The sequence below is a fragment of the Acomys russatus genome, chromosome 10 (assembly GCF_903995435.1).
Source record: "Acomys russatus chromosome 10, mAcoRus1.1, whole genome shotgun sequence".
Taxonomy (NCBI): Eukaryota; Metazoa; Chordata; class Mammalia; order Rodentia; family Muridae; genus Acomys; species Acomys russatus.
In genome coordinates this window covers 56,465,412-56,753,769 of record NC_067146.1, presented here as the reverse complement: position 1 = coordinate 56,753,769, position 288,358 = coordinate 56,465,412, and the positions used below count along the sequence as shown (strand labels likewise).

Sequence of the window (288,358 nt, the reverse complement as noted above, 5' to 3'; positions counted from 1 at the left end):
CTACTAACCTTCTTTCTTTCCTAACGGGTCAATGAGTTGGAAGGGAGGTAGAGGCAATAAGGAACCCATATAAAGTAGGTTTTAAAAAGATCTTGTCTTAAAATTCAAGGTGGGTAGCACTGGAGGAATAATATTATCTGAGGTTGTACTTTTGCCTCTGCCTGCACTTACACAATAATGTGCACCCTTTCCCTGAAGCAGGCACATATACACACAAATGAAAAATTTAGTTAGTTGGAATAGCTTTAAAGTAAAAATAAAAATAAGTCTGGGTGCACAGCTATAACATGAGCACTAAGGAGGCAAAGGCAGAAGTGCTTTTAAGAATTCAAGGCCATAGAAGGATCCAGAGGGTCCTAGAAACCTACAAGAAGAACACTATGATGGGCAGATCTGGGCCCAGGGGTTCTGCTCAAGCTATGGCACCAACCAAGGACAATACGTGCTGTAAGCATCAAAGCCCTACCCAGATCCAACCAATGGACAGGACATTCTCCACAGTTAAGTGGAAAGTGGGGATGGACTTTCACACGAACTCTGGTGCCCCATATCTGACCATGTTCCCTTGATGGGGAAGCCTAGTTGCACTCAGAGGAAGGATAGCCGGCTACCAAGAAGAGACTTGATACCCTAGGACCATATACAGGAGGAGGAGGTCCCCTTCAGTCACAGTCATAGTGGAGGGGAATAGGGTGAAAGCGGGAGGGAGGGAGGAAAGGAAAGATACAAGGGATGGGATAACAATTGAGATGTAATATGAATATTATCAATTAAAAAATAAGCTGAAAAAAGTTTCAGGTAAGGACAAGTAACATATCTCTAGAACCCAACTTCTTGGAATAAATGACGTGATTTCTCCCTCCCCCCTCCCCCCCAAAAAAGAATTCAAGGCCAGGTTGGGCTACATAGTGAATTTGTAGCCAACTTGGGCTATGTAATGACCTATCTCAAAAAAAGAAAAAACCCAACACCAAACCCATTCAAACAAGCAACATGCAGACAGACAGACAGACAGACAGACAGACAGACACACACACACACACACACACACACACCTTACTGTCCTTTAATAGTTATTATTGTTTTGAAAAAAGTCTACAGAGTTTTGTTTGCCTTGGAAACATACAAGGCAGTTTATACTTGTAATTCTAGTACTTGGGAGACTGAGGCAGGGGAACCACGAGTTCAAAACCAACCTGGGGTACATAGTGAGTTCTGGCCTGGAGTACAGAGTGAAACCCTGTCTTAAGAAAAACCCACTGTGAGAAAATCAAATATTTTTTATGTCATATGTGCTGATTTATAATCTAGCTTTAAATCTGTATGGTCTAGCTCTTATGTATCGTGTATTGAGACAAGTTTCTAACTCAGTAGGTACAGAGTTAAGTTGTCAGTATTTCCATTCTTCAGTATCCTGTTGTGAATATAAAGATGCGTTCTGACTTAACTCTGTCAGTTTAGCACCAGTTAAAGAAAATAACACTATTTGACCACGTCCCCTGGATGGGGAGGCCTGGTGGCACTCAGAAGAAGGACAGCAGGCTACCAAGAAGAGACTTGATACCCTATGAGCATATACCGGGAGAAGAGGTTCCCCTTAGTCACAGTCATAGGGTAAGGGAGTAAGGGGAAAATGGGAGGGAGGGAGGAATGGGAGGATACAAGGGATGGGATAACAATTGAGATGTAGTATGAATAAAGTAATAAAATATATTTTTTAAAAAAGAAAATAATACTATCAGTGAATTCATTTCTAGTTGCTGTAGTTACTCATATGAACAACCTTACAATAGACACTCTTCAGTGTTCACAATGGCCTTACCTCTGGGCTGGCTCTGGGAAGCTTGGTAAAAGATTCTGCAGATTAAAAATTGACATCTATGGTTAAATTTGTATCCAGCAACTTCTAGCAATCTATACTCCTACTGACAACATGTAAGAATGCCGGTTTTTAAAATTTTATAAATTACCAGTTACCATTTAGGTCATTGCCACTCTGCTATACCAGAACTTTACTTAGTTTTGATTTGTTTATTCTTTGATTTATTTGGTTCTTTATTGTTTATTGTTGTCCTAGAACTTGCATCCTCCTGCCTCAGTCTCTCCAAGTTCTGGGATTATAGGGACCTGGTAACATTCTTGCTGTAGTCTTTGTTCTTAATTTTGGACATCACTTCCTATGCATGGGAATTCTTGTATTTATTCTTTTGTAAACTGTCTATTTTTATCTTTTTAAAATTTAAAATTATTTATTTGCATTCTATGGCAATTAGAATGTTCAGTATTAAACTAAGAATGCTTTTAAGTATGAATATTTTGTTAAATTGTAATATCACTATAGCTCTGAGCTAATAATTAGTAACATTGTTGACAGTAAATAGTAAACTAGTTGACTGTGAGGGAAAAAACCCCAATATAGTTCAAATTATACAGCAAATAAAATATTAACTTGAACTACTGCTACTGTTGCATATTAAATTGATTATAAATTGGAAAATAATAATATGTCTCTTGGTTTCTTTTCTGGTTGCTGTGATAAAACATCCTAACAAAAGCTTTAGGAAAGAAAGATTTACTTTAGCTCACAACTCCAGGTCACATCCTTCCACAATTAAGGACAGAGAGCAATGAGTGCATCAGCTTGCCTTCTCCACCATTGCGCAGTTCAGTATCCCGACCTAGGAAATGCTGCTATCCACAGCGAGTGAGTTTTCACTTCGATTTCTTTAACATAATAAAAATAATCCCCCACAGGCCTGCCCACCGTGATATAGACAGTTCTACTCTGATACTCTTCCCACCATGATTCTACATTATTCCCAGATAGTAATTAAAAATAACCATCATCATATGAAATTATTCTTTTGAAAAAAATTTAAACAGACATAATTATATTGCACCTAGGTTAAAGGGCATAATTGTCTATTCTACCAGTTGTCATTTTTGGTCTTCCTTCCTTCCTCTCCCTTTTATTAAACATAGAGCTTTTCTCATTCAATATAATCTGAATACAGTTTCCCCTCTCTCTACTCCTTCCAGTTCATCTGGATCCACCCCCTTCCTGTCTCTCATTAGAAACAAAGCAGTGATAAGAGGTCAATCTCAGGTGTCCTTTTTCTGCTTCTCTCCATCTTTTTTTCCTCCCTTTGAGACACTCTCCCACTTAACTGGTGCTCATCATTTTGGCTAGACTGGCTGGTGAGCTCGGAGGACCCACCCATTTATGTCACTCACTACTGGGGTTACAGATATGTGCTGTTGCATTTGACCTTTATGTGGGTGTGAGGAATTTGAACTTAGGTCTTCATGTTTGCACAGCAGATACTTTACCCATTTTGATGATTTGAATAAAAGTGGCTCCTGTAGGCTCATAGGGAGAGGCCCTATTAGGATGTATGGACCTTGTTGGAGGAAGTGCATCACTAAGGGGTAGGCTTTGAGGTCTCCGAAGCTCAAGCTAGGCCTAGTGGCTCAGTGTCTATTCCTGCTGCCTGCTGATCTGGATGCAGAACTCTCAGCTCCATCTCCAGCACCATGTCTGTCTGCCTGTCACCATGCTTCCCACCCTGACAATAATGGACTAAACCTTAGAAACTGTAACCCAGCACTAATTAAATGTTTTCCTTTATAAGAGCTGCAGTGGTAATGGTGTCTCTTCACAGCAATAGAAACCCAAACTAAGACATCCAGGAGCCTCTCTCGAGCCTCTCATGTTTTATTGATCTTTTGTAATATCATTACCAGAATGTTCCCTTTATTATAGCATTATACTAAATCTTGAAATAAGGTGAAATAATTATTTTGTTATAAAATAGACCTTTTGTTTTAAAATTAACTTTATGGTTAAAAAATTGAGATTTTGTTTGGGATTACATTGTATCTATATATCAATTTGTGTTTAATTGCCATCTTAGAATCAACCTTCTCACCCATAGACACAGGGCAGTATTCTGTTTATTTTACTCTGTTATTTCTTCTTAGTCTTGCCTTAGAACTTTTAGAGCATTAGTATTACAATACTTAGTCTCTAAGTATATTAGAATTTTGGATGTTTTTATGAATAATATTTTATAGTTTCACCTGTTTGTTTTAGGTATAGATGCAATTGATTTTTAAATTTAAAATAATAATAACAGGTGCTGTTATTATCGTGGTGTATAATGTATATGCATGAGTGTGGGTACATGGGTGTGTGTATTCCACAGTACACATAGTCACTAGAGGGTGGCTTTCTGGAGTCAGTTCTGTCTTTCCAGTGTGGGTTCTGAGGATCAAACTCAGGTTGTCTGGCTTGTAGGGAAATCATTTTTTTTATTCAAATAAGCTCTCTCATTGGCCCAATTTTTGTATTCTGATCTTGAATTCTTTGCTGAACTTGCTGGTTTGACTAGTTCTCCTCATTGCTTAGTATACAGTAATAGCATTTTCAAATATAGATAACCACACTTTCATTCTGCTTGCTTTTACTGTCTTTCTCTAGTGGGATGCTGGTTAGGGGAAGTAGAAGTGATTTTCTTGTCAGATTGCCAGGCCTAAGGAGCCATCAGTGTTTTATTGTTAAATGTCATGCAAAAGGCTTTATCCTGACACCTCTATCAGCCTGAGGAAGATTCCCTTTATCTCTGGTTTGCTAAGAGTTTTGCCAAAAATATTATCAGTGTTGGGAAATCATGCACTTGATACCAATAACTATTATCTGTTTGTGTGTTGCAGATTACTTTTGCTAATGTTTAAACTTTTTTTGCATTCATATCCTCTAGGGTGATTGTCTATAGTTTTTTCTTGAGTTGACACATCTGCTTTGGTCTCTTTGCTTTCCTCAAGACTTGGTAAAGTTTACCAGTGAAGATATCTGGACTGAGGACTCTGCAGATGGGCTTTGTGAGAGGTCAAAGTCTATTTCTTGGCTTCGTTTTGCTTTTTCTATATCTTTCTTGTGTTTCTTAGTTTGATTATCTGTTCATTCACACAACTCATTTGTGCTTAAGTGGCAAGGGGTTTAGTAGCATTCCCCTATTATCCTGTTCGATCTGAAGTATCTATCGTGAAGTCTCCTCTTTTGTCATTTCATCTTCTCTGTTTCTACCTAACATGAATAAATTCCACAAACTGTTCTTTTCTAGTTTCAGTTTGATTTCATATTTTCTCTTTATTATTCACTTTCTTCTATTTGCTTTGAGTTCACTTTGATTCACATCTATTGGCAGCCCAAACACCTCATTTTGTGTCTATATAATAACAACACAAGAGGACATCTTTATTGTAAGACATTCCAGTAACATACAGGATAAAGTGATGTTCATCTAAACATGAGCCACTGTGTGGTGGCAAGGTGGTCAGACATATAATATTAAATGCAGATAGGTGCATGCTTTGCATGTGATTTAAGCTTTTATCTTTTCTACTGTTTCTCCTTTGTCTCAAAATTGCTCGGAATTTTCTCTTAGTGTTACACATGAGAGTGCCATGCACTGCAGATATGCTGAGACACATAGCTTTGGTTGATTGTTCTATTACTGTATGAATTTACCCACACACTGTTTTTCCTTAAATGTATATATTATGTAATGAGTAAATAATAAGCAGCCCCGAGAGAACTTCTGAGTGCATTGTTTGGTTCTGTCTTGTTTTTAACAGTGCCAGTGGTACTGAGCTGCACCTTGTAGAAGTATACATGTTTTCAGTTTCTGAGGGAGGCACCAACAACTAATACTAATACTCCCAGCTTTTTGAGATGGAAATAGATATAAGTGGCTATATAGTTTTTTGCATGTTGCTATATTTGTTGAGAAAATAATAATGCATGCTTTTCTATAGGGAGAAGGAGTTAGAGTGCCCTCTTCTCATCTCTGATATAATCATCCCCCTGCTGTGCTGGTGACTGTGGTGTCTGGGCATAACCAATCAGCACAGTGCCCTTCGCCTTCTTGCTATGATTGATGAGGACTTTATGTTCTGTCATCCAACAGAACCTTTCTCACCTTTAACACTGTGGTAACACAACTGCATTTGAACCAATAAGCAGTATTTTATTTTTGACACACAGATACTTTACATGTTCATATTAGTCAGTATTTATGGTTTCTGCTTTGATGTCAATCTTAGAGAGTCCTTTCCACTTATGGATTGCACCAATAACCACATAATTATTTCTATTATCTTTTTAGTCTTATCTCTTCCCCTTCAACTTTAATCAACTTCTAATTTATTTTAAGGTAAGATATGAGGTAAGGAGCAGGCATAATTTTTTCCAAATGCCAATATAGTTGTCCAAAGTATTGTTCCCTCTCAGTATTGTTCTCTCACCTCACTTCCTGCTTCAGCTTTCTTCTTTCTCTTTCTCCTCCCTTCCACTCACCCACTCCCCTCCCATATTTCTCTCTCTTCTGAGCTGCACTGGGAATATTAGGCAACCCCACTCCCCTTAGCAGTGTCCCTGGCCCTTAGGCACTACTTAGTACAAGGATTTACACTATGATGATTTTAGATGCCTCCTTTGTTGTAGAGGGAATTCCTATATGTCAGCATCTAGTTTTGGACCATATATTTAGCACTGGTACATAGAATTGTTTATCCTTCCATCTGGACTGTTGTCAGTACTCTTCATATATTTTGCTTTCTGGTTGCACTAGTCTGGTTGCACTTGCTTTTTTGTGTGTGTGCATATAAGACTTCAGGTGAACTGTAAAAACTTTTGACTTTGAAGTTTCTAAAATAATGTTAATATTTGGATGGAAATTATGTTATTAATTTAGTGAGAGCCAACATTTTATAACATTAAATATTTCCAGGAAAATATCTATTCTCTTTTTTAAGTTTTTCTTTATGACCCTGGGTGCATATATTGCATAATAGTTTCATTGTTTCAGGGAGTGGAAGAGTGAGTGTCATTAGAGTTTAAGAGTTTGTGCATACACCTGCAGACATTGCTAGTGTCTTGTCGTGTGATCACTACAGAGTGAACCCATTTTCCTTTATAAATTGATGTTTCAGTTTTTACCCTACATGAGATACTGGGGTGTTAAATAGTTCTTCCCTGGAATTGTGGAATTTAGGGGCGTGTACGCAGTACAGGGGATATTTAGTGCCACCTTGGGGGCATAGACTGTTGCTGAAGTAGTTAAACGCCATCAGGACTAAAGTCCTTCTGTGAATTTTCCATGGAGATAGAGGATAAGAACCATGGATGGCATTGGAAGAGAGAAGAGGAACATCCCAACCTCTGATTGGAAAGCCCAACTCCTCAGGATTGGGTGACTGCAGGGTGAAGAAAATGCTGAGCACAGAGGTTAGGACTGAGCAGGCCTCTCTTCACTTCTGTTTAGGTTTTTTTTTTTTTTTTTTTTTTTTTTTGTCTTTTTGAGAGGTGGGAAAGTTACATCTGCATTTTAAACACACACATAACTGGATAAGCCTTCCTGCCTGACCAAATAGTGAATGAAGAAGTACCTTCCCTGGATACTCAGTGTCTTCTACAGGTTAAGAAATATAGACAGCAACAGTCTCTGACCTGCATCAGGTGGGACTTTGGACTGGCATTATGCCTCTGCTACCTACATGTGGGATATCTCTAGATTGTGAACTGGGAGTACAGAAAATGTCTTTCTTACTTATTTCCATAGTTGGGCAGGGGTTAGTAATGAAAAATTGGAGCCTGCAATGGAGATCTGTAAGAAAACAAACTCTGGGTTATGTGCATTGACCAAGTATTTGGGACGAGTGTGAAGAAACAGAATTGTGATCTGTAGAGACAGTGACCTTGTACACTATGAGAAGGTGTCTGGTGAAGCTCTTATCCACAGTCACAGGGACTCAGTTACAGACTGTTGGGTGCCAGATCCTGGAGCTCTGCTTGGGATTAAGGCAGCCTCAGAAGGAAGAAAATCTTTCATGAGCCCTGATGTTCTTTTGTAGGTACCAGGGTGGAACAGCTCCAGGAAGGCCTGTCTGTGGGGTACATGGCCATGCAAGGAATGGGAGCAACTACGTGGAGTCTTCTCTGAAGTCACTCAAGGCCTCCTGGACTTGCATAAGTAAGTCATTTGCTCATCATCTTTGAGTTAAAATTACCATGTGGGTTTTAATCTTTTGTTAGTTTTATGGATTGCACAACTCCCAGGCTGTGACTTACTTGTCTCTGCAGTTCTTTTTATTGTGCTTTAACATTTTTCACTACAAGCAAGTCTCGCGTGTTCTTTGCTTCCTATTTATCCTACTTCAGGTTTGCAGAAGTTCATAAGTTCATGGCTGAATTATGCTGTTTGTTTTGTAAAATTTATTTATTTTTGAGGTGGGGTTTTACTATGCTGGTCTTAAATTCCTGAGCATAGCATGCATCTGACCCAGACTCCTGAAGAGCCTGGACTAGAGGGACAATTCCACAATGCATAGCTGAGTTTTAATCTACTTCTCACACAGTGATCTCCCTGTGTAAATGGCAGATATAGGAAGGCCTTTCCCATGCCTTAGGGCTCTTTCACGCTTTTCCTTGCCTCTTTCATTTCCTGGTTCCAGCTCACAGCCTTTCTTCTGCTGAGTCACAGACTGTAAAACCAATCTGTCAACGTCTTAATTTCAATCATTGTGTTTTTCAGTTTTAAAGTGTGCACTTGGCTCTTCCTAAGAATGATCTGGTGAGACTGCCCAGTTCTCACTTTCCCCCATCAATTTCTGGGCCATATTTATAATCCTTAAAATTCCTTATCTGATCATTTCAATAGGTACATCAAAGATGGGTCTTTTTCTTCTAGTTTGTCTGTTCTTGGTTTTTTGGTTTGATGGTCCTGTCTTCTCATAAGTAGGATATTCCCCTGCAAATGCAAGGCATCGTGTATGAATAAATGTCAGTCTTGTGTATCACTTCCTAGAAGGCTGTGCACTGCCTACGTAGGCTGGTGAGCTGTGATTTAGGCAAGGTTACACATATGACTCTTCTAAAAGCCTCTCTCCAAGCAGGTGCTAACCTCTAGTTCCAGATTTCTCAGCAACTTTCTGGGAAATCACTCCTGTGGCTTAGTAGCTTCTTGCCCTTGAACTTTATAGTGCACAGATGCTAAATCTAGAATAAAACAAAAACTGACATCCCATTAGAATTGTTCACCACCCTAAATATGGCTGGGATTGCTCTATCAGTGGATATATTTCAGTATTTTAATTAATTAGTTAATTAATTAACTAATTTATTTATTCTGTTTGTGTGGAGGTACATGTGTGTGTGTGCACATGTGCATGTAGAGGTCAGAAGATGGCTTTGGGTGTTGTCCTTCGAGAACCTTCCATTTATATGTATGTTGAGGCAGGGTCTCTTCTTGGCCTGGAACTCCACACAATAGGCAAAACTAGCTGGTCCCAGCGCGTTCAGGGACCCACTGTTTCTGGGATCAGAAGTGCAGGCCATTCATAGGGTCTGGGGCTGGAACTCAGGTCTTCATGCTTTCGAGGCAAGGGCTTTTCCGACTGAGTGATCTCTGCAGCTCCCACTTGAGTGTTTTAAAACAGTTTCAGTTGTTCTGGTTGGCCATGTCTGATCCATCATCCTGATGTTAACTAAGAAGCGCAGCTCTCTGCTAAGGCCTGTGTTCCAAGGCACAGATGTCACTGTTGTGCTGTCTAGTGGTAGCATCCTTGTCGAAATTGTAATGCCTTTAATGGTTTGCCTTTTTAGCCCAGGGTGAACTAATCGGACAGCTGTGTGGGGACATAAATCACAGCATATTCCTGGGGAACCTCAGATGAAATAAATCAAAGATCCGCCCCTCCATCAGCTCTTCAATCACTCTTTTTAGTCACATTGGGAATATGGTACATGCTGTATTTACACTGTGATGGTAAGGAGATGTTGAACATCAATGTGGGATATTAAAAATGACAAGTTATATGGGGAAGAGTGTGAAAAGGTGTTTATACTGACATGCAATATCTAGGCTGATCTACAACTCAATAATAGGTATCGTAAATCTAAGCATGGCCCCTGAGACCGTGTTCTGGATGAGTAATAGAGCAGGTCAGCATGCTCTCCCTGATGCCGGGCAGCATCATGGGCTCCAGTGGTCACTGTTCACTTTGAGTTGTGATGCCTTTCTGCACTGGGTGTGGCTACCACCATTGTGCATCCCATCTTTGCCACTGGGATTTTTGAGTTTGTTTTCCTGTGTCTGGTGCCCTTCACCCACTCAGTCTCTCCTTTCAAAGCACTGAAACATATGAATGATAATAAGCTAAAAATCATAATTTTATTTCTCCTCTTATCCTGGATACCTTGTTCACTTTCCTCCCCTCTCCACTTACTTTGGGAGCTTGCTCAGTTTGTTCTTTACTAATCAGTTGGAATAACTGTATTAAAAGTGTATTTATATACTTCTAATAATTTAGTTTTAAAAATTAAATCTTAGCTGGGAAGTGGGCTATACAGAAAAACTGTCTAAAAAAACAAAAACAAAAACAAAAAACCTCAAAAAACAAACATAATAAAGTAAAATAAGATTTAAAAAATTAATTGACTTAAAATACTTTATGTGTATGAATGTTTTGCCTGCAAGTGTGTGTGTATATGTGCCATATGCATGCCTGAAACTTGCTGAAGCCAGAAAAGGGACTTAGATCCCATAGAATTTTAGTTACAGACAGTTGTGAGCTGCCATATGGGTGCTACAGATTGAACCTTTGATCACTGAAAAAGCAACAGGTGCTCTTAACAGCTGAGCCATCTTTCCAGCCTTAACATTTTAACACTTAATTGAAAATGGGAATTGTGCGCACTGTCATTTGACCAGTGTTTGGATTGTGGAGAGAGTTAAGAAAGCTAACTCCTATATCCATCACTTCACCAACTCCTTTTTTCTGTGAGGAGAACATTGATATCTATTTTTTTTTGAAATTTGCTATCTATTTTTCATTTTTATTAGTTCTTTGAGAGACCTTATTCACTCTGTTCCCCAACTCAACCCAGATCTACTCCCTTCCATACCCACCCAACTTTATGTCTAGTTTTTTTTTTTTAAACACACATGGATTTTAATTTGTGCTGTCCATATATTCTTGGATATATATTCTATGGGAGTGTGGTCAATTTACTAGAGACTATATTCTTACACAAAATGGATTCTCCATCTCCTGGTAGCTATCAATTGCCAGGAGCTCTTCAGCTAGTGGCAATACTTCATGCTCTCCTCTCCTCTCCATACTGAGATTTGGTCTGGCTTGAACTTGCATAGGTCTTGTGCATGCTGTCATAATGCTGTGAGTGTGTGCAATTGCCCTGGTGTGTCTGGAGTGCATTTCCTTGTAGACTCTGGATCTTTCTACCCTTTCTTTCTCGGTGATCCCTGAGCCTCGGGAGGAGAGAGGATGATACAGACATTCCATTTAGGATTGAAAATTCTTCAGTATCTTATTTGCTGCACTTTGACAAGTTGTGGCTTTCTTCATTAATTTCTGTCTATCACAAAAAGAAGCTTCTCTGATGAGGGTTGAAGGGTGCATCAATCAGTGGGTATAATGATAACTCATTAGGAGTCTGTTTAACTCTATGTTGAGCAGAGTGATAGTATTTGATGCTCCTCTACGGCCAATTTCCTGACTAGCCACAGGTCTTGTTCCAGTAATAGAGCCAGGAATGGATATTATCTTACGAAATAGTCTTTAAATCAAAGCAGAACCATAAAGTGGCTGGTTACTCTCATGACGTTCATGTCACTATTGCACCTATGGGGATTTCTTGCTGGATCAGCTAGTATTATAGCTTGCAAGGTTCACAGCTAGATAAGATTAATAGTTACTTTTCTCCTCTGGTAGTGTGCTTAGTACCTTCCAGAACTATTAACGCTAGTCAGTAGGCATGACACTTCTAGATCAGTACTAGTTTGGTTTCTCCATGTTCTATGACTCAAGTATATTGTGTTTTCAACATAGGGTCTTAATCCCTATGCTTATTGTAATGTAATCAAGTACATTAGCAATAACCTGCAATGTTTGGGCGTCTGTAGGATTGCCCTGACCAACAACTCCCAAAGAGGTAACTAAATCTTGTACTAGGCTTTTTACTTGGTAGGTTGTGCTATCTAATTGAGGCATTGACACCCTGTAATAGGGTAACTCTATTTTAATTCTTTTTATATATGACTATATGCACATTTTAGGAAGCTTTGATAGTAACAAGTTTCCATGTGACTTTTACAAATGGTCTAGAGTTATTCATCCCTCCCTGTATTCCTTCCTCTACCCTGCCCTCCCATCCCCAGTTTAGCTCCTCCATTACCGATACTCTCCTTTAACTCATTATGCCACTGTATTTAATCTTCCCTTCCTTGAATTCTTCTCCACAGCCCATTACTAATTAATTGACCTCTATGCCATTCAAAAGGAAACATATCTTTAGATTCACACCTAATATCTACCAATAAGAGAAAACATGGGGCATCTGTCTTTCTGTGTGTAGGGTTCTTCACTCAGAATGATTATTTTCAGCTCCATCCATTTACCTGTGAATCTCATAACTTTGTTTTTCTTAATGACCCAATAATTCTTCATTGTATAGATGTATCACATTTTCATTGCTCATTCATCAGTTGATGGCCATCTCGGCTGTTTTCATTTCCTGGCTGTTGTTAAAGCAGCAGTGAACATGGATTAACAGGTATCTTTAGAGTAGGATGTGTGCCCAAGAGTAGTGTACTGGATCATAGATGGGTCTATTTCTAGGTTTTTGAGGAGCATCCACACTAGTTTCTACAGTGGCTGCACCATTTTGTACTCTCCTAGCAGTGGATAAGTGTTCCTCTTTCCATGCATCCTTGTCAGAACTTGTTTTCATTATTAACTGTGATCTTCATGTAGCACATAATTCATAGTACCCACTCCTCTAAGACTTTGCACCTCTGAGCATCATCTATTCTTTTCCCACTTTTCCTAGCTCTGGTAGTGTCATTGAAGAAGCATCAGCATCCATCCTGCAAGCTGGGATCTCTGACAAACTTCGTGTTATGTCATAGTGAAGGACCTGTACTTCCAGGGAGCACCACAGGTGTAGCAGAGGACTGGGTGGTCTGTTAGGCAGGTGGAGGCAGAACTCAAAGGGATGTGGCCTGTTTCCCAGACCAGGGCCTTTGCCATGCACAGTGTTCTCTTGGGGGATTAGACACAGGCCTGGGTGAAGGGTGGCCTCATAGATCCTGATACATATGGCCTGGGTCTTCACTATACCAGGCTTTCCCAGACTGGCCCTGCTCTCTTAAGAGTGAGAACTTTTGTACAAGTAATGCAATAGTTCCCTGAGTCGCAGACCAGATGCTGTTTGGTACTCTGGTTTCTATTTTAGGTGCTGCAGACAGAAGTTCAGGGTGTGGTGACCATGCCTCATGGAAGACAAGTTACTGTGACACTGAGGCCCAGTGAGCAGCTCTGCTGGAATTCTTCTGTTTCACCTTGTTTGAAGGTAGTTCTTTCATTTTTCACTTTGCCTGAATTGCTGAGCTGTTAACAGTTTTGTATGTAAGCTCAGATTAGTTTTCTAAGGAAAAGCTGAGTAGGGAGGAATGGTGTTCTCAGTAGAACACACTGGAAGATTCCCACAGACCTAAAAGGTGGCCCTGCGCATCCAGACATGAAACACACACAGGGTTTCCTGTAGTTTCTGATGGAAGTAGTACTCAAGTTTGTTGGGTCCCTGGAGCAGAGGCTGCTGGAAGGGAAGTGCACAGAAGCCAAAGTGTTCCCCCCCTTACTCCCTGACCCATTCAAGCTTTAATTGCACAGTGAGCTTGACCAAAGGCATGGGAACTTGTAACAAAGTGGCTCGACTCATTCTGCCTTTATTGTCCTCTGAGAAGTGAGACATCCTTCCGTCACATGTCTTTATAATGTTAAGAAGTGAGGAGTGATGACATAGTATCTCCTTTACTAGCTGAAAGCCAAGACCCCAGGAATTCAGTGATGCAGGTATCCGGAGTCCTCCTGGCAGTCCCCCACTAGGTGATGCTGTCTTGTCAGAAGCAAGCCCAATGAGTGCAGAGTAGAGTCCAGGCATGCCGCAGGAGGCGTGCTCTGGATGGAGTAGCCTGGCTTCCTGCTAATGAGGGGAATTCCGCCAGCCCAGGAGCATCTTTCACAACCTGCATTTTTGTTTGGTCTCATGTGAAGGCTTGTGCTGCTGTCAGAGTGTTTTCTAGTGTCCTGCCAGCTCTGACGAAGTTAGCCTGCTCTGAACACTTTGATAGTCGATGAGTCTTCTGATGGGAACATAGCAGAGGTGCTCGGAAAGTCCTTAGCCACAGCTGGAGTAAATAGCACACGTTCCCCCTTCACTCAACCCTGTTTGGAGCATCTGGATTTCAGCAAGTCTGGAAAGATTTGGGTAAAGCTCATAGGAGAAGCAGGAATCTCTTTTCCTACAAAAGACACCAGTAGAGTTTCCCTCCAGAAGACTATTCTAGAAAAGAGGTTGTATTGTCTTTACCCAACCATGTTATCAAGGTCATTTGATATAAAAAATTTTTGCTGCGGACCTGGGAGGAGAGGCTTCCCATGGTGGCTGTTTTCACAAATCACTGGGGGGAGGGGTTGAGCTTCTGGAAGATGGCTGCATGGTGGTCCCTTCAGCATCACTGTGTGCTGTGTTCCATCTGCCATTCCCTAGGATGCAACTTACTTTCAAGGATGGTGTCTTGTGGGTGGTTATCCCAGGAATGGGCGATGGAGCCAGAAAAGTAGCCTTCATGGCTGAATTTACACTAAAATATGAATTTTCCTGTGTATTTTATGGCATATCCATTATCAACTCATGTCCAATCATGACTATGCAAATGGACCACATTGAAGACTGTGAGTATCTGAACCAGAACAAAGAAGGCATCACACCTATGACCAGTCTCTTCAGTCTCTGTTTCAGATGATGAGACCTCCAGGCACTTGCCAGCTCTTTAAAATGTAGAAACTCTGGCTTATTTGGGATGAGGTAATTTGATGAACATTTTCCTTATTTCCCTTTATCATCATGCTGCAATTAATTGGGCAGAAACAGAATGCAAATGAAGATGCATCAGGTCAGGGACCACCTGTGTTGAGGGATGAGGAGCTTGACTGTGATTTAGGAGGCAAAATCATGAAGCTGAGGCATCTGGAGAGCAGCAATAGAGAGGACTCTCACACAGGCCCAGCAGACTTGGAGAAGTGGGGACAGGGAAGGTCATTCAGATGGCCTGGTTGTAGAGAGATCTAGCCACATAGATATTACCTGTGTCTCCCAAATGAATTGGGCCAACAGTCACAGTCACAAGAGTCTGGGTGATAGAGCTCATCTTGGGTCTGCTTGACATGGAGCAGTGCAGAGAGGGGAAGAGGATGTTTGATGTCACAGAGCTAACAGGGACACTATAGTGGCTTCAAGGCTAGAAGATAGCCCAGTGATTGTCTCACAAAAGATTATGTGCACAAGTATCAACAAATTGTTCACTCACTCTAAAGGAGTAGAGTCCTCAACTTCAGAAACCCAGGTCCTGAAACACTGTCTTAAAAACTCTCATGCTAGGTGTGGAGTTTACATATGCATCTACCAAAGGTGGGTCCTGTGGGGTCTGATTTATCCTTCCAGAATCTCCTAAAACCACTGTGGTAACAGAGGACTAAAGAAGGAAGGCTCTCAACGGGATGAAGAGTGAAGTACCACAGTATAGGTGAAGGCAGGTCAGACACGTCAGGGCTAAGCAATGAGAGCTGTGAATCAAGGAAACTGAAAAAGACACTAGAAGACATAGGACCTCTCATGTTTCTGGGCTGGCAAACCAATATTGTTAAAATGGCCACATCACAAAAACAAACAAACAAACAAACAAACAAACAAAAACAAAACAAAACAAAAAACTGTACTGATTCAAAATTCCGGTGACATTCGTTACACAAACAAACTAACAGACCCTAATATTAATATGAAAGTGCAAAAGGCCTCACACCGCTGAAGTGATTCTATTTAGAAATAGTAACGATAGATAAATTACAATACTTGATTTCAAATTATAACACAGAGCCGTAGAAACAAAGCTAGCATGATAGATGCACAAAACCAAACACATAGGTCAATGAAATAAAATAGAAGACCCAGAAATAAGCCCACACAAATATATTCATATTATTCTTGAGAAAGGAACTAAAACATACATTGGAAAGAAACACAGCCTTTAACAAGTGATGATGGGAAAACTAGGTATGCATGTGTAGAAGAACTAAAACTCTATTGTTCAACTTATACAAAAAATGTATTAAAGATCCCAACAAAAGACCTGAAGCTTTGAACCTACTTAGGCAAAATGTAAAAAAAAATGTTGTAAGATACAGTCATAGGCAAGGGGACTTCAAAAAACTGAAAAGAATCTTCACACAAAACAAAACAAAACAAAACAAAACAAAAACAACAACAACAACAAAAACAAAAACAAACAAAAAACCCTCCCAAAGCCAAAGCAACAGAATTAAGAGACAGCCTACAGACTAGAAGAAAATGTTTGTCAAGTACTATCCAACATAGGATTAATATCTATAATATATAAAGAACTAAAAAGTCGAAACAATTAATAATCAGTCCAATCAATAAATGGGAAAAAAGGCTGAAATTATGATGTTTGCAGGAAAATGGAAATTCCATGGCAAGTGAGAGAAGCAGACTCTGAAAGCCAAGCATAGTGTGGTTTCATATGTGGGGTGGAAGAGTCAAAGTGTATTGTATACATGTATAGAAATGTCATCATGAATGATTACTATGTAATTAATATATTCTAATTAAATGAAATTAAATGTCTAGCATACTTCAGAAGTACGGGCATATTTTTAGTTCTTTCATAAAAATAAACAACTGAGTAGAAGACTCTTGAAACTCATTCTAATTAGAAGAAAATTCAGTCCAATCCTTAAACAAGAAATCTCTGGACAGAATAGGAATGAATTTTCCCAAAGTGTCTGACATTGCTCATCACTTATCCTTTTGGTGGCTGCTCCTAGTCTTGACATAGCTCAGCTATGGTAAATGCTCTGGAGGACCATACACTTGGCAGGTGTGGTACAGCTCTAGATCGCATGCGGGTTTTGGTGTTGTGGTTAGATGTGTGAATCTGTCATTTCCTGTATTGAAGTTCTCATCCTCATGATGACTATATTTGGAGATGGGGGCATGTGATACGCACTAAAAAGAGGCTGGTGTGGGGCACCTGCCCAGTGCAGAAGAGACACCAGAACTTTCTCTGTGTCATAGGAGAGCCAACAAGGAGGAAAACCCAAGGAGAATCCTTGTTATCGTTCTAACTGTGGATCCTAAGAAAATGTCTAGTTTGCAAACTGACCAGCCTGGGATGCTTTGATGTGGCAGCCAAGCTGAGTGGGGCAGAAAGATAGAGAAGTTATCAGAGTGGGGGCAGCTTCAGGAGAGGTGAAAGAATTTAGATTTCTGGGCTTGTCAAGATGTCTCAATAGGTAAAAGTACTTGCTGCCACGTCTGATGTCCTGAACTCAATCCCAGAATTTACACAGACGAAGAAGAATCAACTTCTCTAAGTTGTCTCTGACTTCCACATATCTATCTTGTATATGTGTATTCTCTACTCCCCACATGCATATGAGATGCTGGTTTGTTGTTCTTGTCAACATGACACAACTTAGATTCACCTGGGTAGAGGCAATGTCAATTGAAAAATTACTTCAATCAGATTGGCTGTGGCCATGTCTGTGAGAGGCTGTATTGACCTGTGATTGATATGGGAGGATCCAGCACATAGTGGTGCCATTGTCTTTAGGCAAGTGAGCATGGATTGTATAAGACAGCTAGCTGAAGCTGTGCGGTGGTGGAGCACACCTTTAATCCCAGCACTCCAGAGGCAGGTGAATCTCTGAATTCAAGGCCAGCCTGATCTACAGGGTGAGTCCAGGACAGCCAGGGCAACACAGAGAAATCCTGTCTTGAAAAAACAAAACAAAAACAAAAATAGAAAGATAAAGAAAGCAAGCAAGCGAGCGAGCGAGCCAAGCATGACCTAGTGAATGTAGCATTTCTTCGGGGGTTTTGCTTCAGTTACTTTGTGTTCCTACCCTGATTTTTCCTTCACTGATGTTCTGGAAACATAACAAATATATAAACAAATAAATACATAAATATAATAAAAATTTAGAGATTGTTTACAGTTTCTAGGGAGGGCATGCTTCCAACTCTGTGTGAGGACATGCTTAAGGTCCTGTGGAGATGTGAACCTATAGTCTCAGAATTTACGCTGAACACAGTCTGTCTCTGAACACTGTCCCTCACCACAGCGTTCTGTTTGTGTAGGTCCGCGTAGTTACACCACCTTCCCACTGTATTTTCAGATGAAATTCGGTTACATTTCTCTTCTTTCATCAGTACTGTTACCACTTGTGAATGTCTCTCCTGGACCATCAGGTAGCCTAGACCTTAATCTTAAGAACCCAGAGAACTTGAGCCTTTATACACCTCTAAAGGATCCATGAGTTTTGTTGTTCTTTATTTGTTGAAGTCCTAACTTCTCAGAATGTAACTAACTACATTTGGAACTAGGACCTTCAAGGAGATAGCTTTAAAAAATGAGTTCACTAGACTTTCCCCTAATCCAGTGTATGTGATATACTCAGGACACACATGGCACACAAGGACGACCATGTGAGCACACAGGAGAAGGACAAGAGAAGCCTAAAGAGGAACCCATCGGCTATACCTTGGCCTTCTTCAACCAGGTTATGGTGAATACATTTCTGTTATTTAAGCTACCCAGCCTGTGGTAATATGTTATGCCACCATCAACAAAGGAACATCCTACCAAGATGGGCTACCTGACAGGAGAAGGAGAAGGCCAAATGGATCCTGGAAGCTCACCACACTTGGGGAAACTCAAGCTTATGTGATTAATCATTATTCACAAGATATCTACAGTATATCAACACATGGTACATGCTATGTATACAGGGACATAAATGCCCATGCATTTGTATGATGGAAACAGCTTTTTTTCCTTTTTTTTTTTTTTTTTATTAATTTACTCTTGTTGCATCTCAATGGTTATCCCATCCCTTGTATTCTCTCATTCTTCCCTCCCTCCCATTTTCCCTTACTCCCCTCCCCTATGACTGTGCCTGAGGGGGACTTCTTTCCCCTTTATATGCTCATAGGATATCAAGTCCCTTCTTGGTAGCCTGCTATCCTTCCTCTGAGTGCCACCGGGTCTCCCCCTCCAGGGGACATGGTCAAATATGAGGCACCAGAGTACGTGTGAAAGTCATACCCCACTCTCCACTCAACTGTGGAGAATGTCCTGTCCACTGGCTAGATCAGGGTAGGGGTTTAAAGTTTACAGCCTGTATTGTCCTTGGCTGGTGCCATAGTTTGAGTGGGACCCCTGGGCCCAAATCTGCCTATCATAATGTTCTTCTTGTAGGTTTCTAGGACCCTCTGGATCCTTCTACTTTGCCATTCTCCCATGTTTCTCTTATCTAGAGTCCCAATAGAATGTCCTCCCCTCTGTCCCAGTTTCCTGTTAAGTGAAGGCTTTCGTGGGACATGCCCCTTGGGCTAGTATGCAGATATAAGTGAGTATATACCCTTTGAATCTTTCTGCTTCTGGGTTAACTTACTCATTATGATCATTTCTAGCTCAATCCATTTGTCCACAAATTTCGGGAATTCCTTGTTTTTAATAGCTGAGAAGTATTCCATAGTGTATATGTACCACAGTTTCTTTATCCATTCTTCTACTGAGGGACACTTAGGCTGTTTCCATGTTCTGACTATTATGAAAAAGGCTGCTATGAACATGGTTGAGCAAATTTTCTTGTTGTGTGCTGGAGCATCTTCTGGGTATATTCCAAGGAGTGGAATAGCTGGGTCTTGAGGAAGCCCTATTCCCAGTTTTCTGAGATAGCACCAGATAGATTTCCAAAGTGACTGTACTATTTTGCATTCCCACCAGCAATGAAGGAGTGTTCCTCTCTCCCCACATCCTCGCCAGCATGTGGTGTCACTTGAATTATTGATCTTAGCCATTCTGATGGGTGTAAGATGGAATCTCAGAGTTGTTTTGATTTGCATTTCCCTGATGACTAAGGAGGTTGAGCATTTCTTTAAGTGTTTCTCAGCCATTTGGTATTCCTCTGTTGAGAATTCTCTGTTTAGTTCCAAGCCCATTGCTCAATTGGGTTATTTGGTTTGGTGGTGGTTACTTTCTTGAGTTCTTTATATATTTTGGATATTAGACCTTTGTCAGATGTGGGGTTGGTGAAGATCTTTTCCCAGTCTGTAGGCTGTCGCTTTGTTCTCTTGACAGTGTCTCCTGCCTTACAGAAGCTTCTCAGCCTCATGAGGTCCCATTTATTAATTGTTGATCTTAAGACCTGGGCTGTTGGTGTTCTGTTCAGGAAGTTGTCTCCTGTGCCAATGTGTTCCAGGTTCTTCGTTACTTTTTCTTCTAAGTGACTTAGTGTCTCTGGGTTTATGTTGAGACCTTTAATCCACTTGGATTTGAGTTTTGTGCAAGGTGACAAATATGGGTCCAGTTGCATTTTTTTTTACACATATACATCCAGTTAGACCAGCACCATTTGTTGAAAATGCTATTCCTTTTCCATTGAATGGATTTGGCTTCTTTGTCAAAAATCAAGTGAGCATATGTGTGTGGATTCATTTCTGGGTATTCGATTTGATTCCACTGATCAACCAACCTGTTGCTGTGCCAGTACCATGCTGTTTTAATTACTATTGCTGTATAGTACAGTTTGAGATCAGGTATGGAGATTCCTCTGGAGGATCCTTTATTGTTCAAGATTGTTTCAGCTATTCTGGGTTTTTTGTTTTTCCATATGAAGTTCAGACTTGAACTTTCAATGTCTTTAAAAAATTGTGTAGGTATTTTGATAGGGATTGCATTGAATCTGTAGATTGCTTTTGGTAAGATAGCCATTTTTACTATGTTAATTCTCCCAATTCATGAGCAAGGAAGATCATTCCATCTTCTCAGGTCATCTTCAATCTCTTTCTTCAGAGTTTTGAATTTATTTTCAAACAAGTCCTTCACTTGCTTAGTTAGAGTAGCTCCTAAATATTTTATATTGCTTGTGGCTAATGTGAAGGGTGTGGTTTTCCTAATTTCTTCCTCTGCAAGCTTGTCATTTGTGTATAGGAAGGCTACAGACTTTTTTGAGTTAATTTTGTATCCAGCCAATTTGCTGAAGGTGTTTATCAGCTGTAGGAGTTCTCTGGTGGAATTTTGAGGGTCACTTATGTACACTATCATATCATCTGCAAATAGGGATAATTTGACTTCCTCCTTTCCCATTTGGATACCCTTGATTTCCTTTTGTTGTCTTATTGCTCTGGCTAGAACTTCGAGTACTATATTAAAGAGATATGGAGAGAGTGGGCAGCCTTGCCTTGTTCCCAATTTTAGAGGAATTTCCTTGAGTATCTCCCCATTTACTTTGATTTTGGCTATTGGCTTGCTGTATATAGCCTTTATTATGTTGAGGAAAGTGCCTTGTATCCCCGATCTCTCTAAAACTTTAAACATGAATGGGTGTTGGATTTTATCAAATGCTTTCCGTGCACCTAAGATGATCATGTGGTTTTTTATTTTCAGTTTGTTTATATGGTGGATTACATTGATGGATTTCCATATATTAAACCATCCCTGCATGCCTGGAATGACGCCTACTTGTTCATGATGAATGGTATCTTTGATGTGTTCTTGTATTCGAGGAAACACAGGTTTAAAGTTTGTATTCTGAGAATCCAAGTCATTTCGCATAGCATATAACATGGACCTAGCCTCATTCCATGAAGAAGACATTTGACCATATCATTCATTATTTTTATTTAAATGACCATTTTAAAATGGTGTCTAGGTTTACATGTGTAGTTTTAAAGTAGCAGAACAGGGGAGAAATGGGAAGCTTTTTGGTCACTGCGACAATACTAAGCAAAGCGTATCCTAGTGGTTTTTTACTTGCTCTTCCTGAGAGGTCACTATAGTTCAAGTAGGGAAAAGCGAAAGACTCATACCATAAGAGCAGCACAGCTCTCTATCTACACATGTGCAGACACACCTGCCTTCATACTCACATTTACACCTTGCATCCATTGAGCACGACTTGTTTTTGAATATACAGTAGTGCCATATCAAAATGGCCCTGGGAAGATGACTGCAACACATAGCAGAATGTTAACTTAATTTTTGTATTAGTTCTTTTAGTGTTTTATTCCATGTCTTTTGCTCATTCACCACTACCCCAGATCTACTATCTCTTCTCTACTCACCTAACTCTGTAACTTTAAAAATAAACATCTCTTCAAGCTGTGCTGCCTCTGTATTCTTGGCTGTTTGGCTATCCACTGAGGTGTGCTTAATCTACCAAGTCAATACTCTTAAATAACACCCTGAATCTCCATTTACCAGAACCCATCAATTGGCAATACCTCCTCTACCAGGAATTAAGCATCATGCCCACCTTTTTTGTCCATACTGAGCTTTTGTCTGGCTTTTTTTGCATAGGTCTTGTACATGCTATCATAACCATTGTAAGTTCATAGGTGCAACCGCCTTACTGTGTTTGAAAACCACGTTTATTGCAGTCATTATCTACCTTCTGGCTTTTACACTCTTTGTATCCTCCCTTCTGTAGAGGAAGGAGTGTGATATAGACATCATATTTAGGGCTGAGCATTTAGCAGTCATTTCTTCTCTACACCTTGACAAGTTGTAGGTCTCTCTAAGAAGCTTCTGTGATGCAGGTTTAGAGGTGCACTACCTGTGGATATAAAGATGTGATTAGGAGTTGGTTTAATACTATGCCCATTTGCCTGTTCCTTGCTGCCGGAGACACTGCTCTGCTGGGGTTAAAGGATCCCAAGATGGCTGAGCGTAAACTTGCTCTAAAAACCATCGATTGGGTAGCTTTTGGGGAAATCATACCCCCAAATCAAAAGATAACTGCAAACTCCCTTAAGTACTGTAATGAGACCCTCCATTCCAGGTTGGCTAATCTGTCTGAGAAACCACGAGCGATTGACTGGGCTTACTGCAAAGCCAATGTGGCCAAGGCAGACTTGGTGAATGATTTTGAAAAGAAGTATAACGCCCCAAAGATTCCTGTGCCTGAGGATAAATACACGGCCCTGGTGAACCATGAGGAAAAGGAGGATGTGAAGAACTGTGCTGAGTTTGTGTCTGGATCCCTGGTCAGGGTCCAGGAATATGAGAAGCAGCTGGAGAAAATGAAGGACATAATTCCTTTTGACCAGATGACCACTGATGACCTGAGTGATGCCTTCCCAGAAACCAGCCTATCAGAACCTGTGCAGCAGGCCAGGAGGGAGCCCTGGCCTACATTGAAATAAAGCGTTTACGTAGTGTAAAAAATTAAATACTATCCCCATTTAATAGAGTAATTGTAGTAAGTTCTCCATTAGAGTCTATGGCCAATTGTCTAGCCATGGGTTCCTTCTGTAATAGCAGGTCCAGGCATGGGTTTCAACTTGTGGAGCAGGTCTTAAATATAACCATAAAGTAGTGGTTGATTATTCCTGTAGTGTTTGTGCCACTCTGTGCACCAGTGGGCATGTCTTGTTGGGCCACTTATTGTATCAATGTTCACAATTGGATAAGATTGATGTTACTTTTCTCCTCTGATCACACATAAAGCATCTTCACACTGTGAAAGCTAATCAGTAATTTGAATAGGTTTGGCTCCATAGGCTTATGTATTTAAATGCTTGGTCAATAGGGAGTGGCACCATTAGGAGGTGTGGTCTTGTTAGAGTGGGAGAAAGTGTGTCACTGTGGGGCCAGGCTCTGATGTCTCCTAAACTCAAGCTACACCCAGTGTGACAGTCTCCTTTGGCTGCCTTTGGATTAAGATATAGAACTCTCAGTTCCTTCTCCAGCACCATGTCTGCCTGTTTGCCACCATGCTTCTGCATGACAATAATAATGCCATGAACTCAGCACAATGCCTCATATCCTCCTTTTCCTCCTTGTTCACCAGGGCCATGTATAATCATGGACAATAATGAACAACAATGAACTATAAGCCAACCCCAATTAAATATTTTCCTTTATAAGAGTGGCCGTGGTCATGGTGTCTCTTCACAGTAATAAAACCCTAACTAAAACAATTGGGATGAAATATCCCCGTCAGTTCCAGCTTAGTTTCTCCACGTTCTATGGCTCAGGTGTGTGGTGTTTTCAGCAATAGGGTCTCTTAGCTACCCAAGTTCTGGAGAGAAATCAAGAGCATCAACAATAACCTGCAATAATTGGCCATATGTAGGATTTCACTGACCAAAACTACTAAAGAGGTAACACAACCTGGCACTGGGCTTCTTGTCTGTGAGGTCTTGTAGTGCATTGTTATGGGACAACATGTGTTATAGGGTAACTCCATTTAAACTTTTTATATATGGGTATGTGTATATTTAGAAAGCTTCTATAGTTGCAATTTTATATATAAATTTTTGAAAGATCTTTAAGTATGTTTATCCCTCCTTGTATTCCCTCCTCTACCCTGCTCTCCATCCCTTATCCTCATTTTCCATTCTATTATTACCCACTTACCATGCACAGCACAGTGTTCCCTTGATAGACCTTACTAATTCCATGACCTCTACAGGCATTCCAAATGAAATACACATATCTTTAGATTTAAAGTTAATATCCACAAATAAAACATGGGGCATTTGTCTTTCTGGGCCTGAGTTATCCCACTCAGAAAGGTTATTTATCTGTGAATTTCATAATTTTATTTTTCTCAGTGAGTGAGTAATATTTCATTGTCTATTCATCCGTTGATGGAGTTCTAGGCTGTGCCCATTTCCTGGCTGTTGTGAATAGAGCAGCAATGAATGTGAATGAATATCTCTATAGTAGACTATAGAGTCCTTTATTTGCATATCCAAGTGGTAAAGCTGGATCATGTGGTTGATGTATTTCTATTTTTTTTGAGGAGCATCCATATTGATTTCTATAGTGGCTACATGAGTTTGAACTCCTACCAGAAATGAATAAGTATTCCTCTTTCCCATTATCTACACTGGCATTTGTTGCCCCCCTTTTTAAAAAATAATCTTAGCTAATTCTGACTAGAGTTAGATGAAGTCTCAAGATTGGTTTGATTTGCATTTCCTGTGTGGCTAACAATGTTGATCATTAAAAAAATTCCCAGACTAGGTAGTGGTGTCGTACCCACCCATTTAATCCTGACATTCAGAAAACAAAGGCACATGGATCTCTGTGTTTGAGTCTAGCCTGTCTACAGAGCAAGTTTAGGACAGAGAAACCCTGTCTCAAAAACCAAAACTGAAACCAAAACCACAACAAAACCAAACACCACCACCACCACCACCACCACCACCACCACCACCAAAGTTCTCAGCCATTTGTATCTCCTCTTTTAGAACTCTGTGTAGTTCCGTGTCCCATTTTTTTTAAATTCGGTTATTTTTAGTTCTTTGTGTAGTATGGATACTAAATGACACCAGATGAATAGCTGGTAAAGATTTTTACCCCTGTTCTATAGGCTACCTCTTCACTCAAACAATGGTGTCCTTTTCTGTGCAGAAACTTTTTATTTCTATGAGGTTCCATTTTTCAATTGTTGATCTTAATGCCTACACTAATGGGGCTCTGTTGAGAAAGTCTTTTACTTTGCTAGTGAGTTCAAGCATAGTCTCTACTTTCTCCTTGATTGGGCTTCAAGTACTACGTTGAGGTCCCTGATCTATGTGGAGTTGAACTGTGCACAAGGTGAGAGATAAGGCTCTAGTTTTACTTTCTTCATGTAGTTAACCAGTTTGACTAGCGCTGTTTTTTTTTTTTTTTTTTTTTTTTTTTTTTTTTTTTTTTTTTTTAAGATGTCATTTTTCCAGTGTGTATGATTTGGACCCTTTGTCAAATCAGGTGGATTTTTAGTATGAGTGTAAGCTTGTATGTGGATCCTTAATTTTATTTCATTAATAAATGTCTGTTTTTATGCCAGTACCATGCTGTTTTTCTTACTGTAGCTCTGTAGTACAACTTGAAATATGGTATGGTGATACCTTCATCAGTTTTGTTATTGTTCAGGATCATTTTTGCTGTCCTGAGTTTTTGTGTTTTCGTATGAAATTTAATTAGTTTCTGTGAAGAATTACACTGGAATTTTGATGGGGATTGGATTGAATCTTTAGACAGATTTTGGAGTGTTAACTTTTAACTATCCACAGAATTAATTTCCTTTAGCATGTGTGTATGGAATTTTCTTGTCAGATCTTTGTACGGTCCAGTTAACAAAGTTGAATTGGTGCAAGCGAGGAGGAAGTAGGGAGCAAAAATCAAGGAACCAGGATCAATTTTTAAGTGCTCAAGACATACTCAGTCAGGAGAGAAAGCCTGGTAGCAGTGTCTAGTGAGACTGTGCTATGAGGACATGGTGTTTTCAAGGGGGAAAATTTGAAGTTAAAAAAAAAAAAGTTTAAATGTAGTTACATCATGTGGAATGATAATGCTCCCCCTAAGAGCCATAGACCATCTAACAAAAACCCCAATGTCAGACAAGGAAAAACTCCCTTCAACTTGCATATATGTAAGACAATGATTATAGAAGATTATGAATCTGAGAGGCTGGGGGGCATATGAGAGGAGTGGGGAGAAGGAAGGAAGGAAATAACAAAAACTACTCATGTATAAAATTCTCAAAAACAAACAAGAAGGCAAGACACAGGCTCAGGCAGAGGGCAAGGCTGATAGCAGTCATTCTTCTGGATGGTACTGTTTCCCTTGGCACACCTTCTAAGGTTTTTCTAAAATGTCATTCTCAAGGGCATACCTTTGTCTGGTTTCAAGTTGGTGCTTCCTCAAGGCATTGGCTGACACTGCACACTGCTTAGAAACTAATGAGGCAAGGAGATGTCTTCTAATAGGACTCAGATAGAATTGTTTTTAGTTCTTGTGGGATGAATTAAGAATATAAAAACTGCGATGAGTGTGTTTCCCTGTTTGCTCCAGCAAGCATAAGTAGTTACGGTAGATATTAGTAGGAATCAAGATGTGTGCCAAACAGTAGTGATGGATGACTTCATTCTTCTATTATGAAAATGTTCAAGAATAAAAAAGAGAAATAAGAGAGTGCATAGCAGTAAGTAGCTACCAGTCACTTTCATTAGTCATTAACATATTAGCATATTATTTTGCTGAAGGATCAGGAAGTAAAGGAGAGATGTTATGAACACCGAGACACGTCATCCCTCTAGCGCTTGAGGAGAAATCCATTCAGAATTAAGAAATGTCCCCATGTGAATACAATGCTGTTACCATACCATACAAAGCTGACAGTGATCTATGTGCCCTCAGTTTGATAGGTCATTTCACCTCAGTTTTGCTTATTCTTATATTGTGCTTGTTTTTGTTTGTTTGTTTGAGACAGGGTATCTCTGCATAGCCCTGGCTGTTGTGGAACTTTTTCTGTAAACCAGGCTGGTCTCAAACTCAGTGATGCTCCTGCCTCTGGAGTGCTGCGATTAAAGGCACGAGCCACTACCACCTCATCAATATTGTGCTTGTTTAGTGGTAGTGATAAAAGCATAAGAGCAGTACTTTCTTCCTCATAAGGCTTCTGTGGGAATCTGGAAAGCAGAACTTAATCCCTTGAAAGAATCAAAGCACTATACTTCCTTGATGGAATATCTGTTTGGATGTAAGGATTCTCAGAGATATAATCAAACCTCTCTCACACCATCATCCTTGAAGGGATGATGTGTACCAAGAGATACCTCTCATGTGAAACTCTCAAGATAGGCAGCTCATGTCATGTTACACAAGATGATTCCCATATTGGATGGACATAAAAACAGAAGCCAAAAAACAAACTCACAATTTCCTGGACAATTGCCACAGCATAGTCTATGGATGACACCCTAAATGAAATCCTTGGTTATGATGACAAAATATTATCTCATCATACTAAACCCTGTCAATCCTTGAAGGATTTACTTCTCCAGGTTTGATTCCTGCCAGAAAAAGATTCCACATAAGGCCTCTCAGCATAAACACAGCTCTGTCTTAACTCAAAGGTGATTAACTAATACTGAAGTCACTAGGGTAGCCTTTAATTCACTTTAAGTTGTATTTTTGTAAGAATAAGGGATTACAACACAGATACATACAGAGGCAATACCACATGAGAGCACAGTGAGATGATACCATGTGCTAACTGTATTGATTTAGGGGATTTATTGGACTGGCTTGCATGGTAGTGAGTGATAGTTTAACAACTTACTGGGGACTGCCTCTGACATGAACTTTGGTGCCCCGATTGGATCACTTCCCCTTGATGGGGAGGCCCTGGCACAGAAAGAAAGGGGAAGCATGCTATCTGGATGAGACCTGATAGGCTGAGGTCATATGGTAGAGAAAGAGGTCCCATCCTGTCAGAGGTCTAGGGGAGGGGGATAGGGTGGAAGAGGGAGGGAGGATGGGAATGGAAAGATAGAATCGAGAGGATAACAATCAGGATGTAATCTGAATAAATTAAAAATTAAAAAAACAATTTACTGTCTATACTCTTGAAAGGAAGAGAAACCAATGGTGCTTAGCCCATGAAACTGGATCCTCAGTATTCTTTTAAAAAATTAATTCACTTTACATCCCAGTCGTAGCTTCTTCCTTCTTCTTGTCCCAGTCCTACCCTCCCTTCCTTCCTCTTCCCCCACTCCCCCTCTCATACCTCTCAGAAAAGCGGAGGCCCCTCACCACCAACCTGCCTTACCACATCAAGTCACATCAGGGTAAGTACATCCTCTTCCTCCATGGCCTGGCGAGGCAGCCTTGCCAGGGGGGAGGGGTTAAAAAGCATGTAACAGAGTCCTTGTCAGAGACAGACCTCACTCCCCTTACTAGGGGACCCACATGAAGATCAAGCTGTCCATCGGGAATATGTGTGTAGGGGGGTGTAGGTGTGATTCATGCATGGTCCTTGCTTGATCCTTTAGTCTTTACAAACCCCAATCTGGGCCCAGATAAATTGGCTTTGTTGGTTTTCTTGTGCAGTTCCTGTCCCTTCCAGGTCCTTCTATCCTTCCCTTCACTCTTCCACAAGGCTCTCTGCACCCTGCCCATTATTTGGAAGTGAGACTCAGAATCTGTTTCAATTCATTAGTGGGTAGGGCTTCTCAGAAGACAGCTATGCTAGGTTCCCATCTTTAAGTATAGCCGAGTGCACTTAATAGTGTCAGGGGTTGGCTCTCTCCCTTGGGGTGGGTCTCAGGTTGGGCCAGGCATTGGTTGGATATTCTCTCAGTCTCTGCTCTGTCTTTATCCCTGCCCATGTTGTAGGCAGGGTAAATTTTGGGTCAAAGTTTTTGTGGGTGGGTTGGTATTCTTCTCCATCCACTAGGAGTCCTGACTGGTGAGAGGGTGGCCTCTTCAGTCTCTATGACTGTGGCTACTAGGGGTCTCAGCTAGAGTCATCCCCATGTCCTTCTAGGAGCCTACCCTGTTGTAGGTTTCCATCTTGTCTCAGAGATGCCCCTACTGTGGTTTCTCTTCTTTCTGTCCCATATCTGGTCCCCACCCTCATTTCCCTCAGCACTCCCTCTCCTATTCTGTTCCCTCTCTTCAACCACTTCCACTGTCTATTCTATTTCCCCTTAGGAGAATTTCAATCCAAGTTGGGTAGAGCCTCTCCTGTAGGCCCTGCTTATTACTTAGCTTCTTTGGGTCTGAGAATTGGAGTGGTTAATCTCCACTTAGAAGTGAGTACATACCATGCATATCTTTCTGGGTCTAGGTTACCTCACTCAGGATGATCTTCTTTAGTTCCATCTATTTGCCTACAAATTTCATGATTTCCTCCTTTTAATGTCTGAATAGTATTCTATTGTGTAATTGTACCACAGTTTCCTTATCCATTCTTTGGTTGAGGAACATCTGAGTTGTTTCCAGGAGTAGTATATCTGGGTCTTGAGGTAGATGTATTCCAAGTTTTCTGAGAATGTGCCAGATTGGTTTTCAAAGTGATTGTACAAAATTGCACTCCCACTGGCAAAAGGAGTGTTCCCCTTTCTCCACATCCTTGCCAACATGTGCTGTCACTTCAGTTTTTGCTCTTAGCCATTCTGACAGGTGTAAGGAATCTCAGAGTTGTTTTGATGTGGATTTCCCTGATGACTAATAAATGAGATTTATTGAGGATTTCTTCAAGTGATTCTCCGCCATTTGATATTCCTCTGTTGAGAATTCTCCATTTATCTCTGTACCCCATTTGTAACTGGGTTATTTTGTTTGTTGGTGTTTAATTTCTTGAGTTCTTTATATATTTTGGATATTAGCCCTTCATCAGATTTAGTATTGGTGAAGATCTTTTCCCAATCTGTAGGCAGCCATCTTGTTCTGTTGCCAGTGTCCTTTACCTCACAGAAACTTAAAAAAAAAAGATTTATTTATTTATATGTATACAGTGTTTTGCCTGCACATACACCAGAATTATAAATGGCTGTGAGCCACCATGTAGTTGCTGGGAATTGAACTCAGGACCTTTGGAAGAGCAGCTAGTGCTCTTAACCACTGAGCCATCTCTCCAGGCCCTTACAGAAACTTTTCAGTTTCAAGAGGTCTCCTTTATTAATTGTTGCTGGTAGAGACTGAGCTGTTGATGTTCTATTCAGGAAGTTGTCTCCTGTGCCAATGAGTTCAAGGCTCTTTCTCACTTTCTCTTCTAATAGATTAAGCATATCTGGTTTTATGTTGAGGTCTTTGGTCCACTTGGAGTTTACTTTTGTAAAGGGTGATAAATATGGATCTACTTGTAATTTTATACATGTAGACATCCAGTTAGACCAGCACCATTCATTGAAGATGCTATCTTTTTTTTCAATGTATGCCTTTAGCTTCTTTGTAAAAAAAAAAATAAAGTGTGTGTGGTTGTGTGGGTTTGTTTCTGGGTCTTCAATTCGATTCCATTGATCAACCAGTCTATTTCTATGCCAGTATCATGCAGTTTTTATTGCTGTTCCTCTGTAGTATAGCTTGAAGCCGGGAATGTAGACAACTACAAAAGCTCTATTGATGTATAGGATTATTTAGCTCTTCTGGCTGTTTTGTTTTTCCATATGAAGTTTATAATTTTTCTTTCAAGCTCTGTAAAGAATTGTGTTGGTATTTTGATGGGGATTGCATTGAATATGTTTATTATTTTTGTGAAAATGGCCATTTTTATTATGTTAACCCTACTGATCCATGAGTGTGGGACATCTTTCCATCTTTTGATATATTCCTCAATTTCTTTCTTCAGAGGTTTGAAGTCTTTGTCATATAGGTCTTTCACTTGCTTGGTTAGATTTACGCCGAGATACTTTATGGATTTTTTGTGGCTATTGTGAAGGGTATGGTTTCCCTGATTTCTTTCTCAGACCATTTGTTGTTTGTATACAGGAGGGCTACTGATTTCTTTTTGAATTAGTCTTGTATCCATCCACATTGCTAAAGGTGTTTATCAGCTGTAGGAGTTCTCTGCTGGAATTTTTGGGGTCACTTATGTATACTATCATGTCATCTGTATAGTGATACCTTGACTTCTTCCTTTCTGATTTGTATCCTCTTGATCTCCTTTAGTTGTCTTATTGCTCTAGCTAGAACTTCTAGCACAATATCAAAGAGATATGGAAAGAGTGGGCAGCCTTTCCCTGATTTTAGTGGGGTTGCTTTGAGTTTTTCTCCATTTAAATTGATGTTGGCTGTTGGTTTGCTGTACATAGCCTTTATTATGCTTAGGTATGGTATGTATTCCTCATCTCTCCAAGATTTTTTTGTCATGAAAGGATGCTGGATTTTTTCAAAGACTTTTTCTGCATCTAATGAGATGACCATGTGATTTTTTTCAGTTTATTTATATGGTGGATTGCATTGATTGATTTTCATATATTGAATGATCCTTGCATCTCTCAGATGAAGCATACTTGGTCATAGTATATAATGTTTTTGATGTGTTCTTGTGAGTATTTCATTGAGTATTCTTTGCATTACTGTTCATGAGTAAAATTGGTCTGAAATTATCTTTCTTTGTTGAATCTTTGTGTGGCTTAGATATTAGGGTGGCTATGGCCTCATAGAATGAGTTTGGCTATGTTCCTTCTGTTTCTATTTTGTGAAATAGTTTAAGGAGTATTGGTATTAGCTCTTCTTTGTAAATCTGGTGGAATTCTGTGCCAAACCCATCTGGTGCTGGGCTTTTTATTGGTTTGGAGAGTTTTGATGAGTGCTTCCACTTCCTTAGGGATTATAGGAGTGTTTGAACTGTTTGCCTGATCTTGATTTAACTTTGCCAGGTGAACTCTATGAAAAAAAAATCATCCATTTCCTTTAGATTTTCTGCTCTTTTGGAGTACAGGCTTTTGAAGTAATATCTAATGATTCTTTGGATTTCTTCAGTGTCTGCTATTATGTTCCCCTTTTCATTTTTGAATTTGTTAATTTGGGTGCCAACTCTCTGGCTTTTAGTTAGTTTGGCTACAAGTTTATCTTTTTGTTGTTCTGTTGTAGTTTTAATCCATGGTAGTCTTGATAAAGAAAAATGTGTTAATTCAATTTTCTTGTATTGGTTGAGGTTTGCTTTGTGACCAACTATATGGTTGATTTTGGAGAAGGTTCCTTGCAGTACTGAGAAGAAAGTATATTCTTTTGTGTTTGGGTGAAAGGTTCTGTAGATATCAGTTAGGTCCATTTCATTCATGACATCTATTAGTTTCATTATTTTTCTGTTTGGTCTCTGTCTTAATGAGAGAGGGATGTTGAAGTCTCCCACTTTTAATGTGTGGGTTTCTATGTGTGATTTAACCTTTAGTAATGTTTCTTTTACATATTAGGTGCCCTTGCTTTAGGGGCTTAAATGTTCAGAATTGAAATGTCATCTTGGCGAATTTTTCTTTTGATGAGCATGAAGTGTCCTTCCTCGTCTCTTTTTATTAACTTTGGTTGAAAGTCTATTTTATTAGCTACTAAAATGGCTACTCCAGCTTGCTTTTTGGGTCTGTTCATATGGAAAACCATAGTCCAGCCCTTTATGCTGAGATAATGGCTATCTTTGTTACTGAGGCATGTTTTTTATGTGCAGCAGAGTGATGGATCCTATTTTCTATCTATTTTGTAAGGCTCTGTCTTTTTATTGGGGGAACTGGGTCTGTTGATGTTGAGAGATACTAATTACTAATGATTGCTAATTCTTGTTATTTTGATGTAGAGTGTAAAGTGCTGTGTGTGTGTGTGTGTGTGTGTGTGTGTGTGTGTGTCTGTGCGCACACACACACCCATGCTCCTCCCCCCTTTTATAATGTATTTTTTTTCTGATGTGGGTTATTTATTTCCTGTGTCTTCCTGGATGTAGTTAGTCTCCTTTGGTTGGAGTTTTTCTTCTATTATCTTCTGTAGGGCTGGATTTGTGCATAGATGATGTTTAAATTTGTTTTCGTCATGGAATAGCTTCTTTTCTCCATCTATGGTGATGAAAAGTTTTGCTGGGTATAGATTTAACATTTTCTTTGACTGATGTATCAATTTCTTTATTTATATCTTCTGCACCTAAGTTGTTTCTGGAAATTTGTTTGTGATGCTTGTGTCTATAGTTCTTGTTCTCTTCCCGAGATTTTTCATCTCCAGTATTGTCTCCGTTTGTGTTTTCCTTTATTGCTTTTACTTCTATTTTCAGGTCTTTTATTCATTTCTTTCACTTGCTTAATTGTGTTTTCCTGTATTTCGCTAAGGGATTAATTAATTTTCTTCACCTGTTTGAATTTGCCTTTAGTTTGTTAAGAGATTTATTCAGGTCTGCTTTTAAAGCCTCTATCATCTTTATAAGGATGGACTTAAGGTCATTATCTTTTGATTCAGCTGTGTTAATGTGTCCATGGCTTGATGTACTAGGATAGCTTGATAGTTCTGGTGATGCCATATTGCTCTGACTCTTGTTGATTGTGTTCTTACACTGCCCTTTAGCCATCTGGTTGTCCCTGGTGTTGGCTAGATGTTTCTGATGCTGACAGGACTCCTCAGGGAAGCAGGCAGAGCCTTGGGTCTGATAATAGAGCTCAGGGTATAGCAGACTGTTCACTTCTGCTAGTTGGATGTTTCTGGGGACTTGCTGGCCTGGATTTTCCTCTGCTGGCTGTGTCCTAGGTGGTCAGAAAAAAGGTTGGGTGGACGCTAAACTGGCTGTTCCTGGGGATCCACAGGCCTGGATGATCCTGGGACTGTCAGGCTTCCTCCAGAGGGGAGGTTATGGAGCTTTGCGAGCTGTATTCTCTGACAGGCAGCGTCAATATTCTTGATACTGTGCTGAAAGGCTGGAAACTTCCAGGATAGGCACTGGTAATAAGCTAATATGGAAAGACTGAAGAAGAGGGAGTCTGATTTCAACAGACAATGGTGGCAGGAATAGACACATTTTATCTGGAGCCAAAGGAATCTGGCTTTTACCTTCCCAGCCCATTGGACTGTGCCACTCACACTCAAGGTATGCTTTCTTCTTAAGTCACTGTCCCACATGCCAGTCTTCTTTATAAATGCATCCCCTCTGCATTAGACATGCATTCATAGTCATATTCATCTCTTCCAGTCAACGGGGCAAGACCAGTCATCATACCAGCTAAGGAAAGAAGCTTGAAGAGGAATCCACCTGCTACCTCTTGATCTTTGCCTTCAGCTCCAGGATATGACGAGTAAGTTTCTGTTATTCAGTCCACACAGTCTGTGGTGCTTTGTTCCTCAGCCAAGGAACAGACTAACTTTCAGGGGACACCTGAGAGGAGGATGAGAAGCCATATGGATTATGGAGGCTCATCACGCCTTGGGGAGCCCAACCTTGCTGGTTTAATCATTATTTCACAAATGTCTATGGTATGTCAGCATTGGGTGCATGCAGCAGGCACCAAGTACTTGTCCCTGTACGTATATGAGGGGAACACAGCTTTGAACTCTGTATTCTGAGGATCCAAACCATCTCACCTAGGGTGAAATATTGACTCTTAATTAACTGTAAATTTTATCTTTGGCTCTGACAAACTTCAAAGTCTACTTTTATTGGCATCATCTCCGCAATAAATAGCTTCCAAAGGCAGGGTACAGTACCACATACACCTCTTATACCATGAGAGCTGCCATGACAATACACTAGTAGGAGCTCAGCAGTTTTACTTAGTAGTTCAGAAAGCTTTACCCCTCATTTCTGACTAGAGAGAAAAAAAGAAATTACAATGTAATAATCTTGGTTAATTTTGTGATAAAATAAAAGAGTAGCCCTTTTATAATAAAAATTTATTTTTGCTTGAGGCAAATAGCATTTCTTGTTCTGGCAAGTATTTTAGCACCTCTACTTTCTTGAAGAATTCTATCTTATTTAAAAGGGGGATATAAGACTTGATGGGACCCCTGATATAGTGTAAGAGAAAGAAGAGCCTGGCCCAGAAGAGGCAAGGTGTTACAGGACAACTCTAGGAGCTCAGCCACACCCATGCAATACTCTGCCATATTTCTGATGCTTCTTCCTAAAGTTCAAATCTCACATCATTCATCATTTGCTCTGTAACCTTTACTGAGTCCTAAGCATGACAGACAGCTCTTCATTTGTGGTGCTCTGATGCCTGATAGAATTTAAATTGGTAACTGCTGCTTTCCTACCTTTTTCCTTGTGACGTTGGGCAATCTTAAGGCTTCCAATTCTCCCCTCATAGATTTGTGATGCGATTAAATGAGAAGCCAAGCCCAAGTGCTCATCCCACCACCTGGGAGAGGGTGGCATTTACACAGGAGACAGTCATTCTGCTACCAACATGTGAATGATTCGCATAGATTTCCAAGCCCTTTCACCATGCCCATGTCTTTGCAGTGGCCTTGCACAATGTACCATGTCATTTCTTTTCTTTTCTTTTTCCTTTGATTTTCTGAGACAGGGTCTCTCTGTGTATCCTTCGCTGTCCTGGACTCATTTTGTAGACCAGGCTGGCCTTGAACTCACAGTGATCTGCCTGCCTCTGCCTCCAGAGTGCTAGGATTAAAAGTGTGTGCCACCACTGCCTGGCTCTATCATTTTTGAGTTGAAGTAATTATGCAGACATGGCAAGGAGGATGATAAAGGAAACGGGTATGAAAAGAAAAACCCGTGCCTTAGTTTTAAGCTGCCAATAACATGTGGATCCTGTTTCCTATTTCCTGTATGACAATAAAAAGGACATGATTTGATGACTGATCTAAAATTTGGGTTTATTAGGCCTGGTCTGGTTTTTAATGTTCAATTTTTGTGACAAAGTTTTGTGTAGCCCTGGCTGACCTCAAATTTGCCATGTTTGATGTGGGTCATATGTATACATGAATGTGGACCTAGGATGATCTTAAACTTGTAGCCATCATGCCTGTACCTCCTAAATGCTAGAACTGCATATTATAGATGTTCATGATCACCCCTAGTTTCTGTGGTACAGGGCCTTGAACCTAAGAAATGCTAAGAAAGCCCTCTGCCAACTGAACTACATCCCAAGGCATAGAAAGCCAGATTTTAAAAACATTTCTTTTGTGAGTTTCACATCATGCACCCTAGTCCAGTTCATCTCCCCGTCCTTCATATTTTCTCTTTGCCCTTGCACCCTCACCTCCACATTAAAGACAGACAAACAAAGCATAGAAAATATCTCATCGTGGAGATAGTAGTATGTCACAGTGTGCCACTCTGTGTGCACAGCATCACTTGTAAATGTTCATTGCGGTGAGTTATTGGTCTGGTTGAAGATCTCTGAAAGCCAGATTTATTTTTAATTCTGTACATGCTCTGTGGAAAAGTTCATGGTCAGTACCTTTGGAAAACATTGAACATGTTTTTTTTTTTTTTTTTTTTCTGTCTTGGAGAATCAGTGTCTTTAAAAGCCTTGGGTTAAAAAAATGGTAATGTGATCAAGATGAAAAATTCCAAAGTTGTTTGGATTTTGGAACACTCTTCCTAGTGTACAGCACTCTTTCACATCCTCTGACTCATGACTTGCAAACACACTCCAGGAAGTATTGGACTAGAAGGTCCTTCAAATCCTTTCCAAGGTCTATTTTTAGGTACAACAGTTCTCCTTATCTCTCTAGTAATTCCTTTTCTGTTTTTTTTCCCCCACACTGAACATCCTTTCCAGTCTTTGCTTCTTTTTTCTGGCCTCAGTCTAATCTGTGTCTGGAGAGGTGCGTTATTTGCGTGCCCGTCAGTCTTTTTGTTCAGACTGCAAATGCATGAATCAGGCAAATAAAGTCTTCTAAAGTCTCACTTTATATGAAGTATAATTATAATACTAGTCTAATAATCAATGAAATTATTACTTTTTTCAAGAAGGAGATGAAACTAGGGCCACAGAATTAGCAACAGTAAATATAGCTCTTGAACAATCTACTTGTAATGCTTGAAGCATGGTGGTTTGGAGTGACAATGTGTAATGATTACAGTAACATTTACTTTGTTCTTAGGGGTCAGAACTTCAAGAGGGGAAGCAGTAAAGCTGGTGTTTAAAAATGTCACTTAGTCAGAGCCATGACTATCTCTCCCCTCCCCTCTCCTCCTCCTTCCCTCCCTTTTCCTTCCTTCTTTCTTTTTTGTTTCTGAGACAGAGTCATATTTATCACAGGCTGGTCTTCTGTATAATCAAAGATGACCTTGCACTTTGTTTCTCCTTCATTTACCTCAGGAGTGCCCAGATGATCACTATGCTGTTTCAGAGATACATCATGTGAAAATGTATTTCATGCATGTATAAAATGTCTTTGATCTTATCCACTTCCTTCCCCTTCCAACTCCCCAGACCCCTTCCCTCATGTTCCTTCTAAACAGTATATCTTCTTCCTCCCCTCCTATAATCCACTGAGTCCAGTAAGTGCTGCCTGTGTGTACATAAGGGTAGATCATCCACTAAGGAGCATGGAAGACACAGCGTCTAATGCTGAGATTTTACTACTAAATGTAGCAACTTTCAAAATTTCATGAACTACCAGAATATTTTAGGGAGTAAAACCATTCCATTGTTTTATAAAACACAAAAAGACAAGCTAGAAAATTATAAGAAAGTTTCACCTTGAACTTGAGTAAACAGGATATGTATCATGAGGAATATTCCAGTCAATTTCTTCTACAGGGATCCTGCAGTTCACAAGGTCCTGGTGTTTCTCTTTCTTGGCTGTCAAACTCCATGACTATTGGCCCTATCATTACAAATGCCAATAAATAAAACTCATCTTCCTTGTGTTAAGATTTCTGCTGGTTTTCTGGGTCAGGATTCTGAAAACACATTTCATTTTGTCTGTGCAGTTGCCATGGAGGCTGGCCTGAGGGCACTGGGCATGTCTGGCTAGCAGGGATAGAGTCACCCTTGGCACTGTGAGGCTAAACTCAGCGTCAGCACCACTGGCTTGAAGGGAGATGAAGAGAACAACTCTTCCCCAGTGGTGCTGTTGGGCTTCAGACGGTGGGTTTTAGAGCTTCGACCTCAGGGATTCACTCATAGATTCAGTGAGTAGTGTAATGAACTCAAATATTAAAGAGCTAAGAACATAGCTGAGTAACTATGGAGTATTCATCCATAACTGGGACAAATATACTACACTCTCCAACTCCCACCAAGGCTCAGGGAACCCAGGAATAGGGGAGAAAGATTGTAAGAGCCAGAGTTTTGGGAGGACCTGAGCAAAACAGTGTCTTCTGGACATGACAGGACCACTGCACAAGTAGTTGTTACCTGCATAAGACCTGCACAAGATCAAGCCAGCATGGAGGAAAGAGGGACTCATAAGCTTCCACTCCTGGCTGAGGATCTGTGGATGGTTTTGGCTTCTGGAGAGTGAGAGTCAGCTATTTTCCTTGAGGGTGTGAACTCTCCTGGGCCTACCATGCTCTAGTGGGTGTGGTGGATGGTCCTTTACCCATGAGTACATTAGCAGCACAAATTGGACTTGGCATTTTATAAAAAAAAACAAGCTGAAACTAGTGACATAAAGTTGGGAGAGGATAGGAAGCTGGTAGGATAGATTTGGGAGGAGTTAGGGAGAGGAATGTGGGTAACCATGATCGAATACAATCACAGAACCCAATTACTTTCACATCCATCTCTCTTCCCATTATTTTTCAGGCTATATGAACTCTGTGCTTATGTGGTGAAGATTCAACCCTTCTTGTCTTAACGAGGTGCTGGTCTCTTGTGATGTGCATTATAAGGATCTTATTGAGTTGTTCTCCACTGTAGAATGTTTACACCCACTATACCTCACCTTGGTCAGATAGTTATTGGAATGTAGAACAAAGGCTTGAATGTAGTAGAAAAATGCTTTGATGATTAAAAGTAAAAAACATTATTTTTCATTGTTGAAATATTATATTTAATTTTTGTAATTTATAAGTTCTTTGGGAACTTAATACAGTGTATTTTTGTTATATTCATTCCTTTCATCGGCTATTCCCTAATTATGTTTCCTTTAAAAATTAAAAAAGAGCTGGACATGTTGGCACACGCTTTTAACGCCGCACTTGGGAGGCAGAGGCAGGTGGATTGTTGTGAGTTCGAGACCAGCCTGGTCTACAAAGTGAGTCTAGGACAGTCAAGGCTACATAGAGAAACCCTGTCTCGAAAAACAGACAAAAAATAAAATAAAAAAAAAGATTTAAGCTCATCAAGTTCAACTTGTGCTGTCCATATTCTTGGATATGCATGGTCAGTCTGCCAAGGTCCACATCCTTAAGCGAAACTAACTGACCCCCTCTCAGTCTCATAACACTTGTCAGTTGCCATTATCAACTCAGTTAGGGGAGAACTGCATGCCACTCTCCCTCTCCATGTCAGGATTTTGTCTGGGTAGAGCTTGCACAGATCTGCATGACATCACAACCACCAGAGGCCATATATGCAATTGCCCTGCTGTGTCCCAAAAACATTGTCATTGTACTCATCTACTGCTGCTGGCTCTTAACAATCTTTCTGCCCTTCTTCCTTGGTGCTCCTTGAGCCTTTGGGGTGAGGGGTGTGATATTGATGTCCCATCCAGGTCTGGGCATTCTACAGTCTCTTTCTCTCTCTACCTGGACTGTTGTGGGCCTCTGTATTAATTGCTATATACTGAAGAAAGAAGCTCCTCTGGTAAAGGTTGAGAGGTGAGCTAATCTATGGGTACAATGATAGGTCACCAGGAGTCAGTTTAACACTGCAGCCTTTAGCAGAATGATAGTAGGTTCTCTTGATAATGGTTCCAGGTATGGGCTTCATCTTATAGAGTAGGTCTTAATCCAAGTCAGAAAGCAGTTGATTACTTCCATGCCATTCATGCTATTGTTGCACCAGTGGAGATGTCTCGGCCGGACGGTCAGTGTAGCTCTCAGGGTTCACAGCTGGGTAAGATAAAAGATTGTTTTTCTCCTCCTCCTCAGAAATACTAAAGCTAGCCAGTAGGTATAAAACTTCTAGGTTATCACTAGCTTGATTTCTCCTGAATGTAGTGCCTTCACTATAGGATTTTACTGCCACGTTCTAAAAACAGATATCTCTCTAGCTGTTGTATCTACTTTGTGTGCTAGGCAGTGACAAGCAAGCAGCCTCTTCAGGGACTTCATTGCCTCAAAGACATTGAATATTTCTGATAGCTCACTGTGGTAGATCTGTGTCAATTGGACACATGTTGGGGTTATTTGGGGGAAAAGGAACCTCAATCAAAGAATTACATTCATTCAATTGACCTGTAGCACAGTCTGTAGGGAATTTTATGGCCCAGCCCAGTGTGGGTTGTGCTAACTCTGGGCACATGATCCTGAGGTACATAAGCAAAACAAGCTCAGCAAGCTTTGGTCAGGTTTTTGTTACAGCAACAGAAAGCAAATTAAGACACTTACCAACATTGCGAACTTATGACTTTGCATCCATGGCAGCTCCTAACATTGATGGCTCTTTTGGCAGGTGCTATTTTTTTTTTATTTTCCTGCAAGATTTGCCTGTAGAAGTGAGTTTTGAGCAATCTAGGAGCCTGAGTCATACCTGGATGGATCAGGAGGGAGCTCTTGCGAGGCTGTCTTATGCTCTTAAGTGAAGGGACTGACCAGCGTCGTATTGATTATGATGGTCTTTGCTAACACCACTCATGTAATGAAGGCGTCTACTGCTTTTTCCTTAGCACTGACATAATGGGCCTTCTCAAAGTTGTTCTGTGTTTAAATCAGTAGCTGTGTGGGCTACCATCTTTTTTACCTGCCATTTGCTTTTTCTGCAAGGAAACTGGAGGATCTCTTACTTAGCTTTGCAGAAATCTCAGTAATTAAAGGTATCTCTCATCTTCTGACCTTTTACAAGAGCTAGAGGGTGTCTTCTGGCTCCTGCTTTCTTTGTGGGTGACCTTTTCTTGTCTCTCATTTTCAGGGAGGATGCTCAAGCCTTCTGCCTTCTCCTATCATATTTGCATCCTTCTTTCTTGCTGTTCTTTCTCCTAATTTGCCCAAATTAATTAAGCCCTGAGTGTCTGCTGATCATGATTAATCCTGGACAGGACAAATAAATGAGTTCATTAATGAGAAGTGTTTGGCACTATGTGATTAAGTCTATATAGCTCTAGCTCCACTAAAACCTGGCAGAGAAAAAGGTGCCAGGACAGAGTATGGAAACCCAGATTCACTCATTAAGGAACTATAATTTGGACTCAGGGAGAAGGCTAGACTTATAATGTGGTGTTTAACAGTCTTGGGAAAAGGAAAAATCCAGAAGATCTCTGTCTAGGTTTTGCTGAGACTATACAGTGGGATTTCTGCACTCACACAGTTCAGCATCTGTGTGCAAATGAAACTAAGGTCAGGAAGTCTCAACAGGAGGGAAGGTGGCTGCCTGCTCACATTATAGTTTGCCCATAAGCAGTCATTCTGTTCTTCTCAGGCACCTCAGATTCTGTCTCCCCAGCAGGCCTCAGCATGCACCCATTGTGGCCCTTGTGTAGGGTGTTGTGCAGGGTGTTATTTGCATGCTGTTGTCACTGAGCTGTGTGATAAGTTTGCTCTGGTCTCTTTAGAGACAGCTATGTCAGGGAAGGAGGCTCACAAATCATCTGTTTCAGTGAACACTTTTTTTTTTTTGCATTTACTGTATTACTTTGTGATTATCAACATCAATTTCTCCAGAAAGAGCTTTCGCATCACATCACATCACACCACAACACATTACCTAGTGCAAAAGGGACATTGAGAAATGTTGGCCAAAAGGTACATTAGGGTATTTTACCAAGACCAAAGGGATTATCCAGGCATTAAATTGGATAATACATTTTAGAAGTATTTGAAATTTAAAAAAAATATGCAAATAGTTATTATTTATTGAATGCTTTTTAAGTGCCATATATTGCCCAGGAGCTCTACAGTATGTCCTGCATTTTCTGGTGAATAAGACTATTGGGCATGTAAGATGACTCTCAACTTTTTTAGTTAAAATATAGAGTTTGGAATATACTCACCATATAACACTACCCTTCTTTCAACGCATACCCTGTGCAGCAGATTCTGGCATGTGTCTATTTGCATCCTCTGGTGTCTACATTCTACTAGATAATCCAAGTTATCTTCCAGAGACCAGATACTAGCTCCCATAACCACCACCCATTTTGATGAGCGAAAGCTTGAAGGTCAGGTTACCAAGAACACACCTTGACTGATTTAGTCTGCGCTTGGTCTTTCTGGCTCCATTTGTAGTGGGAAAGCTCTTCTCTTGATTGCTCTGCAGATGATAAGCTGATAATGTAGAAGATGGCTTTCATAATTAGATGTAACCTGTTAAGGCTCAATAGCTGTTTATTCTGTGGTGACTGCATTTTTCTATAACTTTATCTCTGTCTGTTTATCCATCCATCATCCTTTCATCCATCCATCTATCCATCTATCATACAAGTACTTCCAATAATGTCTTTCCAGATCCTTACTGTTTTATCCTACTAGGTCCTTACAGCAATGTCTTCCAAGGCCCTTACTATGATGTTCTCCCAGGTCCCCATAGTGATGTCCTCCTGCGTACTCATTGTGGAAACATCCTTGTTTGTTTATTTATTTATTCATTTTGATTTCTTGAGACAGGGTTTCTCTGTGTAGCCTTGGCTGCCCTGGACTCACTTTGTAGACCAGGCTGGCCTCAAGCTCATTGCAATCCAACTGCCTCTGTCTCTCGAGTGCTGGGATTAAAGGCATGTGCCACTTTTGCCCAGTGGAAATGTTCTTGTTGAAGCTCACTGCTTGATAAGTCTCTGTATAGCTCATTGCTCTTGGTCTGGATACCAGAATCTCAAGAAAGCTATTTAAATGGGGCCTGCACAGTATAAACCAACTTTCTGTGGCAGTGCCTATGGGTGTTGGTAGGATACTTCATCCAGATAGCAATCTTCCTAGTGAGTGGATTTTTCACTAAGGAGTGAGAATGACCTATGTCACATTGACGTAAATGACAGTCACTGTGCTGTTACTAAGTGCAATCATGTACTTCTGTACACATTGCCACCAGTCATATTTTTCTCGTTTCATAGAGGAGAATTGAGTCTAGGCAGACTGACTTCCTGAAGGAACAGGAGTGGAGTGGCCAAGGCTGACAGTATAGAGGCTTCCAGGGTTTGGGTTCAAGCAGTTGGACTGCCCACATGACAGAGTGTGTGGCAAGAGGACTAGAGGTTGATGTAAAGGCTTATTTCTACTCCTTGGTGTTTCTCCAATGAGAAAACTCATGCCTCATTGAGTTTTAGTTGGCCTTGTTGAACACAGTTTTGACCTTGCTAGTGTGTTCTAGAAAGGGATTCCTGTTCATGGAAAATCATAGGATCCCAAACAGATACTGACTTCCTATGTCCGGTCTTCCTTTATTTTTGATGTCTTTTGTTGAGGGAGAATAAACATTCCTAGTGTAAGGCTCTGTCTAGTTCAGAAGCCACTCGAAGGAATCAAATGCAGTTATCCATCTTCAAAGTTTTCCTGTATCAAACACAGACAAGTTTGTTTTCTCCTCAAAATTATGTACTAAATAACAACAACAATAAAAAAGCTCCAGGAACTATTTCTTTTTTTCCTTTTTATTAATTCATTCATATTACATCTCAATTGTTATCCCATCCCTTGTATCCTCCAATTCTTCCCTCCCTCCCACTTTCCCCCACTCCCTTCCTCTATGACTGTGACTTATGGGGACCTCCTCCCCCTGTATATACTCATAGGGTATCAAGTCTCTTCTTGGTAGCCTGCTTTCCTTCCTCTGAGTGCCACCAGGCCTCCCCATTCAGGGGACATGGTCAAATATGGGGCACTAGGGTTCGTGTGAAAGTCAGTCCCCACTCTCCACTCAACTGTAGAGAATGTCCTGTCCATTGGCTAGATCTGGGTCGGGGTTCGATGTTTACTGCATGTATAGTCCTTGGCTAGTGCCATAGTTTGAACAGAACCCCTGAGCCCAAATCTGCCTGTCCTAATGTTCTTCTTGTAGGTTTCTAGGACCCTCTGGATCCTTCTATTTCCCCATTCTGTCTTGCTTCTTTCACCTAGAGTCCCAATAGAAAGTCTTCTCCTCTGTCCCACTTTCCTGATAAGTGAAGACTTTCAAGGGACATGTCCCTTGGGCTAGTGTCCAGATATAAGTGAGTATATACCATTTGAGTCTTTCTGCTTCTGGGTTAATTCACTTATTATGATCATTTCTAGTTCAATCCACTTCTCCACAAATTTCAGAAATCCTTTTTTTTTTAAATAGCTGAGTAGTATTCCATAGTGTAAATATACCACAGTTTCATTATCCATTGTTCTACTGAGGGACACTTAGGCTGTTTCCAGGTTCTGGCTATTAGGAATAAGGCCACTATGAACATGGTTGAGCATATGTTCCTGTTATGTGCTGGAGCTTCTTCTGCATATATTCCAAGGAGTGGAATAGCTGGGTCTTGAGGAAGCCCTATTTCCAGTTTTCTGAGATAGTGCCAGATAGATTTCCAAAGTGGTTGTACTAGTTTGCATTCCCACCAGCAATGAAGGAGTGCTCCTCTTTCTCCACATCTTTGCCAGCATGTGGTGTCACTTGAGTTTTTTATTTTAGCCATTCTGATAGGTGTAATATGGAATCTCAGAGTTGTTTTGATTTGCATTCCCTGATGATTAAGGATGTTGAGCATTTCTTTAAGTGTTTCTCAGTCATTTGATATTCCTCTGTTGAGAATTCTGTTTAGTTCCAAGCCCCATTTCTCAATTGGGTATTTGGTTTGGTGGTGTTTACTTTCTTGAGTTCTTTATATATTTTGGATATTAGACCATTGTCAGATACAGGGTTGGTAAAGATCTTTTCCCAGGCTGTAGGCTGTCGCTTTGTTCTCTTGACAGTGTCTCCTGCCTTACAGAAGCTTCTCAGCCTCATGAGGTCCCATTTATTAATTGTTGACCTTAAGACCTGGGCTGTTGGTGTTCTGTTCAGGAAGCTGTCTGCTGTGCTAATGTGTTCCAGGCTCTTCCCCACTTTTTCTTCTAATAGATGTAGTGTTTCTGGCTTTATGTTGAGGTCTTTAATCCACTTGGATTTGAGTTTTGTGTATGGTGGCAAATATGGATCTACTTGCATTTTTCTACATGTAGATATCCAGTTGCACCAGCACCATTTGTTGAAGATGCTATCCTTTTTCCATTGAATAATTTTGGCTTCTTTGTCAAAAATCAAGTGACCATATGTGTGTGGATTCATATCTGGGTCTTCTATTAGATTCCATTGGTCAACCAGCCTGGAACTGCTTCTTGAGAAAGTAATTATAATAGAAATGAAAATGTGTTAATTTTGGAAAAGCAGCTAGAGCCCAGTTTTAAATAGAACTTACATGATGAAAGTGAAATGTAAGTAAAATGAAAGTAAAAAGTAAAATGATGGGGAAAGATAGTTCTGCATTCTCACATTTCTTTGCCAGTGTTCCACCATAGTAGTCTTTTTTGTTTGTTTTATTTTTGTTTTTTGAGATGTTTCTCTGTGTTACAGAGTCCTGGCTGGCCTGGACTCTCTCTGTGGACCAGACTGGCCTCAACCTCACAGATCTGCCTGCTTCTGTCTTCTGAGTACTGGAATTAAAGGTGTGCGCCACATGCCCAGCCTATGCTGGTGGTGTTCTAAGAACATGCAGTATTGTTCTTGGAGATTGTGCTGGGGTTTGTGAGGGCTACACATTAAAACACTAAAATGAGTATTATGGTAGAGACGTAAACCCTAAAGGCTTTAAGAGGTCAGAGCACTCTGTAATGAAGAGAGATATTGATTTGGAGATGGGGGATGGAATGGGTAGACTAATGAGCTAGGAATCAGATAAGTCTTACCCAAACAGCAAGTATCAAGGAGTCTTTAGGACAGCCAGAGCCCCCTCTCCTCCATCCAACTCAGAAACAGGCTATATCCTCCAGGACCCACAAGGCACCCAAATGAAATTCAAATCCTAAAATGAAATTCAAGGTGGAATGAATGGTTACGATGAAATGTGGCCTTCTTAGGAAGGCACACAGTGTGTTTGCAGTGCTTATGCATGGACACGTCAGGGCAATGGCAGAGCTGTTGCTGGGGGCAGGGGGAGCTCATACCACTGTGAAGAATAAGAGGCTTAAAGTAAAAACCATGTTGATTGCTTATGGTACGCACTGTGTTTTTTTTTTTTAAGTCTTGCTAGAAACAGTAAAACTTGGCTCCTGCCTTTAAGAAGTAGCTGTGACATTGCTGGGACAAGACACATACACAGCATGTAAGCACTTGTCAAGTGAGTTTGAACTGGCTGACCTTGTGGCTGGATACCGTGTTGGCAGAAACAGAGAAGTACTAAGGAGCCATTTGAGAGAAAGAGTCTCACACTGGCTTGCAACATCCTGCGTGTGTCTAACAGAGAGGGAGTTCAGGGAGAGGGTGGAGATAGGAAGTGTGATGAGGTTACCTCTGGCAGGCGGAGTCTGGTTTGACACCATCCTTAGGACATGGTTGGGAAACTGTAAGAAGATAACTTCTTTAAGAATCTGCAGCAAGACAACTGGCGTGTGTCTGCAGTCCTGTGCTGTGGGAGGAATGCATGGACCTGGGTACCTGCAGAGAGCTTGTTGAGACCAGATGGCAGGGAGGTAACATTGGGAATAAATCAGGCCATTGACCATCAGGCTTCATAACAGCTTAGAGAGGAGGGATGCTGAAGAAAAATAGCAACTGTTGGAACTAGGATGCTGGAGTAGTCAGAGCCAGGTGGGGAGGAATATGTGTGACTAGCATGAATTCTGCATTTCAAATACCCAGGAAAATCGTGTATCCTTTGTGGTGTGTGGAATCCAGCAACTCCTCTCAAGGGAAATAAGAGAGTAGTCACACACTTGGCCTACTGCACAGCATGCAAGGAGAAGTGGCATAGAAAGGACAGGCTCTTGTTGGAGCATGAAGAGAGACATGGCACTTTTAGTTCAGAAAGACCAGATGGGGTGGGAAGGAGGGAGAAGAGGACTGGAGAGGGAAACACAGACACTGGAGCTGAGTTGGCTCTGATGGGTTCCTGGGATCAGAATGTGGAGAAATGGCAGAATAAATCGTTAGATCAGAAGCAGCAAGTGATTGGCGGTTAAGCATATTCATAGATGTATATGCTTGCAAAGTGAATAGGAGAGTAATGGCTAAAATCATAAGCAAGCTGAAAGGATCAGTTCAGTTAGCATGTTTGCCAGGTAGCGTGCACACACACATGTGTACACACAGGCTTTCTTAAGAATAGTTTACATGAAATACAATCTGTTCACTGAGCTCAGAATGCTTCCATTGTCTCAAATTCCCCCATGTTTCTCTGCAGTCATCTGTAGCAATAGTTCATTTGTCTTTATTGCTGAGGGATATTTCATTGCATGGGTGGATGGTATTTGTTTATTCATCAGTTGATAGACACTTGGGTTCTTTCCAGTTTCTATTATGAAAAATGCTATATGAGCATTCGCATAAAAATTTTCATGTGGATATATTTCTTCATTTTTCTTGGGTAGGTGCCTGGAAGTGGGATTGATGAGTCTGTTGGTAAGTGTGTGTTTAACTTAATAAGAAATCTCCAAAATGGCTTCCTACATACAAGAGCGATGCATGCATTCTTTCCTTAAGTGAGCTTTTGGTCTATAAATTTTATCAATCTTTTAAAAAGCCATTTTTTTTTTTTTGCTCCATTGACTTTTATCTATTGCTTGCTCATGGTCCACTTCATTGACTTCTGTACTATCTTAATTATCTTTTTCTTTTTTACTTTGGGTTACATGTTTTGTTTTCTTATTCTGAAAGTGGAATTCTGCATTATTGAACACTGACTTTCCTCTTTCTTGTTCTTTTTTTCTTTTTAGATTTTTTTTCCAGATAACATATAGGATAAACCTTTAGATGTTTCTTATGCTTTTCTTTTATTTTTTTATTAATTTATTCTTGTTACATCTCAATGTTTATCCCATCCCTTGTATCCTCCCATTCTTCCCTCCCCCCCCATTTTCCCATCATTCCCCTCCCCTATGACTGTTCCTGAGGGGGATTATCTCCCCCTGCATATGCTCATAGGGTATCAAGTCTCTTCTTGGCAACGTGCTGTCCTTCCTCTGAGTGCCACCAGGTCTCCCCCTCCAGGAACATGGTCAAATGTGAGGCACCAGAGTACGTGAGAAAGTCATATCCCACTCTCCACTCAACTGTGGAGAATGTTCTGACCATTGGCTAGATCTGGGTAGGGGCTTAAAGTTTACCACCTGTATTGTCCTTGGCTAGTGTCTTAGTTTGAGCGGGACCCCGGGCCCAAATCTGCCTATCATAATGTTCTACTTGTAGGTTTCTAGGACCCTCTGGATCCTTCTACTTTGTTATTCTCCCATGCTTCTCTCATTTAGAGTCCCAATAGGATGTCCTCCCCTCTGTCCCAGTTTCCTGGTAAGTGAAGGCTTTCGTGGGACATGCCCCTTGGGCTAGTATGCAGACATAAGTGAGTATATACCATTTGAGTCTTTCTGCTTCTGGGTTAACTCACTCATTATGATCATTTCTAGCTCAATCCATTTATCCACAAATTTCAGGAATTCCTTGTTTTTAATAGCTGAGTAGTATTCCATAGTGTATATGTACCACAGTTTCTTTATCCATTCTTCTACTGATGGACACTTAGGCTGTTTCCATGTTCTGGCTATTATGAATAAGGCTGCTATGAACATGGTTGAGCAAATTTTCTTGTTGTGTGCTGGAGCATCTTCTGGGTATATTCCAAGGAGTGGAATAGCTGGGTCTTGAGGAAGCCCTATTCCCATTTTTCTGAGATAGCACCAGATAGATTTCCAAAGTGGCTGTACTATTTTGCATTCCCACCAGCAATGAAGGAGTGTTCCTCTCTCCCCACATCCTCGCCAGCATGTGGTGTCACTTGAATTATTGATCTTAGCCATTCTGATGGGTGTAAGATGGAATCTCAGAGTTGTTTTGATTTGCATTTCCCTGATGACTAAGGAGGTTGAGCATTTCTTTAAGTGTTTCTCAGCTATTTGATATTCCCCTGTTGAGAATTCTCTGTTTAGTTCCAAGCCCCATTTCTCATTTGGGTTGTTTGGTTTGATGGTGTTTAATTTCTTGAGTTCTTTATATATTTTGGATATTAGACCTTTGTCAGATGTAGGGTTGGTGAAGATTTTTTCCCAGTCTGTAGGCTGTCGCTTTGTTCTCTTGACAGTGTCTCCAGCCTTACAGAAGCTTCTCAGCCTCATGAGGTCCCATTTATTAATGGTTGACATTAAGGCCTGGGCTGTTGGTGTTCTGTTCAGGAAGTTGTCTCCTGTGCCAATGTGTTCCAGGCTCTTCCCCACTTTTTCCTCTAAGTGACTTAGTGTCTCTGGCTTTATGTTGAGGTCTTTTTATTAAATAAAGAGTTCGATTTGTTCTTCTCTTATATATTACATCCTTAACATCGTTTTCCCTCCCTCCTTCCATCCCGGTTCCTCCATCCTCACCCACTTCTCTTGCATTTCTCTTCAGAAAATAGAAGGCCTCCCATGGTTATCAACGAAACATGGCGTATCAAGTTGCAGTACGACTAGGCACCAACCTTCATATTAAGGTTGAAAGAGGCACTCCTGTAGGAGGACAGGGTCTAAAAGCAGTCAAAAGAGTCAGAGACAGCCCCCACTCCAACAGTCAGGAGTCCCACAAGAACCAAGCTACACAATCATAACGTATATGCAGAGGGCCTAAGTCAGACCCATGCAGGCTCTCTGATTGTGAGTTCAATCTCTGAGTCCCTATCAGCCTAGGTTAGTTGGTTCTGTGGGGTTTCTTTGGTATTCTTGACCCTTTTGGTTCCCATTATACTTTCTATCTGTCCTCCACAGAATTCCCACCTAATGTTCGGCTGTGGGTCTCTGCATTTATTTCCATCAGTTGCTGAATGAAGCCTCTCAGATGACAGTTAAGCTAGGCTCCTGTCCACAAGTATAGCAGGGTACCATTATGAGTTGTTTCATTGACTCCCTTTTTTGCTGGTCATGTTTGGTTCTATCCTAGGTGTCTGGGCTATTCAGCTCCTGGTTCCTGGCCCTCCAGGCAGTGTCGGGGTTAGACCCCCTCTTATGCAATGGGTCTCAAGCTGGACCAGTCATTTGTTGGCCACTCCTATAATTTCTGTGCCACCTTTACTTCAGAACATCTCATAGATAGGGCAAATTGTAGGTTGAAGGCTTTGTGGCTAGGTTGGTGTCCCAGTTCTTCCACTGGAAGTCTTGCTGGGTTGCAGGAGATGGCTGGTTCAGGCTTGTATTCCCCATTAATAGGAGCCTTATCTACGGTCACTCTTGTAGATCGCTGGGAGTTTCTATTGCACTAGGTTTCTAGCTCATCCTTGAGATGTCCCCCAATTCCAGTTGCCTCCCCCAATATTCTCTCATTTCATACTCCCTCAGCCTACTCCCTCCTGTTCCTGTCCCCATTGGCCCCCAGTCCATCTGTGACATTTATTCTATTTCCCTCTCCCAATGAGATTCATGCATCCCAACCCCCTTGAGCCCTTCTTGTTACTTAGCTTCTCTGAGTCTGTGGACTGTGGCATGATTATCCTTTACAGCTTACATCCACTTATAAGTGAATACATACCATATTTGTCTTTCTGTGTCTGGGTTACCTCACTCAGGATGATTTTTTTAAATAGTTGTATCCGTCTGCCTGCAAATTTCATGATGTCATTGTTTTGAACAGCTGAGTAATACTACATTGTATAAATGTACTACATTTTCTTTATTCATTCTTTGCTTGAGAGACATATAGGTTATTTCCAGTTTCTGGCTATTATGAATAAAGCTTCTGACTAGGGTTGCAGAAGCTTTATGGTACTGGCAAAGCAATAGGCCGGTGGATCAATGTAATCGAATTGAAGACCCAGAGATGAATCCACACACATTTGCTCACTTGATTTTTGACAAAGAAGCCAAATCTATTCAATGGAAAAATGATAGCATCTTCAACAAATGGTGCTGGTCTAACTGGATGTCTACATGTAGAAAAATGCAATTAGACCCTTATTTGTCACCATGCGCAAAACTCAAGTCCAGGTGGATTAAAGACCTCAACTTAAGACCAGAGACATTAATTCAGTTAGAGGAAAAAGTGGGAAGAGCCTGGGACACATAGGCACAGGAAACAACTTCCTGAACAGTACACCAACAGCCCAGGCCTTAATGTCAACGATCAATAAATGGGACCTCATGAGGCTGAGAAGCTTCTGTAAGGCAGCAGACACTGTCAAGAGAACAATGCGACAGCCTACAGAATGGGAAAAGATCTTCACCAACCCTTCATCTGACAAAGGTTTAATATCCAAAATATATAAAGAACTCAAGAAATTAAACACCACTAAACCAAACAACCCAATTGCAAAATGGGGCTTGGAATTTAACAGAGAATTATCAACAGAGGAATATCAAATGGCCGAGAAACACTTAAACAAATGCTCGTCCTCATTAGTCATCAGAGAATTGCAAATCAAACGACACTGAGATTCCATCTTACACCCATCAGAATGGCTAAGATCAAAAACTCAAATGACACCACATGCTGACGAGGATGTGGAGAGAGAGGAACACTCCTTCATTGCTGGTGGGAATGCAAAATAGTACAGCCACTTTGGAAAGCTATCTGGCGCTTTCTCAGAAAAATGGGAATAGGGCTTCCTCAAGACCCAGCTATTCCACTCCTTGGAATATACCCAGAAAATGCCCTACCACACAACAGGGACATATGCTCAACCTTGTTCATAGCTGCTTTATACATAATAACCAGAACATGGAAACAGCCTAAGTGTCCCTCAGTAGAAGAATGGACTAAGAAACTGTGGTACATTTACACTATGGAATACTACTCAGCTATTAAAAACAAGGAATTCCTGAAATTTGTGGACAAATGGATTGAGCTAGAAATTATCATAATGAGTGAGTTCACCCAGAAGCAGAAAGACTCAAATGGTATATACTCACTTATATCAAAACAGTAGTCCAAGGGATACGTACCATGAAAAACTTTACTTACCAGGAAACTGGGACAGAGGAGAGGACATCCTATTGAGACTTTAGGCGAGGGTAGCATGGAAGAATGGGGAAATAGTGGACCCACAGGGTCCTGGAAACCTACAAGAAGAACTTTATGACAGGCAGATCTGGGTCCTGGGGTCCTCCTCAAACTAAGGCACCAGCCAAGGAGAATATAGGCAGTAAGCTTCGAACCCCTACCTGGACCTAGCCAACGAACATGATATTCTCTACCGTTGAGTGGAGAGTGAGATCTGACTCTCACACGAACTCTGGTGCCCCTTTTCTGACCACGTCCCCTGGATGGGGAGGCCTGGCGGCACTCAGAGGAAGGATAGCAAGTTACCAAGAAGAGAGTCGATATTCTAAGAGCATATATAGGGGGAAGAGGTCTCCCTCAATCACAGACATAGGGGAGGGGAGAAGGGGGGAAGCAGGAGGGAGGGAAGAATGGGAGGAAACAGGGGAAGGGGTAACAATTGAGATGTAATATGAATAAAATAATAAAATGAAAAAAAATGAATAAAGCTTCTATGAACATAGTTGAGCAAGTGGGCTTGAGTTTTGTGCAGGGTGATAGATATGGATCTATTCACATTCTTCTATATGTGGGCATCCAGTTAGACCAGCACCATTTGTTGAAGAGCTTTATTTTTTTTCTATTGTGAATTTCTGGCTTCTTTTTTAAAAATATATTTTATTAGTTTATTCGTATTACTGTTCAATTGTTATCCCATCCCTTGTATCCTCCAATTCTTCCCTCTCTCCCATTTTCCCCCTACTCCCCTCCTCTATGACTGTGACTGAGGGGGACTCCCTCCCCCTGTATATACTCATAGGATATCAAGTCTTTTCTTGGTAGCCTGCTATCCTTCCTCTGAGTGCCACCAGGCTTCACCATCCAGGGGACATGGTCTGATATGGGGCACCAGAGTTCATGTGAAAGTCAGTCACCACTCTCCACTCAACTGTGGAAAATATCCTGTCCATTGGCTAGATCTGGGTAGGGGTTTGAATTTTACTTCAAATATTGTCCTTGGCTAGTGCCATAGTTTGAACAGGACCCCTGGGCCCAACTCTGCCTGTCCTAATGTTCTTCTTGTAGGTTTTCTAGGACCCTCTGGATCCTTCTATTTTCCCATTCTCCCTTGCTTCTCTCACCTAGAGTCCAATAGAAAGTCTTCTCCTCTGTCCCATTTTCCTGGTAAATAAAGACTTTCATGGGACATGCTCCTTGGGTTAGTGTCCACTTACAAGTGAGTATATACCATGTTAGTCTTTCTGTTCCTGGGTTAACTCACTCATTATGATCATTTCTGGTTCAATCCATTTGTCCACAAATTTCGGAAATTCCTTGTTTTTAATAGCTGAGTAGTATTCCACAGTGTAAATGTGCCAAAGTTTCTTTATGCATTCTTCTACTGAGGGACACTTAGGCTGTTTCCAGGTTCTGGCTATTAGGAATAAGGCCACTATGAACATGGTTGAGCATATGTTCCTGTTATGTGCTGGAGCTTCTTCTGCATATATTCCAAGGAGTGGAATAGCTGGGTCTTGAGGAAGCCCTATTTCCAGTTTTCTGAGATAGTGCCAGATAGATTTCCAAAGTAGTTGTACTAGTTTGCATTCCCACCAGCAATGAAGGAGTGTTCCTCTCTCTCTACATCCTCGCCAGCATGTGGTGTCACTTGAGTTTTTTATTTTAGCCATTCTGATAGGTGTAATATGGAATCTCAGAGTTGCTTTGATTTGCATTTCCCTGATGATTAAGGATGTTGAGCATTTCTTTAAGTGTTTCTCAGCCATTTGGTATTCCTCTGTTGAGAATTCTCTGTTTAGTTCCAAGCCCCATTGCTCAATTGGGTTATTTAGTTTGATGGTGTTTAATTTCTTGAGTTCTTTATATATTTTGGATATTAGACCTTTGTCAGATGTGGGGTTGGTGAAGATCTTTTCCCAGTCTGTAGGCTGTCGCTTTGTTCTCTTGACAGTGTCTCCTGCCTTACAGAAGCTTCTCAGCCTCATGAGGTCCCATTTATTAATTGTTGACCTTAAGACCTGGGCTGTTGGTGTTCTGTTCAGGAAGTTGTCTCCTGTGCCAATGTGTTCCAGGCTCTTCCCCACTTTTTCTTCTAAGTGACTTAGTGTCTCTGGTTTTATGTTGAGATCTTTAATCCAGTTGGATCTGAGTTTTGTCCATGGTGACAAATATGGATCTAATTGCATTTTTTCACACATATACATCCAGTTAGACCAGCACCATTTGTTGAAGATGCTATCCTTTTTCCATTGAATGGATTTGGCTTCTTTGTCAAAAATCAAGTGAGCATATGTGTGTGGATTCATTTCTGCGTATTCGATTTGGTTCCATTGATCAACCATCCTATTGCTATGCCAGTACCCTGCTGTTTTAGTTACTGTTGCTTTATAGTACAGCTTGACATCAGGTATGGAGATTCCTCCGGAGGATCTTTTATTGTACAAGATTGTTTTAGCTATTCTGGTTTTTTTTTGTTTTTCCATATGAAGTTCAGAATTGACCTTTCAATGTCTTTAAAAAATTGTGTAGGTATTTTGATAGGAATTGCATTGAATCTTTAAATTGCTTTTTGTATGATGGCCATTTTTACTATGTTAATTCTCCCGATCCATGAGCAAGGAAGGTCATTCCATCTTCTCAGGCCATCTTCAATCTCTTTTTTCAGAGTTTTGAAATTTTTTTCAAACAAGTCCTTCACTTGCTTAGTTAGAGTAACTCCTAAATATTTTATATTGTTTGTGGCTAATGTGAAGCGTGTAGTTTTTCTAATTTCTTCCTCTGCAGCTTGTCATTTGTATACAGGAAGGTTACTGACTTTTTTTGAGTTAATTTTGTATCCAGCCAATTTGTTGAAGGTGTTTATCAGCTGTAGTAATTCTCTGGTGGAATTTTGCGGGTCACGTATAGTTTCTGGCTTCTTTATAAAAAATTATGTGGCTTTATGTCTGAGTCTTCAGTTCAACTCCATTGATCCATCTGTCTGTTTATTTGCCAATACTATGTAATTTTTATTGCTATAGCTCTGTAGTATAGCTTCTGTTGTACAGGTGATAACTCTGGAAGATCTTTTGTTGTATTTAGCTATCCTGTTTTTTTCTCCATATGAAGTTGAGTATTGTTCTTTCAAGGTCGGTAAAGAATTGTGTTGGAAGATATGCATTTTGGTCTTCACATGGGTCCCCTAACAACTACGGGTGTCGGGGGCTGTCTCTGATTCTGTTGCCTACCTTTGGATACCTTTTCTATAGCTGGGCTGTCTTATTTGGCCTCAGTGGAGAGGAAGTACTTAGTCCTGCTGTGACTTGATGTGACAGGGTGTGTTGGCATCCTTATCTGAGAAGGGGACTGGGTGTTGGGGGAGGGAGATGTAAAGGTGGGTGGGACTGGGAGGAGAGAAGGGAGAGGGGTCTGTGATCAGGCTGTAAAGTGATTAAGTAAATTGATGAATGCAGAAAAAAGAAAATTTACATTAAAAAGTATTGTGCTGGAAATTTTATGGGGATTTTGTTGAATCTATAGATTGCTTTTGGTAGAATGGCCATTTTTACTATATTAACCTTACCAATTCATGAGCATGGAAGATCATATCCATCTTCTGATCTCTCAGTTTCCTTCCTTAAAGGCTTGAAAGTTTTTATTATATATGTCTTCCACTTGCTTGGTTAGAGTTACATCAAGATATTTTATATTATTTGTGGTTATTGTGAAGGATGTTATTTCCATGATTTCTTTCTCAGCCCATTTGTGCGTAGCGGGGCTACTGATTTTTTTTTTTTTACTTAATCATGCATCCAGCCACTTTGCTGGAAGTATTTCAGCTGTAGGAGTTCCCTGGTGGAAATTTCAGGGTCATTTATATGTTTGTTATTACATCACCTGCAAATAATGATACATTGACTTCTTCCTTTCCAATTTGTATTCTTTTGATCTCCTTCTGTTGTCTAATAAGATGACAGCTCTAGCTAAAATTCAAGTACTATAGTTAACAGATATTGAGAGAGTAGACAGTCTTATCTTGGGCCTGGTTTTAGTGAAGTTACTTTGAGTTTCTTTCCATTTAATTTGATGTTGGTTATCGGCTTTCTGTTTATTGCCTTTATTATATTAGGTATGTCCCTGTATCCCAACTTTTATCATGAAATGATGTTGGATTTTGTCAAAGGCTTTTCCAGCATTTAATGATGTGGATCATGTGGTTTTGTTTGTTAAGTTTGTTTACATGGTTGATTACATTGACAGATCCTCATATGTGTTGAACCATGTCTGGCATGAAGCTTAACTGATCCTGGTGAATGATCTTTTTGGTGTGTTCTTAGATTCAGTTTGTAAGTATTTTATTGTGTATCTTTGCATCTGTGTTCATGAGGGAAATTGGTCGTGGCCTCATAAAATGGATCTGATAGTGTTCCTTCTGTTTCTATTTCTATTTTGTGGAATAATGTGAGGAATATGGTCTTAACTCCTTTTTTAAAAATGACAGTCTGGTAGAATTCTGTGCTAAAACTGTCTATCCCTATTTTTTTGGTTGTTTTGTTTTGCTTTGAGGATTTTTAATGACTGTTACTATTTCCTCAGGTTTATAGGTATATTTAAATTGTTTATCTGATTTTGATTTAACTTTGGTAAGTGGTATTTTTGAAGAAAATTGTCCAATTTTTTAGGCTTTTCAGTTTTATGGAGTATAGGCTTTTGAAGTAAGACCTAATGATTCTTTGGATTGCATTGCCTTGTTGTCCCCCTTTTATTTGTGATTTTGTTCATTTGGATAGTCTATATCTCCCTTTTAGTTAATTTGGATAAAGGTTTGTCTGCCTTGTTGATTTTCTCAAAGAACCAACCAACTCTTCATTGATTCTTTGTATTAGCTCTTTGTTTCTATTTTATTAATTTCAGCCCTGGCTTTATTTCCTGCTTCTTTTAGTTCTAGAGCTTTCAGTTTTCTTTTGTTGCTAGTATGAGATCTTTCTATTTTCTTTATTTCCTCTTTAAGGACTTTTATCATTTTTATTATAGTGTTCTCTCTCTCTCTCTCTCTCTCTCTCTCTATATATATATATATATATATATATATATATATATATATATATATATATATATGATTTTTCAAGACAATGTTTTTCTGTGTATCCCTAGCTTTTTTTTTTTTTTTTTTTTTTTTTTTTAGATAAGGGTTCTCTGTATATCCCTGGCTGTCCTGGAACTCACTCTGTAGACTAGATTGGCCTCACACTCAGAGACTCAGAGGCCCACCTGCTTCTGCGTCCTAAGTGGTGGGATTAAAGATGTGCACCGCCACTGCTGGGTTCAGAAAGTTGCTTTTAAGGTTGTGCTTCAGTTGTGTTGGAATATTCAGAGGTTTCTGTAGTTGGATAGCTAGGCTTTGGTGGTGCTATTTTGCCCTGCCTATTGTTGATTGTATTTTTACACTGGCATCTGTGCATGTGGGTTTGGGGTAATTATAAGTTGAGGTGCTGGTTCCTGAGTTTATCTTTATTGGATAGATGTTTCTTCACTTGGTTTCTGCTTTCTCTCTGGTTTTCTGGTCTGAGTGGCTTCTGGTTCCAGTGACGCAAGAGTCCTCAGATCCAGTAGTTGTCCCCACCATGGTTTTAGGTACCAGTATTGCCTCTGGGGCTCTGGGGTTCTGAAGAGCTGGCATGGTCTCTGGGGCTTTGGCTACCTTGTGGCTTTTGGTAGAGCAGGGATATTTTTATGCCAGAGTTGTAGGTTGGGATATGGTCATGAGAGGAGGGAGTAGTGTCTGGGCAGCTGAGCAGGCTCTACGGAGAGTTTGTGGGCTGTGTGCAGGGTCTTATCTGGGGTTCCAGGTACAGGCATGGTCTTTAGTAGAGCAGAGTTGGATCTGCCAGAGCTGTCAGCAACTTTCCTCTTTCTTATATCTAATATAAGTTTTTAGTGGTGAATTTCCCTCCATATCTTCCCTTTGCTGCATCTTAGAAATTTCAGTATGTTACATTTTCATTTTCACTTTGTTTAAGGTATATTTTTCTTGAGACTGGTCCTTTGACCTGTTGCTCATTTATATTGCATAATGTTCAAGTATTTTCCTTTTTCAATTTAAAAACTGATTCTTCTGTGGTTAGAGAACATACTTTTAATGATTTGAGTCTTCTAAATATAGTGAACTTTAATTTGTGGCCTGCATGTGGCCTGTTGTAGTGAACACTCCACACGTGTTGATGAAGAATGTGGATTTTCTGTTGTTGTCTGCAGATCTCAAATGCTTTCTCCCTTTTCATTACTTGTGGTTCTTGGGATGGACCCTAATATTATCCCATGGTAGGCAGGCCATGGCCAGGGGGCTTCCCTCCCAGCAGCTCTGATAGCCCTGTTGAAGTCTTCTGCATCCTCACTAGTTTTCTGTTGACTCAGTCTGTGATTATGGAGTAAAGAACTGTGAAATATCTACCCGTGGTCCTTTGTCTATTTCCTCTTGTTGCATTTGGCTTGTGTTTTTTCTTGCTGTATCTGGTTACATACATGCGTGCCTAATTCGTTGTTTTTGCTAATAGTGCTATATCTCTATATTTGTCTGAGTATTCTTATACATTAGTCATTACGCAACACATCTCTTCCTGTTGAGTAATAATGTTTATTTGAACACCCTTTCACCATATCCTCTTTTTTGTATCTTTGAATTTATGACGCAGCATACATACTTATGGAGACAGCGTGCAGTAAGGTCTTTATTTTGCATCCAGTCTAGCAACCTCTGCCTTGTGAGTGGAGTAAATCCATGTTTAGTAAATTTACTGAGATGGTTGAGTTCAGGTCTGCCATCCTCCTCTGCTGTTCTCCCCTTCTTTTGTGTTAAATATTTAAGCAAAGCATTTTACCATTGTTTCTTACTCTGGTTGGAGATATGAATTCTTAGTTGTTCCTGCTGCAGTCACTTCATTTTCCTAAAATGGACTCTAACCATTTGTAACCAAACGCCTAATTACATGCTTTCTTTCATAAGCTGCCTTAGTCATGGTCTTCTGTCTCAGCAATAGCAAAATAACTAAGACACTGCTAATCTGGAAATTAAAGTAAATATTCCTCAATTGAACCCTCACATCATAGCCCAATGTTATGCGAGTCTTTTGATAGCTGGCCAGATCGTCTTGGGAAAAGTACAGAAATCGCCAGACTGAGAAGCAGCATGAGTTTAATCATAGTCATAATGCTGGTGGCAGAAGCATGGATTCCGCAGCCCTCGTCAAACATGCTGCATATCATTTCACCTATATCCCAAGTTAGAAATTGATTCATGTGCAACCGGAAATTCTTCTGCAGGAATATGGAAGAAAGAGACGTGTGTTCCTGTTCTTCCTCTGTTAAGTTACTACCTTATCTGAAGGATATTGTGTTAGCATTATGCTACAGTTGCCACGTACTTGGCTTAAGGTGAACACAAAGGTGAGAGGAGTTGAGTGACAGATGAGGGGTAACTGAGTCAGAACTGGTCTCCATTGCTAGGTATCTTGTACTTGGGATTCTGCCCCCGCCCCCAAGAGATGCTTCCATAGGGCTAGGATATTGTATTTTAGGGCTCACTTTAATCTTAAGTGCATCCAGTAAATGATGAGTACAAAGTACACCCTTACCTACAGTGTGGGTGTACTTTGTACACTTTGGTCCCATGGTTTATACCTTATCAATGGTGACTTCAGTGCACAGGGCAGAGAAGGGAGTAAGCAGGGTAAGTTGTTCATTTACTTATGGCACCCACTGTTGAAGCGTCTCAGCTGGCCACCTACAGCTGCCTCCTGCCCTCTGCTCTGTCCTCTGTGCATTCACAGTTAATCTTGTTACAGAGTTCTTTCAGTTTCACAAACCATAAATCCCCTCAAACTAGCTTCATTTAGAATAAGGATCTAGGGAACTCATCAATGCCAAAGACAGGAAATGAGAGACAGCTGAGACTCCTGTGAGCAGGAAGTGGGGTCAAATGGTCAGAAGTTTGCGCCATGGATGGCTGTGCTGTTATGTCTTTATCACAGCCTCTCCTTCGACAGACTGGTTTCTCTGCTTAGGGCTGAAGGTCTGTCTCTAGGCTCTGGTTCCAGATCCAGTGCCACCACAGTGCCTCGTTTCTTCTGGAGTCTTTGGCTCAAAAATTTAAGAGCTAATGTGGCTCAAGGCAAGTGCTGTGCACCTGGTACTCCTTTAGGTGTGCTGGAAGGCAGGGGTCACAGAATCTGTTGTTTCTTGCACCCATGTAGGGAAAAGCCACAGATTCAAGCAGGTGGGCTGGTGGCTATGATCATCCCTAATGCACACGAAGGGTTTATCTGATGGTGGCATTCCTTCCCGTTTACTATACTGTGGTGTGCCCATGCTGTCTCTGATGTTGTGTGCTACTTCCGGTCACTCTCTACACTCCATCCATGTAGCTCAGGCTCTTTTGACTATCTCAAGGCACCAGCATTTATTACATATAGTTCAGAAAGCTTCCTCACAGCTGTCTGCATGTGTCAGCCCTTTGTCTCCTTCAGATCTTCCCTTAAGGGTTATGTTCCTTCAGACATGCCTTGAGTACCATATCCTGTATACAGGGTACTGAGGACAGCATATCCATACCTCAGGAGTCTCCCCCAAAATGCATAGCTGAAGTCTGTCTTTCTGACTGTAAGAACAGGGTCACACCAAACCCTAATGAGGGACACTTGGTGTTGTCAAAAGTTCAAGGCCACTGAGGGCTTGCCTCAGAAGGACTGAGGCTCATGAACCAGAGAGACATGAACAAACCAGTATCACAAGAGCACACGAGAATAATGGTGCCGGCCTGCAGGGAAACTAGGGACTCTGAAACCTGGATTTGTGGGTGCTCTGGCTTCTTGGTAGCACAAATGTGCCACACTTATAAGGTATTAAACACGGCATGCTGAGAGAAGTTTCTCCGTGCCATCTTATGGTTTTACTATAAGTATTAAACTTTTTATGAAAAGAAAGGAAGAAAGGAAGGAAGGAAGCAGGTTTCCAGCATCTTCACATTCGTTCCTTCTGCTGACTCCTTGATTAGTTTTCCTCCATAGCATTCATCACAGCCTGGAAGGGAGACATCCATGAGACTTACTCACTAGGACACAAAGTCCACGAGGCAGGATCCTGCTTGTTTTGCTGGGTCCCCTGACTGGGATCTACCGCATTTGGTGAGCACAGGTGACTGGGAGTCAGTCCTTTTTGTAGCTGATGTGATGGTTAACCTTCATTGTCAAACTGACTGAATTTACAGTCACCATGCAACACACCTCTATGCCTGTGTGGGGGTGCTTCCAAAGACGTTTAACTTAGAAAAGAAAACCTGCTTGTGGTGTGGGTAGCAGCACTGTGGTCTCTGTCTTAGACTGAATAAAGCTAGCTGAGCACTGGCTTTTATACTCTGTGCTTCTTGCCTGTGTATACACCTCTGCCATGATGGAAACAAAGAACCCTTCCTTCTTAGCTGCTTTAGGTACGTATCTTGCCACAGCAATGAGCATCTAATATACTTGGCATCAAGACCGGTGGCTCACACTCCTGGCTAACAGTGGGTTCTAATATGTGGCCTCCTTGTGCCTGTGCCAGGGCAGAAGACTGTCAGTCAGTCAGTCAGTCAGTCAGTGCTGAGTATGGCTACCTGCACCTCCCTCCTCACATGCAGCCATTTCCATCTCCCTTGGCTTCCAGATCAAGCATAGCCTCCACATGTCCCTACACTCGGCAGAGAGATGATTTCCATTCCCTGCACTCCCTGGTGCCCGTTGTCAAATTCCTGTTGGTCACCAGGCCTTCATCTCTATGACCTCCTACACAGGACTATGCTCAGGGTGGCACAGTATTTTCTTGTTTTCAGAAACAATGTGGTGAGAGGCATCCTGTGCCTGCTAGCCTATGGATGAAGTCAGAAGCTGAGTATGAATGAGAAGAATAGGAGGGACTTTCCTGTCCAGTCACCTTCTCCCTTGTAAGCCTTTGTGTGGGTTTGGGGGACTTGGGTGCAAGACCAAGGTCATCTTGTCAAGTGGCTTGGATGTTCTGAATGTTAAAAGTTAAAAATAAGCAAACCACACAGTAAACACAGGTGGAGATAAAAGAGTCTAGAAGAACATTTTGAAGACAGGAAGTACACTGTAAAAGTATTGAGTTAGTGCTACCAAAGGCAGAGTCACTAGGTGAAAGAAATGTCTTAATGGATGGTTTCTTTGCAGAAGAATCCATGGGTTGTTAGCCCTCCTTTCAAAGGCAGAAGAAAGGGAGTTGGGCGGAAGCAGCAGAGCTTGCAGTGCCGCGCTGAGTTGCTGTTGCTGTCAGACTATCTGACGGGTGTTCACAGAGCATCACATCCTCATGCCGGGTCTACTGTGACAGTATGTGGTATCTTCCCTTGTCATATGGGTTCTTGCAGGCCTTAAGAGTCCTGCCAGGAATTCCTATGAGAGCAGAGGGGAGGACACTTTGTTGCTCAACTGTGTCAAATCTCGTATGGACCTCAGGGATCTGAGGTTCTGAGCTCTGACCTAGGCTTGCTTGAGAATCACTGGAGAACAAAACTGTTACTTGAACTTCTCATAAACCATGGACTACCAGTGTTGAAAGGGCACACAAAATATAATTATTAAGTCCTTTTCTGCAGATGGGCAGTTGAGGCTGAGAAAGTCAAGTGAACTTCACACCTTAGCTTCTCAATTCTTAGTACATACATTCCCGCTAGCCCCGAAAAGAATCCTTGAGAAGGGCATTTTGGGACTGTGTGATCATCATTGTTTAGGAAGTCTGGGGACTCACAGACCCTTCTGGAGAAGCAGCTGTGGTCAGAAGACCCAATTTTACATAAATTATATCTGAGTGAGAAGGGTTACACATTGGAGCAGATGGTGGTGAATGATATAGAGCTGATAGGGAGAGGGAAAACGGACTAGAGAAAGCAGAGATGGAAACTGAGCCTAATTGTTCCCCAAGAGATGGAAAAGAACAACTTCAAAGGATTTTCTGGGATGTTTGGGGAAGGAGCCCAAGAGCAATGTGAGGCCATGGTTGAATGTCTTCCCTTCTCTGCTTTCTCAGTGATTGGGAGATTTAAAAGTAAAGACACATTAGAGAACCCTTGCTTCTTCACACCCTGGAGAAGAGTTTCTCTAGATTCCTAACCCACCAGCATGTCACTGATAGTCTCAGGCATTAGCACTTTAACTTCCCTGTGGTATACGTCAACTTCAGCTTGATCCTGCTTACCGATTGCCAGGTTGAAGGCCATGCCTGGAAAATGAGGAGGTCTGAAAGATCTGACACAAGTGGCTTGACTTTAGAAGAAGATTAAGTTGTCAGGTCACTGTGGTGGAAGTCAGCCTTGTATCTTCTTGTTTGTGATTCACTTAAGAGTTTCTGAAGTCACAACCAACAGGGACACTGGGTGGCCACAGATGCGAAGGCAGATATTAAGCACCTGGACTTGGTTATCAGAAATGCTATGTGATGTGGCTGCCATAAGGAATGCGATGAAATGGCGGTGTGATGTGGCTCATGGCTGCCTCCCTCATGTCATTGTAATGAAAACTTATGGAGGACTGGCCAGCAGGGTGTTCCAGTGGCCCCACACAGAAATGAAACTAGCGTCAGTGGCAGTTTCTTCTCTATGGAACTTTCCTTAAAAAAACAAACAAACAAACAAAAAAACCCTGCTTCCTGCTGCAGAGCCCACTGTCCACGCTACTGAGGGGCAAGCAGGTGCTGGCAGAACCATGTCTATTGAGGCAGCCGGAGCCCAGGCAGGCAATAGTCCCTCAAAATTAACCCAATCTGTGTGCCACAGAAGACAGCTTCTCCGTGAATGTGAACCCCAGACACCTTTAGCCTGCTGAACTTTTCTATCAGAATCTGAAAAATGGCACGATGGTTGTGTGTGTAGCTACCTCATTTGAGTCACAGTGCTCTTTAAGAACGAGGAAGCTGCACCATGGAAATCTCAGTCCCCTGAAAGAGGCCACTTTAAATATTCTGTCACATTCCCTGTCTCTTTAAAAAAAAAAAAAAGACTCAGCAGTGGTTATTAGATTGTTAGGACTTGGTGGAGTAGATGTGTGTGCATCAGGGTATGTGTTGTCTGTGTGTATATTGTGTCTATCTGTGAATGAGTGTCTAGTCTGTATTTTGTGTTGTATCTGTGTGTAACCATGTGTACCTATGTGTATCTTTGTATGCACATCATATGTTTTTGTATACCAGTCTTTGAGTCTCTGTGTGTGTGACTTTGCCTGAAGGCATTTCTATGTGTACATCTAACTGCATGCTTGTATGTTGCTCTGTCTGCTGTTTATGCCTGTGTGTGTGTATCTGTGAATTTGTATATTGTCTGTTTATATTTCGGTATAGGTGTGTGTGTGTTTCATGTGCAACTGTGTGTTTCCTTGTATACCTCTCTGTGTGCATCTGGGTGTATATTTGTGTGTTTCTCTGTGTCTGGTTTGTGTGTGTGAGTGCACATGTGCATGTGTGTGTGTGTGTGTGTGTGTGTGTGTGTGTGTGTGTGTGCATGTGTGCACATGCACTGTGCTTGCACTTTTCCTCTTAGACATTTGTCAGTCAGGGATCCTCTGAGAAGGCTCACTCTCTGGTGAGTGTGTTGGCAGACAGGCACCAGGCAATCTGCACAAGTGTCCACCTGTTGCGGGGGTGTCTTTGTAAAGGGAGTTCAGCTTACCTCTTGGTTTTCCTTTGCTTAATTGCAGGTGATGATTCAAAAAAGCCTTCACCTGTTTTCGCCTGGCTTTCATCTTCGCAGACAAAGCAGGCTGGGCCGGGCCTTGATCCGGGCGTGCTCAGGACCGGTATTAAAGGGGCTGGATCAGCCTCAGGCTTTTAAGGGTTTTGGGTTAAACTGATGAGCATGTATAATAAATTGAAGCTTTGTTGTTTGGCAGATTTTTTTGTATTTGTTATTCTTTTATCAGCTCAGAGACTCAGTTGGGGGGAGGTCCTCCGTTTCCACATTCGGGTTTGCTTGGGATTTGTTATTGACTGGGATGGGCTCTGATGGTACAAACATTTTTGTTAGACTCCCATCTCTTACAACAGAGCCTAAATCCAAGTATCCAAGTAGTTTGATCTCTAGAGTTTAAAGTCACAGCAGAGTACACAGGGTATGGTGGACTAAGGATGTGTCTTTTAGTGGCCACTGGAACTCTGGTCTCTCCCTGGCATTTCCTCCTGGATTGGGGTGATTCAAGGTAGCTTTTTTGTACTGGCTAGGGGCTGGAGGGTATCCAATAGTTTCTGCCTAGAATATTCTGTTGTGGGTTTGGTTCCTTGGAAATTTTTCTACTCAGAATAAACCAAAGGAAACATTGAAGAGTGTGCACTGTCCCTGAACCATATGCCCTGGAGACAAACAACACCTTAGAAAAGGTGAAACTGACAATGCCTCTGAACTGTCACAGACATCAATCATCAATGGCTGGAGCTAACCACACCAGGCTGTGATGACACCACACTTCTGCTCTGTGGTAGTGGGGCAGCCAGCATATGAAGTAACATCTTGTGCTTGTGTGTGTGGGCAAGTGGGTATTGATTATTCCTTTCAGGTAGAAGAAAGGGGCCTTATTAATCCTCTCTCTCTTCCTCCAATAGGTATGCTGTTAGGGGTGTGAAGGAAGTCAGCGCACACAGGAAGATTGTGTTGGCTGTTCTCAGCCTTTACTCCTCCTTAGGTGGAGGGGATTGAACTCTGTCTGTACATGCTAAAAATGCTCCACTCTCTCTGTTTAATTCTTTGTAAATACAGTGGTGCTCTCCTCCCCTTGAAGGGCTCCCTCCCGCAGTTTCATTCACTGCTATGCCCAAGCTAATCACATCTCTTGGAAATAATACGAGAAAGTTATGCTGTTTTACTCCATCAGATTTAATAAGTCTGGATTCTTTCCAAGGACTAGGCATTAATCACACTTAAACCCAGGCCTTGATAGTTCATCCGCCCGGAGTATTCGTGTCAGAGACATAAAACAATCTGCTTTAATGCCCACCGTCCTCTTTAAATTGAGCACTTGCCTTGTGTTAATAAAACCTGCTTTGTACCTAGGGGCTGGGGTAAAGACTGGGGGTGGGGATTTTTTTATACCATCTAAAACATTTCATGGGTAAAATTTTTCTTTCTTACCTCAGTTTTAAAGCTTCATAGTGGTTTATGAAAAAATTATGCAATAGGATAAGCTTAGAATAAGAAGAAATTAGTCATACAGTGGAAGTGTCCTCTCAGAGCTTGGCTCATATGGAGAAGGTGGAGAGAGCACAGTCCTGACCCAACAGAGCTCTTCATCTCAGTATTTGCATTCCTGAGGACAGTGCAATTGCCCCTTTTCCAGTAGGTAGATGTCCTATGATTGGCTGTGTATATTGCCATGATCAGAAGTTCCAGCCAGAGGGAGACAGACAACAACAGAAGTGAAAAACATTTCCTTTATGAGCAGTTCATGTCTGTGTACCGTGGAGGATCTGTAATAGCTCTTTAAAGGGAGACTGGGCTGCCCTCCATCCCAGGATGAGGAAGCTTTTCACAGCTTCCTCCCCCTTCCTTCCTTCCTTCCTTCTTTGTTTCCCCCTTTCTTTCTTTTTTTAAAAATTTGTTTGTTTGAATCCTTCTTATAGTAGAGTTGTTTTAATATTTAATGAAATTGATAAAAGCTTTCATTGGTGACATTTAGCTAGAGGCTGCTGTGTCATGAAGACAGGTTTACTCAAGTAGACAAAGAATACAGCAGAAGCTGTGTCCACGTGGATGATGGCCAAGGCCTTGACACCGGCAGCTAAATTGATCAAGATTCTTGGCATAGAATGTGGTCATTGCAATTGCCTTCTAGGGGCCAAGACAGAGTTGCTGTTAGTCTGTGTTATCAGGCCCTAACTCCTCTATGGAATAAAGGGGATTCCTTGTATGCTCAGTCCTGACACATAGACTTTAAACTTCAGACTTTAGAATGTGGCTCGTTAGATAGCACGCCATACGAGGTGCAGACCAGAGATGTTTCATGGTACATTGCAGATCCAAAGAAGTGCTGGAAAGGGCCATAATGGGCTGGGTATCTCAGGCATCAGAGAATGAACAACGGGGAAAAGCTGGTCCTCACCCATCTGACCCAAAGTCTCTGCGTTTCCACTCCAGTTCTCTTGACCCGTCATAGCTTCATTCAGAATCCTCAATGTTGAATACAAGGATTGAAACACACACACACACACACACACACACACACACACACACACACACACACACACACCCCAACACAGTGCACAAATGTGGAAAAACACAGCAGAGAGAAGGCAGTTTCTGATCATAGAGCAACTGAGTAATTGGGAATTAGATTGCTGTCTCATTGCTTTTGTTTCTCTTTTTAAAATCTACACTGAGCAGGATCTATCTTTAGAAAATAAAGTTCATGTGCATATGGAATTTATTTGTACCAATTGTGTGAATGTCTAACATCAGTACCTATTAGGTATAGATTTTAGAGTTAGAATGTGCTCACTATTGTCATTGTCCACTGGTCACAGATGCAGTCTACACATGCTTGCTTTTGTATAAATTCAGTGCTTACTTGGGACAGTCATCCCAGTCATCAAACTGGTACAGCCTGGTAGCATGACTCACAAGGATGAGTTGATGTTGGAAGAGAGGACTTGTGTTTCCTGAGTTGTTCACTGTTTTGTAGGAGAGGTACAGTCTTTCCTGGAAAAGGTCTTAATTCACATGACATCAGACTATGAAGTAAGTGGCATTGTATGATTCATTCCTCAAGCATTAACTCAAGAAGTGCTCCTGGAATATCTGCTGTGAGCTGGCAGTTTTGCAGACAAGAGGGCTGAAGGGTGAGCACACAAGTTCGTGTTCTTACAGAGTTTGGCTTCCACCATGGAGAGGGAAGATAACAACTTCTAGTTTACAGAAAATCAGTAGTTAGTTAGCACTGACAGGTACTGGAATGGAATGCCTACAGGTGATACAGGGTTGGGCAGGTGGAAGGCTGCTATTAGTATGGTCTGAGAATACCCCATTGATGCAGAAGATTCTAGAAGAGATATCAATGCATTGAGCAAGGGTATCCTTAAGGTACCTGAGGAAAAGAACATTCCAGAAGAATCAGGAAGTGAAGCACTAGTGTGCATGGTACCTCCAGGGAACATCTAATTGTTTTCCTTCAGTGTGTGTGTGTGTGTGTGTGTGTGTGTGTGTGTGTGTGTGTGTGTGATCTTTGTGTCAACTGAATGTATGTATAACATATGTGCGCACTGCTCTCAGAGGCCAGAAGAATGTCAGATCCCCTGGAACTGGAATGAGGAAGCTGTTCTGAGCCTCCATATTGGTACTTGGAGCCAAACCTGGGTCTTCTGGAAGAGCAGCCAATGCTCTTAAGCACTGTGCCATCTCTGCAGCCCTCCCAAATATGATGAAAATTCATGTGTAAGTAAGTTGCTTTCCCAGCTAGATATATAATAACTAGGAATTGGGATTTTACCTTTGGTGTATTTTTTCCCTTCATAATGTTTAGTCCATGTTGAACTTGTAACAGGAGCCTGACAGATACATGTGAAATTCAATATAATCAATGATTTAAAATATTAAATGAATATTAACTATAATATAATGGCTAACCAGTTGGTACAGGGCATTTTCCAAGGGCAGGGAAGACTTTGACTGGTTCCATTTTTCTTTTTCCGCTGCCTCTCCAGTAAGATTTTATATAGTCTCATCAGCTCAAATTAATAATCGAACACTAGCCAGGAAATGGTCTAATACTAGATATTTAATGGATTTTTCTAACTACAGAATGTCCAAAAGATAAAAGTTCTTCTTTTGAGATTCTATAGTTAGGTAGAATCAAGTGGGTAATTACAGCTTATAACAGTGCACAAAGGCACATCCAGCATTTCATTGTCATTTTTACAATTATTTCACAAATATATGTAACAAACCATAACACTATATTCATTAAATATATACAGGTTTTTAATGTATACATTATACTTAAAATCTAAGAGGAAGGTACACTTTGTTTAGGACTAGAGGGCACTCTAAGAAGGATGGATGATATTGGAATGAGGAACCAGCACTTGGTGCATGTGACTAATGTTAGGACAGACCTCTGCAAGTTAGATAAAGTTGAATCCTTTGGGACAACCTCAACCTTATTTACATAGAAGTCAGAGCATATATGTGACTCTCTATGTAACACATTTTTACAGCATTTTACAGAGGTTTAAATATATCCTGAAGGGAGTAAGTGCAAAGGCCCTGCAGTAGAAGGCCTCTTGCAAGAGGCTATTTCATTGAAATTTCATATCTGTGTTGTCTGTGCAGTCTGTATTCATCCAAGCTAAACTTTGGGTGGTAGAGAGGACCAAGACCAACTCAGACAACTTCACATGTTAGGACACCCCGTGAGTACATCCGTGGTTGATAGAACTTCACATGTTAGGACACCCCGTGAGTACATCCGTGGTTGATAGAACTTCACACTGATCTCACAGCCACAGGTTGACTGTTAGGTCATCCATGGTTGATGAAAAGGAGTGTGTGTGTGTGTGTGTGTGTGTGTGTGTGTAAGTTTTCTTTTTTTTAGCATTTTTTATTTTATTAATTTATTCAGATTACAACTCAATTGTTATCCCATCACTTGTATTCTCCCATTCCTCTCTCCCTCCTGCTTTCACCCTATTCCCCTCCCTTAGGTCTATGTTTGAATGTGAGTTTCCTGAGTGGAACCCTCAGACTGTACTTGGGATTTTACAAGCAGTTTACTAAAGAGCACCTGAATACACTCACAAGAGAGGACACCCATAAACAGCCAGCTATACTATCAGGAAAACCCACTGAAACTGAGTTCAGGGTACTTATTCACAAATGGCTGAAAGTTTCAAACAGTGCCAACAGAACATGAAGGCAGCCAGGGACTCTATACAGTTGCTTTGATGGTACAACCACAGTGGCTCTATCAGGGGGCACATTTTTAAATGAGCATCTCTATCAATCAGGGGAGAGCACCCTTACATGGGCATCTCTATCAGGGAGAGCACTCTTACATGGGCATCTCTATCAGGGAGAGCACCCTTACATGGGCATCTCTATCAGGGAGAGCACTCTTACATGGGCATCGCTATCAGGGAGAGCACTCTTACATGGGCATCTCTATCAGGGAGAGCACTCTTACATGGGCATCTCTATCAGGGAGAGCACTCTTACATGGGCATCTCTATCAGGGAGAGCACTCTTACATGGGCATCTCTATCAGGGGAGAGCACTCTTACATGGGCATCTCTATCAGGAAGAGCACTCTGACATGGGCATCTCTATCAGGGAGAGCACTCTGACATGGGCATCTCTATCAGGGAGAACACTCTGACATGGGCATCTCTATCAGGGAGAACACTCTGACATGGGCATCTCTATCAGGGGAGAGCACTCTTACATGGGCATCTCTATCAGGAAGAGCACTCTTACATGGGCATCTCTATCAGGGAGAGCACTCTGACATGGGCATCTCTATCAGGGAGAACACTCTTACATGGGCATCGCTATCAGGGAGAGCACTCTTACATGGGCATCGCTATCAGGGAGAGCACTCTGACATGGGCATCTCTATCAGGGAGAACACTCTTACATGGGCATCGCTATCAGGGAGAGCACTCTTACATGGGCATCGCTATCAGGGAGAGCACTCTGACATGGGCATCTCTATCAGGGAGAGCACTCTTACATGGGCATCTCTATCAGGGAGAGCACTCTTACATGGGCATCTCTATCAGGGAGAGCACTCTGACATGGGCATCTCTATCAGGGAGAGCACTCTTACATGGGCATCTCTATCAGGGAGAGCACTCTGACATGGGCATCTCTATCAGGGGAGAGCACTCTGACATGGGCATCTCTATCAGGGAGAGCACTCTGACATGGGCATCTCTATCAGGGAGAGCACTCTGACATGGGCATCTCTATCAGGGAGAGCACTCTGACATGGGCATCTCTATCAGGGAGAGCACCCTTACATGGGCATCTCTATCAGGGAGAGCACTCTGACATGGGCATCTCTATCAGGGAGAGCACTCTTACATGGGCATCTCTATCAGGGAGAGCACTCTTACATGGGCATCGCTATCAGGGAGAGCACTCTGACATGGGCATCTCTATCAGGGAGAGCAATCTTACATGGGCATCTCTATCAGGGAGAGCACTCTGACATGGGCATCTCTATCAGGGAGAGCACTCTTACATGGGCATCTCTATCAGGGAGAGCACTCTGACATGGGCATCTCTATCAGGGAGAGCACTCTTACATGGGCATCGCTATCAGGGAGAGCATTCTTACATGGGCATCTCTATCAGGGAGAGCACTCTTACATGGGCGTCTCTATCAGGAAGAGCAATCTTACATGGGCATCGCTATCAGGGAGAGCACCCTTACATGGGCATCTCTATCAGGGAGAGCACCCTTACATGGGCATCTCTATCAGGGAGAGCACTCTTACATGGGCATCGCTATCAGGGAGAGCACTCTTACATGGGCATCTCTATCAGGGAGAGCACTCTTACATGGGCATCTCTATCAGGGAGAGCACCCTTACATGGGCATCTCTATCAGGGAGAGCACCCTTACATGGGCATGTGCAATAGACACTTGGGCTTCCCCATGGGGATACTGTGTGAAACAATTCAGAATGCACTTTAATGACTTTACATTCATAACTCCACCCTCGGCTATCTTGGGGCTCTGCCCATCATTTCACTTTTGGCTGTCTTTTTATGCCTAGGCTGAGCATGTTCCAGGGCCACAGAATATTTGAGAAAGACAGACTGGCTCGAGAAGACTTGTGCACTGCTTGTTGTTATCTCCAGGGTAGACTGAGGCACCTGCCTTAGACACTGTTCAGGTTAGTGCTGTGAAGATGCTCCACTGACATAGATATGAAAAAAGGAAGAGTTTGGCAGGGGGTGGGCGTGGGGGACGGTAAATAAGGAAATAGTAGATTGAAGGCAGACTGAAGTCTAGTAAGGCAATCATTAACTCATATAGCACACTGTGTCTGTCATTTAAGGGACATGGGCAGCCCTGTTCCTATGACCCTTCCACTAGCAGGACATGTTACCTCTCTATTGATATAGTTAGTTCTACTTGGTTCTTGAAAGTTTCCTCAGTAGGTTTTCCAAAATCCCAGCATCTCTAACCTCCTAGAAACTCAATTGCAACTTAGACTTCTCTTTCAAAGGTCCTTGCATAGCTCATTCAATCTGACCTGTCATTTGTTGTCTTGCCTGTCAGGCTTTTCTCTAAAACCTTGGTGCAAGCCATTATGATCTGCTACGTCTTGCATTCTGTATTCTGAACAACCAGCACATTGATGATGTCAAGATATGCCAATGTGAAAAGTAGGTGTTTCCTAGCCCTGTGCCAGATCATGTTGCTAGAGCCTCTGAGCTCCTGTGCAGCTGAACTCTGTACATCTCCCTGAGGGGCTCTTTCAGCATTACACCCCAGAAACACAATCTTGGGTACCCTCTTTTAAATAAGTTTGTATTTTTACATGCAGGAGCCTTCAGTGTTTGAGGTTTCACCCTCAAGGCACCTTTCCTGTTGTGCCAATGTGAAGTTCATGGCTTACCTTCTGTGCTCGGCTCTCTTGGCAATCATAGTTTGTATTTGCTTTTGTGCTCTTGTGCTCTTGGGCTCTTGGATGCAATGCACTTGCACCCTCAAGATGATGCTTTCCACATCTTTCTTCTTCTTCTTCTTCTTCTTCTTCTTCTTCTTCTTCTTCTTCTTCTTCTTCTTCTTCTTCTTCTTCTTCTTCTTCTTCTTCCTCTTTGTCCTCCTCCTCTTCCTCCTCCTCTTCTTGTTTGTTTGTCTCTTTTGGGTTTTTTGTTTACTTTTTTGAGACAGAGTTTCCCTGAGTAGCATTGGCTGGCCTCAAACTCACAGAGATCCACCTTCCTCTGCCTCCTGCATGTTGGGACTAAAAGTGTGTACCACTACCACCATGCTCTGTGCCATTATTTATTTTCCCACACTGAATTCTTCCAGGTGCTCCCCACTTTCCTACCCACCCAACTTCATGTTTTTCTCTCACTTCAAAATTACAAAACAAAAATGAAAATAAAAACAAATCAAACCCCAGAAAGACAAAAATAATACTAAAACAAAATAGAAAGTCCCCCTCCTCCTCCCAAAAGCAAAGCAAAACAAAACAAAACAACAACAATAAACAACCAAAACTCAAAAACCAAAGCAAAATCATTTGGTCCACTTTGTGCTGACCAACTTCTCCTTGGCATGGAGCCTGTCCTGCAGTGTGGACACTCCACTGGAGAAAATTAATTTTTCCTTTCTAAGCAGGTATCATATATAAATAGCTTCTTATCTAGGGGTGGGACAATGTGTCCACTTCCTCTTCTCAGTGCTGGGGTTTTGTGTGATTTAACTCTGCATGCTGCCACAGTCTCTGTGAGTTCACATGTCCATCAGTCGTGTTGTGTCTGAAAGACATTGTTTCCTTGGAGTCATCCACCACTTCTGGCTCCTCTTCCACACAGATCCCTGAGCCTTGAGGGGAGGAGTTTGATGAAGACATCCATTTAGGACTGAATGCTCCAAAGTCTCTCACTTCCTGGACGTTATGTAGTTGTGGGTCTCTGTGTTGATTCCAATCTATTGCAACTCTCTCTGGTAAGGGTTGATGGATCTATCTATGGGTATCTGTTCCTGTTTTTAAATATCAATTTTTATTGTAAATTTGTATAAAAAGCAGCTAGTAATAATCATGCCACTGATTATTCTGCTGTATTAAAATAATCTCTATCAAATTAATTAATCTAAATTCAGTTTTATTTGAATTTTTTCGACACAGACAAATAGTCACATTGTTTGCTAGAAAATGATGTAAATTTCTCTACTCCTATTCCCACTGGAGTTATTGTTTCTATGTGAAAGCTGAGGTATACAGGCTTTCACTATAACACTTCTTTCTTTTCTTCTACATTAAACCATTATACTTTCCTTCTTCAGTGGCCTGAGCTCTTCTTCAGGCCTGTCTGGTTTCTATTGATAGGACAGAGCTAATTGGACTGTAGGTTATTGAAAAGCCAAGCGAAGCAGACCCTATGACAGAGTGCTGTAGGTGTGTGTTCTACTCTGGGTTCTGTAAGAAGGTTTAGCTGGAGCCGAAGCGTAGAGGAGGAGCCTGAGATTGCACTCACCTTGCCCCAGGCCTAGGTGTGCTGGCTGGCAGGCTGGTCTGGGACACAAACCACTGAGCTTTGTGCTTGCATTTTTCCTTCTCTTCTTCAAATAAAAGGGTGAGAGATGGAGGCGGCAGTTTTCAGTTATGTGTGGTGATGATTAGTGTGGATTGTCATCTTGGCAGTTTCTGGAATCAGTTCAGAGACCAGCCTCCAGGCACACATGTGAGGGATCACTCTGACTAAGTGTACCTCTTGGTGTGTCTGTGAGGAACTGTTGACTGGGCTAATTGGATGGGAGGCAGCATCATTCCCTGGGCTTGAGTCCTGGGCATCATAAGGGCAGAAGCTATCAGCATAGCACTTATCTCTCTGTTTCTTACTGATGACTATGTCATGCCTCTAACTCCTGTCACATGGCTCTTTGGTCATGATGGGCTATACACCCTTAAACTGTGTGCCAAAATGAAACTCCTCTCCTTTAATTGGCCATTGTTGGAATATTTTATCACTGTAGTGATAGGAAGTAATTAAGACTATGTATGGCTTTGGCTTAGGCCTGGGCTGTGGTTCCACTCCTAGGCACTACTCTTTAAAATACAAGTTACTTTTGCGTCACTATGACCAAAATAACTGACAAACTGAGGGAAGAAAGATTTACTTTTGCTCATAGTTTTAGACTTTAGTCTATCTTAGTAGCCATGTCCTGGCATTACATGCCATGGGTATGAAGTCATGTGGCCAAAGGTCCTCACATTATGATGGCCCAGGAAGAAGAGAGCAGCCTGAGCTGTGGGCTGGCCTATATACCCTATGGTATCCCTACTGACCTACTAATCCCCAGAATAGCACCACCATATGGAAAGGGCGTCTAATACTTGAATCTGTAAGGGGTACTTCAGCTTCAAACCGTATAACAGCGATGTGCTACTTTGAAGTACAGTCCATAATTAGTATCTGCTTTGGTTCAGTATAATTTAAAATTTGTCAGTGTCCTGAACAAAAGAGTGTATTCTTTGAAAATAATTTTGCTTATGAAAAAACACTGGCTTAGAGCAAGGTTTTCTTTTTAAATTAAAACTATTTAATATTCGCATATGCATATAATGTATGTTGACCATATCTACCTTCCATTCTCTTCATGCTAATTCTTCTCCAATTCTTTCCAGCACTCTACCTGCCCGCTTTCCCTTGCACTCATTGAGTCCGTCTAGTGCTGTCTGTATGGGCACTGTTGTGGCCTAGCCACTGAAGCGTGGCTAGCTTCTCTGAACTCACATCCCTGAAGAAAACTGACTGTCTTCCCTGGTAGCCATCAGTTGCCAATAGCTCCTCTGACAGGAGTGGGACTTCATAATCCCATCCAGGCTGGGATTTTGGTTGGCTTACTCTTGTGCATGTAGTCACAGCTACTAGTAAAATAATGGTATTGCCTTCTCGTATAGGCCCTGAGACTTAGTTAGCCACAGCTTTTTGGCTCAGTTAATAGTACTACATATAGATTCCACCCTGTGGAGTGGACTTCAAATATAATCGTAAAGTTGTTTGTTCTCCTCACAACCATCTTGTCACCATTGCATCAGTGGGAGTATCTTGACAGACCAGGTGTCATTGTAGCTCACGGCTTTCACAGATGGACAAGACTGTTGATGATGTTCTCTCCTGGTAACATGCACAGAACCTTCCATCACTATGAAAGATAGTCAACAGGGATAAAGCTTTCAAGTCAGAGTAGGGGTCTGATGTTTACTACTTGTATTGTCCTTGGTTCCAATGGACAGGACATTCTCCACAGTTATGTGGAGAGCGAGGACTGACTCTAACATGAACTCTGGTGCCCCATATTTGACCACCTCCCCTTGCTGGGGAGGCCTGGTGGCACTCAAAGAAAGACTAAGCAGGCTACCAAGATGAGACTTGGTAACCTATGACCATATAGTGGGAGTGGAGGTCCCCCTTGGTCTTAGACCTAGGGGAGGGGAATAGGGTGCAAGCAGGAGGGAGGGAGGATCAGGAGGATGCAAGTGATGGGATAACAATTGAGTTGTAATTTGAATAAATTAATAATATTCAAATAAAAAAACCTTCGAGTCAGTACCAGCCTGACTTCTCCACATCCTATGATTCAGATATGTGGTGTCTTCAGCAATAGGATATTACTGTGAAGTTCTGGATCATAGCCGACAGCAGGGTCCATAGCCTATAAGTTTGGGGGGTGGCATCAATGAGACACTATTGACCAACAACACAAAAAGAGGTAACTCGTACTTGGCACTGAACTTTTCATTTGACAGCCTATGGTATCTTGGGAAGGCATTGTCCTTCTATTAAAGAGCAAAAACATGTTTGTGTGTGTGTGTGTGTGTGTGTAAGCTTCTATAGTAGTAGATTTTTATAAGGAATTTTCAAACATCTTGCATTTATAATGTTTTATTTTCATTATGTATATCTGTGTGTGTCTGTATGTGGGTATGTGCATATGAGTGTAGATGCTCACAGAAGCCACAGGCATCAGACCTATCCGAGATGAAGTTACAGATGGTTGTGTGCTGTCTAATGTGGGTTGTGGGACCCAAACTTGGACCCTCTGGAAGGTCAGCAAGTGCTTGTAATCATGAAGTCATCTTTGCAGAGTGTTTCAGTGGTTTTTAATGTGGCATCCTTCCCACAGTTCATCTTCTACCCTGCCCGCGTATCCCTCAATCTCATTAAGGTCTTCCTGTTCCATAATCCCCTTCTCCTATTCATACCACTTGGATTCTATCCCCATTTCTTTGAATTCTCCTCTCATGGCCCCTTTCTAAGGGTCTTGCCTTCTATGCCTACTCCAGATTAAGCAAACATATCTAAAGATTCAAAACTAGCATCAACATATGAGCTAAAACTTGTGGTAGTTATCTATCTGAGTTTGGGCTACTTCACTCAGAATGATTGTTTCCAGTTTTATCTATTTACTTGCAAAGTTCATAATTTTTTTACAGATAAATAATATTTTATATGAATCACATTTTTATTATCCATTCATCAGTTGATGGAAATCTACTCTGTTTCCATTTCCTGGCTATTGTGAAAAGAACAGCAATGAACATGCAAGAGCAGGTATCTCTCTGAAATGATTAATAGAAAATTTACACACTACAAAGAATTTTTTGCCTAATTTTTGCAATTGATATCCTCCTTCACCTTTTTCTTTTCCTGCCTTTTCTTCCCTTCCTTCCTTCCACTAATCCACCCAGCCACTCATCTACCCATCCTTTCAACCATGTATCCATCTGTCCATCTGTCTATCTACCAACCCACCCATCCATTACAAGTACATGCATTCCATAAACTTTAGTCCTACTGACAATTTTCTTTTTTTTAAATTTTTATTATTAATTTATTCTTGTTACATCTCAATGGTTATCCCATCCCTTGTGTCCTCCCATTCTTCCCTCCCTCCCCTTTTCCCCTTATTCCCCTCCCCTATGACTGTGCCTGAGGGGGATTACCTCCCCCTGTATATGCTCATAGGGTATCAAGTCTCTTCTTGGCAACCTGCTGTCCTTCCTCTGAGTGCCACTAGGTCTCCCCCTCCAGGGGACATGGTCAAATGTGAGGCACCAGAGTACGTGAGAAAGTTATATCCCACTCTCCACTCAAGTGTGGAGACTGTTCTAACCATTGGCTAGATCTGGGTAGGGGTTTAAAGTTTACTGCCTGTATTGTCCTTGGCTGGTGCCTTAGTTTGAGCAGGACCCCTGGGCCGAAATCTGCCTATCATAATGTTCTACTTGTAGGTTTCTAGGACCCTCTGGATCCTTCTATTTTCCCATTCTCCCATGCTTCTCTCACCTAGAGCCCCAATAGGATGTCCTCCCCTCTGTCCCATCAGGTAGTTTTTTTTTAAAGAAAAATATTTAGAAAGCACTTGCCTCTTTATACCTAGGGCTTTACATAAGCTGTGTTCCTTATTTCCTCAACACAGGGACACAGCTCTTCTTTAATGACATGAATCTCTTTATAGATGGTAGCCACATAGTTTGTCTTGCCTTGTCTGAAACTTTCCTTGTGTTCATGCTCTTTTCTTGCATATTTTTCAAATAAACTTGTACATTGCAAAACTTTGTACTTTACATTTTGCTCTGGATTCTCATTATGAATCTGTCATTATGATGACCAGCCATTATAAGGGCTCATTATAAAAGCAGCCATTAGAGTATGCTGTAGTGTCTACCTCATCTGAATGTGCGTGGAAAGCAGATATCCTCCTACTTTGAACATGGGCATGAGCGTCTCCATTGTGTGATATGGAGGGCAGTAGCCATTACCGTTCAGTGTTGAGGGTGAGTGTTTGTAACTGAGTGCCATAGAGGACCAGTGTTATGCTCGCTGGACTGTAGAAGGCTAGCGTTTTTTAGTCTGAGTGTATAGGGCTGAAGGTGAATGTCTTTAGTGTGGGAGTGGGGGATGAGTGTCTTGCTAGTTTGAGTATGGAGTTACCTGTGGAGTGTAGGTGTGTAGGTGTCTTTCTGTCCTTGGGAGTGTGAGGAAGAGATGATGGATATGCGCTGTACTCAGTCTCAAGTGGTGACTGGCAAGCATTGTCTCCAGGTAGGGATACTCCAGGGGCATCTCTCCTCATGGATGAGGTTCTTTTTTTAATAGAACAATAAACACCTTTATTACATGAGATATGAATGGTTTATTTGCCTTTCCGGGCTTTGATTTTCTTCAGATAGAGCTCCAGGTCCTTGCCCTCCATCACCTAGCCGTCCGCTCTGCCACACTGGCCTGGTCTTGAGGCAATACAGGCAAGAAGCATGCCCAGCTGGAACTGCTCTCCCAGAAGACTGCTGATTTTGGCATCATTTTTCTTCTCATCCTATTTCTTCTGAATTTTCTTTGATTTCTTTTCTTTTGTTTAAAATCTCTTCCTCATCAGGAGTCAGCTTGGCCCCCTTCTTGTGGCCCAAGGGTAGTGCATAGTGAGACTTGTACCACTGTCAGTATGGGGTGCTGTCAATAAGCATGATGCGGCTCCTCACCAGGGTCTTGGTGCGCACAAGCTCGTTATTGGATGTGTTGTAGACAACATCAGTGATCCCTGTTTTATGAGTACAACACTCAGAGCCCCCCACATCCAATCTCAGGGCACGGTACTTCTTACTGCCTCTTCAAACTCAGACTGTGTATGTGCGACGAGGGCCAATCTTAGTGTTGGTAGCAGGCTGTCCTAGCTCATACTTCCACTAATTGTGGTAGGGCTTTCTCTTATCTCGGTCTTCGGTCTTTCGGCACTTGTGCCAGTTGTACCAAGAGATGTCCACCGCTCAGTGCTGGCTGGAAAAAGGAAGCACAAAGCCTCACGGTCCAGTTTCTATAACCGGCATGAGGTTCTTCATGCTTACTTAGGACCACCCTTTGCATCTGAGATCACAGTAACTTCCACACCCACTAGTTTCCGTCTCCCATAGAACTTTCTTGCCCTCTGGATTTCTACAGCCTTGTACACTGTATGTATTTCCTTCTTAATAGTCATATTTCCTTTTCAAATAGAAACTTTCATGATAGTTAAAGAACAAGACTCTAAAATATTATGTATTAAGCCTGGAATTTCTCAACATTTAGAAACTGGACCACAAATACTATTCCTAGCTTATTTAACCATTTCACCCAATTTTATTTGTGCCCCTACAAGGTATTATTCATCTCAAATCAGCAAGAAGAGAACAACACTTCATTTCCCTTAAGGAGGGGTTGGGTAGGTTTTTGGTTGCTTTCTTGGGCTATAAGTGTTTATTTTCATTGGGAGTTGGTTATAGGTTACTATTGGTCTTATTTAGAGAGAATGAGATTGGACTTAGGGATGTCTCTCTTTTCCTTTATCTTTTCTTTCTTAGGTTTGGAGATAGGGGTTGAAAAGAAAGAAGGGGGAATATAGAAATAAATAAGATGACAAGACAAAAAGTAGATTATTAAATTTACTCCTCAACTTAAGGCCTTAATTTTTACTCACACGGTTATTTTTAATTCACTGGTATAGAATTTTGTATATTAATTCAAAGTAAGTTTAATTTAAAAATCATTTCAAAATGAAAACACTTAAGTAATACATGTTCTTATAGAAAATACAGTTAACCAAATATAAGAAAAAAGATTTACCCCACCACTGCATTAAGTGGTAAGCTTTTTAACATGTTGGTTCAGTAAGTAACTTACATCGTTCATGGTGGTTTTGCTGTGATTTTTATATAATGAAATCTCTTCTCAAAATGCACATACATGCACATGTGAACATATATTTATTTACACATATATATTTATAAAGTATAAATACTGTTGTGCAAAATTTTTCATTAATGTGTTAATAGAGTTTTCCTGTATTAATAAGTATTTTTCTATAACATTTTGTGTGTGTGTGTGTGTGTGTGTGTGTGTGTGTGTGTGTGTGTGAGAGAGAGAGAGAGAGACAGGGTCTCACTATGTATCCCTGGTAGGTCTGGAACTCAACAGAGATCTGCCTGCCTCGTCTCCTGAGTGCTGGGATTAAAGATGTGCATCACCACACCCATTATTCCACCTCCTTTTTAAAAACTGCTTCTCTGTTCAGGCTCTAAAATAGAATCACTTGGGATTTTTAAAAAAGATTCCAAATTCCAGACTGAGCCTTAGCTCGATTAAAGCAGACTGTCTTGGGGATAGGTCTCTAGCATCCGTATTTTAATAGCCCTGAGGGTGATTCTAATCAGGAGTTGAGCCTGGGGACCATGGTCTGTTCCTTTGCTTTATTAATATGTGTTCTAGCAAACTTAGCTGCAATCTGAATTTTGGTGAAAGAATTGATAACATTTAGTTGTCATTAGACTAAAAGTGCACAGCTACAAAAGTGTCATATACCAATCTGAATCATTAGTCTTGTACATGAAGGGTTAAAGTTGGTGACAATCTAACTATTTTTGTTACACATTGAAAACTTGAACATGCAGTCCATATTTGGGGATCTTTTCTCTCTCTCTCTTTTTTTTTTTTATTAATTTATTCTTGTTACATCTCAATGTTTATCCCATCCCTTGTATCCTCCCATTCCTCCCCCCCCCCCATTTTCCCATTATTCCCCTCCCCTATGACTGTTCCTGAGGGGGATTACGTCCCCCTATATATTCTCATAGGGTATCAAGTCTCTTCTTGGCTACTTGCTGTCCTTCCTCTGAGTGCCACCAGGTCTCCCCCTCCAGGGGACATGGTCAAATGTGAGGCACCAGAGTATGTGAGAAAGTCGTATCACACTCTCCACTCAACTGTGGAGAATATTCTGACCATTGGCTAGATCTGGGAAGGGGTTTAAAGTTTACCTCCTGTATTGTCCTTGGCTGGTGCCTTAGTTTGAGCGGGACCCCTGGGCCCAAATCTGCCTATCATATTGTTCTACTTGTAGATTTCTAGGACCCTCTGGATCCTTTTATTTTGCTGTTCTCCCATGCGTCTCTCATTTAGAGTCCCAATAGGATGCCTTCCCCTCTGTCCCAGTTTCCTGGTAAGTGAAGGCTTTCGTGGGACATGCCCCTTGGGCTAGTATGCAGATATAAGTGAGTATATACCATTTGATTCTTTCTGCTTCTGGGTTAACTCACTCATTATGATCATTTCTAGCTCAATCCATTTATCCACAAATTTCAGGAATTCCTTGTTTTTAATAGCTGAGTAGTATTCCATAGTGTATATGTACCACAGTTTCTTTATCCACTCTTCTACTGAGGGACACTTAGGCTGTTTCCATGTTCTGGCTATTATGAATAAGGCTGCTTAGAAGTCCAATGCGCTATCCATTGCGCCACAGAGCCAGGCGGGGATCTTTTCTCAATCATCTGTTGTGTTACTTTTCCTGTGGAGACACACAGATCTGTCCACTTCAGATAGGACACCCACAGACCAAGAAAAGGATCCCACATGAATCTAATCTTGCACAACCATTAAGTTCACTGAGGTTACTTAGAGTGAACTTAACAGGAGAGATGACTTAACAGGAGAGGGGTGACTTAAAGCTGCTGTGTCATGGAAAAGCTTGCCCCAGCATGAGTGATAACTCAAAACTTGTGTCCCTGGAGCTCTGCACAGAGTTTGAATGCAGCTCCATGGAAAAGAGTCTTCTGGCACAACTGTCTGCTGGTTTTATGACTTTGGGGAGAGGCCTTGTGAGTCAAGTAGCTTTCTGGGCTTTTTGAGCCTTGTAGTCTCTTTAGCCTGCGGAATACTCTGCACTTTCCTGCTGGAGGAACTCTCACTAAGATGAAATAGCTGCTCAGTCATCTATCTCTTCCTTTTCGTCACTGCAGATCAATCCCCCAGTTGCCTCCTGACAACTCATTTACAGCTACGCGTGGATCTATGTGGAATGTGGCGAGTTTTCTGCCTTCTGGCTAGGAATGTCTTGCTTTTTAGGCAAGATTTATCACAACCTAAAAACTTGCTGCATCTGGACTTTAAGACTCCATACTGTCAATCCAATGGACTTTTGAGATCACTTGCTCAGTAGTGGTGCCTAAAGTGGAAGTGGGCCAGCAAGTGAGGCCTGTGAATCTGCTGGGAGCTGCTGCTCTGGGAAGGACCCTATCTGGCACCTAAATGGGCTATGGACTTAGTAACTGAAGCTCCTGTAAATAAGGGAGGGTAAGGGACCTGTGCAGCAATCAACATGTTGTGCTCCCTGAGAGTGGATGTGAAGTGCCAAAGGGGAAGGGGTTGGAGTTAAACTAAAATGAGGTTCTGGATGCTCTATTGATTACAGGTCTCGTCTGTCTCTGTGCTTCATGGTGGTTGTGCTGGGATTTTTATATAGTGAAGCCTCTCCTTGAAATGCCTTACTTGGCCCAGAGGAAAGTGGCAAGATGAGTAGCATAACAGTGACTTTGGGTCTTTCATGGATTGAAGTGTGATTTTGGACTTCCGTATCACTAGCACGCATGCTAGTCCTGAGTCACCAACACGGCATGCTAGTCCTGAGTCACCATCACGGCATGCTAGTCCTGAGTCACCATCACGGCATGCTAGTCCTGAGTCACCATCACTGTTCCATTCCTCTAGTTCTGCAGTTCTCAACCTGTGGGTCTTGACCCCTTTGGGGTTGCATGTCAGATATTTATGTTATGATTCATAGCTGTAGCAAAATTACATTTATGTAGCAAAGAATTTTATGGTTTGGGTTTACCACATCATGAGGAAATGTATTAAAATGTCACAATATTAGAAAGGTTGAGAACCACTGCTCTAGTTTAAAAACCTCACCTTGGAGAATTTTGATGAATTGAAAATTAAAGACTTGAGGAGTAAAACCAAACAAAGCAGGACAATGATTTACAGGTTACTTAATAACCCGGGGATCTCTAGCATGGAACACATTAAGTAGTCATTCATGCAAGAAAAGCAGCTCTTGCACTCAGGAAATGGAGGCAGGAGAATCAGGAGTTTAAGGTCATCCTCAGCTATGTAGTGAGTTTGACACCTGCCTGACATGAGGCCCATTTCCAAGAGACAACAAAACCAAAAACATGTGAAAAGCAGTATTGAACGTATCCTCTGCGTGCCTCTTAAGCTTGGAGTCTTCATGGCCTGGAATTTGGAGAATCCAGAGGAGGAGGATGTCAGACACTCATCCAGGGCCTATTTGCAGGCGTTGGTCCAGCTCAAGCCTTCACTGCTCTGGAAGCCCACACAATCTTCTGATGGCATGGGAGAGATTTTCATTCAGTCTGGACCCCTCCTTTGCCGAGTGCTTCTGTCAGCGTGATAACTGAAGCCATGTTGTCATCTTCCATTTACCACCAGCTATCCTTTGGACATGGCTGTCTCTGGACATTCTTTCATCTCCTCTAGAGTTTGCCACTCCAGCCATGCTGACTTCTTCCTTGATGTGTCACCTGCTTCTGTTTTGAGGTTTGTTGAGTGATGAGGAGACTTAGCATTGCAGACAGCCACTGTGCTCAGAGGCATTGCTGCACACATGCAGCAGTACCACGCAGCAGCAGACGGCTTTCTTAGGAGGTATCCAGTCATCCATGGCCCATGGCTGCTGGCTTTGCAAAAGTGGGTCCTTGAGAGAAGCCTGTTTCTACTCCTGCATAAGGTGTGGAAGATCTTAGCGAGGCCTCAGTTCACAGGGAGCCACTCTCTGGTGTGGTCAAATGTCTGTGTGTTCAGTGATGTCTTCTGTACTCACTGAAGTTTACTTCCTTCCTCCCAATCCATAGGTTTTTAACATATCTTTGTGGCCTGACTATGCTGCTTCTGATTCTTGGATAAGAAGTCAGGTTACAGAGGAATTCCCTGGGCTGCTCCAGGCCTAGGATGAAGCTGCCAGGCTTTCCTATGAAAAATGCCCATATGCTTTGCCAGTGTGGAGAAGGTTCCTTCTCATCCAAACTTGAATGATGCTTGCCTTTGTCAAATACATCTCCCCCCTCTGACTACTGAAATCAGTATACCACTGTCTTCTGAATCTCTGGACTTGGTGAATGACGTTCATGAACTTTCAAATATGAAGATACTCTTGAATCTCTGAAAGCCCCCAAACCTGGCCCTGGTGGGAGGAATCATATTTTCTTACTAGCTGTTCTGGAATTTGTTGCTGTTTTATTTAGGACCTTTGGTGTGCATATTCACAGCTGAGGGTGGCCTTGTCTAAACTAGGTGCCAAGTCTATACTAGCTTCCTGGATAAGATCAGGGATTGTCTTCTCTTATTCTCTAGGACAAGGATGGTACAAGGTCAGAGTGTTTGTTTCCTGAAAGAACAACTTTTTTCTTTTTGGAAAAAATCTCTTTTTTTTTTTTGGGTAGAGCCTTCTTTTCCAAGTTGTATTTAGACAAGCTTGGTTTTCTTTTCTTTTTAAAAAATTAGTAATTTATTTATTCGCTTTATATCCCCCTCCCTCCTCTCCTCCTGGTCCCACCCTCCCTCCCTCTTCCCCTCTCCCCTTCCCCTACCCCGCAGAAAAGGGACCTCTCGACACCTGCCCGTCCCAGCACATCAAGTCCCATCAGGGCAGAGCCCATTCATTTCCTCAGTGGCCTGCAAGGCAGCTTTGCCAGGGGGAAGTGATCCAAAAGCAGCCAACAGAGTCCATGTCAGAGATAGCCCCCATTCCCCTTACTAGGGGACCCACATGAAGACTAAGCTGCCCACTGGGTACCTATGTGAATGAGGCCTAGGTCCTTGGTTGGTGCTTCAGTCTGACAAGCCCCTCTGGGCCCTGGTTAGTTAGCTCTGTTGGCTTGCTTATGAAGCTCCTGTCCCTTCTGAGTCCTTTTATCCTTCCCCCAGCTCTTCCATAAGGCTCCCTGTGCTCTGCTCAGTGTTTGGCTGTGAGACTCAGAATATGTTTCTATCCACTGCATGGTGGAGCCTCTCGGAGGACAGCAATGTTAAGCTCCCTCTGCAAGCATAGCAGAATGTCAGGGTCTGACTTGCTTTCATGGTGTGGCCAGGGATTGGTTGGACCCTCCCTCAATCTCTGCGCTGCCTTTATCCCTGCACATCTTTTAGGCAGGGTTAATTTGGGGTTGAAGTTTTTGTAGGTGGGTTAGTGTTTCCCTCCCTCTACTAGGAGTCCTTTCTGGTGAGAGAGTGGCCTGTTCAGCCTCCATGTATCACTAGGGGTCTCAGCTAGAGTCACCACCATATCCTCCCAGGAGCCTATCTTGTTGTAGGTCTTATTCTGGTCTCAGAGATGCCCCAGCACATGGCTTCTTTTCTTTCTGCAAGCCCTCTGTCCTCCTCTTCCACCCCCACCCCACTCTCTCCACATCTGGTCCTCACCTTCATTTTCCTCAGCAGTCCTTTCCTCTCCTGTTCCCTTTCTTCAAGCACTTCCTGTGTCTATTTTATTTTCCCATCTCAGTGAGATTCATGCATCCTTCCTTGTGTCCTCCTTGTTACTTAGCTTCTTTGGGTCTGTGAATTGTAGCCTGGTTATCCTGTTCCATATGGTTAATATCTGTTTATAAGTGAGTACATAGCATGCGTGTCTTTCTGGGTCTAGGTTGCCTCACTCAGGGTGATCTTTTCTAGTTCCATCTATTTACCTGCAAATCTTATGATTTCCTTGTTTTTTAATAGCCAAGTAATATTTCATTGTATAAATGGACCACAGTTTCTTTATCCAATCTTTGTGAGGGACTTCTGGCTTGTTTCCAGATTCTGGCTATTATGAATAAAGCTGCTATGAACATAGTTGAGTAAGTATCCTTCTTGTATGGTAGAGCATCTTTTGAGTATATGCTCAGGAGTGGTATAGCTGGGTCTTGAGGTAGAGATGTGAAAGTGCTAGATTTATTTTCAAAATGGTTGTACAAGTTTGCACTGTCATCAGCAATGGAGGAGTGTTCCACTTTTTACACATCCTTGCCAGCATGTGTTGTCAGTTGAAATTTTTTTTTTATCCTAGCCATTCTGATGGGCATAAGATGGAGTTGTTGATTTGCCTTTCCCTGATGACTAAGGACATTGAGCATTTCTTTAAGTGGTTCTTGGCCATTAGAGATTCCTCCATTGAGAATTCTTTGTTTAGCTCTGTACCCCATTTTGTTTATTGGTGTTTAATTTCTTTAGTTCTTTATGTATTTTGGATATTAGCCTTTGTCAAATGTAGGGTTGGTGAAGATAGTTTCCCAATCTATAGGTTGCAATTTTGTTCTGTTGACAGTATCCTTTGCCTTACAGAAGGCTTTTCATTTCATGAGGTCTCATTTAATAATTGTTGGCCTTAAAGTCTGAGCTGTTGGTGTTCTATTCAGGAAGTTGTCTCCTGTGCCAATGAGTTCAAGGCTGATCCCCACTTTCTCATCTAATAGATTTAGTAGATCTGGTTTTATGTTGAGGCCTTTGATCCACTTGGATTTGAATTTTGTGCAAGGTGATAAATATGGATATATTTGCATCTTTCTATGTGTAGACATCCAATTAGACCAACACCATTTGTTGAACATGCTTTTCCCCCGACTGTATGGTTTTGGTTTCTTTGTTAAAAATCAAGTGTCCATACATTTGTGGATTTATTTTTGGGTCTTTATTTTGATTCCATTGATCCACCAGTCTGTTTCTATGCCAGTACCATGCAGGGTTTTTTTTTTTTTTTCACTGTTGATTGGTAGCACAGTTTGAAATCAGGGATGGGGATACTTCCAGAAGTTATTTTATTTTACAGGATTGTCTTAGCTATTCTGGTTTTTGTTTGCTTTTCTATGTGAATTTGAGGATTGTTCTTTCAAGGTCTATAAAGTATGATGCTATTTTGATCAGAATTGTACTGAATCAGTAGATTGCTTTTGGTAAGATGGCCATTTGACTAGGTTAATCATACTGATCCATGAGCATGGGAGATCTTTCCATCTTCTGACATCTTATTCAGTTTCTTTCTTCAGAGACTTGAAGTTTTCATCATATAGGTCTTTCACTTCCTTGGTTATACCAAGATACTTTATATTACTGTGGCTATTGAGAAGGATGTTATTTCCATAATTTCTTTCTCATCCCATTTGTTCCTTGTATACAGGAAGGCTACTGATATTTTAAGTTAATTTTATATCCAGCGACTTTGCTGAAGGTGTTTATCAGCTGTAGGAGTTCCCTGGTAGAATTTTTGGGGTTGCTTATGTGTACTATCACATCATCTACAAATAGCAGTACTTTGACTTCTTCATTTCCAATTTATATCCCCTTGATCTCCACTAGTTGTCTTATTTCTCTAGCTAAGACTTCAAGTACTATATTGAATAGATGTGGAGAGAGTGGGTAGCCTTGTCTTGTCCCTGATTTTAGTGTTCTGTATGTTTCTTATATGTTTATAGGCATCTCTTTTTTTTAGGCTGGGGAAATTTTCTTCTGTGATTTTATTGAAAATATTTTCTGGTCCTTGGATCTGGGACTCTTCACCTTCTTTTATTCCTATTATTAATAGGTTAGGTCTTTTTTATTGTTTTCCAGATTTTCTGGATGGTTTTTGTCAGGAATATTTTAGCTTTAATATTTTCTTTGACTAATGTATCAATTTTTCATCATATCTTCTCTGCCTGAGATTATATCTTCTATCTCTTCAGTTCTGTTGGAGATGCTTGCATCTGTTATTCCTGTTTTCTTCCTTAGATTGTGCTTTCTTTATTGCTTCTACTTCCACTTTCAGGTCTTGGACAGTTTGAATCATTTCCTTCGCCTGTTTAATTGTGTTTTTCCCTATTTCCTTAAGGGATATATTTGTTTCCTCTTTAAAGCGTCTATTTGTTTGTTTGTATTTTCCTGAATTTCTTTAAGGGATTCATTCATTTCTTCTTTAATGGCCTCTATCATCTTCATGAGTCTATATTTAAGGACCTTTCCTTGTTCCACTGCTGTGTTAAGGTATCCTGGGCTTGTTGTAGTATGATACTTGGGTTATAGTGTTGTCACATTGCCCAGGCTCTTGTTTGTGTTCTTGCACTGGCCTTGAGCCATTTGGTTGTCTCTGGTATTGGCTAGTGTTTCACTGGGGCTTCCAGATGCCAAGAATGCACATAGGTATGAGGATGCATGAGGCAAGCTGTTTACCACTGCTGTGTTCACCCTGTGGCCTGGTGGTTCCTGAAATGCCTCAAGGAATGCACATAGGGGTGAGGTCCAGGAGATGGAGGGCTCAGAGGGCCAGGGGTAGCTCACAGCTGCTATATTTGTCCAGCGGCCTGGTGCCAGCAGGTGGCCGGCAATAGTGATCTCACCTGTCTTCCCCAGGTGGCTGCAATGGCCTCCAGGGATCAGGGCACTCTATTAGGAATGGAATGCAGAGGGGACAGGATGGAACTGTCACACACTGCTAGGTTTGCATGGGGGACAGGGCAGGTTGGGAATTGTGGTCCTTGGGGATCTCACCTGGTGGTCTCAGGGGGCTGTCATCCTCTTGCTTTGGTTTCTTTAATAGTAAAAAGGTTATTCTGGAAGCCAAGACACACACCCAACACACCCAAGCACCCAAATTTACAGTCATACACCCAAACACACATCCTTACCCAGACACACATCTCGGTTCCCACAGGAGAGGCTTCATCCCTGTATGCCTCACCCTTTGAGACTGCTGGGAAGTTCTTGGGAGGTGGAAAGAGCTGCTTCCATTGTGGTCAAGGCAACAGTGCTTCTGCCTGAATCTCTAGGACTAAGCCCTCACCTTACTCTGCACTAATTTACAGGACTGACACATCATATCTCTTGTGAGGCTTAGGAAACTAAGGGAATAGCCCATTGTGAGCACTCTTAAGTTAACTATACTTTTTAATTCCACAACAAAAGAGGCAAGAAAGGGTCTAATTATGTTTATCCCTAATAAATTCCAATCTAAATATAACTTTATCTTTTATAATGAGGTGAAATTTACATGACTAATTAAGCATTTAGTGATTATTAATGATTAAACAGTTAAAAGTGAACTATCTCGTGGCATGAGGAATAGCCACCAGTTCAGGTTGCCAAACCATTTCATTGCCCCCAGAGAGAACCCCTACCTGTTAAACAGTTACTCCCCTTCCCTCCTCCTCCAGCTTCTGATAACCCCCAATGTTCTCCATATTTCTATGGATTAACCCATTCTGGGACATTTCTTATAAGTGGAATTGTACAAAATGTGATCTTTTATATAGGGATTGTTTTTACTCTGTAGGATGTGTTCAAGATTAATCCTCATGCATTAACACATATAAATAAACCAGTGCTTTGCATGATTGAGTAATATTCTGTTGTGTGGCTATACCATATGCTCCTATATATGCACCCTCTGGGCATTTAAACTGTTCACACCTTTTCTTTTTTTTTAATTTTTTTATTAATTTATTCTTGTTACATCTCAATGTTTATCCCATCCCTTGTATCCTCCTATTCTTCCCTCCCTCCCATTTTCCCCTTATTCCCCTCCCCTATGACTATTCCTGAGGGGGATTTCCTCCCTTTGTATATGCTCATAGGGTATCAAGTCTCTTCTTGGTAGCCTGCTATCCTTCCTCTGAGTGATACCAGGTCTCCCCCTCCAGAGGACATGGTCAAATATGAGGCACCAGAGTTCATGTGAAAGTCATACCCCACTCTCCACTCAACTGTGGAGAATGTTCTGTCCATTGGCTAGATCTGGGTAGGGGTTTAAAGTTTACCACCTGTATTTCTAATATCAATAGCACTGTTGTAAAGGTCTGGGTATACTTTCATTCAAACAAACGTACATTTCAAGGCTTTTGTATATAGACCTTATTGTGAAATTGCTGAGTCATGTGATAAATCCATGCTTAAGTTTTTGAGTGATCCACAAATTATTTTCCACACTACGTGTTTCATTTACTGTCCCTATCAGCAATGTCAGAACACTCTTAACTCTCCATGTCCTTACCAATATTTGCTATTTGCCATTTTAAAAATTATTGCTGGGGGCTGGAGAGATGGCTCAGTGGTTAAGAAGACTGTTCTTCCAGAGGACTTGGGTTCAATTCCCAGCACCCACATGGCAGTTTGCAACTGTTTGTAATTTTAAAATCACACAGACATACATATAGGCAAAACACCAATACACATGAAATAAAATTAAATTAATTAAAAAATTATTTCCATCCCTGAGACCCATAAATGTACCTTTGTACACATCAATTTCTATATCTTTCTAATTATATCTTCACATATGTTTGTTTCTATACACAGAAACAGATGCACATGCATACATACACATGCACAGACTTAGGCTCTTAGACTTTGGCATAAGAGCTCAGTGGGAGTTGTTTGACTACATTTTAGCTTTGGATGTACTCGAATGAATGATGGCCATTTAAACCTACACATTGGAGAACCAAATCTCAGGGTTACCCCTGTCACTGCAATGGAATACCTGCTGTAGCCACCCCTCATGTCTCCTGTGGTTTCCACAGACTATCCCTCCTCTGGCCTCCCCTTCCCCTCATAGGTGTGACCCAGCTCCCAGTTTGGGTAGACGCCCCCTGTTCAACCATAAGCCAAACCTGCCAGAAGACCAGCTAGACTGTCTGTGGACCTTTTCCATTGCCTCTGTTCCCCCAGACCCTATGCTTGGGGTTTCCCATAGCACTACAACAGATCATCTCCTTCTGGCCTCCCCTTCCCCAAGCCTCCAGTATAAGCAAGTATTCCCTATGAACCTGCCAGCCAAGTGTCAAGTAAAACAGACAACACACAGCAAACACACTCCCTGAAAATCCAGAAAGGAAACAGAAACCAAGGAACAAAACACCCACTCAGCAGAGACAAACCCAGAAATCAACATCTAGACTGATAATCACCCCAAACCCCAGATGCCTAGACACCAGTATAAGAACACAATCAGTAACAGTCAGGTCAATGTGTCTCTACCAGAGCCCAGCTATCCGAACATAGCAGGCTCTGCAGATTCCAACACAGCTGAAGCACAAAACAAAGACCGTAAAACCAACTATATCAAGATGATAGAAGTCCTTAAAGAGGAAATGAATAAATCCCTTAAAGAAATCCAGGAAAACGCAAAGAAACAATAGGAAAAAAATGAAGAAACTTTTTAAAGAAAGCCAAGAAAAACTGAACAGTTGAAGGAAATTAATAAAACTGGTCAAGACCTGAAAAAGAAAATAGAAGCAATAAAGAAAATACAAACTGAAGAATTCTGGAATTGAAAAGTTTAGGAATGTGAACAGGAATGACAGAGGCAAGCTTTACCAACAGAATACAAGAAATAGAAGAAAAACTCACAGACATTGAAGATACAATAGAAGAGATGTATATATTGGTAAAAGAAAATGTTAAATCTTAAAAAAAAAAATCCTGACCTACTAGAATTATACCTGACTTCTCAATGGAGACACTAAAAGCCACATGATCAGGACATATGCCTTGTATACACTAAGAGACCATAGGTACCAACACAGGTTATTATACTCAGAAAAGCTTTCAGTCATCAAAGACAGAGAAAAATAAGATGTTCCATGATAAAGTCAAATTTAAACAATATCTATGTACAAATTCAGTCCTACAGAAGATGTTAGAAGGAAAATTCTAACCCAAGGAGGTTAACTATACCCACAAAACCACAGGAAATAAATAATCTTATACCAGCAAAATCAAAAGAAGGAAAACACAGCACCACCACCCCCACCAAAGTGATAGGAACTAAAAATTATTGGTTATTGATATTTCTGTTATCAGTGGTCTCAATTACCCAATAAAAAGACACAGAATAATAAAATGGATGTGGAATCAAATCCATTCTTCTGCTGCATATAAGAAAAACACCTCAACATCAAGGATGAAATTTACCTCAGGATAAAGAGTTGGAAAAAGATATTCCAAGCCAATGGACCTAAGAAGCAAGCTAGTATAGCCACTTTAATATCTTACCAAAAACAAAACAAAATAAAACAAAAACAAAAAACAAAACAAAACACACACACACACACACACACACAAAAACAAAAGCCAAAAAACAAAACAAAGCAAGCAAACAAAAACAAAACAAAACAAAACAAAAAACCCTCAAACCAAAATTAATCAAAAGCGATGGGGAAGGACACTACATACTCATCAGAGGAAATATCCATCAAGATGTCATTTCAGTTCTTAGCATCTATGTTCCAAACAAAAGCACACTCACTTTTGTAAAAGAAACAACTACAACTACTACAGCTTAAGTCCCACATAGAACCCCCCACTGATATTGGAGACTTCAGTACCCCACTCACACCAATGGACAAGTCATCCAGAGAAAAACTAAACAGAGTAATGCTGGAGCTAACTAATGCCATAAACCAAATGAACCTAACAGATATTTACAGAACATTCCACCCAAACACAAAAGAATATCCTTTCTTCTCAGCCCCTCATGGAACTTTTTCCAAAATTGACCATATACTCAGACACAAAGCAAGTCTCAACAAATACAAGAAAATTGAAATAACTCCTTGCATCCTCTAAGACCACCATGGGATAAAGATGGATATAAACAACACCAGGAAGCTTACAAACTCATGGAAACTGAACAGTCCTATACTGAATGGATACTGGGTCAAGACATAAAGAAATTAAATTCTTTTTAGAATTTAACCAAAGTGAATACACAACATACATAGATTTATGGGACACAATGAAAACAGTGCTAAGAAGAATGTTCATAGCACTAAGTACCTACATGAAACTGGAGAGATCTTATACTAACAACTTAACAGCACAGCCGAAGGCTCTAGAACAAAAAGAAGTAAGCACACCCAAGAGGAAGAGCTGATAAGAAATAATCAAACTGAGGGATGAAATAAAATAGAAGCAAAGAATCAATGAAACAAAGAGTTGGTTATTTGAGAAAATCAACAAGATAAACAAACCTTACTCAACTATCTAAAAGACAGAGAATATCCAAATTAATAAAATCAGAAATGAAAATCAAGTAAAACTGAACTATAAAAATTCAATATGGTAGTTCCTCAGAAAATTGGGGATGCAGCTCCCTCTTGCCCAGCTATTCCACTCCTGGGTGTACACTCAAAGGATTCTCTATCCTACCACAAAGACACTTTACTCAACTATCTTCATTGTTACTTTATTCATAACAGCCAGAAACTGGAAACAACTTAGATGCCCCTCAACTGAAGAATGGATAAAATGTAGTGCATTTACACATTTTTTAACAGCTGTGTTTTTAAAAAAAGACATTATGAAATTTGCAGGCAAATGGATACAACTAGGAAAAATGATTCAGAGTGAGTTAACTCAGACCCAGAAAGACAGATAGGGTATGTATTGTGAGTGGATATTAGCTGTTCAGTAAATGAGAATCAAGCTACAGTCCACGGAGACAAAAAAGGATAGGTTAAAAGGAGGGATGTAGCAGGATGCACAGTTCTCCCTGAGAAAGGGAGCTATAATAGATTTAGGTGGTGGACTGTGGGCAGGTGGAGAAGGGAGTGGGAAGGATAAGCTGTGTGTGGAGGAAGAGATAGAAGGCGAGAGTGTGGAGAGAGATAGCTGAAATTGGGAAGTACTTCGGGCAGTGCTTTGGAAACCTAGTGTAGTGGAAAGTCCCTGACATCTATGAGGGTGACCCTAGTTAGGACTCCTAGTAGGGAGAACAGGCAGTCTGAACTGGCCATTATATGTAGCCAGGCAAGGGACTGGGTTTCATTCAGCGGGGTTGTGACAATCTCTAAACAACCCAGGCCAATGACAGTACAGAGGGTCACTCTCTGAAAGCTGACAGCAGAGCCCCATTGCCAAGGATAACATCCACAGAGCTGAGGTCAAGCTGATGCCTACATAGAGCCTTAACACCTACGTTCTAGTCTCTGGTGGAAGAAGGCACTCTGCCGGCTGTGGGAAGAGAAGCCCGTGCACCCACCCAGCCACAAACCCCCTGACCTGTCTTATCTCCAAGATGTTCTGGGGACAATGGTGTCCCAGAACTTATGGGAATGGACAACCAATGTCCAGTTTAACTTGAGGCCCCACTACAAGAGGGAGTCCATGCCCTACACTGCCTGGATGGCCGGGAACTGGAGACTGGATAGCTCAGACCTAGGGTAAAACCAAACACAACTGGAAAAAAAAAATCAGTGAAATGATTGGTAATGATACTCTGCTATACTCACTGATCAGTGCCTTGCCCAGTTTCATCAGAGAGGCTTCCTCTGTCTGCAGATGGGAGTGGGTGCAGAGACCCACAGCCAGACATTCTGCAGAGAGTGAGTCTAGGTTGCAAGTTTCCATTAGGTTCCTCCCCTCAGAGCTCTGGGTACTCCAAGTAAGAGGGGGAGGAAAGACTACAGTCAGAGGGGATTGAGGACACCAGGAGAACATGGCCCACTGAATCAACTAAGCAGGACTTCTAAGGGCTCACAAGACTGAAGCAGCAAGCATGGGGGCTGCACGGGTGTGCACAAGATCCTCTCTGTGCTGTGCCTGTTAACTTGGTGTTTTTGTGGGACTTCTAACCGTGGGAGCAGGTGTATCTCTGACTCTCTTGCCTGCTCTTGGGACTATTTCCCTCCTATTGAATTGCCCTGTCCAGACATGATATAAGGGCTTTTGCCTTGTCTTATTGCATCTTGTTTTATCCTGTTCAGATATTGTCTTGCGGAGACCTGCTCTTTTCTAAAGGGAAATGGAAATGGAGTAGATCTGAGGAAGAGGGGAAGTGGCAGGGGGAGTAGTGGAGGGAGGCGAAACTGGTTGCGCTGTGTTGTATGTGAGAAGAATTAAAAAATTAAAAAAATTTAAAACACATTCATTGGATATATCTTTACAGTTTCTATGAAGGGAGACCTCTGAGTCACACAGTAGGGTTGGTTGAGGGGGCAGGGATCACATCATAAAGAGATGACACGGCTCCCTGAGGGTACGTTACCTGAGCCCAGGGCACTGCGCAGGCAGAGCTGGTTTGGGGATGTCTTCCAGGTTGGAGGAGGGGGTGAGCTTAGTGGGGTGTGTGGAGCTGGTTTTTCGGGTGCTGCATGGGACAGCTCTGTGCACTAAGGCTGGGAAGTGGCTTTCGGTTGCCAGAGGTGCAGTGATCATTCCTGCAGTGAAGAGGCTTCTGGGTGGCTAGTGGAGAAGGGGGCCAGGAACCTGAGATAGGAATTCTCAAATAAGGGCCTCAGCATAGATGTTGACATTGGCTGACATTTGGAGTCATCTGGTTCCAGGAGCCAATAGGTCAACATCACTTTTTGGGTCCAGAGCCCAACCTGGGGAAGCTCGTGGACCTCAGTTCCCTGTGCATTGTAAAGAAGTTAGCATTGGTTCTCTAAAGCCTACCCCACCCCGGATTCTGAGAGTCTTTGAGTTTATTGTGTACAGAAAGACAACCAGGTAGGGAAGTTTCTTCTCATTTCTTTTGCCCTCGCTTCTTTCTCACAGTTGTTATGGCAGTCCTGACTGTGCACATGAAAGAGCTTTCTCTGAATGGTGTGAGATGGGACCCAAAGACCTAGGCCTATTCATTTCTGTTTTGCCTATGGGCTGATGGAAGCCACTGCAGAGCTTCTGGGCTGAGACACTGTGGACTGAGAGTACCTATGCTCTCATAAGATGGTCTAAAGATAAGGGAGATGCCTCCCCACTGTGGGTCCACAGCTGGATGCAGCCAGCAGACCTTTCAGTAAAAAGTTTAAAGGAGTGTCTTGTCAAATATTGCTTGCTGGATGTCATCTCCTAATGAAGGTGTGTGGCAGGCAGAGGAACTAAGAGGAAAGTAGACTGAGAGGAAAGTACATAGCAAGCTTCACATGTTCATCTGTCCACACATAACTCACTTTTAGGGACATTATTAGGTATGCTGAGAGAAGGCAGGTGCTTGTCTCTGTATACTTTCTGCGGCTATAACAAGATGTCTAAGGCCAGAGGTTTTTGTTGTTGTTTTGGGTTGGGGTTGAAAGTCTGATAACATGTGCAGCCCTAATCAGCACATCTGGTGAGGGCTTCAGGCCTCGTGGTGGAGGGTGTCACAGCAAGTGTTTGTATGTGTGAGAGGGATGGGGGGCAGGGTTCTATAACACGGCCTGCCCCAGAACAGCTCACTACTCATTAACCTGTTGAAGAACACATACAATCTGTTCTCATGCCTCATAGAAAGACACTATCAGGAGGAGGAGAGGGGGGGAAGAAGAAGGAAGAGAAGAACAACAGCTTCTCTTCTTCCTCTTCTTCCTGCTCCTCCCCTTCCCCCCTACTCCTCCCTCCTTCTCTGGGAGACATGATGAATCGTGGCTGAGCTTTCTCTACAAAGCAAGGAACATGTAGATGACATCTGGCATGAGAGTTGTTTGCATGTTAGACTGAAACCAAGAAGAAATTAGAGCCAAGTAGAAGACTGGCCAGGTAACCCTTTATGTCACTCACAGCTCCGTACATGCATCAGCTAATGTCAGTGTGGCCAGGCATGGTGGCTACTACCACTTAAACTGGGGGCACCTGCAAGGACAGATTTCCTTCCCATGCTGTGTGTAGACAGATGCACATTGCAAGGGTGCTCCTGTATTAGGAAGCAAATACAATTCTGCTCTGGAATGCTTTCAGTTTTATTTTCTCATTTGAAGGATTGACTTTTCTTCAAAAAGGAAAGCTAATTTGGGGGGAAGATTAATTGTGAAGAATTAACTTTCAATTCTTCAAATCAACTTTAGATCTATGACTCTAGAGAAAATATTGTGTGGCCTTGGTAAATGGGAAAGTGCCTATGCCTGGCATTTTGGTGACAAGGAGTTGGCAGCATTTCCATCTGGCTAGCATACAGGAAGGACCAGTGGATGTTACTGTGATTGGGAGCTCAGGGTTGACAGCAGCAAAATAAGATCCTTGCTAGTGAGAATGAACAGTTCCCAGGCTCATTTTCTGGTTGTGTTTGCTGCTAGTGGCATTTCATGATTTAATGTGTTGAAAGGCAAGTGGCATTTGAGTGTGAGTGTGTGTGTGTTTCATGTTCTGCATTTCAGCTAACAAAGAATAATTAATACTTTAGGTTGCCTAAATCAGCTCTCTGTGGGCACCAGAGGGCGCCAAGCTGTAGGTTCTTAAACCTCATATTAGCTCATTATTTTAAAAATGAATTTGGGGATTATGGCTGCTAGCATTCTGGGCTATTAGAAGTTGTTTTACATTTCAGTTTGTGAACAAGAGGTTTAGAGCCTTTACTGATGGTCTCTGTTCTCATCAGTGGCTATACTAAAACAATCCTCCTTCTCAACACTCTAATTTTCAGGAAAAGTGATAGGGATGCAACCCTCTCAGAGGCTGTATGAGGCAAAGCTTGGATGCCTTTCACTCCCTTATGACTTAAAACTTCTTTATTCGTTCTTGTAACCTGTTGAAAAGTGATTTTCTAAGAGCTACTTATATTAGAATATTAGTGACCATTTTACTGGAAGAACAGATGCAGAATGATGTTTATATAAATGACTGGGGTGCTGGCAGAACCGCAGCACTTGGTGACAACCCAGTGATTTATATCTATAGCAGCCCCAGGGTGGCACACATTTGTAATCCTGGCATTGGAAGTGCGCTGGAGAATCACTGTGAATTTGAGGCAAGCCTGGTCCACAGAGTGGATCTGAAAGAACATCCTAAAAGAACACAGCCAGGGCCCTGTAGATGGCTTAGGGATTAAGAAAGCTTATGCTGAGCCTGGTGATTGCGTTTGATCCTCAGGGTGGAAGGAAAGAACTGTCTCCTACAAACTGTACTCTGATTTCCATATGTGCTATGACACACACACACACACACACACACACAAATAAATAAATAAATCTACAATTCCAACTCAAATAGAACACCTCACGTACTTGTCATTTACGTTGGCCCTCTAACTCTACTAGTGCTCTTTGTGTCTGTACAGATAGCAAAACATCTGCCATTGGATGTGCTAGATATTTTTTATCTAGACAAATTTGGTTTTCCCTGTGTTCATAAGAGCATTAAATTAAGAATGTTCCTCATGAGCTTATAATTTAACAGCAAAAATTCCTTGGAACTTTGATTTGAACTCTGCAGTGGGAAGCACAGAACAAGGGAAGATGTGCACACGTGGCCATTCTGTAATGGATGCACTCCAGTTTGAAAGCACTGTTTACCCTTGCAGCTAACGCAGAGTAATACAGAGCATGGGTGCTTCCCACAGTCAGCTCAGCTCCTTTGTTGAAATTACAACTTGAATTATACATTCTTTCAGATGATCCTTTATTTTTACCAAAATACCTCTCCTGCTGCATGTCTATTTTGAGGTTAAGAGGAGTCTTTTCTTTCTTGGGCAAGACTACTCATCCCTCTGTTCATAAGACAAAGGATGCTGTAGGGAGTGGACAAGCAGCTGCCAGACACAGTGGCAAAGAGGAGCTGGGAGCCTCTTCTTCAAAGCCTGTTGCAGGGTGGTCTGTGATGGGGCAGGCATGTGTCAACTAAATGAGGAAGCAACCTCATCTGTGGAGGTTGGATGGCTGAGATGTGAGTGGGGCAGAAGTAGAAGGCCAGGTGGACATTGAAAATAGAATTCATATGATGTGATCTTTAGGGAGTAAGGTCAGGGCTGTGGATCAGTGTAGGAGTCCCTGAATCTAAAATCTCTAGGTCTGAAACCCTAGAGAATTAGATGGGTTTGGGAGCACATGTAGCATGTCTTTCTGCGCATCCTCTGTACTCTCTCTGTTTAATTCCCCCATTTTAATCTTTGCAGCATGGCCATGGCCCAGTGTCCCAGGCTTCCTGTATCTAAACTCTGTGGTGATCTTCAAGTCAGGGCTGCTAATAATCTCTTAAATTGTGGACCACCACCCAAGTGAATAGTCAAGAAAGATGATCACGATGCACTAGTGACAGGTTTCTTGATGGGAGACTGATATAAACTCACTTGCATATTAATTATGCTCATTGGAGGCCATGTCTTCACCCTGATCATGCTGTAAAGAATTAATAACTGTCCCTTGCAATCTCATTACAGTGGGATGGAGGACTACATCTTTCAGCCTGGAAGAGAAGTGTGCCCTTTATTGTATCATCCGACATTTATTCACTCCATCAATTATCTGGCAAGTGTTGATTAAGTGTGTTCTAGGGTTGTCTTGGGCTGGGCCTTCTACTACATCACACAGACTTTACCCTTGAGAGATCTGTCAAGCTGTGCCTCTGGCTGGTTCTGTGCTGCCTGCCAGTTCTATGCCCTAGGATGCTTCCTGATCTCTGCATATCATATAAAGGATTGCAGGTATCCTTTGGCACATGGAGGGACCTCATTAATGAGGTTTACAGTCACGAAATTTAGGTGTTGACAGTGAGCTGGGGAAGAATAAATTGTGGAACTATTTCTTGTTTCAAACCCATGACTCTATGCCTGAGGATGAATGATGTGGGACTTTGGTCTAGGTAGGGGTTGTGATTCTTGCCTACTGGCCAGTTGCAAACTAAAACCAGCAGAGAACAGCATGAGGTTAGGCAAGAGCCCACCTCTCTTAGGGAGCTGAGATTAGGCTCACCAAGGCAGCAAGAGCTGCTAAGATGGTTAGGAACAGTGACTGCTTGGAGGAGATTACAGAGAGCACACAGAAGGGTGCCCTGTAGCACAGGAAGCCACATGAAAGACAGGTAAGGAAGGAGCAGGCATTTTACCATCTTCGGATGAGTGGACAGTTTCCATCACTTTCCTCTCACCCATCCGCTGAGTCATGGACTGTGGCTGGTCTTGTGGTTGAATGGTGAGCTAGAGGCTCCTTTTACCAAGTGAACACTCAAAGACTTTGAGAGCCTTCTCCAGCTGCTCCTGTGCAATGTCATCCATCTGTAGCCCTCATGTGTACACTCTGATGGGGAAGTGAGCCACTGGCTAAGTGGGTGCTCCCTCTCAGCTGCTGGCTCATGCGCTCCACTGTCTGCATGTCTGCAGCCTTCAGCCCTGGACTTCCTGCTCAGGGAAGGCCTGGAGCCTGCAGTTCTTCTGTTGCTCTATCTCCCTACCCCCATCCTGGAGAAAGCTATACAGTTCGGCACCCTTAGGAATCAGCAAGAATGCCTGATCTTGGTGGGAAGTGCAGTCTGTTGTTGTGCAAGCCAGACAGGACCATAGAGTTGGTGAGTCGCTAACTTGGGGAGCTTTTTTTCCCCTGTCATCTACAACTCCTGACTTCAGCTCTTCTCTACTTCAAGAATTCCAACCATTCCAGGCAGGAAAACCACTTCAACTCTTAAGTGACAAAAACTGTGCTGACTCGGAGAGGGCCCAGTGTCCGAAGGGTCCTGTCTTTTTCTCCCTTCACACAAAGCATTCATCTAATTAGCTGTTTACTGTGGGGCAGGGCTGGCCACTGGCCTCTGTCTTATAGAGCAGGAATGTGGGTTTTGGCAGCTTATTTGTCATGACCAATCCATTGTGAGAGAATTTGTAGAATTTCTGTGTTTTGTTTTTTCAGATATAAGGCTCAGTCCATGCACTGAGTCAAAGCCTAAATGGGCTCAGGTAACATAACATCAGTACCTTCTGTCTCAAAGAGATTGGAGGGACAATAAAACACAGTCACTACTAAATTATGCCACGGACTGAAGGAGAGTTTGCTGTTAATTGGATCTAGGCCCTCTGACCTTTCCACAGGAAGCAAACTAAAGGTATAATAATTTTTATAAAGATGAGTGTTCTGTACTTCCAGTAATTTTTAAAAGCGCACTGAAATATTTTCTGGACTCTGAAAGAACTCTGACTTGACTGTTGTTGAGATAAATAGAATTCTGATTTCTAAGATCTCCTCTTTCTTCACTTCTTGCCCCCACAAAGTGAAGCTGACACAGGCAAGGAACTGAATGATCACTCTCATTCAAGAACAAAAGTCTAACTGAGCTAATGTACAGATCTACTGATGGAGTTTTAAAATCTCCTGAAAATGTGGTTACACAGAATAACTCGCACACCTGTCAGCCACAGTGCATGTGGGCAGTGATGTTTCCTCTCTGCAGATTTACAAAACTGAGTCCACCATGTGGGAGGAAGGAGGGTCCTAAAGGTTTTCCAGGTCACCTGGCTTGGTGAGAGAGGAAGTCACATAGCTTTGGGTTTTTGCACTGAGTTATGTATAGGTTTGCTTTTTGACTGGCTATTTTACATGCCCTTTGCTCCATACTGTCTGAGTCACCATTGGTCTAACTCACTCTGCTGGCTGAAGATTCTTATCGTTTTATAACTGCTGTTTACTGTTACTTGATAGGACTGAGAGAGGGCAGTGAGTTGGTTCATACTAATAAAAAAGACCAGGTCACTTCACGTCAGTTAGCAGTATGAGACCTGATTGGTGCTGGGGCTGTGTGTGACCCCCCCAGTGGACATCTGTGATGGCTCATCTGCTGATGGAAACATATAACTCAGGAGCCTTTGAGTGCATCATGTGGTGTTGGAACAGATTTGGCCATCAGTCAGTTATCTTTTTTGTATTATAAACTTAAATTAACTATGAAATAATTAAACTTTTAGATGTAAGTTTGTGGCCTGGAGAAAACTGCATAGATCTCTCACTTAAAAGAAGTTGTGGGAAAACCATGAACCAATCATTTTGTTCTGCAATTATTGTAATATACAAAAATCTGGCTCCTCACAATACTTCTATACATTTATTTCTATAAAATGATTCAAAACCAAAGATGCCTCTTTTCATGTGCCTTCTTTGTGCAGCTGTGGAAAGATAATTAACTACATCCATGAAGTAGCTTAAAGTAAAGACATGCAATAAGCAATTATTCATTCGTCTGTCTGACTGTCAAGGGTTGTTTGTAAGTGAGGTCAATAAGATGTTGACTACATGGCTGAGTGCTTTGTTTGAAATAAGGATGTGTGATCTTTGAATGAAGTTATTAATGATGTGACAAAAATCTTGAAAAACACTCATTCCAGTGGCAAACTCTAACAAAAGCCTGGTAATAACAAGTCAGTTGCAGAGACACGAGCTTTGCAAACAATGCCATCCTGCCCCACCCCCCAAGCCATGTGTGTGTACCTCTGCATCTATGAGCACTTGATCCTGTAGGTACACGCAGAGGCCAGGGTTGATGCCAGATGTCTTCCTCAATTGCTTCTCCACCATATTTTTTGAGGCAGAGTTTCTCACTGGAGCTGGTCCAGTCACTTCAGCTAGGCTGGCTGACCACAGAGCCCTGAGGATGCCCCTGTCTTCGCTCCTAGTGCTGGAGTTACAGGTTCACGCATCTGGCTGAGTCTGGCTTCTGTGTAGGTGCCAAGGATCTGAACACAAGTTCTGGGGCTTGCTCAGTAGGAGGTTTACTCACAGAGACATATTCCCAACCCAACTTGTGGACTTTTGCTTCAACAATACTGAATAAGACAATCAATAGTGTTGTTGCATTAATATGCGGCAGAGCTGGTAGTTTCTCTGGTGAAGGTGGCATGCTCTTTCTCTCATTTTCATTCCATCAGGGTAGATGGTAGTTACCTAAGAGTTCACTGCAGGCAGCACCTCAGCTCCAGCATGCCATGCATACAAAGGCATACTGGAGGAGAGGTATGGTGCAGAGGGCATAGGTGTGTGAGCTGGGAGGCTGGGTATAGAGCAGATGCTCTGTCTTCAGATATCCATGTTGATGAATCCCACAAGTAGACTGCATTTAGGGCTCATTTCTTCAGATAAAGGAAGAGTCAGCCCCATTGTTCTCCTGCACCCACTAGCAAAGCTGAGGTAACTGCAGTGATGTGAAAAGTAGACAGCATCGGGAAGCATCTGTCTGGTCCTGGGGACTGACCTTTCTGTTTTCTTTGGCCCATGACACCAACTGAAAAGGGATGTTCTTATGTTCTTCTGTAATCAGATTTTGCAGGTAACAGGAGCTGTGGCCCTTTTGAAAATAACTCGAGAGAAATATGGTTTTTGTTTTTTTATTTTAATTAATTAATTAATTAATTTTAGCAGAAAACTGCAACAAACTCTTTTCCTGTTTTTTTTTTTTTTTTTTTTTTTTTTTTTGTCTTTTTTTTTTTTTATAGTTTAGGTGGAAGGACTGTTTGTACCTTAATGAAGCCTGATTGATCTCAGGACCTTGGTTCTGGATTTATTTGGCTTCCCAGGTGCTTACCTGTGTTCTTCAGAGCTCACAAACTCATTTTTGTTTCTTGGAAGGAAGGCGGAATTCATCTTTACCACCTCAGACCTTCTGCTGGCTGATTCTCAGTGGATGACTCACTTCTGGCCAAAACGTTCTATCTCTTGTCTCTGTCTCTGTCTGTCTCCATCTCTCTGTCTGTCTCTGCCTCCCTCTGCCTTTCCTGTGCACTGTGCTCCCTAAGTCTACACACAGTTTCCCCTGTCATGTGGTAGCTGTACCTGTGTCCCATGCGTGTTTCATTGTCTCTAAGGTTGGGGCTGCTTTTCCAAGCCTAGGAGGAAAGGGGCCAATCCGGATCCTTTGCTATGCTCCATTTCAGACTGTTAGTGTTATAAAAACAACAATCTTGGTTTGAAGGGAGATAATCGGAGCTTATTCTGATTAAAAGGAAGCAAAGTATTTTAAGTGGCTGATGGGTGAGGGGAAGGCAGGTAGCCAGGCATCTGATAGGTGGGATCTTAGCTGGTGTTGACAGCTGAGTTTAGAGAAAATGCTGGGAGCAAAGAGTGTTATTCTCTTCCAAAACATCCAGCTATTTGTTTGAATATTGCGGGCATCTTTCAAGAGGAGTTTTCAAACCTGTTTGGACCTTCAAACACTAAGTTCTTCAGTTCACATTGTTGAAGTCCTTTGAAATCTCAGTAGCAGTGGTAGCTGGGAGTTTTATTAGAAAGTACCCTGTGAGTAAAATGTGATGGGACTGCTCTTACCAATGTTCTCAGCTGGCCTTAGTTTGCTTCTGCTAAAGCTCTTTACTATTTACCCAAAATTTTGCTTGTGAACTTTGGAACTAATGTTTATGATATAGTAATTGATAGAGAGCATGGTAACCCAGCCACCCCAGCTCATTAGAATAGCCCATGCTGTGTACACACCTGTCCTGTGGACTGATCTCTCTCTCTCTCTCTCTCTCTCTCTCTCTCTCTCTCTCTCTCTCTCTCTCTCTCACTCTCACTCTTTTTAAAAATTTAAATTTTAATTTGTTCACTTTACATCTAGATTGTAGCCTCTCCCTCGTCTCCTCCCAGTCCCATCCTCCCTCCCTCATTCCCTGCTCCCTGCCTCCCCTTGTTCTCAGAAATCATCCGACCCCAGCCTATCAAGTCTTGTTTGGACTGCCTGCATCCTTTCCCTCTGTGGCCTGGCATGAATGCCCTGCCAGGGGAAAGTGATCAACCAGTGGGCACAAGAGTCCATGTCAGAGGTAGCCCCTACTCCCCATATTATGGGACCCACAAGGAGACTGTGCTGCCTATTGACTACACCTAAGCAGGGAGTCTAGGTCCTCACCATGCATGGTCCTTGGTTGTTGCCTAGTCTGCAAAGTGAGTCCAGGATAGCCAAGGCTACATAGAGAAACCCTGTCTCAAAAAACCAGAAAAAGGAAGAAAGGAAGAAAGAAGGAAAGAAAGAAAGAAAGAAAGAAAGAAAGAAAGGCAAAGGCAAGGCAAGGAAACAACATAACTATTTAGAGAATGGCTTCCTCCTCTCCTGGGAGAAATAAGCTTGATTCATTCATTCAATCATTCACTCACTCACTCAGCAGATATTGGAGGAAGGATCTACCTTTCATGCCAGATAAGATTTTGGTATCTTCTATTATATTAAGTGTAGAAAGTCAAGCCTGGCATTTATAGAATTGGCTTTCTCTTATAAAGAGGCTACAATAGGAAAACAAAGAGCACGTTACCCATTAGGTCAGCGTCATGAGAGATACCTTGCAGTGGGTATGTGTGTAGGATGGAGGCCTAAACATTGCCTGGATTTCACCAGACAATAGCTGAGGATGTCCAGGACTGCAAGGATGTGTGCCACCAAAGGAGGCTGAGGGAGGGGCCTGGACCAGAGGGATGGATGGACTCACGGAGCAAGCAATCAGGAGCTACACACGGTGCCCTCTGTCTGGAGTTGACAGGGACAGAGACAAAGCTGTAATGAGATGGTAGTCTTTGTGTGTCCCATTGGAGAGGAGAATGGTTTGTTGGATTTATGATAGAAAGTCATTGCTCTGGTTTCCCTTGTATTGATTTTGACAAAATATGCACAGCATAGACTTACTAGGCTGCCATTTCTAGTACACAGTTCAGTGGCTTTAGAGCATTTGCTTGGTTGGGTAGCTGCCATATTGCTCATTTCCAGGTGCTCTCACATTCCCAAACTCAAGCTCTGTCCCCGTGCTCCTGATGCTTCCTTCTACTTTCCATGAACCACTCTAGGTGCCTAGAGTCCACAGAGGTGGATTCATGCAGTATTTGCCCTTTGCAATTGACTTATTTCACTTGCATAATGTCTTCAAAGTTCTTGTATGTTGAGCATGCAACCAAATATCCCTATTTCCAGGGATGGAGAATTTTGTATAAAGAGATCACCTTTGGTTTACCCATTGAGGTGACTATGGACAGGTGAATGGCTTCTGCTTCTGGCCTGTCATGAGCATTTCTATAACATCAGTTGGCGTACCTGCTTTTCTCTCTTTGAGACTAGCATGCCAGGCCCAGTCCCAGTGACCGGGGCAGTGCTCAATGGTGATGTTGTTCTCATATGTTTTGAAGGTAAGGCTGTATGCATTGCTTCTAGAGACTGGAGATAGGAGGAAAAGGACAAGAAGGAACCCTACATGTCCAATGTGAGCCTCTGACTGGAAGGCACTGGGGACAGAAAGCCAGTGCGCTAGGTTTTGACCTTTGCAGTCTAAGATGCTCCCTAGATGTCCGTGTTGGGGGTGGGGTGTGGCTGAACAAGTGGACACATGAAGCCAAGCCTCAGTGAGTCTCTAGATGTAAATACAGGCAAGCATGCAACAAAGGATCTTTATTTGGCTATAAGACAAGATGGCCTTAGGAACACTGGCCCGGGTACCAGCCTGCAGATACAGCTGTGTACCCAGGAAGTGCCTGGAAATATGCAATGCAGGAAGGTAGGACTTACTGCTTAGCACCAGGGTTACAATGAGGTTTTCCCACCCTATTCCACCCAGGCTTCTGACACTGTGCTTTTGAGTACTTTGCCTCCCTGTCCACTCTTCCTGCAGCAGGCTTGTTGATCTTGAGGGCCGTTATCTTTCTCTCACTCCTTAGCAGTGTACGTTGTTCAGTCACAATCATATGAGTATCTACATGCTTCAGCTTATGACTGATGACCAAAAGCTCATCGCTGTCAAGATTGCTAATAGGAGGCTTCAGGGCATTTCTCTTATGAGAGCAACAGAACACCATCATCCAGCACACAGTGTCCCCAGCACAAATCCCTCTTATGGCTGGAGTAATGTCTCAGTCCCAAGAAGTGGCCTCTGTCTCTATTCAGCACTCAGTACAGTTTATATTTATACAAATTATATTTAATTTGTGTGTGTGTGTGTGTGTGTGTGCTTGCATGTGTGCATGCATGCATGCATGTGTGTGTGCATGCATGTACCTGAGTGGTAGTCAAGGAGGCCAGAAGAGGGCATCAGATTTTCTAGACCTGAAGTTATAGGCTACTCAGTGTTTGTGTGTGCTGGAAAGGAGCATTGTGCTGGCTGGTTTTATGTCAACTTAACACAGCTTCTTTTAGAAGACAGTGTTTCTACTAGATTAGCCTGTGAACAAGCCTTTGGTGCATTTTCTTAATTGGTGATTGATGTGGGGGTGGGCTCATCTCACTGTGAGTGGCACCATCCCTGGTTTTTTGGTCCTGGGTGCTATAAGAAAGCAGGAACAAGCCAGTGAGCAATGTTCCTTTATGGCCTCTGCATTAGATCCTGCCTCTGGGTTCCTGTCTGGAGTTCCTGCTTGACTTTCCTTAATGATGGACTATAAATTGTAAGATAAAATAAACCCTTTACTCCCCACATTGCTTATGGTCATAGACTGTTATCACAGCAAGATAAACCCTAAGACAAGCAGTAAATATTCTTAATGACCGAGCTATTTCTCCAGGCCCCCTTTTTTCCTGTTTTAGATGATATGATAACAACCAGTAATTCTGGTAAGCTTTATCTACATATTCTGACACCCCCCCCCCCCCGCCGCCCCCACAGAAGTCTTCCCTTATTCAAGGGCGCAGTCCAGGATCTGCCCTTTGTGGGCCTTCTTCTTACCACAGTAACCTGTGTTTGTGCTTCCTGTCCAGGAAAGCACACAGCACGTTGGGCTGGACATAGAATCTTAATGATTTTGTGTAGATGCCTTGCTTGACAGCTCAGATGATACAGGCATCTGCAGTGAATGGAAGTTCCTGATGTGCTTTCTCCGCTTAGGTTCTAGCCCAGTAGATGCGAGAGAGTGCCTGCGGAGAGAGTATAGGTTTGCACTTTGTACTCTGTATGCACTGAGTGTTTCAAGTGCATGGTTTGTTCTAAAAGACATGAAAAGTTCCTGAGGGAACACAGCCTATCATTTTGGCCACCATGCATGGTCTATCTTGGAGCAAATTGATACCAGATGGGTTCTCAAGTATGAAGATGAAGCTCTTGGTGTGTTCCCATGTGGTTATGCACTCATGGTAATCTGGCTGCAGACTAGCACCAGGGCATTGGAACTAGTTCCTTAAGGACTGTATGCTAAATGCTGGAGAGCTCTGCCCCTACTTCCTACTCATGTGTAAGGTTTCCCCAGGGTCAAATGTTTCTAGACTAGGGGCATTGGTGTGTTGGAGAAATTTGGCTTTAGATGGCTCAAACATTAGTGAGCACTGTCTGAGAAGCACGCACACATTCTGTTGGTCTAGGTCAAATGTGAAGGCTTTTAGTTATCTGGTAGAGAACTGTGGGGTGCAAGTGCAGAGAGGCCAGGACCTTTTCATATTGCACCGAATCTGCCTTCTGTCTGGGCCTTGCCATGGCCTGTGAGGCAGTGCCCCAGATCTCAGGAGTGAAGAGTTTACTCTGCCATTGCTAGAAAGTATATTAGCAGATGCCTTTTGTTAGCTCTGCCCACCCTGCAAGGGGACAGACATGGCTAGAGCATTTCTCTTCCTTGTAGAAATGGTGTCCACAAACTGATGGAGCAGGTGTACAGAGGCCTGGTGTGCATACTCGGGAAACCTCTAAAGAACTTGTGAGCTCATGGAGACTAAGACCTGCTTAATTCTTGTCTCTCCTCAGGATTTGATCCTAAGGCCTCCTGCACATGCCCCACATGTAAACTTCATCTCAGAGTTTGCTTCCCACGTGACAGCTGACCTACTGACCACACCTTTGTGTTTGCCAGCAAGCATTTGATAAGCCACCAGCTTGCCCCACCAGCCTATTTCCCACCAAGAATAGTCACAGGAGGAGGCAAATTGTACTAAATTATAATCCATTCTAGATGTGGCAGTTGGTCTAAATTAAGCAAACCAGACCCTACACTGTGCTTGCTCACACCCACGTGGCGCTGTCAGTAGCCGGCCTTCAAAACGAGGCTGGACAGTATTCTCTAGAGCTCAAGCTTTACTCCACAGACAGTATCAGCCAAGCCAGCTCTCTCTGCGTCGGAATGCTGCTGGACATCCTGAGTGCTGTGCCAACCTGCCACAAGACTCCCCACACTATGGCATTTACTCTCCAAGTTTTACTTGAGGGTTTTCAGTTTTTCTCATTTGATCTGATAGCAATCTATTATATATATTTTTTAAGTAACAGCAGAGTCGTGTGAGCAGATTGCACCAGAAGCTCCCTAAAGGCAGAACAGGGTTTTAAAAGGATACTTCTATAAGCCTTCGTGTTTCCTAACACCATGGCTGGTTGATAACAGGCATCCTGCACACACCCTCAAAGAACTAAGGAAGCTGTGAGGCTTCAGACTCTGGGTCTCAAGCTTGAGCTGGGCAGGCAAAAATGCCTTAAGTGGTTACCAGGGCAAGGTAGGCTTCTATAAGAATCTCTTTCAAGACTTCTGGTCTTCTGGGAATTCTATACCTGAACAGTAACCTAGCAGGGATCAGATTGCAAGGCAGAAGTCATCTTCCGAGGATGAATAGTGCCCAAAGTTTTATTTAGTAACCTCCCTTTACAAACTATATTTTTTTTTCTCTAAGTGAGAAACAAAACCAGAATTCTACCTGGAGTTAAACCTAAGCAAACAGTGGTGTGCACAATGGATTAGGGCAGCTGAAATCTGAGCAGGCCCCACCCTTAGCAAAGGGCCGAGCAGCCAAGTTTGCCTTTGATGCCCTCGCCCCTTGCTGGCTCCACCTGCACCAAGATCACTCTCCCCAGTTGTCTCCATGAACTTCAAAGCTGGGACTCCACCCACAGACCAGCTCCACCTAGCCAAAGATCCAGGCAGAGCCTTTCAAGGAGCCAAATTAGCAGCTTCGAGAATCAGCATTAGTTTCTTCTTGCTGCTAGTTGACTTTGAACTCCCTATCACAGTTTTCTTTCTGTGTCATTGGCTTTGAACTTCAATGCTTCAGTGCCCGAATTATCTCGTTATAACTGCACCCGCATCTGCCAGACAGCCGCTGGGATTCTCGTCACTGCCTTGCTTGGACAGAGCTCCAGTATCTGCTCTCCTGTCCGAGAGATGCACATGGCCTTCCTATTTTTAAGTTATCTCATTTATACTAGGTTGCTGGGAGTTGGAGAGAGAGAGCTCAGAGGTAAATCCAGGCTCAGCTCCCAGAACCCACACAGAAGCTTACAATTGTCTGCAACCCCATTTCTAGGGGATCTGATACCTTCTGGCCTTCAAGAGGCCATACTTACATTCAAGCAAAACACTCATATGGGTACAATAACTGGTAAATAAGTAAAAAAACTAGGCTGCTACAGGCTGGAAATGTTGCTGGTATTGTAGCACTTGCATGGTATGCACAGGGCCTGGGATTAATCCACAGTACCACCAAAATACACGAAAGAGAGAGGTGGGAGACTTCAGAGATTATTTTGGGGCTGGAGATGAAGCTCAAAAACAAATCCCACAACAACAAAACAAAGCTGCAGGACAGCAATAGAACAGATAGACTGGGGAATGCCAGGCTCATCCCTCAGGCTTGGCTGGGATTGCAGCTTTTCCTCTTCCCAGCGTCACTGAGGGAGAAATAGCCTCCACATTTCTAGAACTCTGGAAGACCTTCTATTTTACCATGGTTTCCTTTTGATGGTAGCATGATAGTCACATGAATACCAACTCATCTAGGCGGGCAACTGCTTTGTAAATGGGTTCCCAGGGCCTGTTTTCATGAGGATTTAGCAAGAAAATAACTCTGGCAGTTAAATGTTCTTTCCACAGGACACAGCACTGCCACTCTTCCAGTGTGACTTGCAAAGCCAGGGCCAATTACATGTGGGCTATGCACACACACATGGGCATTTCACTTACTTGGTATGGAAAACACCATTGCCACTTGTCAGTGAAATAAAAATGAACAGTTATCTAAACTGTGTTCTTGTTAAGTGCAGAAATGTTTGAAAGCCAACATGGAACTCCCACATAGCCTTCTCAAGTTAGTCCTGACATTGTCTCCTGGACATGAGCTGCCAACCGTAGAAGCAGGCTCTCCATGGTGTCAACAGGGTTCTTTGTGTGGGTCTGCAACTTCTGTGACTTCCTGTTCATAGAATGTGGTAGCCAAAGGAAGAGAGTCTTTGGGCATATCTGAGGCTGTCCTGATTCCATGGCATTGGGTGGGTTAATTCTTCTGAGTGAAAAATTCTTAATCCTTTCCAAATCTTCAAGCATTAGCCCATTCTCAAAAGCTCAGCTCAGATTTTGTTTAGTGAATCTATTTTGGAGATTCTCCCTCTGGTTCTTGTGGTGAGTTTGTGTTGCAGTGAGAGATGATGATGGTAAATGTGACAATGACTGTGATGTTCTCAGCATGCAAGGTTTAGCCCTTGTCAGGAAAGAGCTAGGTAAATGTGTGTTCTCCTTTAAGCCTAGCTTCAGTATGAGGAGGTGAGCCAGTGGGCCTCAGGGGATAGATGCTTTGCCTATAGAGCAGGCATGTGGGGACAGTGCAGGGATTCAAAGAGGGACATGGGGATGGATGCAATGCTCAGAAAGAGGTCACAGTGTAAGGCCATTTCAATGCTGAGGACTGGCAGATTTCAGCACTTGGAGATTTTCCTACAGGAACTGTGGAGAGCACGGTGTCAGGCTGGGGATGGGTGTGGTATGAGGAGTTAAGTCACCCTAGTTGTGGGACAGGAACTTGGGATGGTGAGACAGACAGACCATTATATTAATAGCTTTCTGATTCTGTTTCTTAATATTGTAATTTCAATCCTAATGACTTCAGCCACAATCTCTTCCCCAGTAATTAAGAAATCTTGAATGTTCTGGTCCCTCAGATGAAAATCTCTTTAGCAGAAGCCTCTTCTCACATAGACTCTTCTCCAAGATCATCAGACTAAAGTCAGTGACCAGAGGCTCCTGCAGCCTGTAGTCAAGTCTCCTCTTAGTACTGTGACATACTTTTAAACATGCGGCCTACTTGTTTCCTTTATTCTCCACATGTGGACATCAATGGGACCTTGTCTGAGATCTCACTTCTCTCCTGGTGATGCTACAGTCTGTCCAAGGAGACTGTCCTCCCCCCTTGACCCTGTGCCGGCATCTGGGACTCCAGTGTCCCCACCTCAAATATCTTTTCTTCCTCTCTAGTCTTCAGAGGTCTGTCTGAGGTCACTGTTTCCCACACACATTTCTGTTTGTGCTTCTCATACAGATCTGGGGTGGCTACAATGGCGCACACTTCACTGCTCCTAGCCTCACTCATGAAATGACATCTCCTTTCCAGCAGGGACCATAGCTCTGGATTCTCACTGTTGGCTCAGAGAAAACCTGACTTAAAGGAAGACTGCACTTCCTCTGTAAATCATAGCTTCACCTTCCAGGGCAAAGGCATACGTGGAGAAGACAGTGTTTCTTTTTAAGATGTATTGGCTCTTTTCCCACCATGAAATTCACCTGCCATGGTGCTTGGCTTTGATCTGCAGCTAGCCTGTGTTCTTCCTTTAGAGTCAACTGCCTCGCTTTTCAGCTCAACCTGTCATGCACTTCAGATTTAGAGGAGTGGATCCCACTTCCTTTACTGTTGATCTCTGACCTCTTGTTTAGCTATGTGTGTCTTTTGTGGGTCCACTCTCTAAGCCCTCACTGTCAGCTGTGTCATGGTTTTGAAACATGACAATCCATATCTGTTAAAAACGGAGTGGCCAGTAGTCAGCTCTTAAACAAACTATCTCACAGCTGATGGCCTTAACTCTTGAGGGCATTGAAGTCATGCCCTGAGAACTTAAACCAGCCATGAATTCTGATGGCTTGCCTATGGGGATGGAAAAGGAACTTCAGATGTATTGAAGACTGGGTGGGAAAGGAAAGCTCTTGGTGTGATCTTGTGTAGCTGGCAGTGGTATCTTTTGGCATCTGATGTGCTAACAAACCCCTTCACAGCTAGAATCTAGTGTCATAAAAGCTGGGGCATGTGCTCTTCCCCAAGTGAGTCTATGGATGTCAGGTAGGGTTCCTGGGGGAGCTCCCCTTCTGCCGCCTGTTGAAGGAACACATTCATTGCACACACAATAGACAGAAGCACCTGCCATTGCCACCCACAAGGCCTGCCTGCCTTACTTCTTCACCTGAAAGTGTACAAGTCTTCCTGAGGGCCAGTGATGGGTGACGTGTGGAACCAGAGGGACAGATTCCACCTTTGCATTCTGAAATCCCTGCTTCTCGCCTCAGCTTCAAGTTCTTTGTGCTCCTTCCTTCTAACTGGATGACCTCCTCCAGGTCTGCTTCCACCATCTTTCCACTGTGAGCCACCTCCTCAGTATCACTCCATCACACTCTTGTGGCTATGGGAACAGTGTGCACATTTTATGCACATATTACAGTGACATAGAAATCCCACGGGAGTCACAGTTGCACTCTGTACCATGAAGTTGATGCCATTGTTTCTAGAACCTTATGTTACATACTTTCATACATTTTCTTTTGTCTTTAAAATATCTGTATGTATATATTATTAATATTTATATCTATGTGTGAGTGTGGACACATGTGTGCCACTACATGTGTGTGGAGTTCAGAGGACAATCTCACCTTGCACCTTGTCTGAGATAGCTTCTCTTCCTTGTTGCTTAGCAGGCTAGCTGGCCTTCCAGCTAACAGGGAGTCTATTTCTGCCTCCCATCTCACCGTATGGGTTCAGGATTCCATGCATGCTGCCATACCTGGCTTTAGCTGTGCTCTGGAGATTTGAGCTCAGGTCTCTATGCTTGCATGTTGAGCACTTTACTTCCTGAGCCTTCTTTACAGGCCTTCCTTTCACACTTCTTTTGGGAAAGGTTTACAGAGTTTTGTAAGCTGTTACTACTTTTAGCAATGTAGGTGTCTTTGACTTAAATGTTCCTGGGCTGCTCAGTTTCCCTAAGTGGATTTTTAAGATATTGAGCTGGATCTTTAAGGGAGCTTCCAACAGCAAATGTGGTTCACTCAATTACGCAGCACTTTAATGTGACCAAAACTATAGGAGATCCAAGCACGAGCCTTTCTTCCTTCATGTTTATTTGATAATTGTGGGCCATTAAAAAGTTGGATTGGTTTTAAGCATCTGAGCCCATAAACATTTCACCAGCCTTCTCTTGCAACCCCTACTGGGGTAACAGGAACAAGTGACACTGCTATCAGGCAATGTGCTACTGGCTGAACAGAGCATAGACCTGCAAGCTTGAGAATTTTTATTTATTCTCATCTATATCATTAACCTGCTCTTTGCCTTTGGGAAAGTTTCTTAACCTTGCTGAGCCCCAATTTCCTCATCTGTAAAATGGAAATAATAGCTATGATCCACCCATGGGATTTGTGGGACTCATAAGATAATGCATATAATGGTGTTTGGGAAAGGATTACAGTGAAGTCATGTCATATTTACATTTGACTTATGTAAATTTGGCCTTATGGGTCTGGGAGAGAAGCAGAGTTTATATAGGGCTCAGTCTCTCTGCTGGAGCCAGTCATGTGGTTACAGGTATGGGTCTTCTTGGCACCCATGTGGAGCAGCCTGGGCCAGGTGTGCTGAGTGGGCTTTTCGGCCTCACAGCTTCTTTATATGGCCAGGAACTGCCCTGTGTGCTCATGTGCCTGTTGCAGCCTGGTGGATGTTTAAGGAGACTGTAATCGGAAACTCACTCCTTTCTTTGTGAGATTAATGCTAATTTCCCTGAACTCGTGCTTTCAGAGATAACTTTGGATGGTGCCGGGGTACAGCAAAAGAGGAGCTTGGAATCATTGGATGAAAAACTGCTGCCATGGAAGCAGGGTGTTCTTCTTTTGTGTGTGTGTGTGTGTGTGTGTGTGTGTAACAGGATTAACTTTGGGCATCACTCCTTAGGAGCAGTCTACCTTATTTTCTGAGACAGTGTCTCTCACTGAACCTAGGGCTCAGCAAGTAGACAGGGCTGGTTGACTAGTAAGCTCAGGACCCCCCTGTACTCACATCTCCAGTGCTACACCTCCACATCCAGCTTTTTATGTGGGTGCTGAGAGTCAAACCCTGAGCTAGCTCCCCAACACCCCTGGTTTTTGTTTAAGCCAAAAAACAAAAACAAAACCCATCAAGGAAACAAGCCAGAGCTGTTGAACTTCTTCATAGCTGTTTTATGACCTGATGCTGTTTTTATAGGTGTAGATATGGGAGGGACAGCAATGTTTGGGGAAGCCCAGGTCGCCAAAGGTCTTTATTTGGTGTTGAGTTAATTATATACATAGAAGTAAGTCTAACTGGTCCTATCTCTAGGATCAGAATACAGGAGACATAAACGTACAGAGTTCTCTCCTTGACAATAGCATGAGACTTGGAAAGCATAGGGCATTAAAGTAGGTGCTGCAGTCAGGATCAGTGCATGGAGGGACTCGCCCAGCAGGGCCTGCAGCCACTTTGCTGGGGGGAAGAGGACATGTTCTATACACATGTGACTAGTTCATCCAAGGACACTGGAATTTTCACTCTGAGTGAATTAATGGTATACTTCCTAGAATCACAAGAACTTGTAGAACTTAAAAAAAAAATCTGCAGTGGCCTGAGTTGGAGTTCATTCTCGCCTCTAAAAGATGGTACCATCTGTTGTTCAGTACACAAATAACATAGCCCAAGCCATAAGGACAGACACAGTGTGCTGGGTGAGGGAAGGAGAAAGCACTTGCACTCATGTGGTTTAAAGGCTACCAGCATTTTAACACAGCCTTGAGTCTGTGGGAAACACAAAATATGGAAAAGCGAGACACGCCATATCCAAATGGTATGAGGTGATTCATTGTTACGGAGCAAGTCAGGAATGAATGCTAGTGACTGTCTTAACTGCACAGATGTCTTATGTCCTTAGAATTCTGGAAATCTGTCCCTTTGAGAAGTGAATCAGGGCACTGTGTCCCAGAACTCCTAGCAGAGTACCTAAACAAAGGCCCATGCCAGAAATGGCCAAATGCATAGCTGGCTGTCAGTCCCTCTGAGAGTTATACACAGAAGACAGCACTACCCACTGCAGGCTTTCCACTGCCCCATTTGGAATCCTCCCACCCCACAGGAGATGTCCCTGTGGTCACTTCCCTTTGGCATTTCTTTGCTAACTCTGGCATGGGGCTGAGGTGCTCACTCACCTCACTTACACACTAGAAAAGGGTCATGTCCACAAGCCAAAATGATCCAATGCCGTGGTCATAAAGATTGATGATGTGGAAAGTGCCCGGAGACTTACCCAAAGCCCAGCGCTGCATTTAACCTTTATTCGTGCTTCTTCTTTGGCCTCTTTCCTTCTTTCAGCATGCATGTGGACCCTGAATAAAGAAGTCTTTCCTCCCAGGGAGTTGGGCAAGATTTCTGCTGTCTGTCTGCTCCTTCTAGTCTCACCTCTGACCTCAGCAGGGCTGTCTACTCCTCCCTCATCATCATCTGACTCTCCAGCCTATGGGAGGCTGCTTGGTTGTTCTGTGTGCTTCTCAGCAGCTGCAGGTCCCTGATCCTCTGCCTTCAAGTGACTATGTTGGTGCTTTTGTGTGTTTCTTCCTGTTGTGGAAGATACAAGAAGCCTGCTGTGTGTGAACCTTCCATGACTCAGGCAAGCTCAAGAACATTGGGGATTTATTTGATTCTGTATTTCTGCTGAAGCTCTGCTGGGTGCTGTGCACACAGTCAGACTTAGATATGTTTACTAAATATTTGGGTTCAGCAGCATCTTCTAAGATGTATCAGTGATTCATGCCAGAATCAGCTGTTTTAGGGTACATGAGCTCAAGTCTACACACAGTGTGCCACTTAGTCGCTGTGAGGGATAGTAGGTGATTGGAAGTCTCTTCAGCCAGTGCTGGTACAATCTGTGCTTTGTACCTCTTACAATGTCTGCACATCAAGTTGTCACTGTCTCTTTTGTTCCAAAGGTGTCCTCGCTGGGGTCATAATCCTGTAAAGGTGCTTATAATCTCTCAGATGAGCATAGCAAAAATGAAAACAGAGATAAATGATCAGCTTACTGGGTTGGTGCTATGCTCCCTGCCCCCACCTCACAAAATACTAATATAAGAATAGGGACAAGACACAGCATTGGGTGGCCAAAGTGGGCCTCCTGAGGATGTGACATAAAGATGAGACCCTAGTGTCCAGAAGAACCCATGCCTGTGAGACCAAGGCAGTCATTCATGAGCCAGAAGGCCAAGTTCAGGTATCTGTATAGGAGCATAAAAGAAATGGAAAGTGCAAGCATGCTCCCCTGTTGTTTACACAGGCATCCGAAAGAATGGTAACTTACCAACTCAACATTGTCAGAAGTGCAACTGGGGAGATGGCTCAGTGAGCAAAGCACTCACTGTGTAAGTGTTGGGCTCAGACTTAGTGCTCCCAGGACCCACATAGGCACCAGGTGGGCATAGCAGCCTTCCTGTAATCCCAGAACTCAGAATATGGAGATGGAACCCCCGGGGAAAGCTGCTAGCTAGACTAGCTGAATTGATGACCTCTGGGTTCAACTGAGAGACCTGCTTTAATATACAAGGTAGAGATCAATTGAGGAAGACATCTGGCATAAACCTCTGGCCTCTATGCACATGTGTACCACCCTCATACAAACATGCATACACATGCAATAAGAAAGAAAAAGGCTTCATGGCTTAGGAGGGATTTATTCTTAGAAACCTCCCTATGTAGTGCATATATTCATAGTCTAGAGAAGACCCCAGTGGGTCACAGAAAGAACATCTATCCACTTAAGAGGAAACACTTTAGAAATCAAGGCTTGAAAGAAACTCCTTAGCATTCTAAGGTTCTGTACAGAAAAAAGCAAAAGTGAGTGACAGATTATAGAAAAAAGGCTGTTTATGATTAGGATCAAGACAAGTGTGATTGACATCCTATGTAGTCAACACATATCCTAATCAAAGGAATAGGACAAGGCAAATAGATTAAGGGCTATATGATATAAGGGTGTGAAGGAAAGACATAAAGCTGTCATTCATATAATGTGATCATATATACAGAAAACCTAACAGGACCAACAAAAACTTGTTAAAATAGGAGTCTAGTATAATACTGGATTAAAAGTTAACCCATGTTCTGCAGTAGAATTTCTCTCATTCATAGATGACAACCAGGTTCTATAACATAAAGCCCTGTTCAGAACAGTAACTCATCTGTATTAACTGACAAAGATGCTGAAGGCCTCTGTGAGAAAATGCATAGGCTACAGCGGTGGCTTGGCAGTGAATAGCACTTGCTGGTCTTCCCAAGGACCCGAGTTTGGTTCCCAGAACCCACATGGTGGCTCATGGTGTCCTCTTTTGGCCTCTGTAGATACACCATGCATGAATAAAAGAAAGAATGGAAGGAAGGAAAGAAGGAAAAAGTGAAATCTTTATTATGAAACATAAAGTAGTTTTTGATGAATGAAAACATACACTGGGTTCATGTATAGGACAATACAACATTGTAAAGATTTGGTATGTTCCAAATTAATCAATGACTTCAATATAATGTTTTATTTTATCTTATTTTATTTTAGGCAGTCTTACTATATTACCCCAACTGGTTGGAACTTGCTGTGTAGATTAGGCTAGCATTGAACTCAGAGATCTGCCTGTCTCTGCATCCCGAGTGCTGGAATTAACGTAATCTGAATATAACATCTAGTAAGAGCCCAAGAACCTTATTTATTTAGAAGAATAAAGGCCCATATACAATTGTTTTAAAGGAGGAATATTTCCAAAGTACATATTAGAAGGCATTAGGAAGCAGTAATGAGCACAGAACTGAACCAAATTAAAGCACACAGCGTTGGTGAGAGTCTGATGAAGGGGGCCAGTGGGACAGGAGGTGAGTGCAGAAACAGACCCACAGTGTGTCACTTGATATCTGATCAGACCACTGCCATACCTGGGAGAAGGATGCATGACTTAGATGGAAGATAATATCGGCTCTGCATTTCATACCAGCTGTATACTTAAGCTACCCTGGGCCTGGAGGGATGGTGCATCAGTTAAGAGCACTTTTAGAGGATCTAGATTTGATTCCCAGCCCCCACATGGCAGCTTACAGTCATCTGTAGCTCCAGTTTCAGGGATTCAGACCCCTTGTCTTTTATTTACTTCTGGCAGCAGCCCACAGGCATGGGCATATACATATATGCAGGCAAAGTATTTACCCATAAAATAAATAGATCTAGAACTTTGTTAAAAAACCATGTGATAAAAGTAGCAGTGAAAATGTTGTAGGGTATCTCTGTGCTCTTGAGGCTGAAGACTTTTTAGGAAGACCACAGCTGTAAGGTAGAGAAGATATGGAGAGCCTTCCTTCGTGCCTAGGACGTCTCTTCAGAGAAAGCACATGGAAAGGAGATTGGTGGGAAGTTATCTGTAACATCCAAGCCAGACTATGTTAAAAAGGCATGCAAGGACCAGGAAAGCACAATAACTCAAATAGAAAAGCAGGCAAAATGATTTGTGTCAGGGATTTCTTAGGGGAGAAAACACAAATGGCTAAAAGGACTCATTGATGGTGAGCCAGACTTCATGAGCAGAGAGTCAAGAACTTCTCTGCCTGGATTCTTTCTCATGGCTGTGCACATGTCCCAGTTGCTAAGGTTTCCGGCTTCTCCCTCTACCGGGTTCCACCTACAAATACAGAGACTAGCCTGGCCTCGGACACACCTCCTTCTAGTTCACATGGGGCCAGAAGGCCCAGCCTGGCTGCCGCTTGGAGCACTTGAAACCTTAGTATTGACCATGCTGCTGGTTTCCGTATTTTCCTGCACAGTCCTATCACTTCCATGTCACGTCTCCCATCATAAGGAATTGGCTCACAGGGCTGTGGAGGTCAACAAGTCTCACCATCTGTCGTGGGCAAGCTGGAGACATAGGAAAGCCAGCAGTACAATTCCAGTCTGAGCGTGACAGCTTGAGAACCAGGGAGCCAACAGTGCAAATTGCAGACCAAGGCTGGGAGAAGACCCAGTGTTCCACTTTGGCATGTAAACTGAAGGCAGAAGGGAAACATACAATCTTCCTTCCTTCCTTCCTTCCTTCCTTCCTTCCTTCCTTCCTTCTTCTCTCCTTACCTCCACATTTTCTTTCCTTCCTTCTTTCTATTCTTCCCTCCTTCCCTCCCCCTTCCCTGTGTCTCTCCTGTCTTTCCTTCCTGTCCTCTCTGACTTGTCAAGGAACACCCACTTTAGGCAGGGTGTTCTATTGTACTGACTCCATTGACTTGAAACCTAATCTCATCAGAAACACCCTCTCAGGCAATTTGGAAACCATGTTTAATTTGGAAACCCCGTGGCCCAGTCAAGTTAACATTAGATTAACTACCACAATGACACACAAATTTCAACCTGAGACTTTCCATCTCAAACTCTGCTTCCAGGGAGCTGGGTTTAGTTTGTTCAGGCAGTTGTGATCAACTAGCACAGGGTAGGGGGTTTAGAACAACTCACAGTGCTGAGCCTGGGAATCTGAGGTTAGGATGCTGTGTGGTTAGGCTTCATGAGGATGGTCTTCATGTGAAGGAAACAGAGCTAATGAGCTTTCTCAGTCTCTTTCATAGAGCACTAATCCCATTCACGACTCTCCATCATTAAAATCTCACAGTGTTGCAAAGGTCTTCCCTCCTAATACTGATCCCTTGTTGCCAGATTTCAATATAGGGATTTGGAGGGCACAAACATTTAGTCCATTGCAGAGCCCCACCCATAGGGCTAGAAAGTTACGTGTTGCTCATTTCATGCAAAGTTTTTTGCTTCCCTTTGTGCCCAGAAGCCCAGAGGACACATCCCCACAAGGTGTGCAGATAGACAGTGGTGCGGGTATTTAACATGTCCATCCTAAGCAAGATATGGAAGAAACACCCCCTTGAACATGGTTGCTTCTTCCAATGGTGAGCCGAGTCTAGAGCAGCACATTACAAGTGGCAGCATCCTCTTCAGAGACAGATAGGAGGGGGACAAGAATTGCATGACAGAAGTATTCCAAACTGCAGTAAATGTGGCTAAGTGGTTCCAGTGTGCTTAGAATGATCAATGGCTGGCTAACTGTCTATCAAAATGCTGCAGTTGGAAACCAGGCAGAGAGCACAGAGGCACCAACTAGTGTGGGCCAGGCATTCTGCTAGCAATCTATACTTGTTAAGATATCAGTTAAGGTATCAGACATCATGTGGTATCTCATGACATAGTAACCCCACTCCAAGGTGTGCCCAGAGAATGTCTAGTGTGGGCTCATAGGAGGCAGCCTGTGAGTCCATCAAAGAGGGAATGGCTAAGCCATATATAGCCAGTGGATCCTGTAGACTATAAGGTAAGTGGTGGCATTAGGTGTCATTCAGCCATAAAAGACAACAGTCCTGCAGCAGTGAGAGACAGAGTAGGGCCTACTTTATTACCTTTTGTTTATGTTAATCCCCCCCTTCTCTAGGCATTGTCTGCTGAGTGCCTTCCTTAACTTTTTATCCCCTAGAAGATTATATCTTCATTTTTATTTTTAGGCATACAACTGTCACTAATATGATATTTTCCACCCAATTTTTAAAATGAATTTTATATTTACATTTCTAAATGTTAATTCAACATCCAAAACAATGCTATAAACAAGAAAACCAACACCACAATCTAAATCCATCACTGTCATCACAGTCCCATGCAGCTGTCAGCTGAAGGCAGTGTGGTATATGGTAGGAGCTGTGCAGAACACAACTCTTCCTGAGGTGGCTGATTTCTTAGTATGAAGAAACTCGTTTGGAATTTGGAGTTAAACACATCTTGGAAATAATGGATTAGAGGCTCTTACTTAACATTTTCATAATTAAAAAATAGTTAACATGATGAGTAGAGATGTAATCATGAGAATAATGTATATTATGTGCATATATATCACATTAAAAGAGGGATCAGAGTAGAGTTTGGGATGAAGAATATAGAGAAGAAAGAGTTTGCTTGCTCAGATTGATGGCAATACTCAACTATAGGTATCTCACTATCTGTCCTTGAGTTTATGGAAAGAAGGAGCTGCCCTGTTGTCCCTGCTACTCCTGCCTCTTCCACCACTATCAGCATCTGCCATCTTGTCCATCACTGTACCTCCACCATAATTACTGACACTTCTACCATCACAACCTCTACCACCAATGGCATCATCTTCACCATCACATAAGCACCTCACCATTCCCCTCATCTACTGCTCTCCCACGACCTCCACCATCACCGCTTTCGGTGCTCCTACTGCCACATCACATCTATTTCACCTTATAGCTTTCATTACTTCCAATAATCACTCCACCGCCACTCCCACTACTATTATCTCCTTTTGTTCTACCACTGCTTCCTCCATTATCATCACCATCACCATGACTGCTTCCATCACTACCTCAGCCATATCCATTGTCACTTCCATTGGCATTACAGCCATCTCACCATAGCCAGATCGTCTCCTAGATCACCACTCCTCCATCACAATGACCACCACATCCATAATCACCATCTCACCACCTTCACCATAACTACCTCTGCCATCATCATTAGCACCACTGTCATCACCTCTACCTACACCACTGCCACTGCTACCTTTACCACTACTGCCATTCCTCCACTGTTACAATCTCACTATTACCACGACTATCATGACCACCGCCATATCACATCTACCCAAAATCCTGTTACCATCACTACTTCTACCTCTATCATCTCCTCTTCCCTAATACCAGTATCATCATGACCACTGTCATACCAGTTCCATCTCATCACCATTGCCACCATCGGCACTATCTATATCACCACTACTACTGTACTACAGAACTGAACCACCAAGAGAATTGTCCAAAGGAAGTAGCAAGCACAGAATCCATAAAGCACCCCATCACATTATTAGTGGTGAAACTTACTGGTTCCTTGTAAGTTTCACCAGTAAGAACTTACTGGTTCTTACTGGTGAAACCAGGGTCAGACGCTGGGAGAACTAAAATACCAGTGAGCACCACATGGAGGAAAGAAGGTGAGCTGGTAAACAAAGCGCTGAGATCTCATTCAACACCGGTGGGCAGGGCTGGCCCCAGTATTCTGGTGCACCAGGGAAAGATGAGTCTGGTCAAGGCAAGTAGCATGTCTGCTGATCCCACTCAGACCAGCCCACTGTCTACCCGAATCCTGGTCTGGTATTCTGAACACAATCCATTGTTTCATAAGCAAAGAATAGCTTCATCTTTCCTGCCATGTCTGTCTGGGAAGAGCCTCCTCCTTACGGGAAACTCAGCTCATGAGCCTCTCTCTCCAGCTCAGCCACAGGAGGAGCCAAGTCTTCACTCCATAGCTTTTAAGGCAGTTTACATGATGTTGCATAAACTGAGAACCTTGCTTATATAATCCTCTCTATCCTTACCACTCCTACCTTTAAACATCCGCTGATGTTCGTCTTGTCTTCACTTAGTCGGTGATTAGGAAGGCTGTACACACTTAGCGTCCTTAATCTTCCTTCCTAAATCAATCCTGGAAACCAGCCCCTTAATGTTGTTGCTGCTGCGCTCATCTCTGAACCTCTTCCAAACCGTCTATCTTGTTTGTATCGAGCGCTTGGCCCTCGAAGCTGGAGGCTATGGGGTAGGAGTCTAGGTGCTGCATGTCCCGCAGCATGTGCACTTCAGCCAAAGCCCCACACCCATTTCCTTCCCATTTCCACCTGCAGACAGAAGTTGGATTTCTGCTCTCTGTAAATTTCATTTTTCTTGCAGGATTGATTGCTGCTTATCTTTCAGCTTATTAAAGGCTAAAGACTAGGTTTGGGAATATGAAGGGAACTTCAATGGCAGTCTTCCCAGGGTCCAAGAGCTCAGTGGCTCCTTTTCTTAATCCCCACAGTAATTGTATTTGACATGATGCAGGATTCAAGATACTTTCCTAAGAGTCTGCATGTACGATACTGATAGTAGATCTGTAAAGTAGGGAGGCAACCTCTAGGGTCCCCTTCTGTAGCTGCATAGGCCTGGAAAGAGGGTACCAACTGCCTAGGCCCAGGGCATTTGTTCTTGGGTATCATTTACCCTCCCCGAACTTCCCCCTCACAGTGTGGCCATGCTTTTTCATCTGTATGAGTGTGTACTGTGAGCTTCTTTCTAGCTCATAAATCTGTTCTTATGCTCTCTTCCTAAAATAATTCTCGTAATACCCTGATAGACATTCCCAGTTGGCCAACCTGTTACCATGTTCTTATTTGTCTTCTCATCACAGGCTTTCTGCTTGCTACAATATCTATTACTTATTTATATGTTGTAAATGCTAGCAGGAGTTACCAAGCAAACTATATGACGGTCTGTCAAGCTTCACTCTGATTAGTTCTAATGTAGGGTTAGTGTTACTTTCCAGTCCCAAAATATCTGACTACCAAAGTCTGCATTTCATATGAAGGGCTGTTGCGGTGGGAAGGGGTGTGAAGGCCAGGCCAGCCCTGCCCTTGGGCCAGAGCTGGATGGCAGGAGCTACTCTTGCAGTTCTCCGTGCACAGGCTGCACCTGCCTGTCCCAGCTACAGCAAGTGGGGAGAGGGCATTGATAGCTTAGTGATACCCTATGTGTACAGACAAGAGCTCAAAGTAGCCTCTAAGGCAGTTTCCAAACCAGCCTCCACTGCCATTTTCAACTTTGACTTCTATTTCCTGCTGCAGCATGTGCCATTGCTTCTTCTTTCACGGAACTTGAACAGGGAAGAGGAGCACTGCTGTTGATGCTTTCCAGAGTCCTCACTGTTGTGTGAAGCTCGCTGACAGACATGAAGAAAATGGGGATAGAGGGATCCTCTGCTTGAAAGTGTCCTTTTCGGAGCATTCTTGTTGGAATACACACTTCCACAATGTGCCTCCCTGGAGCTAGGAGTAGGGGCTTTGTAGATGAGAGCACATAAAGGATCTTGAGTCACAGTACTGGTTGAACATTACACCTGCAATATGAACTGAATAGGAGACTTCTGTGAGATGATGGTGGGGTGTGTGTGTGTGTGTGTGTGTGTGTGTGTGTGTGTGTGTGTGTGAGAGAGAGAGAGAGAGAGAGAGAGAGAGAGAGAGAGAGAGAGAGAGAGAGAGAGAGAGAGAGAGAGAGAGAGGACATCTATAGCTAGGAAACACCACGGCTTGTTGGAAGTTACTAGAATGGGGAGGCAAGTATGGAGTTGATTCTTGTCTGGGCCACCTTGCCCTCAAGTCTCCATCCTGCAGATTAGGAAAGCATGCATTATTATTGCTTCAAATCTCTGAGTTTGCGGCCATTCATTCTAGTAGCCCTATGTAACAAATACAGAGTGGCTCGGTAATAGGCAGAGAGCAGAAGTGTGAGGCACAGGATGCTTGAGGTACCTCTGGGGTCCTCTGGGTGAGAGATGTGACAGGTGTCTTTGGGAGCATTGCCTGACCTGGTTGGTTTGTTATCAGCAGCAGGCACTCGGGTTCTAGCCTGGCTTCCAGGCGGGTGAGCCCCTGGTACCTCAGTGAAAAGTCTTCATTATAGCTGCATGTGATGGGAAGCAGTGAGTAATCTGAACAGGCTCATGTTGGTCTCTCTTCTTCCTGAAAGGCCCTGCTATGTGACTAGCTGCTTCATGCTCCTGCCACCATGCCTTCCATGATAGTGTGGGCTCTTCCCTCTGAAAGACTGGAATCATTTAACTGTGAATGCTGTGGTTGCTTTTTCTTCTATCCTCAAGGAACAATATTTTGGGGTGCGACTGGCTGGGATGGGTGGGATAGTTATCAACTTTGGATTGAATCTGGGACACTAAACAAACCTGGAAAGTATGGAGAGAAGCTCAACTGCTGAGGTGCATAAGGCAGGGACCAGGGAGAGGTAAGCAGAGAGAGAGAGAGGCTGTGCTACCAAGGATCCCATTGTAGCCCTCTGGTGTATGTGTGTGAGTGCAAACAGTAGTTGGTAGACAGTTTGGTAGAACAGGGATGCGGTCAGTAGCCAGGGATAGATTATAACCTGAAAGGATGTGTAAGAGAATGAATGGGCTGGACACAATTGCAAATGCCCTGAAGTCAAAGTCCTGCTTTCTGAAGAGATAAAAATAAAGCAGAGGGCTAGGGATGTGGCTCTGCAGGCAGAGTGCTCACCGAGCATTTGTAAAGCCCTGGTGCCCAGTGTCACTAAACCTTTAATGGAGGTGTGTGCTTATAAACATGGCACTCAGGAGTTGGAGCAGGAGGACCAGAAGTCCCAGGTCATCCTCAGTTACATAGCTCCAGCTTGGGCTACAGCAGTGGGAAAAAGCAGCACTGCTGTTTAATGGGGAAGAGGGTCATGCTTCCATCTGGTGGCTCAGAGTTGTGCCTAGGACCCATGTGGAGCTACATACAGCTTGGTTATTCATGTTCACAAGGCAACAAATCTTCTAATCTTAAGATTCTAGGTGTTTTCAAAGTACAGAGCCTGTTTAACGTCCCTTGAGTTTAACTTCAAAAGTAGTTAGCAAATTAGGATTCAAACCTTGGCATCACGTGACTCCAGCGGTCCACCAGCCTGGGGCAGCCTGTGCTGTAACCTGCTGCCAGGGACAGAGCTCAGGGAAGGTTGTGCCTTTTCTCAAGAAAACCGGAAAATGAAAAGGGCAAAAGCATCCAGTGCACTACGCTGTTGTAACCAGCTCCCTGTTTTCCCTCTTGCTGGATGATCAAAACCACCCTTTGCTAACTTAGTAGCAGGAGGGAAAAAGGAGACATGAAGAGCCATCTTAGAAATGAGATCATCTTTTCATGTGTGTGTGTGTTAATGATCTCTTTCATTTGTAGCAATCGTAAAAGCAAGTAATTATTGTTATTCCTAATATCCTAATGCCAAATTGTCAACCCAAGGTGCTGGCAGAGTAAGTGGGTGTCGGGCTTGCTGAGCCCATGTGTGGGGGAACACTGTTGATAAGATATATTAGCACTATTTGACCATTAGCATAATTTGACCAGGTAGCCAAGGAATATGTCAGCAACTTCACCTACATTTATGCGCTTGTTTGCTCAGTGTCGGGCTGCCCACTCTGGAAAATAAGAGCAATTTGGAGAAATGCATGTGGCTTAGTAGCTGTGGAGCAGCTTTGCCTGTGAACACCTCAGGCGTTCTGGAACACTCTGGCACAGGAGGCTAGTATCAGAGGTTTCTCCCTGCAGCCAATGGGGCCACATCTCTGTCTCACAGCTCTAGAAATGCTAAGCAGGTAATTAACAAGTCATAAGGCACAGGTGTGCCAGGTGAAGTTTGGTAAATTGCTTTTGATCTAAATTGAGATGCTTTGGGGATTTAACTTCTTAGACAAAAAGGGCATAAATAAATAATCAGGATTTTAAGGCTGGAACTTGCAAGCAAACTCTAAAATGTCTTAATGCATTGGAGGAGGTGAAGCAAGGAGGCTGGCGGAGGCTGGCATGGTGTTGGTTCTGCTAAGTAGCTCCGTGCTGGAGTCTGGTGAACGCCACGTGGTCTGGAATGTTTCCTACGGGGCATGGTCTGTTCTTGCTGCCTCCAGTTTCATTTCTTACACCCTAAGAGGTAACAAGTAAGGAGAGGTCAGTCATACTCACTGGGCCCGGACTCTGTCATCCAGGTGTGGCTTGTCAATCACTAGGGGTGTAAGGCTCTAGGAACTGCTGTAAGACCCAGTGTTCAGGATCTCTTTGTGCCACACATGAGCTCTGGCTGCTTGTCTGCATCTGGTGCCTCCTCCGCAGAGAACAAGCCATTCACCTAAAGGAAAAAAAAAAAAAAAGACAAAACAAACAAACAAAAGCACAGATTCTCCTGCTCTCGGAAGGTGAGTCTCTTTCCACCACCACCAAGTCTTCATGCTGGTGTGCTGGAGCTGCTCTTATAGCCTCTACTTTTGACCCCTTGCCTGTGGTGGAATTTAAGCCGTGGAAAGCAGCACAAGGCCTAGGAGGACATTGGTGTTTGGGTCCCCAGCTGCTTCTCTGTTAATCTCCACTGAGGTTGGGAGGTCGTAGCTTTTGTTGCAGCCACCAAGGGTACAACAGCCCCCTACTGTGCACCTGCACCGCTGGCTCTGCTCTACCATGCTCCTATTATTTTCAAGGTGCCTGTAGGAAGCCCTGATCCTGTCTTCCCAGCATGGGTTGGGAAGTGCAGACTTTTGAAGGACCTACCTCCTGTGTCTGGTGTGGTGCAGAAGTGAATATCCTTGTTTTGCTTATTGATCCATTTATTTAGCAAGTAGTGAGGCCACACACTTGGTCCAGAGGACACAAAAGGCAGGAGCTTGTCCCTGTCTGTGAGTGAGACAGGAGGAAAGCCTACATCACACTTCAGGCTCTGTAGCACAAGCCTGTGGGGGGTGAGCAGAGCACCTCCAGACCTCACTGTGTAACAGTTCTGGGAGACGGACAAAGTGATGATATGAAAAGCATGATGGGCAGTGTATAAGCCTAGGTGTGGAAAGGAGAAAGGCAGAATGGCTGCGGCTCAGTGCTGGGAGACCATGGGATGCACTCAGAGACTTGTCAAGGAGCTGGGCAGGGTCTGGCTGTTGATTTGGGGATTTTGGAGAGCTACTGTAAGGAGGCATGGTGATTCTCTCATGTGCTTTGATGGCATTACAAAATGGCTAGGGTTCCACGCACCTGTGACCTGTGCTGGGGAGGTGGAGACAGGAGGATCCTTGTGGCCTACCAGCCAGACAGCTAAGCTTGGGCTCAGTGAGAGAGAGCCTGTCTCAAAAAGCAAAGTTCAGAGCAATGGAAGAGAGCCCATACTGACCTCTGGCTTTCAGGAGCATGGATGCATACACATTTGTCGGTACCTGCACATACATGCACAGACACAAGCCTACATGTCAATATGTACATACAACACATAGCACAGCAGAAGCTTCCAGCAGATTGCAAGACCTGTGCACAGCCGCTTACTGATCTCCATCACTCCTCCAGATATGCTTTTCTGAGCTCTGGAAAGGCCTCTGGCTGCATAAAACACTAAAAAACTTTCTGGAAACTCCTTTAAAAAATCTTTTTTTTTTTCCTCAAAATTCCAGTGGGCACAAGACAGAACTCTGACCTTCCCAAGGTAACTGAAGGCATCTCACAAGCTTGTCCCGCCATTCACTCAAGGGGTCACAGGCCTTGCTAAGGGCTCTGCCACTGCACACCTCTATGAAGTGTATTTCCTTATCGGTGTTTTTATTTCAGAGCACTCTTCCAGCTCTCAGCTGTAGTACTGGCTTGTAGAGTAAGATGCTTTGTTTGGGGAATTGTAGTACCTTATTTTTAAAATCATTTCAGTTTTTTTTTTTTTTTTTTTTTTTTTTTTTTTTTTTTTTTTTACTAACTTCTAGAAATAGTGCATGCATTTTTGAAAGTGTTCTATTTTAGGACTTTCAGTGCAGCGTCTGTATGTATACATCTCAGATATGCTGGGTTTGCTGAGTCAGCATCAGTGAATCTCCCTGAGACAGAGGTTGCAATGTGGTGCCACCCATGACAGAGCACAGTGCTACAGAGAAACAGGGCTTTCTCTCTCTCCTTAAATTGTTACCTGGGCAACCCAGCCACATGACACAGACTTCGAGTCTGCTGTTGACCACAGCCCTCTTGGCCTTAGAATGGCAGGTTCATTTTCACCTCCTGCTTCCCAAACAAAGCTTTAAATCTAAGCAGATGAAAGAGAACAGCTGTACGTGAAGCACTCCTCATCTAAGTCATGTTCCCGCTTGTGTTTTGTGATTTGTAGGAGTGAGGGACTTCCTTGCGGCTAGCATGCCACCTGCTTAAGCCTCTTCCCCACAGAACACTCTGAGGATGTTATCAAACATCCTAGACACAGAAAAAATGAATTGTTATAAAATGTAATGCCCCAAGCTGGGTGTGGTGGTGCATGCCTTTAATCTCAGAACTTTGGGATGCAGAAGCAAGTGTAGCTCAGAGTTTCAAGGCCATCCTGGTCTACAAAGTGAGTTCTAAGACAGCCAGGGCTACACAGAGAAACCCTGTCTTGAGAAAAAAAAGTTTGACTTTTCTTATGTTAGTGGGCCTGGAAATGAGAAGGTTTTTGTTGTTGTTATTGTTGTTTTGTTTTTAATATTTTACTATTTCAGTCTCTTAGAAAGAGATGGTCTGGAGCTGGAGAGATAGTTCATTTGTTAAAGTGCTTGCCAAGAAAGCAAGAAGATGTGGGTTCAATCTGCAGCAGCCATGTAAACATCCCTGGGGCTCTTTGGCCAGCCAGAGTAGCACACTCAGCAAGTTCCAGATTCAGGATGAGACCTTCTGTGAAAAATCCTGTAGACAGCTCTTGAGGTTGACATCTGACCTCTGTATGCAAACACACTCACACACACACACACACACAGAGAGAGAGAGAGAGAGAGAGAGAGAGAGAGAGAGAGAGAGAGAGAGAGAGAGAGAGAGAGAGCGCAAGAGAGATCGTTCCACTATAGAACTGGACCCCTTAGTCTCCAAGACTGCAAAGGGCGGCAGTGGAGCGCTGGGGACGCCTGCCTCAGGCTGATCCTCCAGTTTGGCATTCATCTGTTCCATAGTGTTCCTGAAGAATGACTTTTAGTCCTCACAGAAGACATGGGCTGAATGTCCCTCTAAGGTTTCTATGTTGAATTTAATTTTCATCATGAGGTATTAAGGGAAGTTAGTTTCACTGTGAGGTAGAGTGGTGGGGCCCTTAGGAAGAATTAGGTAAGGTCATAGGGAGAGCTTCCTGATTAAATCCTGGCAGCTTTCTAAGAAGAGAAAGACCAGAGGACATAGCCGTGCTCCTGCCTCTTGCCACCTAACATCCGGTATAGCTGGGGCCCTGCTAATAGGAAGACCACCACCAAAAGTGGCCCCTCCATCTTGGGTCAGAACGTGAGTTGGTAAACTCCTTTTCTTCATGCAGTAGCTTTCTTCAGGCATTTTATTATAGTCACACAGAGTGGCCTAGTGCAGGCATCTTATTCAGAGATCCAAAGCTCACTTCTGGCTCAATCTGTGGCTCAGTCCAGCACCTTGAAACAAGCTGTCTTCCTCAGCATTTTTATCAATGTTTATTTATTCATAACTTTAAAAATAGATTCTCATGATTCTGACTTTGTGTTAAGAAAGTCAAGTGTGACAGCAGACCTGTGAAGAATAGTACTTAGGCCAAGGAGCCCCACTCAGACACAGCGGAAAGGGGCCCCTGATCAACTGCCTAGTTCAGGGTCAGGAAAATGGTGGCCAGTGTTGAGCAGTGGTCAGTCTATCAATATATTAACTATCTTAATCTTTTGGTATGCAGGCTTCTGATTCTTTAGCAGTTTTGGCCTCCCTCCATCCATTCCCCTTTAATTTCCATCATAGAGTGAAACCAAAGTCACTTGGCCGGTGGAGGGCGCTCTGTGGGGACTTGTAAATATCTGAGAGTTGAATTAAGATCAAGAATAAAATGTCGCGCTGCTGTCAGATTCTCCCTGAGCTCTGCCTTCAGGGATATCTCATAATTAGGACAAAGGGATATTTGAGATTACGCCTTAAATAAACTGGGGCAGAACCGCTTTAAGCCTCACCAACTATTTTTAGCTCTGAGGCAGAAAACATGATTTTCAGGGCTGAGCTTAACTTGGCTTTGGCACAACTTAGGGAAATAAGGCTGGGAGACCTTCAGTATCTGTGGGCCTCAAAGGACCACATTAGAGTAGAAGCTTCTAGGAGCACTACACACCCTTATGGGCCAGGCTGGAGCTGTGTTCAGCCAGGGAACAGGGGGAGGTACATTCTTGTGCTGTGTGGTTTTTCCTAGGGATTCATGAGCAAAAGTCTACCAACCCCAAAGACAGAATTGACAGTAGACCAAAGAAATAACTTCGCCTGTTTAGCTGGTGAGCTATTAAGTTTATTGGGGTTACGTGCTGAGACACATGTGACTCAAAGGCAGCAGTGTGATGAGAAAGCGCACCTCCGCCTGGGTGACTAGTCAAGAAAACTTCACTCCTACGGTTTCCTTATAACTTGCAGGTCTGCTCTGGTCCCCTCACCAGCAACTGCTACTTCTTAGATAACCTTGGGGAGGGGTCTTGCAGGGCTTGTGAGTCTTGTAAGTTTCTGTATTTCCTGAGCCTTGTCACTTGCCGGAGCTTCTCTGGTCACTAGAGGAAGGAATGTTTCCTTTCTGAGGAAATGGCTACAAGTGAGCCAGGGCTGAGATCTCAATGGATTCCTTCCCAGCACAGTCATGTCTTTCACTGGCAGGGCCAATTAGAGGCCTGGGCTCCTGTGAAGAAAGAAGAGTGAGGAGGAGTAGGGCTCAGTGACCTTGGCAGAGGAACTTTCTAGTCTTATCTCCACAATTTTCCCCTGTGAGAACCAAGGAGCTGAAGGCTGACTGTGGGGATTGTGGGAACAGGGACATGACTTCATCTTCTTTCTGGGTCTTGCCAGCAAACCCTTCCCACAGAAGAACAAGAAGAACTGGGCAGACAGCATCTTATGGGATGCCAACTTGGAGTTTTCTTGAAGACAACAACCAGGCCTGGGCAATACCTGCATTGGGCCTAAACCATAAAGAGTTTTTGACTCAGGAAAACCCAACAAAATCTGATGAGGAAAGGATAGAGCTAAAAGAAATAAGCCTCAGAGTTTTCCTTCCTGTCAAAAGCAAACTTTTCGGTGAAAAATGATAATAGGAATCTTTGTTACTTCTAGTTTTGTGTCCTGGAATAACTAGGACATTCCCCCTGCTCTCTGGCCTCCTTGTCTGAGGAGAGGTACTGACAACTGACATCCATGCTCTAGGCTGCTTTGAGGACTTGATGACTGGAGGGTCACCACCCGGTACAGATCCTTGGCTGTGTGGTACACTCGTGGAATGATAATTCCTGGCTTTCGCTGACATAATGATGAGCTAAAGGAACCACAGGCTGTCTGCCATGGTGTCGCATCTCCACAGCTCGGGAGATGCTGACAGTAGTGTCTCTGGCTTAGGGAGGGTCTGCATCTGGCCAGGGTCTCCCTCAATAGAAAGCGGGGCAAGATGAGAGAAGAGAGCCAAAGCTACTTTCATATTAACCCCTCTAGCAAGAGGGCATGATCCACTCATGAAGGCCCAGTCACACGGCCCACCCGTCTGCACTGCCGCTTTGGGGATCCAGTTTCCAGCATGCAAACTTTGTTTTTGTTTTCTGTTTTTCTTATTTAAATAATTTATTCAGATCACATCTAGATTGTTATCTCCTCACGTGTATCTTCCTGTCCCCCTCACTCCCTCTTTCACTATATTCTCCTTCCATGCCTGTGACAGATGGGGACCTCCTCTCCCACCATATGATCACATCCTACCAGGTCTCATCTGGATACCCTGATTCCCCTTTCTCTGAGTGCCACCAGGCCTCCCCACCAAGGGGAAGTGGTCAAATATGGGGCACCAGAGTTCATGTCAGAGTCAGTCCCTACTCTCCAGATGACAACTCTGGAGAATGTGCTGTCCATTGGCTAGATCTGAATAGGGGGTCTAGGCTTACTGCATGCATTGTCCTTAATTAGTACAGTAGTTTGTGCAGGCCGGCCTGGGTCCAGATTCAGCAGCCTTGATGGTCTTCTTGTAGGGTTCTAGGACCCTCTAGGTTCTTCTATCTCCCCGTTCTCCCACACCTCTCCCACCTGGAGTCCCAATAGCAAGTCCCATCATCTGTGCAGACTTTGGCTATATATGAAAATTACACCACTTTTGACTCTTTTAGTCATCTTTGAAAAGAAGGTGACAAAGATGACTTTTTAATTACATAATTTTATTAGATGTATTTATGTTATATGTGTTTTGTCTGCATGTGTGTATGTTGTACAGTGTGCACACTTGGTACCCAAACAAGTCAGAATAGGGTATTGGAGTCTCTGGAACTGAAGTTATGGATCATTGTGAACCACCATGTGGGTGCTAGGAATTGAACTCAGGTCCTCTGTAAGAGCTCTTAACCATTGAGCCATCTCTGCAGCAGGGTGACTGGGCTTTGAAGGCGCTTGTTGCGAAAGTGCCTTGGTATGCATGTGAGCATTACTATATTGGAGCAGCGTGTTCCACAGTGCATATTATCCTCTAATGCCTTTCCTTCTCAGAGCAGAAACCTAGTTGTTCAATCTTATTTTCTTTTGAGATAAGAAAGGCCTCATAGCCCAGGCTGGCCTTGTAGCTGAGGCTGGCCTCCTGATCCTCCTTCTTCTACCTCAGAGTTGTGGGTTGAAAGGTATACGCCACTAGCTTTAGTTGTTCATCTTTAGCTGGCATCTTCTCTCAGATGTTACTTTTTTCATGTCTTGAAGGCTAAGTCTGTGTTGCGCTGTGAATGGCCACCTCTGCAATTGATCGTGCACTGCTAAAGCTGAATTGCATCCAGGCACAGTGGGTTCAGACTGTGTGTGTACATATGTTCATTCACCTGCACCCACACTCACCTTGCTCTTTGTATGCCTTGGCCTGTAATACTCTTTCTTCCAGGAAGACTCTGTTCAGCCCTTGTCCATCTGACCCTTGAACTTCACACCACTGCATGGAAATGGCCAGCATTCCCACAATGAGACCTTTCAAGGATTCAGAGCCCTTTCCTTCTAGGAATGTGGGTGCCCTGCAGGAAGTCACTGTCTCCCACAGATTTAGGCAATTAGCTTGGACTATAATTGAATGTTGAAATTCAACACATGTGTTCGTGTTTATTTTCCAATTTAATAATTGTGAGGATACCTTGAATAACACCTCTGGCAGATCTGCTTTCATAGTGTATACAGATAATTTGGTGTCACTTTCCCCAGCTAAGTGTGACAGACTGTGTGGGGGTCATGGGAAGAGCTCATGGGAATCCTTCTCTATCTTACCACGCCCCTCCCAGCAGCCTGGAACAACACAGGTAAACCTTCCCGAGCTACTCTATCAAAAGACAGGCGTCACTGCAGGGTGAGTACTCCAAGCTTCTCTCCAGATGCAGCTGTGGTGGTTTGAACGAGAAACATTTGAACACCTATTGCTAGTTGCTTTCAGTCCTTGGTGAAGGTTAAGAAGGTGTGGTTTTGATGAAGGAAGTATGTTACTGAGGTTTTGAAAGTTTTATATATAGACCTAGGGGAGGGGAATAGGGTGAAAGCGGGAGGGAGGGAGGAATGGGAGGATACAAGTGGTGGGATAACAATTGAGTTGTAATCTGAATAAATTAATAAAATTAAAATAAAAAAAGAAAGTTTTATAGCCTGGCTCCACTTTCAGTTGTCTATTATCTTCTATCTATCTATCTATCTATCTATCTATCTATCTATCTATCTAGCTATCATCTATGTATCTATCTATCTATCTATCATCTATGTATCTATCTATCTATCTATCCCTCTATCATCTATCTATTTCTATCTCTTCTCTTCACTCTTGCAGTTCAATATGTGAGTCCTCAGATTCCTGCTCCTGTGGCCATGCCTGCTTCTTACTGCTGTGCCTCACCACCATGACTAACTCTTATCCCTTTGCCACCATAAGCCCAGATAAACACTTCCATAATTTGCATATACATACTTTATTAATTTATTCATACTACATCTCAATTGTTATCCCATCCCTTGTATCCTCCCATTCCTCCCTCCTTCCTGCTTTCCCCCTACTCCCCTCCCCTATGACTGTGACTGAGGGGGACCTCCTCCCCCTGTATATGCTCATAGAGTATCAAGTCTCCTCTTGGTAGCCTGCTATCCTTCCTCTGAGTGCCACCAGGCCTCCCCATCCAGGGGACATGGTCAAATATGGGGCACCAGAGTTCATGTGAAAGTCAGTCCCCACTCTCCACTTAACTGTGGAGAATGTCCTGTCCATTGGCTAGATCTGGGTAGGGGTTCCATAATTTGATTTTTGTCATGGCGTTTCATCACAGCAACAGAGCAGTGACTAATACTGCAACTACCATGGGTGCAGTTACCCAGTAGTCAGCTTAGTCAGTTGAACTCTTTCTTGGAGAGAAGGAGAGGTTTGGGGAGTGGTGGTCTGGGATTAGTCCACAGCAAGGAATGTGAAGATTCTAGGTCCACATTGTCAGACAGGATCTAGAGCCTCCGCTTTTTTCAGACACAAGGAGTAAGTGGAGACTGAAAGGTTATACACACAGAGTTATCCCATATGGCTCTGGCCAGACTCCAAGTTCTGCCAGCCTGGCTCTGTGCTCAGAAATCGCTCAGAACACCATTGAGAATTTAATTAATGTGCCATCTATTTTCATGTCCAGATTCCTGTCACAGTGGGCCTCAGCCTAGAGCACCTAGGAACATATTGCTGCCCTACATGGTAGCTTCACATCCCTGTGTGCATGAAGAGAGAGCAGAGTTCTTGGGTTAGAGGATTGTGACTTACTTGAGAAGAGAAAGGTGGTATGAAGCTTTCTAGATGGTGTTTGAGTTCCTGGGAAGCAAGTTTACGTGTCACCATTCATCTTGACTGAGGAATGGGAAAGCCCTAAGCAATATGTAAGTATTGGGGAGGGCACATAAATTGTTAAGGACAAGACATGACCTAAAGGAGAGGATGAATTGTATCAAAGGTTTCCAGGGTGGATGCTGTACTCAGGGGCCTTGTGCTGCCCAGGGATATATCACTGTGCTTTCTCTCCCCTTGATGGTGGGGTCCTACCCTTTACATGTTCCTGAACTTCTCATCTACTTGCCTTTTCCACATGCTTTCATCAGACCTCTGTACGGCTGTGCACTCTGTATGCCCTGGGCACTGCCTTCTGGACCTACTGGAATCACTCATTTATCCGCTGGGCTCGATCTAGGCTGCTTGGGCTGGGGAAATGGCTCAGGGGTTAAGAGAACTGGTACTCTTACAGAGGACCTGGGTTTGATTCTCAGTACCTATGTGGCAGCTCACAACCACCTGTTCCATGGGATCTGATGCTCTCTCTGGCCTCTTCAGGCACCAGGCATGCAAGCGGCATGCAGATATATATATGAAGAATATTTACACACATAATCGTTTTAAAAACTAGGAGTTCAGATACTAGGCTGGGACTCAGATCAATGTCTTGCTCAATCCTCATCAGAGAGGCTTATTCTTCAGTAGATTGGAATTAGCACAGAGAATCACAACTGGGCAATTTGCAGAGAGCGAGAGACTTTGGAGCACTCAGTCTTAAGTGGGATGTCTTCATCAGAGCCCTCTTCTTAAGGCTCAGGAATCTATGCAGAAGAGGAGGCAGGTGCATTGTAAGAGCCACAGTGATGGGTGAACCCAGGAAAACAGTGTCTTCCAGACACAACAGGACTGATGACCATATGAACTCAGACACAGGGGCAATATGCACAAGACTTACACAGGTCCAAGCCAGACAGGGTCCCAGCACTGACAGGGGGAGGTGGACACAGAGCCCCACCCTAACTAAGAAGCGGTTTGAAGTTGATACCCATTGGTAAAGAGAACAGCAGTTGTCTCCACTGGAGTGTCCAGGGTAAGTCAGATGCCTAGTAGTAGTTGCCCAGTACAGAATAAACTCCATGTTTTTTAAAATGGCTTTTTGTTTTGACATTTTTGTCTTATTTTTTGTTTTCATTTTAGAGAGAGAAAGAATATAAAGTTGTGTGGGTAGGAGGTAGAGAAGATATGGGAGGAGTTGGGGGAGAGGAAAACATGGTAAAATATATTGTGTAGATTTTTTAATTAAAAAAGGGAGAGAAAAAGAAATAAATAATTTAACCTCAACAGTCCACTGGAAACTTCATTTATTTTCTTTGGGGGGAACTGTATTTCTTAGTGTACAATAAATTACCAAACTTTCTGCACCTTTATGCCCTCCTCAGTCTGTGCTCACCACACTTTGGTACCCAAGTCCCTGACCCAGCCACAGGGTGCCACGGTATTTTTTGTGCTTATTCTATCTGACAGCTGCTCCTGAGGCAACTGCTTCCCCTCCTCCCTGCTGTAGCTACATCCTGGAGGTGCTTCTGTGCTCCCGAACCCCACCCCAACATCACGGCTCCTTTGCGTCTGCTCTATACTTTGGCCTTGTCTATGCACAGGCCTCCAGGCCATGCACACCTCCCACTTCACAGACTAATCTCTCCCTGACTCTAGCCTGGTCTTCCTCTTCAAGTCTTCATCTCCTGTCTTCTCACAGACATCGGGATATACCACAGGTACCTCAAGTGTATTCCCAATTGAATGCACCCATTCTCAAGTCTTCCGGTTTCCATTTTCCTATTCTAACCATATAAAGGTTTGTTTGGGTATTTTCTGATATTTTGAGATCTCCCGTGTACTATCCCTTTTCCCGCCTCACCATCCCTGCCTACTTTGCCTCAGCCTTTGGGTCTTCCATCATAAGCCTTCTTCCTGTCCTAGCCATGAAGTGATGACCAACTGGGAATATCACTCTGAGATTTCTGTACCATGGTGCTGTGGCATTGCAAGAAGCTTGATTCTAATTTGTCTTTAGCCTCCGTGGGTTATAAGTTTCCAGTGTAGGATCTATGGTAAGTGCTCAGCAAATGCAAGCTGAGTAAAAGAGCTAGGGTTCAAAGTGGTAATACACTATAACTATTTTATGTGTATGGTTTTATATATTTAAACAAATTTATTATCCAGGTGTGATTAGCATGGAAGGACTGTACATGTTTAACATATGATGTACTGGGCTTAGCACACATTTGTGAAGCCATTATTGCTATCAGTGTCACTGATAGCCAATGAATGGTTTTGGAGCAGTAGTTTTCAGATTTGAGGGAAAATGTAGACTGGATTCAAATATCTAACTTTAAAATTTCCAAGTTAAGAGATTAATTAAAATAATATTTTATTTGTGACAATTCCGTGAAAGACAAAAGTTAGCTTAAAAGAAACTCACTGGGTGTCCAGTCATGATTTTTTTTTTTTTAAACTCTGAACGCCTCTTTGTAGAGAGACACCTATCTGGGCAAAGGTGGTTCACTGGCTGTGGGACTGCTTTCTCCAAGAGCAGCATAAAGTCTTGAGATGATGAAAATGGAGCTTTGAGCTGTGGCTCGAAGCGAGTGTAGGAGATGGCATGTAGACTGGGGTGCCAGTGGGGGAGGTATGGCAGCTAAGATTCTCCAGAGTCATAACCAAGTGGATTCATAGTAGATGGACAATGGGAACGGGCTCTCCGTGGCTAAGGAGGTTGGTTGGTTTGAGTTCTATGGGTGAGTTGGCAAGCTGGAGACCCACAAGAGCCCACGGTTAGCTACCACACCAAGTGGCCTCTGTAGAAGAATGAAGAAGGCATTCAAATAATGTGTGCAGATTGCATTTTTGAGTACAAAAGAGAGCAGTTAATTAATGCGTTTGATTCATACATGAGCTATGGTTAATACTTAGAAAATATGCTTTCTCACTGGGGTCTTGAAGGTCTGATTTAGGCAAGCAAGGCACCTATGTTTACTTGCTGGCCACAGTATGATAGCCTCTCTGGGTGAAAACTGTTGTCACTGTTTCTCCTCCTTCACCCTGGTAATAGCATTTTTGCTATTAATACATGTTATTATGTATGAAGTATACCACCAGGCTTGAAAGTACAATCGAACATGATCTGCAGAATTATTTCATCTTAACAGGGCAGACTTTGGCGGGAGGCAACTAGCACAGCATTTTAAAAGTTAATTAAACAGGACTCTGCTTGCTGAAAGTGACTTTTAGTTATGCAGCCTCCTGTGATGTCTAAAATTGTACACAATTAAGGGTCAGAACCATGTGGAGTTACTCTTGCTTCTGGAACAGCAGTAAGATTCAGATGCATTTCTTGGAATAACCCACCAATAGTGAGCCATAGTCCTCCGGGTTCTGCAGCTGAACTGCTTCGTTGGAACCAGAAAAACAGCACATTAGTAGATGCCCACCTAGATGGGGGAGGTGGGCATTATGTAAACACGCACATGGAGACATTTGTGTACATGAGAAGACTGTCACAGTGTCGTGCACAGCGTAGTGAGATAGGGTAGGAAGTGTCAATTCTGGGGCAGCAACACTCAGGCTTGCGATGTACTTCTGTGGTAGAGGCTTGATAAACAGCTGCAGCTGGAGGAGACACTTGTTTTGCACCAGGAGAAGGGCCTCGAGCAGGCAACTCATTAGCAGAACTATCAGCAAGTGGATAGCACTTTCAGTCTGGGGCTCAGGCGAAGGAGTGCTCGCGGAGAGGGATTGGTCAGCTCTGGCCACTGTGCTGTCTGGTGGGGCAAGGTGAGGACAGGCAGTATCCAGGTGGCTCAGTAAAATAAAGCCAGACAGCATCTCAGTAACAGCACAGGGGAAAGAAGTCAGTTTGCACTGGGCTTCAGGCTGAGAGACCACTGAAGTGTGTGTCCTTTGAGATCATCCAGTGTCCTTCGAGATCATCCAATGACATAATTCCCAGCAGATCCTGCCTTAAATCTCAATTGTAAAGCCTCAGTTAAAAATTTAAAAAGTATCCAACCCAGCTATGTGGGATGGGAGGTGAGGCCTGGGGCCCTGTCCTGTGCCTGACTCTCCAGCCCCTGGGACCCATTGTCATCCTCTGGACCTGGATTCTTGGGAACACAGCCTGAGTACACCCTGACTGAGGGCAGAGCTAGAGACCACCCTGAGTGCAGCTTGGCTGGTGAGAAGCAGGGCATCCAGCAGCTCTTCTTGGAAACTGAGCTCCTATCACCATAGATGCTCCTCGTGGGCAGATTCCAATGACTAAGGTGTAGTTTGGGTTTACTAGCACGGTCTGTAAACTCTCTTAGTGAGGCGTTGCTGCAGTGTCCTGATTTCATTCCAGGTTAATTTCCATTAGGTACATGTGAGTTATGATCTAGACAGCAGTAGTTCATTTGTGCATAATCTTAAGTGTCCCCACAGTGTCCCTCTTGAGTTACTGAGGGGGAGCTAACAGCGTTTGTGTCTCTGTGGTGCTGTACTTCTTGTAAAGTGCTAGTTGGTAGCAACACATTCACACAGTGACTGAAAGGTGGCCTGGGGACATGAGCACCCTGAAGTGCCCCGAGGCTTTATGGAGCCTTCTTTCCCTTCTTCCTTAGTTCCTGCTCCAGCAATACATACCCAGCTCATGCTGACAGCTTACCCTCACTTCAGACCCCTGCCAATCTTCCTGAGCAGCAGGCATAGCCAAATCCATTGCCCGTGGTTGGGCCACATTTGACCAAAGAAACAAAATAGTGACCATTGTGAAGAGTTTGGCTTTCATTCTATAGTTCTATTGCAAGTTCTGAAGTATGAACTCTGTAGGTAACATCCTGGCTCAGTGACCAAAGCTTGAACACACTTGCTGCTTGTGTTGTAAGACATCCAGTCTCAGCCATAGGCAGTACTTGGAGCTGCGTCCCCTCTGAGGACTCACAGTGCTCAGTACTCACATCTCTGGCCTTCGCCTTCTACTTTACAGATCAGACTTTGGGAAAGTTTGAAGGGAAGGGTGACTGTCTCCTTTTTATGACAGTCTCCCCAACAAAGGCTTCCCAGACTGAGTCTTAGAAGGGACCCTGTGACAGCCTGTTGGGTAAATGATGTGATGGTCATTTGCACTTCTAAGTAAAAATGGGAGGAATTGTCAGCTTTATGGTCATTCTTCTTGTAGATACTGAGAACATGGGTCATCAAACCTGTCCAGGGATGTGTTATGACCTCACTAGTTACTTATTAGAAACTTTTGTTATTACCATTGGTGCTTATTGCCAGAGATGTCAGCAAGCAGCTAGTGCCAGTGATAAAGTACCCCGATGGAACCGTTGCTTCCGCAGAAGTCTGTCTTTGCAATGCATAGCCTTAGAGTGTAGGTGGCCATTTGTATTAATGGATCCCAAGGACCAGTATATTAAATAAACAGCATTCAGCTCCTACCGATGACACCGCTGGGGCTCCTAGACCAAGACAAGACAGCAATACAATCTCCTGAGCGTGGCTCTGCTCCTTTGGATTAACAAAATAATGATAACTGTCCTAAGCAGCCATCTCTCTTTGCTGGGGCTGTAGGAGCTCTCCTTTTGGAGTAGGGAAACTCAAGAGTTTTAGATGAAGTCTGAAAGTCTAGACTGCAAGCTGAGGCTAGGGGATGGGGCTCAGCAGACAGAGAGCTCTAAGCAAAGGTAACCTCTGCCTCAGCGTCTCTGGCTGGTGTCAGAGTCTGCATCACTTTCTAAATGTTAACTTCTAAAAGGACTGGAGGTGACGGCTCTCCCAGAGCTGCTGTGGAGTCTGTCACCTGCCATGGAGGACGCTGCATGTGAATACGCGCGGGTGCATGGCCTCCCTGCACACGGGAGAGAGGGTTGAGTCTGCCTAAAGGCGGCAGGAAAACAGCACTGAAGCACAAGCAGAAATGTGTACTGGGAGAAAAGAGCAGAAATGAAGGTGCTATACTCTGCCCTCAGTCTGAATGTGAGTGCCCTCAAATGCGAGATCAAAATGAAGACAAGAGGAAATCAAAGTCCTCATTATGAGAAATGAAACAGGTTTTAGTTCTCAGGAAGAAGCTGGACTTTAGAGCTTCTGCTGGGGGCAGAAGATGTTCATTTTGGAGTTTTTCCTCTTTTTAGAGTGCAGATGTCCTTCCTGTGCCCACCCCACCATTGGGTTCGAGGCAAGTCTGCCTTGCATATTATAGGTTCACAGCATGGAGGAGCTATGACAGGATGTACATAGCACAGGTTGAGGCCTTCGGTGCTTGTTAAGCTGAGACTCTGCACTTGGGGCTTTTGAGTTGATGCTGAAGTGAGTTAAGGCGAGGAGTACTGCTGCAGTGACTAATGTAAGAAGGACTTAAGCTTTAGACCTGCCAGGGGGCGATGATATGATTTGAATGTTGGTCTCCAAAGTTGATGTGGGAGTCTATATTAGTTTTTGTTGTTGTTGTTGTTGCTATGACAAAATATGTGGGAAAGCATCTTAAAGAAGGAAGGGTGTAGCCTGGAGACAGTGGCTCAGAGATTAAGAATATATGCTGTTTTTCTTTCTTTCTTTTTTTTTCTTTTTTAAAATTAATTTATTCTTGTTTTTTTCCTTTTTTTTAAAAATTAATTTATTCTTGTCACATCTCAATGGTTATCCCATCCCTTGTATCCTCCCATTCTTCCCTCCCTCCCATTTTCCCCTTATTCCCCTCCCCTATGACTGTTCCTGAGGGGGATTTCCTCCCCCTGTATATGCTCATAGAGTATCAAGTCTCTTCTTGGTAACCTGCTGTCCTTCCTCTGAGTGCCACCAGGTCTCCCCCTCCAGGGGACATGGTCAAATGTGAGGCACCAGAGTACGTGAGAAAGTCACATCCCACTCTCCACTCAACTGTGGAGAATGTTCTGACCATTGGCTAGATCTGGGTAGGGGTTTAAAGTTTACCATCTGTATTGTCCTTGGCTGGTGCCTTAGTTTGAGCGGGACCCCTGGGCCCAAATCTGCCTATCATAATGTTCTACTTGTAGGTTTCTAGGACCCTCTGGATCCTTCTACTTTGCTATTCTCCCATGCTTCCCTCATCTAGAGTCCCAATAGGATGTCCTCCTCTCTGTCCCAGTTTCCTGTTAAGTGAAGGCTTTCGTGGGACATGCCCCTTGGGCTAGTATGCAGATATAAGTGAGTATATACCCTTTGAATCTTTCTGCTTCTGGGTTAACTCACTCATTATGATCATTTCTAGCTCAATCCATTTAACCACAAATTTCGAGAATTCCTTGTTTTTGATAGCTGTTTTTCTACAAGACCCAATTCTGTTCTCAGCATACATGTCATGCAGCTTATAACCATATTTAACTTCAGTTCCAGAGGATCCAATGACTGTGGCCTCCTCAAGCATCTTAACTCACATGCACATACTTATATGCAGACACACATAATTACAAATAATAAAAATAAGTATTTTTAAAAATAAGGAAGAGTGTTCTTAGTTTGTGCCTCTGTGGCAATGAAACAAACAAACAAAAAACCAAAACAAAAAAACCAAAAACAAAAACAAACACTCTGACCAAAAGCAATTTAGGGTAGGAAAGGGCTTATTTCATGTTACAAATTCTAGTCATAATCCATTTTTGATGGAGTTCAGGTCAGGAACTCAAGCAGGAACTGGAACAGAAGCCACAGGTAAATGCTACTTATATCACATTTGCTGGATCATACTTAAGTAGTTTTCTGTTTGTTTTTTTTATTTTGGCCATCCTCACCTGTCTAGGGATAGTGCTGCCCACAATGGACAGGGGCCTCCCACATCAGTCATCAGTCATGATAAACTCTTACAAATCATTCTGATATAGGCAATTCCTCAACCAGGGTTCCCTCTTCCCAGGTGATCTGGGCTGCTGTATTCCTCTAATGGTAGAGGAACCAACACAACGAGTTCACTTGGCTCACAGTTTGAGGATGCAGTCCATCACAGCAGGTCCATCATGGCAGCAGGAGTCCTAAGCAGGCTAGTCACATTCTGCTCAGAAATGAGTGCTGGTCCTCAGTTCACTTGTTCCATTTTGCCTTTCCACACAGTCTGGAATCCTGTTCCACAGCATGGCATCAACCACATTCAAGGGGGATCATCTCATCTCAGTAAAACCTCTTGACAATGCTTTTATGATAGACCAGAGTTATGTTTCCAAGATGATTCTAATCTGTCATGTTGAAGGTCACCCATCATAGAAACTAATTTTTAAAAAAGATTTGTTTATTTTTATATGGTGTTTTGCCTGAATGTATGTCTGTGTGAGGGTACCAGATCCCCTAGAACTAGAGTAACAGACAGTTGTGAGCTGCCATATGGGTGCTGGGTATTGAACCCAGGTCCTCTGAAAGAGCATCCAGTGCTCTAGTTTGTTTGTTTGTTTTGTTTTTTGAGACAGGTTTCTCTGTGTAGTCCAGGCTATCCTTGACTCACTTTGCAGACCAGGCTGGCCTTGAACTCACAGTGATTTGCCTGCCTCTGCTTTCCCAAGTGCTGGGATTACAGGCGTGCACCACCATGCCTGGCTGCAGCCAGTGCCCTTAACTACTGAGTTTCAGTCCTGAAACTAACTTTTCAATGCAACAGTGCTGAAAGGTGGTACCTTCGTGAGATGGTTAATACAGCTCTTAGAGTTGGCTTATTAGGGTACAGGTGTGTCCTCATTGTCTCTTCCTCTCCCCTGATATTCTCTGGCCCTTCCATCTTCTGCTGTGCCATGGATGACAGCACAAAGGCTCTCATCAGATGCTGGCCCCTTGATCTTGGACTTGTCAGCCTCCAGGACTGTGTGAAATACATCAGTTCTCCATAGACTGCCATGTGTGTGGCAGCCACTGTATAGCACAGAGAGGGCTAAGACCCTCTCGGAAGCTGAACCATCAGGATATGAAATAAGGACCAAATGCAATGTCCTCTGGTGAGCTGCCTTGAGCCAAGGAGCCAGTATGCTTTGGGTATGTATATGTGGTAGGGAGGCATGTCTATGCAGTCCTGCCCCACAGGATAATATGTGTCTCAAGTAGAAGCTGATTATGAGAAGTGCTCAAGTAATAACAAAGTGCTGAAAACTGGCAGTGGCTGATATCATTTATCCATTGTGTTATGACACCACAAATAAAACCTGTCTTAAAACTGCTCTTAAAATGCCTGCCTACCTCTACTGTTGCATGAAAGGACAAGAAGACATGCCATTCTCCTGTCACAGTACCGGCTGCCTCTGAGGGAACCTTTAATTCAATTCATGTTCTATTACTGCATGTTGTGTGTCAGAAATATTTCCATGGCTGTGACAAATACTTGAAATAAAGCATCTGATAGGAAGAAAGGGCTTATGCTTTCAGAGGCTTCCTTCCATGGCTACTTGGAACCATCATTTGCATAGCTGAGCAAAGCTTTGCATGGCAGTTAGGAAGAAGAGAAAGTTAGAGCAAGAAGGAGAAAGAGAGCAGGGGAGGGAGGGAGAGAGAGAGTGCCTGGGGCCCCATCTTCAAAGGCATACCCACAAAGACCTAACTTCTGCCCCCTGGGTCCACTTCCTAAAGCTTCTACCACCTGATATCACAGGCTGAAGGTCAAGTCTTCAACACTGGCTTCTCCCTGGAAGCTGAAAAGTTGCCCACAGCATCTTATGTGCGTGTCTCAGGATATGGAGGCTCAAGTAATCAATGAGAGTGATAGGATGTTGCCTAGATGTTCCATCTATTTCATTTTCTGCTTCAGAAAAAGAAAGAACCCTGATTATACAATTTTGCTTACAGAGCAAAATTTATAATCATGCTGAGATCCTTGCTGTCATGTAAGTTTGCAAAGGCAGGTTGCCTGGGTCTTGCCCCTTTCACCTCCCCACCTCAGAAGGCTTACCTGATGTGCAGCTAGAATTTGGTTCCTATCTTTGTGATGACCACCAGGAGAGTAAGTCTCAGTGGGTATCTGAGAGGAATATTGCTGGGGTGTGTGGCTACAGGATTGTCATGACAGAACCAGGAACACTGAGGTGAAAACAAAAACAAGTGGGTGGCGAGGGGTCCGCAGTCAGACCTCTCCAGGGTTCCCTAGGCTGTGCACAGCACTGCTACCAGATGCTGTTAGGGAGGTCACTCCCTAATTTGCTACATACAATCTTAATGTCTCTATGTATCTGAGGAAGACTTCCTTATAAGTATGGAAGCTTTAAATTCTTACTTGTAAAAATTGTTTTTAAGCCCTTCAAATGAGTCTTTAGTGACAGGTAATTGGCTGTTTGCCTACTGTTTTGTATTGATTTAACTCTATGCCAATGGACACAGGTGTGCCGGCTGTCTCTTCTCAACTTCCAAGCATCAGTGCTTGGCAAAGACAAGAAACTGTTGCATAATAAGATGCTCCAACCCCCCTTTTTCAGGTTTAGCCTAAAGTCTTTTTAGTGGTTGCGTCTGAAACCTTTGTAGTGAGCCAGAGTGCTTTTCTGAGTTACATGTCAATTAGACTGCACTTACAGAAACAGCAGCCCATAGGGACACCTCCCCCGCCCCCATGTGTGTGTGTGTGTGTGTGTGTGTGTGTGTGTGTGTGTGTGTGTGTGTGTGTCTGTGTACTTGTGTGCATATCTATATGCACACAAACAAACATGTATATACACATAAGGTACAAATGGACTTAAAAGAAATGAATAATCTTTATAAAATCAACAATTCTTCAGGTAAAGATGGTTGTCTTTTAAATTACTTTTCATACCCTTGAAGAGGTTACAAAGCTGCCTCAGCTTTACACAAAGGCCATTTTAGTTCACAGAGCTGAGCTAATCCATGACTCTCCACCTACCCTTCTCTCTGGAGCTGTTTCCTCCACTGTAGATTTAAATACCATGACATATGTCTGAGCCACAGTCTCCAAGTGGAATTTCTCCCAAGATGTTAACTGTTGCTTGGTGGGCAAGTTATGAGATATCCTGTGCTAGAAAAACATTTGGCTAAACCCAGCTAAATTGTAGGCCTTTCGGATATGCTACCTTGACACCAATAGGAAGATGGCTCCTGGGTCTGACACATATACTCACACTTTTCCTTTCCCCAGGTTCTTGTTGACATCTCTCTGCACCGCAGGGTCTGTAGAGACTCTTGGAAAAGTGCTCATCTTCCCCAGCCTTTCTCTCCGTGTTCTCTCTTCCATGAAGGAGGATGCTGCTCCAGTGAGCTCTGAGGAGACCCCTGCCCTGTGACTTCCCTGCCACCCCAACCATCTCACTAGAGAGGATGGTGGTTAGTAGAGCCAGTCCTTGGGCTTGGAGAAAGTTCTCTTTTACTGTAACCAAATTGACCTCCTTGGGCCAGTCCTGACTCAGTTCCTATAGGTTATTTGATTGACAGCTCTGCAGTCTGGGAAGGCAATCAGCACCACAGCTGCCCCTTTTACGCGCAGCTTTCATGTTTTGCATCTTCCCTAATTTATCTTAGTGTGAATCCTAGGGCTTCTTATGTCCCAGCTCCTACTTTTCTTTGCAACACAATGGCTAAACTTTTTATTAGCACTGGTCAGCAATGACTCTGTGGTCAGCATTGACCCTCTGTGGCCAGCTTTACATATGTGACCAGCTCAGTTCTGTGTGACCAGAACTCTACCCCCTCTGGTACCTTCCTCTGTCTTCTGTCCTCCGTGAGGGGAACATTTTTGCCCCATCATGCCCTTCCTGCTGTGGTTGTCTACCTGCTCACAGGTCAAGTGACCATAGTTTGAAACCTCTGAAATCATAACCTCATAATGAATCCTTCTGCCTTTAAGCTGATTTGATCAGGTATTTTGTCATAGCAATAAAAAACTAACACAGTTAATATACTTTAAGAGCCCAGTGATTTGTGCTAATAGACTGTTTGGTCAATTCATTGTAATAGTAATGGTCAGTGATAGTCTCATACATCAAAGAAAAATTGGCTACAACCACTGCTGTCATGTGGGGAGATGGCAATACTCTTACCCAAGCCTAGATTCTTTTCTGGATATTCAGAAGAAATCAGAAACCTGCAGAAACTGGAAGTAGGGATCTGAGGGAGAGTTTCTACAAGAGATTAATTCTGAAGATCCAGTTATTAGTGGAAAAGCCAAACCACCAAGGTAAAGTTTAGATACTTTCTAATTATAATTGAGCTGGAGAAATTAAAAGCCCTGTTCAAAGGGAAGAGACACTGTGTGTGCATTTCCAGCCCGAGAGCTAAATTTGGGAATAAACCCAGTGGAGATAATAAGAAATTCAGAACACACCCCAGTCATTTTAGGGGCCTGCCAGTATGAATCTAGGCAAGGCTGCAGTCCTGTTAGGCCTGTCGCAACACTGTGGACCTCAGCCTGTGGGCCTGGCATCGGGAGGCATCTGTATTTTCTAATGACAGGTATCCAACCTTACAGAGGGCAGAGTAAAAATGTTCTTAGTTTGCCAGGCCAGGGTGTTTATATGGCTCTAACAAAGTGCCTTCACCTTTTCAGCTGATTTTCAAGATTCTGTGTATGAAAGGGATGGGGGGAGTGATTACCCTTGGTAAGAATAATCCTTCCTTACCAAAGTTGATGCCCCAATATGCTTTCCTGTGTTATTTTGGAGGGAGGGGGTTGAGAATTACAGATGCACAGTTTGTTGAAATAGTGTTAATTTATACCAAGACTAAACTATAGCTCTCAGAGGTAACCTTTCAGATTGGTAAGGGCTACTGCATTTACAAACACTCTTCGGCAGTAGATGCTTTTCTGTCACTCTGTCTCCTTCATCAGCTTGGGATGTTGATAACCCCATGGTGACACATTCCTTTTCTTTACTTTGGTCATCTCTGTGCTGGTCAGATTATACAGCTAGATCCCAGAGCATGCTTGAGTGACAGGTGCAGTTGTTTCTCCTTACCACATGGTAAAGTGGATTCTGGCAGGAGCCAGAGTCACATAGGTGGAAATTGGTACATGTATCATGTGATCTTGCCTTTGGTTCTTAACACCAACATTCCATTCCTCCATGAGTCAACATTCCAATCAGAGTATAGTAGGCAGGACATTGTCCACAGTGTTAAACTTGGCCTGACTCTCCCTTTAGGATGCTATGTGAGTATTTTATCTGCACACTTGCACTTCCTCGTCTGTAGGAAAGCTCTTCATTTGCAGTATTGTTGTGGTCCCTACAGTAGTGAAGCATATCTGAGAGGCCAAGAATCAATCCTGCTTCCATTCTGGTGCCAAGCAGGCATCAGCACTGTGTAAGGGCTCAGCTGGAAGACTACAGAAAGCAGCAATTTGCGTAAATTCTAGTGAAGGAATCCATCACATCAGGAGGCAAAGAGGAGTTTGTTATCAACCCCTGAACCTCTCTGGGCAGGGCAGTATGGACAGGAGACATCCAACATTGGGTGAAGACATTTTCCATAGTCATAGCTGGGCTCCTGGCACCGCACGTACGGAACCCAGGCCTACTGCTGAATGTCCTACAGTAGCACGCACACCAAATTATCTGGTCAAAATATTATTACATGCTACTGTCAAGACCTTCTGAGCTAAGATGCTACTGGAGATACCAGAGGGAATGAAAGAGTGAACAGAGGAAGACAGAAATGAGGAAAAGTGACCAGACAAATGGAAAGGTACCCAAAGTCCCACATTTTTATTTGTTTATTTCTTAGGAGAATAGGGCCAGTGTTTGGGAGTGATGATGAAGGCTATGGAGTCACATGAAGTTAAAGTGTGCATGCTGGGCTGGGGCCATCCTGGAGAGCACATGCACACACAGCCTGAGTGCAACATAGCAGGGAAGGTGTGTCTGAAGGCTGGAAGCTCATTGGTAACCAGTGATGCTGGCCAGGGCTGAGGAGGAAAGGCTGTGGAGTGTGACCAGGTCCAGAGATTCACCACAGTGGATGGAACTGTCTCTGGAAATGAGGATTGGGAGCAGTGTGAGACCAGACAGGGCACACCTGGAAGATGTGGAGGGCTTGTGTTTGTTTTTACTATTTTTAAGCATACATTTATATTCCTATCTTGTCTATGCTTTCCTTAATAACACTGAATTATTTTCCTCATACATATATCAAAATCTAGCTTCCTTTAGACTGCCAGAGTAAAATATTAATCATTTTGCTTATTTTAAATCTATATAGCCCTATACAGGAAGATGTAAAGAATCCCAAGGTTAGGCACAGCCTGGACCTGCTCCCTTTAGGGCCAGCTGGCTTGCAGCAAGCAGAAAAGGTTTCCTTTGCTTTTCCATGTCCAGGTTCCAGTAAAACCTACAACTTGGAAACACAAGAGCATGATAAAGGCCGCTGGTGTTCACTCGGGCAAGAGAGGGCGGGAGAGACCATTTTGTGCCAGAAGTACTGTTTGAAGACCCCTGGTTCCTCAGGGATGTTTCTCCACAAATTAGTTCTACCAGGGAATGTGATATCAACTGAAGCATTGCAATGCTGTCCATGACAGGCAGTGACTATGTACACAGGAAGTGAGAATGCCACAGGTGACTGTGTCTGTGAGTGGTGACTGTGTTTACAAGTATGAGTGACCATAGGAGGTGACAAGGCCACAGGAGGTGACTGTTTCCACAAGAGATGAGTGACCATGGGAAGTGATAATGCCACAGGAAATGACTGTGTCCACAGGACTTGTGTGGCCATAGGAATGCCTGTGGTCATAGGAAGTGACTGTCTCTTCAGGAGGTGACAGTGCTACAGAAGATGACTGTTCTATGAGAAATGACTTTGTGCACAATAAGCATGTCTGCAAGTGATGTCTAGCTTCACTTCTGTTGCTATAATAAAATGTCCTAACCAAAAAATCAACTTAGGGGAGAAAATGATTTATTTGGCTTACAATGCCAAGTTACATACAGACCATCATTTCAGAAAAGTCAATAGGAACTCAAGCACGCCATATCCATAGTGAAGAGCAAAGAGAAAATAAACACATCTTTGCTTCCTTGCTCTCAGCTATCTTTCTCTTCTCATAAGGAATGGTACTGCCCACAATGGGCTGGATATTCCCTCACCAACTTACAGCTAAGACAACCCCACACAGAAATGCCCACAGGTCAACTTGATGTAGACGGTTCTTTATTAAGACTCTCCTTGCAGATGGTTCTAGGTTGTCTCAAGTTGACAATTACCAGCACAGGTGGTTACTATGGCCATGGGTGACTACCGTATCCACAGGAAGTGACCATATATACAAGAGGCTACTGTTTAATGGGAAGTGACAGTGTAGTTTTATGAGGAGCAGTGTGACTGGCAGGAGTGGGTTCTCCGATGATGCTTTTAAATTCACTGCCCTTCATGGGTTGAGATGCATGGAGTCAGTCCTGATCTACCGTCCTCTCTGGATATTGTGAGACTTTCTGATGGGAAAAACAAAGAGAGAAATATGTGATGCTAGTTCTGATAATTATCAGACACATGTGGTTTCTGCCTTTGTGGGAAGCAGGGGGGCAGTCCATCAAAAGCAGATGTTCAGGTTTATGGCCATGACAAGGGCTTGCAGAGCAACCTCGACCAAGGACTGTCACAAAGCTTAGGAAGCCATACACAAGCATGCTCTGAGGGCCCTAGAAAGCCTCCAACGGTCTGAAACCAGCAGATACCCACTTTGGAACACAGAAACTAAACTGGTGAAAATGTGAAGCTCAAAACATTTTACAGTCATCACTTATGACCAACAGGGCTCCTGGGATGAAATGAGGGGAGGTTGGAGTTGGCAGATCATCGGGAAAGTTAGAGAGATATGACCAGGAGAGGAGGCAAAATCTCCTCCAATCAGTGTCTGACCCCTGCACCACACTTTGGGTGTGAAAGGACTCATCTAGAAGTCACTGCCCACCCTAGAATGTGGATGTTGAGTTCCAAGTCAACTGCCTGCTAAAAGAAGAGTCTTTAGGAGGTGCAAGAGTCCAGGGGCCCTATCATGGTTCCTTCATAACGAGATGTGCTTATTAACAATAGCAACAAACAGTTGGTTGTAGGAGAAACAAGAAAACCTGAGCCCTACTCAGGAAAGAAGTAGCTGTGAATAACAGCCAAGGCTGAGGAGCAGTTTTAAAGCAGCCAGGGTTTACATGCGTAAACTCAACACACAGGAAAGCAGTTGTGCATAGAGGATTGGGCCGAACCATATTTCAGAAGTGAACTGTGGATCGGGGGCAACTGGGAGGAGTGGAAGGAGAGGAAACTGCAGGCGAGATATAACATATGAGAGAAGAACAAAAAAAGTGAACTGTACTTTATATGAGGTGATACAATAGTGAAACACACTGTAATATATTATAGGTATATATTTTAATCCTTAGAGAAGACACCAAAATTTTTAAATTACGGATCTAAAAAGTTAGTACAGGAATAACAGGAACACACCCAAAGTCTTTGCTGATCCCCGAAACAGACAAGGTAGGAGAGATGGAGAAATAGGAAACAAGTAATAAGATGGTAGAACCAAACTCTGCCTTTTTAATGACCAGAAGAAACACAAAAGGATTAACTTACCAGTTAGAATTGACTGCACAGATCTGCACATAGCTGATCAAACAGGGATGGTTCGAGAGTAGAGTAGGGCTGGGGTGTGGCTAGTGGCAGAGTATTGCCTGGCATGTGGGGGGTCTGGCTTTAATTGTGGCTTCAAAACCAAACTAAAACAAGTACCAAACAAACAAAAATCAGGACAACAACCAGCCAAACAAAGTACCAGACAAAATAGAATTCATTGTAAAGCAGGCTGACAAAGGGAAAGGTAGAATGCTCTATCAGTAAAAAGTAATAATTAAATTTCTGTATCCGCTTAGTAACAAATACATAAGCCAAAGATGGCGAAGGAGGGAGGGAGAGATAGGCAGACATATACTACACTGTGTTTTAGAATTCTGTTCTCAATATTTGATATAAAACAGCAATACAAAATGATTAAGCACATAGACTCTCAATTATAATTGAAACACACACACATATGAATGTAAAATTAAAAGTTAGTCTAAAGTATAGAATCTAAATGGCGTATCTGGCAGTTATGGGAATCTGCATCACTTACAAGCCCACATGCACTGTTTGCCAGGACAACACATAAAACTGCTCTCCACGCATCTGAGATTATCAGTGTTTCTTCTGACCACAGCAGAGCAGCATTTAAATCAGTTCCAGTGATCCAGTGATGACTCTAAAAAAAGACTCAATCATTTCATGTTATATGAACTGCTGTAAATCACATACATCAAAGAAGAGTTTTCAATGAAAAGAAAAACAAGCAAGTTAAACTGAGTGAAAATGAATATACACATAAAATTTTACAACTAAAGTCATGTTTTGAAGAAAATATTTACTTCTGAAATGCCAATTTTAGAAGACTTAAAACAATGAACTGATCTTGTGTCTTTTTAAACATTAATTTATTCATTCACTTTACATCCCGATGGTAGCCCCCTCTCTCCTCTCCTCCTGGTCTCACCCTCATTCCCTCCCTTTTCCTCTATCCTCCCTCCCATATTCCTAAGAAAAGGGCAGCCTCCCTCCTACCCACCCCAGCTCATCAAGTTGCATCAGGACTGAGAGCACTTCATCTTCCCCTGTGGCCAGGCAAGGCAGCCTCACCAGGAGGGAGTGATCAAAAAGCAGGCAACCCAGTGCATATCAGAGACAGCCCATGCTACCCTTACTGGGTGACCTACATGAAGCCTGAGCTGCCCATCTGCTACATCTATGTAGGGGGGTTAAGTCCAGCCAGTTTTGGTCCTTGGTTGGTGTTTCAGTTTTTGCAAGCCCCTTGGGGCCTTGGTCTTCTTGTGGAACTCCTGTCACCTCTAGGGCCTTCTATCCTTCTCTCAGCTTTTCTACAAGATTTCCTATGCTATGAGTCTTCACATCTGTTTGGATCTGCTGCTGGGTGTAGCTTCTCAGAGGACAGCTCTGCTAGGCTCCTGTCTGTGAACAGAGTATTGTTAATAGTTCAGAGGTGGGCTTTTTCCCATAGTGTGGGTCTCGGGTTGGACAGGGCATTGGTTGATCATTCCATCTTACACAAATCATAATGGCTAAGATAAAAAACTCAAGTGACAGCACATGTAGGCAAGGATGTGGAGAAAGGGGGAACACTCCTTTATTGCTGTTGGGAGTGCAAACTTCTACAACTATTTGGAATTCAATCTGGTGCTGTCTCAGAAAAATTGGGAATAGTTCTACCTCAAGACCGAGCTATGCCACTCCTTGGTATATACCCAAAAGATGCTCTACCATACAACATGGACATTTGCTCAACTATGTTCATGGCAGCTTTATTCATAATAGCTAGAATCTGGAAACAATCTAGATGTCCTTCAACCAAAGAATGGATAAAGAAACTGTGGTAGCTTTACACAATGGAATGCTACTCGGCTATTAAAAATAAGGAAATCATGAAATTTGAAGGATAATAAATGAAACTAGAAAGATCATTCTGAGAGGTAACCCAGACCCAAAAAGATACACATGGTATCTACTCACTTATAAGCAGATTTTAGCTGTATAGTACAGGATAAACATACTACAATTCACAGACCCCCAAAAGATAAGTAACTAGGAGGACCCATAGGCGGATAATTAAATCTCACTAAGAAAAGGAAATAGAATAGACAGTGAAAATGGTTGAAGAGAGGGAATAAGGTAAGAGAGGGAGCACAGAGAGAAGTGAGGGTGGAGATCAGACCTGGGGAGAGCAGGGGCAGGAGGACAGAGGGCCTGCTGAGAAAAGAGAAACTATGGGTGGAGGCATCTCTGTGACAAGCTAGAGACATGGGACAGAGTAGGCTTCTGGGAGGATATGAGGGTGACTCTAGCTGAGATTCCCAGTGTCAGGGGTCATGGAGACTAAAGAAGACACCCTCTAACTAGACAGGACTCCTAGTGGAGGGAGGGAAACACCAACCCACCCACAAAAACTTTGACCCGAAATTTACCCTGCCTACAAGATGTGCAGGGATAAAGATAGAGCAGAAACTGAGGGAATGACTAACCAGTGCCCTGATCTTGCACGTTAAAAAATGTCAAACACATGAGCACATTAGATGTACCGGAGGTAGCAGGAAGGACTGATGGAGATCACAGTAGAAATGCAGAAAATAGGACAGTACAAATATGTAAGGACAAATAGCACCCAGACTGGCCTCTTAAAAACACTACTGCTGACTTTCACACGAACTCTGGTGCCCCAAATTTGACCACATCCCCTGGATGAGGAGGCCTGGCGGCACTCAGAGGAAGGATAGCAGGCTACCAAGAAGAGACTTGATAGCCTATGAGCATATACAGGGGGAGGGGGTCCCCCTCAGTCACAGTCATAGGGGAGGGGAGTAGGGGAAAATGGGAGGGAGGGAGAAATGGGAGGATACAAGGGATGGAATAACCATTGAGATATAATATGAACAAATTAATAAAATATATTTAAAAAACACTACTGCCCTGCCTCAGCCTTCCTAAGAGTAATTCAGAGGAACCATAGAAAACAGACACTAACATCTGTAACACAATCTTAACCCATTGAACCCAGTCACATAGGAAAAGATAACACAGTGTAGGCTTTGCCCTATGAAGTTGGCTCAATGCTTGAAAATCAACATGGTCCACCAAAGGAATGGAATAGAAAGCTGAATATTTATCTCAGTGAGAACGTGTTATACAGAGATTTGTCTTCATTTATTTAATCATTTTATAGCCTGATCGAAGACCCCTCCCTTCTCTCCTCCCACTCCCATCCTCACACTCCCTTCCTTCATTCCCCCTCCTCTTCTCCTTCTAGAAGGGTGCCAACCTACCCTGGCAATCAAGTCTCAGCAAGACTAAGTGCTTCCTCTCCCACTGAGGCCAGATAAGGCAGCCCAGCTAGGGAAAAGGGATCCAGCGGCAGGTAACAGAGGTAGAGACAGCCCCCTGAAGTTGTTAGGGGGATCCACATGAAGACCAAGCTGTATATCTGTTACACGTGTGCAGGGCACCTAGGTCCAGCCTATGAATGTCCTTTGGTTGGTGGCTCAGTCTCTGTCAACCCCCATAGGCCCAGACTAATTGGCTATGTAGGTCTCTTATGGTGTCCCTGACCCCTCTGCCTCCGTCAATTCTTTCCCTAACTCTTCCATAAGACTCCATGAGTTCTACCTATTGTTTGGCTATGGGTCTCTGCATCTGTTTCCATCAGCTGCTGTGTGGGCCTCTCAAAAGACAGTTATGCTAGGCTCCTGTCTGTAAGCATAGCAGAGTATCATGAATAGAGTCAGGAGTTGGCTCTGTCCCATAGGGTATGTCTCAACTTGGGCTAGTCATTATTTGGCTGTTCCCTCAATCTCTTCTCCCTCGTTATCCCTACACTTCTTGTAGGCAGGACAAATTTTGGGTTGAAGGTTTTGTGGGTAGCTTGATGTCTTCTTAACTCCACTGAGGTCCCACCTGGCTATGGGAGGTGGCCACTTCAGGCTCCATATTCCCTGCTGCTAGGAATCTCAGCTAAGATTACCCCCCATAGACTCCCAGAAGCCTTCTTCTTCCCAGACATGCCCCCCCACCAATTTCCTTTCTCTCCCAGCTCACTCTCCCCACAGCTGATACCCAATCCCCTCCCAACCCCCTATCTCATCCACTTCCCTCACTCCATCTACTTCAGATGTCTATTTTAGTTTCTCTTCTGAGTGACATTCAAGCATCCTCCTTTGAGCCCTCCTTTATTTATTTAGCTTCTTTGGGCCTGTGGATTATAGCATGATTATCCTGTACTTTCTGGCTAATGTCCACTTTAAAGTGAATACACATACGATGTGTGTCTTTTTGGGTCTGGGTTACCTCACTCAGGAAGATATTTTCTAGATCCGTCCATTTGCCTGCAAATTTCATGATTTCTTTGCTTTTAATAGCTGAGTAGTATTCCATTGTGCAAATAACAGAGATAAATATGGATCTATTTGTACTCTTCAAACTGCAGATCTCCAGTTAGAACAGCACCATTTGTCAAATATGCTTTCATTATCCCATTGCATGTTGCTGGCTTCTTTGTAAAAAATAAAGTGTCCATATGTTTGTGGGTTTATTTCTGGGTCTTCAGTTTGATTCCATTGATCAGCTAGTCTATTTCTATGTCAATACTGTGCAGTTTTAAAAAATTACTATTGCTCTGTAGTACAGCTTGAAATCAGGGATGGTAGTGCCTCTAGAAGTTATTTTGTTGTACTGGATTGTTTTAGCTGTCCTGGGTTATTTTTCCATAGGAAGTTAAGAATTGCTCTTTTTAGTTCTATAAAGAATTGTGTTGGAATTTTGATGGGAATTTCATTGAATCTGTAGATTGCTTTTGGACAATGGCCATTTTTACTATGTTAATCCTGCCAATCCATGAGCATGGGGGAATCTTTTCATCTTCGGATATCTTCTTCAGTTTCTTTCTTGAGAGACTTGGAGTTCTTGTTATACAGGTCTTTCGAATGTTTGGTTAGAGTTATCCAAAGATATTATATAGAATTTGTGGCTATTGTGAAGGCTGTTGTTTCCATAAGTTCTTGCTAAATAACCCTGTTTATCACTTGTATAAAGGAAAACTACTGTGTGTGTGTGTGTGTGTGTGTGTGTGTGTGTGTGTGTGTGTGTGTGTGTTTTGAGTTAATTTTGAATTTAGCCATTTTGCTAAATGTGTTTTGGAAATCACTTATGTATACTATCATATCATCTATGAATAGTGATACTTTGACTTCTTCCTTTCCAATTTGTATCCCCTTGATCTCCTTTAATTTTTTTCTTTCTGTTTTTTTATATGGTGGATTGCATTGGTGGATTTTTTGTATGTTGAACCATCCTTGCATCCCTGGGATGAAGCCTGCCTCATCATGGTGGATGATGTATTGATGTGTTCTTGGATTTGGTTTGTGAGTATTTTATTGAGTATTTTCACACCAAGGTTCGTGAGTGAAATTGTTCTGAAATTCTCTTTCTTTGTTGAGTCTTTGTGTGGTTTAGGTATCAGGGTGACTGTAGCCTCATAGAATGAGTTTGGCAATGTTAATTCTGTGTCTATTTTGTGGAATAGTTTAGGAGTATTTGTATTAGCTCTTCTATGAAAGTCTGGTAGAATTCTGTGTTAAAAACATCTTGCTCTGGGTTTTTTGGTTGGTAGACTTTTAATGACTGTTTCAATTTCCTTAGGGATTATGGTCTATTTAAATTGTTTACCTGATCTTGATTTAATGTTGGTAAGTGGTATATATCAAGAAAACCATCCATTTCATTTAAAATTTCCAATTTTGTGGAGTACAGGCATTTGAAGTAAGACCTAATGATTATTTGGATTATTTCAGTGCCTGCTGTTATGCCCCCTTTTCATTTCTGATTTCATTAATTTGGATTCTGTCTCTCTGCTTTTAAATAGTTTGGCTAAGGATTTCTCTATCTTGTTGATTTTCTCAAAGAACCAGTTCTTGGTTTTGTTGATTCTTTGAATTGTTTTCTTTTTTTTTTCTAATTTATTGATTTTAGCCCTCAGTTTGATTATTTCCTGCCTTCTACTCCTCTTGGGCATGTTTGTTTCTTTTTCTTTCAGAGCATTCAGGTGTGCTTTTAATTACTAGTATGAGACCTCTCCATTTTATTTATGAAATCACTTAGTGCTATGAACTTTGCTCTTAGCACTGCTTTCACTGTGTTGCATAAGTTTGTGCATATTGTACCTTAATTACCATTGACTTCTAGAAAGTCTTTATTTCTTTCTTATTTCTTCCCTGACCAATTGGTCACTGAGCAGAAAATTGTTCAGTTTCCATGAGTTTGTAGGCTTTCTATTGTTTCTGATGTTGTTGAAACCTAACTTTAATCCATAGTTATTTCTTTCATTTTTTTAATATCTGTTGAAGCTTGTTTTGTAACTAACTTATTATATGGCTTTTAATATTTTTCTTTGTTATGCATATTTAGTATTTTTATTATTATGTGGCAGAAGGATTTTTTTTTCTGGTCCAATCTATTTTTTTATCTACAAGTTTCTTGTATGTTTATAGGAATCTCTTTCTTTAGGTTGGGGAATTTTTCTTCTATGATTCTGTTAAAAATATTTCCTGGGCCTTGGAGGTTGGAATCTTCTATTCCTATTATTTTTAAGTTTTGTCTTTTCATAATGTCCTAGATTTCTTGGATGTTTTGTGTCAAGATTCTTTTTAGATTTAACATTTTCTTTGATTGATGTATCAGTTTCTTCAATTGTATCTTATATACTTGAGATTCTGTCTTTTATCTCTTGTATTCTGTTGGTCATGCTTGTGTTTGTAGTTCCCGTTCTCTTCCATAGGTTTTCCATCTCCAGGATTGCCTCAGTTTGTGTTTTCTTTATTGCTTCTATTTCCATGAACAGTTGTGTTAATTTCTTCACCTGTTTGAGTATACCTTCTTGTATTTATTTAAAGGATTGATTAGTTTCCACTTTAAAGGCCTCTATTATCTTTATAAAATATATTTATGGTCTCTTCCCATTTTAAAAGCCTCTACATCTTCATAAAAATAAATTTATAGTATGTTTCAGTTGTGTTAGGATATCCAGGGCTTCCTGTAGTAGGATTGCTGGGCTCTGGTGGTGCCATATTTCTAGATTCTTACTGATTGTGTTCTTACATTGACCATCTTGCTGTCCCTATGGTTGGCTGGATGTTTCTGATGTGGGACTCCTCAGGAAGTTGGAGCCTTGGCCCTGACAGTGGAGCTCAGGGAAGAGAGCACAGCGTCCCTCTGCTGGCTGTGCCCCAGCGGAAGCAGGCAAGGATGGAATTGGCAGGGAGGGTTCTAAGCTGGAGCCCCGTGCCCCCTGCCCTGGCCTTCTCAGGAAGGTGGGTGATAGGGGTCCAGAGATAGCATGCAGCTCATCTCTGCTGGCTCTGCCTCAGGTGGATCAGGAAGGCAGGGAATTTGTGGGGAGGGGGTCTAAACTGGTGTTCCTGGGCTTCCTGTAGGCCTCCTGGCAAAGGCAGGCAATGAGGTTGGGGTACAATGTACTGTTCTTCTTTGCTGGCTGTGCCCCAGGTGGATCAGGCAGGTACAGATATTTAAACCCACTCAAGATAGAATCTCCTAGGAAATTAAGAACAACGGAGAAGTACTTTCACTTCCTTGGCATGAGAAAAGGAACCACAGAAACCATCAGGTGACATAGTACTTAATGTTGAGAGACTGAGTCACTCAGGCTAGAAGGATGCCAAGTGTCTCTGTCATCTTTTCCATTCAACCTGGGACTGGAACGTCCAGCTAGTATAATAAGACACTTGAAGCCAAGAAGAAAAGTTGTCCTGTGTACACAGGAAGCCCTGATTATTGACAAGAACAACAAAACAATGCAGCAGAAATGCCTTATTAGAAAAAATAGACACATTTTCAAAGTTTAAAAAATGTATTTTTAATTTATCAATCAACAGCAAGAACGAAAAATATGATCATTTCATGTAAAATAACATCAAAAAGCATGAACTACTTAGAAGTAGAATAATAAAAAACATGGAAGGAATCAATTTAGAAAACTATAAAGCACTGCCAAGAGAAATGAAGAATCCCTAAAGGAACAAAGAAATGGGCCATGTTCATGAATGTCTGGTAGCCGTCTCTGGTGTGAACTATGCTTTCTATTCGGTCACAGTCATAATTCCATAAAAGTTTGCATAGCTAATTCTAATATTGGTGTTACTAGGACAAAACAGAGACTAGTTTATGACTGCTGCCTTCATGTGTTAGGAGGTACAATAATCAGACTGCTGTTAGAGCACTGAGCCCACACTAACATGGGTCACTGACTTTTAATACTACTTATCCTTAAAACCCAGACTAACTCACAGCACAGCCAGTTATCAGTAAAAGCCAAACTAACTCACATTATAACCAGTTAGCAATTTGATTTGGATCATAGGCATCAAGGTAAAAACTGAATTATGAAGATTTCACAAGAAAACACTGGGGACTATTTCCATAACTTGGGGGATAGGTGACAGTCTGTTAGGGGACATAAAACAATATCCACAAGAGAGAAAACAATTATACCTAATCCAACTACACAGAAACTTTCTGTTCTTAAAGAGGTAGTTTAACGAGAAAATGAATAGGTCCACTTAGGCAGAGACAGTCCAAATGCACATAGGTGACAAAGGAATTGTATTAGCACTATGAGAACCCACTAACCAGTAAGAAGAAAAAGTCATTCTAAGTAATGGGGAAAATCTCAGCAGTCAGGACACAGTGGAAGATGTGCAGTGGCAGACTGAGCCTGCAAATACTTACCCAATATCACGATGAGCTCATGAGCCTACACCGTTACACACCTGGTAGCAGCAGGAACATTTTACAGAGGTGAAAATTTGGAGTTTGTGCAGGGTATTTAAAATAGTAATATCCCTTAGCATTTTTGGCAGTTTCTGATAAAAATTAAATGTGCACTGACCCTTTGTTCCAGTGGTGGTATTTATGTGTTTCTTATGAGCAGGCAAACAAACAGAGCAAACGGAAAGCACACATCTGGAATGTCTGCACCTCTACCCTCCATGGCTAATGCTGGAAGGAGCTCAGTGGCTCCAAGTGAGTGAAAGACGAACAAAGTGGTGTATTTATTCATACCCAGAATACCATCAGCCTGTAGAAAGGAGTAAGCTGGTAGCAGAGTCAACTATGGGCAGCCAAGGAAGTGGGTGGAAGTTCCATAAAACAGGAACTGTGGGCATCTAGGTTATTGCAGAGCTGGGAAATGGCTCCTAAGAGTCCCTTAGACTCCAATGCCAGGTGTGTGTGGCCCATTGGGAGGCTGTGACATCTCTGGCTTTCCTGATGGTGTCTCAGTCACCACCAGATCTGTGCTACTGCTGTCTAACAGAGCTCAAGAACTGTCCTGGAAACAGAATGAGTGCAGGACCACAGGGGCCTGTGATGTGCTGGACAGGGTGACAACAGAGAGCAGCCAGGGCAGAGCCAGGTAGTCAAATGCCTGAAAAGTGCTCTTGCATCTTTGCTCTCCTGCTTCCACAGTGGTCCAGGCTACTGTGAGGATCTTGGTGCGGATGGGGACTCCAGAAAAGACAGCCATTGGCATTTGCGTTCTGTGGCAGGGTTTCAGGAATTCCCCTGCATCCAGGCATGCAAATGAGAAACCAAAGAGCCATAGGACAGTGGAATGTTGGGCAGCAGGACCCATCTGTGTTCAGATGTATAGACTGGGAACGTGAGAGTGAGCAGCATCTGAGATGCTTGAAATTTTGTTATTGATGATTTAAACCTAAGGCTTTGTGCATACGAGACAATCCTTCTACCCTCTACCACTGACCTACATCTCCCTCTCCCTCTCCCCCAGCCCCGTCTTGTGCATGTGTGTGAGTGTGTGTGTGTGGAGGTTCCATAGTATACATATGGCAGTCAGAGGACAAGATACAGGAGTTGGATCTCTTCTTCCACCATGTGGGTTGTAGGGATCAAAGGCAGATCATCAGGCTTGGTAGCAAACACTTTTACCATCCAAGCCATCCCTACTGTTACTTTTTTGAGACAAGGTCTTATGTGTTTCGGGCTGGCCTCTAACTCCCTCCTCTGCCCCTCCTCCAGTGTTGGGATTATAAGCATGTGCCACCACATCTGAATAGTCAAATAGTTTGGCTGCTTAATCGGAGAAGTGGGCTTTGACAAGCCTGCTGCTGAGGGAGGAGCGTTCTCCCCCTTGTCTTCTGGCTTACAGAATTCTAGGGGGATGCCACAGGGAGAGGCTGTGCTGCAGAATGGTGCTGGGGTTCTGCCCCACTGTTCATTAGGCACTCAGGATCTCCTCTGCTCTGTTCAGCTGCCGTCATAACCCCAGCCACTAGTAGCTATTGCTTGTTTCCTTGCATCTTTCTGTTTACTAAAGCAGTTGTTGAGTATGTGATTGACAGTGGATAATGATGGGAAGCATTTTCTATTTTTTTCTTTGTAAATTTTTTTTTGGCAGATTAAATTCTTATGTAATATCCAACTTTATTCAGAGCATCATACAATATATACTCTGAGGGTTAAGAGGAGTCACATGAGTGAGCATACAATCACCAAAGACAAGCAGCACTTGGTGAGGAAGCTGCACAGTGGATGAAACATACTGACCCATAGAGGCATATAAACAAATAACAGTAGCCAGTTCTAAGGAACTCATGGCTGTACTCTACACCTGGGAGGAACACAAAAACACATTCCAAGAACAGTTCCATGTTTTGAAGAAACTAGGGTCACAAGACTTGTTCTATTGGAGTTTTATCGCAAGCACTCAATCCTCACACAGCTCCATTCTTGAACCATATTCCAGCAGGATGACACTCGGTACGTCAACCACACTCTAGCTAGGGCAGGCTACATTCTCAGGAGTTCATCAACACAAAATAGACTCCATGCTTATGTTATGATTTGATGGGTTTTGGTGTGTTCTTTCTTTTTTAAAAAGAGAAATAAAAACATGAATTTGGGTGGGTAGAACCTAGGAAGAGCTGGGAAAGGAGAATGCGATAACAATATACTGTATGGAAATATAGAGACTAAATAAAAATATAGTTGTACCATTCCTTCTTTCCTAGCTCCTACCCTTCCCATGCCTGTCTTCTTCCAAATTCACAGCCTTTGCTTTTTTTAATTTTAATTTATTATAATTTATTTAGATTACATCCCGATTGTTATCCCCTCACTTGTATCTTCCTGTCCCACCCTCCCTCCTTCTTCCACCCTACTCCCCTACTCTAGACCTCCACCACAGGACCACAACCTATCAGGTCTCATCTGGATAGCCTGCTTCCTCTTCCTCTGTGTGCCACATGCCTCCCCACCAAGGGGAAGTGATCAAATTTGGGACAGCAGAGTTCATGTCAGAGACAGTCTTAAAAATGCTTACCATGTCAGAGGCAGTCCCTGCTCTCCAGGGTTGTGGGGAAGGTGGGGACTGCGTCTGACATGGTAAGCACTTTCAAAGCCAGTTTTTAGCTGCTGAAGATGTTAAAGTGGGAGGTCCATACATGCTCCAGAAGCAAGTCCTAGGAGGCCTATATTTTCATGAACTCCAATTTGATACTTTACGCTACTTCTTCTTAGAAATCCTTCATGCCTTGGCTCACATGTATCTTCATTTGCTTCCTAACAAGTACAACCTCATTCCACCCATCTTTAGATGAGAACTCAAGTCCTGTTCCTGCCCAGAGCTGTCCCTGGTGGTCCCTGCCATAGAAGAACAGATGTGAATGAAGGAAGGCTACAGTAACACTTAGCAATGTGGACTAATGCCTGCTGCCCTCCTCCCCTTGGCTATTTCCCCTCTACTAAGAGGGACTAGAAGTGTGACAGTAGGGACAGAGAGAGCCAAATGTCTCCAGCAATCCATTCTGCCCTGTCAGTCAGGAACCTTACAGTGAGACGTTCATGACCTCTATCCCTGTCAGGACGGGTAATCTCTGAATGCTTCATTTTCATGGCCTATTGAACCCTGGATCTGTAGCAACGAGGTCCCTCTGAGGTGCGACAAGCCCAAGGCAGCACCATGGTGTGATCAACTCACTTCCTCTTGTAGAAGACAGCCAGGGGAGGAGCTAACAGCAAGAGTGGACAGAAGGTGCCCTGATCCCCGCCCCCCCCCCCAGACCTGTGGTTCTAGCTGGGTAGCACGTGTTAGCCAGTCAGACAGAGGGATCACCTAGTCACCCTATGTGAAGCCCAGAGGAATTTGTACCATATCCAAGATGGCACTGCAGAGAGATGTGGTGCCAGCTGCCAGGTTACCAAGCTTTACTGATGGTCTCTGCAAAGGGAAGGAAACCTAGATATCCCTTGGGTTCTGCCGAGAAGCTAAAGAGGTACCTGGTGGCCTGTGTGCAAGCAGATGTGTGGGACTAGAACAAAGAGAAGCTATTCTAAGGACTTCGTAATGAGGGTCCAGCCGCTTGGCTGCACTCAGGCTTCAGGACTGTGACCCTGAGTGGCATCATGCATGTCCCACATTGTTGATATGGACCATAAAACAACATGTACCTCGGAAACAGGACACATTGCCTGAAAGCTGATCAGCCTGGGGAGGGCCAGGGTATACTATCCACTATTTTAACCTATGGCTTTTAGTCTCACACATCTGGAAGCACACACTTCCTCCACTGGCACTTACCCCTGTGTAAGGAACCTTATGTCCTGTCATGCTTGATTGGTGATCCCGCTGCCTCTTTCCCAACCTCTCTGGCAGAGTGTAGATGATTCTGAGAGTATCAAGCTTTCTAATGTGTGTACTTCCTAGCAGTTGACAAAGGTCAGTTAATTGAGAGAGTGTTCAGGGATGGCGGTGAGTCCTTACGGGTGAGGTATGCTTAGCCTCAGAACCAGCCACTCTCAGCCTGTGGTCCCAGCATCCTCTGAGAAGTGATGTGGATCCTGTGAAGTAGTGTGTGGCTCAGCCTTCATTCACGCTCATAACTAATCAATGATGCTGATGGGAAGTAGCTCTCCTCAGCTTCATTCGAAGTGTGTCTTTAAAAAAACTGAAGTACAAGATGACTTTTTTTAAACAGGAGAGGCCGATTTATTGAAGTAGTGTGTGTGCGCGAGTGCATGCGTGCGTGTGTGCGTGCGTGCGTGCGTGTGTGTGTGTGTGTGTGTGTGTGTGTGTGTGTGTGTGTGTGTGTATACATGCCCTGGAGCTTTGAGATTTGGCCTTCTGGGTGGACCAGCCATAATGTACAATGGATATCTGTGTTGTCATTGTGAGAGCTGGACTTATTTAAAAGAAGAAATAGCTCTGTAATTCAGAAAATGAATAAAACTAAGGCTCTCTTAAAGGCAAATAGGATCTGGAGATAGTTGGTACAATGCTTGTTATGCATATCTGAGGCCTCAGCTTGATGCCATTTCCATGTGAAGAAGCTGTGTGTGGCAGCAAACTGTCAGTCTCAGAGCTGGGAAGATGGGCTCAGATGGATTCCTGGGGCTCACAGGCAGCCCACCTCACCTACTCAGTGAGCTCAGAGCACTGTGAAACCTGTCTCAAAGCACAAGGTGGATGGTGCCTGAGGAAAGATACCTGAGGTTATTATCTGGCCTCCACATGTGCACCCACCGCCACTACAGAAGCTCACAAAGAGAAAGCTTTAAAAAAAAAAAAAGTAAAACAAAAAAACCTAGCAACAGCAAAGAGTAAGAGTCCTGAGGAATGATGTCCATGGTATTTAGCTTCCACATGTATGTGCACACACACACATTCACCACCCGTACAAATACAGCAAATAAGATTGATTAAAATGTTCACAATTTTCTAGATACAACAAGACCCACCAATATAGGAGCTGGGGACATAGCTCAGTTGGCAGAGTGAAGTTTATCAAGCCCTGGGTTTGATGAGGAGGCACATAGGCTGGGTAGCTGGCGCACACCCATCACTTCAGCCCTTGTGAAGTAGAGGCGGGAGAACCAGGACTTAGCTCCCTAAATCGTTTAAGGCCATTAAGGCTACATAAGACCTGGCCCAGAAAAAACATAAAGCCAACATGCTCCTCCCTCACTCTTTTTAGTATTTGTCCTTTCCAACAGGATGAGGAACAGGCATGTGACTGGTGTTGACCCAGCCCAGGGTACCTGGTAATGAAGGGCCGGCTCCCCGCTGTGACCTCAGTCTCAGGGAGTTCAGGTATGTGGGCCTGCTCACTGTGTGGGTGCTGTGAGGTATGCCTGTCCATGTTTTCCACCCACTAGCTGGGCAGCGGACCTTCAAACCTGTGTCTCCAGGCTAAAAACACCCTAGTGCTCAGCCAGACAGCCTGGAATCCACCTTGCCACCTCTTATGGGCAGCACACCGTCAGAGAGAGGCGAAACATTTGAAATTTGTTGTGCTGAGCAAAATCTATCCCTTTAAAAACTTGTTTGCAGCTGTGCCCAATGATGATGGATTTATCACATAAACCGGGGATTAGTAAACAGCGTGTACCCTGTAAAGAGCCCAACAAGTCCTTGCTCATCAGAGCGCTTAATTGCGGTGGTTATATCAAAGCCGTGTAAAACTCCATCGCCAGCCACAAGCCAGCCTCTGTGTTCTACATAGGTGCCCCTGCCATTGTTTTTCCACCTGCTAAAATGAAAGATTCTTGGAATATCAGAGTATGTAAAGCGTGTTTATGATGCAAATATAAAGATGCCCTTTCATCTCCTTAAGCTTTGATGTCATGATATGAAGCGTTTGGTGTCCCTCCTTCTAGATCCATACTGAGATGCTGTCTGGTTCCCCAGCCTGTGTGCCTAGTGTAAACACTCAGGAGCCAGGAGCTGGGGCCTCTATTTGCAAGACTGTCTAAACAATCTGCCCACTGCTGAATTAATAGAAAGAGGAACACTGTCTATATGCCTTTCTCAAAGGTTTAGAATAATAAGTTGGGTGTTCAGGTCAGGGAAGCCTGCTAAGTGAGAAGCTGCACAGGACTCGCAGATGGCGTCTGGCAGAGGGCAGGCCTTCCATGTGCCGGAAGGCCCAGGACTAAGTTCCCCAGATACACATGTAAGCCTCCTGCTCCCAACCTGTGTGAAACCAGCACAGCGTATCTTAACACAGTTCAGTTAAGAGGCTCACTTACATCTTAGTTTTGGTCAAGATCTCTCAAACTTTTAGAAATATGGACGGCCAGGGTGTGTCCTAGGCCACTTGAGGAATGGTAACCGAGATGCCCTCTGTGAGGTCTGGGTAAGTCTATCTGGTAGGCTTCAGGGCACCAATGCTGAGGAACTGACTCAGAGCCGTGGTGCTGCTGGGTCACATTATGCTATAGTGCTGACTATCTGTTACAAAATGTCCTCACTTGAAGAAGACTTCTGAGCATCTATGTGTAAAAAAGTAAATCTCCTAAAAGAGTAAATAGAAACTATAACTAATTTTTGTTCATTATGGAATTTTTGAATGAATAAATTTAAAGTTACACAAAAGCTACATAAAAATAATAAAATTTAAATTTTGTCCACTTTAGATTATAAGCTGGTATGTGTAGCTAAGGGGAGGCATTGTAAGGGAGGCCTACAAAGCAAGTGGAGCTCTGAATGTCGGGACCTGAAACACACTACAAATTTACTTGGGAAGCATCTTCTTATTCATTAAAAAAAAACCCTATATTATATCATTTAAATTATCTTATTTCTAGAGTGAAAATATGGAATCTATGTAATCAATTACTGGTTCTACTGTGGCATGTTTTGTGACACTAGGCCTCAGAGAGATCTCCTGAGTTTTTTGGGAGCCAGGATAGAGTCAAGCCACTCTTACCTTCTCTGTTTCTCACCGAGCTCCCAGATGAAGGAAGCCTTGCCTGTGGGGCCCAGCACTGCCACGATGGGCCTTGGAGCTTACTTTTGAGGGATGCAATTATATCATCTGGCTGTGAGTTCATGCAAAGCATGGTCTTGTGCACACATGATCTTCTCACTGACCAGAATGTTTAATTCATCAGAACACTCTTGTCTTACCATCTCCTGGATAATGGCAGTTTGCTCTACAGCTGTTTTTGTGGCTGGAACAGTAAAAAGCCACTCGCAGTGATGAGGGTCTAAATCTGCTGATTGTAGACATGAGGAATTCACAATACCCCATCAGTCACGAGGGGGGCAGACAAGCTAATTGACCCACTTAACGAATAGAGCTCCCCAAAGAGGGCTGTCTTTCATGGCTTAAGTCCCATTAATCAACAAATACTCATTGGGCTCCTGCTGTGCCCCTCATGTGGATGCTGGAGATGCCTGGGGAGCATGGCATAAATCAAGACCTATGGCCCAGAGCATCCTTTGATTCTCTTGAGAACAGGATGGCGTGTGATGCTGCTGGGAAACATGGCGTGTTTATGAACATGGCTGCACTTAGGGCTCATGGGAGAAGGTGCTGGTGGCAAACATGGGGAAAGGCTAAAACAGTGTGGAATAAGAGATTCATTGTGCACACTGAAGGAGGGAATATAAGACACAGAGCCTGGGCAGCGGGGCACACTCAGGGAATGGCACCCAGAGTGCTGCACCTCAGGTGCACCAGCACTGTCCTCAGACCCCTAGAGGATGATAGCACCCATAAGCTATCAGGACTTATATTACTTCTGTTCCATTTTTTGCTTGTAAACTTCAAATGCCGACATCCAGGTCAGAAGAACAACTTGAAGAGACAAGTTTTTCCATGTAAGGAGCCCCCAACTTTTGAAGATCCGTCCATCCTTTAGGCCTGGCCAAGCTATGGATGAGCAAACGTCTATCTTTGGTCATTTAGACGTCCCAGACTGGAGTCAAAACCATGATTGTCATCAGTTTGTATTTTCTCCACTACAGAGCCTTGTTTCCCATGAGGTGCAATAGTAGCATGTGCAGTCACACAGACATCAGGCCTCCATGTGTGGAGGACATGATGGAGTCTACTGTGTGTGTTCCTACCTGCATGCTCAGCTGTTTTTCCTTCTTTCAGCATCTCTCCGTGACACCTTGGGCTGTCCAGACCTCAAGAACAGCATTGATACAACTCATGATATAACTGTCTGTTAATGTTTTAGGGAAAAAAAATCAGGAAAAAAAAAAAGGTTTTGTGAAGAAATTCTACTTGGATGTGCACACATGGGGTGTGAGGTGTTGGGAGTGGAGATTGGTATACAGTACACTTCAGACTCCTACGAAGGGTGGAGGAGTTGGAGCAAGTGGGGTGAGTTAGAGCAGGTGGCGAGGGAGGTGGAGACTTGGCCCAGGTGGGGAGGAGGGCAGCTCTGCACTTGCCAGTGTGTTTAGGTTAACGGGCCCCACTTTCTCCAATAGTGTGAGTGGGAGCTGAGCAGATCTCAGGACGAGCTCAAAGGTCAGGATGAAGGTAATATGAGGCCAGGCCGAGACTATTTCCAACAACACTTGATAGTCTGGAGAGGAACTTTTGCTGGAGGGAAACTGTTCTGCCAAAAAGTGATTAGTTCACTCCAAGAGTCTCTCGTTTTAAAATTCAGCACCAAAACGCAATCTGCCTCTCTTCTTTGGTTTCACCCACTTACCTCTCCCACTCGGTCTCTCTGCGTGTGCTTTGTGATTTGATTTACAAATTTGCTATTGGATTTTGGAGGCATTAAGGGCCCTAGGCTGGCGCCAGCACAGCTCTATGTTAAGCCTCTGGTCTTGCTCTGACTTTCACTTGTCACCTTATATTCCTGTTGGGACACAGCACAGCACTCTCTCATAGCATCACTTGCAGGGGCTTAAATTGCAGCAGGCAAGATTGGAGTTAGACCTGGGAAGTACAGGGAGACATTCTGTTTTTGACATCCTGTGTTCCTAAGCTTGTGCTACCGGGAATGACCTGGAGTGACATTTGTCAGCCCTCCCCATCAACCCAGGAGTTTTGCATGTGTATAATGTTGTACATAGAAGCCACCAAATAGGACCAAGAACATCAACGAGTATTGTTGCCTAAAAAGAGCCAATTCTGAAAATTAAATGATAAAAATGTCATTAAATAGAGTTATAACTTTTCAAAACTTGTCTGGTATCCTCACAGTGCTTACTTCATAGAAATTTTCTCTCAGTAAAAGAAAAATGTGATTACTTTTCAGAAACGTATGTTAAGAAATCAATTGGAAAAATAATTAAAAAAAAAAAAAAAGAAATCAATTGGAAGAGAGAGGGAAAAGAAAAGAAAAGAAAAGTGGACCCGAGATTGGAGAGATGGCTCAGTGGTTAAGAGCCCATACTGCTCTTCCAGGGGACCAAGTTTTCTTCCTAGTCTCACATTGGGCACCTTTTAGTAGCCTGTGCCTCCAGCTTCAAGGAATGTGATGCCCTCTTCCGGCTTCTGCAGGCACTGCATTCTTGCACATTGTCTACGCACAGATATACACATGCATATAAATAAAACTTTTTAAAAGGTGGGCCAGACAGCAGGTGATATTTGTAAGGTGACAGCAAATGGCATGATCTGTGGAAACACCACACCCATTCTCACAGTAGAGAAGGTTTGAAGTTTTTTAACTCTCCTTGGAGTCATCTGGAGCTTGGGTAGGAGCAGGTGAGCACCCCCCTCCCTCTGGTGTGTCCTTGGCCTGGGTGTGACTGGGTCTGTGTGAGAAACTGACTCACCACTGTGACCAACTTTGTGAAAACAAATTGTCCTATCCGTACTTCTCCATCCTTTCTGTTTAGTCGCTTCTTGGGTTCCTCCCTCTGGTCCCCATCACCCACCTGCTTCTGACCCTCTGCCTTCCTAGCATCTGAAGGGAACACAGCCACACACCAGAGCCACCCAGTGCATGTCCTCATCGCACCTGGCTTCATGGCTCAGTTGTCCTTGTCAGACTCTGGTTGTAGCTGGAAAGAATCCTTCCCTCCTCCCTCACTGCTTTCCTCTTTCCTGAGTCCTCCAACCTGCGTGACTGACAGTCTTTACTGCCACCACCCATGCTCTTAGGGGAGGTTCCACACTAGACGTTCATATTTTCAGATGATTGGAAAAACACTCTCCCCTGTTTCTGTTTCTAAGCTCTGCTGGTCCCTCTGTGTCCTTGTTCCAGGTCACACTCACGGCACCTATTTGCTCTGCCTCTTGAGACTCAGGCAGGGCAGCGTGGGAGACACAGCCTATGTGGTAGTTTGGATGAGAATGGCCTCCTTGGGCTCATTCCTTTCAATGCATATTCATCAGCGAGCGGCACTATTTGAAAAGATTAGAAGGACTAGGACGTGTGACCCTGTTGGAGGAAGCATGTCACTGGGGGGTGGGTCTTAAGGTTTCAAAAGCCCATGCCAACCCCAGTCTTGTTACCTATGAATTATGATATAGCTCTCAGCTCCCCCTCCAGCACCATGTCTGCCTGCACGCTGCCATGCTTCCCACCATGATGATAGTGGACTAAACCTCTGAAACTGTAAGCCAGCGCCAATTAAATGTTTTCTTTTATAAGAGCTGTTTTGGTCATAGTGTCTCTTTACAGCAATAGAACAGTGACTAAGACAGCCTAGCTTCTCATATGGCTCAAACTGCTACAGTCACAGCAGCTGTCTCTCCTGCCTGTCTGACTTAGTCACTGCTCATTCCTCTACCTGCCTTTCTTCAGATCTTAGCTTTCTGTGGATTCCAGAGACCCTACCAAGACCCCTAGGTGTTAGTTGTATATGTTTACTGTAAAAAAAAAAATACACTACAACAGATATGGCCACTTTTATACTTACTGATACATTTTTTCCACTTTTCCTTCCCTTCCTTCCCTCCCTTCCCCTCCCCTCCCTTCTCCTCTCCTCTCTCCTTCCCTTCCCCCTTTTCACTTCCTTCTTCTCTGTCATCTCCTTTCTCTTTTCTTCCTTCTTTCCCTATGTCCCTTTCTCCTTCTCTCTCTCTCTCTCTCTCTCTCTCTCTCTCTCTCTCTCTCTCTACACACACACACACACACACACACACACACACACACACACACACACAGACACTCACACACACATACAAAATGTACCAAGGGTTTGAGTGCTTCTGTGACTTGTAAGGATGTACCAAGTCATTAATAGGATAGATGATGTTTTCAAAGCTCTGGCTACCACTTAGTTTCCAGACTGGCCTTTGGAAGGTCAGCTGCTTCCCAACATGGGACACTATCCATTTCTCCAAACACTGGCCAGAGAGAAGGGGCATCTGCAATGTTGTCTACCTTTTGAGTATCAGTGGGATAACATCTGCCTGGATATTGTGGTTATTTCTTTACTACATTATTTTTGTGCCAATTGTCAGTTTTGCAGCAGTCTTAACTCTACAATTTCCCACTTTTTAACCTGCTGGTAATGGGCGGAAATTTGTTTTTAAAGCACACAAGTCTTCCTTTCATTGCATTTATGATATTTTTTTAAAGTTTGCAAACATTTAAAATATCCTGCAAGTTACTGGAATGAGCCTGGATAAGAGGGGCCAGCTGGGGCTCAGGCCTTTCCTTCTCCTGCCATCACCATGATTTATTCTTTCTCACTGTTTCACTGATCAGTAGACGTTCATGGTGCTGTGCTGTATCATGTTACCTCCACACAGACAGACAATCACTTCAGTCTGTAGAATGATTGTTACTTTATTTCATTTTATTGATTTTTTAGAGGCAGGGTTTCTCTGTGTATCCCTGGCTGTCCTAGACTCACTTTGTAGACCAGGCTGGCCTTGAACTCACAGAGATCTGCCTGCCTCTGCCTCTCAAGTGCTGGGATTAAAGGCATGAGCCACCATGCCCGGCAAATGATCGTTACTTTAAATGACATTTTGATAGGTGTATGCTGCTTCATGCTCCCTGTGTTTGCTGGGTGCATTTATCCCATCCCCTCCTGATGGCACCTTACTTCAATGATTGGGTTTTTGGTGATCAGAAGTTATTAAGCATAATGAAGATCTTCCTGTCAAAACTACATAAGGGGAGGGGGTTCCTAGTGGGCCTGTTTCTTTTCTGTCTTAATCTCGTGAAGATATTTTCCTTCATCACCTTCAGTGGTCTCACTTGGTTTTGAATTTTCGCTGCTAGTTCAATTATCTTTGTAAAATTAACTTATAGGCATAATGTGGCATAGTAATCATGTTATCTTTATGAATAACACATTTTATCTAATTGTCCAGAATCTTTACTAGGAACAACATCTCCTTGCCTTTGTGGTAAACAAGGGCATCACTTCTAGGCACAGGTTCTGTTATCTCAGACTATCTGTGATGTAGGTTAGTTACCTTTGCCACTGCCACAGTGAAATACCTAACAAAAGCAACGTAAGGAAAGAAAGTTGCTGTGGCTCGTAGTTGGAGGGTGCAGTCCAACACGGTGGGGAAGGTGTGGCTGCCAGTGTTTGCAGCAGCTGCTCACATATTGTGTCTACAATCTGACAGAAGAAGGAGATGGATGTTAGTGCTCAGATCCTTTGTATTCAGCCAGGATCCCAGACCATAGGATAGTGTCACCTACAGTCAGGGTGGTTTCTCCCTCGGTTAAACTCTCTCAAAGCATGACTATGGGATTGTCTTCATGGTGATTCTAAGTCCTGTCAAGTTGACAATCAAGTCTAATTAATAATCACACACTTAACCAATCCCATATCATATTTACTGTAACTTTAAGATATCTGAATATTTTAGCACATCTTTCATGTAGAATTGTTGGAGTTTGCAAGATTCTTTGCTCTTTGGATTTTTGTAACATTTTAGGATCAGCTTGCCAAGTGTCTCCCCCGCCCCCACCAGCCCTGTTTTTATTGGAATTACATTTAGAATGTAGATCAATTTGGAGTGAGTCAGTGTCTTCACCATATGTCCCTGAATGCACCAAATACTTTCATTCACTCAACTCTTTAAATTCTCCTAGTACCATCTCCTGTGAGATCCAGGGTAGTGCGAATAGTCTCTGTGTGTTCCCAAAAGAGGGGGAGCCCAAGGAAGGCTGGCCGAGCCACTTGCTAGAAGTCACACCGTCCAGTGGTTGAGGGCTGCCCAAGGAGCCCTAATGCCCCAGCACTTCTGGGAACTCCCTTGCACAGTCAAGGGGAATACCATGGCTTGAATGAGTGCTGCAGACAGAGTAGAGAGCCCTCTGTGTGGGAGGCCACTGAGCTTGGAGCTGTCCATCTAAGATGTGCTGAAGTCAGCTGGGCAGGAGGAGGCAGCGCACTGCTGCTGTCCTGAACACATTGCTGTCATTATATGGGTATTGCAGTTAACCTCTTATCGTGAGCACACTCTCTCTCAAATTCAACCAGAAAGTCTAATAATTACCCATGGATTCCTTTAGAATTTTTAACTTATCTAGCTAAATCACCTTAAGTAGTGATGCTTTTATTGTGTTCCAAGCCTCATATCTTATATTTCATTTTCTTGGAATAATGAGGGATCTAGATCTTTTAGGACAGTCCTGAAGGGAAATGGTAAGGACAATCGCCTCTATTTCAGGAAGTGTTTACATTCCCCAGTCAAAGCAGCACATTGGCTGTGGATTTCATGACTACACCTGGCTTTGAGTTAGCTCTTCTAGTCACAGTTTGCTAAGCAGTTTTCTGAACACAAGCAGACATTTAATTTTACCCTTTGTGATCGCATCACAGTGCCTCTGCTCACTTGCCCTTTCTTGTGGTGAGTTACACTGGAGGTCACAGCTGCTCAGTTTTAAAAAGGTTATTTGCAAGAACTCCCACTGATGTCCATCAGCAGATGAATGGACAAAGAAAATGAGGCATGCATGCACTGTGGAGTGCTAACTCACCACAAAGATGAAAGAAATGCATCATCTATTGGGAGAGAGATACAACTGTTGATCATCATGCTACATGAAACAAAACAGACTCAGAAAAACAAATACTGAGGAATCTAATATGTGATCCTAGGTTTTATAGAGAGATATAAGGTCATTTATATGTGAGATGAAAGTAGAATGAAGGCCAACAGAAGGAAGACTGGTTGGAGAGGCGGAAGAATATGGAGAGGAAAGGGAAAAGTATGGTAAAAAAAAATATATATATATATATATATACACACACACATATATATATATACACCATATGCTTAAAAGAAATTATCTCTTCAACCCCAGCATTGCAGTCAATGAGTACAGAACAACAAGGAACTTTTGAGAAAAGAGATGTCAGCTGGAAGAACCCGTGGAGGTGCTCACTTTGTCCGTTGCACCAGGAACACTAAGAGCAGTTATTTTGCTTGTTTGTTTAATTGACTGATAGATTGCAACAGAGATGTGATGAAGCCTCTGGACCCCTTTCCAGAAAAGAAAAAAAGTACCACCAACCAAACCAAACCAAACCAAAACAAAAAACAAAAAACAAACCAAAAACCCCACCTCAATGCATAAAATAGGACAGTGGGAGCTAAACAAAGAAACAAAGTACTATAAACTATGCCAGTGCAAGGACATGTGTCTTCAAATTATGAAACAAGATGCTGCCACGTAATACATGTGACTGTAGAGTAACACTGAAACAAGATCCAATGACAGGCCTGTAATTCTGAAATAGCACCAAGCCTAAAAGCCATATGAGATGGTTTCATTGAGTGTCATATGAAGTGGCATTTGACAAGTGACTGGTTGGTACAGGTATTGGTCATTGAATGCACATGTTCAATAAGAGATGGGTAAAGAAAAAATGATCGTTGTTTATGTTCATGGAGCCTCAGGTTTTCTCTGTGGTCCCTGTGGAGATAGCTGACCCAAGGCGAAGACCTCAAAAGCTAACCTGCAGTGCCTTGTTTTCCTGTTGGTTTGAGTTGCATCTTTGTGCCGTGTAGAGCTGTTTTTCCTTGTTGTTGCCTGGTCAGCGGGAAGTGAGAGACCCAACTCTGCTTTTCCCACTCCTTCTCCAGCCGTAAGAGCCTTTCCCGTCGCAGCCCCCTATTTCTCTAACCTTTCTGCTCGTTGGTTGCTCTTAGCACACTGTGAACTTGCTTTCTGTTGCCCTCTCCTTGCTTGGCCTGAAGCACTGTGCAGAAAGGTCCTGACATTCTGTTCACTGTATACCTTGGTCATCGGTGCAGCCTGTGTCCTGGGGAAATAGTGGCCGAGCATTAGGTAAAAGACTGAAAAATACTTTTTTTTTGAGTTGTGGTCAGAATTGGCAGCCACTGTATGATGAAGGTATTCTTAGACTCCTGTGGACCCAGCAACATTTATTCAGGTGTCTCCGTGGATGGCTCAGAATATCTGTATGCGTGAGTGAGGTGGGCACTCTCTGTAGTCTGCTCACCTCACCTGTGCCATTTATGTTTGTCACCATGTTATAGCTATCACTTCCTTCCACCCTTGCTGCTAGAAGGTGGGTCCTGCTTTGCAGCTGCTGGGCAAATGTTCCAGCTCTGCAGTGTGAGCCCAGTGTGTTCCTGCTTCACAGTCTTTTCTTAACCTTATTTGTTTGTTCTAATGGCAGTGATATTTTTATGTCTTTCATTTTGTCACACTTACCTCTTGTCCTGGGCTGCAGGAACTCATCCCACAGATTCCTGTGAGCAGAACAGGCGTGTTTCCTTCTGACCATCGTGGCGGCCAACCCTGGCCCAGACCTTTCAGGCTGGGCTTGAGGAAGGGGAGGTGGCCAGAGGCCACTCAGAGAAGCTGTACTTGGTTTAAAAAAAAAAAAAAAAAAGACTGCTTTTTTTTTTTTTTTGCAGAGATGAAAATACAACAGATTTGGTGCAGTTTGTTATGGTGAAATTTTTATACAGTTTTATTGTGGTGTCATGGTGGGAAGGCAGAGGATTGCTTTGGCCTGACAGATGACATCCAAAGTGACAGGCTGTCCTTTGCAAGCAAACTGCTATCGCACACATTTCCTTGATTATAGAGGGAAAAGAGATGTGTTTGTTCCTTAGCACTTCACTCTGCTCTGAAGGACTTTGGGCTGCCAGTGACACACATTCCATCATCTCCATAGTGGCTTTGAATTCTCAGCATACTCTGGGTCTCCAGGTCCTCTGAGCACCGCCCACCCTGTCTCTTATCTCTGAAGTGCGCCGCTATTCATTCTATTAGAAGGATTTGAGAACAGACCTCACTCAGCCTCTGATTCATCTTTTAATTTGGCCTAAATTAAATGTGAATCACAATGATGGAAGGCATGTGTACCGTGCTTCCAAGGGGCACTCATTGTCAGTTACAGAACCATTTTGATTTTACAAAAGCTCCTTACATTTTGCTACCCATTGGATACGTCTCAGTGCTATAGTCAAGGGGATGTGTTTATCCGAACTTGCCTGGGAGAAGGGACATTGGCTATCTTGAGTACTGGCCCTGACTTCTAGGGGGAAGGGACAGTGGCTGGCTTAGGTGCCGGCTTTGGCACTGAAGTCACAGGTTGCCCCTGTACTCCAGCTGGGCTCAGGCCTGAGCCACAATCATCTCCTGGGCCTTCGGGACCACCTGGTAAGAGTTTGGCTTAAGTGGAGGGAGGTACAATACATATATTAACTCGGACCTTTCGGGCCTCAGAACCCCAGTGCCAAAGCAGCCAGCAATATTTTGAGGGTTCACTGATATCTCATTCCTGTAGCAGTGTGGGGCACAGTAGGTGAGCCTGGATCGTGGAGAGGAGGAGGCCACAGTCAGACACACCACTCTACGGGAACTTTATCTTCTATATAAGATGGTGAGAGATTCACAGCCCAAGGAAGGTCAGGCAGGGTATTGATCAGGTTTATGCATAAAGAGGAAGTACTGGGGCTGGGTGAAGGGTTAGAAAGCATCTCATTCAACCTTCCCAAGACTTGAGCTACGTCATTTTCAGCATAGGTGGTGCCATACCTGCTCCTTCCAGCAAGGTACCTTTGATGCCATGTTGAGCACACTAGGAGTAGGGATGGAGGGAACCACACTGACTCCATGCACTGGACCCAGAGGACTGACTTCCCAGAGCTGGAGTTCCCAAGGCACAGCTGGGGACTTCTTTCTCTCCTAGGAGGGGCAAAGCATTGCCTGTGGCCAGTGATACAGAGCGAGAGGGCCATAGATGGCAGCATCAGCAGCTAGGTCTAATGGTCTCTTGACAGCATGGGTATCACTGCATCTCCAGACCCTGGCTACAGAATCAGTCAGTGAAGTCCTCATCCCCACTATGGCTGGCCCAGAAACTGTACCCAAACCCCTCAAAATATTGGTCCAGTGTACACATACCCCCAACCTTTCAAAATATTTATGTCTACTTAGGCACTAGGGTTCTGAGGTCAGAAAGGCTTGAGTCAATATATGTGTTATTGTACCTCCCCATATTTAGCATATTCCTTATTTTTAGAAAATGGAAATATAATCTCATCTTTAATACCTATACTTCCATAGATGGTTCATATAAAAACTTTGTAAAATATCTGGAATTTTTATAACCAGTGTCGGTTATTATCAAATGAACAACCGCTGTGTAAACAGCTTCATAAAGCAGAAACCTAGTCTTGGAAAGGAGTAAATGATTTAACACAAACTCATGATGGTGTATGTTGCCTGTTCCAGGGTACAGCCAGCACTGGCAGCTGCTCTCCTCTTATTCAATAGTCTGTGCTTCTGTGTCAGGTATTTCTACACAATCTAAAGCTGAATGCCAGACAAAATATAAACACAGGGCCAGAAGAGAGGCACATTCTCAGAGACGCTAGGTGGAGGGGATCGCAGCAGCAGGCAGTGTGGCAGCTGCTGGTCTATAAGTGTCTTCCATTCTCTCATATCTCAAGGGCAGGTTATGTATGAGGGGAGTGAGGGGCGAAGCACCAGTAAGTTACAGCTTTCTGAAGAGCTCCATGTCTTCCTACTGGAGAGGTCTGTGGTGGCCAGGACAGAGGGGTCCACAGACATGAGCCAATGTGGCATGAAGCCTTGTGTGACTGGAACTAACTCCAGTGCTGCCCACTCTCAGCCTCTGGATAGTCAAGGGTGTTTCTGTAGCAGTGTCACCCACTCATGGCGGTCGGCAGCTGCAGCTGGAGCGCTGATCTCTAGAACAGTTTCCTAATAGGCACAATGGCACATGTGCTGTGTCTATGGGAACTCAAGACAGTTGGGGAAAAGCTTTAAAATGACAATCTGTGTCTCAATGGTACTCACTTAGCAGAGCAGATAGATTTAAAGGTGCCATTTGCCATGCTGGGAGCACATCCTAGGCTGTGGAGCAGGGCATGCTGTGGGCTCTCCCTTGGTTTCTCTCATTGGTCCTCACTGGAGGGGATCCTGGGTTAGAGATGACTGCTGGGAAACAGACTATAAATGGTTCTGTTTTCAGCAACATGAGGTTTTCCTCCAAGAACATCCCACACTTGGTAAGTCTCCTCAGGTGCCTCTAGAAAGACAGACTGCAGCACCCTGGAGCTTTCTGATGCAGAGTCGTGCAGATGACCCACCCCAGAGAGTAGGCAATTCATCTTCCTTATTCCCATCTCAGAGTGTGGGGCACAATGCCCCTGGCTATATCATGTCCTCTGTCTGCTGTAGATCACTTCAGTGTGTGCTGCCACATTTTAATGCTTCTGTAAGATTCCTACTGAGTAGTTTTCATTTTATGAAAAATTCGAAGTCCTCTGTTTTCCTGTAAGCCTAAGATGGTGAAATTTGGAGGCCCAGGACTGAGAAGTAGAAGGAAGGGGTGTCCTGGGCAGGTCTTGTTCAGCATTGTCAGTGGCCATTCTGTCTCCTTCAAGCACCTAAGACAACTCAACAGGTGGTCTTCATGTGGATGTCACCAACAGACATTTCCAGATAACTCTGTACACCCTCAGCATCCTCCACGTGCAGTTACTAATGATGGTCTGAAACATGGCTGCATTTTTTTATACACCCTTTCAAACTATGGGCAAACTTCATGCTTTTCATTGCAAGATTTTTCTCCCAGCATCCACATGTTTCTTGCACAGAGGATGGAAACTCAAAGAACTTGCTCTATGGTTATGGTAGAGAGTGGGAAACAAAGACTTGGGGGTCCCAGCTCAGCACCTGTTCCTCCCAGTGGCCCTGGGCCATTGTTCCCTTGGGACCTAATGCTTCTCCTCCTTTGAAGAGAGATACTATCACTTTAGCCAATTCAGGCATCTGCGAGTTAAAAGCTGCCTCTTGAACCTGTGGTCCTTTAAAATTTACGGAGGAACATGCTACATCAGGCTCAACGAGCTTGGCCTCACATAAAGTCAATACTTGTCTCAGAGCAAACACAGTTCTCGAATACAAGGTCAGAGTGAAAGAATTCCAACCCCTGTCCTTCCCCCAACCTCTTGCCTCCCTTCAAAGACCTAAGCGGTGAGCTGGCTCCCTGTGCAGGTCAAATGCGTGTCATAGCAGACACTGGGGTTAATATTAAACTAAACATTAGTAGATTAGATAACCGTTACATGCTTTTAGTGCCAATTAATTTAATAGCTGTTTTTCTTTTTTTTTTAATTCTGCCTTTTACAAGGCAGGGAAATGTGGCATATAGTTTCCTGTGGAGCGTTCTCAGGTGGGTCTATTGTGATGACTGCCACCAATTGAGTGGCTGACACGTGTAATCCCCTCAGACTCGGCTCCAGTGATGTCAGGCTGGAGACCTGGGGGTGGCCTATTAAAGAACACATTAAACATGCCCCTTGCTGCAAGATTTATGCTGGCTTATGGTGGGATCACAATGCTGCAGTGGCGTTTGTTTGAAAACGAAAGGATTACATGGTCTTTGTAAAATGGGGAATTTAGTTCTGGGGAGGGGCAGTGTGAAGGTGATTTATGTCTGTTTATGTTCCCCTGAATCCTTTGATATGCCAGCGTCTGTCACTAAGCATTAGGACACTTGTAATTTCCTGAATCAACCAAGATAAAATACACAAATAATTTGTGTTGAGAACTCCACTGTAACTGTCCCAAACGGACGGCTTCATCCCGAGACAGAGGAGGGGACAGCGCTTGGCTTTTCAACGTATACCATCATGCTTTAGGAGTCCAACAGCTACCTACCACGGCAGCCATGGTTGAGGGTGATGCTCTCGCCCTGAGCTTTGGTTTTGGGGAGAAGCCGTAAGGAATCACTCTGCAGACAGGTCTGCTCTGGGAGGCAGCTGCTTGACTGGGACCTGATCCAGTGGAGAGCACCACAGTCGCACAGCCTGGACTCGGTTTCCTGCCTTTGTAGTGCTGCCCTGAGCAAGCTGCTTCAAAGGACGCACATTCTCTGAGAGACGAGAAGTGAAGCTCTTTGTCTTCAGCCAAAGACAGAAGTGTTTAGAATCCAGGAAAGGTCCTGGCCTTGCTTCATAAAAACCCTCAGCCACCCAGAGCGAACGGGATCACCATGGGGAGGTGAGGCTCCAGGGTGTCACTGTGATATCACATCCTCAGGAGACACTCCCATGCATCAGTCTGGGTCTGCAGGAATGGTCCCAGGAGTCACCCATCCCCCCAGCTGAAGCTCTGCAGCTCGGGTGAGGGGGGTCCTTGCCTAGAAAGCTCTTCTCTGCATCCCAGAGATATCTATCTTAGAGAGGAACACTTCCGCTGGAAAAGAAGGTTCATTACTGTGCCACCTGGGAATCAAAAATCCTAGAAAATGGATTCCATATTTTTTTCCTACTATTAATTATGCATCAGGAACGGATGGCCTGGTGGAGCCAGCCGTGCGATGGGCATGAGAGTGCAGATCCTGTTTCTCAATTCTGGAAGGAGGCGTGGGAACATATGAGTCCCGCTTCAGCGTGCTCACCTCTGAGAGGGAGGAGGTTGCTGGGCAGGTAGAGAAAGAGCTGGGACAGGCCAGAGAAAGAGTTTGCCCCTCTAACTCATAGAGGATTGTTTCGGTTCTTTCGTTCCAGGCCTTGCAGAATACTGTTCCTCCCAGCAGAGCAGATCCCCAACCTCTCACCTGCACCCTACTTTGCTCGTTTGTAGATCAGTTGTTTGTCCAGTGTGTCCTGATACGCAGGGTGGATTGGGGAAGACTACCATCTAAACAGAGGCAACGTGTTTGCCCTCCTCTCTCCCCCGTGCACAAAAGAACCTGCAGACACATACTCTCACTCATACACATAAATGTGCAAGGACATAAAAAATGCACACCAGACATACAAACACACACACACACATGCGCACAGACACACTCCCATACACACATGCATTAGCAGCTGGATGTGCACATTTGCATATTTTTGTCTTTTCCTGAAACCAGTCAGTCTTTACTCTTTAACTTTTCCTGGTTTGCCATCGTCTTTTCCTCTAGTGATACCCCTGCTCTCACAGTGTCTCCAGACTCCTGAGTTCTGGGCCTGGATTCCCAGACACTACCAGTTTAAAGCTATCTTAACAAACTCGCTTTGCCATTGGGCCTCTTCCCTTGGCTTTGGAGTGAGATGCTCACAGCATGTTTTTAAAGCTCTGAGCAGCTGCACTTGATCCCAACAAAGCTGCTGAGGCTCCTGGCCACTTTCTGAGCATGAGTCCCAAGGGAGAGAAGCCCCTCCCTCTGTATCCCATGAAGGCACAGGCTTGGCTCTGCCTGCTTGTCCCCCTGAAGGTGCTCAAGGGTGGGTCAGACCTCTTCCTAGTACCCGCGTCTACATTTAGAATCCTATTTGGGATTTACCGAGAGATTCCGTTTTAGAATTGCTGTGTAAAGATGGCATTTTCCTTCCTGCCCTCTTGAAAACCAATCAAAAGCAGCAAGAAGAATGGGAATAAAAATGCAAATGCTGTCTTTACAACAAAATCAAAATCGGAGACATCTGTAAGTCTGAAACACAATATAGAAGGGAAGGCTGCCAAGGAGGGAGAGGGCCAAGAAAGCCCAGGAGGCTTGGGAGGACACCGCAGCTGCAGAGTAGGAGACGCAGTGACCCAGCCCCAGGGAAAAGCAGCCACCGTGTGTGGAAAGAGGCGAGAAGATGATTGGGCCAGGAGCAGGTGTCAGAGGCAGCTTGCCCCAGAGTCCCAGGAAGCAGGGGATGCAGAGATGATATGGGGAATTATATAGTAATTGATATTTCTAAATAAGAAAAAGTGGTGTGTTGTCAAGGCAGGGTACAGAAAAACTCTGCACACATCAGCAGCCCCGTTGTCCAAGGCCAAGTTAATGTAGATGAGCTTATTATGTTCATGGGTAACCTGAGCCATCAGGATGTTTCCTGCCTCCTGACCTATGGCCTTGGACTTACGCCACACGTGCTTTACCAAATAGTTTATAGTAGGAATCTTCTTACTCAGTTTACTCAGTGATCCGTTGGGGCTCCAGAGGTATTCTTTAAGGTACCACAAGGAAACTCATTAAATTCACAGGATGAACAGATTTTTAAAATATTGCCAAGAGGCAAACAACCACTGTGACCACATACATATTTCACCATGATAAACATTTAAGAATCTTGAAGCAGGTTACCTTCCTAAGACAACAGTACATGAGCAAGACAGAAGAGCTCATGAACAACTCCGCCAGGTGAAGTTGACTACAGGTTGTGGGGCTTCAGGGCCTCTCATGAACAGGAGGTCATGCTGGAAGCAGCAGAAAGAAGGCAGACTCGCAGAAGCACTAAGAAACACCAACCTGGTTTAAATAAATTAAAAGCACAATTCAGGAAAGAGTTCTAGAATTAGAGGAGCTGAACAATTCAACAACCCAACAAGCACAAATTACAGTGTTGAATGTCCCTGGGAAGCCTTCTCTTTTCTGAGGGGAGGTAGAAGGGGACGGATCTGGGGGAGAGGGGAGGGGGGGAGGGGAGATTGGGGAGACTGGGGAGACTGAGGAAGGGGAAACTGCTTTGGGATGAATAATATATGAGAGAATAACAATAACAACAGCAACAATGTTGATGTGGAACCGTGTGGGAGGGGCCTCGGAGCTCTCCTGTACTTCAGTGCAAAGGACTAACACCTCAGGATGCAGGGGTCAAGATGACACCAACAAAGGCACCACACCCAGCCGGCCAAGTCAGTGCTCTCAATGACACGATGTTCATATGTTGCTCAAGAAACAAGAAGTGGCAAAAATAATTTCAAGACTGTGTCCAGTTAGAGCATGGGTGGTAGTCATCAATACTCTGCATTACACATTGGGTGTGTGCCTCTTCTCCTGGAATCTGGGCGGGTGCAGCTGTTTCTACAATGGAGCCTGGCAAAGGTGTGTAGCTAACAGTGGCCCTAACTACTGACTCTCTTGCCCCTAAATTTGTATGATGAAGTCCTGAGCACCAGTGACTGCAGGATTTGGTGACAGGCTTTGCAGAGGTCAGAAGGTGAGAGTTATACCTGATGGCACTGCAAGCCTTGCCAGAGGAAGGGAGGAACTTTCCAGTCCTGCATGCACAACAGGTTATGTGAACATACAGGAAGCTGGTGGAGGCATGCAAGCTGATAAGAGGCTTCAAGATGGGACCTATCTGCTGGCACTTTGATCTCAGACACACACACACACACACATATGTGTGTGTGTAAATATGTATGTATATATAAAATATAATATACATATGTGTGTATATATAATATGAATGTATATATTATATCTGTATATAATATATATAATCTAAAAACCAATTTATCCTGTAGGATTTTGTACAGCCACTTGAGTTAAGACATACTTCTGGCAAGTGTTTTAGGTAGAAAAGCAGCATAAACAGTAGTGTGTGAGATTTGCCATGTTTGTGTAAAGATGAATGCATATTTATCAGATTGCTCACACATACATAAATAGTCTCTTGAGAGTCAGTATTTACCTACCTATCATCTGTCACCTACCTATTATCATCTCTTTACCTATCTATCCCATCTATCACCTATCCATCCATCCATCCATCATCTATATCATTTATCTATCACCTATTAGCCATTCACCCAATCATCCATTATCTATTTATCACAAATCCATAATCCATGCATCCATCATTTATTATTGAAGTATTACTTATCTATTATCTATATCAATCTATTACATATCTATTATCTGTCATCTATCCATTATCTATCTATAATCTATGTACTAGTTAATTTTCAATTGCTATGACAAAACTGTGACTAAGACAACTTAAAGAAAAGTTTGATTTGAGCTCATGGTTGCAGAGAATTAGAATCCATGACCATCAAGGGAGGTAGCATAGCAGCAGGCAGGCAGACATGGTCCTGGAGCTCACATTTCAATCTGTAATCATGAGGCAGAGAGCACCTACTGGGAATGGTATATATGGGCTTTGGAAACCCCCAAGCCACCCTCCAGCAAGACACCTCTTTCACTAAGACCACACCTTCTAATCCTTCCCAAACAAATCCACCAACTGAGGACTAAATATTCAAATATATGAGCCTATGAGAGCCATTCTCATTTAAGCCACCTCTGCTTATTTGTCTGCCATCAGCCTATCACTTATCTATCCATTACCCATATGTCTAGCTATCTGCCTATCATCCTTTACATCATAGGGTGATTCTCAGAAAGGATGTTTCCCCCTTATATCTTTAGGGCCTTTTGAATTTGTACGCATACTCACATATTATCCTAACACCTTGTACAACAAATTAAGAAAACTTGAAAAGTGAAGAGACATCTTACAGAATCAGATGTCCTACTATTCATCAGATAAGGATGGATACTCAAAATATTCAAAGAACTCAAGAAGTTGAACTCCACATGAACAAGTGATGGTAAAATCAGTAATACTCAAACAATGGCCAAAGGAACTAAAGTGACAGTTTTCAGAAGTACAAGTGGCCAGTGCTTACATGGCAAAATGTTAACATCTGTAGCTATCAGGGAGACACAAATCAAAGTTGTGCAGAGATTTCGTCTAACTCCAGGCACAATAGCTATCATAAAGAAAATAAAAAACATTTTCCATTCTTCAGCTGAGGGACATCTAGATTGTTTCTAGTTTCTGGCTATTACGAATAAAGCTGCTATGAGCATGTTAGTGCATTCTTTGGATATACACACAAGAGTGGTATAGCTTGGTCTTGAGGTAGGACTGTTCCAAATTTTCTGAGAAAATGACAGATTGGTTTCCGCAGTGCTTGTACCACTTTTCACTCCCACCAGCAATGGAGGAGTGTTCCCCCTTGCTCCACATCCTCACCAGCATGTGCTCTCACCTGAGGATGGTTTTATTCCTTTTATAATGACTTTAAATTGGTTAAAACCACAAAATTATTGGTATCAATAACTGTATTTATAACTGTAAGATATATAGAATATCTTGAAGATGCTTTATGTGATTTCATTTAAAAATATTGTAATAGAATACCAAAAACATTAATGATCAAAAGAAAAATGCACTATCAAGAAAGGAAAAAGATGTAACGGTTATAGACGCAAGGCCATTCTTGATTTAAAACGTGAAAGAAGAGAAAAAAGCTTTTGAAGGTTTGTACAGTAAGATAATTATGACTCTGAATAGGGAAAGGATGCAAGTACTAGAAGATTAAACTGTTACAGAAAGATTGTGAGACTCTAAACTCTAAGCACATGGACACGAGAACATGGTGAATTTAATATAAAATTACTAATTCCTTTAATTTCAAAATTTAATACCTTTAGATGTCAACTCTGTTGACAATAAGGTATTTTTCAAGTATTGATTTATTCTTAGTAGATTTTCCAAAAAGAAAAATGACTTTAAAGAAGACATTGTTTTAGTGTTATACTAAAAGACATATTTAAAATTTGTGATCAGATTTTATTTTCATATTTTTATATGTTTTCTCACTGTTCAAGCCTTTGCTTATTAGATGCAATTGCCCTAATGTTAAGAATAATTTTCTTTTTTGTATTTTATTTTTCATTATTTATTTATTTATTTAATAACTTTGCACCCTGATCCCAGCCCTCACTCCTCTCCTCCAAGTGCCACCCTTCCACCCCTTTCCCATTCCCCCTCTCCTTCTCAGAGAAGGGGAAGCCCCCAAGGGGTACCAATCCACACTGGCATATCAAGTCACAGTAGTATTAAGTGCATCCCCTCCCACCGAGGCCAGACAAGGCAGCCCAGCTAGGGGAAAGGGATCCAAAGGCAGGCAACAAAATCAAGAGTCAGCTCCTACTCCTATTGCTAGGGGACCCACATGACATCCAGGCTTCACATCTGCTATATATGTGTAGGGGGTCTAGGTCCAGCCCATGCATGCTCTTTGGCTGGTTGCTCAGTCTCTGTGAGCCCCCAAAGGCCCAGTTAGTTTACTCTGGAGGTCTTCTTGTGGTGTCCTTGACCTTCTGGCTCCCTCAATCCTTTCTCTCACTTTTTCACAAGACTCCTCCAGCTCTGCCTATTGTTTGGCTGTGGGTCTCTGAATCAGTTTCCATCAGCTGCTGGACAAAGCCTAGAAGACAGTTATGCTAGGCTCCTGTCTGCAAGCATAACATAGTATCATTAATAGTGACAGGGGTTGGCTCTGTCCCATGGGTGGGTCTCAAATTGAGCCAGTCATTGGTTTGCTATTTTTCTTGCTCTCTATTCTGTCTTTATCCCTACATGTCTTGTAGGCAAGGCAGGTTTTGTGTCAAAGATTTTATGGGTGGGTTGGTGTCCCCCTCTCTCCACTGGAAGTCTTGCCTGGCTGCAGGAGGTAGTGATTTCAGGCTCCATATTCCCTACTCCTAGGAGTAGGAGTCTCTGCTAGGGTCACCCCCATAGACTCCCAGGAGCCTCCATGGTCCCCACCAATTTCCATTCTCCCTCCTAGTCTTCCACTACCCCTCTCCCCACAGCTGATCTGCACCCTCATTCCTCTCCCCACCCCTTATCCCATCCAGTTCCCTCCCCCCATCTACTTCAGATGTCTATCTTATTTCCTCTTCTGAGTGAGATTCAAGCCTCCTCCCTTGGGCCCTACTTGGCATTTTGGGTTTGTGGATTGTAGCATAGTTATCCTGTACTTTAATGTTAATATCCACTTAAAAGTGAGTGTCATGCCATACCTTGTCTTTCTGAGTCTGGTTTACCTTATTCAGGATGATATTTTCTAGTCCCATCTATTTGCTTGAAAATTGCGTGAGCCTTGCCACCTCTGCTGCAGATGATGGAGACGTTCCTGGAGCCTCACCACCTCTGCTGCAGATGATGGAGACGTTCCTGGAGCCTCACCACCTCTCCTGCTGACAGATGTTTGCATCTTTCATGACTTCTCTCATATCCTCTCCCTCATATCCTGCTTCCTATACGCTACCATGAAAACACCATGTACCTTGTTATAGGAAGTGAGACGCCCATCTCACAGTTCCAAGGATATGCCATCCTTTTCTGTTTGCTTAAGCAACTCGTTAACCATCCTGAGTCACTGAGTGGGTCATTTCATATCCGCTCTCTGATCCTAAATTCTCAGTGACTTACACTGCCCCTGAGGTAAGCTTACCCTTGCTCCACACAGATGGACCCCAGAAGCCCAGCCCAGATGTTCCTCTTCCTCCCAGTGACCCTCTGCACTAGCCTGCATTACTAGTATGTTCCTGTCTTCTCTTAGCAGAGTCACATTTTGAGCCTTCTTTCCAATATCACTTAAGCCCCATTTTTCCTTCTACATCTTTTCAACAACTTCAGCCAATTCTAATCTCTTCTTTTTCAGAAGCTCTATTTGTGACAATTGTTCTTCAAATTCTTCCAATTTATAAGACTCGATCCCCTGCTAAGTGATGAGCTCCTTAAGTCTCCCCTTCTAATGTATTCCACATGGCATCTGTGATGAGGCTGGGAGAAGTGAAGGCTCAGGAGCTGCCTTGTTAGCTGATTGCCAGGCACCCTTGGAGAACACTGCACAGGGCTCACCACGTGCCAGGTGACTCGCTTTTCTGCAACATTGTGGGAATGCAATCTCTGCCTGATTGTGTTCAATGGTTTCCATTGTGTTTGATCACTGACATTGTGTGTTCTTCCGGTTGCTGTGGTTTTCCATGACTGCTCTGGAGATCTTCAGGTTAAAGCATCGTGTTGTAACAAGGACAGAAATGAGCAGTATAGACCCATAGTTGCTCTAAAGGGCAAGTACAGGGAAGAGGTTTGCAGCCCTGGACAAGGGAATGCAATGCTTCTCCCGGAAGTGCGATCCTGAGCAAGGAGGAGCTGCAGGCCCAAAAGATCCTTTCTATTCTGAAGCCTCACAGCTCTTCTTATTAAGAACCCTGTCTCCTGGCAATGTCTCTGCCCAAAGCTGGGTCACTCCAAGAGATTGGGCCAGTCTTCACCTACCAGATGGATGATAGAGAGGAAGGAGTCCGATCATGGAAAGGGTCACCTAGGACCCATGACATCCCATACCTTCTATACAGAGACTGTACCTGGGCATCCACAGTGACTGCTCAGACTCAGAAGAGAGTGAAGACAAGACAGGACATTTGAAAAACTGAAACATTTTAGTTTCAGTTTACATTGGACCTTAAATCTTTGTAGATCACATCCCTGGACTTGGACAGAGTAATGACCCTGGGTTCCACAGAGCCATGCCCTTTTCTTCTTGCCTCTTTTGGGTCCTACTTCACCAGCCAAGTTTTCCCTGAATCCACAGAGAGTAGACACACTGAGCTGGTGTGATTCAGTTAAATGCCCTAATGTTAGAAGAGAGGAACTTGAGGTCTTGTGGAGGAAGGCCTTGGAAAGGAAGCTCCTCTCACAGCTTCATGGAAGGGCTGTTGTTTTCTATTTGCAGGCAACTCTGATCACCCTGATTAGCTAAGCTGTGTCATTTCATGTTTCCTCCTCCTGTTACCGACCAGCCACCCCGTGGGTCCGTGGAGAAGTTACCCAAGCATCTAAGGACTATGCCTATCTTCTGCTTCTTGCCTCATGTTTCTGGAGGCGTGGTGACCTGAGGTGCAGGTCCTGCCTTTTTATTCCAGCCTTCACACTTTCCAGATGTACGATGTTGTGTGGTAGCAAATGGCTCTTTATGTATTGAACGCCGGTGGATAGATACGAATTCCCAGTAAAACTGCCATAGGATAGTGAGCACTTTGGTTGGCCCAGGTAAACTAGGCCTTTTAGTCACTGATTACAAGGTGCATTGCATACTTCTTCTTTCAGCTGTTTTTGAATTGACCCATTCTTTGCTTTGAAGTTACCACTAATAGCCAACTTGGGAAGCACCACACTCCTTTTCCCTTCCCTTCCCTTTCCCTTCCCTTCCTCTCCCCTCCCCTCCCCTCTCCCCTTCCCTTCCCTTTCCCTCCCCTCCCCTCTCCTTCCCTTCCCTTCCCTTCCCCTCCTTTCCTTCCATTCCCCTCCCCTCCCCTTCCCTTCCCTTCCCTCCCCTTCCCCTCCTTTCCTTTCATTCCCCTCCCCTCCCATCCCCTTCCCTTCCCTCCCATCACCTTCCCTTCCCTCCCCTCCCCTTCCCTTCCCTTCCCTCCCTTCCCTTTCCCTTCCCCTCCTTTCCTTCCATTCCCCTCCCCTTCCTTTCCCTTCCCTTCCTTTCCCTTCCCTTCCCTCCCCTCCCCTTCCCTCCCCTCCCCTTCCCTTTCCCTTCCCCTCCTTTCCTTCCATTCCCCTCCCCTCCCCTTCCTTTCCCTTCCCTTCCTTTCCCTTCCCTTCCCTCCCCTCCCCTTCCCTCCCCTTCCCTTTCCCTTCCCCTCCTTTCCTTCCATTCCCCTCCCCTCCCCTCCCCTCCCCTTCCTTTCCCTTCCCTTCCCTCCCCTCCCCTTCCTTTCCCTTCCCTTCCCTTTCCTCCCCTCCCCTCCCCTCCCCTTCCCTTCCCTTCCCTCCCCTTCCTTTCCCTTCCCTTCCCTTCTCTTCTCTCCCCAACTCTCTGCTCCATCTTTCCAGCTTTATTATTTTTTTCCATCTTTCCAGCTTTAAATGAAGATTCTATCTCTCCTAAGCTCACAGTAAACAAGAACACCTTATTGGAGCTGGGTTTGGTGGCACACACCTGTAATCCCAGCACTCAGGAGGCAGAGGCAGGTGGATCTCTGTGAGCTCAGGGCCAACCTGGTCTACAAAGAGAGTCCAGGACATCCAAGACTACAAGAGAAACCTTGTCTTGAAAAACCAAAATAATAATAATAATAATAATAATAATAATAATAATAATAATAATAATAATAACAACAACAATAAAACAAACAAAAAGAACAACATATTGGGCTCCAAAGGCAACACTGTAACAATTCAAAGGCTGGGCCTTTTGTTCAAACCTTTATGGACTGGCTGATGACCTTGGATAAATCATAGTATCTTGGTATTTTTTCTATTAAATATAGAAGAAATGGAAGCAGCTGATCTATGATGGCCCTGCAAGCTCTGGAAATTCTGCAATTACTAATCACAGATGGGGGATCTCAGGAAGGACCTCCCTTCTTTCCTTCATTCCTCCCTCTGTCCTAGGCAAGTATTCTGGTACTGAGCCACATCCATAGCACCCCAGTATCTTAATTTCCACCAGATAGAGTTAATAGTAAAAATGAAATAGATGCTTGGAGGACCAACACTGGGATTATTGAGGAATTTGGAAGAAATATACCCAAACCCAACATTGACAAGATGAAGAGTTCTGTTCAATGGAGTATTTGTTTAGTGAACATCCACTATGTGTCCAGAACGCTGTGAAAGTCTGGGTAAGTGTGGGAAGTCAGTGTGAGCTCAAACAGAATAGTCCTGCTGCCTCAGAGATGTGTATCCACTACACACAGAACCATCCCCATGTCTGTACTGCAGCCAAGGCCCAAGAGCAGCTTTCTGGCTTTGCTGGTGGCAGGGGAGAGTGAGACAGTCACACAGAGAGCATCCAAAAAGCACACCCTGCTTGGTACTGATTACATATGGGAGCAGAGAGACCCATACCCAGGGAAAGCTGGGTTCCCCAGGCTGGAGCCTGTACTCATTAACAGTTCCCCCACACAATTACTCAGTCATGGATCTGTGTATTGGAAAGACCATGTGCTTCTAATATGAAGATGGGAAGGCTGGATGGCAGGTGCTCTGGTGTATCCGGTCTATAAGGCAGCCCCGCCTCCCCGCTTTCCTAGTTTTGATGGTACATTGGAGATGGATACCAGCCACAGTGGTGCATCCATGGCTTCTTCTGAGTTCTGTGTGAGGAAACATGGAACAAAAATCTGAAAGATGGACTCATAGATGGCATGTTCACCACTTACCAGCACTCTTACATTCTGGAAAGGCTCTAAAGGGGCATCTGGAGAAGCAGGCTGGGAGGTAGGTGGCAATGGGAGGTGGTGAGGGGTGGCCTGTTTCACTGGTTGGTGTTAGAATTTCATGCATGAAGGGGCTGTTCACATGATAACCCTAGTGTCTGTGCAATGCACCTTGTATGTAATTTGGTAGATTCTCTTCCACATGGGGACTCATGGACTCTCTATCTGCATATAGTCTCAAGGGAAGGGCCACCTATTACTGGGCACCTAGAGGCTACATGATATGCTCGGGGTGTTTATAATGCCACTGACCTTTAAAGGCTAACCTGCCAGCATTTGTGTGTCATCTGTAGATGAAGAGATTGACAGTCTTGGCTTGGCTAGCAATGGCTCTGGCAGAGCTTCTGAATTCACATCTATGTCTGATCCCTGTTGCCAAACAGCAGACCCTTAGGTCCCTGAATCATTCTCTGCCATTTCCATGCTTGCACAGCTTGGCTTCCAACCCCTCCTTTCATGGGTCCATTCATGTCCATTCCACTCCTTACTATATGGAAAGTGCATCATATGGTTCCAAGCTGGGCCACTCCATGTGTCCTATGTCATGCTGTGCCACCAAGCCTGTATTCATGGTGATATAAATGCCTCATTTGGGAAAAGTATAAAAGTAGAACCATTATGTAACTGGACTTACAGCAATGGCAGAACAGGCCAAGGTGGTGAGTGTCAGGGTGGGATCTGCTTCCTGGGACCTACTGGGAGCCCTTGGTTGGACCTTGGCATGGGTTAGCTTCCCTGGAGGCACCCACTTCTAAATATGAGCAGCAGTGGGGGACACGTGGATCATCACAGTAGGGAAACTGGCATGGAGCTAGAGCAGGCTCAAATGAACCCAAACCCTGTAAATCTCAAGATTGAAACTGGCAGGAGTAAGGATCATACCACCTGAACCCCTGTTCTGTACCTGCATGCTCCAGCCCGCACAGTCTTGACCCCCTACTTGTGCAATTCTCCAGGTAGTCACATAATCTAACACTTGGTATTGCTCTCCATGCAAACAAAGGATTCCCAGCATCTCAGCCCTAGACAATGATAGGCGACCACCCTGAAAATCCCTTCCCACTCCCTACGGTTCATACAACCCTTGTTCACCACGAATAAACTGCACAAGCTCTTTCACCGAACATTGTTTAAGAGTTGCTGAGACACTGGGAGAGCTAACAGCTAAAAGGCCATAACACTTGAAGGGCTTGAAGGCTCCTCCCCCAACTCCCATCCAGACCCGGATGCTGCTGACCCACCCATTCCTGTCCTACTTCATCATTCCCAGCCTCAGCACCTGGATGCCCCAAGGGAAGAAGTGAGCTCTAGACCAACACAGCAGTGTTCATACCTCCAAGAACCAGGCATTTCCCTCACGCAGTGACAGAGTAGAGCCCCTGCTCAATGCAGGCACCACTGCGATCAGGATTTGAGATACTTTCTGGTCTTTCCATCTGAGTAGGGGGCCTAGATTGGAATTAAGCAGGCTTTGAAGGTTTCCAAGAGTTCAGGGCCTGGGGTCATCTTACTTTTAGGATTTTCCTACTGGGAATTCCAGAGCCTCTGGGATAAATGTCAAAGAATACTGCCTGGCCACAGAGCAGACACCAAATTACAAGACTTGGTGTGCTTAATTAATTACCAACATAGACATACAGCTTCAGACAAAAATCACACTGCTGTTCAACGTCGGATGCAAAAAGATTCAGGCTCCACTTTCCTTTGCTGAGCTCTCATTTGGGGGGACAAAGTGGAGCAGGAGAGGTAGGTCAGTGGGGCAATATTTTGGGAGTGCCACTGGGAACATTTTTTTTTCTTTGTTGCTTTTTTTCTTTCTTTAGTGGTGGAAGGCCATCAGTGTGCTCCTTTAAGATTACTTAGTGGTGCCTGAGCCCATTCAAAGAATGGAGGAAAAGCACAAATGCAAAAGTGTCCACAGCAAGCTCAAAAAAGAACAGCTGGGGTTTCATTAGATACCAGGGCCTGGGGCAGTGGTTCTGAGCAAGGTGGGATCTCAGCAAGGTGGGACTGCCGTGTAAAGGCTGGAGATAAAGTCTCTGCAGACTAGACAGTCACTAGTCATCGAGGCTGATTTGGCCAGAGCATTTGTCTCTGTGAGAGTCAGAACAAGGTCTGAACATCTCAAGAGAGCAGTGGAAAGCAGTGGAGAGCAGTGGAGAGCAGTGGGCACAATGTACTCATATGTGAGTGATGCCAGGCAGCCAGGCAGCCAGTTGTGCTCGGGAGGAGAGCCTGCTCTAGAGGGAAGGGGTGAGGCTGGGAGGTTGTAAACATGCTTTAGGAAGAATGCCCCAGGTCTGGACTTTATTCCCTGCTCTCTCTGGCCTGCTCCCTTAATAACTCCAAGGGAAACCTCATAAAAGAGGCTTCTTGCCCAAAGTTCTCTTAGCATAAAACTTGTCCTTGTGACATTTACAAGTGTCCTTTCTGTTTTAATATAAGTCGAATTTCTTGTTTAACTGATAGAATAGGAATAGTGACACTTGTGTCCCATCATGGCCAACACTTTGAGCGAGGACAAAAGACAAGTAAGGCAGGAAAAGGAGCAGAACAGCCCTCTGGGGCCTCGAGGCTCCAGCTGGAAAAAGCTTGTCCTGAGGTTACTGGGCTGCAAGGTGATTCAGGGATTCCCAGCTGGAGCTGGGCCCTGAGTTCCTGCATTTCCTGTCAGGGAATACGGATGGGGCCTGACACCAACCCAGGATGGATCTTTTCCCTGATGCACTCTGACACCTTCACAGCTGCTATGCCACTTCTCTGGCTGGAATGTCCCCAAGCAAGATGACAGCTCACCCAAGCAGTGAGGCACTGTGATAAGACCTGACCCTCACTGGCTACCATCCTCATGGGATTTGGGACTGAAGACAACAGTAGACTGACCTAGCTCTGGCCCCTGTGCATACAGGCCTCAGTGTGTGTGTGTGGGTGGGTGTGTGTATGTGTGTGTATAGTGTGGCTGTGTGTAGTGTATGTGTGAAATGTGTGATGTGTGCATATTTTGTGTGTGTGTAGTGTGCATGTGGTATATTTTGTGTGTGATGTGTTACTTTGTGTTTGTGTGTTATATGTGATATGTGTGTTGTGTGTGTGTATGTGGTGGGTATGGTGTGTTTCATGTGTGGTGTGTGTGTTTGGTGTATGTATGTATGGTGTTTCGTGTGTGATGTGTATGTTTTGTGTGTGTGTGTGGTGGGTATGGTGTGTTTTGTGTGTGATGTGTGTATATTTTGTGTGTGGTGTGTGTGCTGTTTTATGTGTAATGTGTGTGTGGTGTGTGTGTGTGTGTGTGTGTGTGGTGGGTATGGTGTGTTTTGTGTGTGATATGTGTTATTTTGTGTGTTTGTGTGATGTGTGTATGTGTGTGTATGTGTGTGTATGTGGTGTCTGTGTAGTCTGGTGTGTTTTATGTGTGATGTGTATGTGTTTTATGTATGTGTGTGTGTGGTGGGTATGGTGTGTTTTGTGTGTGATGTGTGTATATTTTGTGTGTAGTGTGGGGGGTGTTTTGTGTGTAATGTGTGTAATGTGTGTGTGTGCCTCCTATGAGATTACTTCTCCTTTATGAACAATTCTTCAGAAAGACTTGACTCGTGTCAGAAACCTGGTTCCTAGGTCTCCCACATAGGGAGAGGAATTTGAGGACAAGAAACAGATAGGGCTTCTCCATGATCTTGCATGGCCTTCTCTGCCTCTGCCTCACAAAGTGTTCCCCTTTGTGGGGGAGTGGCTCTTGCTGGCCTTGGGGGCTGTCTCTTGTCTCTAGTGACTCCAGCATTCACGCTCCCTCCTGATTCAGTCCGGACAATTGCTAGAACAAGGTCCACTATAATATGTTCTCAAGTAGAAAATTGAATCTTATCACCTCAGGTGCATATGTAGCCATATGCAGCGTATGGCTACATATGCACCTGAGGCCGTAAACTCCAGACCACTGTAGGGCTCAGCAGACCTGATTTGGGTGGAGCGTAGCTCAGTATGGGGGTGAAGGCAAAGACGGAGGTAGCGGCGGACCAAGAGAAGGAACAGGAAACACATACTGCTGGAGCCGGCTATCAGGGACCACAGCAGAGCTAGGTGTGTCGGCGGACTGTAGCAAAAGCGGCCACCCTGTGGGGAAGGTGGGGTGTGGGCTGGGTCCAATGTTGATGTAGGCTTGGTCTGTGGTGAGATGATTGCTGGTCCATGGAGGTATGTGTACTGACTCCCTGGAAGATCTGTACCGGATTCACGGTGGGATGTGTGTCAGCTCCATAGTGGGGTGTGTGCTGACATTATGGTAGAAGGGGTCCAAAGTGGAGTATATCCTGGATACCTAGTAGGATGGGTAGGGTAGGGTATGACCTGGCTCCATGAAGGGGTGTGTCTAAGCCTTACAGTGGGGTGGTCTGTGGTGTGGGTGTGTCCTGGCTCCATAGTGGGTTGCGTTCTAGTATATTCTGGCTTCACATTGATGGTTGTGCTGACTTTATGACCTGCATGTCTTTCCTTCTTCCTGCAGGAGGAGGCCTCAATTTGCAATGTGTCTCCTCAGTTGATTAAGTTTAGAGGACCCTTGAGCTCGAAAGGAGGACTGAAGAACTGGTAGGTGTAAGGAATATTTTCTAGGGTATCAGAAGTTAGATTGTCACTTAACCTTCACTGGCTGTCTGCTTTGTTCATATAGCATATCCCATAATTTCTGTCTTATAAGATAACAGAGTTCATCACAGCATGGGCATCTGGGTTAGGAAGTCCTATCCTTGGTGTTTTGGGTGTTTTCAGGTGTTGACCCAAGGCCATGATGTCATCCTAAATGTTGCCTGGAAATGGAAATTTCCAAAATCTCAACACGTTTCCTTACTGCCGTAATCGTCTCAGAAAGGAAACCTAACCCTAATTTTGGATTGATTCTCGATCAGCATCAGCTGCTGGGACATTAAAATCCCCATGTGAGTCCTTTAATGAGGAATTAGCAGGCTCTAAGTGCTTGGAAAGTTATGTACTTATTTTATGTGGTGCCAGGGATCGAACACAGGGCTTATTGCCTGCTGGACAGTCTTCTTACCCACGAGCTGCATCTCAGGTCTGGGAAGGTAACTAGAGGCAACACCGAGAAGCAGTTTTGAAGTGCAATTCTTCACATGCTTACCAGGGTCATTGCAAAAAGGGTTGCATCCATATAGCCTTTCCAATTAAACCAATCAGGATCTTCAGGTTCCTGCTGCAGACCCTTGGACTGGACTGGAATGTTGAAGAACTAACAGACCCTGGGGTATTTTCCAGGGGATCAGAACCTAACAGTCCCTGCTGTCCTGGGGCTGTAGGTATGAGCAACCAGGGTTAGCAGACAGATATCTCTAACAGAAGTCTTGTCAGTGTCCCTCAAATGATTACCAATTTCTTTCCTTATAGGATTACACCTGTAGACTGTCCTCTCCCCCAGTTCCTGTATAAGGCAGGAGGTATAGATGGTTGTTTAAGCCTCTTAGCTTTGCTCATATGTCCTGCCTTACACCTGAGCTCACCGCACACCACAGGAGCTTGCTCCTTGGTGCTCAGCCTTGTTGCATGGAGCCCGTAGTTCATCTTTAGCTGGAGCTCTGGTTCTTTTACTTATAGCACTTTATAGTAAAGTGACAACTCATTTAGCTCACTGTTACAAGCCTTTCCTATTGTGGCGGTGTCCACTCCTTAACCTAGTTCCTTCTCTCTGCCGCAGACTCTGCTCAGGGCCAGTTTTTCATCTTGGTCATCCTAAACCAAGTTTTCCTTCCCCTTTGATCTCCTGGGAACTCTGAGTGTCCCATGTGTCCTGGCTTCTGTACCTCCTTCAGGTGAAGATGGCACCTTCACTGGTACCCTTTCTGCCTCTCTGCCATCTCCTCCCTTTCTTTCCTGTCATAGAGTTTGAGGGAATGCAGTAGTGGCTTGTTTACTTAGGTGAGGAGTTAATTTGGGGAAGATACAGCATCCTATACCATGAAATGAGATGCTGCCTTGTTCTCAACACTGGTGCACAGTATCACGGAAGCTGGCGTGTATGTCTCAGGTGTGTGTGTGTGTGTGTGTGTGTGTGTGTGTGTGTGTGTGTCTGTCTTCTCTCTCTCTCTCTCTAAGTGGATCTGTTTGTACGGATGTATATATGTGTGAATATCTGTGTTATGTGTATGTATATGTGTGTGTAAGAGAGAGACAAAGAGACGCAGAGACAGAGACGGAGACAGAGAGAGGACTTTGCTTTGTAGTCTTGACCTTGTTCTTTCAATGCTCACTCATGCTGTAGATTGGTTTAAAGTCCCTTTGGCCAGGCCAATCCCCAGGGAGCTCCTCTGAGGATCTCACCAAGAACTACACATGTCAACCCTAAACAAAGCTGGTGACCCTCCTTGATGTGTCTTGGCCTCCACTTCACTTGAGGCTTTGAGAAGCTGAGCTTCCTAGAAAAAAAAGCTACTCTCTCTCAGGACAGCTGCCTCAGCTCCTTCTCAGCTCCAGCTTCCCATCTGCCAGAAACTCGGGAACCAGCCCTGTATGCAGGTAGGCGGGTTCTTTCTAACAGACCTCTAGCGTTGGCTTCAGTGGAGAATATCCAGACTTTCTAACTTTCAATGGAGTCATTAGGGAAGAGTCCTAACCCTGAATAAGCCCAAGAACATTAGGTCTGGTCCACTTGTGTGACACAGCCATGGTTCTCTCCACACACACACCATGTGTGGCCTGTTCTTTGTGGTGTCATGACACCAGTATGACAGTAGTTTCCCCAGTGAGTGACAGTACTCTGCTCCATAGTGCCTTTCTGGACTCACCCTTTGACATGGATCCCAGAAGACCATTGGCCACAGTAGTTTCTCAACTGATACCTGCAAATATGGAGGAGTTACACACACACACACACACACACACACACACACACACACACACACCTTCATCTTTTGCTTTCCCAGAAATCTATTTACTAGCTTGGGTCTCACCTACAGAAAATGCCTTTGTCTTCTGTGTGCATGTCTCCAAACTCCCATATTAGGGATCTCTGGACACCCCCATATGCATGCAGTAATAGACATATCCATTGTTAAAGAAAATGATGGAAAATGAACGCCCATTTCTCTCACAAGCCCTCTATTTTCAGATCTTAGTACTCAGTAACTCTATGCCTATTAAGTACGTCTTATAACATAATAACAGTGTTGTAATGTGATTAGAGATGCCAGGCTGCCTCCTCTAGGACTTCTGAGGAAACTGACAGAGGTGAGGAAAGGACAAATGCCACTTCTTCCCTTTCTCACTTGCCTGCCACCCTCATGAACCCCTGCTCTTAACAAGATTCATACCAGCAGCACCGTCCTTCTCTGTCTTCTTCCGGTCTGTGGTGGTGTCAGAAAGACACAGGCAACAAGGAAGGGAGGGCATGAATGGGCTGCAGGGGGGTACAGAGATGGAGGGATTCACCTTGGGTGCAACTCCCAGCTCTTACCCATCCTACAGGGCCCCAAACCCAGAACACAGAGAGCATCCCCTTCTCTGAGGAATGCTCAGGTCTCCAGATCTCTCTCTTGTGTGCCCAGCCCAGTCCATCTGTCTTGTATGCCATCTCTGTAGAAGCAGGCTGGTTCTTTCCAAAACCTCACTTGAAAAGTGGCTTAAGATGGTCCCAACATAGATTATGATAAAACATGACAGTGCCTAATTCCAAGGAGGAGGGACTCCTGGCAGGGGTTCAAACTGAGGACATGGTTAGAACAAGGAACTGACTTGGAGAAATTGTACTGTGGATATAAAATGCTCTCTGGGTCCATATGTTTGAACCTGGCTGGTGGGCAGTTTTGGAAGGTGTGGGATGTGTATGGTGCTTCACTGTGGGAAGTGTGTTTCTGGGCGTAGGCCTTATGTTCTTCTGGCCCTTCTCTGCTCTTGAAGGGTGGATGCAATGTGAGCGTCTGCTTCCCATTCCTGCTACAGTGCCTTTCCACCGTAGTGGCCTGTAGCCATGGCCAAAATACACCTGTCCTCATTACTTCTCAATTGCTGTGATAAAACACCATGACCAAGGCAACTTACAGAAGAAAGTTGATTGGGGGCTTCCAGCTTAAGAGGGCCAGTCAATGACCATCACGCTGGAACATGGCAGCAGGCACTCTGGGCTGGCACTGGGGCAGCAGCTGAGAGATTATATTCTTATCCTCAAGTAGGAAACACACACACACACACACACACACTGGGAATATGGGCTCTTGACACATCTAAACCTGCCCCCAGTGATGCCTCCTCCAACAAGGCCACACCTCTTTCCCAAACCATTCTACCAAATGGGGACAAAGAATTTCAGTGCATGAGCCTGTGGGAATCATTTTCACTCAAACCACCAGGACATCCCTTCCTCCCTACATTGTTTCTTGTCATTTTGTTACAGGAATACAAAAATTAAGTTAATTATTGTGTCCTTTTTTAAAGCTTAGAAAAACACTGTAAAATTTGCTTCCTTTGCTGAGTACGGACTTTTCCCAGGGCTAAAAACGCTTTGTCTCCCATCATCTAATTGGGTTTCTAACTGCACGGGGCTACAGGACACGCAATAGTTGAATAGATTCCTTAGAGGCTGTGAAATTGGAGGCAGAACCTGGGCAACTTGCAAGGTTCTCTGTAGCCATGTGGACTCATGCCAGGTCTAATGCAGGATCTCTTCTTTGACACTTGTTATTGGTGGCTGTTTCCGGTTCCACCCTCCATGCAACCTAGAACTGTAGTCACTGCCTTTGGACAAGCTTGGCTACACTGTATTTCCTTGTATTATAAAATGTGTCTTCAGGTTCTTTTTAATACTTCTAGTGCTTTCTCTTGTAGCCATAAAATACGCCTTGGGAACGTGGAGACCACATAGGACCTCCCTACCCTTCTCTGTCTTCTTCAGCCATTCTTCCTGCTATACTATTTTACCTAGAGGAAGGGATTTGGATTTTGACGTCAGTCTGGAGCTAAGCTGCTGTCAGGCTGCCTGAGATTAAGCAAGTTTGTTGAAGTTTCTGAAGTTACCAGTCTCTGTTTTTAAACTTACACAATAGGTATTAAATTCCCATCTCAGATTGTTCTGAAAATGAATAAAGAAAACCTCTGTGATTATGCCAGTGCACACTCAACATATCTGGGCCCCCATCGAGCCTTGTGATCTGTGAATGGGTCAGCAAATGACATCAGTGCGCTTGTCTGTTTGTGCCTCTGTGGGCCATCTAATTGCTCATCACCTCCTTTAAAATACTTCACTCAAGCTTGAACATGTTACGTTGAACTTCAGGTGTGATGGATCTGAATCAGCTACAGGTAGCCACTGGGCATACACTCCCATGAGGGAATTTCTTGCTTGAATTATTTGAAGTGGCTTTGAAGATCCACCCTAAATGTGGTAGCATTTTCTGGTGGGAGCCTGGATAAAAGGACAGAGAAGGAGAACTTTGTTTCCTGCCTGGCTGCCCTCACTCTCACTGGCAAGTTCCTCTCCGCTGCTGCCACCACTGCTTGAGCCCCTTGCTGATTAGAACCAGCTTCTTCAGGCTTCCATTGTAGAGTAAAGACCAGACACTCTCTAGGAATCTCCCAGGCCTTTGGTGCCAGATTGCGACTGCTGAGACCAATAGGCCAAGTGACAACTGCACTCTTGGCCTCTTGGGTGTAAAAAAGCCATTGCTGGAATATGAACACTGTATTGTGTAAGCCAGCGTAATAAATACCCACTTAATATATTTTTGCTCTAATAATTAAACTAAAAACCTCAGGCTTTTGTTTGAAGGACTGAGATAAACCAGGCTTTCTGCACACAGTTGTGGCAAGTGCTCTATAAAGTGCAAGGTGGGGCTTTTGGCATTCCTTCCAGCTGAATTACAGGCCTGTCCTTAGGCAGGGATGCTGCCTGAGAGGATCAGTGAGTCTCGCTTCATCATTAATTCTACCACTTTCTCTCCTGGCTTTATGTGCCATCTACAGTTTTGTTGAATATATTTTATTTTTAAAAATGATACTGGAGCCAGGCATGGGGGCAATTGCCTTTAATTCCAGCACTCAGGAGGCAGAGGCAAGCAGAGCTCTTGAGCTCAAGGTCAGCCTGGTCTACAGAATGAGCTCCAGGATAGCTAGGGCTACACAGAAAAACTCTGTCTTGAGAAACAAAAACAAAAACACATACTCACAGAGATAGATAAAATGATACTAGTCTGGTTCAATCTCTTTTCTTCAGTTACTCAGTTGGGTCAGCGTTTATCAACTACAAATGAGCACTCCATGACCCTGACACATTGTCAGTGGACACTGTGACCTCCAAGCCAAGCAGCTTTCTTCAGTCAAGAACATAGCCTCAAAATCATTGACACGGAAGATGATCCAATGAGAAGTCTGTCCTATGCCACCCTCCCCACAGTGATTCTCACATATGTGCCCTTTACGTCCATCCAGCTTGGGCAATGCCAATGGCATCTTGACCATTGCACTTTGTGTCACTGTCATGAGCAAGCCTTCTGGGAGCACAGCCATGCAGATGCAAAATGCCAATAACCAGGGCAGTGATACCTTACAAAGAGCTCTGTACTAAGGTGTCCTCAGAGGATCCCTGGATCCCACATAGTGAGCACCGCTGTCTGTGCTTTACAGTCAGGGACCTCCCAGGTCACAGGATAGAAGTGGGGATAGCTGGACTCGAACCCATGAAGCATAGCTTGTGATCCTCTGTCTCTACTACTATTTACTCATGTGTTGGTATCAAGTACCGGCAGGTGTATAGTGTGCTTAAAGTAATTATTGACTTCACTACTTCTTTTGGAAATTGCAATGAGATAGATGCATCTTTGATTGATAGTTTGAGAATGTTCTTGCTAAGAAAGGGATTAAAGACTAATATCATTTTATTCTTCTAACCCTTTGCTTTGGGTTTTCTTTCATGAAGCTACAGTGTGCATGTTTACATATAGTGCTACTACCAGTCACAACATATTCTAATATAAAGCTAAAGAGCAAGCAATTTTTAAAAAGGAATTATTTCCCACTTTCCTGGAGTCCTTACAGGCTTAGCCTGTCCCTATATTTCATAGCAGCCACGGGGCAGAACACAATGATGTCTGTATCCTCAAGTCATAGGTGGTGAATGTGGAGCCTGAGGACAGTGACATTGAGTCACACTGTCGCACCTTCAGCAGCAAATGCCATTTAAAAATTCAGTGATGATTCTGGCTCCCTGAGCAGTGACCAGAATAAAACGGCTTTTCCTGGTAATTATTGGGTCAACAGCATGCTTTTTGCTAGTTAGACTGGTCTTCTCTCCAATACTATTTAACAAACGTGTAACGCTCCTGCTTTATAGTCCAGTTGTTACTTAAATATCTTCAAGATGGGTCCTGTAAGGACACGCCCACGCTCATCAGACAATGCCACACTGTCTGTGGTCATGTCTCCACTACCCAGATCTTGATCACTCGTAGTTTGATTCTGTTGAATTGGATCCTGCTTTGTGCCGTGTGCTGTATGAGTTTTAAACCCCTCAACAAACTGGTTTTTATCAGAGAATGTCAAGTACTCTCAGCCACTAATGAGCTGGCATTTTTTTGAAATTCTTCAAATAGTTATAATTACCCAAACATAGCGAGACATCTGGCACATGGGAAGCAGTCCTCCAAATAGCCCAGTGAGAAAGGCCAGAGAGCTGGGAAACCATTAGAAGGAAGAAATGGACACTAACCCAACAGCATGGCCCCAAGCATTCTGGGAGGTCCCGAGGACACTTTGCTTCCTGCCTCCATCCTTGATTTTTATCATTGTCCTTCATTTTCAGAGATGCTGTGGCCACTGCTGACATTGTCATTTCCTGGGCCAAGATGTCCATTTGCGTGTGCTTAGAGTGCGTCTCTGCTGTGCCTGCTGCATGGCAAGGCTGGCAGATAGCTCAGATTGCAAACTGTGCCACCCAGCCCTTGGATATTCTGGGAAGGCTTCCTGCAAAGAAAGCCACGTGAGTATTCACCCAATGTCACCCAGAGGCAGTGGAAATAAGAATATAGGAACTTTTTTTTTTAAAGAGATCTCAAAATACTTGACCTTGTCCTTGAGTTGATCAAAGCAAGTACACGTTGTCTCATAGCCTTTAAAGTCAGCTGAAATATCTCCCGGCCAGTTTAGAATGTAGACTTCAGGACGTGGGCTCATGCCTACAGCCCAAGCCTGACCTCAGGAAGGGCACAGGCCCTCTGAAGATAGTTCATGTCTTTGAGTTCAGCTCCCAGACCCAAGAAGATAAATGCACAGGCTTCACAGATAAAGCCCGAAGACAGCTTGACCACCAGAGAATGGGGTCTGCACTTAAGCTGGCTGGTGGGAAGAGTAGAATTCTTCAGGAAATTAGTGAAATAGACAGTGGGAAAAGGTAGGAAGACATTTCATGGCCAGTTTGAGTTCTCCAATCCAAAACTGATTCATAGGACTATAGGAGAAAGTACATGGACTTCCATAGGGTACCCAGAACCACACCACACTTAGTGCACAAAAGCCCCCAGAAGTAAATGCTTGATCGTGGAACAATAGGACCCTGGGCATCGCAACTAAAGCAGGGCAGAGCATGAAGAGTGGGCATAGGCAGGGGTCCTGGGCATCAGAGCAATAAGAGCAGGCCACCTTGAACATGTGAAACGGGAAAATGCCAGCCCTGAGCTCAGCCGATGCTACCATGGCCTGAGAAAACTGCCAGTCATGTGTGGCCTAGGATGGTAGAATTCCATGCCTTGCTATCCAGAACCCACCCCCTAAAACACACATGTATGCAGGTACTGCGTACACTTGCACACTTGGCCTTCATCTCAGTGTGTTGGTGGCTGTGTCCTTTTCTCTGAGCATATTGTCAACAGTATGGAAAAGTAAAGCAGTGGCTGGAGAGCAGTAAATAGCTCTGGGTGATTCCTGAAGCAAGCTCAGCCCCAGAGTTATCTGTAGGGGCTCCTATAGGCTGGACTTTTCAAATAGTGAAGGAAGAAACCTAAACTGTCCCGAGGTAGTTTTCTGGCAACCAGAGGATGAGCTCGAGCAAAATTCAAGTTGTTTGGAAGATCATCTTTTTGACACCTTTGACAAATATAGACAAAAAGTCGCCACATTCAGAACACATAGGAGTCAGCCTGTAAAAAGGGCCAGGTGAAAACAGAAAACACAGATTCCAGAGCGATCAAATGCAGCATCACTGGGTGAGAAGGGAAGCGAGACTCACATCTAAAAGGTGTCAAGATTTAGGGAACATCCCCAGATGACATCTCACTGAGGCAGAGCAAACTGAAACCTGAGACCATCAAAGCAGGCCCTCCCAGCATCCAGGCAGCAGAATGTGGGCTGGGGCCATGAGTGGCCCTGGGCAGCAATCCTCTCAGTGATGGTACAGAAACTGGTTCTGTTGCACCTGTCATGATTGTCATCTCACCTTTTTTTTTTTTTATCAAAGAGGAAAGAGTCTATGCAGGTGGTTAAACTAAATGGGACAGGTGGAGTCCAGTCAGAGTGATGCTGACACATTTCTACATGTAACTATCTTGTGATGTCTTAAGTCCTGTAAAGAAACTTTGGAAATCTATCTGGTGCTATCTCAGAAAAATGGGAATAGGGCTTCCTCAAGACCCAGCTATTCCACTCCTTGGAATATAACCAGAAGATGCTCCAGCACACAACAAGAAAATTTGCTCAACCATGTTCATAGCAGCCTTATTCATAATAGCCAGAACATGGAAACAGCCTAAGTGTCCCTCAGTAGAAGAATGGATAAAGAAACTGTGGTACATATACACTATGGAATACTACTCAGCCATTAAAAACAAGGAATTCCTGAAATTTGTGGATAAATAGAGCTAGAAATGATCATAATGAGTGAGTTAACCCAGAAACAGAAAGACTCAAAGGGTATATACTCACTTATATCTGCATACTAGCCCAAGGGGCATGTCCCACGAACGCCTTCACTTACCAGGAAACTGGGACAGAGGGGAGAACATCCTATTGGGACTCTAGATGAGAGAAGCATGGGAGAATAGCAAAGTAGAAGGATCCAGAGGGTTCTAGAAACCTACAAGTAGAACATTATGATAGGCAGATTTGGGCCCAGGGGTCCCACTCAAACTAAGGCACCAGCCAAGGACAATACAGGTGGTAAACTTTAAGCCTCTACCCAGATCTAGCCAATGGTCAGAACATTCTCCACAGTTGAGTAGAGAGTGGGATATGACTTTCTCACGTACTCTGGTGCCTCACATTTGACCATGTCCCCTGGAGTGGGAGACCTGGTGGCACTCAGTGGAAGGACAGCAGGTTGCCAAGAAGAGACTTGATAACCTATGAGCATATACAGGGGGAGGTAATCCCCCTCAGGAACAGTCATAAGGGAGGGGAATAAGGGGAAAATGGGGGGGGGGGAGAATAGGAGGATACAAGGGATGGGATAAACACTGAGATGTAACAAGAATAAATTAATAAGAAAATAAAAAATAAAAAAAAAAAAGAAAGAAAGAAAGAAACCAACTGAAACAGGACTAGAAAGCTTCCACCTCACACCTCAGAGAAGCAAAGCACTGCAGTGGGGCCGAATCCAGTGGAGGCCCTTCTCTGTTCTGGGCCTGCAGCTCCTCTCTGCAGCAGACTTATATCCATCCTGTTCTCCTTGTAGGTAAGCATGAAATAAATACAGTTTATCCTCTCTCTCTCTCTCTCTCTCTCTCTCTCTCTCTCTCTCTCTCTCTCTCTCTCTCTCTCTCTCTCTCTCTCTCTCTCTCTCTCTCTCCTTTGTCTGTATGGAGACATAAGCCACAACAGATAATGTGGTGGCCAGATTATGACTTCCATGAGTTGTGCCATCTTGCCAGACATTGTAAGATAGTTTTTTTCACTTTAGGACTTGTACCAACAACACTGCATGTATGTGTGTAGATAACGTAGATATGAAGAGAGCCCTCACTGCTGAAAGAGGTCTAGCCACCATTCTCTATATAGGGTTCAGAGGTATACGCACACAGCCTGTGTGTGCACAGAGAAGGGACCTAGGAAAGGCTGTTAAGCTACCTCAAAGGGTGAACAGATATTTGCTAAAGGAGTTAGCTGGACACATATGTATGCACATGCGAGCGTGTGCCTGTGTGTGTACACATGTGCACCATGTGCACTCATGCATGAATGAGACTGGGGAGCCTAGTAAGTTTCAGACTCTGGGATGGTATAGTATATATGCAAGAGGTTGTGTCAACCAGCATGGAAGAGGCCATAGGCAATTCTTGAAAGATGGTTTATGAATTGGGCCTAGCAGTACAGACCTGTAATCCCAGGTACTCGGGAAGCTGAAGCAAGAGGACCAGTAATTCAAGGCTTTTCTAGGCTATACGGGACAGAAGGGGGTCACTTAATGAAACCTTGTCTCAAAAAGTAAAGCAAAGACTGGGTATATGGCTCAGTGGTAGAACTCTTGCCAGCCCTGCTTGACTGGGTAGGCATTAAAGGAAGGCTAACTGCAAGTGGGGAATTAGAGATGCAGAAAGGGTGTGTGTGTGATGGGTCATGAGTCTGTGCAGCCAAAGGGAAGAGCAGCTTCTCATCCAGGTGTGTTGATGAGATGATGAGAAGGATGAAGCTGAGAACTGAACTAGAATGTAGCATGACAAGGACCTGACAGTTTGTTGTCCTCTTCGGGGTGAAACAGAATAGAAAGTCAGAGCACTTATGGAGGGAGCAACTCACTCTACACAATTCCCCTAACCCTTAGGCTGCACAGATATTTTCCATCCTCTGATTATGAACCAGTTAATACTTTCCTTCCTGTAAATTAAAAAAAAAATCTTCCACCTAAAAGCACTTAAGGGGCTGGAGATGTCGTAGAGGCCTCAGGTAGGGTGGTGAGAGGAGGGAACCATCTAGGCCAGTGGTCCTCAACCTGTGACTCGCTACCCTTTTGGGGGTCACATATATACAACTCACAACAGTAGCAAGTTGATCTAGACCTTGCCTCTGGCCAGCCTGTATCTTTGCCATCCACCTGCTCCCAAAGTCTCTGGGACCCACACAGTATCTTACTTCTTAATAATGTGTATATTGATATATGTAATCAACAGAGAAATTTTAATGTGAATGGAAGGAGGATAGAAATATGTAGTATATAAACCACTGAAGTACCTCTGACCTGCATTTAGTAGAGGCCATTCTGTTTGTGCCAGCTTTTTTCTTCCCGTGAAAGCATTTCAGAGCTATTGCCAACAAAAAGGACAGTTTGTCCCTCAGTTAGTTCTTCACCTGTGAGTTTTCTAACTACTCATACCCACAATGAGGATTATCTGACACATTTAATGGTGACCCCCTAACTTTACTGCTAGTGAACTGTTTTCATGTTTCTCCAAGATGCCAGTAGGCATCCAACAGCAGGCACTGGCCCCGGGAAGGGTTCTGAGACAGTACTCTCTGGGGGACTGAGTACAGTTTGCTACTGTCAGCCTCACATAGCTGAAGGAGGCTGTGGAGAGCTTGTGGAGGGTTTTCTGGGTACGTTGAGGAGTTTGGTGATAGCAACCCACCCGGAAGTTAGACTTTAACCCTTTGGCATTTTTCCATGGGTCTCTTCCAAGAGTCACTTTTTATGATGCCATCACCCCCACTACCTTCGTGGCCATTCTTGATGGTGCAACGACGGTCACACCTCTATGGTGAAGTCCCATTTAGGATCTAGGACTTTGATATAAAATCCCACCTCTGAACATCCAGGGCAGCACAGGTACTGTGTGAGGGGAGTGTCCCTGGGGATGCTTACCATGGGGCACTGGCCTCAGTATTGAGACTCAGCCATTGGCTCTGGGAATCTTACTTCCTGGAAGCTGGGGAGGACTGATTGCAGAGCCCAGAGGGCAGTTCACCTCCCAAGGAATTTTACCTCTCTGTGTCCTTTGCCAAGTTTCTCTGGATGTTTTAATTCAAGAAAGCAGGTAATATTCACTTGGTTGGTTAAACAAGGACATGCCATGGGTTCTGCTTTAACTTCTTAAAGCTGCCTCAGCTGGGGCCTGGCCTGGATCTTTGCTGCCATCTAGGCATGACGAACCCTGGGCTGGACTCATGGGACATGGCTTCACTCACAGTACTGATGATGCAGCCTGTACCTGCTATGGCTTTTGAGTCACAGCCCTCATTCCTACAAAGAGGGTCCTGGCAGCTGAATTCTAAATGCCTTTGTGAATTTCTTGTTCTGGCTGTGAATATTTATGGGTTACTTAACTTCCCTTACGTTCATAGTTTCCACTTGAAAGCAAACCTAAGTGCAAGACCCAGTTCCATGTCTATACAAACAGGGAAAGTTTTAGGGTTGACTGTCAGAAAACGAAGGTTAGTAGTGATGATCTCCAGAGGGAAAAAACAAAGAGCAAGGCCCTCTACCTGCCACCATATAACTGATCAGGAATGATGGTGATCGTGGGTCAGACAGATGGGCTCCACTAGGCTGGGAGCAGTGGTGCGAGGCTGGACCTCAGTGATAACACACCTCCAAAGAGCCAAAGTCCCTCAGGGGAGGATCAGCGAGACCCCACCTTCCCTCTAGGGCCAAGGTCAAGGCCACTCAAGCAGTTTGCACAGAAGCCCTTGAACCATATGTCCAAATGACAGCTGGTGATGCTGCTGAGTTCTCTTTATCTGGCTCCCTAACACAGCAAAGGATGGCAGCCATGGGCCAAATACCTCCCCTGGAGTCCACATACCAGAAACCCTAGGCTCCACAAGCGAGACCTTCAGAGATAAGTAGGCACAGTGGCACGTTAATCCCAGCACTCAGGAGGCAGAGACAGGCAGATCTTTGTGAGTTCGAGGCCAGCCTGGTCTCCAAAGTGAGTCCAAGACAGCCAAGGCTAAAACAAAGAAACCCTGTCTCAAAAACCAAAAGGAAAAAAGAAGAAGAGGAAAAGGAAGAAGAAAGAGGAAAAGACGAAGGTGGTACATAGGCCACATCAACTCTGCACTGGACAGTGGATGGGTGCTCTCATCACAAGCTTGAGTCCCTGATGGAAGGATGTGCTCACCCCTCATCTTCCAGCTCTTCTACTCTAAGCCCTTTGGACTTTCATCTTCCATTGTGAGTTGATGTAGCTAAAAGGCCCTCACCAGATGCTGTCTTTGACCTTAGACTCCACAGCCTTATTCTTTAGAGTCCCCAGCCTGAGTATTCTGATTAATGGAGCAAAGACAGGCAAGGGCGCCCCTTAAAGTCAACCCTGCCAGCTCCCAGCCGTATCTCAGTTCTGTTGCTGAATAGCTGCTGCTGTGGTGAAGGCACTTTCTACCTTGCCCTCTCTGCCATGAAGAAATTGGATGGATAATCTCCATGTGGTGTGGATATGAGAGGTGAACATGTGAGGTCAGGTGGCAGCTGCCCTAGAAGCTGCCTGTACCCCTTGACTGTACACACTAAGCAGAAATAGATACCAAGACATTGTTTCCATGGATAATCGTGTGCTGAGACTTTAAAAATTACTTTTTTTTGTCAGCTGTGGCACGTTTAAACACCCTACATACTTCAGGAGACAGTTAACTTCTGTGTTGTAAAGAAAGATTTAATAAAGACGTGCGTGTTGAGACTTGCTCGCCGGCACTTTTCTGTCTGTGGCTGGCAGCTTGAGGCACAGGCCTTTGACTGTGCAGCCGGGGATTTTTTTTCTGCCAGCTTGCTGTACACACACTTTTAACTCTTCATTGTTCCTTACTCTCTAGAGTCGCCTCCAATCAACAGCACACAGCACAGTGTAGAGGCTGGAGTGACATGTGAATAAGTGGAATTGTCCCCAGATACAAGTCTGCAGGCACCTGCCCTTCCTTGCAACCATTCTAGGTGAGGGGTAAGGTAGGGCAAGGCTGGAAATCTGTTGTGCGCCAGGCTCTGGGTCCTCGAAATGCACCATGGAAATACCCTTGGGTTCTGCAGCGGTTAAGATCCTATCTCTCTCTTCAAATCATCATTATGGGAGGGAGGAGTAATTTGGGATAGCCTGTTAGCAGTGCTCTGAAACATCCTCACAAACCTTTCTTCTGTTGTGGCCGAGGCATATCTGTGCTTAGCATCTGGTCCGTCTGCCAATACTAAATATCATTTTAATCGTAATGACACGTTGCACTTGGAGAGCTCCCTTTCATCCATGGAGCCCAAAGCACTTTAGGAGTGTTAATTAATGAAGCTCACTAACACCGTTTGAGGTGGAGATGCTGGTGTGGTGCGAGATGGTTCAAGTGGCTCCTTCTGAGGCTCGCCCACTCCCCGGTCTGAGCAGACGTTCTGACAAAGGCTCCCAGCTGCAGGGTTCAACCGAGTCCTAGATGAAAGGCAAATGCTCACGCTGAGAACCTTCTGGTGTGGTTGTTGGGAGACTGGGCCCAGTCCTCCACCTTGCTTCCTGAAGAGCAACCAGTCCCCTAGCCTACACCACCATCTTTTCACTCCCTGGTTCTCCTGACATGGAATTTACAAGTCTTGGTTGGGAGAGGGGAGGTCAGCATCAATTCTAGACTCATCAGAAGGAGCAAGGGACTGCTGTCCCTGGTCCTGCTGGAGATTAAAGGCCCCGTCCTGGGTTTTGTCTCCCCGGGATCAGGAGCCATGAGCCTCAGCAACAGTATAGACATCTGAGCATCCTTGCAGTAATCTGTCCTGCAAATGTTTGCCTACTGTCTGCCTGTGCTAGCCACCTGAAAAGGCTGAGATGGGAAGTAATGGAGTTAATGAGCTCCCCAACCAGCTTTCTTTGGTCTGACCATTGTGAAATGACTCTCCAAGATCGGTGAAAGATGCCTTGGGTAAAGGTTGTGCATGTGGGGACCCAAGGGGTTGCCACTGCAGCCTACACAGTCATGGTCAATGTGGATCTGGCACCAGACTGGCTGAAATGCTGAACCTATGTCCTGGTTCTCAGGGTGGCACTACTGGGAGTTGGTGGAACTTCTTGGGCCTACTGAGAGGTCTTAGGAAACCTTGGCTGTGTCTTTTCAAAGATGTGGGGTTCTGGCCTTTTTTTTCTCTCTTGCCATGAGGTGGCTGCTTTTGCCCATCATATACTTTTGCCATGGTGTCCTTGGCTTTCACAGATCTAAAACAGCAGGCTAGCCCATCATAGCCTGGGCTGTGACAGGCTTCTCCTTCCTGTGTTGATTGTGTAAGGCACTATCAGCCATCTGTCACTGGTGAGCACAGTGAGGATCCCAGTAAGGGCTGGGGGCCACCTCTTAGCCCAGCCACTGGATTCCAGTGGACAGCGGTCTGGGTGGCTCCGTACCCTCTCAGCATCTCTTGTCCCCATGGGAGTCAATAGAATTGCCACCTGCGGGGAGTAGGGCCTAAGTCCATCCTGGGCCTGAGACTGACTCACTGGCACCTGCTACTCCCTGGCCAAAGTCTCGCCATCCACATGTGAACAGCTCCCAGTATAGTGGTACCCAGGGGGTACTGGCTGGTTTTGTGTCAACTGGACATGACCTAGAGTCATCGGAGCGGAAGGAGCCTCAATTGAGGAAATGCCTCCATGAGATCCAGCAGCAAGGCATTTTCTCAATTAGTGACCAATGGTCAAAAGTCATGCCCAATGTGGATTGTGCCATCTCTAGGCTGGTGGTCCTGGGTTCTATAAGAAAGCAGGCCTCTGTATCAGCTCCTGCCTCCAAAATTCAGGCCTGTTTGAGTTCTTGTCATGACTTTCTTTGGTGATAAACAGCAATGTGGAAATATAAGCTGAATAAACCCTTTCCTTACCAACTTGCTTTTTGGTCATGGTATTTTTGTTGAAGCCATAGAAACTCCAACAAAGACAGTCTGAGTCCTTTTTCTTCAGAGGCTCTTTTCTGACAGAGTCAGCGTGCTTGATGATAGGATTTGGGGACTGTTTAAAGCAAAGTTAAAATGTTGTAGCGGGCACTTTGCTCCAACAGGGCAATTCTGTGAAGTAGAGGTAGTTGGGTCCCTTCTCTATAGACCACAAAGGAGGGGCTTGCCAGAGGGCAGGCTGTATGAGGCTCTGTCAGCCTGGCTGGAGGGGTCCAGTTCCTCCTGCTTGTCAGGTGACATCTACTTCCATCCTTGCATAGCCTGGAGCTGGTTACAGCTAGCTGCTTGAAGTGCTCCTGTGTTTCCCAGCAGTAGATTGTCCGGCCTCAGTCCAACCTTTAAACATGAAAGACTGTTGAAGCCCTGTATTCATGCAGAATGTTCTTCTCCAGGCTAGAGCTGGCAAAAGGGTGCCTCTCCCAAATCTGAACAAGGCCACATTTGCTAGAACTATGCCCACCCCACCCCACCCTACTCCACCCCATCCCCGCCCCGAGGCAAAGTCAGAAAGGCAAAGCCATCTCTCTACTTGCAGTTTTACCCTTGGAGTCTGCTGAGTGCAAGAGACATCATCAGGGTAGAGCTGGTCTTTGTCCTTTGAATGACAAGGCTCTGTTGAAGACATAGCAGCTTCTCTTCTGTTCCTACCTTGCTGATGTCACCCTATGACATTCCATACCCTGCCTGCAAAGGGGAGCTATCAGAACTCACAGCAAAAACATCTCATGGTCTCCTGAGCCCCCCTGGGCTCTCCTGGGCTCTCTAAGCCCACTGGTGTGACTGGCCAGTGTCCCTCCTTTTAGGCTGTAACTGCTTCCACTGAGTTTTTTTTTTTTTTCTCTCCTATTCTTACTTTTGCCCCAGAGTTGAAAGATACATGATGGAGGAAATGTTTTGTCTTTACGATTTTGTTTTTGTGCTTGGCATGGTAGCACACCCCTGTAATGCCAGCACTCAGGAGGCAGTAAGCTCTGTCAGAATGGTCTAAGTAACTAGCGCTAGGACAGCCAAGACTACAAAGAGAGACGCTGTCTCAAAGAGAGGGAGGATCTGGGGTTGTTGGGGTTTTTTGTTTTGGTTTATTTGGTTTGGTGTGTGTGTGTGTGTGTGTGTGTGTGTGTGTGTGTGTGTGTGTGGTGTGTTTGCCTCCGTGTTTCTATGTATACAACATGTATGCAGTGTCCACAGAGACCAGAAAAGGGCAAAGACCCTGGAACTGGAATTACAGATGGTTATGAGCTGACATGTGGGTGCCGGGAATTGAACCTGGGTCTACCGGAAGAGCAGCCAGTACTTTTAACAGCTGAGCTGTCTCCCCAGACCTTGGTGGAGGAAGTTTTTAGGTTTTCCACATGGTCAGGCTATTTGTCCTTTAATATAGTTCAGGAGAAAGAATGTTAGGTACAATTTAAAATCCCTCTGAGAAGAGCTTACCATTGGGTTGTGTTTGGACTCAGGTCTTCTGTTTTCCTGGGCTGTGATTCTTAAGGTCTGGTTAATGTGCAGCCCTTAAGGAGAACACCAAGAGAGTCTTTGACAGGTGCCTCATGTAACCACAGGGACAGTGGAAAATATGTAGTGTGCACCCATTGTCCTCCTAAGTTACTCATGCCTTTTTCAATAAATTTCCTCTTCGGACCCAAGATCTTGGAAACCATGGTTAATACTTGCCTTGATAGATTATCTCTCTAAATTGTTCTGGCAACAACTACACGTGGTAGGCTTTGTGCCCAGCTCCTGGTAATTACTTATCTATTCTCCAGTTGGCGAACATGTGGGCTGTTTTTAGTTTAGGACAATGTTGCAAGAACCTTCTTTTGGGGGGTGATGAGGCAGTGTATGCGCTCCTCACTCCTAAGGTCCCAAGGACAAAGCAAAGTTTTATTGCACCAAAATTTACCCTGGGGAGCCAATGAGGTTTTTAAGTATCCTTGCAGAACATTGGTGAAAGGTTATAGGCATGAGCATACAGGACTCTGGAGCAACCACACTGGAAGGTCTGCATCCAGCATGGATGACAGCTTCCCCAAGGCTGACAAAGGGAGCCTTTTCTCTATTCCCACCCAGCCCACTTACTTTATTCACTGTCCCCAGGCCTAGAGGCCCCTTGCAATTAGGAACTGGTGGGAGGTGTGGCTGGATACTCAGGTGAGGGCTCCATGACCCTTCCTACCCATTCCTTCAATGGGGAAGATCAACAGTCAACAAGTCCAGTTGTGCAAGCAGGCATAGCAAATTTTTGAAGGTAGCGGTTGTTTGTGTGGGACAACAGGCATTAATGAAGCATGGTAATCTAACTCTCCATGTGTGAGTCTTTGTGGGGATATTTGCATTTATTTATCTTGGGTAAATGCCTGGAGTGAGCTTATTGTGTGTTTAGTTTGACACGAGAAGATATATAAGCTCATTTCTAAAGGGGAGACACTATTTTCATCCCCATGTGAGCTATGTGAGCATTTCACATGCCAGCAGTTCTACTCTCTCCAGTGGGTAGGTAGTGATGTCTCTGTGTGCGTGAGCTGCAGCTTCTAAATGGAGACTGGTAGTAAGTGCTTCCTCGTGGACAGCTTCTCATCTGTGTTCTCTTTGGTGAAGTGTCTGTTCAAATCCTTTGTCCCTCTGTCTCTTTTAAAGAAATCATAGTTTGTCTCCTATTATATTCTAAGAGTTCTGTATAGATTTTGGCTCAAGCTTCTATCAGATCTGTGTTGTCCAAGAATCTTTTCCCAGTTGGTAGCTGGCCTTTTTATTTTCCTTAATAACACTTTTTAAGAAGCAGCAGTTAACTTTGATGGAGTTCAGTGCCCATCTACCCATTGATTTAGCCTCTCTTTAGTCTCTTGGCACAATTCCTTTTCCAAAAATTGAGAGCAGTAACAGCTGAGTTTCCACACTTGCTTGGCCTCATGGAATATTACTATTGTTGTTGAAGTGGATATAATCTCAGGTTTTGTTGTCTTCATAACAACATCAATTGAGAGTTGCCACTTGGCCCTTCTCCTCCTCTTTCCTCCCAGCTCACAATGCTGGCATCTCCGGATGGCTAGTCTTCTCTGACACCTGGCATTGGGCTTAGCTCACTCAGCATGATGGTTTTGGTAGTTTGAGCCTTTGCTTTGGAAAGCAGCTTAGTCTGCTTCCGGTCATAGCCCTGCTCTCCCTTGGCAGAGGAGAACCTTGACCTTCCTGTTCTGTGCCACTTTGTGGGTTCAGTGCTTGCCATATTTCTTACGGGAACTCTGGTGGTGTTAGAACTCTCTGCATGTTTGCAGGATCCCTGCTGCACACTCTAGCTCTTCTGCTTGTAGACAACAGCACATTACCTTACCATGAGCTGATATTGGAGTCAGCAAGGTGGAGTGTGTTCCACGAACTCTGGCCACTTGTCTTTCTCTAGAAAGTTTCTTGTTTCTTCCCTGATCTGTCAGAATATTTGTCAGGATCTCCACTTTTTTTTTTTTTTTTTTTTACTTGAATAGACCTGCCAGTAAAGTTTTGACTGATAATGATGATAATGGGCATGGTTAATAGATATAAAACTGGATGAAGGCATCAGTGAGAGACCTTAGTCTAGAAAAGGGCCCCGTGAGAAAGCCCGAGCTGAGGAGTATGTGCTTTCTCCCTTACAGTCAGACAAATTCAAGGGTGTGCTTTCTCCTCAGCATCGAATGCATGATTGCAGCTGAAATCTATATACACCCACTCAGGATATAAAAGATAAAAAAAATAAGCTTTTCATATTGACATGGTCACCAATGTGGAAAACCCAAAACAATTTCTAAGAAATGTATTCGAATTTATAATGTTTAGCAAGTGAGAACAGACTACAAGAGCATCCTATTTGTGTATGCTGGCAAGGAGCAGTTAGACACTGAAGTTAGGATAATGCTGTTGGGCTGGGGAAATGGATCAGTGTGTAAAGTACTTGCTGCGCATGAATGAAGAACTGTGTTTGATCCCCAGAACCCATGTGAAATGGTTGGGTGTGGCACCTCAGATTCTCAACACTGGAGAGTGGAGGTAGGTGGCTGTTGACCAGCCAGTCTAGCCTACTTGGTGAGTTACAGGCAACTAAGAGATCATCTGCTATAAAAACTAAAAGGTGGAAGTGTCTGAGGTTGTCCTCTGACCTCTACATGCACAAACATACATATACATATGAACACTCCCACACATATATACCCTAACATGCATAGAAATGCACATACCCTCACACATGCACATACATACATATATAAATAATACTGTTTGCATCAGCAAGAATCAGGGTTACACCTTACAAAATGCATACATGAATTATATGCATAAACAACCAAGCATAAAACACCTAGAATGGGACTGCAGTAACACGTGCTGTCTACTAAACTGTCAAAACAACAGCAAAAAGATGTCAGTGGTGAGAAAATCAGTACTCTGATTGGTATAAGCTTTCTGGAAAATTGTCTTTGTAGTATGTATTATGGGCCCTGAGATAATTTCCACACAGAGGGATCTGGAAGCATCACTTACATTAGTGAGTGTAATGGGAGCTTGAGTCCCATGGCTGCTGAGACACACAGTGACTGTCAGCCACCATGAAAAGATCCGTGCTTGGACCTTCCTCCTCTGACGCACAGGGTCCCAGCTCGGCTTTGCCTTCAGAGCCAGCCCCAGCCACCTGCCATGTCCTCATGGCTATTTCCACTCTCACTTCCCCACTCCCCTGTGTGACTTGAAGATCTCCGCAGGTCTCAGCTCCCTGACTTCCACCTCATACTTGGGCCTGATAGTACTCTCCTCCTGTCCCAGTGCCAGAGAACCACCCCCAAGCTTCCAAAGGGACACTGCGAACAGCATTGGCACTTGGGAGACTCAGCCCATCCATGAGACAACTGTCCCCCGAGCTGGTATCTTAGGTAGCTTTCCCACAGGCTCCTCAGCCACTGCCTCATTCTGTACCCAGACCCTGGCATTCTCTTTCTCACCAGAGATGACGGTTTGTATGGAAGGCTGGTGTAAAGCATGGAAACTCCTGCAGCTTTAAAGTCCACAGCAGGCACTGTAAACAGCGTCCTGTAAAAGAGAAAATTGCTTGGATAATACGCTTGAACTGATGCAAATTCATTGCCCCTGACGCTACCTCCTCGGTGTACATCATTACAGAAAGTAGGTACATTTTTTTTCTACACCTCTTTTACCCAGGGCATGTCCCCCTTCAGCCTGAACTGCCTCAGAAGATCCCAGGTCAGCACGCATCCCTTGCTCCATAAGCAGGTATTCAGTACAGGCTGCGCTGAACATCTCAAAGAAGTGACAGACTGCTCTGAGAGTAGACACAATGCGTGGAAGACACAGCGTGGTCCTGTGGGCACAGGGTGGGATTTGGGGAAGGAAGCAGCCGAAGAACATGACTAAACAGCAAGCTGCAAGAAGAGGCCTTGCTGCAAAGTGAAGACACTGCTGGGAATGCAGTGGAGAACTCCAGGATGGCTTGCATGACAGTTCTCTTTAGAGCAAGGTTTGGGTGACATTTAAAATAGCGTCTACCATTTACAATTTAGTGAGAATGAAGAAATAAACAGAGAAAGACTTGGGCTTCTTGGGACCTGAGTCGGGGAGAAAGCAGTGGGCTATAGTACTGATCTGAGCTGTGCCGGACCCTCCTTGCCAGCAATGCTTGCCTGCCACTCTAACCCAGGAAACAAAAGGCCGTGTAGTTTTTACTGGCAATAGGAGTGTTTGTTTCTGGAGACATTCTGCACCCCAGGCTGTGGTCATGTGCCTAGCAGAAGGGTAGACAGAGCATTGTGTTTGATCCGGTGGCTGCAATGGCAGCATATACAGTATGACATGTACCTCAGGATATTTAGAGAATATCAAATCAGTTTATGTACAGGATTTTGAACAGCACCGGTCACCGTGTAACTCACAAGTAAACTGCCAACATGCCACTGTGCTCTGAATAAATGTGATCATTGTCACCACATAGAGACATTTTGGAGTCACTGAAGCCCCAATCTATACTCTCAAAGGCTGGGTGCTATAGCCTAGAAGAGGCCAGATAACCCATGGGTCTGTTACCTGGGGATTTCCCCACCTTGGGTAGACAGTAATAGGGCAAAATCAGGGTGACACACACTTAGAGACTCTCAGAGCTACAAAGGCCATGGCAGGTCAGTGTCCCTGCTCCATGGCTTCAGGACCAATCTTTGGCATCTATCCACGAAGATACTAGACTGCAGTGCTGAGTCTGAGCCCCTGGCTCACATTCTTGCCTCTGCGTATATCTACAGTAGAGCCATAATGCCCTCACAGGACCTCAGCTTGTGGTAACAACTCAGGATCCACTGGACATCTCCCTGTTATATGACACTATTCCTGGGGAGATATAAACACATGTTTATTCAATGAAGATGCAAAGGAGAGAGCAAAATGACCATGCCATCAAAGTCCAATTTAATGAACCGAGGCCTACCAAATTTTCTTGAAATCCAAAAAGAGCTTGAGCCACCATATGTTAGAAAGGAAAGTTGTGAGAGTTTGGAATCAATGGCTTTTCAGAAAAGAAGCTCCTAATTTGGTGCTCTGTAAGGCAGATTTCACCTCTGGTACATTTGACCTAAGCTAGTGTTGTCCAAGGATGTACTGGGATTGGGGGTGGGGTGGGTTGCCCTTCTAACAAGGGATACCTCCGCCAGCCATTGGCTAGAGAATCACAGCCATAGGTAAGTTAGTCTGTCAGCTGTGGAAAAGTCATATTCAAAATTATGACCTAATAGGAACACAGAGAAGTTCACATTTCTCCTTCGATTGGGGAAAGATGAGCTGAATGCTTTCTTTCTAGGGTTAAAGATGGTGGCCCTGAAGGTTGTGAGTTTTCTCTGTAAGTCATGAGGCCTCAGGCTGCAACATGGCTGTGACTGAGTGTGACTGTAAAGGAAAATGGCGGCTCTGAGCAGGTCACACCCCAGTGCTGCAGGAGTCCGCAGCGTCCTGCAGCTGCCTGGCAGGTGGCCTGGCTGCCTGTGGCCTTCATTCCCTCACCCATCAGGTAAAGAGAGGTGACACAGCCTTCCTCAGAGCTGCCTGCAACAGGTGTTCGTGCTGGATGCTCTTGGGGTTTTCTGGGCACAGAGCAGCCGTCTGGCAGGATGGAGACCGTTTGTGAGCGTATCTGCAATGAGCCCCAGGATGAGGCTACTGCTGCATGTTCTTGCAGACTTAAAGGTGGCCAGGGCTTCCTCGGGAGAGAACTCACTGAGCCTGCTCATCCTACAGGGCAGAAATCAGTTTCCTGAGAGATGTACCTAGGCTGAAAGCCCCTGGGCATCCCAAACAGCATACTGTATGCCAAGGAAGTTCCCTTGAGCTGAAAAGAGTACCTGGGTATACAGAGCTCTGGTGACCAGTAGGGTTAAAGCTGGCTATCTGTACCCCAAGGATATCTGTACCAAGCTCAGGTCAGGGTATTGCGGTTCAATGAACTAATTTCAGTGGTAGTGCTGCAAAGCTCTGAGGGGCCCAACTATAAGGTTTAGTAACGCCTTTCCTATGACGAAAGGTCACACCCCTGCCACAGGCCTGCACAGCTGCCCACACCGCACAGCAGGGACACCTGGATGCTTGTGATGGGAAGGCATGAAGAATTGGCTAACGCTCAGAAGACAGAAGGTCATGGCTGATTGGAAATGCCGTCCCATCCTTTGTGCTGGGAGTGGAAAGTGGGTACAGAACAGCGCTGCTCATGGGAGGAACCAGGGGACGACTGCAGTTGGTCATGATGCCACTGTGCCCCAGTGGTACCCCTCTACGTGTGTGAGCCATGCCTTATGTGATGAAGGACCTCACACTGACCCTCGTCCCTGGAAACATCTCTGTTCAGTGTAGATTCTCAAAAACATGCTCCTTCGTTTACTTCTGTGCCTGTGACAGCGGTCACTTTTCTATTCCTTATTCTGCCCATTCTGCTTGGCTTAGAAACACACAAAACATACTAGGCTAGTGACAAGAGGAAGCCTTTCTAAAGCACAGGCTTTTTTTTTTTTTAATCAATCATGGAATTATGTGTTGTGTTTTGCTGTGGTTACGCAGAGGCAAGGAGGCCTTCCCCCATCCTGTTAATTGCTGTGGACAGTTAAAAACAAGCCGGCTCTGGAAGCTGACAAGTCTTCCATGGGTTTCCACATTCCCTGTGATCTGACGTGTGGACAGCAAGCATTGGTTTAGAGCAGCCGCCCAGCCACAAAAGCCTTTTCTTCCCATGGCTGCACTGTGTCCTGAAAAGCCAGAACAGCTCCCAGGCCCATCAAAGTGTCTGCAACTATTTCTCCAATTTGCTTTCTGCTCTCAAGACATTAAAGAACACTTTCAAGTTAGGCCTCTCGCAGGACTGTGTGAAAGGAGTCGTCAAAGTGCCATCCTCACTAAGTTGACCGAAGGGATTGTGTGGAAAAGCTTCGTGTTTTCCTTTTCAGTCTGAAAGGGGTTGGAGGGATCTCAGCTGAGGACTGAGAGGTGGGTCCCTCCCTAAACCAGCTTTCATCATGCGCCCCTTCCCCCACCTCCCCTGTTTGTGTTCCTCCCCAGTCCAGGGAGGCCCTGGAATTTTTCTTTAGCTTTTGTTTGCTAAAGGGAGATTCAGGGCTTATGTAAAAATCTGCACCTAAGTCTGACATAGTTTTCTTCAGCCTGAGCAAGAGCGCATGGCCTCTGAGGAGCGAGGTCAGCTTTCAGACCCTGCCTTAATTGTTGCTCTTGTAATCCCAAGACGTTGAATGCTTTTTTTTTTTTTTTTTTTTTTTTTTTTTTTTTTTTTTATTGCAGACACAGGCTGCAGAGACGAGTCTTTTTACAAACTAAGTGCCCTGCTAAGCCGCTGCGTGTTTTCATAAGACACCTCCGGGAACGCTGAAGGACAGTACCCGGAGCCCTTGGTGGCTTCTGGAAATTTGGCTTTGTAAAGACCTTTGCTCTGGCTCGAGTCTGTGGACTAGCTGCTGGGAATTAACTTTACAACAGAACAACTAAAATACAGCAGACTCTCTAGAGCACCCTGCTGGATCCTGACACAGAGGGGCAGCATGTTCCAAAGCAAGCCTACAGGTGGATAAGAGCACCATTCCTGAATCTATTTCTCCATGGCCAGAAAGGGGCCAGCTCTGCAGCAAAGGACAATATTGGGCCCTGTAGTATAGACTGTGAATTCTCTTTGAAAATATGTGGGCTGCTGCCGGTCCTGGGAGGGCAGCCAGGACAAACCTCCACAGAGAAGGCACTAACGGGCAACTTTGGGGTGAGCTCTTTGATCAGGCAACGGTGTGGCCTTGAGTGAAAATTTGGTGATGGTATCTTGTCTGATGGTATCTCACAGGGTTTTAGGGAATCTTATGGTGTTTCCTGGTATCTGTTGGTGTCCTCTAGTATCCATTGGTGTGCAGTGGTATCTGATGATATCTCATGGTGACTCATAGTATCTGTTGGTTTTTCATGGTTTCTCTTGGTGCCTGTTAGTGTTTGGTGAGCACCAGGTATTACCTGGTGGTGTATGAAAGGCTCTCCTGGGTTCTGTTGGTTACTGAAGGTATCTCATAGTAACTCATGACATCTGGTGGCATCTGTTGCTGCCTTATGGTATCTCATAATATCTATTGTTATCTGACAGCACTTCATGGTGTTTGTATCGTATGTGCTTGTATCGAATGGATTCTGTTCACATGCTTGGTATTTCATCGTAAGTATTGGAATCTGATGGCACACCATAGTGTCAGCTGGTATTTTTGGTACCTGATAGTATCTGTTAGCATTTCTTGGTGCCTATTAGTAAGAGGCATGCCTTAGTTATGTTTCTTGTTGCTTTGATAAAATGCCTTGAAAAAAAATCAACTGAAGCTTGTCCCAGAGATGCTCCCCATGGTTTTCCTTCTCTCTCCTAGCCCTCTCACCTCCCCCTGCGCTCCCCCAACTTGATCCTCACCCTCGCTCCCCTCGCCACTCCCTCTCCCACCCAGTTCTCTAAAGTCATCCACTTCCGATGTCTATTTTATTTCCTCTTCTGAGAGAGATTCAAGCATCATCCCTTGGGCCCTCCTTGTTACTTGGCTTCACTGGGTCTATGAATTGTAGTATGGTTATACTGTACTATATGGCTAAAATCTGCTTATAAGTGATGTGTGGTTTTCTGGGTTTTTACCTCACTTGGGGTCATATTTTCTAGTTCCATCCATTTGCCTGTAAATTTTATTACACCCTTGTTTTTAACAGCTGAGTAGCATTTCACTGTGTAAGCATACCACAGTTTCTTTGTCCATTCTTTGTGAGGAACATTGGATTGTTTCCAGTTTCTGGCTATTATCATCTCGACAGGGTAGGCTCCTGGGAAGATATGGGGGTGACTCTGGCTGAGATTCCTAGCAGCAGAGGATATGGAGACTGAAGTAGTCGCCTCCTATAGCTAGGCAGGACTTTCAGAGGAGGGAGGGCGACACCAACCCACCCACAAAACCTTCAACCCAAACTTCACCCTGCCTACAAGGTGTTCCAGGAAAAAGAGATTGAGGGAATGTCCAGCTAATGCCTGGACCAGCATGGGACCCACCCCATGGGAAAGAGCCAACCCCTAACACTACTAATAATACTCTGGTGTGCTTGAAGACAGGAGGCAAACACAATTATCCTCTGAGAGGCTCCACGTGGCAGTGGATTGAAACAGATGCAGAGACCCACAGCCAAATATTAGGTGGAGTTTGGAAAGTCTTATGGAAGAGTTGGGGGAAGGACAGACAGACCCAGAGGGACAAGAGATCCACATGAAGACCAATAGAGTCAACTAACAGAGGATCATGGGGGCTTCCAGAGAGTGAACCACTAACCAAAGAGCATACATACACAGACTGGACCTATATCCCCTTGCACATATAAACCTACCAGATGGAACGCTTAATAATCATGTGGGTCCCCCTAGCAGTTAGAGCAGGGGCTGTCTCTGACAGGGACTCTGTTGCCTGTTTTTGGATCACTTTCCCCCAGTTGGGATGCCTGGCCTGGCCTCAGGGGAAAGGGACTCAGTCCTGATGCAACTTGATGTGCTCAGGTGAATTGGGGGAGCTTCCCTTTTCTGAGGAGAAAGGGGGGACAGATGGGGAAAAGAGGGTGGGAGGGTAGAACTGGGACAGGAGGAGGGAGGGGGCTGCAATCGGGATATAAAGTGAATAAATAAATAAATTTAAAACATAAAAAGATCAACTTAAAGAAAGAAGGGTATTATTAAGGTCCACAATGACAGGAAAGTCAAGGCAGCAGGAGCTTGAAGCAGCTAGTCACATTGTGCCTCAGTCAGGAGGATGAGAACAGTGACTGGGTATGCTGGGTTAGCTTCAGCCTTTTCATGTAGTCTAGGATACAAGCTCAGGGAATGCTGCCACCCTACCTTAGGCTGGGTCTTCCTGCTTTAATTAACCTAATCAAATAACCCCTCATAAGAAAACCCAGAGGCTATCCTAGCTATATAACCCTCACTGCTGTGCTGGGAAGCTAGTCTCTTAGGTGATCCCCAGTCTTTACAAGATGGCCATCAACACTAATCATCACAGGGTCCATGGCTGAGCCTGCTATATGCAGCCTTGTGCATGCAGAGGAAGAGCTGTCACCGTGTGCATCTCTACAGGGGCTTCTGGAGGCTGGTGCTTTGAACAGCCATGTAAACCACTAGCTGATGTAAGGGGAACCATTTGAGCTGCTGAACATTTAGTCAACTATGTAGATGGGGTTATTTTGTGACACGTAACATCACTGTACTACCAAACAGGTCTGAGTTCTAACGCTGGCTTTGACACATTTCTGGTTTCTTGAACATGAAGAAATCACCTATTGCAACTTATAAAATGCCTTTGGAGCATCCACCTTGTAAGGTGTTTTCTTGTTTGTTGAAAAAAAAAAAAACAAAACAACCAAAACTGTAGGAAACTGTAGGAAAGTCATGATCTAGTGGAAATATAAACTCCATAACAAGGCCACATGGCTACAGAGCAGAGGGCACTTGCACATGATCTGGGCCAGAGGTGTTTGGGGCCCATAAAGCTGCTGGTGATTAATTCTCACTAGAAGGTTTATAGAGAGCATCACAGAGGGCAACCTGTTTGCACTGTGCCTTAGAGAAGAGCTGTAGTATCTCATGACTGCAGTATGGCTGGGCTGCCCAGGCAGAGGAAAGTGTGTTGTAAGCATCTTTCCTATGACTCCTAGCTTCAACTTTCTTTAGGTTAATGCTTCCATAATGGAAGGAACAGACAGGCACTCTGTGTTAAATGAAATACTGCTTTTTATTGGAAAACCAGAAACTGGCATGACTATCTGTGAAGGTTCTGCTGCTGTTATGACTCAAAAGTGGTGGACATAGGTTCATCTCACCAAGTACCAAGGTCCTACCAGACCTTAAGAGCTCATCACTCACTTCAAATTCTTGGCCTATCCTTTGAACCACAGGGTACTATGTATAATCGATTTTAAAATTTTAAATGTGTGTGTGTGTGTGTGTGTGTGTGTGTGTGTGTGTGTGTGTGTGTGAACTTAATTTGGAAATACAACTTCCTTTACATTGCGGGCAGTTACATCCAGAATCCATGAAATAACTGCCAAATCCTGTGGATGAAGAAGGGCTCTGTTCCAGCTTCCTTTCCATCACTATGATAAAACACTCAGAAAAAGTGGCTTAGGGAAGAATGGGTTTATTTAAATTTACACTTCCTAGTCACAGCCCATCATTTAGGGAAGCCAGGGCAGGAACTCAAGCAGGAACTTGAAGCACAAACCATGGACAAACACAAACAAGCATAGGCCAGTTGCTTGCTGACTTGTTTACTGGCTCAGGGTTAGTTAACTTCTTGATGTAGCTCAGGACCTCCTGCCCAAATAATGATGTGCAGGGGGAGGGGCAGGTATTGTTTGTTTGATTGTCTTGTTAACTTGACACAGCTAGGGTCATTTGAGATGAAAGATCCTCCATTGGATTGGCCTGTAGGGAAGGAACAGCCCACTGGGTGACACCTCAGGCGGGTGGTCCTGGGAGGTGTTAGAAAGCAGGCATAGCAAGCCCTGGGGAATGAGGAGGCAGTGTAAACAAAACCCTGTTTCTCTGTGGCTTCTGTGTCAGTTTCTGCCACTAGGTTCATGCTTGAGTTTCTGTCCTGCCTTCCTTAAACAATGGAGTGTGACCTCACAATTTAAGATTAAATAAACCCTTTCCTTTACAGGTTGTTTTTGTCCTGTCACCCACGGTGGGCTGAATCCTCTTATATCTATGAAGAATCAAGATAATACCTCACAGACATGCCTGTGGACCAGTGTGATCTTGGCAGACCCTCATTTGAGATTGCTCTCAGGCAACTCTAGGAAGAGTGTTAGGTTAACAGTAAGCTAACTAGGACAGGCCTTTTCCAAGATTCTCAATGTATCTTGGTGTATCCATACAGTTACCACTAAATTTGATAGCCTGAGTCCCAACCCCCAGTCATATTTCCTAAATTACTATGAATGTTTGCCAGCATAGAATTTAGAACTCTGCAGCTGTGTTCTGAAAGCTTCTTTTCTTTTTATTAAATTTTTATATATACATTTATATTATTACACACATATACAATAAATTGCCTACAGCAAGAAGAACTATGACACAATCAGGAATTATATAAATGTTATATTCTTAGTGTTTTGACTATTTGTATTTGGCAGCCTTGAAGAAAACATCTTTCCTACCTTGGTGGGTCTAAAATTCTGAATGTAACTCAGTATCTATCATGGCTCATAATTTATCAACTTAAAAAATCTATCTAGACCTAAAAACATCTTAACCCCTAAATAACTGAGCTTAATTGTAAAACTAAACTATCTGGTCTTCAGCCCCATCAGAGACTTGAGAAGGAATAAACTTGATTACCTGAGTATGCCGGGGGGAGCAGGTTAGTAGCTTTCCAAATGAGAAGCTAACAGAAATAGTTTTCTACCTGACTAGTCACGCAAAACTCTCTATAACATTGGAGCATCATCTTCAGCCTTCTGGCCCAATATGTCTGACAGACATATTTGTGAGGCAGGAACTATTGAGGACTTGCTTACCCTGTCTTGGCAGAGTTTGGCCGTTGACTTTGCCTGCATCCAGGCTTGCCCCTTTTTAGGCAGAGCTCTGTCTATGGTAGAAATGAGGGCATTTTCCCCAGTGTCTTGTTTGCCACATTTGAAGCCATCTCCGTAAGGAGGTTCTTTGATGCTCATCATCCTCTTTGAGGTAGGCTGGGTGTTACCAGGAGTTAACCTGTCTCATTGTCAGTGAATCTTTAAGATAATAAAAACATTTTTAAATCCCATATTCTGTATGTCTCTGAGGTTTTCGAAGACTTTATCTCACTATTTCACCTTATCCTGAAAGCTTCCTTTCATTAAACAGGAACTATTTGGTAGCACCCCACCTAGGGATACGGAAGTTGTGATCAAGTTAGATGACACAAACACTGACATTCAAGCACAAGGTCACACAGAATCTCCTTTCATCTAATTATTACCTGAATTCTAATGTACTGTAGATAGAATCTTAGTGTCTAAGCATTTGTGATCAGAGATAAACATTGAGAAATTATTAGGGGAACCTACCTTGGGGACATAGGGGAAACTTTTTTCGGGGTCTAAGGCACAGGGAATAAGAAACAGGAATAGAAGGGCTGACACTGAGCCAGTGATAGGGGAAAAAAAATCCCACATCTCTGATGTTTAGCATTTTTTTAATGAATGAATAAACTTGTCTCTTTAAAGAAAACAATGGAAAGTGTTTGTTGCCAGTAGAAAAATCCAGGCTTTCAAAGGAAAAAGCTAGAATTTTGGAAACGTTTAATTTGCCACCGTGAACATGACATTTCTAATGAGATAATTGAAATGTTAACAAAAGTGACTTGGGAATGAATATCATAGAATACAGTGAATCAACACTGAGAAGAGCTGTAGAACTCTGCAAAGGCCACAGGATGATGGCTGGGTCAGAGCACTCCAGTCCAAGCCCAGGCAACTGTGTCACAGCAGAACTACGAGTGACTAGTGCAAGTGACCTGTTGTGTGATGAGATGTAGCTCCATTGGTAAAGGGCCTGCCCAGCATTCATGAGACCCTGGGTTCAGTCCCCAGCATGGCATACACTGGGCCTGCATGTATGCGTGCATGTGTGTGTGTGTGTTTGTGTGTGTGTGTGTGCGCGCGCGTGTGTTCATGGCTTACCCTCATGACAGTGGCATGGTTGGGGGCCAATGCTCTCTGCTGTGGTGCAACATTGAAAGATCATTTCCAGCAAGACAATAGCATATTTAGGACTCAAGGTGCAGAACACTTATCACTTCCCTTACCATCACTAAATAAGTTTTAAAACAAGTTAAACCATCACAGTGGGAGGTGATCTGCCTGAGTGGGGCTAGATGCAAATGCAGTTCATGCTCTGCCACTGCACCGTGTGAGGGGGGAGAATCCAGCCACTGCCCTTAAGCCAGGCACGAAAGTGGTTTGTAAAAGTTCAAAACAATGTCATGCTCCCCAGAAAGTTGTATCTTTTTTGTGAAACATAACCATTTTCTAAAGATATAATATTTAAAATTTCACTGGATGTAGAGATGGGCCTCAGAAAGACAATCTACTGAAGTGTCTCAAGTGCCTTGACTATATCCATCCCCTCCTCCTTCATTTTGACAGTCTCTTCCCCATGCATCTCAGTTCTAGTCTCCCAGCATGTGAGCACACCCCACACACGCCACATGGCCTTATGTGTATATAAAATTTATAATTTGATAGACTACAAATGATATTTGTCTGGATTATTTTGCTTAATACAGTGAACAAAACAACCCACCAGACAGGCAAATAAAGGAACATGTCTCAAAAGAAACAGAAATGGCCAGTGAGCATATGAAAAATTCTCAGCACCCTTAGCCACCAGTCAATCACAAATCAAAACTATATTGACACTCTGTCTCACCTTAGTGGGAATGGCTGTCTTTAAAAAAAAAAAAAAACCAAAGAACATACTAGTTCAGAATATGTGTTAGTAACATATGTGGACAACTGATGCCTTCTGGGAGAGGGGCAGTGGCTTAGTTATTTTTCAATTGCTATGACAAGAAATCATGACTAAAGCAACTTACAGAAGAAATAGTCTATTGGGGGCTTCCAGTTTTAGAGGGTGAGTTCATGACTGTCATGGTAGGGAGCATAGAAGTGGCAAGTAGGCAGGATGTTGGAACAGTAGCTGAGAGCTTATATCCTAATCCACGAGCACAATGCAGAGAGGGCTCACTGGGAATGATGTGGGATTTTGAAACCTCAAAACCAGCTACTAGTGACACACCGTCTCCAACAACACCACACCTCCTAATCCTTACAAACCAGTTTCACTAACTGTGGACCACACATTCAAATATATGAGCCAATAGGGGCTAATCTCATTCACACCACCACAGAGTCAGTTTTAAGGGTATGGCTCCTGGTAGGTCCATCATATACCCACACTCAGGAGTATGTGGACAATATACAATGGAGTGGATTATTGTTGAAAAAAGACACAAGTTGGGGGGTAGAGTGGTAGAGTGGACCTGGGGAGCACAGGCACTGGGGAGCACAGGCAGACATGTGTCCACTGTCTAGTTTGCTTCTAGAGTGTCCAGCCTTAGCCATTGCTCTCTCGGCACTTCAGTGGTGTAGGAAGTTAGAGTGCCCAGTGGATCATGTGTCCCTCTCTTGGCTTTCATCCTTTCAAATGTGTCCTACAGAATATCAGGGGTTAGAGCCGAGTCTGCCTTAATCAAAGCCCCCGCCCCCCAGGAAGCAATGCATGTGGGCTTTCTCTTTGACACAGACATGTACTTTGTCTCCGACACTTTTAAAAGGGCCTCCAAGATCAAAGATCTTCACGCAACACCTGTTCCAACACTCTTCTCAATGGCTACTGACCCATTCTTTGAGATTTTTATTTTGTGCAGGTGTTTTTCCCGCAGTGAGATTATAGCATTAAACCAAACAAAACCCCAGGTCTGTGTGTTCATTGGCTCTTCATGTATGCGTGCATACGGTTATGTAGCTTCGCACAGCACACCTTCAGAGATGGTGGAGTTAAATCCCCAGCTGCCACCATGCTGACTTATAAATGGGCTTTTGATAGTCTTTCATTAGCAGTAAACTGAATAACTCTAAGGGATTAATGCAAAAAAGGGAAACAAATATATTAAGAAATGTTTGCCTCACAAGTGAAGCACCTGGCAGTAGCCACTGTGTCTGCTGGTTTGCTCTCACAGATAGTCAAAGCAAAAGCTCAACTTGAATGGATTTCTAGGGCTGAAATGTATTTTAACTGATTATAGAAACACACAAAAAAAGTATGTATTAATGAACACACGTGGTATTTCAATATATGTTTATATAGCATAATGTTTAAACCATATGAAACAGATAACGTTCCTCAAACATTGATCATTTCTTCGGTGAAAACATTTAAAACTCTCCTTTCAAAGTTTTCGGGAAGGTCCAGAAACTATCATTGTCTGCCACAGTGCTACTGGGTAATAGCATGCCAGAACCTTTTACTGTCATCGAATTGTAACCCGCTACCCATGTCACCCTTAGCTGGATGCCTGGTAGCCACTGTTTTCCTCTCAACTTCTATGACACCGACTTTCGTAGGGTCCATGCAGAGATGCCACCATGCTTGTCCGACTGGGCCTGGCTTGTTCACTTATTTCAAGGCTCTCTATTTTGTGAGTGATAGGTTCTAGTCTCTATTCTTAGGGATGAATAGTGTTCCATGGCACCCGTGTTCAGAATTTTAGGCTCACCAAAGTAAAATAAATAATATTTTCTTCAAGGTTGCCAAATGTCTTGCTGCTGGCATGCCAGGCTATCAAGTACTAGCTCCAACTGCCTATTATGATCAGACTGGTGCCTTAGTGGTTGGCCCTGGAGCGAGCTTGTGATGCTGCTTGCTGATTGGCTGTGTTGTTTGCTGCAGCTGCAGCTATGCCTTTTGATTTGACATTATGTATATAAGTCTTCCTATTGGTTTGTATAATTGTTTCATAATTTTTCTTACTGTATATTATTTTTTAATGGTCTTTTTATTTAGACAGAAAGGGGGAATTGTTGGCAGTTGGTCTGGCTGCTGCCCAGACTAATGTACCCAAAATGTTTGTAACTGAAAACTCATTCTGGTTTGACCAATAAAAAAAGCCAACACACCTGGGCAGGGCAAATGGGATAGGCGTGGCTAAGGTTCACAGGCTTTGAAAGACGGAGAGGTTCTTGGGAGAGGAGGCAGTCAGAGACCAGAAGAAGATTGTAGGAAGCAGATGGCAGAGAAGGAGAGAAGGAGGAGGCCACTGTGGGTTGGATGGAACAGGAAGCACATGGCTGTCATGGATGGAGGGTTTGGTCCAGGTGAACATTAGTAAGTATTTGGGATTAAGGATGGGAGATAGGTCGATAGAAATTATTTGAAGCAGATGGCATGTGACTGGGACAGAGCGATATGGGAGGTAGTTTAGGGGATTAATATCTGCCCTGCCCCAGGTGAACCAAGGCTAGTTTAAAATATAACAGGTGTCTGTGTTCTTATAGATTGATAACAGGTTAGAAAATACTTCCATAGTAATTATAACCTAATAATAAACAGTTATTAGGGCATACTTCTAAATTAACCACAACATATTGCTGTCTGTGGCCATTTAGCAGCTGATAGACATGATTTTTATTTCTTTGTTGTTGGGCTACAGCAGACATGTCTCCTTGACATACCATGTTCCTTTCCATATGTACCTGGTACATATGTATGTGCTAGATCATGTGATAGCTGCTTCTCTTTTTTCATTAATCACTGTGTAAATTGAGACCACAACAAGATACCACTTCACCCCCTTAAGAATGGCATTGTCAAAATATCACGGTGTAAGGCCTGGTGAGGCGGTGGAGATTGGCAACTCGCACTCTGTGGGAGGGCATATGGATGTTCTGATGCTAAGGCCCTCCAAAGATCTTTCACTAAAGAAAAGTGAGCTAGGCTAAGTACAAGGCAACACCAGCAAAAAGTCACCATATAGCTTACCAGGACAAGTCAGTGCCTACGATAATGTGAGGACAGAAAGAAAGCTTATGGGTTTTCCAGATTTGTGCTACATTTCCCCCTGCCTGGCCCTCTGGCCAACAGCATCTTTGACAGGTAGAAAAGCAGCTCTGAAATTCACAGGGAGACACCAAAGACCTGAACAGTCAAAATGATCCTGTGCAAAAACAATTTTGTAGACAATGTATTAATTACCTTTAAGATATATTACAAGGCCAGGTGTGGTCACGCATGCCTTTGCTCCCTGCACTTGGGAGGCAGAGGTAGGGAGATCTTTATGAGTTCTAGGCCAGGCTGGTCAATAGAGTGAGTTCCAGGATGGACAGCTAAGGCTGCACAAAGAAACCTTGTCTCAACACACACACACACGCACACGCACACACACACACACACACACACACACACACACACACACACGCATGCACACATTTCAAAGTGGCAGTAATCAAAACAATATATTACCAGCATTATGGAAGACATAAGGACAAATAAGACAGAATGGAGAGCCCAGAAATCAATCTACACACCTCAAGCCAGTGGCCTTTGGAAAATGTGTCATATGTGTGCACAGGAAAGGGCTAGGCTTCTTAATAAACAGCATTTGTAAACCTGCTTATCCACATGCCAAATGAAAGTAGCCCTTCACCTAACATTGATATAAAAGTCAATTCAAGCTGGAGGGAAGACGTGGATGAAAGGCCTGGATTGTAAAACTATCAGATAAAAATGTGGAGATAAAGCACCATTGGCATTAATCTGAGAAGTGACTTTTGGGGTATGAGCCCCAAAGCATTGAAAAAATGCAAAATAAACAGGGTTTTATTGTGTCTATATAACCAAAGAAACGCAGAACAGAGTGAAGGTATGATCTGAGAAAGTGGGAGATACTTACATGCCACGTATCTGAGAAGTGTTAACATCCAAAGAGATGTAATGAATAAATATCAAAACAAAAGTAAATCAAACAAATAACTCAATTAAATAATAGGCAGAGGACGTGAATATATGTTGCTCCATAGAAGACATACAGGTGGCCAACAGGTCTAAGCAATGACTATTTTACTCCACCGTATCTTAACACTGCTGTTAAGTACTTCTCAGTAGAGCAGGTATGATGCTGTAGTTTAGAATGGGGGTGGGGTGGAGAAAGACTCTGGCTTTCCCCAGCAGAGCTTGTGGGGAGAGCCACTTGGCAGATGTCCCCTGTGACCCTTCATGTCTGCAGCACAGGGCAGCAGCATTAGAGCAGCAGGAGTTTCTGTACTGCCACCGCACGGCATCCTGTGCTAACTCTTCCCCTCGCCCTGGGCTGGAGGGGGAACTGGATCACAGTCAACAGTGAGCATGCTTCAAAGAGCATGAGGATCCCACCGTAATAACACTGAGTGGGACACAGGGTTGCTGTGGCTCCATGCTGGAGACAACCCCCTTCCCCACCCTCAACCCACCCCCCCCCCCCTGCCATCCAGTGCTATATAGACTGTCTAGGTAGAAAGTGGCTATGACCCACTTAGTATTCCATACAATCCACTCCTTTTCCTGAGTGGGGCTCACCATCAGGGCTTCATTTGTTCAAAGCCTGCTGTCCTCAGGTGCCAAGATGGATTTGGGTTCAACAGAATTACAGTCATCGTCTACCTGTAAGTATATTTTCCCTTTTGCTGCCTGGGAACATTGTCTGCCTTTCTGCCAAAGCCAGTGCCTGTTGATGGCTTAGCGGAGTGCTGTGACGTCCACATGCTGATACCGTAGCTGCAATGTGGCTGCATGAAGAGAGACTAGCAGTGCCTCACAGTGCCAGCTTGTGAGCTCCATCTTTTATGCACTTGGATCTTTCCCACTGAACTACATCCCCAGCCCTTGCTCTTTGGAGATAGGGTGTTCCTGTGTAGCCCAGGCTAGCCTGGAAAGCACCATCTTCCTGCCTAGCCACTCCCAGTGCTGAGATTACAGAGGCACCCCCGCACCTCACCCCCAACTACACTGAAGTCTCCCCATGGCAGATTTGGTTACAGAATCACCCTCTTATCTCTCCAAGGCCCCTGGGTAATGTGAGCAGAGAGCATATAAAAAGGAATACATGTATGGATTTCCCCTTTGAGACAAAGGAGGGGTCCTGAAGAGACCAGAGGGACTGTCAGGATGAGAGCTGGGAACAGGCATTCCTGTGTGTGTGTGTGTGTGTGTGTGTGATGGGGTAGATGGGCATGTGTACCTGTGTGCACATCCTGTGCCTGTGTGGAAGGCCAGCACCAGTACCCCCTCTACTACTGTTCTTATTCCTTCACACAGCAACTCCCACTGAATCTTCTGTGTAGGGGTCAGCTTGACTGTCCAGCAAGCTCCTCTACGCACTTTCCCCCAAGCACTGGGGCTACAGGTGTCCACAGCCACATACATCTTTTTACATAAGCACTGGAGGTCCAAACGCAGGTCCTCAACGTGACGCAGCACATGCTGTTGTGCACTGGGTCATCTCCCCAGCCACGAGGACAGACATTCTAACCCACAGGTGACTTTGCTGTGCAGATGGAACAGTGGGCAGGGATGATGGCCATGCGAGAGGCCTTGCGGTCTCGCAGGCATATGGGCCCCATGGGTGTGAGACCTCCTTAACCCAAAACAGCGTGTCTCCCGAGAGGAGAGCCATTTCCACTCTTCTTATCGTGAGTTCCCGCAAGTGACTGGGAAGGGACAGTGGGAAAGAGACAGGGCACCATGTTTTTCAGTGCATCCCTTCTGCCTTTGTCCCCTAGCACTGAACAGCTGGGATGGCAGAGAAAGGTTGTTCCTTTGAGGTTGGCCCCACCCTCTGCCTCCAGGTGCCAAGTTCCTCTCTTGCTACCTGTGCATGGCATTTACCTATCTGCACAGTGCCACTGGGAGGATGTGCCTTCCCCAAGGGCAGGCATCAGGGGGCATCTGGAAAGGAACCAGCAAAGGGCAGAGAGTGAGAACAAAGAGCCGCTGAAAGCAAATAGAACACTTTGGTCACGTGTCCGGGATAAGGACTTCTGATTTTACAGGCCTGACAGATAATCAAGGCCTTATTATACTGGGTGTCAGCCAGAGGGTAATATTTTCAGAGGGCAACTACTTAAAAAACAATTTCTGTCACACCGGCTGCCCACACGTCAGACGTGCCTGCCTCCGCGCCACTCTGCTGATTTGGAAATAAATTATGCTGATTGCTCCCGATATGAGGGGAATCCATCATCATTCCCCTTTGAATTCATCTGGCCACCCTGTAATCCACCCTCTCTTCCTCTGGGGTGTTAATGAGACCTCGCTGCCCTCCCCTGCAGGCCCCATGCTGGGCTGCCATTGGGGGCTGGGGCCCCAGGACTCCCAGGGACCCTCAGCTGAGTCTTTTCACTTTGCATGCGATTACACTGAGTCCTGGTCCTTTTCCTGAAGTTTCAGGGAAGGAGCACTGCCTGCTGGCTCCCGGATGGGGCTCTCTTTACCGTATTTATTGTTCCCCAAACTTTTCTGCTCTGAGTGGTATGGAGCTGTAGCGCTAATTGAATGTAAGGCCCCAGATCTGTCTCTTCCGTTAAGCCCTGGGAGTGTGCTCTGTGTACCACTGTAAGTACCCTTTTCCTTCTGCCATATTTGAGGACCTTGAACTCAGCTACTGTGTTAGATTCCAATTTCTGAGTGCTTATTTCATTTTAAGACAAGGGCAAGATGAATGGTAGACGCCAAACTGTTGGGAGAGAGAAGTCCTAGTGAGTATCAGGGATTCTCATAGTGGCTCTGTGCACATCGGCACTCTGCAGGGAGGGTTGCGGGCCTTCATCACACTCTCAAGTGGTCTGTGACTGCTGAATAACAAATGGGTGAGCTAACTAAATGGGTAAATAAAAATAAATCACCAAGTACCGCAGGGGCCACGCATGGCTGCTGCACTGTCAGCGTACAGCACCGTCAAGGTTGTGTGAACTCAAATGTGATCTGACAAATGTTCCAATTTTCCTGGTGATCAGAGGCAGGTAAAGGTCAGAGCCCAGGTCCTCTCTAATCCAGGGTGCTCTTCCCGTAAAGACTTTCTAACCCTGTCTCCCTCCAGTGCTTCATGCAGGCTCAGGTTGAGAATTGACCCCGCCCCCGCCCCCACCCTGCCACCATGCTCCTGAATCTCACAAAGGATAGTTGATGACTGTTTGGGGGGGGGGTCCACTTCCTCTCCTATTGTTCTCTCCCCAGTGTCAGATCTAAGGAGACCTAATCACTAAGCTGTATGCCAGGTTCTGCTCTGGTTCTGCTATGACAAGCTATAGATAAGAGGGCAGGGCCTGAGAGACACTGGGCCCTGAGCACAGTGCCTGGGGGTGCCAGTCCTACTTTGGGGATTCCCTGAGGCCGCTTCTCAGAGAGATGAACAGCAATGCCCAGGGTGCAGGGTCTGGAAGATTCTCATTGAGCCTGGAGCTCCTTAACTTAAGGTACACTGGCTGCCCAGTGAGCCCAGGGACCTCCTTGTCTGCGTTGCCCTAGCTCTGGAGTGGCAGGTACACACCACTTCACTCAGCTTTCATAGGGGTGCTAGGGCCTGAACAGAGATCCTCACGATTCTCCAGCAAGCCTTTACTGAGCTCTTCTTCGCTGCCACTGTCCCTGGCTCTTTTGGGTGTTTCCAAGGGGTGAGGGATTTCGTTGAATGTAAGGGACAGCAGGCTCTTTTCCACGCAGCGGCTTTAAAACGCTGTGTGGGTGAGAAAAAGAAGCCGGCGCTCAATGACCATGGAGAATGGGCCTCTGGGTGTTGGCCTTCCTGGTCCTCTTGCAGTAGGACCATGGGTACCTGGGCCTAGGCGCTCATTTCACATTGTTCCTTATTTCATAGAGCAGCTTCAAGATGAGATTCGCCCTTTATAAAGTCCGCAGTAGCTTCTCCATGGACCTGGAGGCAGCAGTGTGGACTCCGTTATTGACGTGAACGGCGGGCTGCCCGGCTGGAAGGCTGGACACGTGCATCGGAGCTCGAGTCTTAGGGCAGGTGTTCTCCCACTTTTTCTGCTAAGAGCTTCTGACATCCCTAAGGGGGGACTACCCCAGGCCCAGTTCCTGGTCTCTAACACCATTCTGCAATAAAAAGAAAGGGGCCTTGGAGAAATGATTAATTCAAGAGCTGAGCAATGCCAGGGCTGGAGAGAGAGAGCTCAGAGAGCCTTGCCACACAAGGCTGCTGACCTGGATTCTATCCCTGAGCCCACAGACATGTATGCATGCGAAATATGTTAGCTTGTACATTTTGCACATGTAAAGTTGTGTACCAATTATATATATAGTTCACACACACATATATACATGCATATATATATACATATATATGTGTGTGTGTATATATATATACACATGGTGCTGTGCAAACTGGCCATGCCTCTTAACCCATTTTTATGGCCCATTCCCATTTTTATGGCCAGAACATGGAAGATGTATGTATGGAAGTCCAAGGAGTCAGTTCCATCCTTCACTTGTGGGTTTTGGGGGAAAGAAAACTTTCCTTGTAAGTGCTGATGTCTAGACTAGAATAGAATAGAAATAGAAATGTTTGCTTGTTAGATTCCCCCATAACAGAATGGCACAAGGCGGCTTAGCCACAGAAACTGCCCCACTGTTGCAGAGAAATCCAAGTTCAAGGTGTGGCAGGGCTGGTTTATTTTGAGCAGGTGGCCGTCCCCTCTGTCTTCATGAGACCCTTCCTTTTTCAGGGTGTGTCTGTGTTAAAATCCATCAGGATCAAGTTAGATTAGGCCCCACCCTCAAAGAGCTCACTTCGGCTTAGTTGACCTTTAAAGTCCTTATTTCCAAACGCAGTTAGATTCTGAGATCCTGGGCTTGGGATCCAACATTAGACTATGGGGCAGGGATGACAGAACCAACCCCATGCAGCACAGAGTTCACATTCTGCCACTGTCTTTGTCGTGCTAGACTTCCTAGACGATCATGTCGTATGGTGATCAATTCTGATTAATCCCCTGATTTTTAAAATTTCTTTTTCTTGTTGATTGCACTGGCTAGAATCATAAGCACATGGCTGAGCAGACCAGAGAGAGCAGGCCTCAGCCGTCAGTGTTTTCCTCCTGAATTCAGAGAAAGCGTTTAGCCTGTCACATTAAGTCTGATGTCAGCTTGAGGTTCTTCACAAATGCCCTTATCAGCTTGAAGAGGTTCGCTCCCCACTACTTTGATGTGTTTGATTTTTAATCATGAATGATTGTTAAATTTCGTCAGACGCTTTTTCTGTGAGATAATCATATAGTTTGGCTTGTAGTCTGTTAATTAGATGAATTATAAACGTTTTTTTTTTTTTTTTTTGGATGGGGTGGGGCGGGAGGATACAGGGTCTTGCCATGTAGTCCAGGCAGGCCTTGAACTCAGGCCTTCCAGGTACTAAGTGCTGGGTGACAGATGTGCACCCAGCTCACATCAGGGTTTTAAACGCCAGATGCCATCAATTACTAATAACTTCTGGGCTAGAAGTGGAACCTTGAGATTTGCCACATACCCACCCTGCTTCCATGCTGGAATTTTTAGCCAGCTCGATCTTGTACAGTTTAATGTGGGCTACCAGTTTCCATGAGTCTGCGTGGGTGCAGCAGCCATGTCATGGTGGGCGGGGGCAGCATTCCACAGCCTTCCTCCCCATGGACACGTTTCAGGAGTCTATTCTTCTTCCTTCATGGGTTCCTGGGATCAAGCTCGGGGCATCAGCCTTGTGCAGCAACTGCTCCTACCGGCTGAGCCATCTCACTTCCCTGCCTTGCTTTGTGCACATTGAAGCTCTGTTCACAGATCCACGGGCACTTGAGATTGCTTTGTGCCCTTGATGAATTGCTCATGCATCATTAATGTCCCTGGTAAGGCAGATATTCTTGTTAGGGCCCCATGATTCCTGCATCCTGGAGTTCATGTCTTGGTGGTAGACAGGGCCTATGACGTACTTGTAGCCACTAGAGTGGCAAAGGTGACAGGAAGAGCAGCAGAGTGGCACACAGCACAGAATGCTGTTTCCTAAGATCTCAGAAGCCAACGCTCATGATATTGTATAGACACCACATTCTGTGCATCTCTTCGTCTGTTGACTTGGGGTATTTGCTTGGCTGATATGAAGATTGGTATGCAAGCAACTACTTGTGTCCCTCCCTGCCTTGAGGTCTGGGAGTCTACACAGAAGAGGCTCTGCAGACTCAGGGAGGAAGTCCATGCTCAGCTTCTCAGGGAGCAGATGAGCAGTTGCCAGGAGAGGCTGCATCCTTTCCTATTCTCACCAGCAACCCCTTTTTTCCCCGTTGCAGATTGTTACATCAGCAGTGGCTGTGTAGTGTAGATCTCTTATGGCCTTGCATTTGCATTTCTCTGATGATTAGCAGTGTCTTTACAGGCTGTTTGTACATCTTTAGAGAAATGTCTGTTGAAGTCCTTTGGCCACCTTTAAACTAAGAGGTTTGGTTTTTGTTTTGTTTTGTTTTTGTTTTGTGTGTGTGTTTTTTTTTTAATCATTGAGCTATAAGATTCTTTAATTATCCAGGATATTACTATTTTGCCAGATGCATGATTTGTAAATGTTTTCTCTGACTCTGTGGGACGTCCTTTAACGCAGGAAAGATTTTACCTTTGATGGATCCTAATTTACCTATTTTTCCTTTTATCTGGTGTTCTTGGTGTCATGTCCAAAAGGAGATTAACAAACTCAGTGTTGTAAAGGTTTCCCCGTGTGTTTCTGTCTCATTGTTTTTGCTCAGATATTCATGCTTTGTCCTGTACAAGTTAAGTTTAATGTAGTGCATAGGCCGTGGGCTGAGTTTAATCATCAGTGTGTGGATCTGTAGTCTTATCATCACCCTTTGTTAAAGGCTGGCTTCTCCTTATTGAATTGCCTTGTTCTTTTGCCAAAATTTGCTGTATATGTTAGAGCATATTTCTGGCCTCAGTATTCCATCCCACGGCGGACATTTTATATTTCATGTACTTGCTACTCTTGTTGGTTCCAGTCCTCCACCTTGTGGGCTTTTCTTCAATTCAACTTCACTCCATTCAGTTGTTGTTGTTCTTCTTTTTTTTTAATGCATTCTTTGGATTAATCTGGTGCATTATCATTTCTATCCCCCTTGTTGGTGTTTGACCTGTTGTTCAGTGTTGTTTCAATGGTTTCTCTATGGCTCATGTATATCATGATGTGTGGAATTAGATTGTCACAGGGTGGGCCTTTGTCCATCCTTGCTGACCTTCGCACTCTTGCCGGCACTCATTTTCCTCCTGTGCATGCTTTGACTTCCATGATATCTTTCTCTTGATGAGACTCCTTATTAGGGGAAACATTTCACCCAGTTTACCCATGTAGTTGTTACAGTGCTGCTCAGTCTTTTGTATAGAGATCAAGCCTTGCGTTGTTTTCCGCCCACAAGGAGAGGTCCAAGTAATAGTCTCCAGGGCTGAGATGACTTCTTGGCTCCTGAACATTCAAGGAAGCAGCTGTGGCCTAGACTCCATCTTTATGTGGTGCAGGCCACCATGTTGCTTGACACGCTATGCTAGTTGGTCCTTGTCTTCCCCCTTAACTTGTGGGATCTTCTCTTAGCAGGGAGTCCACTTGGCAATCCAGAACATCCTCCTCTGTCTGTTGCCCTCTGAGGAACAACCATAACCCCCTTTGCCATTTTTGCCTTTTTGCTGTGACCCTCTTTTCCTGTTACCCAACAGAATCACAGATTCTTGGACATGCACATCTTAGAGGCGGGGGATTCCTTCCTGCCTTTCAACAGGATAACAGTCTGCCGCAGCCGCCCATGTGCTGGGATTCCAGGTGTATGCCACCAGGCCTGGATTAGAGTTTTTCCTGTTTCTGGGTATAGTTGTGAAGTTGAAAAGACGATTTTTGTGTTATGCGATACCTTGACTAAGATAATCTCAGCGCTCCGTAAATTCTTAGCATGGCTTGTTTCTGAGCAGAATCACGGTGTTTCATCACCAAGTTTAAAAGAATGGCAGCTGGTAAAGAAGGCGCAGCCCACAGGGAGGCACAAACAGAACCCCGGAAGCTGGGAGCAGGAGAGCCCACGCTCTCCATCTTCACAGGTCCAGTAACCTGGGTAGTGTCCTCTACACTCTCGTAAGCTCCATGAGCAGCTTCCTGGGAGTTGATATTCTAGTCTGTGGCCACACACAGAGAGAGTGCCATGGAAGAGCCTTGGCCTCCCGTGTGACATACAGAGTGATTCCTGCCCCCATGATGTCCTGGGGCTCTGGGGGGTTAGGAAACACAGGAGGAAAAGAGAAGACGAAAGAGAATGATACAAATGAAAGAGATATAATTGTCCCTTTCATTTTAAGACTTCCACCTAATTTCTACTTCCCAGGAGTGTAGAATAAGTAGTTTTTCCTCCTTATTTAAAAAAAGAATTAATTTGATTTTTTTCTAATTGGAACACTTTCGACTTGCTGATTGCCAATTGGAGTCAGATCATGAATAAAAGTTTAGAATTACAATTCAGACAGGCATGCAGTTAAATAATTAAGTTATCTGCAAGAGGAAAAAAAAAAAAAAGCAAGTCTGTATGAGAAGGGCAAATGGGGTCGGTTGGGCCTTCTGCCCCAAAGCCAGTGCTGGGGATATAGGATGAGATAAGGGGAGATGGGTAAGCAGGGCCTCAGTGGCCAATGCCAGCCAACCTCATTGGGCAGAGTCGTAAGAGGTGGGAGGCAGACCAGAGGGTGTGGAAGCAGTGCATGGAGAAGGGATGTGTTCCAGGTATATCCATCCCTCTTCCCTTGCTCGGAGCTCTAGACCACGGTGCTAAGACCATGGTTCCATGGCCAGCCAGTGGCGTGTACCTCAGGACAGCGGAGGTTAGTGAGAGGCCTGTCCATAATGCTGGAGTGACCTTGCATTAGCCCACCCTCGAAGCCTCTCCTGCTCCTTTTCCAGGGGAAGCCTGGTCATCTGACCCCAAGCAGACCAGATGGATCAAGAATGGACTCCTAAAGGAATAAGAAAGACTGGAGCCCAGGTTGTCCATGAGGAGTACCTTGTCAGGTGCCTCTATCCACAAGTTCAAAAGGAGTCACAGACATATCAAAACAGGCGGGGCGGGGGGGCAGCTCAGATGATAGGGTGCTTGTCTAGCATGCATGGCACACTGGGTTTGATCCCAAGTATTATATAAACTGAACATGGCACTGCACACTCATAGTTCTAGAACTTGAGGGATGGAGGCAGGAAGATCAGAAGCTAAAAGCTGCCCTCAACTACATAGTGAGTTTGAGGCTGGCGTAGGCTATATGGAGAACTGCAGGAACAGTACCTGGCAAGTGACGGTCAAATATATGTGATGTTCAGTAGAGGTGAGCAGGAATGCAAGCAGGAAGGGGACCTAGACACAGTGATGAGAGCACTCAGACAATTCCAACCCAGAAGGAATGGTACATCAGGACAGTGGGGACATTGAAGCCACCTCTCAAAGGTGCCAAAAGTCAAGTGGGGACACCAGAGACATAAGAACACCAACGTAGAATGTCTAGGCGTGAAGTCTATCTTGTCTGACATGGAGAAATATCCTGGAAGGATTTACAGCAGGAGGAGGGACTGGGGACTCAAGCACAGACACACAAAGCTGTTAAAAGTGGAAGAGCCTGGCTAGAGAGGAGGCTCAGTAGTTGGGAGTGTCTGCTGCTCTTCCAGAGGCCCTGTGCTTGGTCCCTAGCACTCACATCATTCACAAACATTCACCTCTAGTTGCAAGGCATCCAATGACCTGTTCTGACCGTCACTGCCACCTGCATACCTGTGGTACATTTGCATACATGCAGGCAACTTTTTAAAAATTATTTTTAAAAAGATGAAAGGCACCTCAAGTAACTGGAAGATGAGAGAAAACTACAAAGAAGGTAGAATTCTAGAAAACAAAGTGTAAGAGCAGTTAAGTGGGTGTAATGGGAGAAGTCACCCTCCAGGTCCCAAGATAATAAGATTGATCCACTGTGCCACTGCCCAGCCCTTGTCTATGTCTGTGGGCCATGCTTCTACTGAGGCCACGTTGATGGGAGTGGCCTATGCACCCACCTGAGGCCACGTTGATGGGAGTGGCCTTTGCATTCACCTGAGGCCATGTTGATGGGAGTGGCCTGGGCATCCACCTCAGGCCATGTTGATGGGAGTGGCCTATGCACCCACCTGAGGCCACGTTGATGGAAGTGGCCTATGCATCCACCTGAGGCCATGTTGATGGGAGTGGCCTGTGTATTCACCTGAGGCCATGTTGATGGAAGTGGCCTGTACATCCACCTGAGGCCATGTTGATGGGAGTGGCCTGTGCATCCACCTGAGGCCATGATGATGTCTGCAGTCTATTTGTGGTCTGTGCTGCCACCTGAGGCCCATGTTACCCTGGAAGATAAGTTGATTGAAAGAATAAAAAAGAATGAAATCAAGCCAAAGCAGAAGAAATCCCAGCACTGAGAGCGGGTGGGTGGAGGTTGGAGACAAAAGGATCAGGGACGTCTGGTTACACCATGACCATTGAAGCCAGAATAGGGTACATGAGAACATCTCCAAACAAAACAAGACAAAATGAGTTTATATGCCTACATTTCTAAAAGTAGGATGATAAATTCTTAGACCACTAAAAGACCATAATTGACCAAAATGAAATGAAATATGAAAATATAAATCATTTTATAAATATTAAAGAAATTAATAGAAAAACATTCTTTCTCTCTTTCTTACACACACACACACACACACACACACCACATATGCACACATGCAGCATGCACACACACACACACCACATATGCATGCATGCACACACACACACACAGACACACCACATATGCACGCATGCACACATGTTTAGGCACCCGCATGCTCAAGGAAACTGCTGAGGTGGCTAGCAATATTGGAAGATTCTCCCCAGCTTTAGGAAGTAGCATCTCAGTATTTATGGACTGCGGTGCAGGTGTGACTAAGGAGCTCCCCACTTCCATCCTGTATCCTCAAACAGTTACACATCTTCTCTCCATTTTCTCCTTCGGAAAGGGGGTTAAAATGCCCTCTGGGGTCCTTAGGAGCTAAAATGATTTGATAGCAGAGACAGTTCAAGGCACATGTTTGACTGTACAGGTGTTGTTAGGGAGGTTGATGGCCATGAAGATCAGCTTGGTATCTCTTCAGTTCTGAGCATGCTGGGGACCATTCAGAGCACCATGTCCATGGTGCAGGTCTCTGCTGTGCTGTGACTGTCAGAGTTGGCCCAGGAGAGTGCTGCAAGGGTTGGCTAAGTCTGTTCATTTGTGTTTCCCAACTTGGAGCTCCCAGAGCCTCCTACCCTTCAAGTGTAAGTGAGCCTCTCAAACAGGTGGGCAGAAGATTTGCTCTCCAGAGCCTCAGGAGAGACCATGCGGCTGGTGCCTGAGCCAGCATTTGCTGTGTATGTTCTTCCAAAATGTGTAGCCTGCACTGCTTGGCAGCGGGGTGTGACACCACTTTTTGCAGTGCCCGTGGGTTATCTCTCTGTGGCTACTACTCTCACCAGCCCCCACTTCTCAGGGGTACCCTGTAGCTGAGTCTTCTGGTCTCCTGATAGCATGTTGTACCTGCCCCCACTTCCCATGTCTACAACAAGTTACTTGTGCCTACTTAAAGTTACAATGAGGTCTCTCTAGGGAAGCCCCCACAACTCCATCTGAGGAATGGAGTCTTCTTCCAGCTTGTTATTGCACCCTGGGAGGATGTCCCTAAGTTAGATCCACTATGCATGTTGAGGGTCTTGGCTTTAGTGCCCAGATTTGGGCCTCTTACACTGAGAGTTGTGCCAAGGGTTAACTCATGCAATCTATGAATTGCACCTCCGCGGTAGTGTAATGCTGCTAGCTACAAAAATTGGTAGCACACACAGCCCACCTATTGCAGCACAGTTAGCCTGGCCTCCATGTATCCACCCTTGAGGAGACTTACCCTCACAGCTCACTTGGAAACTTTTGTCGCTAATACCACTGCTCCCCTCCATAATGTGTGAATTATATTTCTTGTTGCTATGACAAATGGTCATGTAGAGGAATTTTAATTGAGAGCTCTGGCAAGATAAAGCATCCAAAGACCTATGTCTGTGTGATCTGGCTGGAGTATAGACATACCTTTATTCCCAGGAGACAGAGGCAAGCAGATCTGAGTTCAAGGGTAGCCTGGTACACATCAAGTTTCAGGTAAAGAAACACTTAGGTGCAGGCATGGTGGTGCATGCATTTAATCCCAGCACTCAGGAGACAGAAGCATGCACATCTCTGACTTCTAGTCAGTTTGGTTGAGTTAGTGAGTTGAGAGGCAGTGCAGTGGAGTTGAGTGTGTGGCAGTTTAGTTCATGGAATTCAGAGGCACTTTTACTGGGAGAATTTTACAGAGACAGGCTGAAGAGAGAACAAGCAAGGCACAGGTGAAGACAGACAAGCCAGAAAATAAGGAGCCAGAAGATTAGAACAGATTGCCAGAGTTAGTATGAAGCCAAGCAAAGCAATTCAGTGAGAGACTGAGAGAAGCCAGTTTGAATCAGTCAGCTTGGAAAGGAGTTTGAGCCAGATCAGCTGAGTTGAACCAGCCAGCCAGGGATCAGAAAGAGCTAGATAGGGCGAGTTTCTTCAGCAGTAAGTCTCAGAGTCTGAACACATTCTAGGCCTATGTTAGAACATATGGAGGCTGGAAGCTTCTAGACTAGGCCTAGGTGAGCAGATGGGGGCAGTAAGCCTTGGAGATGACAATTACTTCTGGAGAATAAAAATTACTTTTACAATACCAGATAGAAGCAGCGTAAAGAACTGTTCACTTGGGCTGAGAGTTTGCAGGCATAGCCCATCATGGTAGGCAGAATAGTGCAGTGGTAAAAGTAGGAAGCTGATCAGCAGAAATGTGAGGCAGCTGGTGACTCCAGGTCCAAGGACAGGAAGGAGGGAGGTGAATGTGGATACTCAGCACACTTGTTCCCTCTTTCTATGCAACCCTTGTCCCCAGTCCCCTTCCTATAGTTAGGGTGTCTTCCTTCCTCAGTTAACCCTCTGGAAAAGTCCTCACAGGAATGCCTAGAGGCAAGTCTTCTGGGTGATCTAAACCCACGAAGTACATTAACAATGAGCCATCACAAAGGTCATGTGGGACCCAGCATGTGCCCACAGTGCTTACTGATCAGTGATGGGGCCAGGAAGGACCACACTTCCTCCTCACTACTAGAGAGCATCTCTCACTATGTCTGATACTGACATAGACCATGACACAGTAAAAGGGACAAGTGAGGAAATGTGTGGGTCAGCTTTCAACAGGATTTGGCCTAGCCCTCAGAACACGTAGATGATAGGCGAGTCACTTGTAAACACCGAGGACTTGAAATCAATTCCAGGCTCAACTTCAGGCCAGCTTGGAGACTCCTACACCTCCCCTTCACCTGCTAGGGAACACCTTTTCCTCTGTGGTTCCAGCTTATGACCTGGAGAGTGGCGTCACTATGGACAGGTTTTGTCCTGTAGGAGGGAGCTTCCAATGTCAGTAATGTCCTGTTTTCTCACAGGGTATCCTAGCAATATAGGAAAATAGGTCAACAGTACTTAAGACAAGTAATACTTTAATCAGCCTTGAGTAGTTTCTGATGGATGGTGATGGCAACACACTACTCTGTGTGTGTGTGTATGTGTGTAGTACAGTGTAATGTGTGCATATTCACATGTGTACATGCATGTGGAGACCAGAAGTTGATTTCAAGTGTCTTCCTCTGAGGCAAGGTCTCACCTTGAACACAAAGCTCACTGACAAAGCGAGCTTGCTTTGGGGATCTCTTGTGTTTGCCTCCAGAGCTCTGATACTACAAGCAGGCTGTCACACCAGCTTGACATTTCTGTGGGTTCTGGGGACCCAAACTCTGGTCAGCACATACCATTTCTAAATTTCCTTTTTTAAGTGGTGTGGACATTTGAAAACCCAACTGTTACATTGCTTTTCAAAGATGTAATTGCTTGTTTTATCTCTCCCCATTAGATATGTCTATTGAAACAGGCTGTGGTAAGAGTTCTTATACTTACTGTAATTTTGTTGCTTTGGAGCACCTTGGGAATTCACACAGCCTGCTGTATTTATAGTTGATCCCCCTGTTTCCATGGATCTCATACTATGGAAGCAAGAACAGGGCTGGCACTGTGTGCTTTTATGCCCAAGGAATTCCCCACTTAAACTCACCCCCTCTTTCTCTAAGTCCATCGTCTAATGCAGGACATTCCCCAAAGATAAAAGGAAGACACATCCGTCAAAAAATGTAAGGAAATTATGTACTGTGTGATGTGAGTCCCAAACCAACCATTTGAATTGACCGTGTGTGTGGGATGGTGGGCAGGTGAGGAGGCACTGGGGGCTGTGTGAACAGGAGGTGATGGGAAAAGTCAGTCCAGTCCTTGCACACGTCCGAACTCTACTCAACCCTTGTCCACTCGTCCCTGACCCCAGAGTGCTGACTTGCCCAGCCTGGAGTTCCTGGGCCATTTCTGTGGGAGGCTTGGGTGTTGTCTATATCCCCCCTGGACTGTGGCCTGGTATCCCAGCAGGGATCCCCTTCAGCAATACAGGCTGTGCGTTCACACCCTGGCATTGTTCCCCTCTCCTGAGACTGCACCACAGTGTCTCAGCTCACTCTTCTGCTGCACAGAGGTGCAGGAACTCAGAGAGGGTGAGTCCTTCACACCTCTCAGGCGCCACTCATCAGTCACATCACTCCACCTGTGTGCTCTTATCAGACACAGCAGAGACCTGCTCTCCTACCCCATCCCCCACCCTGAAAAACATGTCTGTAGGCTAGAGGAGGAGAAGCCTGTATCTGCTCACTGGATCTCCCCTGTCTTCTGAATGTCAACCCAGAAATCTAACATTATATGGCACACACTTGAATTTGTAGGCTTTTTCTCTGCCACTGAGTTATGAGCTTCCAAACGGAGGGCATTATTTTTCTCATTCTTTGTTTCCTCAATAACTCTATGCTGTGCATCTTCAAGGAACCCGAAGGTAGTCTGAATAAATCAATAACATCTTATTCCTCCGAACAATTTATAGTCATCTCAATGACTATAAAATGACTATAGTCAGTGACTATTAAAAATTCTAATAGAAACTGTCATTTCTCCTTCCCTCGTTTGTTTTCGTTATTGGAGTTATGCTGGGTAGCACTGGGCTGGGAGGAAGCTGAGCCCACATTCTGCGTGCACTTGGGAAGCATGTCAGAAATGAATAGGTCATTATTAGAGACAGATGTGGATATGGCTGCCTAAAACTAAGCTACTGAAGGAAGTAGTCCACAGTAAGCTTCATGTTGGCAGACAGTAAATTCAGGGGCTGTGGCTAGAGGAGTATGTGTGTGTGTGTGTGTGCGCACGCGCGCGCACACGCAGATACACACACATTGGTTTGGAAAGCTTCTAACATTTTTTAAAGCAAACTATAATCTTACTAACACTAAAAGGATACAAAAGACTATTTCTCCTAAAAAAAATTTAAATAGTATTAAATAGTATATAATTAAGTTGAAAATATGAAGCAGATCAGGACAGGATGAAAAGTACACGATCCTAAAGTATGGAGCTAAGTCTCCCTGGAAGAAACTGTTGCAGGTGAACCAGCACTGTGCTACGTTGTTTCTGAGCATAGGAAGTGCTCAGAGTTCAAACCCACAGGAAGCCCGACATTAGACAGACTACAGAGGTCATGAGCAGACAGTAAGTATGCAGAAGAAGCCAGGCTCACTAGGGGAAAGGATGGGGACAGATGTGCCATTGTGATTGTGGGAGCCATCCTTCCTTGAGACTGACTACAGGACAGTGAGTGCGTTCATAACAGCCAGGAAGAAATTCCTGGACCCAGCAAAATTACCAGATATGAAACCGATGGCATCACCTTCAGCATTAGTCTCCATTTGTTCAACACAAAATCTGTAGTAATGATGATGATTAAAGCCTTAAATTTGGTATCAAAGAATCGAACAGTACACTAAGTATCTTTTGGTGGTGAGTTGCAAAACACCATCTTCCCATGAGGGAGGGCAGGTTCTGTGACAGGAACACAATTTTCCTTACAGTGCCAATGAGCAAGCCAACTGCTCTGGCCAACCAGAGGCAATCACGTGCTGTTTGTGTGACTAGCTGCATAATTTTCAGTTGAATGCGAATGTGACTTGTAGGGCCACAAAAGGACTTAGAGAATCTTTAATTTCATATTCTAACCAGTTGGCCCTATTTGTTTGCTTTGAATCACTCGTTTCAATAAGGTGAAAACGTGTGCTAATCCTCCATTCATCAGGCGCCTGGGTGCGTGTGAAATGGATCATGTGGACAAAACAAACCCCAGCCAGACGCAACCTGCCTTTGTCCCCTAAGCTGCTTCGAGGGGACCCTTCACAGGTACCAAGAAGCCATTCCGGCCACTTCACGTGCTTTTGAAGACCCTTTGCTTTTGCTGGCCTCGCGCATTACTCAGGCTCAGAAGAAAAGCTAAGCGCGGGCGTCAGATGAAGGGAGAGCCGCAGGAGCTGCACTCATTTTCCATACACAGAGATAATTGGCACGGCGGCAATTTTGGAGAGCTGAATTAAATGAATAAGTTGTGACATGGGAAAAACTGAAAAGGACAGCAGTGTCCTGGCTCACACAGAATCACTACCTTGGTAAGCGTTTTTCTTGAAGACCAATTGATAAAACGGGACAAAAATGTTTTTCCCCCATTAATTGCTTTCAAACACTGTCCTGTTAAATACCCAATTAAAAGGCAGAAGTGTGGTCTTCTGTTTGCCTCTAATGACTGTTTTAAGAGGCTGGGGTGGATGGAGAGGAGGGATGGGAGAGGAGGAAAGGAAATAATGGAAGAGTCTAGCATTCTCTTTCATGGCTGTAGAATAAAAAGATCAATGGAGAAGGTTTATCAAGGCTGCGGCCTACAAGAGCCTCAAACACAACAAAACTGCATACCTCTTCTGAAAGGGACTTCTTTAGAACTGACATATCTAAATGCATTTGCACACACAACCAAACTGCCAGGTTAATGGATGCATAAGAAAGTATTTGGTCAGCTCAAAATGTCTGACATCTGATGTTGACCAAGTAATTCCAAGTTGTAACAGTCCAAACGTTGTTTAAGTTGGAGATAAAAGAGACAAAAATTAGAAAGTAAGTAGAATTGGTTGTGCTTGGGCTGCAGCAGGAATTTGAAAAAAAAAACAAAAAACAAAAAACAACCCACAGAAGAGGGCTTTAATGTAGCCGCTGTGTCTGGGCTAGGGGTGGGAGACTAGGCTAAGGGGAGAGGGAAGGCCAGGGCACTCTCATCACAGCGTGCCTGCCTCTCATTCTCTTCCTTCCCCGTTCCTTCTTTCTGTCTTCCAATCTATGGAATGCGATAAGTGAAGACAACAAATCATGCCCTTCCCTTTGTCGAGCCTCACATGATTGATTTGGGAATGAGATAGAGCTGGGGAGACTTAATCTGCTTCTGTGAATTCTCCTAGATTCGACTCAGAAAACTGACCAGTACCAAAAATCCTAAGAGCAGCTGTCCTGTCGAAGTTGCTTTTTGAAGGTAGCACCTAGTACCTTAGTCATGCAAGCTGGGGAGTTGGGAAAGAACGTTCTTAAACCGGGGGAGCCTGGCCAGTGAGGGCCATGTGTGACATTAGTAACTCAGGGTCCTGCCATGTCCCCTGTAGATTTGAACTTTCATTTAGCCAACAGTTTTCAGCAGAACCAATAGGAAAGGTGTGGTTTCACTGGCCATGTTGGTTATTCAGAGAACACCTGATGCACAGACATGCCTGAGGTGATCTGGTGATGTGACCTTGGAAACAGGAACCGAGCCTGAGAGCGGGGGAGGGTCTCTCAGGATGACATCTTCTGATACTGTCTAGTTTCTACTTCAAAGAACTTGGATTTTTATTCACTTTCTAAAACCGTTTCTTAGGCACCGTCTTTGGCTCTGTCCTTCTGAGAGAAAGTGGCAGAACACACACTCACACAGACAAATCTCTGTGAGCTCTGGGCCTCTACACAGCTTCCGTGCCACCCACAGCTGGGAAGAAAATGTCCACAGTCTCTAGATCCTGAGAGTAGACAAGTGCTAGAATTAGGAATTCTGGGGTTCGAGCTAGCCTCCCCTCGCTTTCAGTATTTAGTGTCTGTTGTTCACAGAATTGAGGGTAAGAGACACTGGAAGCAGAGCAAATGACTCTGATCCTGGGACCACGGGAAAGAAACATCTTACGTGATCCAGCAAGTGTTCAATGCAGCTCTCTGCAAGCACTGGGTCAGGCTCTGCTCATGGGAAGCTCCTAGCTCTGGAGACCCTGGATCTGAGAGACCTCACTGTGTAGGTGATCACAGTACCTGGTGGCACGGAGTGTCTGCCATCCTGAGACAATCCATGATCCACAGAACCAAGAAGTGTCAACATGCAGTGTGTTCATCTCTGACTCTGTGGTTCCTGTGTAGGGATAAGAGGAAAGGGTGCTGGGAACTCTAGGATAACTGGGTGTGTTCTGGGTTGCTGTCTGGGTCAGAGGAACATGGGTGCTGAGATAATTTATGTGTTAAACTCATTGAGCTATGCACTTTGGATTTGTAAAAACATCTGGCCTTAAGCTAAACCAGTACCAAGAAGACTGAGGCCTGGTAGACTCATGCAGGCTAGACCACTATTCCAGGCCCATCTGCGACCATCCCTTGCTATATGATCTGCTGTTTATGTCACACTGGGGGCCCTTGTGTCTGATGCCCCAGAATGGGGCCAGCATTCACACAAGTGTTTTCCAGACCCCAGGTCCTTCCTCTGAAGGGTAAGGGGCTCAAGGGCAAAAATGTCTCAGGAGGATGGAGGCCAACACTTAGAGTGAACTGCAGGCCACGAGCATGTGGGAGCACTGAGGACTGTGGCTATGGGGTTGCCATAAGCCCACCACAGTGACTTTGAGGATAGCAAGGACTGTCTGGCTTGGGTCCTTCAGTGGTTTGCTATAACGACTTGTATTTGAAGTCATAAACGTGGAGATGGGATTTCTTACTTTTCCCAATGTGTGATTCCACACTCAAAATAACCGCTCTGCTTCTTTCTGACCTGAAATATCTTGTTGATTGGTTATAATGACACAGAGGGACACCACAGTCATGCCAACACTCGGGGGGTAGGGGCAGGAAGATCATCAAGGTCATCCTCAGCTCCATACCGAGTTTGAGGCCAGCCTGGGCTACATGAAACCCCATCTCAAACAAACTAAACCAATTTACCAAACAAAACTCTGTGGAGACATTTGTCAGGGTCAAGTGCTTGAGGTCCCAGCTGACATTCCCACAGCAAGGCTGGGAGCTTCTGTTCCCTGTGGTATGCTGTAGATCCAGAGAGGGAGCTGGAAGATCTGGGTTCTGGAAGGTGATGAGGCGGCATGCCAGGACAAGGAACTTTCCTTTGGCAGCATCAGAAAGAGACAGATGTGGCCTATGTCCTCAACGGTCCTGGGCTGTGCCTATGGAGTCTCTTTTAGTCCTGGGCTGTGTTCTGAGATCATACAGGTTTATGACTTACCAAAGACAAGGAATCTAATTGAACCTGGTGTGATGGGGAGATATAAGAAAATACTGAAAGGATGGGCATCCCTAAGGCTTCGACCCTCACTAAACAGTACTTCATCAGTAGCCTTATTTCCCCGCCCCCCAAGAAATCCCAGGCTTTTCATCAAATCACCTGGAATTTCTGTCACATGTGAAACAAACCTTAAGATCGAGCTTATCAGCCACACTTGCATCTAAAAAGACCTCATTAAAACAACTATTTACTAAAGTCCACAGTTCAGAAATAAATTTAGGAACTAAATTAATAGAAAAGAAAATGAGGGGAAGGGATAATTACCACAACACATCTCAGAGAGTGTTATTTAATTTACCATAATAGTAAGAATTATGAGCTCTGCACATTTGCAATTTCTTAGCTATTTAGTTTTCCATGAAACATTAAGAGGAAATAAAAGAGGAACAAAAGAAATAATTGAGTACAGAACATTATAATGAACTGTTGATGCCCCACTCCCATTACCAACCTGATCGATATTGGAATTCATTGTCCACCGCTTATTTACACGTCCTTAAAGGGGCCATGCCACTTGCTTCATTAAAAGTGATAGAGGTGTATGAGGTGCAAGAATGCTGGGGGCGGCGCTGAGGTGTGGGGACAGGGTGAGGGTGGGGGGTGGGATGATCCCCCAGGGGCAGAGGAGTCTGGTCATCTCAACATCCCGGCATGCTGGCCAATAATGTTTGTCACATGGCATTTCCTGTAAACACAACCTCAACTTTGTCCCTGCCCCTGTTGGCTCGTTTGGGATGGACCTTATGGAATCCCAGTGTCTGGTGGGGTCTCTCTTCATCTCTGCCTCAGCACTGCTTGGGGATAATTGTCTGAGCCCTAATGCATAGGTGCAGACTCTTAGTGAAAGATTCACATGTAAATATCCCTTATAAAATGTTGGTTCCAAAGCTTGTGGCTGAATTGTCCTGTATTAAAATATGCTCGTATAGAAACATGAATCCCTTATTATAAGAGATCTTCATCTTAACACTTTATTTGTAATTCAATCACTTTAATACATTTCCCCCACAGAAGTGGGGTTATGCACAGAGAAGAGGCTAGTAGATTAGCCTGCAAGGTGTATCTCCATCAAGAAAGCAGCTGCCATCTCAGGGATGCTGGGACGAGGATTAGAGATGATTGTGACATCACTTATTGTAAAAAAAAAAAAAAAAAAAAAACAAGCAAACAAACCAAAAACCTCTGATTTTCAGAATTAATACCACCATCTTTAGATGGAAATGGCTTAAAAATGAGGGAAGGAGGTGGGTACCTGTGCTAGAAGGGGATTTTCTATCCCTGACCAAATTCTTGAGTGCTCAAAGGCACTTTTCCCCCTGTGAAACACAAGCTGTGTAAGGGATTCTTTGCCACATCATCTGATGCTAAAAACCAAGCTCTCTTCTTCCTCCCTCTATTGTCTTGTCATCACTGGGTGCAATTTGTCAGGAATTCCTAGTTCTTCACTCTTGAAACAAAATGCCTCCCTGGAGAGGGACACCTTTGCTTTGGCCCCACAAACACCACACTTCCACACAAGTTGAATGTTGTCACTTCTGAAAGCTGTCTGTGTGATTGCTGGTCTTGCTGATTGGTTTCTACACATCCCTGCTGTCCTCACCTCCAGCTGAACTTGAGCTCCCTTCCTTGATACGCACCTGCCTGCACACATCCCAGAGACCCTGCGGCTGGTCCCTTTACCATCACCTTCCTGTTGGGCTTGGCTTCCCTTCCTCTGTGGCTTAGCCATAGAGTCATATTGTAACAGGTAGCACTGTCCACTAAAACATGCATATACCATTATTTCATGATGCAGAAAGTGTACTGTATTATTGACCAGTATATCCTTCACCTTTATTTTATATTTTTCATCAGCATATGCATCTATGACTAAAGAAATTGGCACTATGAGGGTGGAGCTGGAACCTAGGGAGAGCGAGGGTGGAAGGACAGAGGACCTGCAGAAAGAAGATAAACCCTGGGTTGAGGGTATCTGTGTGACAAGCTGGAGACCTAAGACACAGGTGCTTCTGGGAAGATATGGAGGTGACTCTAGCCGAGTCTCCTAGTAGGTCATGGAGACTGAAGAGGACACCCTCTAACTAGACAGGACTCCTAGTGGAGGGAGGGAAAGACCAACCCACCCACAAAAACTTCGACCCCAAATTTATCCTGCCTACATGATGTGGCAGGGATAAAGACAGAGCAGAGAACGAGGGAACGTCTAACCAATGCCTGGCCCAACCTGAGACCCACCCCATGCTAGACAGCCCCTGACACTAGTAAGGGTACTTTGCTATGCTTATCTGTCCTCTGAGAGGCTCCACCCAGCAGAGAATAGAAACGGATGCTGAGACTCACAGCTAAACATTGGGCAAAGCGTAGGGAGTCTTTCAGAAAAGTGGGGCCCTGGAGGGAACAGGAGCTCCACGGAAGACCAACAGAGCCAACTACTCAGGGCCCAGAGGGCCTTGCAGAGACTGAAGCTACGTAGATATAGCCAATGGGCACCTCAGGCTTCATGTGGGTCCCCTAGTAAGGGGAGCAGGATCTATCTCTGAAGTGGACTCTGTTGCCTGCTTCTTGATCGCTTCCCTCTTGCAGGGCTACCTCACCAGGCCTCAGGAGGAAAGGGTGCTCTCAGTCCTGATGTGACTTGATGTGCTGGAGAGGGTTGGTAGGGGCATTCCCCTTTTCTGAGTGGTAGGGGAAGGAGGAAGAGGGAGGGAGAGTGAGACTGGGAGGAGAGGAAGGAGGAGAGTTCTATCAGAATGTAAAGTAAAAAAGAAAAGAAATTAGTTTAAAAAGGAAAAGAAATTGGCACTAGTGCTCTACTCCTTTCCTAGCTCCAAAGACAGTAAACCCCATTGTCATTGTATTTGTCACCAATTAATTCTTGAATTCTCTGTCAGCTACATTTGCTCCATGTGATGAGCTAGTCAGGACTGCTTCTCCTCCCCCATCCACCTCTGTCACCTCCAGGAGCCTATCACCTGACCTAGTAGGGTCTAAGACAGTAGTTCTCAGGAGGCAGCCCTTCAGTGTGCTGAGTGTAGGTGACCTGCAACCTGGCTCTGGGCCCACAGATCCCTTGGCTCTCCTCTCTGGGGCCACCACCCTCGTATTTCAAGTGTCTTGCTCCTGAGAAGCTTTAGGGTTCACATGCCCTTCTGCCACCTCACACTTCACTGGCATAAGCACATGGCTTTTTAGTTTGATAGTGTTTTCTCACAATGGTTCAAAGGCTTCCAACCTGTCAACTCAGCTGTCCCCAGAAGTGTCATTCAGGGTGCTGAATATGCACTTATTTTCTCCTGTCTTGATATTTCATCTTTTCTCCCTCCCTCCTGCCCCCTCTGTTCAGTAATAGTAATGTGGAATTTTAGTTACCCATCTTGTTTGCTTTTTCCAATGTTGCCTCTTCCTCTTCCTCTTCTTCCTTCTCCTCCTCTTCTTCTTCCTCCTCCTCCTCTTCCTCCTCCTCCTCTTTTTCTTTTTCTTCAAGCTGGCCTCTAATTTGAGCTGCTGGTGTCATTTAGGATGACCTTAAATTTCTGACCCTCCCACTTCTACCTCCTGAGTGCTGAGATAAAAAGGAACTCTGACACATTGGTTTGATAGGGTGCTGGGAATCAAAGCCTGGGCCCTGAGCACTGGGTAAGCACCCTGTCTACAGAAAAACACCCCAATACTCATGTTCCCTGTCTTAATATGATTCCTTGGAATTTGCCTTTGGGCTCTCCAGCTTTGCCATCAATAAACTGTATGTCTGAATTTTGGGAGCTGTTTTGTTACCTTCCACACCCCAAACCAGCATTTTCTTTTCATTTCTGTTTTCATGCTTGCTGGGATATATTCATCACAGGTTTCTTCAGAAAGCTTTAATCATTGGGAAAATTTTGAAATCTGCTTTCAAAAACACCTTTATCATGGCATTGTGCTTGTATAAAAATTGAGCAGGTATCAAATTACAGCCTTTGAGCACATCTCCCTTTTAGCTCTACAGTCTTGTGTCTCAGCAGTTCTCTACTTGCCTTTGATTCTGTTTACATTGTCTTCTGGGAAGGGAAAGGCTAAGGTTTTGATGTTCTCAGAGCGTGGTGGGACAGAGAGTCTGTTAGGAGGTAGCCTCAGGTCACCAGGGTATGCCCTCCCCAAGGAGGACTTGGGGGACCCTAGCCTCTTTTGCATCCTATTTTAGGCACACTCTTGCCATAATGCTGCCTGGCAAAAACTGAGCCAATGAGGCACTTACTATCTCATCCCCAGAAGCTGTTAGTTAAGCATGCCTTACTTTTAGTAGCCTTCCTCAGGTGTCCCATCATGGTGGTGGAGATGGGACCCTACCTTCACTCGCTATGCTGCTTCCTGCCATCAAACCTGCCGCTGAGGTCTTTCTTTCCTTTTGCAGTCATGTTTCTGATCCATACAGCTCTCGGAAAAGTTTTTTTTTTTGTTGTTTTTGTTTTTTTTTTTTTAATGTCAGCTGCTGTTGTCACTATTATATTGTGCTTTCTTTCGTTACTCCTTTAGCATTTCTTCCTTGACAGCATCTTTGTCTCATGTTGTAGTTGCTGTCTTGTCACATTATGGCGTTTTCCTCAAGCATGGAGTCATTCTCCCCCTCAGAGAAGAAAAGCTTTCTATCTGTCTGGGTTGTGGACAGGTAAGAGCATTTCTTCATCATCTGGGAACAGGCCCATCCTGGGGACAGGATGAAGCTCTGGGTCTGTTTGATAGGAGCAGCTGCAGTCCCCAGAGGCTCGCACATTTAAACACCTAGGGTACCTAGCTGGTGGCACTGTGTAGAGAGAACGTGAGGCTGGCTCATGGAGGCTGGCCACCGGGGCTGGCCTGGCCCTGCTTCTGGTCCTGGTCTTGGCATGAAGAATTTCATTGCATACCAACACAAAGCTGTTTCTGCATCGCACTCTTCCTGCCAGGATGCACTGTGGCCCTTTGAACAGAAATCTCAGCCCAAAACAAATCCTTCCTCCCTTGAGATGCTTCTGTCAGGATTTTTGTTGCAGTGACAGACAAAAAGCAACCAATGTTGGCACTAAAACTCAAGCAGATGGGGAAGTGAGTTCTGATGCTCCACGGTGGGGAGAGGGGCCCACACTTAACAATGTGCTGCACCGTTTACAGAAAACTACAAGAGAAAGGTCAGGGGTTACCAAAGAAAATAAGTGTTTCAGGAGACAGAGATGCCAATTAGCTTGATTTACTCACGATGCACAGTGTGCATGTGCTGCGGGTCATGCTGGGCTCTGTGTAGATAGATAATTAGCATGTGTCAATTAAAGATAGGAAAAAGTTTTTTTTTTCTGCAGTCCCCTTGTGTGCCTCGTTGGCTGCTTCTCTGTGGGAGTTGGTAGAGGTGGGCCCTCCCATCCCCTGTCACAGAGCGCTGCCTCAATACCTCACTGGCTCCTTCTGTGCTCTGTGGTAGACAACTCGTCCCCTGTTTTACCATAGCACAGAAAGCTTCAGTGGTCATGCTGGGTGCGCCTCTGCCTTCCGAGAGCAAAGCTGAAAGGTGAACTACTTAGCAGTGAACATGTGTCAAATGCTACTTAATTTCAGAACTGACAATGATAGTGAAATTTCTTAGTGCTGCCTGGCCAGACAGGCTATCAGCACAAACAGTTAAGTTCCAGGTTCACAAAAGGGAAGGCAAGGAGCAATAGAAGACACCCCACATCCGCCAGTGTCCTCTAGACTAGAGTGTGTCTGTGCAGGAGTGGGACGCATTTACTACCACCCCCAACACACACATCCCAGCCTGGATGGGAATCATTCTATTCTGCATAGAGTGAGTGTAGTTCACATGCTCACTAATGCAGCACACTGCTGAGTATTTTTAAAGAATTATTTTATATGTATGTGTGTGGAGGTACCCAAGTGTATGTAAAAGTTTTTATGTTTTACCTAAAAGAACGAATTTGACTGTCTTTAGAAAAATGGAGGTGTCGGAGGGCAGTGACTGCAATTATTCACACGCCTAAACCTGACATTGAGGGTGGCAGACATCTGTCTCAAGTGAGCAGTGGTCAGCAAGTCCCACTGATGGCATCTGCTCATCTGGGCCTCAAAGACGAAAATTTGTCTTCAACTTACTCTACCACTGATGAGCTGTTACAAGGTTTTGTACAGCAGAACGAAAAGGACAACAACAACATTCCATCACAGCATCGCTTTCTAGAACTGGTTCATTCCACCTCAGCATCCCTTTCTAGAAGCTGGTTCCTTCCATCGCAGCATCCCTTTCTAGAGCTGGTTCCTTCCATCGCAGCATCCCTTTCTAGAGCTGGTTCCTTCCACCTCAGCATCCCTTTCTAGAAGCTGGTTCCTTCCATCGCAGCATCCCTTTCTAGAGCTGGTTCCTTCCATCACAGCATCCCTTTCTAGAGCTGGTTCATTCCACCTCAGCATCCCTTTCTAGAAGCTGGTTCATTCCATCACAGCATTCCTTTCTAGAGCCCTGTGTCAGTGTATATGAGTGATTTGATTTACACATGACAAGGACAGACCAAGAATTGCCAGGAAGCACATCACAAGTGGAGAGACTTGGTGGAGAAGAGGGCAGCTTTGCCTGAGCAAGCAACGTAGGAAGGACAGCAAGTTCAAGCAGGCTTCATGTCCCTGGTGTGATTCATTTTATTGTAAAGGGAATTCTAGGTGATCTGGAAGCATCCTTAGTCATTTTAATTCCTGTGGTGAAGGTAACTCAAAGTCAAAATAAACATTTACGGTTGTACTTCTGTCTCAGTGCTGGAGGATTGAATGAAGGAAGCAGAGACACAGCTGTGGCGTGAGGCCACTGGATGCTGCAGGCAAGAAACCTGGCTCCTCTTAAGTGCTCAAGAAACACTCATTATTGGGGGGAAGAAGTGAGATGAAGGTGTGGTGCTGGCCTTTGAGGCATGAGCTCTAGGTGGGTGGGGTGCTGGAAGAAAGGCCACATCTGCACCTTGGGTGGGATGTACCCTTACACCCTGTGGTCCTGTCTCAGTCCATCAGTTTCTACTGCAGAGTAGCGCAGTGCATGTGTCACATGCCAGGCACACGTGTTTCATAGCTGCAGATGCTGAGGAACACCATTCTCAATGAGGGCTTTTTTCCCCCTGGGCTAATGATGTCTTTTTTTTTTTTTCTAATGATGTCTTTTAAAGGGCACTACTCCTAGTCATCAATTTAGGAGCACACAAGTGTTCATATGGAACATGTAAGCCTCATGGCCACAGTTTTTGCCAGACCACAGTCACCTGGGGGAAGACGCTGGCAACTTCCTGGTCTGCATTTAGAATGTGGTAGGGAGATCTCTGGGGAGCCAGAAACTCCAGTGTCCAAGAGAAACACCACCACCATTCTGGAACCTTCTCTGTTATCACAGCCCTGGTGGTAGCTTCACGAGCTTCATTTAGCTGAGTGACTTTGGGCAGCATTCCTCGTGTATCTGAGACTAAGTGTCCTCAGCTGTAAAGTGGACACCAGGGAGCTACCTCCTCAGAACTCAGAGAAGATAAGTGGGGTGGAGCCAGTAGGGGGAGAAATAGCTCAAGGCCTGGCCTGTGTACTAGTCTGGTTATCAGACTCTCTCCTCTGTTTCCCTGCCTGACTCTCCTCTGCTAGTCCTCTATCATGACATCGGCTTCAACTGCTCTCACAGGAAGTGACATGTCAAAAGAAGTCTATTGGTTTGAGTACAAGCACCCGACTCATTCTCTTGCCCACCTGTCTGAAATACGGGCTCTCTTATGCAGTCTTCAGCGCTGTTTCCAAGCTGTCATTGGGTCTGAAGTCATAGTCATCATATTGTGGAGTGTGGCTCTTAGCTGGGACTCTCCTTGCAAATTTTAGAAAGACAGATGCCTGGGCAGTTTCCATCAAGTCTTGAAGGTCCCGGATCCTTGTCATGTTTATGGGCTGCAGCCCAAAGTCTCAGGACCATCAGGTGAAGAGGTCTGCACATGAGGACCAGTAGGATCTGCACTCCTGTTGTGGCCCAGATGGAGTGCCCAGTATCTCCTACAGCCTTCAGAGCACAAACACATGCCTTGGCTTCAGATAGCATGGCAGAGAATCATACTTCCAGTTTGCATCCAGTGTGTGCTGTTGTACCCCCTCTATGCATCCTGTTCGTGATGTGAACTGAGCCATCCAATAAAGTAGCAAAATAACTCATCTAGTGGATGGATGAGGTTGAATTCAGAGCCACACCCCTGGTGCCTGGGTATAGGCTGGACCTGTCCTGTTCTTCCCAAGGATGGTGGCCTGCCACTTGGGCTGCAGCAAAGATTCTGGAAGGTCCCTTCCAATCCTACCCCCTTTCATCCCCTCACACTCTGTGTTCTGAGAGCAAACCACACAAGCTTAGGTTTCCTTTGGCAGCATCCTAGGTTTCTGGTTTGCAGCTAGCATCCCTGAGCTACGTAGAGCAGGATTCGCTCATCTGCCTCCTTCCTGGTCCTTGCAAGAAGCATGATTTCTGTCTGAATGAAAGTCTAAGTACTGGTTACCTTCAGTAGAGGGAAAGGGAGACAGATGGTACTAAGTACTGCGGCATGTCGGCATCCACTGCCACCACACACCCTCTTTGAGGTAGAAGCAGCATGGCAGAGCAACAAAAGAAGTTTGCTACCCACCCAGAGGGGACAACAAGAGCCAGAAAGCAGAGCAACCAGCATGTGTGCATCTTATCCCGTGAGCACAGACTGACTCTGGGATGGCCATCGGAACTTCTGAGGTCGAGTCGCATCAGCTTCATCTTTCACAGGGAGATTGCACGGTGTGGGCATCATTGCATTTCTCTGGATCCCACACTGCACACTAACACTTCTCCTCTCCAGAAACCCCTGCCGGTTCATTCTTTGCAAAGCTGCTTATGGCCACACACTGTCCAGGTTGTCAAAAGAACACCCAGAGGAAGTCAGGTGCAGTGGTGCATGCCAAGGCTACACAGCCAAGGCTACATAGAGAAACCCTGTCTAGAAAACAAAAAAAACAAAAACAAAAACAAAAAATTCACCCACAGGTCCCTTTTTTATTATCCTCATGGTCACTGTCTCCCTCCTAGGACCATGATGGCTGAGGACCCACTGTGGGAACAGGCCTTAGACACCAGAGGGAAAGAGACCTCGGCCCCTCCTGTATGCCTTTGTTGGAACTAGGGCTCACGGGTGGAGATACAGCACTTGGAGGGAGAATTGCAGCAGGTACTTGAAAGTGAGGGGAGGCTACCAGGCAGGAGGCAACTCCGTAGGCAGCTAGAGACCACCTGCAGGGTGTAGTCAAATCCCCTGATGTGGGTAAAGAGTTTTTGGTCTCCAGGAAAGCATGAGTCCAGGGTGGGAGGTATGTGGTGGGGAGGATGGATGGTGGCTCTTACTTTTTCATTTCTTTTTCTCTAAATTTTGTGTTCAGTACTTTTGCTGATACTTTTTGTACAACCAAATTAAAAGATTTCAACATTTCATCTAGCAGGCATGTTTAAAGGCATTATGATATGGAAACACATAAATATGTGGGAAATATACACTCGCAAACAGTAGCATCCTTTGCACAATGTTGGCAACAGTGAAAAAGTAAAACTAATTTGCATATGGGATTCTAAGAATCTCCAGGGCATACAAATTATTATCACTTGAATCAAGCCTGGCCGAAGAAGAGTAGAGAGAATCTGCTCTGCTCACTTGGGGCCGGTTTCACTTATCCTCCTGCTTTGGTTAATCACATCCCTGTTGATGCTCTGAGATAAAGCATCCCTAATCTCAGATACGTGGAGATGTTCTCCTCCTTTGGGATGTGATGGCATCCAACAGGCACAGATGTTAGCTGAGCACTTAACACATATTAAATAACATATTTTCTTATACATTAATTTTTATTTTACATTGCTGTCAAAAATAGAATTAAATACTCTTAAAGATGTGTATGTAGGTAGATTTAGTTACACATTTCATCTAAGGCTGTAACAAGAGCACAAACAAATATTTCTAAGATAGAGGGTTAATGGGGTGGGCTGTGGTAATAGACACTATTTTGAGTGTGGGTTATCGACTGATTTGTGACAACGAAGTTTTACCTCAGAATGTGGCATTTCTTGGATATAGGGTCATTGGAAAATGGCTAGTTAAGTTAGATGGGGTCGTTAGCATGGGTTGGCCCCATGTGATGGTGTACTTCTTTATTGTTTTTCTATTGCTGAGATAACACACCATGACTGAGGAAGCGTATGGAAGGAAGGGGTTGTTTGGCTGACAGTTCAGGGGCACAAGAGTCTGTCGCCATCACGGCAAGGAGGACTGGAGCAGCAAGCTAGGAGCACACATCTTTAACTACAAGCACCAAACAGAGAAAGTGAACTTGAAATGGCCTTTAGACTCTCAGAGCGCACCCCTAGTGATAGTCTTCCTTCAGCAAGGCCACATCTCCTAAGCTTCCCCAAACAGAGCCATCAATGAGGGACTAAGTAGTCAAAGGCCCCGAATATGGGGGACATCATGTTCAAACCACTACAGCTCCTCATGGGAAACTCGGACACAGATAGGCAGACACGGGCAACACCACAAGACAGTGAAGGCTGGGGCTGGACGACCCTCCTGTAAGTCCCAGGGCACCAGAAGCTGCCAGGTGCCACCACAGATGATGAACCGGAGTCAGGTCCACCCTTCATGGCTTCAGCGGGAGCTGGCCCCAACAACCCTGGAGCTGAAGCTATTATCACCCAGTGAGTGACAGTCTGCCCAAGCCAACCTTGGAGGCCAAGCCTACCTGTACATAGACTTATGCTCTTTGTGGCTTGGTTTCACAGCTTCCTGGGGTGCAGAGGATACTGGGAATGCACAGCAAGCTGCATCTGGCTCCTAGCTGTCCCTGGCTTAAATTCTCTCTCATATCAGTCATCTTTCCCCACCGTTGCCTGGGACCTCCTCCTCCTCCTTAGCCAGGCTGGCCAGGTTTGTCTGTGAAGTTCAGGCTGAAAACCTTAGTTTCTTTCGGGCATTTCCCGGTTATTTCTGATTAACCTCACTGGTCTCTCTCAGAAACCAGCAGATGGATGATTTTTTTTCTAGAGCTCTCTCCACTCTCCCCTATTCCTGCTCTCTTCAGGATACTTCCCTGTATGCCCGTCTCTTCCGTGGATTCCTGTCTCAGCAGGCAGCAGTCATCGCTTATGCGTTGCTGTGTTTCTGCAAGGTCTAAGTCAGTGCTTTTACTTGCTGTCTTTGGGTGACTCACTTGAAAAGGACCTTTTTCCTTCTCAGGAGTCTGTCTGAAACTCCAAGTACTTCATGGATCTTCTTGCTTAGTCAGCCTTTCCTCCACTGAAGATACTGGCGACTTCCAGGCTGAGAAGTATGCAGTTCTTGAGTGGTGCCATCTTTGATCATTAATGTGGGCCGTAGCAGTAGCATTCTAATCTCCTCTGTCCTCCTCCCTGCATCTGTGGGTTATTTGATAGTTGTGAGCTGGAATAAAGTTTCTTAAAGTCTGTAACACAAGTAAGCCATAGGGGACAAAGAAGGACTGGGAAAACACAGTAGAGACACTGGAGGTCTGCATCCAGGATGGGAGGGCCACCTGGATGGGTATGGAGACACTGATGATCTTCATCTGGGATGGCCATAGTCATGAAGAAACTAACTATCATGTCACCACAAATGGGTTTTTTGTTACTACACCATAGCTAACCAATATAAGAACTAAAAAAAAAAAAAAATCTTGTTTTTCTATTTTCTGAGCTTTGGTTTAGCTTCACTTTTAAGTTTTAGGATGACTTTTGTTATGTAGATTTTACAGGAAGATGGAGCCATGGATTATTTTAAGCTTTTCAAATGAATTAAAATGCTGTTCTCAACAGTGCCATAACGTTGAATTAAGAGGAACTCTATAGAGACTCCAAGATGGAAGCACCCAGCGCACATAGTATCTGAGGGGCAGAAGATCAGAGACTGCAGACCAAGCATGTGTCCTGGCTGCTGACTCCAAAATGCCAACATCCTCTTTACTGGATGAGAGGAGGCATCCTGGGAAAGAGAGACACACAGTTCCAGGGCCCCTGTGGATGGCTCTTGGGTCCAAAAAGCACACACAGTCCTAGGCTCTTAGCACCCGGCACCTTCCACCTACTCTTACATGACTCCTGAGTTCTAGCAATGCACAGCTCCAACATCTGGACACCAGATTCCTCAAGCCTCCCAGAGGACAGCTCTGGGAAACCAGGGGCACAGTCAATGATCCTACCTACCCCCATGTGTAGACTGGCCAAACAATAGGAGCATACAGGGTCCTGTTCCAAAATGGTGGCACCCAATGGAGTCTGAGTACCAGGAGTGCAGTGACAGCAGAAACACTGAAAGATCATAAATCTATGTTTATGAAGATGATAGAGACATTTAAAGAAGAAATTAATAAATCCCTCAAAGAATTACAGGAAAGTACAATCAAACAGGTGAAGAAAATGAATAAAATGGTTCAAGACCTGAAAATGGAAATAGAAACAATAAAGAAAACACAAACTGAATAAATCCTGGAGATAAGAAACGAAGGAAAGAGAACAGGAATCACAGAGGTAAGCATTACCAACAGACTACAAGAGATGGAGTAAATATCAGGCATAGAAGTTACAATTGAATAAATCAATGCATCTGTCAAAAACTATTAAATTGAAAAAATTGCTGACACAAAACATCCAAGAAATCAAGGAAACCATGAAAACATAAAACCTAAAAATAATAGCAATGGATGGAAGACAAGATTCCTGGCTCCAAGGACAAGAAAATATTTTCAGCAAAATAATAGAAGAAAATTTTCCCAACCTAAAGAAAGAGATGCCTTTAAACACATAATAGGCTTACAAAACACCAAGTAGATTAGACCAGAAAAGAAATTCTTCCTGTCACATAATAATCAAAAAGCTAAATTACAGAGCAAAGAAAAATAGTAAAATCTGCAAGGGAAAAAGGCCAAGTAACATATAAAGGCAGACCCATCAGAATCACACCTGACTTCTCAACAGAAATCTAAAGGTCAGAGGGGCCTGGGAAGATGTCTTGTAGACCCTAAGAGACCACAGATGTCATCTCAGACTACTATGCCCAGCAAAATTTTCAATCATCATAGATGGAGAAAACAAGATATTCCATGAAAAAATCAAATTTAAATAATATCTATGCACAAACCCAGCCCCACAGAAGATTCTTGAAGGAAAACTCCAACCCAAGGAGGTTAACTATACCCAAGGGAAAAAACCCACAGAATATAAATAACGTAACTATGGCAAAACCAAAAGGAGACAAGCACCCAAACACTACCACCACCACCATAAAAATAAAAGGAACTAACAATAATTGGTCATTAATATCTCAATATCAATGGACTCAATTTTCCAATAAAAAGACACAGGCTAACAGAACTGAAGCAAAAACAGAATCCATTATTTTGCTACATACAAGAAGCACATCTCAGCAACAAAAATAGATATTACCTCAGAGTGAAGGGAAGGAAAAAGGTTTTCCTAGCACCAAAGCTGGAGTAGCCATCCTAATAGCTAATAAAATAGTCTATTTTATTGAAAGTCTTCAACAAAAATTAATCAAAAGAGATGGGGAAGGGTACCTGAAAACATACACCAAGAAGACATCTCAATCCTGTATATCTATGCCACAAATACAAGGGCACCCACATTTGTAAAAGAAACATTATTAAAGCTTAACTCATACATCGAACTCCACATATTAATAGTTGGAGACTTCAACTATCTCTCAACTTGAGATAAAAACTAAATAGAGAAATAATGAAGCTAACAGATGTCATGAATCAAATGAACCTAATTAGATATCTATAGAACTTTTCACCCAAACACAAAAGAATGCACCTTCTTCTCAGCATCCCATGGAATCTTCTCCAAAATCAACCATAGAGTTGGTCACAAAGCAAATCTTGACTAATCAAGATTTAAATAACCCATTGTACTTTATCAGATCACCATGGATTAAGCTGGATCTGGACAACAACACAAACAACAAGAAGCCTGCACATTCATGGAAACTGAACATCTTCCTGATTAATGACCACTGGGTCAGGGGAAAAATAAAGAAAGATATGAAAGACTTCATAAAATTGAATGAAAAAGAAGGGACAACTCATTCAAACTTATGGGACACAATGGAAGCAGTACTAAGAAGAACGTCTATAGCACTAGGCGCCTTTATTAAAGAGATTGGAAACATTGCACAAAAGCAACTTAACTGCAAATCTGAAAATCCTAGGGAAAAAAAGAAGAAAACCCACCCAACAGGAGTAGATGGCAGAAAATAATCAGACTAGCTTGGTGGTAGTGGCACATGCCTAGCATTTGGGAGGCAGAGGCAGGTGGATTGCTGTGAGTTCGAGGCCAGCCTGGTCTACAAAGTGAGTCCAGGATAGTCAAGGCTATACAGAGAAACCCTGTCTCACAAGACAAAACAAAACAACAACAAAAACAACAAGCAAACTCAGGGCTGAAATCAATAAATTAGAAATAAAGAGAAAATGCGAAAACCCATGAAACCAAGAGCTGGTTCTTTGAGAAAATCAATAAGATAGACAAACCCTTAGCCAAACTAACTAAAAGACAGAGTGACAATATCCAAATAAACAACACCAGAAATGAAAATGGGGATATAACAACAAACACTAAAGAAATCAAAAGAATCACTAGGCCTTACTTCAAAAGCATGAACCACACAAAATTGGAAAATCTAAATGAAATGGACAATTTTTTTGATAGATTCCACTTGCCAAAGTTAAATTGAGATCAGGTAAACATGTTAAATAGTCATATAACTCCTAAGGAAATAGAAGCAGTCACTAAAAGTCTCCCATCCAAACAAGCAACAACAAAAAGCCAAGGCCCAGATGGTTTCCATGCAGAATTCTACCAGACTTTTAAAGAAGAGCTAATACCAACACTCTTTAAACTACTCCACAAAATAGAAACAGAAGGAATATTGCCAAACTCATTCCATGAGGACACAGTCACCCTGATACTAAACCACAAAAAGACCCAACAAAGAAAGAGAATTTCAGACCAATTTTCTTTATTAATGTTGATACAAAAATATTCAACAAAATACATGAGAACCAAATCCAAGAACACATCAAAAATATCATCTACCATGTTCAAGTAGAATTCATCCCAGGCCACATAAACACATTGCAAGAAAAAATCCACATGATCATCTCATTAGATGCTGACAAAATATTTGACAAAATCCAACACCTCTTCATATTAAAATTTTTTTGGAATATCAGGGATACAAGACCCATACCTAAATACAAGAAAGACAATATTCAGAAAGCTGATAGCCAGCACCAAATTGAATGGAGAGAAACTTAAAGCAATCTCACTGAAATCAAGGACAAGACAAGGCTGCTCACCATTATTATATCCCTTCCATACAGTATTTGGAGTCCTAGTGAAAGCAATAGGACAAATAAGATCAAAAGGATAAAAATTGGAAAGGAGGAAGTCAAAGTATCACTATTTGCAAATATATGATAGTATATATATAAGTGACCCAAAAATTCTACCAGGGAACTTCTACAGCTGATAAATAGTGGCTGGATACAAAATTAACTAAAAAAAAGAAAGAAAGAAAGAAAGAAAGAAAGAAAGAAAGAAAGAAAGAAAGAAAAAGAAAAAAGAAAAGAAATCAGTAGGTATCTCCATCTGTATTTCAAGCTATTCTACAGGATAATAATAATAAAAACTGCATGATACTGGCATAGAAATAGACTGGTTGATGAATGTAATCAAATTGAAGACCCAGAAATAAACCTATGGACCACACCTATGGACACTTGATCTTTGACAAAGGAACCAAAACCATACAATGGGAAAAGAGAAAGTATCTTCAACAAATGGTGCTTGTCTCACTGGATGTCTACCTGTAGAAAACTGAAAATATCCGTATTTATAACCCTGAATAAAACTCAAGTCCAAGTGGATCAAAGACCTCAACATAAAACCAGAGACACAAAATCTATTAGAAAAGAAACTGGTGAAAATCTTTGAACTCATAGACACAGGAGACAACTTCCTGAACAGAACACCAACAGATCAACAATTAATAAACAGGACCTCATGAAACTGAAAAGCTTCTGTAAGACAAAGGACACTGTCAACAAAACAAAATGGCGCCTGCAGACTGGAAAAAGATCTTTACCACCTCTACAACTGACAAAGTGCTAATATCCAAAATATATAAAGAACTCAAGAAATTAAACACCAAAAAAATCCAAATAATCCAATTTACAAACTGGGCAGAAAGCTAATCAGAGAATTCTCAACAAAGGAATTAAAGCACTTAAAGAAATGCTCAACATCCCTAGTCATCAGAAAATGCAAATCAAAACAACTCCATCTTATACCCATCACAATGGCTAAGATAAAAAACTCAAGTGAATGCACATGCTGGAAAAAATGTGGAGCAAGAGGAACACTCCTCCATTGCTGGTGGGAGTACAAACTTGTACAACCACTTTGGAAATCAATCTAACACTTTCTCAGAAAATTAGGAATAGCTCTACCTCAAGAGCCAGCTACATCATTTTGGGGATACATCCCCAAAGGATGTTTCACCATATAACAAGGACATTTGCTCAACTCTGTTCTTATCAGCTTTACTCCTAATGATCTGAAAACAACCTAGATGTTCCTCCGGTGTCACCACTCCTGCAGGCTGGCAGATCCCAGCCAGATGAGCTGTTTCTCTGCCAGGACCCCAAGAGTCATACAACCAAGGCTGTGGCCAAGCTTGTGTGCCTATTGGCAGAGTTCATCTCCCAGTTGTAAAGCTCTCTCGGCCGTGCTTCTTGGCAGCCAGTGAGAGAATCCCAGGCTCCATGTGGACTCACCTGCAGAGGCTGGCACCCTCAGGCAGTCTGCATGTGGACTAATGGAAGTCTGCTCACCGCAGACTCTAAGCACATCTTTGAAATCCCTTAGCTTACTGCAGACACAACCTAATTTTGAGAATAGTTTTATTACTAGCTTGTGGGGCAGCGCTACACAGGTTGTATACCTGAGGAGGGTGAAATAAGTCCCCATTGCATCCAACCAGGACAGCTGCTGTCAGGAGCCAGCTCTGCAGTGCAGTTTGGTGGGTTTCCTTCACCGAGACAGGACAGCTGCCATTCTCAGACTGTGAGTCCTAAGCCTCAGCCTAGTTCTGTGTTAGTGGAGTTTGGCTCTACTTCAGGATTCTACCGAACCTTTCAGCTTAGTCTAACAGAACCACAGGACTTAGGCTTGTCCTTCTCCAGCTCAGGTGGGTATTGTCATGTCTGACCAGCCCACACTCCCTCTGCTCATGTTTGCAGGTCAGACACATCAAGGCTGAGGGGCACACTGCGCTGAGAGAGAAGGGCTTTCTGTAGCTTGGCTTGGGCTCTGTGGCAAGGGTAGAGGTGTGTGAGGCCTGTGGAGCCATGTTCCTGAATTATATAGCATGGGACCTGGTTAAACCCAGATATTGTTCAAGGGAACTGCTGAGTGGCTTCTTCAGATGCCAGGCAGGTCATCGCAAGGCTCTGAGAATGCACAAGAAGATGCCCCAGATGACAGTGGACAAGGGACATGGAAGGAGGCCGTCTGGATAGGTGAAGCTCACTGGGGTCTTCTGGGTGGGCAAGCAGGAAGCTTGCATTCACTCAGTGACCTCATGGCACTGTGAGACACCAAGGTATTTGAGCCTAGACAGGCTGATGCTGATTTGCTCTCCCAGACCTCATGGAGCACAGACTGCACCCAGTTCCAGAGACCCCTCCCCTTCCCCGGGGGCAGCTCAGCATGCTTATTTTTAAGGAAGGAGAGTGGGCCTCACAGAGTGAGGCAGGACTGGCTGCCTTGGTGGTGGGGGGCATGGGGAGCAGGGCAGTGTGTGCTGGCTGTCAGGGAGGCCTCTTTTATAGGATTCTGGATGTTTCCTTTACCTTGAGGAATAGTATTGCAAGTCCCTGTACAAAGGCAGAAAGCTCTGGTTGCCATGGCAATAGCCAATCTAAGGAAGCTGTGACCTACATCATGACTGAGAAAAATAGTACCTTGTCTGTGTCATCGCAGCCACTGTTCCTCAGATCAGGCGAGGCCGCATCCATCACCTAGAGTGAACTCTCTCACCTCAAGAGGAGGGAAGCAACACTCCATGTACTGCTGAAACTTCGGGGGAACAACACAGGTGCAGAAAACTGCCACTGCAGAATTGCAGATCCTGTGGAGACAGCTAGGCTCTGCTTTATAGGAACCAGGATTCTGCAGGAGGCCCTGTCAGGCCCCACCCGCTCCCTGCTGGGAAAGGGGGACTTGCAACACAGGTCCTGGGAGCTGTAAGCCACCACCTTCCTGCCCACATTCACACAATGTGCCTGCTGCACATGGTACACAATACACATGCTCACACACACACTGCACACCATGCACACAACACACATGTATACACACACCATGCACACAATGTGTATGCACTAGATCCCCCCACTACTACACACAATAGGAATATACAGGCACACACCACACATACACAAATACCAGGCTTATTCATCACACATCACATATAGATATTGAAAATGTGCATATACCACACACACTGTGCACAGCACGCATGCTGCACATAACACACACCATCACTGTGTTGTGTACACACACTGCCCATTTTATATGCCCATATGTACATAATACAAACTATGCATGTGGCTCATGTATAATTTCAAACACATACATTATGCACACAACACATACCTTGTATAGCCTTATATACCATTCCCTATACACTACCTCTGTGTACATACACCACACACACACACACACACACACACACACACACACACACACACCACACACGGTGCTCCCTCTTTGGAAAGCTTTGGTATTACAGTGATGAACTGACATGCGTCTGTCAGTTTTAGTTAACTTCTCAACAGAATGATTAGATATTATTCCTTCTTTTTTTTTTTTTCCCCCCCACTCTAGCCAGAGATACTGAGGGGAAGGTGCCAATGTGCCACGAAAGCTCTCTGTGAGCGTGGTCTGCCAGTGTGCGGTGAGAGGAGTGGGGAGGAACCAGGCTTACTCTCCGCCCACCCCTCCCCTCCCCCACCCCATCTCTGTGTGTAGTTGCTACCCTGGCAGCTTGAACCTTATAGCTTCCCTATAAAGAGTGCCATGTCATCTCCTTGGCTTTAAGTGGTGACCCCCTCCAACAGCCAGGGCTTGGAAGCTGGCCAGAAGCACAATGCTGACTTGTGAAATGGATGTGTCCTCAGTTGCCTCTGCTATCCCTTTCTTCCTCATCCTGGATATGCAGGTGTGTGGGGACAATTGAGGACAAGCGAGGACTCAAGGTTGCTGTCTGCCACTGTTTGGGGCACTGATGGGAGCCTGAGGCCTTTGTGAGGTGATGCTAAAATTGTTTGCCTCTGGAGGCCACCTGGTCTCTCCTACATCTGCTGGGAGTCTGGCTCTGAGGTTTGGCAGCACTGATAATTCACGCAGCACTCGGTGCAGTGTCAACATTAGTGACATTGGCAGCGCAGGCAGTCCCTGAGGCTCTCTGCATGTCTTATCAGCCAGAAGTCTGCCACCACCCTTGGAAGGAGACTCAGGACCCACATCCTTAGACGGGATCAAGTCAAAGTATGTGTCGCTGCCTTCAGCTCAGAGCGGGGTCCCCATGGTGCCGGAAGCCGCCCCTTACCCTATCATGTTGTGCTTTGGGCTGATGCTCTGAGCCCACACAGCTGCTTCCTTCTCTTTTATTTCCCTCCTCCAACAACAGGCCGGGATGCTTGGGACTAGGGTGTAAAAATAGAAACACTGTCTCCAATTATTTTCTTGTTATTTCCAAAGTAATGAGAGCCTGGGTTTAGTTTTTCCACCTAGCCGGTTTAAAAGCCGGTGCAGCTTCTCCACCGGGCTGCTCCAGGGGTTCTGTTCAGCCCTGCCCTGCCACCACAGCCCTTTTTCTTTAGCAGGTGAGGACACTGGTCTGTAGGCTGCTGTTTCTCCCCTGCTGGAGCTCACCTGCCTTGGTGTTCTGCCCTTCAGAGCTCCTCAGAGACAGGGGCTAACCTCAGAGTCCCCGGTGATCCAGTCTGGTTACACGTACATGTCCCTGATAAGGAAATGCGCGTCTTGTCACAGACTTGGCAATATTCCTTTTGGCGTTGGGGGATGGGGAGGTAGCGGGCGGGATGCAGGGAGAGAATCCTGGACTCTGCTCTTGTTTGCTCGGGCTGCCTATGACACAACTCAAAAGAAGCAAGGCTTCCTTCTTACCCAGACTGTCCTTGGTCTGCTGTTTTTGTTAGCTTTTAGTCCTTGGAGACATCACGGAGAGCAATGCAATTGAATCTCCTGTCTCTCTCCGGTGCATTTGCCTGCTGTGATGCCCTGTCTCTTCCTTTCTGTGCACTTCCATCCTAGAACATCCTTCTGAAGATCCTCCCTATGCCCGGGCTCCTGCATGTGATGGGAGGAGTGCCTTGGGTGTCTGAGCAGCAACAGGAGTTCTCTTAGATTCTTAGCAACACACCGATTCTGGCGACTGCATCTTCCCAGGCCCATACATCTACAGGGTCCCTTCTGGGCACATACTGCCAGGCCCAGTGCAGACCTGCTCTGTGGATGAAGCCTTCTCCCTGGTGGTGTCCCCGTTGCCGGGTGTGGGGTGTGTCCGTTTGGGAAGGCCCCGAGACCTTTACACAGAGCCTTCCCCATTGCCTGCCTGTTCTTCCCATGCTGTGGTTGGGGCATGCTGTGTCCCACGTGCCAGCCCGTAGTTGGCATTCTGATGTGGTTTGTAATCAGGCTGTGGCTCCACTCATTACTGGCTCTTGAAGGGAATTCTTCAGACTCAGCAAGAACAGCCCCACTGTCAGATGACAGCCCACCCCTCCCACTCTGTCCAGCGGCCCGCCCAGCAACAGGGAAGCAATCATTCGCATCCCAGCGCCTGGGACAGCAGCAAACTGGCACCCAGCATCGGGTGCCCAAATTTCTCTGCTGTGCCCAAATATCTCAGAGCCCCAGAGCTGAAAAGCTATCGGACACTGTCAGCCTAGTGTGCTTCGTAATGTAGGCTGTAGTCAGAGAATGAGAATGAGAGCAGCCACATGCACTTACATAATTTAAGTCCACAATGTAGCCAAGGATGACCTTGAACTTCGGATCCACTTGCTTCTTCTACTCTCCGAGTTCTGGGATTACAAGCACGTAGCACTGTGCCCAGATTATACAGTATTGGGAACCAAACCCAGGGCATTCTGGTTAAGTACTCCAGAAACTTAGCTATATCCCCAGCCCCACCACCTTCTAGTTTCTCCATTTCTGAATAGAATGCCAATCTTAAGTGTGACCACTACTGGATTTTGGAAGTATATAAATAGCTGGTTTTCAAAGCCGGGGCAAAATTTGTATTGGGCTCTTCACACCTGTAATCTCTCCCTGCTTCAGCCAATCTGGTATTTAATTAAGACTTTGGACATACATATGACTTTGGATGAGTGCATTTGCATGTGAGAAGGGCATGCGTTTTGGGAGCATCCAAGGAAAAATGCTGTAGCTTGAAGTTCAGATGCTGAAATCTGGTCCCCAGCATACTAAGTCTAAGAGATGGGGCTTCTGAGAAATGTCTAGGCCACGGGATGGGGCCCTCACGCGTGAGGTTAGTGCCCCCATGAGAGGGCACAGGAAGTGCTTGCATGTTCCCTTTCTCCTTAAGCCTCAACATCTATTCTCTCCTCCTTCCCTGCTCCCATCTGATGCAGCTCCCTTTAGGTACTCAGGGCCTTTCTCCTCGGGATGCAGGCAGACATCACTGTAAGACTCCCCTTTATCCATCCACATCCTGATCTACTTATCATTTCTCCAGCAGCTACTGCCGCATGCCCAGGCTCACGTCTATGACAGTTCACAAATGCTCCTCCGCATGACGCCCCCATCCCCGCCACCCCTGCATCCCTCTACCACCTTCTTAGCCCACTCCAATCAGCTCTCCATTTTTCTACCATCTCAGGAAAGTTGCACCAAAGTCTCCAAGCTCCTCAATCTAGTGGGGTCCTTGGTCAACAATGGGGTCCCTGTCTCCGTGAGCAAGTTTCCTTGATGGGCTTTGTTTATCTTTTGGAACCCGCAAGGCCTTGTTCAGGGCTGCTTTTGGTGCAGTTTTCGTTTTTTGCACTTTCACGTTCTCAATGATTCCATGGGGCTGTAGCTGTGCCCCTGTATCCTGGAGGGAGTTGGATCACATCCTGACCCTCCACATTTATCCGTGTCAAGGGCCACACATCATTTGGATCCCTAGTCCCTTGTATGTATGACATGCTCTGAAATCCTAATGAGCAGAAACAAGAGCCCTGCCCCTCTGCAACTCTCCTGCTTCGACTGCACCTCCCTAACTCTGAATGTGCACCTGAGCAACAGAAAGAACACAGTTCTTCCTGCTGGTCCTTCTGGGGCTTAGGAAAAGCCTGTGAACCAGCGTGGCCATTGGTCCAATTACTCCCAGTAGTGTCAGTGCCGGGCCCAGGCCCTGCCTCTGAGCCATGTTGACCTGCGGTTCTTGCAGACTCTACCTTCAGAGCCTATCCAGGCCTGACCTCTCACAGCCATGCTGTCACACTCATCAGGTGCAACCCATCATTCATCTGTCACGCAGAGAAATAGGGCCTTTGGGTGCCTTTCAGCAGCTCGAGTCTCTGCAGACATTGGTGCGCGTCCATTTTTTCTCTCTGACTTGTGCTGTTGGGATGAACTCATGTTTACTGGGATTTTGTTTCCCACGCTTCTGGTTTGAAGTTAGGCTCCTTTGAGGTGAATGTGCTTGGTTTGTTCGGAGGCTGGAGTCCCAACTAAGCACAGAGCACCAAAAAGAAAGATCTCAACATGAATTGCCATGGCCACGGGACATGCGTTTTTCCTAAGCACTTCACCTGAAGACCTCCACTGAGGACTTTGCAGGGAGATACCCTCAAACCCACACTCCAGCCTTGCCTTGAATTTTGGTCCCCATGTTCTACCCCTAAGAGAGTATGAGAGCAAATGTCAAATCCACCTAGTTTATCCAGTCTCAAAACAAAATTGGCTTCTGTCTTATTTTTCTTCTCTGTCAGTGTTGACAGGCATGTCCCCTGACCCCATTACTGTACCAGTACTTTATCCTGCTCAAGACCCTCCTACCCTTGTTCATCTGGTGAGAGAGAGAGAGAGAGAGAGAGAGAGAGAGAGAGAGAGAGAGAGAGAGAGACAGACAGACAGAGATAGACAGAGACAGACAGAGAGACAGACAGAGACAGAGAGAGACAGAGAGACAGAGACAGAGAGAGACAGAGAGACAGAGACAAAGACAGGGACAGAGAGAGAGAGGAGAAGAGTGGAAGAAAGCCTATGTATGTAGGTACAGGTGTATACTGGTTGTTTTTTTAACTGTCAACTTGACAGCCCAGAATCATCTAGGAAGAAATATTAATGTGGGATTATCTAGGTTGGCCTGTTGGGCATTGTCTTGATTGATAATTGATCTAAGACAGTGGTTCTCAACTAGTGGGTCATGACCCTTTCAAAGGACAAGGGTCACATATCAGATATCCTGCATAAAGATGTTTACATTATGATTCATAGGGAAGGTTGAGAACCGCTGATCTCAGAAGACCCAGGCCGTGGTGGGCATCAGCATTCTTTGGACAGAGGGCCCTGACCAGTATGAGAGAGATGAAAGCTGGCTGAGAGTAAGCAGCAGAGATCAAGCATTTATCACCATTCGACTCTTGACTGTGAGTATAATGCTGTAAGTTCCTACATTGACTTCTCTGCAACAGTAGATGTAGCCTGGAACTGTAAGTCCAATAACTCCTACCTTCCCTAAGTTGCTTTCTGTTGGGATCTTTATCACAGCAACAGAAGTGCAGCTAGAATATTGTATGTGTGCTGTGTGTGTGTGTGTGTGTGTGTGTGTGTGTGTGTGTGTGTGTGTGTGTAAGAACAATCTTCACTGTTATTTCTCACCTTGGGTTTTAAAAAACAAGATCTCTCATTGGCCTGGAACTCACTAAGTAGACTAGGCTGGGGAGCTCCAAAGATCCACCTACCCCTGCCTCCCCAGTGCTGGGCTTGCCTGTGCATGCCACCAGGCCCCACCCAGAGGAGCTCAGTCACCCTTTATGGCCATGGCACTGTGAACCCGTGCCTTTTTTTTTTTTTTTTTTTTTTTTTTTTTTTTTTTGTGCTGAAGTTCTAAAGACAGGATGAAGGTCTGCAGGACATTTTTGTGTGCGAGTCCTCGCCCTTGTAAGGCAAATGTTTTACAGACTGAGTCATGTCCTCCACTTTGTGGGTGCTCCTGGATCCACACTGTCTTTACCTTAGGCCCTATCCTCCTCTTCGGATGTTAATTCAGCCTAAATTCATTCTGGGAGCTAGATCTTGTCTCCTGTTCTCCTCAGGCCTATCTAGTACCACCTGTGAGCAGAACAGGGCACTGCCAAAATGCCTCCTGAGGTTGGTGAGGAAGGGTCTGCGTCTTGTGACAGCCCAGACCAATTCACAGACACACAGACCTCTGCTCACCAAGCTCCGCCAATGGACACCAACATTAGAGAAAGACACAGCAGCCGCACATGACTTCCCTCAGTGCCCTCAGCATTTGTTGCCCTCATCGCACTGTTGCATCTTTTCCGTGGCTTTGGAGGGAAGTTGAAGAAAGGAAGAATATTGATTATGGTCTTTAAAACAGAGGGAAAAAAGAGAAGAAAGGGCAAAGTACTATATTAAAAGTGGGCCACGGTGCAAAATTGTGTGTGTATGTGTGTGTGTGTTCCTTGCAAGGGGCTTGCCTCCCATAATTTAGGTCACATCATGTATATTTTTGTTATCAGCAGGTCTTAAAGGCTGGCTCTGTTTAGACAACTCTTCAGGGATGATTGGCACTTGGAGTCCCTCCAGTGCCAACACCTGATAACAGACTTGCACAAGCCTTATTGGAATGCTCTGTCTCTGTCTCTGTCTCTGTCTCTGTCTCTGTCTCTGTCTCTGTCTCTGTCTCTCCCTCTCTCTCTCTCTCTCTGTGTGTTTTTAAGAAACTTCTCAAACAAGTCCGTGTGTAGCCATGATATGCAGATGGAGGAGTGAGTTGGTGCTGTCTTCTTCTCCAGTAGGCATGACTCGGTAATTGAGCTGGACCCCAGTAATTGGATAAGAAAGTCCCCAAGATTGCTTTGTGCTACCAGCCGATCTCCTTTGGCACCTATGCTGCTTGCCCCATTTCTCCATCCTCTCCACACATCTCTGCTTCTTAGGATGATCATTTGATTTTGATTTTGTTGTTTTCTTCTGAAACAGGGTCATGAGGTACCAGGTTGGCCTTAACCTGTTATGTAGCCCAGGATGACCTTACATTCCTTGTCTCCATTGCTACCTACAGAGTTCTGAGATTACAGGATTTTACCACAAGGCCCAGTTTCATGTAATGTTGGGCATTGAACCCAGGATGCATGCAAGGCCAGTACTCTGCCTCCTGAGCCACATCCTTAGACCTCCTGATGACTTTGTCACATATTTCCCTGACACTCCAGAGGAATACTGTGGCCTGTGTCAGAGATCTGAGATGAGAGAACCTCCCTTTCTTTCATGGTGTTGGTGTACATGAGGTAGAGAGTGCCTGTCTGCAGCTTCCAGGTGAGACAGGAGGATGCCAGAAGTGGGCTGGCTCACGCACTGTGAAATCAACCTTTGCAGCAGCAGGCAAATTGTGTACATAGATTCCACACATGGGGGTCCTCTTCTCTGATGCATGAAACTCAGCACATTTCTTCCTATGGAACACATAACTGGGAGCCTGGTAGTAGCAGTGTTTTAAAAACAGGCTTGCCACAGTCCCGAGCTTCATTTGGCTAATTTAACTGGATTCTTAATCTGTAACAGCAAATGCCCACAGCTTAGTGGACCCAGAGTTTGAACACATTTATAGGGACCAAGAATCAGGCATTGCTTGGTTGGTTTTGGTTTGAGTCTCACAAGCCTGCCATCAAGCATCACCTGGGGCTGCCAATGTTGTCTCAAGGCTCAGCAGAGGAAAGATCTGGCTCCCCTTGCCTTCCCGTGACTATCAGTAGATTGGGTTCCTTGCTGGGGGTTGGTTAAAGCTGCCCTTGATGCTAGTCCCTGAGAACTTTTCCATCACGGCAGCTCACTCTTCAGGGCACACTGGCCACCAAGTCAGTAGAAAGGAAATGACCAACATACCATCAGCCTGGGCTGTGTGACTAATCCCTGCAAGTGGGAGCCCACCTGCTTTGCCATGGTTGATTTCTTAAAGCAAGGCTGCCACTCTCAACAGAGATCCGCAAAGGTGTCCCATGGAGGTCCATGTGAGAAAGCTGCTGCCACCGTGAGCTCTTGTGTATTTTGTCCCCAAGGAAGATGGCAGCATTGTCAGGCCGATTGTTCCTCAGCAGCTCCTTCTACACCCAGCCAGGCTAGGTAGCTGCCCCTGCCCTGCTGGGCTCTTCTGCCCAGAAGCTATTAAGACAAGAAAACAAAGCCAGGAGTTCCGGACAAGCTGGGAGCATTTGGTCACAATCAGAGGCTCTACAGGCCTCCAGATGAACGCTGCAGTCCTAACACCTGGCTACGCATTGTATGCACCCCCATAATCCCTATAAAGCCCCATATCTTTAATTATGCAGCCACAGAAACTCTTAAAATGGGTGATGAGGTGGAGATAATTAATGACTTCACACACCTGCTCATTTGCCCCTGAAATCATTGGCCAGCAGTCGCTAGTGCTCCTGGAGGCTGCAGCCTGTCTGTTCATTTTGCCCAGACTGGGAACCTCCTGGCTTTGTGGCACCCTGCTTGTCCATCTCCCTTGTCTGTCCAGAGCCTCAGTTCCTGGTCTACCTGGGAAAGGCACAGGAGTACTTTCAGAGGGACACTGTCACTCCTTAGCTGACAGACAAAAATATGTCTAGAAGTGGAAGTGGATCCGCACAGCCATGGTTAAAGGTTGAAAGTCAAGGCTTGTCAGAGAGCCTTATGTCCCCACAACCAGAAAATGCCGTCAAGTTTTTCAGACAGACAATAACTTCACTTTCGTCCTTGGGGGGGGGGTGGGTATTGTCAATGAAAACTTCAGCTCAGTGGTTCTCAACCTTCCTAATGCTGAGACCCTTTAAGACAGGTCTTCATATCGTGGTGACCTCCCCCAACCATAACATTATTTTCATTGCTACTTCATAACTGTCATTTTGCAGTTGTTGTTAATTATAATGTACATATCTGATATGGAAGATACATGATATGCAACCCCTGTGAAAGAGTCCTTTGACCCCTCCTCCAAAGAATCGCTGCCCATAGGTTGAGAACCAATGCTTTATCCTAACCCTTACCTAGCAGGGAAGTATGAGAGTGTGAGCGTGTGAAAGTATGTATGTTGAAAGGGGGTAAGTGAGGGAATGAGTGTGCAAGGGGTGTGAGTGTGTGAACTGTAAGAGAATTGTGTCTTTGAGTGCACAGAGAGTTGAGGGAGTGTCTGAGGTAGCACGTGAGGGAATGTGCCTGTGTGAGTTCGAGAGACTATGTCTGTGAATGTGCAGGGAGCAAGTATATGTGTGTGAGTGTACGTGAGAGGGGATGTGTGCAAAGGGGATGTGTAATGTAGTTAGTGTGTAAAGGAGTGTGAGTGTGTGAGTCTATGAGAAAGTGTGTCTGGGAGAGTGCACAAGGGAATGAATGTGTGTTTGTGAGTCTATGGGAGAGTGAGTGTGTGAGGCAATGTGTCTGTGAAAGAGTGTACGAGAGAATGCAGATGTGTGAGTTGTGAGGGAGTGTGTGTCTGTTAGAAAGTATAGAAGGGAGCACATGCAATTGTACAAGATATGTATGTACGTTTGTGTGAGAGAGGGAGGATAGAGGGTTGTGTGCGAGTCTATGAGAGAGTAAGTGTGTGTCTGTGAGAGTGTACAGGGGAATAGGACAGTGTGTAAAGAAGTGAGTGTGTGTGTGAAGGAGGATATAAGGAAATGTAGGGGGTGGAGTGAGAGTGTGTGCTTTTGATAGTGTACAAAGGAGAGAATGTGTGTAAGAGAGTGAGAGAGGGAATGAGGGAGTGTATATATGTATGTGTGAGGGAGGGGGGAGGGTATGTAAGTAAATATCTGAGTGAGTGTGTGTGTGTGAGTGTGTGTGTGTGAGAGAGAGAGAGAGAACAAAAGCATATAAAGAGATAGACAACCAATTTCTCAACCAATGGAAACGTCCAAGAAATAAAATGGAACAAAGGATAGAGGGGTGGGAAAGAGGAGAGCAGACCGAAAGGGAGAAATAAGACTTGCACGTGCTGGCATTCTCTGCTCTGACCTGCCTCGGACTCACCCAACAGTTTTCTGCCACTGTCCAGCTGCTCACAGTGTGGAACTGCACTGTCCCTCCAGCATTAGCTGCTGAGTACGGACATGGCTCCAAACTAAACAGTATCACAAGGCAAACAAACACACATGACCATGCAGTATAGAATGCAGCAATGGCAGAAAGAAAAGCCCAGGCCTAGCAATAATCCTTCTGACTCAGCCTCCTGAGTCCTGGGGTTTCAGGTATATGTATGATTACAGATCTATGTCTTATCACGTCTAACTATTGTTTTTCTGTAGCTGTTGAGGTGAATGGAGCCTTAAGCTTGGTACTTGGAAGTCAAGGAAAGTTGAAGGCCTCCTTTGAGTGGTAAATGAGCACGTGGCACTTTAGTACAAGGGGCCTGGACACCTCCTGTGGACTGCTCCTGACTCTCTGTGCTTGTTAGCTGGACAGTCCGGCCATGATCTGCAGGCTGTAACTTTGTGTTTTAATGTATATTTGGTTATATTCCTGCTCAATCTTTCATTCTGGCCTCAACGGCCATATCACAGCTGGCCCAATAGCCCCTTTCCAACAATTAAACTGGCCAGTGTGCCTTCGGTGTTTTAAACACAGTCTGTGTCATGTAGCCTTCCTTAGCTGCCATGGTCTCAGCCCTCTGAACACCAGGGACTGAATGGATCTTGCTACCCTGTCACTTCAAGACCTTGGTTCTGAGCACATTACTCCCGGACAAGCATAGAGAGGTCCCCATAGCAGGTTGCATGCTGCTCACGCTTGCGCTCTTGTAGATCAAGATGGTTTCTCTGTGCAAAGACTGGCTCTCGGCCCATGTAGCTGCTCTGAGGGCACACTCACCATGCAATCTGAGCAGGGGAGGTGGTGCTGCTCCTGATGTGGACATGAGGCAAGCCTGCCATGGATGCCTCTGAAGCCTAAGCACCAGCTGTGTGCAACCTAGAGACTATAAGTCTCTGCCCCAGGAGAGTCTAGTAATCAGAGAACTCCATATCATGGGCAAGGGTGTTATTTGGACATATTGTTGGGCTTGGGGCTGGCTCTTCCCTGACTGAGCGTTAAAAAGGGTCATTAACTGGGTGTAGGAGCTGGTGAGAGCTCCATGACCCAGCACCACAGACTGGGAGGTGCTTAACAGCAAAGATCTCTTGTCTCCTGGTCTTAGACAAAGGAAGCCCTAAGTCAAGGTGTCACAGAAATGGCTCCTTGGGGGGGGGGGGGAGGCTCTGTCCTTGGCTTGTATCTTTCCCCTCTGCTCTTACATGGGCAGTGTTCTGTGTGTGTCAGAATGCCCTCTGCTTGCATGGTCAGTGGTCAGGTTGCCTTCAGACCTACCTCATTTGCCTTACCAGCTTCCACCAAGACCCTCTTTCCAAATGTAGCCATGCCCCCTTCCTGGGAGTTAGGCCTACAGTGGGAATTCAGAGTAGGGGTGAGGCCTAGCTCTGCCGCTAGTGCCAGCCCTTGTCAAATCTAGTAGTGTTTTACAGGGAGGGGAGAGGCGATGAGGTGATGCTTGTGGGACAACAAGCAACAGAAGGGATGAAAGTAGGACGTTTCACCCATGGGGTGCCTTGCTTCCTGCCAAGCATGGCTGTCCCACTCAGAGCCTGAACCCCACTGCAGCTAAGGGGGAGGGCTGAGCCTGGCTCTCTGATAAGGAAGGAGGGTTTCCTTTTGCAACCAAGGCATCTTTCAGAAGCAAGCTTAATAAATAGGTTCAACACAGTTTGATGCCCATTTATGAAAACATTCTAAAACAAAAATTAAAGGTAAGACATTTATTATATCAACGTGTAATCTGTTTACCATGGAGACTAATGACAGTCTGCAAACCTGTCATTTTTTAGGCCAAAGTCGATACCAACATTAAAGACGGAGTAAAATGATCAATCCAGGTGTTTCCTCCCATGGGGTGAGCTCAGCAGGACCCAGGCAGCAACTCAAGGTGCTTATGGAATGCTTCAGCTGGGAATCAAAGTCTGCTGGATGGGTTGGGTGATGCGAGGAGCTGTCTGCCATGCTAGAACCCCTTACATCTCACTCGCCTCTGAGACAAGCATGGCTTCTAATTTTGCAGTATTGATGTGTGAACAGCTTACAGCTTCAACAGCTACATGACTCTGAAAAACTAACAAACAAATGGATGTATGTCCAGCATATGGGTGGCAGGAGGCATCTACGCTGAGCAATCCTGGAGGCCCGTCTCTCAAAGTTATGTCTTCTTTTCATTTGAAACCTGAAGGTTGTTCCTCAAGCACAGTTGCTCAGCATACCACATGTGTCAAATGCTGTGTGGGCATGTGTACTGCTCACGGGTGTATGCTTTGTCACACACCTGTGTGCATCACTACATACAATCGCACAGCCCCCCCTGCCAAACACAGAGCACCCCTCTGCCAGAGGAGGGGGGAGAGAGAGAGAGAGAAAGAGAGAGAGAGAGAGAGAGAGAGAGAGAGAGAGAGAGAGAGAGAGAGAGAGAGAGAGAGAGGATTCTAGGTTATCTTGGCCTCATTTCTCCCACAACTGAAGTGCCTGGGATTGGAATGTCAAAGCTCTCATCTCAGGAGCCGGTCTCGGTGCACACATCACCTGCCTGTTTTGACAGCTTCACACTGTTAATAGTGATTAATGGAGACAGAGCAGGATTGAAGTGTCTCGCTTTTACCCCATCCTCTGCAGCTAACAGCTCAGCACGCGGCAGTCTCAATGTGTGGCTCCCTGAGAAGGAACAGTGATCCTAATTCTTCCGGGGGCACGACATCAGGTCCCGCCTGGGATCCATGCGGGCTGCAGATCCCGCACAGTCTGCCTAGGCAGGAGGCGGCTGAGCTGCAGGGTCAGCACTGGGGATGGCTGGGAAACAGGACAGAGGAGAGGAGGGTGAAAGCCTACAGCAGAATAAGCAGGAAACTAGAGGTGCCAGGAAAGAAACGCGGAGAATGGGAGGTCAGGTGCCAGGAGAGGTTGGAAACCATTTGTGAACTCAAAGGAGGACAGAGCTGTAATAAATGGGGTCGCAGCAAGACTCTTCTGGAGATTTCCACCGTGCACATGTGCCTTTGTAGCAACCCTTTAGAGTCCCTTGTCCATCTGGTGTCCAGTTGCCTCCTCCTCAGCCACGGCTCTTGTCTGTTCTCTGCAGTTGCTTGCACATTTCGGAGACACACACCTCAGAGCATCGTTCCTCCAATTGTCTTTAGTCCCCACTCGCTGTACATCAATTCATCTCCAGTTAAGGCCACAGAAGATAGGCAGAAAGAATCCCAGAACACCCTGGGGTTCCACCGGCCACGTCCATCCAAGATCACTAGGATGGCAGCTATAAATGGCCATGATAGAAGCCCAGAGGGGCACCACATCATGTAAGCTGGGGCTTTGGCAGACACCTGGCACAGACTTGGAGACACGCCTGTGTGTACTCACAAGGACATACAAAGGGGAAGCGGACAGACCTCAGTTTAAAAACCAATCTCCTCATCACTCACCACATGAACATAGTAAAGCTCCAGACTTCAGACTCACTGAGCTTCAGGTGATGCCAACCACTGTCTTCCAAGAAAGACTGAGTTGGGTTTCACACAGTCAGTCAAACTCACAGTATTGCTCAGTACATAGCTCCTGAAGGCTGAGGATTTTAAGTCTGATAAATTTATAAAATCAGACACTATTGATTTGCTACTAAACTCTGCCTTTTGAGCATGTACCTGAAGTTGGAGAGTATTTATCAAATATGCAAATGATGCAAAATTAGCATACCATATTTAATTCAGTTTCAACAAGACTTTAAGAGCTTTAAAGACTGCTATGTCTTTATGCACAAAGTCTACTTTAAGCAGTTTATACTGAGGGAATAATCAGATTCACAAAGTGCCTTATGGAGCTAAGTGTTTGCTGCACATTACTAAGTGTCTATAAAAGGGGCAGAAGTGGCCTGTACATCCGACAGCAAAGGTGCAGTTTAACATAGGGTGCGTTTCTAGGACTTTCTGTGACAATGTCTGAGGAGAGGGAGGGAGAAAGGTAGAACCCACAGTAGTGAGGGAACAGTTGTTGTATGAGCTATTGAGACAGTTTGTAGTTCTTTGGTTTCTACCTTTTAAATTTTCTATTATAAACAGAAGGGGTGCACTGCAGTAAGAAGCATGGAGGCGGGGTGCGCAGGGGAGAACCAGTGCAGCACTCTGAAGCTGGATCTAGGAACCCTAGCTCTGCAAGAAAGAAAAGAAGAAGAAAATAGTTTGTAAAAATTATCTTTCAAGGGATTTGGTTTTACAGCCCATGGCTTCAATATGAGTTATCAGGAAGACATTTTGTCAAATAATTTTTGAAAGTCTGCTCTCTTCTGTCTGTTGACATTGTCAGTTGAGGACATATGTCAACGTCTTCCTGGTCTCTGGTCCCATCTAGAGAAAAGTATGGATGGCTGGGGTGGTGGAGGGGTGCCACAGAGAACATGAACAGCACCTTCGCATACTCAGGGTTTTCCTGTGCTTGGGGGAAGGCCCAGACTTCTTACATAAGACTCCAGTGGGAAGAAGAGAGAGGAAAGTACCCCAGGGCAGTTTGCTAACTCAGAATGCCAGGAGCAGCTGGTGCCCACCCATCAGGAGAGGGGCTTGATCCTTCTCCTAGAGGTGTGAGGTTGCTTTCTGCGCCTTTCCTCCAGTATCAATTAGTATCTAGACCCCTCATCATCTTCACCACATCAAATGGCTGTCTGCATTATCCCTGCACACTGGCTTCCTGACTTCCCGGCTTAGCCGGTGGCAGCTGAACTACAGATGCTTAGCAGGAGAGGCTTTTGTGTGGCGTCTCCAGGGCTAGAAATGCCACTGAAACTCCGATCGCCCATGGTCAGGTGACCCTAGGTTCAGTCCACTTTGAATGAACAGAAAAATGCATGTTCTGTTCTTGCGAGTGAGCTCTGTTGTAATGGTCAGTATGCCACTTTTATCTTGGTATGCATATCGTGTGTGTATGGTGGTGACACAGCACACGTGAGGAAGAGTGAGAATGTTGGATGTTGCGTCTCTTTCCACTGTGTTTGAGGCAGTGACTCTCGTTTGGTGCTGTGTACACCAGGCTAGCTGGCTTTTTGATTCTGGGGATTTTCTAGTCCCATTTTTCCCTCTCTCTCCCCATAGGAAAGTGAGATATGGTCACCAAGCAGGTCTGGATGTCATGCTTGTCCTGAAAGTGCTTCACCCACTGAGCCATCTCTTCATCAACTCCCCCCCCCCCACCTTTTCTTTTTTGCCAATTTACTCAGTGATGAAGCCACTGGTACACTGGACCCCACTCAAGCAAATGACCCATGCTCATCCAGGTGACCCTAAACATATGCATGTACACAGTGAAAGTAGGCAGGGGGTTTGGAAAAGGTAGGAAGAAAAAGAGATTTGGTGAGATGGGAAGGAAGAAAGGATAAAGGGAGAATTTGGCCAAAGTATGTTTTCATATATGTGTGTGTGTAATGAATAAATCAGTTACTGATTTTTTGTGTCATGCTCTTTCCGACAAAAGTTAGATAGTAAGCTGGGCATAGTGGTGCATGCCTATAATCCCAGCACTGGGGAGGCAGAGGCAGGAGGATCTCTGTGAGTTCAAGGCCAGCCTAGTCTACAAAGTAAGTCCAGGACAGCCAGGGTTATTACT

General features: G+C 44.2%; 1 protein-coding gene and 1 pseudogene across 1 annotated transcript; one reads left to right on the top strand and one right to left on the bottom strand.

Annotated features, from left to right (window-relative positions):
• The first annotated feature begins 22,885 nt into the window (after window positions 1-22,885).
• LOC127194150 (ATP synthase subunit d, mitochondrial-like) lies at window positions 22,886-23,371 on the top strand. Its single transcript, XM_051151489.1, has one exon. It carries the CDS (start codon window positions 22,886-22,888, stop codon window positions 23,369-23,371), a length of 486 nt encoding a protein of 161 aa, XP_051007446.1.
• Window positions 23,372-79,488: 56,117 nt separating this feature from the next.
• On the bottom strand, window positions 79,489-178,170 carry LOC127194149 (40S ribosomal protein S8-like; annotated as a pseudogene).
• Window positions 178,171-288,358: the final 110,188 nt, after the last annotated feature.

What these genes read in the sequence shown, in the direction of transcription:
- LOC127194150 (XM_051151489.1), top strand. Translation starts at nt 22,886, where the DNA reads ATGGCTGAGCGTAAACTTGCTCTAAAAACCATCGATTGGGTAGCTTTT.